Source organism: Thamnophis sirtalis, unplaced genomic scaffold (assembly GCF_051295495.1).
Source record: "Thamnophis sirtalis isolate CommonGarterSnake01/CBP01778 unplaced genomic scaffold, rThaSir2_p1.2 scaffold_3, whole genome shotgun sequence".
NCBI classification, from domain to species: Eukaryota; Metazoa; Chordata; class Lepidosauria; order Squamata; family Natricidae; genus Thamnophis; species Thamnophis sirtalis.
In genome coordinates, this window is record NW_028261383.1 from 156,996,074 (window position 1) to 157,284,431 (window position 288,358).

The window sequence follows — 288,358 nt, forward strand, 5'->3', positions numbered from 1 at the left end:
ATCATCGTAATTAAGGACTTGCAAACATCTGAAGGGAGTTAGGTGGCAGAAGGCTAGTCTATCTAGACTCTTTTCAAACCAATCCCCGCAAATTCAGACAAAGCCTCTTCTTCGGTTGTTCTGAGCAACAACATTGGTGGCAACTCTCATTATAGTGGAAAGTATCATTATAGTGGAAAGTATCCCTCCTGTATTTGTGCAGCTTTACCTCCGCAGCATGTGATTAATCGGACTTATCCCTTTTTCCAAATCACACTTTCACAATGCCGATTGGCTCAGGGTTAAGTTAATGAAGTGGGAGACACTGGTTTGAGAAATCTAGACTCCCCCTTCAAACCAGGGTGACCCTGTGGAATAGGGCCCAGGAGGAGAAGGGATGTGTCCACATCTGTCTAAAGTAGCCAATAGAAAGATGGGCCAATCCCGCCTCCTAGGGGCTTAACACCACCACTAAAAAAATGGCTGATTGAGTGTTCAGACTGTGTATCTGGCTAACCACTGTTGGAATGGGAAGTGGGAGGGGACATAAATGGAATAGCAGAGGAAAATGTAAGGGTATCCGAGGTTTGAGCCAGGCATTAGGTAAAAGCTACACTAGAGCATAGCAGAAAAAAACCTCATTGCCAGAATATGTTTTACAAGAGTCAACTATAAGAAAGCCTTTGTCTTTTTTGTTTTTTGTTTCTTTTTCTTCGATTTTTTCTTTCCCCACTGGTGTGGGCATGTATTGTTTAAGAAACAAAAATTATTATTACCATTATCTTTTTTTTAAAATAATAATTATAGTCAAATGAAAATGGATATATGATGATGGTGATATGTATGAATATTTGAGTTAAAATGCTCGAGCTAACATGAACTATGTTTCTTGACTGTGGAAGAGATGCGCAAAAGTCTATTTGTAACCAACTGATATACTTTCTATAGCATGTAAAGAAGGATGTTGTATTTGTTTTAAATTAAAAATTAAAAAACTTTAATTAAAAAAAAAAGAAAGCCTTAAAACTACCTATCGCAACCCTGAATTCTATATCGGATGGGTGAAAAGCAACGATGGTGGGAATATATAGGTAGTCCTCAACTTACAACCACAATTGAGCCCCAAATTTAGATTGTTACGTGAGAATTTTGTTAAGTGAGTTTGCTCCATTTTACAACTTTTCTCACCACATTTGTTAAGCGAATCACTGCAGTTCTTAAATTAGTAACACAGTTCTTAAGTGAATCTGGATTTCCCCCATTGGCTTTGCTTGTCAATGGGATTGTGTGACACCCCCCTCCCCCCTAGGCCACTGCAACCATCATAAATGTGAGTCAGTGGTCAAGCATTTGAATGTAAACCATGTGACTAATTGGACACTGCTACAGATATTGTTACGGTGAAAAATGGTCATGTCACTTTTTTCAATGCCGTGGTAATTTTGAACTGTCACTAAATGAACTGTTGTAAGTCGAGGACTACCTGTACCATAACAGCTCCTAACTGGGAATAAGAGTTTTTGCTTTCTCTTGAAATATGGGCTCAAGGGGGAGGGAGAAGTTTCATGGTTTGGGAAATGAGGTAAGATGGGGGCTTTAGGAGAGTGTCAAGGCTTGGAGAGCTGAAAGGGGGGGGGGAATCTCCTCAAAGCAGATTAACTGGCTCTATTTCTGAAACTCCAAGTCCACCAAGTAATGGACATTCCCAAACTATAATTTGCATTTCTGTTTAGTTATTTTTGGCAAAGGGTCAGAGTTTGCTTTGGGATTACTTACAGTAATTTTCCAGAACTCAATTTAGTCAAGTTCTGGGGGGAAATTGGAATCAGTGTGCAGCAATGCCTTTCTTTAATAAGATGTCAGTTCAGGTTATATTATTTCTATGTGTGAGGTCTCCTCTACTTATCCAATTTGGACCAAATTTTCCTCTAGGGACTGTGGCTCTCAACAGAAAATGATTTCCCCTTCCTAAAGTGACAACAATTAATGTCTTCTTCCACTGCTTAGCTGAAGTATTTATTCACCCATTCTTGGGTAGGCACAAAACTACAGTCCTTATCTTCCTTCAGTTTCCAATTGTTGTTCCTCCCTCTAAGGTGAAGTCATATTCAACCCTACAGGTTTTACATGTTGAGGCTGTATCCACTTCATACTAAGGTCACTTTTATGAGGCAGCATCCAAGTATCCAAGCATCCAAATAAAATTTACTAAAATAAAAATCCCCCATGTAGATGTAATTCCATTAAGGACTACAGTACCCAACGTGTAGTTCAGAATGGAATTACAATTACATCGAAGGAAGTATGCAGTGGGGAACCACAAGCTTCTGTATTGGGGCCAAGTATACTCTTCAACATCTTCATAAATGTTCTAAACAAGGGGATAGAAGGAAAACAGACCTAAACAGAGTGCTAGCATCAAGATCATGGACGTGATAATACCGCTTTATACTGCTGGTGAGGCCACACTTGGAATACTGCGTGTATTTCCAGCCACCACAATACAAAAAAGGTGCTGAGACCCTAGAAAGTTTGCAGAGAAGAACAGCAAAGATAATAAAGGTTCTGGAGGCTAAACTATATGATGAATGGTTGAAGGAGCCAGGTATGTACATCCTATCAAAGAGAAAGATTAAGGGGACATGATAACTGTCTTCTAGTACTTGAGGGGCTGTCACAAAGAAGACGGGATTGATTTATTCTCCAAAGCATCAGAGAGCAGGACAAGAAATAATGGATGGAAGCTTGTTAAAGTGAGATCCAACCTAGAAGTAAGAGGCATTTTTCTGTCAGTGAGAACAGTTAATCAATAGAATAGCTTGCCTCTTGGAGTACTGGGTGCTTCATCATTGGAGGTTTTCAAATTTAGACTGGACAGCCATTTGATCAAGATGGTATAAGGTTTCCTTCTTTGAGCAGGGGAATGGACTAGAAGACCTCCAAGGTCCTTTCCAGCCCTATGATTCTGTTCTGACCTAGGCTTCCCCCAAAAGCACAAGGCAGAGTCCTGGTCCCGACAAAAACTCCTTTATTAAACAAATGTGAATTTCTCTCATTCACATTCATCAAGGCCTGGCAAACTGTCTTTCAAAGGAATATTTATGACTACAGACCTTATCTATCTTGGAAAGCGGTGATACAAATATTTTCCAAATGAGGTGCTGTACAAGGAAAAGCTGGGCACAGAGTCCCTGAGATTCATGGACAGATCTTCACACTTCTGAAATGAATCTAACACTGAACAAATTAATTGTTTCCTGCAAAAGCCCACTCCCCTTTCACTCCTCTTTTATTTCCTATGGGAGGGACCAATCACCTTCCACCTGTGACTTTATTCCCAACACTACCCTAATTTCTGAGTTGTTATTTTCTTCTGGCAGCTCTGCGCATGCACACACTGGGAACAGGCTCAAGCTGTTCCTCTGCCTCACTTCTGTCTAGCTCCATAGGCACCTGATCACTGCCAGATGGCCTCCTCTCTGCCTCCAATGCAAACCCCTTGTTCGAGCCTTCCTCAGCCTCCAGGACTGGCCCACATTCCTACCAAACCTCTTCACTGTCTGACTCTGCTGCCAGCTCTGCTGGCTGCTGGTGGGCCACAACAGATTCTATGTTCTATACTTTTTATCACAAACACATTTAATTTGTATGCTCATTTCAATGTTGGGTTTTATTTATAAAATTATTACTGGTATTCTCTAAATCCATTCATAAATACCATATTCTGCAGTGTGCAAATATTAGTGCTGAATACCATATAGCAGCTGTGGAGTAATTTATCACAATAGAAGTAGAAATATCCTGCACTTTTCAGAAATGATTTTTAAAAAATCTATCCAGTTTCTCTTGTACTGTTTTGAAAAGTAGAACTTTCATTTATTTAGTCATATTTCTTGAAAAGCAGAACTTCAATTTTCTTTGAAGGAGGGTACCCCCTCATTTTATGAGCTCTGCCAGTAACAGGATGCAAGCAAACTGAAATTTCAAAACAGCTGCACAATAGCAAGTCCCATCTTTGCTACGCAGATGTCTAAGGGAATGATTCACGTGATTTTCAGGATAGGAAGTAGAAATAAAACTGCAACACCCAGAAATTGGCAGAAAGAGGCTACACGAGAGCCATAATTAGTAATGTTGCACCATCGATGTGAAACACGGTCTTCAGAGAAAATACCTCTTGCATAAGGCAAATTTTGAGAAGAACCAGGCTTCTTCAGAAAACCCAAATACTGTTTTGGTTTGGACTTGTGAGCTTTTTAATCTACACAGAAACACAATGAGAGAAGAGGAAGAGGAAATTTCATCTTGCTTCAACTAGCTTGTCAGGCAGAATGAGAGCCCGGTCAGACTACATTCCCTCTCTGCAATGATTTCATTGATTTATTTAATTCAATCATTCAATTTATACTGCTGACCATCTCATTTAAGCGATTCTGGGTGGCTTACCTAATTAAAACAACAACACTTAGTAATGCAAACAAAATAAAAGCCATTGAAACCAATTAAAACAGTTAATTAAAAAAGTAAAACTAATTTGCAGGACAGTACCAGTACATTATTAACAATGCAACCAACCAGCAGATTCAGTACCACCGCCCGATCCCCATGCACAATGTCTGAACCATAACCTAAGTGACTTCTTGAAGTTTGGGGTCTAATCTAATTTGCAGGAAGGCTGATGTTCCAAATGGTGAGTGCCAAGCAGAAAGTGGCTTCCTCCTGGCTCCTGTCAAATGTCATTCTTTAACGCACGAGACTCTTAACATGCCTCTCCTGCCACACCTGATGAGACAGGTAGATGTAACTGTGGAGAAGAAGCAGTCTTTATATAATCTAGCCTTATGCTGTGCTAAGTCCTCGACTTGCGACCAGTCCTAAAGTCCTCAACTTATGACCGGCCGCAAGTCCTCGGCTTACAACTGACAGCCGGCAACAGCCTAGCCGCACCTGATTGGCTAAAGCACGGCTGGCTGAGCGCGGGCTGCCAGAAGCACTCCCATTGGCCGCCCTGCTTGACAGCTCCCGTATAAATAGCTGTCAAGCAGGGTGAGGTGCTGAAACCTGTCTGTACATAGTTACTAGTTGCATTTACAATAAATTGCTGTTCAGCTCACCTCAGCCGCCTCACGTCTCGTCCATCCTTCGATCCTTTACATGCTGGGTTCCTGGAAGTCTTTCCTTCCTTATTTCTTTGTCTTCTGCCTACCTATTTCTAGGTATTTCTAGGTTCTATCATATCTCAAGACCTAAAATGGACACCTAACATAAAAAACATCATTGAAAAAGCACAACAAAGAATGCTCTTTCTGCACCAATTCAGAAAGCTCAAATTTCCCAAAGAGCTGCTGATACAGTTTTACAGAGGAATTATTGAGTCTGTCATCAGCACCTCTATAACTGTCTGGTTTGGCTCTGCAACTTAACAAGACAGACACAGACTTCAAAGGATAATTAGAACTTCAGAAGAAACAATTACTGCCAACCTGCCCTCCATTGAGGACCTGTACACTGCATGAGTGAAAAAGAGGGCTGAGAAAATATTTACAGACCCCTCGCATCCTGGACATAAATTGTTTCAACTCCTACCCTCAAAACAACACTATAGAACACTGCATACCAGAACAAGTATACATAAAAACAGTTTTTCCCCGAATGCCATCATTCTGCTAAACAAAAAAATTCCCTCAACACTGTCAAACTATTTACTAAGTCTGCATTACTATTACTATTAATCTTCTCATCGTTCCTATCACCCATCTGCTCTCACATATGACTGCAAAACTGTAACTTTGTTCCTTGTATCCTTATGATTTATATTGATTGTTTCTTAGTATGATTTAATTGCTTATTTGTACCCTATGACTATCATTAAGTGTTGTACCTTATGATTCTTGACGAATGTATCTTTTCTTTTATGTACACTGAGAGCATATGCACCAGGGGTAGGTTCTGGCATCCACTTACTGCCGGTTCGCTCAGGGGAGCGGTGCACACCCTTGCATGCTTCGCACGCTTGATGCACGCTGCATGTACATGCACAGTACCACTAAAATTGCTCTGCACATGTGCAGAAGCAAAAAGCAAGATGGTGGCGCTGTAGGCAGCGCCGGGAGAACGAGTTTGGGGACATAGCAGGCCTGGGTTGTTGCCAGTTCCAGCAACCCAGACTGCCAAGTTACTACCAGTTTGGCCAAATCGGGCCGAACCGGTAGGAACCCACCTCTGATATGCACCAAAGACCTGTGTGTCTAATCACACTTGGGCAATAAAGAATTCTATTCTATTCTATTCTATTCTATTCTATTCTATTCTATTCTATTCTATTCTATTCCATTCCATTCCATTCCATTCCATTCCATTCCATTCCATTCCATTCTATCTATAGTTGGTTTTCAATTGCCCTAGCTCAGGGGTGTCAAACTCGATTTTCTTGAGGGCCGCATCAGCGTTGTGTTTGACCTCAGGAGGCAGGGTGGGAGTGGCTAGCTATATGTCAACTTGTGTCGGGGTGCCAGTGGTGGCCCAAGAGCTCTGCCAACGAAAGTGGGCTGTTTCCAGGGTGGCCCTGTGGGTCATATCTAAGCACCCCATGAGTCAGATCTGGCCCCTAGGTCTTGAGTTTGACCCCCTTGCCCTAGCTCATTACCCGTGTCCACTGCAGAGAATGATCTAAATGTCAGAAGGTGTGAAAGAGGGCCAATTTTTCCCTTCCCGTGGTGTTGACAATTACTCTGCATGGTAGAGGGAAGTGTTGAAGGAGCGTTATCTGATGGGTTCAAGCAGCAGTTGCAGTCTTAGCAATCAAGGAAACCAATGCCACCAAGGGTACTATCCCAGTGGTGATGGAAGCTGCCATACTGGATGCACTATGGAAGAAACACAGCGGTCCCATTAAGGGTGCTGCTGCTCGGGTGTTGGAATGTCAGAGGCCAAACAAGAGGGAACAAAAGCTAGAGGGGAGGAACAAATAGGGGTGGAAATGTGCCCTCCGGATCAGGCTCCATCGAAGTCGCTTACCGCTTCACTCATTGTTTTCTGCTACAAAAGATTAATGCCTACAGTGAATTGCAGCCCAATAAATTGTAAACAGATGAGCCAAGCAGGGAAAAGGGGAAGGTGGCCAAAAGAAAGGAAGACAAAAAAGGGGTTTTGCTCCTCCTGCTTCTTCCTATTTGTTTGATGGTCCGCTAGGAGCACTAAATGCAGCACATGGACTTCGAAGCCTTGATTTGGCCATGGTTTATCTTCTCTTCTCTGTCTAGACCTGAAGGCACCCACTTTCTTTTCCATGCTCCATGTCCATGTTCCCTCCTTTCCAGTAGGATTTTCGAGTCCTGCACTTTGTAATATTTTTATGACATTGGGGAAGTGCCATGTTGCGTTCTTTGTGGAATACTTCTGGATGGTGCTAGCTGCGGCTGTTTCTTGCCAGTACTGCCATCCCTGGCCATTATACGCTTCTGTGGAAACTAGGATAAAATCAATAGTTCTGCCACTTTATCAAGTATAGAGAAGTCCAGTAAATCTGGGCCTAAAAACACATCATTTGACAAGCTGATGGAGCAGGGGATCAACCAGGAAGGAAGTAATTTCACAGTATCATATAAACTCCTCTTTATCTGCATCTCTTCTCTGACCTGTTTTGGAATGTATGGTTATCGGAGGTGGGATCCAAATCCCAGTGCTACAGATTCGCTTGTGCTGATGCGCACACGCTTCTGCGCATGCACTGAAGTGTCTGAGCGGATGGGCGGAGCCTCCCGCTGCTGCCACCACCGTTTCACCCGATTCGGGACAAACTGAGAGCAATATCCACTTGATCACTTGGACTGGTAAAGCAGCCCAGCTGACAGATCTGTGGGGTGATGGATAGATCTGGGATAAAGCAAGAGGAAGCTATTTTGATGTGCAGTTTTTTGCTTGGGTCTCCTCTCCATTATGGCACCTTTCACCAGTTTGACCACATGATGGCTCTTAGTTGATTTTTATACTGGCTTCCCACTCACTTCCAGAAGCCTTTTGTCTTTACCTTGTATCCCATTCCATCCCATCCCATCCCATCCCATCTCATCCTGTTCCTTCTATTTAGCCCATTCTTTAATTCATCCAGTTGAACCACATTTGGTCTCTGAAGCTCTCCTGTTCCTCAAATGTTTCTGTCCTTATTGGCTTCCCCATTCATTATTGGCCATTTTGCCATTTTTTATGGAGTTGTGGTTCAGCCAGAACTTGGAGGATGGCTTGCAATGCACCCAGTCTAAAAAAGAAACATGCACACAGAGAAGCATACACAGACACATAATAAAACATTTGAATATTGTGTGCTATTTTCAAAGAATTTGCTTGCAAAAAAAATGTCAATGGGCCATCAGCAGAATTTCCAATGCAACGGGATTTTAAAAACCCCATACCATGAAACTAAGTAGTACTCTCTTAGTAACTGTGTTATGAGCCTCCAGCTCACTTCATGGTATATCAGCTAGGAAATCATCTTCAGAGAGTTAATTGCCCAAGATTTACTTCAGAACATCACAATGACCTGTGGCCTTGACGCACATTGACAAAGAGGGATGAATGGCTTGGCTACTCCAGCAGGAAACTGAAAGGGCAGTAGTTAAAGAGTAATCACCTTTGTACAGCCTATTGCTCTGTGAAGAGATGTGGATGAATGATCAGAGAGAGGATCTTAATTTGATACATCTTTCCTTTTTCCTACAACCATCCAGCAACTTAGTTGTTTTTATTATTAGTTACTTTCATCCATTTACCTCTTCAAGGCTATAATTTTATAAATAAACCATCCCAATATTAATTTTGAACTAGATAGTCTTGCTTAATGAGTAAAAAATATCTATATAGAAGGTATCAGAATGCTTGGTTATCTTATTAGATATGGAAACTTAAAGTGAATTGTAATATCTCTATAAAAACAGCAACACAATAAAATGTGAATGATGCATTCTATGGCATCTGTATCAGTGGTGGGTTCCTACCGGTTTGGACTGGTTCGGCTGAACCGGTAGAGGTTTAGTGGCCTGGGTCACTGGAACTGGCAGCAACCCCAGGCCTGCCATGCCCCTGAACCGGTTCTCCAGCCGGCACCATAGGAGCCACCATCTTGTTTATTGCTTCTGTGCATGCGCAGAACAATTTTTATTGCACTGTGCATGTGCGTGCAGCACACATCAAACACGCGGGTGCACACACAAGCAAACCGGCAGAAGTGCCTGTGAGAACCCACCCCTGACCTGTACATATCACATGGACATAATTGAGAAGCATTTGGACTTTTTGTGTGTGTCTGTTTTCCAGAATATTTTGACAGCAAAATATTAAACTGAACCAGTGTTAAAGCTGTTCTCAATTTGAATATCATGTTATAATCTAAGTGTCTTGCCAGTCTGAAAATACAAGATTGATTACTCAACATTCCTGGGCAGGAGAGTCTATCTAGTTTTGTTGTCTTTCAATGTTCAGAATGTATTGTATCAGAATTGTTTTGGCTTGTTCATATCCAAAGTAGGGCTCCTACACATCACCTATAGTAATGTCACTATACTCTGCAACCAAGTCCAGCACATTTGCCATAGCAGTAGAATTAGTCCAATGTGTAGTTCTTTCTTTTTAATAATTTTGTAGAACAAATTATTAGTGTTATTGAAGGTTGTCAGGTAGGCTATTACAGACTATAGATTCTTTATTACATCAATGCCCAGTTTATTAAAAAAAACCACTGAATATATACAATTGATTAATTAAGTAGATAAGTATGTTAAACTGCTATGTATCTTACACATTATTTGACAGAATTTGGCATACACTGAAAAAAATAGAATCATCCAAGTCTGAAAATCGAGTTGTAAATAAACCTGATCAAAAGGACCAAGGAACTTGATTAAAGGTGGGATTAACCACGTTTCTTTATTAAAAAGCTTTGTTGCCCCAAATGAACATTATAAAATGAACACTGTATTAAAACATGTCTGATCGTTTCAATAACTTGTTAATATACAGTACATTTAGCATCTAGCTGGTACCATAATTATTTTCAGTTTTTATTCTCATATAGAGAATTTTTTTAAAGAAAAGAGAATGAGGAGCGGAGTTGGAATTATGTTAGCAAATACAACTTCAAAACAGAAAAACAACTACTACTCCCCCCCCTTCTGACAAATAGTAGAGAAGGACATGGATTTTTAAAATCTGACAACAAAAACAAGTACCTTGAAATACCCTGAAAAACTAAACAAAAAGAATGGAAATATACCAAGGATTCACTGGACTTTTTAATCTTTAACTCTGTGTCAATTTCTGTTAAATGCTCTAACTAGATCAGCCAAACAAGAGCATCTTTTCTGTCTGGATGTCTTGCAAAGATAACTTTTAACTGTGATATGCGTCAAGAGCTGACCCCACGTCTCCATGCTCAGCATTCAGCAAACAGGTGACTTTTCATGAATGTGGGAATGGCTTTCTTTCCCTGTTCTTAAACCTCCAGTCTTGTGAAGCTAACAGAGATGGGTCAGGGAACACAGAATGTCCTTCTGATCCTTTGGGACCTCATAAATCAGCTAGCAACAGCGTTATTATTTTACTAGTCAAACGCATAGAATGACGCTAGAGAGCAGGGTTGCCAATGGTAGGGTACTTCTGCAGGCTCCAAGCCAAAAATTTCATGAAAATAAGCAAGTAGGACATTGAGGACTAAAGGTAAGTGTATGTTTGTGTGAATTATTGCCATGACTTACATTATATGTTGCCTAATACAGCACATGTAATAGTATAATGGATAAACTAGTACATTTGCCAAAAAGAAAATATGCATTAATGAAAGCAAGATTTTGGAGGAGAGAAACTGTCCTTGTTTTGATACAATTTATAGATTTGTTACTGTTTATTAGCTGGATTTCTATTCTGCCTTTCCTTTATAGTGACAGCCATGGTGTTTAGCAAAACATTTGTATTACATTTTGGGCCCAGCCAACTTACTGTAATCATGACTAAAGCTGTGATTTTACACACTTACTTGTTACAGTGAATTAAGTGAGAAATGTTCAGTGAGATTATTTGGACTAGTATTCCTTGGGCAACTACCCAAACCTAGCGTTCTGGCAGGGTTAATCACTGATATTCCTCTGAGTCTCCTCCCTGTTGAATATTTTTGGACAAGTGTTTTTGTAATTAACAGCTGCATCAAGTTTCTTGCATAGTGACTATTTGAATCCCCCTCCCAAATGTTTGCAGAGCATCAGACTATTTTACAGAAAAATAATAATATTGCTGGTCATAATGACTCTTAAGAATTTCTGAGGGTACCAAATATAAAAATAGCCCTGTTTTTCAATAAAACAAAGAAAAGACATCCAGGGATGCAAATACCCTGTATGATCTTATATATAGATGTTTTAGAAGTAAATGTTATTGTTACCCCAGGGTGGTGGGTGGGGAACGTATGCAGTGTTGCATTCTGAATAACGACTTCCTTGGTTTCAATAGCAGAGTAATTTACTTTGATCTTATTTGTTCAGGTAGTTGTCAGAAGGAAAAGTTATGTCAAGATTCTTTAGCCCCTGCTACCAACGTGTGGAAATGCTTTCCTCATCAGAGACAATGCTGTTCTATGTAATAAGTATTTTGATTCCGCATTAACAGAATGGCCAGATGATCTTCACTATCTTCGTTCCCATCTAATATTCGTCTGCGTTTTTGTTTTTTGTTTTTGGCACCGATCTGGTAGCCCTGAGATTAAATCTTCGGGATGTCTAAGGAACACCTGCGATCTGTCGCTCATTTCGAGTGGAACCAAAGTAAACACCCGCCACGAAAACAAATCACGTGGAGAAACTCAGCAAGAGTAAGCTCCTCCCCCTTTCCCATTGAGATCCAGTAACGATTAGAGGCGCTGTCCCTCCCGTCCAATCAGAATAGGGTACGCCAGCTGTTCCCGGACGTTCTGTGCTACCCGCCCCTCCCCCCCCAGGAAAAACTTGGAAAGATGGCGGCGCTGGTGTTTGCAGGCGACGTGGAAGTGGGTTTAGAGTCGGTGTTTCCGCAGGAACTGGAGTTGTTTGCTGATGCTTTTCCTGTGCAGACCCGGTACCGGCTCTGTGGGCACGAGCTGAGCATCACGCAGTACCACGGGGCGCGGCTGGGAGTAGCTGCTCCGGTCTGGGAGGCGGTGAGCGCTAGTCCATCCTGGGACGGTCGAGATTGAAGGGTCTTTGATGCTCTCTGAGCTCGGGTTGCAAGAGAGCACCAAGGAGCCCTCATTTCAACCCTGAGCTACAAAATATTCTCCTCCTTTAATGGTCGAGATGGCGCTGCTAGTTCAAGCAGATCCTTTATGCATGTATAAGTAGTTGGCAGAACAAAGAAAGTTCGGACAGTTTCACGTCTTAACAATTTATGATCATTCCCAGGAGATTTATTTTAACAAAAGCACCAGTAACGCCTCAACAACAACAGAAACATTACGAATATTTAAAGCTTCATTATGAATATTTAAAGCTTTTTGTGTTTCATTACATAAATACATGGGAGTGTTCTGGTTTCAAAAGGGACAATGTGGATTTGGCAACCCTATATGCACATATTTAACTCCCTTTGGCACCTCTTTTCCTCAGTTGAGTTAGCTTTGAAGCTGGATTGGTTGCATATCGTTAATACATGGAAAGTATAAATTATACAAAAGAAACTCACAACAAGGAATGAACATAATTGTATCGGTTTCTTTAGGGGTGCTTAATGTACTTTGGAACATCATTTGCCTAATTTCTCAGTGCATATTCAGATCTGCGTCTTGACTTTACCAACTTTGTCAAGTAAGACAATATAATACGTGTGCTTGGCATGTGATAATCCAGAACAATTTAATATGTTTGTGCAAGTATTTTCATAACACTATTCTATTTGATTGAGACTTAAAACCAAAAGAAAACTTACAAACATAAAGAAAAAATCAAAATGCTAAAATAACATCTGAATCAGCACAGTCCATTATAATAAATAAGTCAAGCCCTGCTATCACGTTTGCTTAACCTTTTTATGTATTTATATCTTAATGGTCACATTAGCATCTCTGAATAAGCATATGACTATTCTGAAAGTCTAAGGATAAAGGGTATCTCAGATGAAAATGCATCATAGGTGTTTGCAGTGGGGAGCACAATGGAGAGGGACTGCAATGTCATGAAGACACAAATCCAGTGAGTTGCATATGTGGATCTAATGTGCATGGACAAAAGAGTGATGCTTACACCGTGGCATTAATTTATGCATGCTGTCACTTTTTCATTATCATGGTTACCCGCCAACAGTCAGGTACCTAGGGATAAGCAGAGATAAAAGTGCCAAAGGAAGGAAAGAGTGTCTTCTTTGGATAGCAAATACAAGGCCAGGATGAAGATATGAAAGAAGAGGCAATTGAATAAGAACAATAAGAGAGAGGGCTAGAGGAAGATGTTAATTGTATTGTACATAAACTTGTGCAAGATATATTTAGTTATAAGGAACACATCAGGTATCAACTCTAATTACTTATTTGGAAAAATGTAAACATCGAGGAATCATAACATTTTTCCTTGCAAGAAAAAAACATCTAGAAAAAGGTCAATCCGATATATAATATTTGGTGGTAAATAGGATTCTTCCTAGATTTGTTACATTCTAGGTATGAACTCTGTTGAGATCACTTGAGATGAAGGAGCACCTAGAAGAGTCACAAGGAATATGGATGAACAAAGACAAGTCCTTCTAGGCTAGTGTTGAATAGAGGTCTGAGTAGAATACATCTGGGATGTCCAACCCTCGGCAACTTTAATATGTGTGGACTTCAAACTCCAGAATTCCCCAGCCAGCACCCTTGAATTAGACTAAGACCCATCTCATCCAGCATTCTGTATTGTACAGTGGCCACCCAGATGTGCCTGAAAAAGACCTTCCTTTTTCCAATTGGCAACACCACTCTCAGTGTTTCAGTTGTTCTGGGAAAACATTGTTTCTCAGAAATATGATGGATAAATAAAATTTGCAAGTAATAAACTTGTTAACTTATGATGTGTATGAAACAAGGGTGATGAAATAGAAAGAACTAACTGATGTTAAAAAATAATTAGTTGCAAAATACCTCAAAACAATTTCTAGAACATTGCCCCTTTGGAAACAAAAACTCTGTAGAATAGAAAATATGGTGCCCGCATCAAAAGAAGTCTATGAAGCATAAATAACTCATATATTTGGACTGATCTGTTAATTTTTTTGTTTGAATTTTTCATTCCAAAATGTTATTCCCTCATCTGTTTTTAAGGCTCTAGCTCTCTGTGAATATTTTGAAGCAAAGAAGGTGAACTTTCAGGACAAGAAAGTGATAGAGCTTGGTGCTGGGACAGGTGTTGTCGGGATCCTCGCATCGCTTCTCGGTATGTTGAATTAACTGCAGACAAAGATAGGGAAGATAATCCTCAACTTACAACCACAATTGACCCCAGAATTTCTGTTGCTAAGCAAAATAGTTAAGTGAGTTTTGCCCTGTTTTACAATTTTTCTTGCTACAGCTGTTAAGTGAATCACTGTTAAGTTAGTAGCAATAACACTTAGGCACATATACCTCTCCATTGTGATTTACAGCACTGTCTGTATAGTTTACAACGTCAGCATATAGCCACCAACAATCTGGGTCTGCATTTTACTGACCTTGAAAGGATGGAAGCCTGAATCAACCTTGAGCCCATCAGGCTCAAATTCTAGGCTGTGGGGAGAATTAGCTTGCAATATTACATTCTAACCACTGTGCCACCAGCACTCACCAAGTTAGTAACATGGTTGTTAAGTGAATCTGGCTTCCCCATTGACTTGTCAGGTCACAAACGGTGATCACATGACTGGGACACTACAACCGCATGTCATAAATACATGCAGTTGCCAAGTTTTATCCGTGACCCGACAAAAGCGCGAACGTCATAAGCGCACTGACAAAACCGCGGCGCTAAAACCGCGATGTCAAAAGCGCGCCGACAACAGCGCGCCGACAGAAGCGCGGTTTAAGTTAAGGTAAGGTTTAGGGTTAGGTTTAGGGTTAGGTTTAGGGTTACGTTACAGCGCGCTTCTGTCGGCACGCTTTTGTCGGCGCGCTTTAGGGCTAATTCATCGCTCATTCGTCGCACGGTTTTGTCGGCGCGCTTTTGTCACCGCGGTTTAGTCAGGCGCGCTTTTGTTGTTCCCGCATTTGTGGTGGAACCAATTTTATCATATGATGAAGATACTGCAATTGTTGTAAGTGTGAAATATGATCATAAAGTGACTTTTGGTAGCGCTGTTGTAACTTTGAAGATTGCTAAATGAACTGTTGTAAGTTGAGGATTACCTGTACATAGTTTTTTTTTATTACATTTATATGCTACTCAATCTCACAGTTCCTTATTGGTATATTGTTTATGCATGGAATTATTGAATTCAACATGCAGCTTTATCATGATATTTCTGAATTGATATTATTGTTTTTGACACAGCTGGAGATAATTTGGTTATTTGTTGATAATACCTGTGGTCTAAACCCTTGAAAGCTTTTTGTTGTTCAGAATTCCCTTTCTCTTTCTTTTTAGGAGGCCATGTAACCATCACAGATCTTCCTATAGCCTTGAAGCAGATAGAGGAGAACGTCCATCGGAATTTGCCTGCACAATGCATTGCACGAACCAAGGTTTGTGCTCTATCATGGGGTCTGGACCACAAGGATTTTCCTCAAAATTATGACCTCATCCTCGGTGCAGATATTGTCTATCTCAAGGACACTTACCCACTCCTGATAAGGACTCTCCAGCATGTATGTGGTGCACAGTCTATTATCTATCTGTCTTCAAAAATGAGAGAGGAACATAGCACAGCACTGTTTTTTGAGAATCTGCTCCCTATGCACTTCACCACAAAACTCACCTTTAGGAATGAGACTGAGAATATTAATATCTACAAAGTGACCAGCAAGAATTACATTAGTTAAAGACTATCTTTGGACCTACACAGTAGAACATTCATTTTCCAACTTTAAAGAAAACAAACATTGTGATTTGAGAATTCAGCGTGGAATGAACTTGGTAAAGATAAAAGTAAAGGTTTCCCTCGCACATATGTGCTAGTCGTTCCCGACTCTAGGGGGCAATGCTCCTCTCCGTTTCAAAGCCAAAGAGCAAGTGCTGTCCGAAGACATCTTCATGGTCATGTGGCCGGCATGACTAAATGCCAAAGTTGCATTGAACGCTGTTACCTTCCCACCAAAGGTGGTCCCTATTTTTCTACTTGCATTTTTACATGCTTTCGAACTGCTAGATTGGCAGAAGCTGGGACAAGTAACGGGAGCTCACTCCGTTACATGGCACTAGCGATTCGAACTGCCGACCTTTCTGATTGACAAGCTCAGCGTCTTAGCCACTGAGCCACAGTGTCCCATTATGAACTTGGTATCTCACTAATTTCTGTCAGAACAGATCTGCAAACCTTGCAAGGAGGAATCCTATCTGAGAAACAGCAGTAGTCCTACCAAGCATATATTGCCAGTGAAAATTTAACAATAGGAGACAGCCATTCTCTCTACTGTTTTCCTCCTCTTTTCCTGAAGAGACCGTGAGTGAAGTCTGAAGTTATGTCTTTAGGAGTGTGTATTTTCTAGGAGTGAAATGGCTTTCAGGGATGGCTCATTTTGTTTTTGTTTTTTTGCAGGTATGTTCAAAAGTGGCTATCAGGCATCAAATGGTTTGTGTGCAAAAGACAGAATAGCAATAGCACTTAGACTTATATACCGCTTTACAGTGCTTTACAGCCCTCTCTAAGCGGTTTGCAGAGTAACCATATTTCCCCCAACAATTTGAGTGCTCATTTTACCCACCTCGGAAGGATGGAAGGCTGAGTCAACCTTGAGCCTGGTGAGATTTGAACAGTCAAATTGCAGGCAGCTGGCAGCCAGCAGAAGTAGCCTGCAGTACTGCATTCTAACCACTGCACCATCGTGGCTCATATGAATGCAATAATTCTAATGGTGAACAGAGGTGGACTCTGCTGCACTTAGGGAACTTTATTCATTTATTTGAATTGCATGTCTCCCCTTTGACATTCGATCCTGGGTGAGAAAAACAGCAAGTTAAAAACAACACTGAAGCACATAACAGTTGGGGCAACATAAGAATCCACATCAGAGTCAGGGCATCTGAATCTCAGATGATTTGCTGTTTCACAGGGATGAACAAAGATATATTTTGTAGATCCCCTAAGATGGTACTGTTGAATGAAAAGGATTTAGAACAGGCCCAGAAATAATTGGAAACAATTATTTTATTTTATTATTAATATGGATTATTTATGATCCCATAAATAATCTAGACTTTGAGTCATGCAGAATAACAACCAGCATCTTGAATTGATGCAGAAATCTACTAGGAGCTTATGCAGCTTGTGCAGTTATATTTACTCGGGTGTAGCAAGGTGGTCCCTACCTATTGCTGCTGCATTCTGGTTCAGTGATAGGCTTTGTGTGGTTTTTCAAAGTTAGCTCCATAGAACACATTACAGAAGTGCAAATACAAGATGATCAAAGCATGAATGATTATCCTAAGGACCTCCTGGTCCAGGTATGGATGCAAATGATGCACAAGATGGATTTCTAAAAAGGATATTTTTTGACCCTTAAACAGGTTAGAAATCCCTGAATTGCATACCAATGATGCCTAGGTCAATGCAATTCCATCCAATACAATGAACCAGTGATGGAAAATCCCCAGATTTGGGGTGGGGTCTAAGCCCCATAGCTACTCAAATTTTATTAAGGTTGAACCTAAGCTTGTTTCTCTCCTTTTGGGTCCCCAGAGTCTGCACACCCCAAGATAGAAGCTCAATAACATCATTTGGCTTATCAAGAGTCAAAATATATAGCAATCATCAGCACACTTATGACACCTGACCTTATGCTGTCATGATTTCACCCTTGCCCAGTAGGTTCATGTAACTTAAAAAGGAGTGGGGAAAGCCAAGAACTCTGGGACCTTGTAAAGTGGGACCAAGAAAGGCTAAGATAGATGCACTACTTCTGACCTCCAAAGCTGCAACTTAACCCACTTCCCCAACAGACAAATTGTCCAATGTTGTTGAATTTAGTGACTGCTTCTAGAATAGGGAGTTTTTTTCCCCCCAGGACTAAAATCCTGATTTTGCTCTTCATCCTCTTCCAGCAACATTTTATCATTTAATCTCTAACTAGAAGATCCTTTGAAAACCAGGGTGCTCTGGAATCAAGCCATATAGGCACAATGTGATGCAAGGCTGTCACACTCTCAATCCAAAGTAGTAATTAAGGCCGCAGTTAAACCACTAATCAGAATCTCAGAAACGAACTCAAATTCCCTCTGAAATCCACAGGGTTCCATAAAACTGTCCTAAGAATGATATGGAATTCAAGGGTTGGTTCTTGCTTAAAAGTACAAGTTCAGGAATGTGCCAGCTAGGCGAAGTGAAGCATATAATATGTGCATTAAAACACATGGTGCCTTTTCTCATTTTGAGATGTTTCTATGTCTTCCTCTTTACAATAACTTATACAAAGTGGAACGTGATGTTTATATGTGCCTGTAAACAAACACTGTGCATTTGTATTTCCAACACTATAGTGTCCTATTTATTTAGGAATCAAGGCTTCAGTCGAATTTTATATACTGTTATCTTAAAATTTTGTAAATAAATTCTGCATTGCATATCGATTGTAGAAGTACAGCTGCAACAATATTTATTCTTGCTGCATTGGATAGAAAATATTATGGTTCCTTGGGATTTTTTTCTCAACTGTCATATGCCAACTATTTCCTGAACTAAAATAATTTCTTATTTACGTCACTTAATCTCCGTCAATTACTATACGGCAAATGGTAAATCGCTAAGTATTTGCATCATTAAACAGCATTAAAGTCCATCTTTTAAAAAACTGCCAATTTTTTTTGGGGGGGGGGGTACCACCTGCACCACGCCGGCCTCGCTCCCTTCCTCTCCCTACGGCTCAGCGGCGTCTTGCTTCAACCAATGAAACGCCTAGGTGGGTTAGAGCGAATCAGCTTCGAGGGAAGGAAGGAGTGTTCTGCGCGCGCGCGGGCTTTACCCTTAGGAAGCCGGCTCTCCCTTGTCGCATAGCGTAGAGGGTTGATGACGTCTAATTCTCGCGTCCTCGACATGCTGCGCGTTTCGGGGCTGGGGGGCATTCTGGTCTCCTTGCAAGCGAGGGGCGCTCTGGTGCCGCAGGTGAGAAGGGCGCCTGCCTGGAGATGATGCCGAACTTGAGCCAGTTTACCGGCAATGGTTCTGCTTGCGGCCCGTTTCCCTCCCTCCCTCCCTCCCTCCCTCCCTCCCTCTCTCTCTCTCTCTCTCTCTCTCTCTCTCTCCCCCCTGCCCCTCCCACAAGTTGGATATTTTATTGTGGAATCGCGTGTTACAGTTTTTAACCTGTTAGTAAATACACTGTGATTTTATAGGTGTTGTATTTTGTATTATAAACTTCCCAGAATAATTTATTACAAACATTATAAGAAAAGAATAGAAAGTTGTTCCCACACTCTCAGGTTCAGCTGGTAGGGAAAAATTGAGAGGTTTCTTCCATGCTTCAGAAGCCAGTTTAACATTATGGACTACATATTTGTGTTTTTTTTGTTTTTTTTTGTTTTTTTATTTATTTATAGGCCGCCCTTTTCCCTGAGGGGACTCAGGGCGGCTTACAATCAAAAAGGAAGGGGAGTGTAGGACAATACGAAAAAAGAAATGTGCACAAAGTAAATTAGACAATAAAACTCAACATTCACTCAGCATTCGGGAGGGGCGAAAGTAGACTTATCCCCAGGCCTGACGGGTTAGCCAGTTCTTGAGGGCTGTGCGGAAGGCCTGGACGGTGGTGAGGGTACGAATCTCCACGGGGAGATTGTTCCATAGTGTCGGAGCCGCAACAGAGAAGGCTCTCCTCCGAGTAGTCGCCAGTCAGCACTGACTGGCGGATGGAATACGGAGGAGGCCAACTCTATGCGATCTGATGGGACGCAGGGAGGTAATTGGCAGAAGGCGGTCTCTCAAATAGCCAGATCCACTACCCTCTCATTTCTTCAGCATCTGAGAAGAACATCTCTTTTCTGTTATGTTCTCACCAGATCAAAAGACAGCCTTGCTACAGGTGAATTGGTACCTGCACATTCTCTTTGGGACTTTGTCAAAGTTGGAATTCTGACTGTATGTTTTTCTGCTAGAGGTCATTTCTAGTAAGATCAGTGGAATTGATTTCCAATTGTCTGTATGGCAAGTCCCCAATCTATGGCCCATTATCAGGCCTTGAGCTGTTCAGAACTGGGCTGTGGAAGTGGCATGAGCAGCGGGCAAGCACATGCGTGCACACTCCATTTGTGTGTCACACGTGCAAATGGAGCTGTGCATGCTTGTCCGCCACTCACACAGAACCATCCCCCCCCACCCCCGAACAGTCGGCAAAGCCAGAAAGGTAGGGGAACTCTACTGTATGCGATCACACTCTTAATTCTTCTGATTAATTTTGTTATCCATAGATGGGTCAGTGGCAGTATCAAACCTTTTCATTTGGTTTTGTTGTTTTTCCCCATACAGCAATGGCATTTGCCTCGTTTCCTTCATCTTGGCATTCCTGCCCTGGCAGCAAAGGAAGCACTGATGAAACTTAGGAAGAAAACTGGCTATTCCTTTGTAAACTGCAAGAAAGCCTTGGAAAAATATGTTGATAACATTGAAGAAGTAAGAATAATTTGTGCATGTATATGATATTGTAATTCGTATTTTTCATTTTCTCATTCTTTCTCTGTCTATCAACATGCTGCTTCCCAAAAAAATCTTGTTTTAAAATCTGAGGTACAATTTTGTCTTAAAGCAGCAATCTTGTGCTTGCTGACAAAACAGTAAATCTGATCGACATTGGAGAATTTAGCCTGGAGTAAAAATAATTAAATCTGTACTGACTCTTGTTTCTTCTTGCCTTGTGAATACATGCATACTTTCATAAGCAAACAAATTATAAAATCACATTTTTGGCATTGCCTTTTCTGTGCCACTGACAAACTTTTATACTGTTAAAGAGTGAACAGGAATGGGAGTGCTCAGATATGTAACCATCCATTGCTATTCCTGCTAGTCTGAAAATCCATACATGGGAAAAACTGGAATGTGACCGAGGAACTTTTCAATGATTTTCTAACTTTTTACATACAAAGTATTTTTATAATAGGGACACGTTCAGAGCTGTTCACTACTTTTGTAGAAGTATAATGGGAGAAAACATTTGTTTTTATCTAATATCCCTTCAATTGAACAATGTCACTTTGGGATATTGGAAGTGGGCATTCTTTGTCATGGTACTACCCTCTTGAGCACTATTCTTTTCAAGATTTATGTGTTCCTCAGGCCCTATTTAAGTTAGCCATTTAACATATGTTTGTCTCTTGATCAGAATGGGTGGTAGTTCCCTTGTGAGATGTTTGATGGTTTAATTTATTTTGGTTTTTTTCTGAATTTGCTTCTGGATTATATATGCTTTATATATGCTACAGACGGTCCTCAATTTATGACCACAATGGAGCCCAAAATTTATGTTGTTAAGTGAGAAATTTGTTAAATGAGTTTTGCCCCATTTTACAACTTTCTTTGCCACATTTGTTAAGCAAATCACTGCAGTTGTTAAACATTTGTTAACATTTGTTAGTTACACATTTGTTAATTGAATCACTGCAATTAAATCAGTAAGACATTTAAATCTGGATGCTTCTTCATTGACTTTGCTTGTCAGAAGGTCACAAAAAGTGATCACATGATCCAGGACAGTGCAACCATCATGAATGTGAGTCAGTTGTCAAGCATCCAAATGTAAATTACATGACCATGGGGGAATGCTACAGTGGTCATAAGTATGAAGAACGGTCATAAGTCACAATGTTTTCAATGCCGTTGTAGCTTTGAACAGTCATTAAATAAACTGTTGTAAGTCAAGGACTAACTATTGGTATGTATGGGTGGATAGATGGGCAAATAATTTTATTTCATGCTGGGGTTTGTCTTCAAAGGCTGAAGTTTGGCTGCATGAACAAGCAAAGAAGGAGGGATGGAGCAAGGCATTGAAACTTCAAGGGCGGAAGACCAAAGAAGGTCTCATAGGGCTGCTTCAAGAGGGAAGCTCAGCCGTAATGGTAGAGGTGAGTCTTACCTTTGGCCTGAAGAATGAAGACCTTGTTTTCTTCCAGGCACTGGGGCCAAAATGTTTATTAAAATGGCATAGGGTGGATGGTGGGTGGGTGGATGTTTTTATAAGGGTCTCAGTGCAGTTTACTGTTTTAAGTGGCTTTATTGAATTGTGTTTCTGTGTTGTTCACTGTTCAAGTTTCCTTTTGGCAGATGGGCAGCTATATAAATTGGTTAAACAATAAACAGCTTGGAGTAAGAATGATTATATGGGAATATGCTTCCCCTTAGCATATAGGTCTGCTCTGCCTTGAACATGGTGCTCTTCGGCGTTTGGGGCTACGAGTCTCTTTAGAAGGGGTCTTCAATTTTTTACAAATTTGAACCATTTAAATTAAAAGAATTCATTCTAAATTCAACCTTAGAATAGAATAGAATAACAGAGTTGGAAGGGACCTTGGAGGTCTTCTAGTCCAACCCCTTGCCTAGGCAGGAAATCCTACACCACTTCAGACAAATGGTTATCCAACTTCTTAAAAACTTCCAGTGTTGGAGCATTCACAACCTCTGGAGGCAAGTTGTTCCACTGATTAATTGTTCTGTCAGGAAAGTTCTCCTCAGTTCTAAGTTGCTTTTCTCCTTGATTAGTTTCCACCCATTGCTTCTTGTTCTACCCTCAGGTGCTTCGGAGAATAGTTTGACTCCCTCTTCTTTGTGGCAGCCCCTGAGATATCGGAACACTGCTATCATGTCTCCCCTAGTCCTTCTTTTCATTAAACTAGACATACCCAGTTCCAGCAACTGTTCTGCATATGTTTTAGTCTCCAGTCCCCTAATCATCTTTGTTCTTCTCTGCACTCTTTCTAGAGTCTCCACATCTTTTTTACATCGTAAATTTCAGACAACGTTTTTGTGTTTAAAATGGACTGCCTTACCTAATAGCGAGTTCAAAGTGAATGGTATCAAACTTAAATGACTGCTTCTAAAATTCCAAAATGTCCTATTTCAAATTGCCAATGGGATAATTTGACTTTGAAATGGGTCTCTGCACCATTGCTCTCTGACCAGAGTCAGTAGGACGAGTGATCAGGGATAGCGAGACTGTCAAAAGACAAAGAGAAACGAATGTTTGCATGATAGTTTGCTGTAATTCCGAAAAGCCTCTCTGGGTATAAGTTTGGAATCAAGTACTCTCTTTGAAAAGCCACTTTCTTTTAGGTCTCCGAGTAACACTATAAACATAAATACTTGCTTTTGAGGCTGCTGAAGTAATGCAGGAAATATTCCTGGTCTTTCCCAGATTCAAATATCAGGAAGTCTAATTTATCTTAAAGCATAGGTCAGTTACTGGTCATAGGTTTTTAAACACATGGCTTCCTGGGTTTTCCCCTTTATTTTATTGTTTTTCTTGAGCAATACTGGCATTGAATAAAGTGATATAGTGCTGGGATCCTGTTTTTGTAATAGGATGCTGCTCAGATCAAGAGATAGCTGCAATGGTTTAGCAGCTGTTTTCATTTTTTTTAATCTGGCGGTGGGATGGGGGTGGGACAGGCAATAGAGCTACTAATGATCCTATTAGCAGCCATTTTACATCCACTTCTCCTTAGACAAGCACAACCCGTACAGTAGTGGGACTATCTTTAAAAGTAAGTCCAGCTAATAATTAACTAGTGGTGTTGAACATCCCTGAGGGATGCAGTGGCTCAGGGGCTAAGACATTGAGCTTGTCGATCAGAAAAGTTGGCAGTTCAGCAGTTCGAATCGCTAGCACCATGTAACGGAGTGAGCTCCCGTTACTTGTCCCAGCTTCTGCCAACCTAGCAGTTTGGAAGAATGTAAAAAATGCAATTAGAAAAATAGGAACCACCTTTGATGGGAAGATATCAGTATCCATGCGCCTTCTGTGTTTAGTCATGCCGGCCACATGACCACGGAGATGTCTTTGGACAGCGCTGGCTCTTCAGCTTTGAAACAGAGATGAACACCGCCCCCTAGAGTCAGGAACAACTAGCATATCTGTGCGAGGGGAACCTTTACCTTATTGAACATGCAGTAAACAGAGAGCTAAAATAGTATTTTATCAATTGTTTTGCATACAATGCTATATTTAGCTTTGATTCATTGTAGTTTTAGAATACAGGATATTCTTACAGGGTAAGGAAAAGAGAAGAATGTCAGATTTCTAAAAATTTAGGATCTCACTTTTTCCCAGCTTTGACTTTGGGAAAGTCTTTGTGTCTAGCTCTATTTTAACCTCTTTAGTAATATATCTGCTGGTGAGATATTTCTAAGTTAGCCATGCTTTTCTGCCAGGTAAACTGCGAGACCGATTTCGTGGCCCAAAATGTTAAATTTCAACAGCTGGTTCAGCAAGTAGCTATTGGAACAATGATTCACCATAAGGAGACCATAGACCAGTCAAACACATATGCTAAGGTAAGAACGATGTAAACATTTGGGGCTCAAAAATATCTGGTAATTTTGAAGAAATGATATTGATGTTTCAAAGCACTGCATTTAAATCTTCTTGCTGGTTGTTACTTCAGGAGCACCTTCAAACAAAACTCTAGTTGGGCAATTAAAAATGTAGGAGATGTGAAAGGTAGCTTTTTAGGTGGGGGCCTGGCCAGCATGGCACATGAGACTTAGTCTAAGAAACTAGTGCATTGCTGATCAGAAACAGGTATGCATTCCCCATACTGATACTAAGGTATCTTTCTCAGAAGCGCCTGCAAAAATGCAATGATTCTTTGGTATTAAGTCCTTCAGAAGAAAAAATGCACTTTGCTGCAAAATTGCCTTGCAGCCCATGTCTTGCATCTATTAAGTAAATGGATGAAATTTATTTATGTGCAATTTCATCTATTGCTGTATTGTGAGAAAACCTCTAGTAATCTAGGCCATTTCCTGGTTTAGGCTCATCTTAGCATGAATCCAACATTCTCTGTTTTTTTCTAGGCTAAATATGTTCTATTCTTATGGTGGATAAAATTCTCCAGAAAATATAGGAACTTTATGCTCCAGGACAGGGATCACTTGTTTGTTTTTCATGGCAATGGTCCATTGTTGACATCTTTTTGTGAGGTGATGGGCATAGTACATGGACCAAAGATGCAAAATAAACAGAATTTCTACATCAGTTGATCTGGTTTTTTTCCCCTATTTTGGGAAGTTGAGCCGAGGTGGCTCAGTGGGTAGAGTGCAGTACTGCAGGCCACTTCAGCTGACTGCTAGATCAGCAGTTCAGCGGTTCAAATCTCACCGGCTCAGGGTTGACTCAGCCTTCCATCCTTCCGAGGTGGGTAAAATGAGGACCCGGATTGTTGTTGGGGGCAATATGCTGACTCTGTAAACCGCTTAGAGAGGGCTGAAAGCCCTATGAAGCGGTATATAAAAATCTGCTATTGCTATTGCTATTGCTAGTAGTAATTTACTTTTTGAGTTGTGTGAAGAGTATCTCAAAACACACAGATTTCAAGTCTTGCTTACTTTAAAATACTATAAAACATAGGGGATGCGGTGACTCAGTGGCTAAGACGCTGAGCTTGTCGATCAAAAAGGTTGGCAGTTTGAATCCCTAACGCAGTGTAACGGAGTGAGCACACGTTATTTGTCCCAGCTTCTGCCAACCTAGCAGTTCGAAAGCACATAAAAATGCAAGCATTTTAGGAAGGTAACAGAGTTCCGTGCACCTTTGGCATTTAATCATGCCGGCCACATGACCACAGAGACGTCTTTGGACAGCGCTGGCTCTTCAGCTTTGAAATGGAGATAAGCACCACCCCCTAGAGTCAGGAAGAACTAGCACATATGTGCGAGGGAGACCTTTACCTATTTAAAAATAATAATAATAATTAGGAATTGAAACTGGGCTAGAATGAAGGAGGCATCCTCTGTAGTTTTATTGCATGTTGCCTTATAGGAAAAGAATAGAACCTACAAGTCAGTCAGGCTTTTTCTCCCTCAAGTGCTTGTCCACCAGTGTTGTTGTACTTATTATGTGTGTTTAAAATTTATTTACTCTTTTTTAAAAATAGTTCTACTGTATAACTTGTTTGTAACCCAGCACTACATTAACTAGATTGCAGATGGTCTTTAAAAAAAAATACATTTTAAGTTAAATAACTTACAAACCAGTAGTTGGCAATTTCTTAAGCTTTCTAGATGTGATTTGTTGTAAGAGCACAACGATCCTATTTGTATTTGTGGGTGCCAAATTGGATGAGTTTGATAAAAGAAAAATACTGCAAGAAAATAGCGTAGAAGCCCTTTATTGCTGTTGCTGGGATATTAGACTACTGCTTCTTGCTGATAATTTTCTGCTGATGTGGTTTGCACCTTTCTCTTTATTCCATTTTTATTATTCCAAATTCCTTACCACATCAGAAGAAAAGCCATGCATACAGCCAAGTCGTTAAAAAGAACTGGTCTCTGGATTTACTTAGCAGGTTTCCATTAAAAAAATTTATTGACACCATGTTTGAATGTTTTCTAGCGTTTCTTAAATTCTGATGAGCTTTCTCAACTCAGGACAGGCCCAGAGGGATCTTTGCTTACTGACCAACTTGCTCTGGCGATAGGTGAGTGTTTGGTGCCCAGTTAATAACCAGCAATGGGCCGAAAGGGCTGGTAACAATTTCCTGTGTTCATGCACTGTCTTTTACTTTTGAATGGATGGAATTTATGACTGATGGAGAGATGTAATATTCTATCTACCCTGTTTTTCCCAAAATAAGATCCAACTGGAAAATAAGCCCTACCATGGTTTTTCACGATGCTCATAATATAAGCCCTATACCAAAAATAAGACCCAGTTAAGATCATCAACCAGATGGATACATTACTGTATTTCCAGAAAACAGGACCTAATCAGGGAATAAGCCCCTATGCATCTTTTGGAGCAAAAATTAAAATAAGACCAAGTCTTATTTTGGGGAAAACATGGTATTTATATACCTGTTTGCCCAAGAGCTCAAGGCAACATACATGTAGGCCCCTGCTCATTTATTCTTCCCTGGGAGAGGAAAGTTGGACTGAGAAAGAGTAATTGGCCTAAAGAGACTCTGTGCAGTCTCCACCATCTGGGGGACATCCAACTCTTAAACTACTATCCTAATTTTAAGGGAACTCTTCAAATATTCCATTTTATTCACATTGTTGCTTTGCCACATGTTGGTGAGCCCTGAAACATTCTCTGTACCTTTAGTGATTCATGCTGTTCTCTCCGTTTTTCCTCCTCCCCTTTTTAATCCCCCCCCTTTTCTTTTAAAGGCAAGCTAGGCGAGAACATGGTTGTTAAGAGGGCAGCATGCATATCAGTGCCTGAGAATTTCTTCATTGGCTCTTACGTACATGGGTCGCCCTCCGAAAGCAGCTCATGGCTTTCTAACATGTTATTTGGCAAATACGGTGCCATGGTGATCTGCAGTTCCTCGGAGGAAGACCCAAAGTCTGACATTACTGAACTGAGCAGGAAACTGGCCCAGCATGTGGTAGGTATGGCCCCTCTCTCTGTGGGCTCTGCGGAAGACGAACCCGGAGATGAATCTGAAACAAAGATGCTTGCCCAGCCGTATGTGATGGAGCCAACTATTTCCTTGGGACAATTCCTTCAGCCGACTGGTATATCTGTCTTGGATTTTGTGCGGTTCGAATGTGGAGAAGATCCAGAGTTGTCCGAATCAAGCTAGGCAAGATTGGTTTTTCAGACTGGGAATGTCAGACTAGTTCCCAGTTCTGCTTGGGCTTGGGAGCGATTCACAGAAGTAGCTGGTAATGCCAGTAATGCTACGTCTATAGGCAAGAATGAAGAACTTTGAATGTCTTTTGGAAACACTGAAATAACTTTTGCGTAATGTGACCAACAAAATATGGCAAACAGATGTTAATGTCACAAATAAAATACGAGTTCCTTCTGTGATTGTAATGGTAAGTTTCTGAGAGGTTGTGGCCTCTGATTCAAGCCTGTCATATTGTTCTCATTAGCATTCTGAAATGTGACAAATCTGTCTTTATTTTCTGTAAATGAAATCAGTAGGATTCTTTGAAACTTACTGTCAGCAAACACCATGTGATTTTAGCCTATATTTAAACCAGAGGGGCAGAATATGTATTTTGCTGAGTAATTAATACCTCTATTAGTCTGATTAATGGTGCGTTTGTGAAGAAGTAGTAAAATAAATAGGGTAAAGGATTCATGAGGGGGAAGGAAAGGATGTTGTTTTCTGAATGCCAGTGACAGGTTAGGACTGACAGTCATCCGGAAGACACTAAATGAGAAAGAATTGTCTGATGTAAATAGCTGAATCATGAAGAACCGACATTCCTCATAGCCCTTGGAAACTTCCTGCAGCCTCTTCCTAGACGAGCACAGATCCAACTATCCTCAATTGTAGCAATAAGTAAATTACGGTCTTAAATTTTTCTTGCCCTGCGCCCTCTGCCCCAGATCCTGAAAGTGTCTGGAATAGTAGCGGTGGGGCATTGTAGTTGCCGTCCACCAGAAGAATGGTTCTTCTTTAATAGAAGATCGTGTTCTGTTTCCTGCTGTAGTTTGTAGTATTTGAACAAACGTAACAGGTTTCTGGGCCACTGTTGTAGATAAACACATATGTTTAGTAACCCATGCTGAAACTGGCTTTTGCACAGTGTAAGACGGACGTCTTCAGTACCCACATGCAACATCAGTCTGGTTACTTTATATCCATATTAACTTTCTAAAGAGTTGGCATCTTTTAACATAGCTTAGACCAGTGAGGGCTATCTATGATACATATCTTAAAGGTGACACGGAGTGACATTTTAGGTGATAAGCCAACATTCACCAACACTCAACATTCTTGAAAGTACACTCCACTATTGCGTAATTTTCAGAGGCTGTGTGAGAATGGGGTAAGCGCTCACACAGCTTCTGGATCCTCTGAAAATTGCGCAAGAATAGGGTATGCTTTCATATGGTTTTTGGAGGCTGCAGATAAGTTTCTCTGAAGTTTCTTCAAGGACAAAGGCGTCATGGACCTGAACTAGCCTGGGCTAGTTCCACAGGGTTCTGTCAATAGAAAGAGAACACTGCTTGAAATAATGTGTGGCAGATCCTGGTAATCTCGGGGGCAATTACAGTGTTCCCCAAGATTTGTGCATCTTGGGGATCAGCGTGAGATGGCCAGGTGGTGGTGGACAAACTTAGGTCTAACCTTGGTGGTGCTGATGCTGAATGTCACTGTTCAAAGTGGCCTAGATGGGGTCAGGAGTTAGGGTTTTTTTTAATCCAGGGGTGTGTGGTCTGATACAGCAGCAGAGTGAAGTTAGACAATTGCTAGAAACCAGCATGGCTTTGTCAAAAACGAATAATGCCAGAAAAACTTTATTGCCTTCTTTGACAAAGTGACTAAATTGGTGGCTCAGGCTGATACTGTGGACATAGACTTCACTAAGGCATTTGACAAAATAGATTGCATCTTCTTGGTAAGATAGAAAAATGTGAGATAGACAATACCACCACCAGATCTTGACAGACTTGAACACTGGGTCCTATCCCACAAAGTGCAATTCAGTGGTGAGATTAGTAAGGTCTTACACTTAGGCAAGAAAAACTAAATGCCCAGGGTATAGTATAGGTGGTACCTGGCTCAACAACAGTAACTGAGAGGGACCTAGATGTCCCAATGGACAACCAGAAAGAGCCAGGAGTGTGCTGTGGCTGCTCAAAAAAGCCAATACAGTCCTGCGCGTCATCGATAGATGGTTAGTATCAAGATCATGTGAAGGGTTAGTACCATTTTATACTGCACGGGTAAGACCACATTTGGAATAATGGAATACTGTGCCCAGTTTTGGTCAACACAATACTAAAATGATGTTGAAACTCTTTAAAAAAGAGTGCAGAGAAGAGCAACAAAAGATGATTCAGAGACTGGAAGCTAAATCATGCAATGAATGGAAGTGGTGTGTCTAGTCTCATGAAGAGAAGGACTAGGGGTGACATGCTAGCAGTCTTCTGATATTTGAGTGGCTGCCACAGAGAATGTGGTCAACCTATTCTCCAAAGAACTTGAGGGCAGGACAAGAAGTAACGGGTGAAAGCTTATCAAACAGATCTGATCTAGAATTAAGGAGAAATTTCCTATCAGTGAGAACAATTAATCCATGGAATGGCTTCTCTCCAGAAGTTGTAGGTGCTCCGTCATTGGAGATTTTAAAGAAAAGATTGGGGAGCCATTTGCCTGGGATGGAATGAGAGTGCTACTTGAGCAGGGGGTTGAACTAGAAGACCTCCAAGGTCCCTTCCCTTCCCACTTTGTTATTCTGTACATTATGACTTTGTGACCAATCCTCACATTCATGAACTTCACGGTCCATGAAAGAAAAGTTGAAGTAAGATCATATACACAATTGCTGCTTCATTTAGTAACAGCTTTACCTAATGACCAAGTTGCCAATCCCTGATGCAGGAGCTCCTGTTTGTTGGTGCTGGATAAAAGATGGCTTACTTGTATACAATGCCAAAATGGCAGCTGCTAAGATGTGCTCCTGCAGTAGTGTGTGCGCTCAGGAATTTGTTGTGCACTATGCCTGATTGTGAGTAATTGGAAGCATATCAGGGAAAGAAAGCATGGCAGACTAGTCAAGTCAAAGTAGAACAGAGGTAGAAGATTGCACTAAGTTAAGGTAAATTGGGCTTTTGGTATATATTCTTGTTCTTAGATAAGCCTTGATAGATGGCAATCAATGCTATAGATCAGTGTTTCCCAACCTTGGCAACTTGAAGATGTCCGGACTTCAACTCCCAGAATTCCCCAGCCAGCATTCGCTGGCTGGGGAATTCTGGGAGTTGAAGTCCGGACATCTTCAAGTTGCCAAGGTTGGGAAACACTGCTATAGATGACAGGTCCTGAAACTTGTGAGCAACATAAAGGAGGGTTAAAAAAATGTTTTTTAAAAAAATGTATACTATAAAAAAAATACAGCATATGTATCTTGTCCAGAGAAATTAGCTTATTCTATTATTTAATTTTCTGGGCTTTATATCTGGCATTCCCTTCAGGTGCTTAATGTGGTACTATGTAATTTGATGTAGGTTGAACTGAGAACGAGTGTCTGTAACACAGAATGAAATCCAGTCATTAAAAATAAGTAATATGCTTGTTTCTTGCCCAGCCCTAACCTCCAATTGTTTGTTTTATTGGGTAATATAAAAATTCACATAAAATTTTAAAAAGTGCAAGGGCAAGAACAATCACCTTGCTAAACTTCTGAAATGAAGCATCTATAATTCAGGATCCTTTGTATGTAACCTTAAAGGGGAAGGCAAGTCTGTGAATCATTGGATAACCTCGGGTACCCATCCATCCCAATAGCAATATACCACTTCACAGTGCTTTACAGCCCTCTCTAAGCGGTTTACAGAGTCAGCATATGGCCCCCAACAATCTGGGTCCTCATTTTATCCACCTCTGAAGGATGGAAAGTTGAGTCAACCTTGAGCCGGTCAGAATCGAACTTCTAACAGTGAGCTGAATTAGCCTACAACACTGCATTCTAACCATTGTGCCACCACCGTTCCTAACCAGCATTATCATTAGGAATAATGGGAGTTGTCATCCAAGAACGCCTGAAAGTTCTTCCTTTCACAGTTCCAATATTCCTTGAAAATAGATAATAAGATTCAGAGCAAATAAGGTACTATTCACATATTTAATAGTGATCATGTAACAGTACATGCTTCAAAGCGGCAGCCCTTCCAAAAAGCTTGGATTTCCAGGAGTCAACCCAGTTCCTATTTATAGGGTAGATATTTGCCCAAAGCACAGCCCCAATTACTAGTGGGTCTGCCAAGTTTCAGCAGTTCAGTTTACTTCATAGGCAGTGACTTTTCTGCTAATGAAGACTTGTTAGAGAGAGGGTACTTGATGATAGCGGGGAGAATAAACTTCCTGGACAGCAACAGCCCTTAATAGATTAAAACAACTTTCTGAATGTACTTAGGCCCAATATGGATACACTCTTAAAAGAAAGACAGCTCCTGAAGCAAGCTGCTTCTGGACTTGGCTCCTTGAATGAAGAGAAACCCAAGAAAGATGGTTCCCAACTTCAAGTTTGAGAAATGCCGTATTGTCTTTTTCCTCAGAAAAGACCCCTTTCTTTTTTCATGTTAAGTTGCTTCCAAGCAGGGAGAGTAGCGAACTTTTCCCGGGGGATTCCAAAGACTCTCATAAAATCATCATCTGACAGGAAATTCTATGGATGGGGAAAAATAACAACAGATGAGTAAGAAGGATGAGGCTGGAGCAGAATGTAGAAACAATGGGATTTCTCCCAATTCGGTTAACATTAGCTCTACAGTTCCCATCAGACTAAATTAATCATTCCATTTGCTCTTAAAAGTCTTATTTTGATTAGAGGAAGAAACCACACCGGATTGAAAGGTAAAGGTCTTACCACACTGAGCAGTATGCACTAAGAAACATAACTTGTTTAAAATATGGTTGTCATGAGAAACTTTTGGCAAAGGACTAAAAAAATGGATTGAGGTAATGATAAAGGAATTAACACATGTTGTCCTAGTTATTTAACTATAGGCTGACTATATAAGAGGGAAAAATAAGGCTTCAATGAGTTAGGGCTAGAATCCTTCCTCGTATGCCAATTTTGTAGATGAATGAGAACTGGGGAGATATACTTGCCATTGAGTTGCAATTCAAACTTCCGAAATCCGTGTGTGTGTAGGTGTAGGCGGGGTGTTTTATCCCTTAATTTTCTGTTTATGATTTCAGAAGCCCGGCACATTGCCAGGTATAACCCAAAATATCTAGAGCTGATTTGTGCAGCCAAGAAAATTAGAAAATATACTACCTGCAAGTCTGAAATGATCAATCCTGCCCCTCAGTTTTAAAACAAGAGGCATGTCTTTATGGAATCTTTGAGGCTAAGTCTGGTTACTTTTCTCAGCCCATGGCAAATGCTCAATAGGACTTACCTCCTTCTTAGCTGGATCCACATCTTCGGGTAAGTCCTCCAGGCTGGAGAGCAGAACTTCTAGAGAATAGATTGCACTCTTGCTGCTGCTCAGGGTTTCAAGTCCGTCATCCTAAACAGAGCACAGCAAATTCTTAAAAGCTTGCTGAAAATTTTATCTACTGGACCAGCCTTCTGGTATCCTCAAAAGCGGAACTACTGAGCTGTGGTGGCACAGTGGTTAGAGTGCAGGACTGCAGGCTGACTTCTGCTGACTGCCTGTAATTCGGCAGTTCAAATCTCACCAGGCTCAAGATTGACTCAGCCTTCCATCCTTCTGAGGTGGGTAAGATGAGGACCCAAATTGTTGGGGAAAATATGCTGACTCTGTAAACCGCTTAGAGCGGGCTGTAGAGCAGTGTAAAGCGGTATATAAGTCTAAGTGCTATTGCTATAATTCCCAGGCTTCCCTGCTAGATTGTTTTCCAAAACATTTAGAGGTTATTGGTGGGACGTTTCATAGCAAGGAAAAGACATCCTTTCCAGATGTGGCTTTAGATAACAATGGTAAATGAAGCTAGAAATTGTTGGTTAACATATGGATGGTCACAGGTTTCCCATTCCTCTTCTAGACTAATGTTTGCTGGTGCCCTTTTTTTTACAAAGATTTAGTCATCTCATCATCAAATACCAAATGGCTTAATCGAAAGAGTAAGAATCACCTTTTCTACCCCGTGTTCTCTCACTGTTTTAGGTATGCAGTGTTTTCTCCTGCTGATTCTCTGCTTTGGGGACAAGTTGTGCCTGATACAGAGATTTGGCAGAGCATCTGGTCCCCAGTAAAGGTGCTTCGGGGGGGGGGGGTAACAATCAACTGTGCAGGATGTTGTGGAAACCCTTTTCTGAAAATAGATCCTTTGGTCCTAATAGAAGCTTTAAATTGTTCTATCACTGCCACTATCTTTCAGCAGCACATAAGCTTAGTAATGGCTTTTGCCCAGGAAACTCGAAAAACACGTCATCAATCCAAAGCCTTCTTCACTGACGTACTGAAGAAGCTAAGAGGAGATGCATAGAGGAAGGTGAACAAAAGTATATCAGCACGAGCCCAGTGTGACTACATTGTTTGATAAGCCTGCAGGATGGAGTATGTAACGTGACCAGAGCTTATAGGCAAATCATGTTTTCAGTTTCCTGTTTAAAGGATCTTAGGAAGCAGTTTCTGAGAAAGCCTCTCTATCCAAGGCCATGGAGAGCTACTATAGAAAAATACAGGAACATATCATCTCAGATCACATATGTTCCTTTGAATTGTAATGTCTAGTATCGTCCCTGAGTTGACAAAATCACAAATGGGGAGGTGATAAGCCACCTGGGAAAGCAAAGGGAAATCATCAAAGCCATTAAAAAGCGAAAGTTAGAATATTTTGGACATGTGATGCGACACCCAGAAAAATGCAGCATCCTTCACTTAATCCTCCAGGGAAAGATTGAAGGCAAAGGAGGGCCGGGCGGAAGAAGGACATCATGGCTTCAAAACCTAAGGGACTGGTTTGGACAAAACTCAGCAGCACTTTTTTATGCGGCTGTTGACAAAAATAGGATTGCCAACATGATCGCCAACATCTCAAAGGATCAGTGACTGGATATGACTGAAATACAGCAGCTTCCAATTTCTCTTCCAGCCAATTGCTTAACCATGGGCGGTGGTTCTCCCAGTATAAGCAGACTGACTTACATCTGCGATTCTGATAACGTCATTGGCATCTCTCAGTTCCTTCTTCAGTTGCTCATATGTCTTCCCTTCCTGCAAAAAACACAAAAGCCCATCACTTAAAGAGTTATTTCACCATTAAATTTGAGCGCTGGGAACTGAACCTGTGATATACACATGGAGGAGAGTCACTTTCAGCTGTAAACCGGGAAATTGAGAAAATCTCTACCAATCTGCACTTCACCCTGGTCACACCACACTAGTTCAAGAGGTGCTTTAAATGCCCTTCCTCCCATTGAAAAGAACAAGGAGGAGGAAAGTCTGTACTGGCAGTCCCTTATTACAAGAGTATTGTACTGGAATTATAAGAAGTATATTAACCCTTGGAATGTTCAAAATAGCTATCAAATGTTGTATTAGGTTTGGAATAAATTCATTTTCAACATGGAGAAATTCTATATTCACCAAACAAAATTTGGACATACAGGTATGGTTTCTAATACGGTATTAATAATACCAGGGGTGGGCTTCAAAATTTTTAGCAAGGGGTTCTCTGCCTGGTTGCTGGGTGGGCGTGGCTATGGTGCTCATGGCCTAGTTGGCCTCCTGCACCATGGAGGGGGGGCTTTTTGCCCTCCCTGGGCTCTGCAGGCTTTCCTCGAACCTCCGGGGTGGCAAAAACAGCTTCCCCAGGCTCTGGAGGTCCTTTTCGGCCTTCTCAAACTTCTGGTAGGCCTGTTTTTCGGCCTCCCCAAGCCTCCCCACGCTCCCTGCACTTACCTGCATCCAAAACAGGCCGCTTGGGGACTCAGGAGGGGAGGGCCAGGAGTGGGATTTGGGGGTTCTCCGAACTGCACAGAATCTTAGCTAGAAGTTCTCCTGAACTCCTATGAATCCCCAGCAGCCCACCCCTGAATTTATAATACTCTGAGGGAGATGGGTAGTTCTTAAATATTATAAATGAATCGATAAATAAATATTTGTAACACTAAATGTCCAAATACACACAATATGTGCTTTATTCATTTTAAAAAGACATACGCTGATGGCTTTTAATTAGATATTCCAGGGCTGAGGTAATAATCCTCAAAAATAAGAAATAGTGTGTTTTAGATATACTATAATTTTTACTTACGCTCCATTTGTTAGGATCCCAAGCCAGGAACCAGCCAGTGAAGTTGGGCGGTTCAAAACCTTGCTTAATCAGTAGAATGGGAGTATCAACCTCCCTCCCACTAGGGTGGGTTTGCAGATATTCCTGAGCAGTTGCCAATGCCTCCTTCTTCTCTATCTCGTTGGCTTCTTTGCCAACCCACATGAACACCTGAAGAGGGGGAAAGGGGAGAAGAGGAGCAGTTTTCAAGTAACTTGAGCGAAAGGCGAAACTTTTAGTTTGGAAATGGTGAGAGTTAGGAACTCTTCTGCTGAAACAAAATTCTAAGTAGACGTGAGTTTTAAAGCCTGTTGAGTTTTAGGACCAGTGCTGTAGGAAGAGTTTATAGTAGTCTATTGTAGTAGGGACGCGGTGACTCAGTGGCTAAGACGCTGAGCTTGTCGATCAGAAAGATCAGCAGTTCAGCGGTTCGAATCCCATGCGCCATGTAACAGAGTGAACTCCCATTACTTGTCCCAGCTTCTGCCAACCTAGCAGTTCGAAAGCATGTAAAAATGAAAGTAGAAAAATAGGAACCACATTTGGTGGGAAAGTAACAGCGTTCCATGCGCCTTCAGTGTTTAGTCATGCCGGCCACAGCGCTGGATCTTCAGCTTTGAAATGGAGATGAGCATTGCCTCCTAGGGTTGGGAACAACTACCACATATGTGCGAGGGGAACCTTTACCTTATTGTAGTAAAAAAAAATATAGAAAAATCTGGTAATATCTCTTCTAACTAACATATTTTATTAAAAGGCACAAAAGGTAGCTCACTTCAGCAAATGCATAGGTGGATACACTAAAACAGCATTTAAATTAGGAAGTTTAGTTTAGTTTTATTGAACTTGTATGCCACCCTATTCCCCGAGGGGACTCAGGGCGGCTAACAAACTAAATAGGGGGAAAGGAGAAGTACAAAAAACGAAAAGACAGACAAATACAAACAGATTAAAAACTCATCAACAGCCACAACAATTCAAGTGGGGCTGGGAACTCATCAGTCCCAGGCCTGCCGGAACAGCCAGGTTTTAACGGCTTTGCAGAAAGCCTGAAGGGTGGCGAGGGTCCGAATCTCCACAGGGAGATCGTTCCAGAGGTGGTGGGGGGAATACAGGTTGGCTATATAGGTTGGTTACAGATTACATATGAGACCAATTCCTAGTATCATATCAATTACCAATTCTGTTAAAATTCCATTGTGTTTGTTGAAACATTGAGATAAATCTCTAAGTGAATGAGAGTTTGCTGAACTCACATACTGTACATCAAAATATCTCAGGCTATTTTTTTCCTCCCTTCCCTACCTCATCCCCACTTAAATCCTACATCTGTCTAGCTACCCCATGCTGAGATTGTGGGGAAATCTAAAGGGGGCACAAGTTCCTCATTCACAGTCAATAAAAATACTTTCCCCAAGTTCCCCTGACTGGAAATATTTTTTCCAGTCAGTTATCCAAAGTTAGCTGAAGGGCCATCAGTTGGAACTCTTGTGAAAGGCTATGTTGGCCTTCTCAGAAAATGAGGGACCAGGGTCATATCATCATTCAAGTTCATTTTCAAAGAAGCAGTTGTGTGGCGATGTGGAGATAACAAGCCTAGCACGATTCTCTGAAACAACTTTTTTCCTCCCTCCCTGAATCACTCATTCATTCCTTGAAGTGAGGTGGGTGGCATATACATTTAATAAATAAATACAGTAAAAATAAAATCATGTGGCAGATGCTGAGGGGAAAGATAGGGAAAGATTCTTTAAAGAATCACAAGCAGGGGCTGTCTGCTCTACCACATAGTTCAAAACATGGTTTCCATTGACTGTATACAGTAGAAATGTCCATGCTTTGTCAGACTACTGGTAGTCCTCGACTTACGACCACAATTCAGTCCAAAATTTCTGTTTCTAAGAGAGACAGTGGTTAAGTGAGCTTTACTTCATTTTTACGACCTTTCTTGCCAAGTTGTTAAGTGACTCACTGTGGTTGTTAAATTAGTTGCATGGTTATTAAGTGAACCTGGCTTCCCCGTTGACTTTGCTTGTCGGAGGTTTGCCATCATCATGTGATCCTGGGACATTGCAGTCGTCACAAATGCGAGTCGGGTTGCCAAGTGTCTGAATTTTGATCACGTGATCGTGGGGATGCTACAATGGTCGTAAGTGTGAAAACGGGTCATAAATCACTTCAATCCGTGCCGTTATAATTTTAATGGTCATTAAATGGACGGTTGTAAGTTAAGGACTACCTGTATAAGAGCTCTGCCTTCCTAGAGTCTACTAGCTGCTCTTGTAAAACTTTAGAAGCACAAAAAAAACCAGTGACAGCTACACCGTGCTCCAGACAGTCATGGAGATATTAACCTAGTTACCTAGAAACGCAACGGGCTATGGCTATTTTCATTGTATATCCCATTTGTCCTTCATGAAGCCTATGTCAGAAAAGCTGTTTTTGTTATCTTAGAAGCTTAACGTTTTGAGCATGAGGCTAATTCTGGGTCAGCCTAACCCACCTCTCTTTCCATCCCCTCCTAAATAGCTGGCATTTGAGAACTGAGGCTGTCTACTACTCAAGGTTGCACTCAGTCCTTAACACTAATATTCATTAAAGGCTTTATCCTCCATGATTTTGTGAGTCCCCTCAAGTCCATCCCAGCTTGTAGCCATTAATGTATCTTGTGACATGATGTTTTAGTTAAACAGAAGTACATTACAAAGCTTCTGTACCTCTATAACTGTCTAGTTTGGCTCTGCAACCAAACAAGACGGATACAGATTTCAACGGATAATTAGAACTGCAGAAAAAAAAACAATTGCCATCAACCTGCCTTCCATTGAGGACCTGTATACTGCACGAGTCAAAAAGAGGGCTGTGAAAATATCTACAGACCCCTCACACCCTGAACATAAATTGTTTCAACTTCTACTCTCAAAACGATGCTATAGAGCACTGCACACCAGAACAACTAGACACAAGGACAGTTTCCCCCCGAATCCCATCACTCTGCTAAACAAATAATTCCCACAACACTGTCAAATTATATACTAAAACTGTATTACTGTTGTTCTCTTCCTTCCTAGTTCCTATCTCTTCCCACTTATGACTATAATCATGTTGCTTGTATCTTTACAATTTATATTGTTTTATTTGTTTCCTAGTATACTTTGATTGCTTATTAGTAAACTATGACTATCACTAAGTGTTGTATCTTATGATTCTTGATGAATGTATTCTATTTTACTTTTCTTTATGTACACTGAGAGCATTTGCGCCAAAGAGAAATTCCTTGTGTGTCCAATCACACTTGGCCAATAAAGAATTCTATTCTATTCTATTTTTGCATTTAGCTTCAGTGAAGTGAAGCACATTGCACATTCTAGAGCCAAGGTGGCACAGTGGTTAAATGCAGCACTGCAGGCTACTGCTAGATCAGCAGTTCAGCGGTTCAAATCTCACCGGCTCAGGGTTGACTCAGCCTTCCATCCTTCCGAGGTGGGTAAAATGAGGACCCAGATTGTTGGGGGCAATATGCTGACTCTTTGTAAACCGCTTAGAGAGGGCTGAAAGCCCTATGAAGCGGTATATAAGTCTACTGCTATTGCTATTGCTATTGCTATAGATGTGAATTTTTGAACATCGGAGTTCATTGTTTTGCTTTTCTGCTTTTAGCTAAATTTTCATCTCAACCTCTAAGCTATTTATGTATCTATCTTCTATCTATCACCTATCTATCTTTCATGTATCTTAGAATATAACACAACTCTCCAATGCTAAAAGGAACTAAAATGTCAAAAACTGCCTTTAACTTTCTAATAAGCAAGATTAACACAGGAAGGAATCAGAGATATGCATATCTTAAAAAATGATAGAGCAGTGTTTGGCTGGGGAATTCTGGGAGTTGAAGTCCACAGGACTTAAAGTCCCCAAGGTTGAGAAACACTGTGATAGAGATTGAAAAGAAGGAGGTTTTCCTGCTGCCAAATATCACCTGGTCCCAAATATCCAGCAGCATAACATCACTTTCATTCAGATCATCTTGAGTAAAGTCAGTTATCTCAATGACCACAAACCGTCCAGTTTTGTTGGAGCACTCAAAAAGCCGTGGAGGATGATCAGGGATCTCTTGCTGCAGTCTGTAAGACAAAGGTGGATTAGGTGACCTAGAGATCCTTCAAGATAGGCAGCCACTGAGATTGTTAAACTGTCTCTGCAGATCCAGTCAACTCCACACAAAAAAAAATGATGAACCCTGGACGCATCCTCAAGAATATCTGGAGAGCCACAAATCTTCCAACCTTGCTCTTAAGTCTCACAGAGGCTACAAAATTGTATGGATGGAGGCTGGATAACAAAGCCTCAGATCAGCTGACACTTTCCCCAACCTCTTTGTTTATATTAGGCTGTATCCAGTGGTGGGATTCAGCCAGTTCACACCACTTCGGGAGAACCGGTTGTTAACACCCTGAGCAGTTTGGTGAACTGGTTATTGGAAGAAATCATTAGAACCAGTTGTTAAATTATTTGAATCCCACGACTGGTTGTATCTAGCATAAATCTCTCATGAATGGAATAGTTTACTGCAGGGATGTCAAACTCAAGGTCCGGGGGCCAGATTTGGCCCACGGGGTGCTGAGATTTGGCCCACGGGACCACTGGAAACAGTGAAGGACCGGCCCTAACGGTGCCTCTGCCAGCAAAAATGGAGCTGGCAGTTTTCACTGGCAAGGTTGCAGGAGGCCGTGGCAACTGAAAACAGAGCTTGGGAGCCTGTTTTTCTCTGACAGGGCACACAGGCCACCACAGGCGTCCCGATACGAGTGATGTCGAGTTGGCCACGCCCACCTCAGCCCCTCAAGATCAATACAACCCTGATGAGACCCTGAATGAAATTGAGTCTGACACCCCTAGTTTACTGCATCTGGGGGAAGCTTTTCACCTAGTGAAGTTTTTCTGCATTCCGTGCAGTCTCAGGGTCCTTCAAAAAACTGCCCTGGGTGATCCTTCTTTTTATTAGTTAGAGTATTTTGAGTTGAACTCTAGTGGGAAGATCCTGCCAATGGAATAATTTTTAAAAGTTCTTAATTCAGCTGTACTTTATACATTGCATCCCTTGGTTTTTGCTTTCCTTTTACCATTTATCCTTCAAAAGTGCTACGAAATCCTTAAAATCAATGTGATGTTTTCAGTAAAATACGCTTCAATATTTGAGTTAGTGTACCAATGCACAAATTCAAACATCAAACATAAACATTTAACTCAAAAAATTATACAGTAATAAGTAGTAGCCATAGAAATAATTTCAGCTTATGAGTTAAAGGCCCAGTTAAAGACCCTGTAAAATAAAATAAAAAATGGCCTCTTTGGAAGATTCTACATTAGGCTTAATTAACATTCTGAAGAAGGCCAAAATATTAATAATTGAGATAAAAGTCATTAGAGTGTTGCAGTGGCCTAGAGGTGGAGCTCTCGCCTCACAATCGGGAGACTGTGAGTTCGATCCTAGGTAGCGGCAGATATTTCTCTCTCTGGGCACAATGTGAAAATATCCGCTGCGAATTCTGCATTGGCAACAGGAAGGGCATCCAGCCAGTAAACACTCAGCTCCTTACTGTTGCCCTGACTCCACCCCGATGCAAGGGATTATGGGGTCATTAAAAGACAAAAGAAGAGAGAAGTTGTTACTTTTTATCACTTGAATAAGGGGCTTTGCCTCCAAGCAGCTCCCAAAATTCAGCTGGTTCTTGTCCCTCAGCCACAGTTTCTTGAAGTCCGTCACAGATAACAGCAGCTAGCTCCTTAGCCATTTCTCGTTCATCTCCACTAGAACCCTGCCATGAAAACCACAGAAGTGGGGGGGGGAAGGAGAAAGAACCACAAAGAAGTACAGCCATTGGGTAGAAATGCCATCCAATTTCATCTCTTCCCAAACTTTCTTAAATAAAAATCAATGAATTCTCCCTCTTCCCTAAAAGCCTAGATTCTGCGTGCCAAATAATCAATTTATTTTAATTGTACATGTGCACACCGTTCCTTCTGATATAAAATCTTCTTTTCTTTTTCTCTTCTATAAAAAGGATGTATGTATGTATGTATGTATGTATGTATGTATGTATGTATGTATGCTTGTTTGTTTGTTTGTTTATTTGTTCCAGCATTCTGGAATGCCTTGAGCAATTTCAACCAAACTTGGTACATAGATGACTTATCCTCTTGAAACAAATACTGGGGGGAGGGGGGGGAGAGACACCTCTGGTGTGTGTATATGTGTCTGTGTGTGTGTTCGTTCCAGCATAACTCTGGACATTGTGACATTCGCACTCCAGTGGACCAATAGGGAAGTGCCTGTTGATTTTGGGGCAATGTGCCAGGATTGTACACAGGGTGGGAAAGAGGAGCGCATGGGAGAGGGAAGGGAGAGGGCAGGAATGATGGGCATGGGAGTAGGGGGAAGAAAGGCCCCTCTCAATGGCTCCCTGTCAGACAAACACTTCAACGTCTATAAATACCCGGGCAATGCCAGGTCACTGGCTAGTAGTAAAATAAAGGCCATTGTCATAATGACTTGGAAGTTAATGGAAGGCTAATGTAGAAATTTTCTCAAACTCCTAAAGCTCTTGGTCTCACCTTGCCATACCATAGGTAATGGTCTCCCTGTGTCTTAAGCAAGAAGACATCATTGGAATTAAGAGATGCAGCAGAAGCCGGCACCTCCACTGCTTTTCTGTTGAAAATCTCTATTCCACGGATCTGGAAGAGCCTCACTGGGGGTTCCAATTCATTTTTGTCTTTCCTGGATGTTCCACCCTGCAGAGAATGTGACAAAAAGGCAGAACAAACCAACTTTGCTGCAAACCAAGTTCATAATGCAAAAGGTGGGTTTTGACCAACTCCTAGCTGATAGCAAAGGTTTCTGAGAGTTGTAGGCTGAAACATCTGAAAGATACCATGTAATTTAGACTTTTTTATTAAGACGATCTGCAGTTTTGTTAAGGTTAAAACTGGCTGAATAATTTTCATTTATCATGCAAATCACTGGAAGAGTTGAAGGACCAGATTAGGTTATTCTAGAGAAAATCTGTATAGTAACTAAGGATCAACATTGGCTTGATGGCACATGGCCAATAAAAATTTAATTAAAAATATTTCAGGATGGAATGATATTATGGCTTTCCAAATTTCTCTGTGATGACTTATTTTCCAATGTCATTGGAATTATGCAATATTGTCACCACATCTATTTATTGCATTCCCAACGTTTCAGGGAAACAGAGCTGCTAATTTTAATAACTGTAACTGGAATACTTGAAGTAAATTTAATACTTTTTCTGTTCCCACAGCTCCATCTCTATTAGCGTATTCAACCTTTGCATCCATTTAATTGCATCATCTTTGACTTGTTCAAATTCCGAGACATATTTTACTATATTTCACTGTGCCTAACAAATGTTGAGTATTATGAATTAGAAGTTTTTTTTCAGATTCTCAAAATACCCTTTTGTTTCCCTAATTCTTTTGTTGCTGAGCTGTTTATCTGAAGGTATTGAAACCAGTGAAATATAAGAATCCACCGGGTAGCAAAAGACTAAAAAATCTTTAATGCTGTCCTGCTCATAATAAAACCTTTTAATCTGAACAAATCATTGCCTTTCTATTTCTTTAGTATCTTCCCCAACATAGACATTCATAGGCAAGAAGGGGAATCTCTGAGCTTATTCCTTTCCTGTATTTGTCCCAGGCATTCAATAAGTTGCTTAATAACAGAATAATAGAAGGATCCTTGGAGGTCTTCTAGTCCAACCCCCTGATATTTCAAACAAATGGCTGTCCCATCTCTTCTTAAAAACCTCAGTTGTTGGAGCACCCACAACCTCTGAAGGCAAGTCGTTCCTCTGAATAATTATCCTCCTTGTCAGGAAATTTCTCCTTAGTTGTAGGCTTGTTCTCTCTTTGATTAATTTCCATCTATTGCTTCTTGTCCTGTCATGGGTAACCTATTAAAAATAACCTATTTTTGTTTGTGTCAACCCAGATGTATCTGTGCGTCCTCTCTGGGAGATCTTCTTCTTCCACAGACATGATTGAGCTAAAAGGACATAACACCCATTCTGGAATCCATTAGCCAACAAGGTGAGGCCTTAGCAGAGGTTTTTATCCAGGCATTTCCCCCCAAGAATTGTTTTTCAAGAAACAATTGTTGCTATCTCTCAATCTCATTTGGAGCTGAATGTCAGGGAAACCTAACATGAGGGAAGTCACCCCTCCTAGAAGAATGAAATATTTTGAGGAATATTTAAAAAGGCAAAATATTATATTTCCCTAAAGGAAAAAAGCAGATATTTGGTGCCGGTTAAGAAAGATTGGGTCATCCTATCTACAAGACAAAAGACATTCAGGTCCAGGGTGATAGGATTAAGACATGACTCTCCAGGACATAATAGGATTATCTAGCAATGCTCACTGCATTGCTAAATCTCCTAAAGATGTTACATCAGCCCAAGCTTCAACCAAACTTCTCAGACAACCTACAGGGTTAGCTTTGACCCCTACCACAGCCAATAGAATACATGTTCTTGCACAGGAACAGGAAGTTCACGTTCAAAGCCCAAGACAAGGTATACCATATTTTTGGAGTATAAGACGCACCTTTTTTCCTCAAAAAAGAGGCTGAAAATCTGGGTGCGTCTTATACATTGAATACAGCATTTTTTGCCTCCCGAAGCCCCGCTCCCTTCACCAAAATGGCTGTGCATACCCTTATGGAGGCCTTCAAAGAGCTCCTGGGGGCTGGGGAACTCTTTGAAAGAGCTCCCCAGAAATGAGCAAAAAATGGGCTGTTTTTGCACCCCCCAGCCCTCTCCCTCTATCTACCTACTTACCTACCTACTCTCTCTCTCTCTCCCTACCTAGTTACTGTATTTTTCTCTCTCCCCCTCCATCTACCTACATACCTACTACTCTCTCTCTTTCTCTCCCTACGTATCTACTGTATTTCTCTCTCTCTCTCTCTTTCCCTATCTATCTACTGTATTTCTCTCTCTCTATTTCTCTCTCTATCCCTCTACCTACCAACCTACCTACTCTCTCTCCCTCCCTCCCTATGTATTTCTTTCTCTATTTCTCTCTCTCTCTCTCCCTCTATCTACCTATCTACCTAACTAGCACTCTCTCTCCCTACCTACTTACTGTATTTCTCTCTCTTTCTCTCCCTCTCTATCTACCTACTTACTTTTTTTTAAAAAAATGCCTCTTCAAAACCTTGATGCGTCTTATACTCTGAAAAATGCGGTAAATATCCCTCATTCTCTGCTGCTCCATGTAGTCAGCTGCCCAGAACCACCCATGTGCTTCTGCTTCACAATTAAACCTTCTTTGCAATCAGCCTCCATGTTTCCAGTGTTGCTGAAATTTTTGAAGCCCACCCCTGGTCTAGACCTTAGGACATGTTAACCCTAATTATGTGGAGATTTTCTATTAGAATGTCTTTTTCTTGTAGCTTTTCCCTTGAAGGAAATGTGAGCAAAAAGGGAAATGTGAGATTCTTGTGCTGAATATAAAAAGGGACCCCAAATCTAACCATCACAGTCCTTTGACAGTCTCTAGACTTCAGGTGATCCTTATCCTAAGCCTAAGTACATGTTTTTCCCCCTCAGAATACATGTTTGTCCCTTAATTTTTTCTATGAGGTAAACCAATCAAAAAAAAAATGTAATATGCTCACTATACATACAATCTCAACCTGAATTTCAGTGTCATGCTTATTCTAAATTAGATTTCAGGAATTGCTAACCCTAACCCTAGATGCAAATCTTATCTCAGGTTCAGTTTTTTTCATAGGATAAAACTAAGCCAAACCCCCCCCCCCACCTCAGATGTAACAACTCACTAAGGATAAAATATCAGCTCCAATCTTATCATCCACTGCTTAAAAGCCATTGCCAAATTCAAATTAAATGAGTGTTGACATGCAATGTAATTAAAAATCACCCATCTGAATAAGTAATTTGCGGGAGTTTCTAGCCAAGCTATGGAAGCCCATCCTTATTATCCTGAATCAGATGAAATCTATTAGATTAAAGTATTATATTAGGAAAAATAAACTACAGATGTTGTACAAGTTTTTGTGCAGAATTTATACTCCATAAATGGTCTCTTAGGTTAAAAAAAATCATTAACATTAGTTATTTAAGTACAAAGTTAATTCTTGACATTGAAGCATGCTGACAAATCTTTGTCTGCCTTTCTTCTATGAAAGGAATTATAATTTTCAGTAGGACCCATAAAGAAACCTAGTATCTTCTATCATCTATAGAGCCAATTCTGTATACTTTTTTCAGAAATTGTGTGGCAAGAAAATTAGTGGTGAGAGGGAGAAGTCAGTATTTAAAATTTATTTCAATCTTCCAGAGTCTTTGAACTTTGTACAAAAGTGTCATTGTGTACAAAAAGTGATCCAGCCTGATTATTGCATTTCCAGCAGTTTTTTAGCACAAGTTATCTATTTTGGCAATCAGTTTGGTGACAAGAAAAAGCCAACAAATAAGCATCTTGCACCAATTTTCTCTTAAGATTTTTGCCGTAAATGTAATATTTATCTTCTATTGGCATCGTCATTGCTGCATATCAAATTTATAGATTATCAGAATTGGAAGGGACCTTGTAGGTCATCTAGTCCAATCCCCTGCCCAAGCAGGGGACCCTACACCATTTCTGACAAATGGCAATCCAATATCCTCTTGAAAGCTTCCAATGATGAAGCTCCCACTACTTTCGAAGGCAACTTCTGTTCCATTGGTTGATGATTCTTACTGTCAGAAAATTCCTCATTTCTAGATTGAATCTCTCCTTGATCATTAGCATTTTTTTTTAGCATTTTATTAAGATTTATAGGCCGCCCTTTTCCCTGAGGGGACTCAGGGCGGCTTACAATCACAGGGGAGGGGGTGCAGTTTCATGTCTCTCCTGGTCCTTCTCTTCACTAGACTAACCATACTAAGTACTTGCAACAGTTCATCGTATGCTTTAGCCTCCATCCCCTAATCATCTTGGTTGCTCTTCTCTGCAACTTTTTCTAGAGTCTCAACATCTTTTTAATAGTGTGGTGACCAAAACTGGATGCAGTATTTTTGTGGGAGAGTTGATGCCGCATAAACCTGTTTCCTACCTCAAAGATAACAAGCTTGCCTTTGAAGATGGCCAGGAAGTGACGTGGCTCCTTGCCCATATTCACTCGGACCTGCACAGGTTCCCCATTCAATTGTTGATCCATTTGCACTGCAAGATAAGCCGAGGCTGCAAGCTCATCCACTGTTGTATGGCGTCCCTGGATAACATAGAGAAAACACGACATGGTTTAATTGAGAAGGAATTGTGGTTGCTATTGTCATCTTACACTTACAGTACACATTGGTTAAGAATCACCACTTGTATGTCTCTAGCGGTCTTGGAATTAGACTGGCGAGATCTGGGTTCAAATCTCCATTTAGCCCTATCATCACTGGCTAATTGTAACACCAGGATCTCTCTAAACTACTTCACAAAACGTTTTATGCAGGTGAAATCTCTACCTGCCTATCTAAGCTTGTTATGGAGAGATTTGAATTCAGATTTTATAACACTTTGGATTAATCGCAAGAGATGATATAAATCTACTTCACAAGCAAGTAATACATCTTTATCTCCAGCTAGCTTTGAAATTTCAGTTGTAAAACACTATGATGAGATATCTGTGGTGATTCTCAGTCTCTATGATTTCATCATAGCTGAGACAACTATGATGAAATCAGCAAACTTGAAAAGAGGTGATCCAATTTTCTGTCCTCGCATTGTCTTACTGAAATACTGACATTTATCCTTATATTTTCTCCTCCCCAGTGAAAACATGGGAAGGGGAGGGGGGAGGATTAGAACAAGGCAATGACACATAAATAAAGTTCTGGACCTGTTCCTAAACAACCTGGCTCCAGCCAGGACATTCTGTTGAAATTGCTAATATATATTGTGGACCTAGGAAGATCGAGGGAGGGTTCAAGAAAACAAATCACTTTATAGCAGATTCTAGCACAACATAAATATTCTCAGGCCTTGGAGAAACAATTCTTTTATTGTCTGGCCAGATCCAGTGCATAAGCCAGTGCTTCCCAATTTTTTCCCTTCATAACTCCAAACTGAGCAGAATGTCCTTTTTACCCAATGTAGGGAAAACGCTTTAAGTCAATCTAAATATCCCTGTTATGATAGGTGTGTCTGTTGTTACCCAAACAAAACCCACTTTTACCCAATTTGGGATAATTGGAATGAGCAATAAGTAAATCTTGAAATGTAATTCAATTGTATGATCGATGGGCAATTCAGTCCTGGTTTGAATGCAAAGAAATTGCTTGTACCTGTTAAGAATGTCTATGAAGTTTCTCAATCATTCAGGTCATGGTTATCCCAGAGGTGCTTTTTATTTGAGATTCTACACCTACCTGCCAGATGTAAAGTATGTAATGTGGCTTATTTTTCAACTCATAGGTATACAGGATTAAATAACAGTCTCCACCATAGAAAAATCCATGCCATTGTTTGTCCACTTCTACCAACTCCAGGTTCTCAATCCTCCAGATCTAAAGATGACAAAACAGAGGACAGACATAGTTGTGGTTGGGGAGGGGATGTGTAGCCTAACTTTTAACTTCTTGAGATGGATAATCATCATCATCCCCTTGGAAGCAATCCTAAAATAACTGGAGCACCACTTGGATACCACAGGCATTAACAGATTTGCCATCAGTCAATTGCAGAAGGTGGCTTTACTTGGAATTGCTTGTATCCTGTAATGATATCTGTAACACCATCAAACATCCAGAATTGCCTATCCCAGGTCCTTGGTAAGGACTTCATAGGTAGACAAAAATGCCAAACCCAGACTGAACATCTGGCTGACTGTGCGATTATTATTCATAATAATAATAAATGAGGCATTTGCTTTGTGGATTGGTAGTTGAAATGGATGCACAACCTTATTTACATCTTTTCACCTACTAACATTTCAAGACCTGCATACCATAGATATTGTAAATATTTCCTATAGATCCTTACTTGCAATGAAAAAAACATATATGAAATCATAGAAAAATGTGGGAAAGTTAGAAATTGATGATGATGGTGAATGTGTCTGGGCTTTTATATAATAGGAACATAAAGGAGTTGCTGCAGGTTTTAGCCCGCTAGTTGTTGCTGACTATAGGGGGCAGCATTGCTCATCTCCGTTTCATGGAGGCAGCCCTGTCCAAAGATGTTTCAAGGGTCATGTGGCCAACATGATGTCACAGTGCGCTGTTACAGAGTGCAGAATATATAATGCCTGGCATGATAATGATGCTATATCGTGCATCTCTGTGCCTGCAGAATTCGCTATTCCCTATCAGAGATAGGATAGAATGAATGAGCTGGAAGGGACCTTGGAGGTCTTCTAGTCCAGCCCCCTGCTCATGCAGGAGAAGCTATACCATTTCCGATAAGTGACTGTCTAGTCTCTTCTTAAAAACATCCAGTGATGGAGCGCCCACGATTTCTGAAGGCAAGCTGTTTCACTGGTTAAGTGTCCTCACTGTTAGGAAATTTGTCCTTAATTCCAGGTTGCTTCTCTCTCTCTTGAATTGAATTGAATTTATTGCACTTATATGCCGCCCTTTTCCCCCGGAGGGGACTCAGGGCGGCTCACAATCCAAGTCAGGGAAGGGGATACAGATAAGGGATAAAAAGACAAACAAAACAATACACAATTTAAAAGCACACAACAACCATACCATTCGAGGGGGCGGGGGGGGGGGCAAAAGCTCTTTAGCCCCAGGCCTGTCGGAACAGCCAGGTTTTAAGGGCTTTGCGGAAGGCCTGGAGGGTGGTGAGGGTTCGAATCTCCATGGGGAGCTCATTCCAGAGGGTCGGAGCAGCCACAGAGAAGGCTCTCCTCCGGGTAGTCGCCAGCCGGCATTGGCCGGCGGATGGAATTCGGAGGAGGCCTAATCTGTGGGATCTAATCGGTCTATTGGAGGTAATTGGCAGCAGGCGGTCTCTCAAGTACCCATCTTTGATCAGTTATCAAGAAGATTCAATTTAAGGAACAGGGGGAAAAAAGTCGAGTTATATTCTCAAGAGAGTCAATAGAGAGAATCCAGAATTCCACAGCAGAAAACAGAAATTGTAAGTCTCACCTCAACGTTTCCTTCCCCATCATCTACCATCCTCTCCTGGGCTGCCAGCTGTGGCAAAGCATGCAAGGTCGTGATGTCAAATTTCTCCTGGCTCACCTTAGCTGGAAAAGAAGGATGGGATCGTTCAGACCAGAGCTCTGCCAGGGGGAAAGCATGCTCTCCCGCGAAGATGGGTGAAATTAAAGTAACTGAAAGCACTCACAAATCATGATTAAGTAGAGGCATATCACAAATCAGATTGGCCTGAATTAGGCAAGAGGGACGTGTGGCACTCCAGAGATTGCTAAACTATTCAGTGCATGTAATCCTCGACTTCCAACAGTTCGTTTAATGACAGTTCAAAGGGGAAAAATTGACATACGATCATTTTTCATACTTACAACCTTTGCAGCAGCCCCCCAGCCACGTGATTTACATTTGGACGCTTGGCAACCGGTTCGTATTTATGACTGTTGCTGTGTCCCAGAGTCATGTGATCCCCTTTTGCGATCTTCTGACACGCAAACTCAATTGGGAAGCCACATTCACCTAACAACCATCACTAACTTAACAGCTGTGGTGGCTCACTTAATAACTGTGGCAAGAAAGGTCGTAAAATGGGGAAAAGCTCACTTAAAAAATTTCTCACTTAGCAATGTAAATGTTGGGCTCAATTGTGATCTTAAGTCAAGGGCTGCCTGTATCTCCCTCTTAAGACCTGCAATGGCAGGGGGGAAATTGGCCATTAACCCATTTGTAGTTCAGCAACAGCTGGCAGCTCATAGTTTTTCTACCTCTGGCATGTGGGTTTCAGTGCAAGTTACCATCTCGTGTTTGATCCTAATTTTTTTTTTTAAGGGAGGGGGAGCCAAGAGCCAAAATTCTGGATAAGAAGTTTAGAAATCCAGGGATTAATGTTGCAGGTGGTGACAGAATATTATTACAGAGGGAGAGATTAGCATTGTCTGTTTTGGGAGCAAGGATTTGTGCAAGGGTGAATAATGACTGAGCAGCTGAGGGTCAGAGTTCAGATTTCCAGCCTACTGCAGTGACATTGTGTGTGTGTGTGTGTGCTTGTGTAAAACTCATGCTTTCATCCTAAAAAACAACAACAACCATCCATCCCGAAATTGTGTTGATGAGGAGGTTTCAGCATGGAAATCATTACATTTGGATTTTACTTTTCGTTTCTACAACAGAAGATAATGTTCCAACCTCCTATTTTCCCCACAATTTCCCCTCTGAGGTAGATTAGGCTGCAAAGCCACCCAGCCTCACCTGTTTTTCATGACCATTTAGCCGAGCACCTAACTAGTATACCAAATTGGCTCTCTATTACTTGAGTTGATCACTAAATAGCAGCCCAAAAACCCAGAGAGCTCTATAATTCTTTGGTGCCATCTAATGGCCATCTGAATTTCTGTAGCCCTGGGATTCCGTAGCCTTGTTACAAGATGGTTTCAACGACAGGAAAAAATCAGATCAGGATGTTCTGAAATTCTCTTTTGAGATGGCATACAGTATCATATTCGGCAACAAGGTCTTTCTTACCGATTTTTCCCACGTTGTAGGCTATTCCTAGCCCTACAGTCTGTTCTTGGACTGTCCAGTTTTGAAACAGCTGCTTGAACATGGCAGACTCTGCTCCATCATGTACAGTCTCCACATTGGTGCTAGAAGAATAGCCTTTCTTCCCAATAAATTCCTATAGGAAGAAGACAAACAACATAACAACTCTGTTTACACTCTAACTGTTATCACCTGTCGAGCCCGAATTTGACATACGTGTAGCCATTTTATTTAGTTCTCTATTATACTCATTTATTCCTTTTCTTCCTCTTTACTATGTGAGGGAGATTTTCAGGCTCCCCACATTTTTAAGGTGGAGGGGAAGGAGCGAATAGATAATGAGGATTGTTTTGGCTAGGTCACATTCTTTCCCGTGGAAACACAGGCTACTCCTGGTGAGAACGGGAGATGGAGTTTGAAGACACCGATTGAGTGTTTATTGGAGAATGTGATTTTTGAGGAATGTTTCTAACAATATTATGTGGTGTAATTCCTGTTTGTGTCAGATCTGGAATTACAACAGACTTTGCCAATTTGATGTCTACATAAATAAAAGAAATTTGTTTTCGAAGATGGACTTTGAACATTTCTTCTTTGAATAGGTTTCATCACTTGGAAACCTGACAATCACCCTAACTCGTTGTTGGTATCTTTAAGATGTGCAGACTTAGGAAACTGGTTGGGGAATTCTGGGGATTGAAGTCCAGAACTCTTAAGGTTGTCAAGGTTGAAACATATTGCTTTCAGTAAATCTGGCCTTTGCTTTTCAACAGAACATTGATGAATGTTTGTTAATAGGAAAGTTGTGAGGAGTAACTGATCTGTTCTGTCAAATTAGATAACAGAAGTGAAAATGGTTATTTATACGAGCAATTTGAGCATGATTCTGCTGACTTGATTCTAAGGAAGTGACAATTGTACGTGTCTTGTGAAACATGTCCAATGCAATGAAATGGAGAATATCAGAAATGTGTATGATAAAAGAGAGTTTTTTGAATGGGTGATAAATTAAGCTTGATTGAATCCAAATTGGTGAATAGCTGGAAGGAAGTCTATTGATATGATTGGGTTATATAGAAAGAATGACTTAGGAGAACAGGTCGAGGGAAAGGAGAAGACAACGAATAGCGTGGTTGGGCAGAGATGACAAAATCCTACAAAACTTAAAAGAATAAAAGGGAAGACACAAAGTAGTGTGTATAGATATTTGGTTTGTCATGAGAAAATGTTCCACAGAAGTAGAGTGAATAGTGATAGTATAAATCATATCTACATCTACATAGATATAGATATAAATATAGGTAGATACACACACATACATACACATACACACACATAACATATTTCCATTTGTTTTACAATTAAAACTTTTTATTAGTTTTATTACTTTTTTATTTTTTATTAAACCTTTTCCATATGCTGTATTTTTTGGCTTACTATTTCTTACTCTTTTTATGTGCTTGTGTAACACTGCAGACCCCAAAAGGGAACATCTATGCATGATAGATGTACCAGTATATAGCTGCCTTTTCTCTCCAACAATTTTTCTTAGATATATTATCTTATCTGGGCTGCAGAAATCCAGACAACCACAAGATGGCAACAAAGCTACATAAGGTTCTCACTTTACTGTCTTCTTAATAGGGCTGATTCAGAGTTTCACTGTGCAGCTCTGAGCAGTAGTTCAGGCATATGGTAGGCCTGTTGAAGATCCTGCTCTGTCTAGTGATTATACTGTATGTGTACAATCTGCAAAGGTTTGGGTTGTTCTGTTAGAATAGAGCCTGATGCAAATTAACACTGATTTCAAAAAACAAACACACAAGTGCATTAAATTTTTTAAAAATATTTCACACCACTAGCCACTGGAGCATGTAAGCTTTACTTTTTAAAGTGCCACGTTAATAAATCTATTTAGAATTTAGCATATCTCAAGGATCACTCAAATGAGAGATATAAATGGGAGTGGAGAAGATGGATTGATTATATTCAAAATAAATATGGGACTAAGAAATTCTAGATAGTGCATGACTGAAGAAACAAGGAATGATATAATCTGTTTAGAGTTAGCCTAGCAAAGAGGAGTTAAAGCTCAAATGAAAGATGATACTAAGTTTCTTTAAGTTTATTTTAGAATATCTTTGTTAAAGATTTATACCCTGTATTGGTTCTGGGAAGTCGGGGGGGGGGGGGAGGTTGGGGGGTGGTGGGGCTCGGGTGGGGAGGGCAGGGGAGGGGAGGTAAACATTTGTAAAAGTTTTTTTTCTAAAATTTTCAATAAAAAAATAAATAAATCTATTTAGAATCTAGTTTTTAAAAGAGAAATATTTGGAAAGCAGGTAGGGGTGGACTGCTCCAGGTTCACCCAGGCTCAGACAATCCTGTAGCAAAGATTTTGCAGAGTACGGCAAACCCCCAAACTCCTGGCTCACCCCGCCCACCCCACCCTGCCACTCTAAGGAGTCTCCACGGGGCCCATTTTGGATGCCAGGTAAGTGCAGGACCCGCACGGAGGCTTAGGGAGGGCGAAAAACGTGCCTCCCAAAGGCTCCGGAAGGCTGGAAATGGGCCCATTTCTGGCCTCCAGAAAGCCTCCGGAGTCTGGGGAGGGTGAAAATGCCCCATCCTCTCACCCCCCCCCCCATGGTGCAGGAGGCTGACTAGGCCATGCCCACCATGCCCACGCCCACCCAGCCACCAGGCAGACAATCTGTTGCTAAAATTTTTGAAGCCCACCCCTGGGTTTCAAAAGCGGCCATTTGACTTGGAATGGATTACTCCACCATACCAGAGCTTTCGACATGGCTGTTTGTTTCTCCATTTTAGTGGCTCCTTTCCCCTTCCAGACATAGATTTTCATCCCACTGTGGTCCAGAATGTAGCAATCCTAAAGCCCAAAGGAGATCATTAAGAGTATGGTATGCATAGTGTGACTCACTTATTGCAAATAAATAGTTTAATTCAGTGCAAAAATGGCTTTCATGGGCCGCTAAATTGGTTTTACAGCAATTGGGAAATTAATAACAATTAAGAATCCCGATTTCCTGCCCACACCCCTGACAAAAAGACTATAGGAAAATGCCTCTGCACATCTTGGGCCATTCATCCAGCTGGCTCAATTCTCTAAGGTTTTAAGGCAGGAGTCTTAGTCTTACCAGAAATCCCTCTTCAGCAAAGGCCAGAGCTCAAATCCCTCATGAGCAAAGTAGGTGTCCGCTACTAAACTAAGGCCCCTGTCTTAACATCAACCCTAAATTGGACAGTGAGCAAAAATATTTGATATATTTTGTGCGGTAGCAGGATAAGGTCAAGTTTACTGACAGCAAGTGGAGAAAAAATTCCACTTGTAGTGTTCACATATCCCCAGCTGTATTCACACAACACACTGAGATACAACTCAGCCCATCACATTTTAGCCTAGCCAGTTGTGCAAACCCAAGCTATGTTACTAATGTTCAAGAGTATCATTTGCCAGAAAATAGGGTTTTCTGACTAAACTGATTAAATTGACCATAGCAAACACACACTTATCTCTCCATCTTGTGCCATCATATGTTTGCCATATGTTTGGATTTTAGTTAAACATTTCTAGGAAAACAATTGTTAGCAAAAGAATGTAGGCCTTCAATCCGCTTTATGTAATAATCCAACTGATTATTCTGTTGATGTATTCGAGCTCAGTTTAGCGCCATTTATGCCATGTTCAATCTTAGACTTACATTGTGGTTTAATAATTCCTGCCTGAGAGGACGTCTGGCTTCTTCTGTAATTTCTATTTTTCCTCCAGAGTCTGTAACACTAGAAAAGACGACAAGATTGCTTGTTTGGTTAGTTTGAGTGCTGGAAGTGGCACAATTCCTGAACTATTTCTTTTAGGATTTCTTGTAGATTTGATGAATTCTTCCCAGAGTATCCAGTGTGAAGTATGAGCGTGAGGCCACACAAGTAAATGTTAATTAATTGATTGATTAAGTGTAAATTAACCATCACAAATGAAACACTTATAGCAATACTTCCCATTCTGACACATCTCAATAGAGACAATTACCATATCATCTCTAATGCAGGGACCGCCCAAGTTACTACAAATGACTGATGCATAAGCATACCTGAATTCATCCAAACAGACCCTCATTCAGTTGTGTGATTCTTTAGCTGTTCCTTCCGTTTTAATACCTTGGTAGTTAGTTTGTGATTGCGTTAACTATAGTCTGGGCAAGGTCAGAGGTGGGCTGCTGCAGGTTTGCACGGGTTCAGGAGAACCTCTAGCTAAGAATCTACCCACTTCAGAGAACCTGCAAATCCCATCCCTGCCTGGCCCTGCCCACCCTGCCTCTCCCCTCCCACCCGATCCCTCCCCTCCCAGGAGTCCATCTGCGGCCTGTTTGGAATGCCAGGTAAGTACAGGGCTCACCTGGAGGCTCGAGGAGAGTAAAAAGGGGGCCTCCTGGAAGTTTCAGAAGGGCGGAAACAGGCCCGTTTCCAGCCTCCGGAGGGCCTCTGAAGCCCAGGGGAGGCTGTTTTCACCCTCCGGGAGGCTCAAAAAAAGCCTCTGGAGCCGAGAGAGGGTGAAAATGTCCTCCCCCCCCCGCCCCATGGTGCAGGAGGCCAACTAAGCCATGCCCACCATGACCATGCCCACCACGCCCACAGCCACCCAGCAACCGGGCAGAGAACCCATTGCTAAAATTTTTGAAGCCCACCCCTGGGCAAGGTGGAATGATTTGTGAATGTTCAGCAAGTATATAACCCTGACCTAGAGCAGAAATGGGTGTTAAGTTACTATCGGAATATAATTTTATAGATCTTATTTAGAACAAAAACAAAACAAAAATCTAGAAAAAGTAAGTAGCATCAGTGAAGAAATTCCAGTAAACTTCAGAGATAGTTTCAAAGATAACTACAGTAGCTTCAGAGATATTTTTGGTTTGGGTTTTGAAACCATTCACTGACCTACGAATAAGATTTATTTTATCAAGATGGACATATTTATTCCAACTTTTCTTGCCTGGCTGACGTTATCCTGACTTTACCATCACCCTGCATGTTAGTTCCACATACTTCTCTTCAGTTGCCATCTATTCCAATCTGACTTTTTCCTTGCCTTGACACACCCAATTCTATAAGCTTCGATGCATGATTCTCCAGTTTCCCCAAAATCTCACATTTCCTTTCCTTTTCAAAGTGTTGCTGAAAGCTGAAGTTGGCAGTTTTTGCTTTCTTCCAATCCAAATCCATCTAGGTCTGTGATGGCAAACCTATGGCACGCGTGCCACAGGTGGCACACAGAGCCCTCTCTGCAGGCACGCCAGCCATCGCCCCAGCCCAGCTCCCGACGGCCAGCTGGTTTTTGAGCCTCTGCCGTGCATGCAGGGGCCTGGGGGGGGGGGGCAGAGCGCATGCACAGGAGCACTCAGATTGCATTTTGAGGGTTCACATGCATACACATGCCCCCCTCCCAGTGCCATGTTTAGGGCCTGGAAGGCCGCCTGCACCAACCTGGAAGCCAAAAAGAGGCATGAGAGTGCCACGTGAGGCCTCCCCGTGCCCCGTTTTGGGCCTGGAAAGCCTCCTGTGCCAACCTGAATCAAAAAGGATGAGAGGGGGGCGGGGCGCAAGCACAGAGGATAAACAGGCATGCGTGTGGGGAGGGGGGGCACTCGCATTGCATTTTGGGGTTTCGAGTGCGCACTCTTTGGGCAAGCAGCACCAAAAAGGTTAACCATCATGGGTCTAGGTCAGTGTTTCTCAACCTTGGCAACTTGAAGATGTCCGGAGGCACCGCATTCGCTGGCTGGGGAATTCTGGGAGTTGAAATCCGGACATCTTCAAGTTGCCAAGGTTGAGAAACACTGGTCTAGGTTGTCTATATGTTCAATGGAAATTTCATCAACATTCACAATCCATCCCAGTCGTGCAATTGCTGCATCAGTAACAACTATGGTCAAGTCTTGTCCATAAAAGTAACATTTTCCAACACACCAATAAAGGAAGAGGCTGGCCTTCTGTTGTTGGTCCACCACCTCATCAGAAATGGCAGGTTTGATTTCTTGAGTCCTTTCTCCCAGCTCATTCTCCAACACTTTCATCAAATCTGAACTGGCTTCTTCGTCGTCACCCTCTATGACTCCAATATTAGCACGGCCTCCACGTTCTCTATCACGGATATCTTGGGCAAGAAGCATAGCCTAAGAAAGAGAGATGGAACACAGGAAGTCACCTCATATGAAATTGAACTATTGACCAGTCTAGCTCAGTTCAGCTCCTGAGTGGTATTGATTCTCTATGTGCTGTATTAGGAAATGTATTTATTACTAGCTGATAACCCAGCGTTGCCCGGGTATTGAAGCTGTTACCATGGCAACTCCACTGCGCAGTACAGTAGAAGCCATTTTAAGGCACAACAGGCTGTATCTTAACAGAACACACACACCCAGAGGGGTGTTAGGGGTGTTTTACCCCCACAGTATTGTTTCCAGAGAGTAAGTAATCTATGTGCCAGGTTTGGTTGAAATTGCTGGAGGCATTCCAGAGTTATGATGGAACATACACGCACATACATACATACATACATACATACATACATACATACATACATACATACATACATATATTAAAGTTATATAGAGCTATCCATCTCACCCAAAATGACTCTACAGTAAAACCAAGAATTAAAACATTTTGCAAACCGATTAAAAGTATAAATATGGCTTAAAAAGACCATGAGAGGGAATATGTTTACATGCAATATAACCAGCATGCAGGTTTCCTGTTACCAGGAGCTCCCCAGTCTTGCTGAAAACAAACACATTTTGGAAGGCCATAAGAGTTGGGGCTAACCTCATCACAGAAAGATGTAAGAAGATGAATGCAATGGCAGGAAACAGTCACCTCCTAGATCCTGTCAGATGGAATGCGGACAGGACCCACAGCATGTCTCTCTGTGGACCTGATGGGACCAGTGGATGTCCCTCAGGGAAGAGATGGTCCTTCGGGTAACCTCAAATTCTCCCTGTCTTTTCTGAAGTTGCTAGGGATTGAACTCAAGACCTTTTGCATGTTAACCATCCACTCTTCCTCTGAGTTTTGCTTGCCATGGTGTTACCATAAGCAAATATTGCTCGTTTCATAACTTCTTTTAGCTGTGTGTGGCTTTATGTACACCACAGATACATGAGATGAAGCCCTAGAGATCCAGGTAGCCGCAAAAGCCTTAATTATGATCCTCCAAAACAGCATTAAATAGAAGAGAATATTTGTAGCTCAAGATTGAAATTTGGGGGGGGGGGGCTTGGTGCTCTCAGAGCTTGGATGTTTTCTTGCAGAGGTTTCATTACCAACTAGGCCCTGATTATGTTACCTAGTTTGGTAATGAAACATCTGCAGGAAAACAACCAAGTTCAGAGAGGACCCCACACAATACTAAATGCTGCCCTTAAAAATCTACATTTGCATGTGATAAGAGGGAGAAATGGGTAAACACGTGAAAATTAATCTTGATAATGACATTATTTAATTTAAATTAAAATGATAGGAAATGATTTCATTAAACATTAAATTTAGTTTTCAGTTTGGGACAGCCCCATTCTCTATCCTAGCAATTTCTGGATTTGGAATAAGATCTTCAGCTCAAACAATGTTCTATATCCACAGAAGCTGATCTATAAAAACAATAGTTCTATAAAACTTATGTTCATAATGATACTCAAGCAAACATAACAGAAGAGAGTTTGCCTTACAATTTTTTCTTTTCCCTAATGAAGAATCTTTGGCAATTCTTTTCTTCCCCGCTCCATAGCTTTAAGAAGGGACATGCCTGACTTAGGGACAACAGAAACAAAAAGAAACCCAAAGGTGATTTTTCAAGAGGTAACTGGGCTTTTTGTTTTTTTTTCTTTGAAGACATTTCCCTTCTCATCCAAGAAACTTCTTCAGTTCAGCTTCTTGGATGAGAAGCGAAACGTCTTCAAAGAAAAACCAGAAAGTCCAGTTGCCTCTTGAAAAAGCACCTTTGGGACAACCATGACCTGGATGGTTCCACCACAAAACCGTGTTCGACTAAAGGGCGCTCGACGAAACCGCGTAGCTGATGTCATCACAGGGCGACAACAGCGCAGAGACAGAAGCACGCTGTAAACGCTAAACCTAAAATTAACCCCTAAACCTAAACCTAACCCCCCTAAACCTAATCCTAAACCTAACCCTAAACCTAACCCTTAACCTAACCCTAAAACTAACCCTAACCCTTAACCTAACCCTAAACCTAATCCTAACCCTTAACCTAACTCTAAACCTAACCCTAACCCTTAACATAACCCTTAACCTAACCCTAACCCTTAACCTAACCCTAAACCTAACCCTTACCTTAACTTGAATCGGCTTGCTTTCAAAGCGCTATTTAAAGCGCCCTTCTTTCTCCGCGCTCGCTGTTGTCGCCCTGTTGATGACGTCAGCGACGCGGTTTAATCGGGCGCGCTTTAGTCAAGTGTGGTTTTGTCGTGCCACGGACCTGGATGACTGAGAATCTCCATAGACAGGAACAAACAGAAAGTTTTGCAACATTCCTGTTTGTCATAGACCAGTGTTTCTCAACCTTGGCAACTTGAAGATGTCCGGACTTCAACTCCCAGAATTCCCCAGCCAGCATTCAGCGAATGCTGGCTGGGGAATTCTGGGAGTTGAAGTCCGGACATCTTCAAGTTGCCAAGGTTGAGAAACACTGTCATAGACTCTCAGGTGGAGCTGAGAAGAAGTACCATATCCTAAGCAACCCTGCTACCCTTTTGGTCAGTGTCTAAAACAATACCTTCAGCCGCTCCTGCTTGTTGCTTTCTGGACCATTCCACTGGACAATGATTTTACCCAGATCTAGGAGGAACACATCACCGAGGTTAAAGCTGTCCCAGCTTATCTCCACCTGCAGATGAGGGGCATACAAGAGCAGACAGGGAACGATCAAGAGATGCAGTCAACCATAGTGTGCGGCTTATGTGAAATGCAGGAGCCGAACCATGGTTGGGGCTCAAGCTCACCTCTTTGGCCATAACGTTCCTTTTCCCTTTGACATGTAGAAGCCGCTTGACATTGTAGACATTGCTCTCTACGTGGTTGAAACCAGATGCCCGGCCTCCTTTCTTGTAGCTGTCCCAAGTTAGAGGAAAAGGAAAAAAAGATATGACAGCCAGATAAACTGGATAACAATTACTGAAGATTAAGAATACTTAATTTTGATTTTGTGCTAAAGATGACCCTTAGAGATTTATACAAGTAATACCGCGTGTGTGTGTGTGTGTGTGTGTGTGTGTGTGTGTGTAGGGACAACCAATTCCCACCAATATAGTTCTCTGTCAATTACTGTCAAGGAGGAGTGGAGGATGTTTTAAGTCCACAGTGGGAAAGCCTGTTGTTTGCACCTACTGTGGCATGACTATCCCCATCTAGTGGTTGGACTAAGTAATAGCAATAGCAATAGCAATAGCAGTTAGACTTATATACCGCTTCATAGGGCCTTCAGCCCTCTCTAAGCGGTTTACAGAGTCAGCATATCGCCCCCAACAACAATCCGGGTCCTCATTTTACCCACCTCGGAAGGATGGAAGGCTGAGTCAACCCTGAGCCGGTGAGATTTGAACAGCCGAACTGCAGAACTGCAGTCAGCTGAAGTAGCCTGCAGTGCTGCATTTAACCACTGCGCCACCTCGGCTCTATGCATATCCTGTAAATTCAGCTCATGGGTGTGTCTAATAAAAGCAAAAGGCATATTGTGGAAATAAAACAATTCTTCTGCAATAGATGATCAGCACGTCAGAGTATCCTTCAGCAATTCTATGCTATGAAGTGCCATAACTGGCACTGAAGCAAATACATGGGGGAAAATGTTTTGCTAAACAGCTAATGCCCACAACACTGTCAAACTACCTACTATTATCCTTCTCACCTTTTCTTTTAATTATCTATTCCTTATCTTCTTATGAATGCAACTTTGTGGCTTTTGTCTTACAATTTATATTAATTATTTTATTTAGTATCCTGGTATGATTTATGTTGATTGCTTGTTTAGTAACCTACGACTATCCCTGAGTGTTGTCTCTTATGATTTATGATGAATGTATTTTTATGACTATGATCATGATTTATCACTTGTTGCTTGTATGTACACTGAGAGCTTATGCACTGGAGACAAATTCCTTGTGTGACCAATCACATGTGGCCAGTAAAGATATTCTATTTCTATTATTTCTATTTCTGTTATTTCTATTTCTATTATATCTATTTTTATTTTTATTCTCCAGCCATCATGTGCACATAGGCTCACATCATATTCACCATTAAGGAAATCCTACCCACCTACCCAGAGGTGGGCACCTATTCGGTAGAACCGGCTCGTCAAATCTACCGAACCGGTTAGAAGAGGTTCCACCAGTGGATCCGGAAAGCAGGCCACGCCTACAGAAGAGGTTCCAAATTTTTTTGAAACCCACCACTGGTCCTTGGATATGATTATTCTACACTATCATGCTCCTATTTATAAAACTCAGTGCCTCTGTGAAAGGTAAGGATGACTACTGCATTTGTGGTGCAATCAGAACATTGCGTGTCTTGAAGTTGTTTTAATGCAAACCAAAGATGCCTTTTAAAAAACAGGTGTACATCATATTCTTATGCATGCCAGTGCTGTGTGTGAGGTAATTTAAGGTGGTTCTGACAAGTGTCGTCGGCATCTTCATATCCGGTCACATGGGCGGCAAGTCGCTCCCATCCGGTCACATGGGCAGCAAGCCATTCCCACAAAGGATGCCACACCCACAGAGTAGGTTCGAACAATTTTTGAAACCCACCACTGCACCCATCCCCCACCCTTCTTCTCAAAGATCTTTTCATCCTTTCAGCAAAGATCAAGCATACTCACATGACTCCTTTCTTAAAGTAGCCCTTGAAGAGCTCAGATTCATAGCCTTGCACCTCCCGGTGCTGCACTGGGACTCCACCGAGATAGTCGTCCAGTTGAATGGTATAAATGGCAGCAGAGCCCTGCTCATCTCGTGAGGAGCAGCTTCCAATCCAGTAGTGAACATCATAGGAAAGGGTGCTGCCCAATTTACGGGTCTGTGGGTAGGATACAAGTTTTGGGGCACATAAATCGAAGCTGAATACTTGGGGATTGTAAACAGCTGGATTTACCCTTACATTTTATGTTCCTTCAGAAAATTAAAGAAGGGATTTAATTGACCTTATGGGATGCTTCCATCTTAGTATTCCGGTGAGCTTGTAACCAAAGCCCCAAAATATGTTCGAATCCTAGTGGTACATCAACATTACCACTAGACAACTTAACAGCACAACTTTATTTGCAGATAATCTGAGGTTCAAACCAGGGGTGAAATGCTTCCGGTTTGGACTGGTTCACCTGAACTGGTAGTAAAAAATGCCACCTGTTCAGGTGAATTGGTATTTCCAACGATCAGCTGTGACTTGCAATTTATATTAGCTAGAATCGTCAGATTTCCTGCTTTCTGGCTAATCCACATGGCACAGAGGATTCCCACCACCCTTGCTGTTCTACTTACATTTGCAGACTTGGAGGTGCTAAAAATGTTCCTTTTTTAGCGCTGTGTGGGTGCACCTTAAGCGCGCATGAGTGCAAATCACATGCCCAGTAGCAGACTCCCCGAATCCGTAGAAGACTTCAGAGGATTTCACCACTGGTTCAAACTCCAGGTTTTAAAGCATGTTTGTCAACCTTGGCAGCTTGAAGATGCATGGCCTTCAACTCCCAGAATTCCCAAGCCAGTTGGACGTTGAAATCTACACATCTTCAGGCTGCCAAAGTTGAGAGACACTTCTCTAAAGGTTGAAGAACTATTAGCTTAGAGAGTAAAGTCCTTCTTTGGCTGTGCTCTTCACTGCCTGTCCTAACAGTCAGTTGTGGGATTGGATCATTTGTCTTTTTCTGGAGTTACATAGTGCTCATCACCATATGACGTCATAATATTTGGCGTTTGGTCTATGACTGCAAGTATAGTCTTTTGAGTATGTGGCAGGTTCAACAACAAAAAAAGTTACATTGTACAGAAATGCATCATAGCCAACTTTCAGGTTACTTACTGAAAGGAGAACATAGCAGTCACCTTCATAGAAGTTGCCATGAGTTTGGGGAGGCACCAATACTAGATCCATTTTCTGGAAAGAAGAACATACCATTAAAAAATGTGCCCAAAGAAAACCATGGCTCCAGTCAAGATCTTGACCCGTACAAGTGGTAAACATCTTTACAATCTAGCCAGGATGTTACCTAGATGTCAGGTTCTAAAGGGGCCCAACATGGAACGAAATGGTTAACATTCAACAGTGAATCTGGGAGAGGAAAGAAACCTTCAAATGGACATTGCAAGAGCTGCATTTATCCCACCTCAACTCTCCAGATGATCAGTCCAGGCATATTGGTTACAGCCTTGAAAGCGGTGGTGAGAGCCATGCTGTCTTCCAGTCTTTAGACTATTCACAACCTGCCAAGCAAGAAGAAGGACATCTTCTTTAGCATCCTCATGAAACCACTGAGAGAGATCATCTGTCGAATGAGCATTATAGCACTTAGCACCTACTGTAGACTTGTATACCGCTTCACAGGGCTTTACAGCCCTCTCTAAGCAGTTTACACAGTCAGCCCATATTGCCCTCAGCAATCTGGGTCCTCATTTTACCCATTTAGGAAGGATGGAAGGCTGAGTCAACCTTGAGCCAGTGAGAATTGAACTGCAGGCAGCTGGCAGACAGCAGAAGAAGCCTGCAGTACTGCATTCTAACCACTGCATCACTGCAGTGGTCCCCAAAATGCCTATCTTCACTCCAGGTTCCCCATGCTGCACTTTTTGGCTTCAACAACATGTTGTAAGCAGTCAACCCCAGAGGGTTTGGTGGGTTAAGACCTGTGTGTCTTCAGTGCTAGTCCCTCATGTTGAAATAACTTGCACCTAGAGGGCCAGTCAGTTCCCACCCTTTTATTATTATTTTTAAAAAACAACAACTGAAGAGTTTACTTTTCCACGGGTCTTTTGCTGAATGAGTTTTATGGAAGCAACATTTTTTTTTAAAAAAAAGATTATTATTTGAAACATTTTAGGTTTTATGGGTGTTTTTAATGTATTGTTGTAAGCCACTTACAACAGTGTGACATGCCTTTTTTAAAGTTGGAATTGCCGAGTGAATTCTGAACGATGGGGATTTCAGCATGTGAATGAGTGCATTCTCGTCATTCTCTGCATGATGGTTCAAGAGGGCAAATTGAAATCCAAATGAAATGAGTATTCAACTATTTTGAATATATTCAAAGGCAGAATATAAATAGTAGCAATAAACAAATAGTTCAGCCTACTGCCGCCTTCCAAAGCAGATAAGGGCAAGCACATCTTGGAGAGTAACATTCAAAAGTTGTCTCTCTGCATTGTTAAACGCATGAGTTCCAGTTTGTGTTCTGACAGTCACAAGATAATAGTTTGTGAAGTGCATAATTGGTTTATAATAACAACTGTCATCATGATTATTAATAATTTTTGACGGTAGTTGCTTTTTATAATAAGTCTGAAAATGGCTATTTTTGGATATGTAATAATTTCATTACAGTGACCATTATTTAGTATGACAGCAAACCACTAGGGGGCATTCTTGCTGTGTGTGTGTTTAGCTAGGTTATAGAGAGATCCAGATTTTTACTAATCAAGAGGCAACATCATAGAATTTCATACAGTAACATAGTTTGAAGAGATCTTGGAGGTCTTCTAGTCCAAGCCCTCTGCTCGAGCAGGAGACCCTCTACCATTTCAGAAAAATGGTTGCTTTTTTGACAGCCTCCAGTGATGAAGCACCCGCAACTTCTTTTCTTGACAGAACTTTTTTTTTTTTTCTTTTTCTTCTTTTTTTTTTCTTTTTCTTAAAAAATAAAAAAAATAAAAAAGCACCCGCAACTTCTGAAGGCAAGCTGTTCCACTGGTTGATTGCTCTCACCATTAGGAAATTGATCCTTAGTTCCAGGTTGACCCATTTGATCATTTCAACCCAGACATGCTCTCTGATACATACACAAGCCAACGTGGGTCCTCATTTTACCGACCTCGGAAGGATGGAAGTCAACCTTGAGCCAGTGAGAATCGAACTGCAGGCATCCGGCAGTCAGCAGAAGAAGCCTGCAGTACTGCATTCTACCCACTGCATTCAACATTCCATTCCCCTACGGCACGGCTGAGAAGCTGAGTTCAAATGGTCAGGTTGAGTCAGACATGGGACATCCTGCATGATGCTAATATGGAGATGTGTAACTTTGGATTTTCACATCTCTGTGTTAAAGATAATATGTGTATGTGGACGACAGTGGTGGGTTCCAGCTCCCATTGCAACCAATATGCTACAACAGGGCCGGGCGTCCACCACGTCCATACGCACGGCGCGCACATGCATACCCACTGCCCGCGACACTCCAGCTGCTTGGTGGAGCATTGCACATGCCCCGTATGCCCGTGCGCATACGCAAATGCCCCGGTCAGCTCAAATAGAGGTAAGGAGAGTGGGTGGGTGAATGGGCCCTCCAGAGCACCGTACCAGAACGGTACCTGGTGCTACCAGCAGGCACTGGTATGCCCATACCGGGGCATACCAGTCGTATCCCACCACTGGTGCACGCAGATGATGATGCAGATAGTCTAGATGGCCACTCAAGTTTTAGAGGATCTCTAGGTTTTCAACTATTGTTGGGCTTTCTCTCCATCATCCTCAACAAGCTGGCTGGAGCTGATGGAACTTGGAGTCCAATAACAATGGGAAGAAAATACAAAGCTTTCTCATCCTGGCTGTATGGCACCAGGCATACAGGGTGCATATGTCCAGCACAGTGTAGGAGAAATGGTTCAAAGAAGGGACTAGACTAGACTAGACTAGACTAGACTAGACTAGACTAGACTAGACTAGAATAGAATAGAATAGAATAGAATAGAATAGAATTCTTTATTGGCCAAGTGTGATTGGACACGCAAGGAATTTGTCTTTGGTGCAAATGCTCTCAGTGAACATAAAAAGACAAGATACATTCATCAAGAAACCTAAGGTACAACACTTAATGATAGCCATAGGGTACAAATAAGCAATCAAATCTGATTCCCCTTCTGCCCACAGTTAAATGCATCTACCCAATTTCAATTCAGTTTGCAACTAGGAAAGCCTGCATCCGAAATGTACATATTTCTCCTTGTGTGCCAATTTTTTGCAAGGAAAATGTCCCTAATATAAATATAGTTTGGGATGCCCTTTCATTCCCTTGTCAAAATAAACCTACAGTGTGACATGCCTTTGTTTAAAAGTTGGAATTGCCAAGTGAATTCTGAACGATGGGGATTTCAGCATGTGAACGAGTGCATTCTCGTCATTCTCTGCATGATGGTTCAAGAGGGCAAATTGAAATCCAAATGAAATGAGTTTCCTCCTCTACCCATGCCTAAGCAGCTCTCAAAAGAGACTCCTAAGTTCTCACGAGGGACAAAGAGAAAAAAAAAATACAGTCTTGTGAGATTTCCACTTACACTTTAAGCACTCTTGAGAGCAGCAGGGTTTCTGGTGGCTCTAAGGACATTTTTGGGAGAGGTGGGGAGAAAATAAAAGTAATTTGCCCTTGCCTCCTTCTTAGGGCTGAGACAGAATGACTGATCCAGAGTCACCTTAATGCCTAAGGTAGGACTAGAACTCAGGGTTTCATGTTTCTAGCCTGATGTCTTACCATTACACCAAACTGCCCCTACCATTGCAATTGAGATGACTATATACTGTACGGCAAATCTATGACACGCATGTCAGAAGTGACACACTATGGTGTTTGGGTGGCATGCCAGCATTCACCGACACCCAACAACAACTATTCTCAAAAGCATGCTCTGTATTCGTGCAATTTTCAGAGACTGCGGAGTTGCGCGAGAATGGGGTATGCTCTATGCAGCATCTGGTTCTTCCAAAAATTCCTTTTATTTCTATTTTATTTTTTTGTAATTATTTGACATTTCTTTATATAATACACTAGCTGATAACCCAGCGTTGCCCGAGTGTTTATTTATCCCAATCCTGTATTAGACAGGACTGGCGATGTCAAGTGGCAAGGTAAGTGCGGAATGGGCTGTCCTCCCTCCTTCCATTGACATCACCGCAATTCCTGAAGAGGTGATGGCAAGAGCAACTTCTCCCTGAGCCCTGATTTTGGCGACAATTAAATTCATTAAAAATGTTTTCCCTGGGCTCCCAGAAGCGTAATTTCTAATGTTGGATTTTCCCACTTACTAGAGGGAGCCCCCTTGTGGTGTACTGTGAAACCGTTACCATGGCAACTCCTCTGAGCTGTACAGAAGAAGTCATTATAAGACAATACAGTAGAAGCCATTTTAAGGCACAATAGGCTGTATCTTAACAGAACACACACCCCGGGGGTTGTTAGGGGTGTCGTACCCCCACAGTATTTCTATTCTATATTTTTAAAGAATAAATTGTTTCTGTATTGTTCACAGACTGGGCAGAGTTCACACACTAGCAGAGTCAAGTTAAGCATTAACTTAATTTTGGATCCACCAAGCTCCAAAGGGTTGCCTCTCTCCACTTACAGTGCATTTGTTTTAGGAGCTCTCTGCTTCACAGGTTGCAGAAAAGAATATGCAGTATAGCAAAGTTCCCCAATGTTTCTGGCTTTGTGGACTGGGGTGGGGGGTGGCAGGGGGAGAGGAGATGGTTCTGTATGAGTGACAGGCAAGCGCACACATGTGCAGCTCCTTTTGCACAAGCAACATTCACACGCACCTGCTGCTCACTTAAATGGAGCGCACACAGGCTCACACACTGCTTGCGCAAGTGAGGACACCCATGCATGCATGCATTTTTGACAGCCATTTCCACGGCCCGGCTGCAAACCCCTCATGGTCCACAGATTAGAGATCCCTGCACCATAGAATCTATTGGAATGGTCTAGCTTCCAGTAAAATTTCAAACAGAGATATGGATATTATATTATGTATTTCCGTAGTATGTGATGTTTCACATGATTTCCACCTCCCATTTTGGGGGGGGGGTAGGGGGCAGAACAATTCTCTATTTTTATATACTGTATAAAAGTAAAGGTTCCCCTCGCACATATGTGCTAGTCATTCCCGACTCTAGGGGGCGGTGCTCATCTTCGTTACAAAGCCAAAGGGCCAGCGCTGTCTGAAGACGTCTCCGTGGTCATGTGGCCGGCATTGTTTGTTTTGTTTTGTTTTGTTTTATTAGAATTTGTAGGCCGCCCTTTTCCCTGAGGGGACTCAGGGCGGCTCACACGAAACCGGGAAGGGGGAATACAGACATTAAGATACAACATATAATAAAATAGTAAGCAACATACATTCATCATTCGGGAGGGGTAGCTATCCTTATCCCCAGGCCTGACGGGCGAGCCAGTTCTTCAAGGCTATGCGGAAGGCTTGGACGGTGGAGAGGGTACGAATCTCCACGGGGAGCTCGTTCCAAAGGGTCGGGGCAACTGCTGAGAAGGCCCTCCTCCTTGTAGTTGCCAGCCGACACTGGCTGGCTGATGGAATGCGGAGGAGGCCTAATCTATGGGATCTTATTGGTCGCAGGGATGTAATTGGCAGAAGGCGGTCTCTCAAGTATCCAGATCCACTGCCATGTAGGGCTTTATGGGTGACTAATAGCACCTTGAAGCGCATCCGGAGATCGACAGGTAGCCAGCGCAGCTCGCGGAGGATAGGTGTTATGTGGGTGAATCGAGGTGCACCCGCAATCACTCGCGCGGCTGCGTTCTGCACTAGCTGAAGTCGCCGGATGCTCTTCAAGGGCAGCCCCATGTAGAGCACATTGCAGTATTCCAGCCTAGAGGTCACAAGGGCCCGAGTGACTGTTGTGAGAGCCTCCCGATTCAGGTAGGGTCGCAACTGGCGCACCAGGCGAACCTGGGCGAATGCCCCCCTGGTCACAGCTGTTAAGTGGTGGTCGAATGTCAGCTGTGGATCCAGGAGGACTCCCAAGTTGCGAACCCTCTCTGAGGGGTATAAAATTTGACCCCCCAGCCTGAGTGGTGGAATACTAGTCAAATCTTTGGGAGGAAAACACAACAGCCACTCGGTCTTTTCCGGGTTGAGCACAAGCTTGTTAACCCTCATCCAGTCCATAACGGCCTCAAGACCCCGGCTCATCACGTCTACCGCTTCATTGAGTTGGCACGGGGCGGACAGATACAATTGAGTATCGTCCGCATATTGATGGTATCTAATCCCGTGCCTGCGGATGATCTCTCCCAGCGGTTTCATGTAGATGTTGAATAGTAGGGGGGATAAGACCGAACCCTGAGGCACCCCAAAATTTAGGGGCCTAGGGGACGACCTCTGCCCCCCCACTAACACCGACTGACTAAATACCGAAGGTGCACGGAACGCTGTTACCTTCCCACCAAACGTGGTCCCTATTTTTCTACTTGCATTTTTACATGCTTTCATACTGCTAGGTTGGCAGAAGTTGGGACAAGTAATGGGAGCTCACTCTGTTATGTGGTGCTAGGGATTCGAACCGCCGAACTGCCGACCTTTTTGATCAACAAGCTCAGCATCTTAGCCACTGAGCCACCGTGTCCCTTACATATCGTATATCTTCCCATAATGAAACATATGGACCTCCAGAAGATAATATTGAGAAGTGAGGGTTGAAATGAGGGGTCCTTGATACTCTCTAATTTTGATAGTTTTCTTGCAGACGTTCCATTACCAAACTAAGTAAAATCATTGGAGCTCTGATGAGTTTACCTAGTTTGGTAATTAAACATCTACAACCCCCTCCCCCATCAAACTCAGAGAGTACCAAGGACACCATATTGACATCTCCAGGGGTGGGTTGCTGCTGGCATTACTGCCAATTCGGTGCACGCGCAATTTTGCGCACATGCAATTGAAGCGAGTGCGCCAGGTGAGCTCTCTGTGTGCGTGCTCATTTGACTATAAATGCATTAAAAATTGCTCTATCCATGCGCAGAAGCAAAAAACAAGATGGCAGCATTTATGGTGCCGCCGGGAGAATCAATTCTGAGACGTGGAAGGTCTGGGTCGCTGCTGGTTCCAGCAACCCAGGCTGCCAAACTACTACCTGTTTTGCCAAACCGGTCCGAACAGGTATGAACCTACCACGGGATGTCTCTCGGTCTCTATGAGCTTAAGGAAAGGTGGGCCGTGTATAGATTCGGATGAAGTATCTTTTCTGATATTATTCTTTTACTGGAGTTGATCTGAATAGAATTCCAAAGCTCTGGTTTCCCCTGGATATGTAGAAGCATTGCTAAGATGGTTTTTTTTTTTTTGAAAAAAGTTTTTTATTTTTCCTTTCAAATTCATTCTTAAATATACATTCTTATAATTGCTATTTAACATTTAGCAATTCATATCATTTTTCCACCTGTATATTTACATTTTCATACTTTCTTATTTCCCCTCCCCCTGATTTAATAATGTGTCACCTGAGTTGAGTTTGTTTTACGCTTGGTTCCTTTCTCTTTCTATTTGTATCTTTTTTCAAGCCAATCATAAAATCGCCTCCATGTCCTGTAGTACACTGATTCCTCTTTGTCCTTTATTCTCAATGTCAACCTATTCATTTCTGCACAATCTAATGTCTTCTTTATTATCTCTCCTTCTGATGGGATTTTGTCTGCTTTCCAATTTTGTGCAAATACAATTCTAGCTGCCATTGCTAAGATGTTTTATGGAGCACTTACAGGGTGCCTTTAAGCACCTCTACCCCTGTCCTTCCCCTGGGATAAAATAGACAGTATTAGTTTCTGGGATGGAGGAATTAACATTGCAGCAAGTGCACCACTGCCAATTCTTTCTAACACACACATACTCTACCCCCCCCCTTTTGATTATTGTTATAACTGGATCTTTCTAGTCATCCATGCAGAGCACTGGAAGTGGTGCAAATATTTACAGTACAAATCTCTATTCTTGGAATTGGTAGAGCACAACTTTTCTCCTGAATGTAGTCTGGAGGGAGACACACCAAAGCCAAGTGAAGCATTTTGGGAGATTGAAGTGGACTCCACTGGCTGCCTTGGAACAGGCAAAGCCATAAAGGCATCTTGCCTACTTCTGGCTTCTCTCCAGTTCATTGAAGCCAGGTGGTGGGGATTAACAGGAGTCCAGCAAGAGGCAGACTCCTGTTCAGGTCTTGAAGACATTCCCTAGGGATGTCCCACAGGTGCTTTTCCAAAAGGCAACTGGACTTTCTTGAGGTTGTTGTTGTTTTTATTTGAAAACAATTAGCTTCTCATCCAAGAAACTTCTTCAGTTCTGAACTTGGATGACAAATGAAACATTGTCAAAGAGGGGGGGGGACTCAAGAAAGTCAAGTTGAGAATCTCTATAGACATACCCTAGGGATGAAATTGATTAGTCTGGACCAGCTGGAGTTTCAGAGAAAAAAGCAGGGCCTTGGCCTTGACTCTGGAAAGAATTGTCCAGCCTTTCCTCTCTTGGCTAAGGCTCAGGCTTGAGAGATCTGGCGAGGCCTTTCACACTCTGGAAGCAGAGAGTCTCCTATGCAAAGATTAGAGGGAAAGCTATTGTCTTTTCTTAAACAACTCCCTTATGGAGCAAAGTGAAGAGCAAACTTCCTCCCGAAGAGAAACTTTTGTAGAAACAACGGCATCAGAATGAGTGAGCACCGCCCATAAGAGGTTTTTCAGGAAAGACATTCAGGAAGGACTCTGCACTCTCCTTCCTGTTTGTGGGTCAGTCCTGCAAAATCAATTGAGTTTTCTATTCATACCTAACATTTCCTTAAATACATCCTTCAGAAGAATCATCATTCAGGACATTCAGTTTAAAAGTCATAGCAGAGAAAGGCCTCCCGCCTCCTTCTCTCAATCTACACACAATATTTAGCACATTAGCTAATTCTGAGCTCTGTCAAACTCTGCAAAATTATCCAGATCCCACCAGTCCCATCCCCTCCATGTCACCATAAACAGTGCTCATAGATCTTTGCGGAAATTCAACTGGGTGTCTCTAGAATTTGGAAGAACAAGTCACTGGCAATCCAGCTAAGTTCCTGTCCTGTTATCAAGTTCTAGACTGCTCAAGAGTTTTCTCCGGAATCATTGATAGTTGGGATAACATTGGAAGCAATGAAGTTTCCCAGCACCAGTTACTGAATTCTGTCTGAAAAGCATTTCACTTACACAGGCCAAATTTTAGATTCTATAAATGACAGAGTCATATAGTAACTCAATCCTGGACTTGCATCAGTTGTTCCTGCTCTCTGTTAACAGCAATAACACAAGTGGGGGCTCTGTAGGATGTGCTGAGAGCGGTGCCCAGTGGCATCCAGCAAAGGAATCTGGTGTTCTGGTAATGTGCATTCCATGTAGAATAACCTATTGTCTCAAAATATTCATAGAATTTCCAGAAGGGTAGGGGGTTTTTTTTGTAATGCCAAAGGTGTTTATGTACTATGTCCTTAATAGCTTTAGATATTTTCTCCAGGCAAAGGTAATCTGCTTTGTACTAATCTGTTACAATACTACAAGCTACTTAAATGCTTAAGGGAGAAAGTGATCCTTCCTTTTGTCAGTGCGCTGCTTGTGGAATTAACTCTCTCTCAAAGGTATGACTTGAACTGATGCTGATTCCCCCCCCCCAAGGTGCCAGATATTCCTTTTGTTTCACTTGCTCTGACATACCATATGTGGCTTGTCTTAGTTATTGGTTTTATCTATTCATCTACTTTGTTATGATGATTTACTGCTCTGATTGTATGCGTCATTCTCCAATTGTATGTGTTATGATGATTTACTGCTCTGATTGTATGCGTCATTCTCCAGAACTATGGCTTGCAACATCCTCAACTAGTATAACCAGTGGTGAGGAATGCCGGGAACCAGGGGTGGAATTCTACTGGTTTGGATCGGTTTGGGCGAACCGGTAGCTCCAATGATCAGCTGGGAGCAAACCGGTTCACCCCGACGATCAGATTGGCCCGTCCGCTTGCCCATGCTATTTTCCTACCTTTATCTTCTCAGCTGATTTGCGTGGCAGAGCAGATTGCCACGTGAATCAGCTGTGTTACTCCTCCAAAGATACTCGGAAGTGAAGATTTCTTCAAACTGCGCGTGCTTGCACAGCACAGGTCAGGTGCAGGCAAATCATCATGCTATCACCAAACCAGTTGTTAAAACTGGGAGGATCCCACCACTGCCGGGAACTGTGGTTCAGCAGGGAGGGACATAGGTTGCCCCCTCCTATTCTGTGTTATTGATAGAGGAGAATATTTGTAGCTCAGCGTTGAAGTGAAGGTCCTTGGTGCGCTCTGAGCTTGGTTGTTTTCTTTCAGATGTTTCACTAACCAAGCTAGGTAACATCATCAGTGCTAAACTACCTGTGTAACTTCCTATCTTGGGTGGGTGGGGGATGGACAGTTCTCTATTTTTATACAATGTGTATCTTCACAAAATGTAACATATGGATCTCTAGAATATATTATGTGTAACTCAGAACTGAACTGTGAGGTCCCTTGATGCTTTCTGAGCTTGGTGGTTTTCTTGCAGACGTTTCATTACCCAAACTAAGTTACATCTTTGGAGCACTGATGATGTTACCAAGTTTGGGGAATGAAATGTCTAGAAGAAAACAAGCTCAGAGGGTACCAAGAACCTCTGTCCTGTGTTGTGCAACCAATTCTAATCAGGCTTTTCCATGCCGTTCTCCTATGACCCACAAGTAATATTTCAAAATAAACAAAAAATAAGTTCAATAAAACATCCCCTACACAGCCAACCCCATCGAAAACAGGCATTTCATAGGGCCTGATGAGAGGCGGGTTGCTCCCGGTTTTACTACTGGTTCTCTTCGCGCGTGTGCAGTTCAACATGCCGGCAATGGCAGCGGTGACCAGGGAACTGGTTTGGGGGCGTGGCCAGCCTGGGTCACTGCCGGTTCTGCGACCCAGGCCAAAATACCACTACCGGTTTGGCCGAACTGGGCCGAACCGTGAGCAACCTCCTCTGGGCCTGATGTAGATAGCTCTCTGAAGCAGTTTACTGCTTGCATTAATGCCTCATTTGCATTTCTCTGGAGGAAGGAATCCTCAGCACAATACTTTCTGAAGGATTGGTGATGTCACTCATGCACTTCCACCTCACAAGTAATCACCCTGGGGACTGACTTAGCATGATACAAATGGGACAGCTAGCCTGCTGGGTGGCTGAAAACGGATAGTGGTATTGAAGCTGCAAGGAAGGAGTGCTCTGAAAAAAAAGAAGTAAGTCCTTTGAGGCAACACTAGAAAGATATAGAGAATGCTGGAGATGGAATGGGCATTGCTCAGTGGCGGAATACCTCCTTTTGACATAGAATATTCTAGGAACAATCCATGCATTCCAAGTGTGGTTTAGAACCCTTGGAAAATTCTGGGGAACCAATGTCAAACTGTATCAACTATTGTTGGACTGTCAATATTTTGATATACAATATAAGCTTCTTCTTCCATAACCTTCAATTAACATGGGTTGATTAAAATTGGGGAAAAAAGAAGAAGGTGGTGTAAAATTGTGCAAATGGAACAGTATTGCCTAATTTAGTTCTTTTATAGTCCTCTGGGGAATTGCTATTCAGATGCTGGTACAGCAAAAGTTAAGGATGCCCAAGGGAGAATGAGCAGCCTTGGGAGATGAAGATACGATCATCAAACTGGTATACAGTCTGAAGCCATCGGTGCATATTTTTGACGTACTACAGCTTTCAATATCCTGGAAGGAGCTTTGTCAGCTCTAAAGTAACAAAAAGCAGAATCATTGTGGTCAGTCAAATTCAAAAAGCTTTCTGCTATCAAAACAAGTGCCTGAGAATGGGCTTGGCATTCATTGTAATCACATTGATTAATTTGGTTTCTTCATATCTTCCATTTGCTTTTTAAAAGCAAAAGTCGGAACTCATTGTTTTGCCTTGAACAGAAGGTTTAGCAGGCTTGGTTGTAGCCTTTCTACCAAGTATTGAAGTTTGTTCTTCAAGTACATTTTTTTCTGCCCCATACTCTTTCCCAGGGACATGCAGTCAGGGGAGGAGAAAAAAAATGTAAATGGAAAAAGGCAAGCGCTGTGGTCAGGCTGAGCTAGTTGCTGCCAGAGACACCATGGATGACTCTAAAAAAGTGCCCTCTACAGGAGGCGGCAGGAGAACGACGTGCCTCATCTAGTCTGGCATTTTATGATCACTCGAGCAGAGTTAAGCAAAGGTTAAAAGCCGAAAAATTCCTGACGTAGATGAGGCACGTCGTTCTCTTGCCTCCTCCTGTAGAGGGTGCTTTTTTAGAGGCTTTTTAAAACAGTTAAGCACTAAGCAGAGTCATCCATGGTGACTCTGGCAGCAACTAGCTCAGCCTGACCTCAGTTCTTGCCTTTTTCCATTTACATTTTTTTTCTTTTCATGATGGCAGGCAAGAGCAGAGTTGAAATCCTCTCTGAAACAGCTGGAAAAGATACGTGTGGGTCGGAGGGAGGGGGAGGAATTCAAACTTCATCCTCCTGGTGCAACTTTGTGTGTGTGTGTGTGTGTATGTGTGTGTGTTTGAGAGAGGGGGGAGGGAGCATATTGAGACAGTTCTTTAGTTTATGCACTATGAAACTCTCTAATACTATGCCTTTGGGCCTTCTGAAATTTTAATTATCCAATCATAAGCAAAAGCAATGTTTTCAGTAGAATGAATTTCCACTTCTACTTACACCTGCCAGCCAAAATGCTGCTAGTGGTATTGCTAACATGGGCTGAGGAGGAAAACCTAAATTTTCTGAATCCTGGTGCAACTTTGTGTGTGTGTGTGTTTGAGAGAGGGGGGAGGGAGGGAGAGAGGGAGGAAGGAGGGGAAGGGAGAAGAAAAAAAAAGAAGGAAACGTATTTAGCAAAGGAGAAAAACAAATGCTGTCGCTTTAAATCAGAACTGAGCATGCCTGGCTGTGGAATTCTGGGAGTTGAAGTCCACAAGTCTAAAAAAATTGCTGCCTCACCAGCCATAAAACTCACTGCACGTCACTGCTCTTTTCCTTGTTTTCTATCACCTAGCTTTTGTTCCAATATTTTGCAATTTTCATAATGTAAAACTTGTAGAAAAAATGCATTTGATTGGACTGAGTATACCTAATCCCTCTTGGTACATTTAGATTTAATTCCAGGGCCTGCCGTCTGAAACACCCAAAGCCCCCAAGATCAGAGCGGCTCTGATCACCCTAGCCTTTTCTAAACCATTGAAGACCTGGATGTGCTCTGTGGCCTGGGCTGGGGAGGTTAGATGGCCTATTAGAATGCTTGTGTCGATTGCTGTTTTGCTTGGTGTCTGTGGTAGATTTTTATCCTTTGCTAATATTTTGGGGTTTTAAGGTGTTGTCAGCTGCTCAAAGTCACATTGATGAGATGGGCAGCCACATAAATAGATTATATAAATAAATATAATAGAGCTGTCCAAGAAAATTTCAAAGAGCCACTAACCGACCTTAGAAGCTGTAGACAAAAACGTCCCTTATCGGGTGCTAAAGCTCAATTCATATCAGACATGTGTTCACACAACCACATGGAACTGAAGTTAGCCGAGCCCAAACTCTGCCTCTGATTCTGACTTCATATCCCAGTTTCAACCTTGTAAGAAATGACATCCCAACAAACAGAGGGCGTTTAAGAGTATACAATGGCCGCAACCAGCCCACACCTATCTCAGAGACTTAATTTGCTTAAAGAAATATATTCTAATTCGGTTCGCACAGTTCAGTGGATTGCCTTGAATAAGCTCCCTTCGGGCATCCTTAAGGCTGCAACCTTCGGTGGGGCTCAAATACGCTGTAAGACCACACTGCTAGTTAAGTGCTCGCGTTTTCAGAAACCTTGCCACTTCTTTCTTCAATCTGACTTTTCTCCTGGGGCTGTTCTGGGAATCCATCAGCATCGCTTGATGCCCATCCCTTATGGAGGGTCTCCATCCCCTCCCACTCTTTCCCATCTTCCTCCCAGGCACGGTTTCGACCACCCCCATAAATCACGCCACACTTACCAAGAATTTTGCTGGAGATAACTTGCACTTCTCTCTAGGGCTGAGTCTGCCAGGCAAAGAAAATGATCCCTTCCCATTCAGAGCAGTTTCTGACCAGAGGATCCAAGCCAGCTCATACAGATTTGATTATATTTGCATCCTGCCTGCCTGTGAGCTGCCGGGTCCAAACAGTGCTGGCCTTGCCCAATGACTTGGATTCATGTAGGGAAAACATCTGTGTTTTTTTTTATTGTCGTTGTTGAAAACCTTGAACTAGGAGGAGCTATTGGGGTTCCTAGGCCAGCCCTCTCTCTATTGCTGCCATCCCAATTTCCCATTGATTTTTCTGAAATGCAGGGTTGCATCAATAATGCAACAAAATGGGAGCGGGGAGGAATATGGCATTAGACCACATTAAAGTGGTTTGATCGGAAATGAAATGCAAAAGACGGCAGACAGAGAGGCAGAGCAGCTCATCTTGCGGGCAAGAACAGCCAATAGCCAGAAATGGGACTATATTATTGAAGCCGCCCATGATCCACAAAACTGCTGGATTGGGAACGGTTGGGATTTGGGGGGATCAAATTGTAGTGGTTGTCTTCCTTTCTTTGCAAATGGTTCCAGTTGGTGAGGGTTGGGAGGGGAGAGGTCACTCCCCAGGGCTCTGCTACTCCTTTTCATATCATCAGTATGGAGATGATATACAACTGTTATCAGTAGTGGGTTCTAAAAAATGTTACCTCCGGTTTTGTGGGCGTGGCTAGGTGGGGGCATGTGACTGAGTGGGCATGGCCAACTTGACATTACTCATGCATACTCAGTCACATGACCCCACTACCACCAAGCCACGCCATTGAAACAGTGGCAAAAAAATTTGGGACTCTGACTGAGGGAAGGGGTAGGGAAAACTCCAAAAAATAGACCTCCGGATGATTTAAGGTGTGGAAAAGCCATAAATTTCCTAGAAGGAATCAAAGCATTCAACTTTGCAGCCCAGATACCACCCCTGTGTTTATAAAACTGACGGACGAGTGAGAGGGGGTGAGAGAACAACGGGAAGGAAAGGTTGGGAGATAGGAAAAAATGCAGGCGAAGGTGCTGGACTGTGCAAGCAGGGTGGGAGGGTGGGAGGAAAGTTTACCCAGTCCTGACTTGGGACAAGGAAGAAGAAGAAGAAGAAGGCTCCAGGCACTAGCACTGAATTTCAACAGCCTCACTTGGCTAGCCTGGATAGAAAGATACAGTTCAGAGATGGGTTGCTCCCAGTTCGGAATGGTTCAGGGGCGTGGCCAGCCAGCTGTCACTACCAGTTCAGCAACCCAGGCCCAATTACCGAACCGGGAGCAACCCACCTCTGAATTGTATCTTTCAATCCCAGGTTAGCCAAGTGAGGCTATTGAAATTCTTCTTCTTCTTCTTCTTCTTCTTCTTCTTCTTCTTCTTCTTCTTCTTCTTCTTCTTCTTCTTCTTCTTCTTCTTCTTCTTCTTCTTCTTCTTCTTCTTCTTCTTCTTCTTCTTCTTCCCCCCCTCCTCCTCCTCCTCCTCCCCCTCCCTTTCCCTTTCTCCTTCTCCTTCTCCCTCTTCTTCTTCCATGTCTAGATCAAACTTTAAATTGCTGGAATGAAACCACCTCCTTGGCTTATTTTTGGCCCAAAATGTCACTATCAGCACGTTTCATGTAGTAGCGATATACCAGCAGGTGGGCCAGGCTCTCTGTCTCTCCACGTTCACATGTGTTGTTATCTACTAAGAGCCTCCATTGTGCATATTACACTTAGGCACTCTTACACTTAGTATAAGGGAGCGCAGATCCTTCAGCCATATCCTCCTATAATGTTATTCCTTGCTCGATAGTCTCCTTTCTCTATCTTTGAATTCGATTTTGTTCTTGTATACCCTCAAGAATGTTTGTTCTTGCACATAAAGCTGTTTCTAGAAGTGAGTCAGCGGGTTAGGAGCATACAGTATGTCCATTCAGAGGATGTCAAGAATCATTCTCTTGCTTAGTTCTCTTGGCATCTGCTGCTACCTCTCTCCTGGTCTTAGGTAGGGCAATGCCAGCAAAAGGATATATTTTATCAATTGGTGTAGGTTTGAGACAACCTGTCCCTAAGCATACTGCTTCATTGATGGTGGTATCAACTTATTTTGCATGTGCAGATCATGTGCCCCACACTGGAGTAGTAGACTCTGCTGCAGAGGCGCTCAAGGCTGATGTGCCCAATGTAGATGGTTGAGCATCCCATGTGCAGTTTATCAATTGGAGGAGAGAAACCAACTACAGACCAGTCCTACCATGAGTGAGGGGCTGTGATTGGACTGTGTCTGGACTGTCCAGGCACAAGGATTTTCCGCCTTCTCGATAGGGTTACAGCTCCCTGGTCAGGAATGGCGCGCAACTTGAGGGCTCTCCCATACTCACAGCTTCTGCTTGAAGAGCAGCTAGCTGCTGTGGCCAAGAGGGTGTTTGCACAACTCCATTTGGGCATCAGTTGCATCCTTCCCTGGATCAGTCAGTCCTCCAGTGACATCTCACAGCTCAATTATTGTAACATGCTCTACATGGAGCTGCCTTTGAAAATCACTCTGAAGCTTCAACTGATCCACAAGACAATGCTACAAGCAGTGATAATATTGCCTCAGGCTGTTGACACCACATCTTTCTGCTCTGTGAACTAGACTTTTTGCCTGTGTTTCCAGGTGCAACTCAAGGTGCTGGTTATTGCCTACAATGCCCTATGTGGCAGAGTCTGGTTATTTGAAAAACCATGGTCTTCTTTGGTTTCTGCCTGTATAATATGACCCAGTAGGATGCTCATTCCAAGTCTGTTGCATTCCAGGAACCAGGAAGGCTGACTTGCCCTTTAGAATAGGGCTCCTGCCACCCAAGATCTGTATGACCCTCTTCCCGATGACTTTCTGGAAGGCCCTGAAAACCTGGTTATTTACCCAGGACTTTGGATAAGGGTGGATGGGATTCTGGTTTGTAATGTTTTATATTGGTTACTCGGACTGCCACATTACACTTATTTTGCAATTATTTTTGTACATGCGCGAGAGAATTTTTCATGTTTTGTGGGTTTTAACGTTGCTCCTGCAATCAGACAGCATTCAAACTGAACGAATAAACCAACCGCTGGCGTTTTCCTCACTCCCGGCACCTAGCTTATTCAAGATATTAAGAGAAGCTGGCTAGGCTATCCTTAGCCTGTGAGCCAAGTGCAGTTCTCCAGGCCTCTTAGCTACCACTTCTAGACTCTTACAAGGTGTATTCCCCCCCCCTTTTCAAAATTGCTTTCCCCATCCAGCTGCCTCACAACTGAAAAACTGCCCTTTGTACAGACAAGTTCTTCAATCATATTAAATCCCGCCCCCCCAATTCCTTTTGATGGGGAAAAGAAATCCAAAAATCCCTTCTCCCAGTATCTGGATCTATTCTTCTCTACAATGAGGGTACCAAGAAAGTTCAACTAAATAATTTGGATTAGGAGGGGAAAAAGGCTCTTTCTGAACTTCTAGAACCATTGCGGGTCTTGAAGGGTGATGCTTATTTGCTTGGCTCCAGTTCAAACCAGGTAAGAGTCCATCAATGCTTACGTGGTTCATAAAGGTTGTCTGAAAGTTCCCCACTTCAAAGGATAAGAAGTTATGGGAGGAAGCTTCCCAAACCCTGACACACAATTGATAAGCCAGGAGGCATATCTCAAAACGTTCCTACTCTCCCTCTCCAATCCAGATGCTGGCCTATAGGTTGGGCAAACTGGGACTGTCTGATGTATCTGAAGAACGCTAGGTTGGAAAATGGAAAACAGACCCTACATCCAGTATCATCTGGCTGCAATGCAGAAGTATGCCTATGTTTTATTTATAAATCAACAACTATTAGACGACTTTGAAACGCAGTTTAACATAATTATACTTGGCTTTCAGATAGGATTGGCAGCTGAATTATGCAAATTGATTCTTTGGAGGCAAAAAAAACCCCAAAAGCAATTTTTATGCTGGGGTTTTTAAACATGCATCCGTTGCCTGATGCTGCAGTCACTCTGAGAACCAGCCTTTTTGTGCAGTTTTGTGCATTTCTCCACTGAATACCATAAAGGATATTTAGTGTTATAGACTTGCCTAAGCAGCTACAAAACAAAAGGGCTTTTTCCCCCCTTGGAGAGCTACCCACTCAAACGCTTAATGAAAAGACAGAGTTTGATCTCTTTTTATTTCTTTAATTGCAGTTAATACAAAGATTCCAAAAATAGAAAGAGTTCATAATGGCAACAAGTGCCAGCTTCAAGTTTTGGGATTTTTTTTCAATTAAAACATTTAAAAAACAAAACAAAAAAAAAACCAGCGAGGACATGTGATAAATTTGTACAGTTTAATGAGAAGGGAGAGGAGAAGCGAAAGCTGGAGGCCTTTTTTTTCCTTCAAAAGCCAACAGCTTCCATTTCTTGTATGAAATGGGAGCACCAAACATGACTGGATGTAAAAAGGTACCATAACAAGCGTGGGTAGATTTGTGTGTGTATGTGTCTTTAGTGTAAGTCAGTACATGGGGCAGCCATGAAAGGCATGGCCCTGGTAAAGTGCTGGGGCCGCCTCTTGGCTGGAGTTCTACCCTCATTAACCATGGTTCAATCAAGGCACAATCCCAACATGGTAGTTTGGACCCAGGAATCCTTATGGCTCTAAAACATGATTTACAATCTTGACTCAAGAGTGGGCTTGGGCGCTTATGGGCAACATGGCAGGCGCTGCTAGATACTGAAGTCCTATGATCATCGTTTTGTTTCCCTCCACGCAGGATTGCCCAAAGGGATTCATCACCATGTCCACATGACTCTCAGCAATCCGTTTCTTTTTCCCAACTTGGTAAAATCAAATACCCCGCTCCCCAAAAATCTGCCTCATTTCAGATCAGACTTGTTTCGTACAGATCCCTCCACGCCTGGACTGCGATGTTGTTCACTGCAATTTAGAGAGGAGAATAAATGGGTTGCCTTCTTCTCTTCGGAATCCCACCCTCTTTTAAGGCTTAAAAAAGTGATTTCTGCAGCAAATGTAGATAAGAGTATATTGGACTACAACCCCCAGCATCCCCCACCTATGACCATAACTGGCTAAGGTTACTGGGAATTGGTTTTTTTCTTTTCTTTTTTCCCCTTCAGGGGGCAGCATCTAACCTTGGTCCAACAAAGGACTAGAAACCTGTTTCATCTCGAAGAAAGGGCTGGGGCAGCTGCTGGCATGAGAGGAAGGAAGGAAGAGGGGGGGGGGGCAATTGGTCTTCGGTTGACACAAAGCAAGAACAAAACTGTGAGAATAGGAAGGGAAAACAAAAAGGTTTTGTTCTTTCCAACATTCATTAACTCTGCAAAGTTTAACGGCTCCTCCCCGGCTTGTGTGCGTAAGCAGCTGCTGGCTGAACTGCAAGGGAGGGGAAGAACTTCCTTGTTGGGTGTCTGAAATTGGAAACCTATCCCCCCTCCTGCCCTCCCCCAAACACAGGAATCCAGGCCCTCAGCAAAGGAGACCAAACAGGACCAGAAAAATGAAGCCAGGGGAAAATTGGAGCAACAGGGCCCATTCCACTTCAAGAATTGACTAGAGTTTGACTAAGCATGCACACTCTCTCTCAGGAATCCACTGAAAACTGATCAGCACACTTAAAGCAAGCATGAAAATATCAAGTAGCATGTTGGTCGGTCTAACAGCTGGCTGGTCAACCAACAGCAGGGATCAATGCTTTGGTCCTGAAGTGATTAGATGACCTGCAACTTGCCCTCCACCCCTTAACCAATAAGGCAGCACCATTTTCATTTTTTAAAAAGAGCCCCATGGACTCTACCCTGCTCCCACCCCCTTTGCTACCAGCCCTACAATGACTAAATACAGATTAGATTCTCTTGCAATATATTGCTGATAGTTGGGGGGGGGGGGGGAAGCAAGCCGGCACTGTTGATCCATTTGGTTTCCCTTGCTCCCAAGTGGCACTTGAGAAACACATGTTCACAGTATGTCAGGCACAGTTCGAAAGGACAAGAGGACCTTAACCCTAGGAAGAAAAAGACCAACGTCCACGGGCAACTCTCTGCGATATAAATATTCTCTCCAACTACTTTTGGTTGCTTGGAGCTGAAGCCAGCTTGAGAATGCATTGGGGGGAGAAGAGCGGGAATTAGAGAGGCCACACCAAAAGAGGCACAGTTGCTTGCTGCCAAGCAGCTGCAGCACAGAGACAGCAAGGCAGTTGTTAAGGCAAATGACATAGGAAGCAGGCTTGTGCGCACATGGAAGGTCTCCTAGCTTCTAAAAGATTCATTCCCCAACTCATTGTCACCATCCAAGGGGGACGAAGGGCTGTCATGTTATAATGATGGAACTTAAGAGTGAATCCTGAGTGGGAAGTTACGCCTTCAGCGTCCTCAAGTGAGGTAAAACCACCAGGGGACGAACATCAGAATCCTCCCATCTTCCAGGCAATCATTCACACTGAAAGACAGTGGAAGAACTGGGCTGAGGAGAGGCACTCTACTGACCTGGCAGCCTCCTAACAGGGTGCCGTTTAAGGCAATGGAAGTCACTTCCTTCACCCACCCGGCCCAAAGAAACAGATCAAAGCTGGAGTGCAGAGACACTTTATCTTTGAGCAAATAAGGGAGTGTGGCATTGGTGGGACTGGCTAGCTTTGTCCTCACTAATGCTATGTGCTACTAGTGTTGGGGGAGGAAGGTTTGTTCTCAGTCCAGGGGTCTCACCTTTCATCAGAGGCAAAACACAACTACAAGACAGAATGTTAAAACACACACACGCACACACAGGAGGAAGGGTTTCTCAAAGCCAGCAGGGCAATGAGGCCCAGAACCAGAGATTGTGAAGCAAAGGTAACTTCACAAAACAGGCAAAGAAAGCAGCAACTTCAAAACAACCCAGAAAGATCCTGTATCAGAAGATCAGGCAAGAACAGAAACATCTGAAGGGTGTAGAGGCGGCCATCCTGACTCCCAGCCAAGAGATGAGAAGTCTCCACATATTTTCGCCTGGGGGCTGCGTAAGAAGCACTGCCAAGAATATGTAAAAGCAAGTGAGGAGGATGTACCTTTTAAAGAATCCATCCAAAACATTTGGCATTGCCTTGGGGGGAAGGGAGGGGGGAGGGAGGATTCCCCTAAAGGTTGGGGCGCAGTGCATAGCACTATTGGGAATGGGGTGGGGTTATTTTGGATGTCCCTGCTCTTGGTGGAAAGGCTAGAAGCTCTAGCATCCAGCCATACCCTGGTTGGAAACTGCTCTGGCATTGCACAGAAGGCAGCCAGGCAGGTTATTGCCTCCAAAGTGCTTGTATCTGCCTTGTGGCAGGGTGAATGGGGAGCAATTGCACTGTTCCCTTTCCCTCCTGGCCAATACTGAAGGCACAGAGTGAAAAAAAAAAGTAGTTTTCCCCAGCGGCCACAGCACTAGGAAAATGTTAGGGTGCCCTTAGTTGGCCGAGGCTGGTGTAGACATCTTCTGCTCCACTCAACTCCTCAAACACAGGAATCAGGTTCAGCAGCTCAGTGTCTGTCATATCATCAAACCAAGACTGGACCGGCACCTACAGGGCAGTCAGAGAGATAAAGAGAAGTCAATTGGAAGCAAGCAGACAGGGAACAAGGCATTATATTTTGAAAAAGTAAAACAAGCCTGGCAAAACTAGGATCTGGGGAGTAGCATTAAAATGTTAACAGCAATTATTTAACTCTTGGCTGCACCCCTTTTGGCCCCTGCTGGATCAGGCCAAGGCTAGTTTCTCACAGTGATCAACAGATGCTCTAGTAAGCTAAAGATGGAAATATAAATCTCCCTGCTATTTTTCCCCTGTAATGGGCATTTGGGAGCATATTGTTCCCAAGTTGTTGGAAGGCCATGTGGAGATTTTTAAGACCCATTGCCCTTGAGAGACCTGTCTTTCAGGAATTTAGCCCAGCCTTTCAAAGGCTATCCAAGTTAGTGCCTATTAGCATATATTGTGTTAATGAGTTCCACTACTTCCTGTATGGATTGTGTGAATAGGTGGGGTGTGTGTGTTCTGTTTTAATTTTCCATGCAATCCAGCTCTGATGGATGGCCTCGGGTCCTAGTATTTTGAGATGGGAAGGCGGGGGGGGGGATCCCTGTCTACTTAGAAGTGTAGCGATGGGAGTTTTCCTACACTGGAGAGTGAAATATGTGAACTGCTTGAAGCTGGTTTTAAGAAAAGGGAAAATATTTCAAATATTAAAGAGGGAAACAGAGTGGCATGTTATTGGGATGAGGCCACTTTAAAAGGCAAGAAGTTAGATAGGGGCTATAGGAACATCAGTCAACCAGAGGGAATTAGCTGAATTCTTTCTGGTTATAACCTTGGTGCGTAGGACAGCATTCAGTAAACTGGGAAAGGCGGAAGAGGGAGTTGAGAGAATTTCTCAGCCATCTCTACAGGAAGATGAGAAAGTCTTGCAATGATAAGGTGAAAAAAAAAAAGATCAGCATCTGCCTCCATACTGTTCCTATAAATCTCTGGCTAGGGATCTGAGAAGACACACGTCTCCCCTTTCTGTCACTAAAGAGGGAATGCCACTCCCAAAGCAGACCATCTGTCATTTGTCTTTGGCTCAAGAATGCAAATGTCACAAGAAACATCAAGGGTTTAGAAGCTAGGGAACAACTCTTGAAGGTGCTTTTTTTTTTTTAAGTTCTTCCCCAAAACCAGATTAAAATGTTTTTTTTAAGCCAAGTGATCTATCAAAATCAGAACTACAAATTAATTCACAATAATCTCACTCCTTAGCCATCATTTATGGAAGGTTAGAGAGTAAAAAGCTCACCGCGTTCTCTGGATGGAAGATGTAGGAAGCTGGAGAATTGTCCAGGATCAGGGTTTTGCGCAGATCACGGCCCAACCGGCTGAGATCCTTCACGTAACATCCCTGGTGGAATACACACGACTCCCGGAAGAGGCGGGTCCGGAAGACTCCACACTTGTCCAGAAGGTCCGTCACTGGGTCAGCATACTAGCCAGAAGAAAGAAAGAAATAAAGGGACTGCTTTGTGCGTAGAATGACAATGAAAGGACTCAGCAATCAAGATAATCTGAATACTATGGCTCTGTGACCAGGTCCCATAAAAGCAGAATTTGTTACTTGGCACTGATTCTTTTAAGTGAAATTTTGTGGTATTGGCTATCCTTTCCTTTCCTTCTTTCTTTTATTTCTCTCTCTCTCTCTCTCTTCATAACTATCTATCTATCTATCCGGCCAGTAAGATCCCACAGATTGGGCCTCCTTCAGATGCCGTCAGCCAGACAGTGTCGGCTGTCGGACACCCGGAGGAGAGCCTTCTCTGTGGCTGCTCCGACCCTTTGGAATCAGCTACCCCCAGACATACAGACCTTACCCACTCTCATGGCCTTCAGGAAAGCTGTAAAAACCTGGCTGTTCCGGCAGGCCTGGGGCTGTTGACCTCATTGTTAAGGTCCAGCCCCGATTAGAACGAATGCGTGGCTTGTGAATTTTTAAACTATCCTTTTTTATTTTCCTTTTCTTTCCTTCTTTTCTTTCTTCTTTTGTAAGCCGCCCGGAGTCCTTCGGGATTGGGTGGCATATAAATTTTAACAATAAATACAATAAATCTATCTATCTATCTATCTATCTATCTATCTATCTATCTATCTATCTATCTATCTATCTATCTATCTATCTATCTATCATCTATCTATCTATCTATCTATCTATCTATCTATCTATCTATCTATCTATCTATCTAATATATCAATTTTTATAACTTACTCAAGAACATAGCTAATACTCCTTTTTCTCCTATTTTCCCCACCTATGTGAGGAGAGTTGCACCTCACTTAGGTGCAGAACTTTCTGTAGTCAGTTATTAATAAGAATTTAAACTCCCTGCAAACCTATAATTACATCGTACCGATTTCACAAAATTTAAGTGACAAATTCCTTCCCATTATAGCTCCAGGCAACTTTGAAAGCAGAGCAGACCAGCCACATGTCTGGCTAAGCTATTGGGAACCCACTCACCTTAGCTAAGCTGGCAGTGAAGAGCACACATTCAAACAGCTCCCCCATTCGCCTCAGGAATTCATCTACAAATGGCCGCTTCAGCACATACACCTAGAGATTAACAGAAAGGTGAGGAGATGGTACATAAAGTACTTGCTTATATCTGCAGTGTGCTTTGGAACTGGAATAGTTGAAGGTCAGGCTTAATTCCAGTGTTGCCAAAATATGCAAAGCATGGCAAATATTTTAAGGGTGAAGTGGAAGGTGGAAACGAGTTGACAGAATGCTTCTCCAACCCATAACCCTTTTTTGTATAATTTTTATTAAACATTTTCTTAAAAGAAGATAAAAACTAATACAAACTAATATAAGTGAGAAAAACAAAAGAAGAAATGAAAGAAAACGCTAAAAATGCAAGGAAGTAAAATAAAATAGAAATAGAAAAAAAATACAAATAAATAATGTCCAGACTTCTTTATAGCAGTTAGAAATCCAGTTATAAATTTACCTCTTACTTTTAAAGTTACCACATAGCTCTTTTCTTTCTACAATCTCTTCTGTCTAATCAACAAATCCATAAATCATAAGCTTATTTTTTTTCTGTTTCAGGCAAAAAGCCTAAAAGGGGGTTTCCAGGCCGCAATAAATGGAGATATTGTCTTTTCTCTGGTCAGAGATCCAACCCATAACTCTCATTTCATAATCTATCCCACCACACACTCTTCCCTTCATTACCCGGCCTTCTTTTATCCCTCAGGGTTTAACACATAGGAGCAAGTCACGTAGGAGAATAACAGCATTTCCAGACTCTATTCATATTATTTGGCAAGCATCGAGTTACAGAGTTACAGAGATCTGCGTTTGCTCAATAAAATGAATGAAGGGTAGGGGAAAACTTTAGCAGAACTGGAAATCTAGCTTTGCAAACATAATAAGTTATCTCAGCCTAGGTTTCTGGAACGGCTGCATCATTTTATTTTATTTTATTTTTCAAATTCTGGGAATTACATTTCCAATGCGTCTTGAAAATACCAATGTTTTGGAAAATTGCCTTAGATATCCAGTGTCTGATCATCTCAGAGGTGAGAAGATCCTGGAGGAAATGCAGAATATAAATCTAACAAATAAAATAGGAATGGAAGGGAAGAAGGGCAAATCGTTACGATGGAACTTCATACTGGTACCTCCTCAGTGTCACCAATGAAAGCCAGATGATGAACTGGTGGAGGTATCAGCCTTCGACAGGGAGACCTCAGTTCTAGTCTCTGCTCAGCTGTTACACTCAACAGAAGACACCATATTTTAATCTAAGGTATCTCACAGGATTTTTCTATAAAGATAAAAAGGCAGGAAGGACCAACTACACTATCCTAAATTCCTGCAGCCCACCATTTTGAAACCTGCCAAGTCCATTGTAAGAACCCTTTCTCTTGTTGATAGGTAAGGAGTAAGTTACGTTATCAGAAGCCAACTGCAGGATTCAACTGCAGGATTATGTAGCTACAACTTCAGACATTTTAGGGGAGCAGAGAGAACCGAAACAAATGTAGATTGAGTCTCAATAGTCCTTGGTAGTCTCTGCCTGGTGACTTTTTCTCTCTGGAAGCTCCTGCTGTTGCATCATCCAATCAGGGAGGTCACTATGGTAGAACATCATTCCTTATGTTGCAAAGAAGCCGCCTCCTGAAACAAGTAATCAAGAATAGGCCGTGTTGCCTGGTAACAGCCTATCCTGGATTACTTGAACCAGGCTGAGGCCTTCACCGCAGGCCTTCCTCCTCTTCTTCTTCTTTTTTGCAGGTGGTCTTGGCTAAGAGAAGAGGCCTAAACGCACACTTGGTGCCAGAAGCAAAATATCGCCAAGCCCATCAAACTCCCAACTGTGAAGAGCAAGAAGCTTACCTCATGAGTTGTTCCCTCTATCTCAACCGGCACAATGAAGTCAGCGTTGTTGATTGGCTGAGAATTTTGTTAAAAGGAACATGTTAATTTGGCAAACAAACCTTCAATTATTCTCCTCCTCCCCCGGCAGGACCCCCTCCCCAAATTTTCTGTCTAAAGGCAGCTCCTGACTTCTTTCCAGGATTTTTTTTAATGACGTTGTTTAGTAGGCTCTGCTTCCATTTCCATTGCAAGATTCTGCATTTTGTGTCTCTCTCTTTTTTTAAAAATAACTACCGGTATCTTAAATGCCTGAAGCAATATAGATCAAAGACCTAAATTCCTGATGGGTCAGGCATCATTTAGTCATGCTAATTCTAACTTCTGACAGATTCTTCCCATTTGTTGATGGCAGCCAACAACACAAATTTGTTATTATACAATTCGGTGTTCCTTAACCACAGTGAATTTAAGATGCATGGACTTCAAACTTGCAGAATTTCACAGTCAGCATGGTGGCTGGGGAAATTCTGGGTGTTGCAAGTCCACGCATCTAAAATTGCTGAGATTAAGAAATACTGACCTAGAATAAGCACAGAGCCTCCAACTAAGAAGCTCTCAATTCATAAGTTGTAAAATTGCTCCTACTACTTGGGGCTTAGAGGAGATGCAGTTGTGGTGATGGAATAAATTTTGATCTTCTTTGGTAAGATCATCACTCTTTCCATGGGCAGACCATATATGAAGAGATGTGCTGAACATCTACTCCTTTTAGTGTGATATAAGTCGGGGTGTCAAACCTGATTTCATTGAAAGCCGCATCAGGGTTGTGTTTGACCTTGGTGGGCGTGGCTTGGGGCACGGCCAGCTTGATGTCACTCATTAAGGCTCCGTTTTCAGCCGCAATGGCCTCCTGCAGCCTTCTGCCAGCAAAAGCGGAGGCCTCCTTGAGCTCTGTTTTTGCTGGAAGAGGGTTGCAGGAGGCTGTCACAGCTGAAAATGAAGCCCAGGAGGGCCGTGCGCAGCCCTCCTGAGCTCCATTTTTACTGGCAGAGGCCACCACGATCCGGTCTTTCATTGTTGCTCACTGACCATTTGAAGTTACAAAGGATCTACCTTGGAGCTACTTATGAACAGGATTCAAAGCTCCAATGGTCAGCCACCCCCTCCCCTGATGCGGTTACATGGCCAAACTTTGGGTGCTCGGTAACATGGCTGAACTCAGTTGTTTGCAGGGTCCTGGGATCACATGACCACATTTTACTGTCATTTTGCAGACAATTGGCACACGTTTGGGCCAAAATTGTGCCCATAGCAAACCATTATTTTGCTTAACAATGCAATGTTCACTTAACAACAGATTTACTTAACGGCTGCTGCAAAAAAGGCCATAGAATTAGACCTTGGGCCAATCATGTGACCAATCCATTTTGCAACCATTACAACTCATGAGCATGATGAGCAGACGCCATTAGAATCATAAGTCAAAGACTATCTGCATATCGGCCAATATATCTGAAAGGCATCAAATAGGAGGAGGAAATTTAAATCAATGTTTCTTCTAAACCTGACCTTCGTTCCCCTGATCTAGTATGCCCTCCGGGTCTCCTTGTACTTGTTTATCCATTATGCAACAAAACAGAACCAGGGAGCTAGCTACTCAAGGGTTTCACCTTGAAGGAACTGTGCACTAAGGTCTCATCCAGGTCAATCACCACACATATTCGGCCCTGGTCTTGTTGAGTCACCTCAGGGAGAAGGCATGTTCCAGGAATCTAGAAAAAGAAATGTGAGCTTAGCTTCCGCGGGCTGCAAGAACCACATTTTGTGATATGCATTGTACCCTGTTTTAAGTCTACAAGTTTAATTTTGGAACTTTATCTTACAGCTGTGCAAAAGTGCAGGAACACAGCAACTGTCAGCAACTCTTTTCAATCTAACATCGAGGTGCAATTGCCTGCACCAAATGCAGCTGCTTTAAGGAACTGCTTGAAAATGTTACCCGAGCCCTGTCTCATGCATCATATCCCATTTTTGCCCTACTCTGCATTATATGCCATGCATTCCCAAATGCTTCTGGGCAGCTTACCCCCCCCCAAAAAAATGACGCTGTTGTGAAGCACATTTAACAAGCTTCACTCAGTTATATTAACAAGTACCATATTTTGCCATTTGGAAAGTTCTTGTTTCAGCAACTAATCCACCCTGGGAGAAAGTTTCGAAATATTTCTAGCAGGACTACCAGATTCTGTAACAGCTTTTTTCCTTTTGCCATTCGTCAGGTAAACTCACAAGATTCGTTTTCCTCACCATGTACATGTATACATCTGAACTAAACTGTGTTGTTTAAACTGTGTCATATAATATAGGTGGGTATATGCATAATTTTTGTATTTATTGATTTAGTCATATTCATGTAATGTATATTGGAGGTGGTGACTCTTTGAGAGTTGTATGCAATGAAATTTCATTTTAATGTATGCCAAATAGTGTACATTCGAAGTGACAATAAAGTTAGTCTGTTTGCAGAGAAAAAAAGCATGGCCAAAAACCAACAACCCCTAGGCCTAATATTTAAAATGTGCATATCACCTCAAGACTTAGTCCTCTAGGGATCCTTAACTTCCACAATAAAGATACAAGTATCTTTGACGTATGACCATTCAATTAGTGTTTGAAATGATGATGGTGTTGACAAAAGTGATTTACAACTGGCCCTTGCACTGCTGTAGTGTCCTCAGTTCCCGTGATCAAAATTTAGGCGCCTGGCAAGGGCCTTGCATTTATGATGGCTGATAGCATCCCAGGGTCATGTGATCACCATTTGAGACCTTCGCAGCTGATTTCTTGGAAACAAAATCAATGGGGAAACCAACAGAAAATGTTGCAAGTCATAGTCATGGGATATCTCGCTTAATGACCAAATTTCTTAACAACAAATGTTCTGGTTTTAAGTCAAGGATTACCTGTATCTCAAAAATGCTTTTCTTCCTGTTAACAGATCTATTTTTAATCCACACTTATTTTTAACGCAGGAGTACAATGAATACAGATGCTTTTTAAAATGTAGAATAATTCCAGTGTTATACACTGTAGGCTCCCTGTGTCTTTCTATTGTCTCTCTCGCCATCCAATAATCACCTCATGTCCACATTAAAGCCGCAATGACTTTATTTTTAGGAGAAGGATGTACCATTGTCCAGTTAAGTTTTAATTCTTTTTTCTAAAACTTTCTAAATGCAAAGTGATTTCCATTATGTATTCTTTCAGACAAGTACATTTCAGAATTTGGTCAAAGCCTGTTATGAATAGCTGAATATGCCTCGAATTTGCATACTGTTATGCAAATTCGAGGCATATTCATATTGACATCTTACAATTTTCTACAGCAAACATTAGATCCCTTTTCAAAGTAGTTACTGCCATTTACAGTTCAGAGAGTACATTTATTTATTTATTTTAAAAAAATAAGCCTACTTTTGTGCCATAAATGCTGCAAGTATTATTTGGGTATTTTTATTTAGATTTTACCTGTCTTGTTTTTATCATTGAAATGTATTTTTCTGTTTATACTGTATTTTATTATACTTAATAAATATATTATACCCTTATTACTGTTTGATGACCCCTGCCCGAGACACCATTTGCTGCCAGACTGGGCCAGAAATCTAGGAAAGAAATATACACAGAGCCAGTGGGAACACTGTCCCACATTTCTGTTCACTATAATATTTCTCCTAACAAAAAGCAAATTTTCAGGCAAACAGGGAACAACTTTTCTCTTTATTGCCACATCATTCTTCATCACAACATTCTTTAAGCTCCAGGGAAAACTGTCTCTATTTATTTGACAGACAGCTACATTTTCCAGGAGCAATTTACATGTTGATCCATGTTGCTGGCATGTGGGAGGACACCTCTACAAAACAGAGAAAGGGAGTGCGTATACACACCAAAGAAGGAGCAGCAGTTTGCATTGAAGAATATGTTCTGCAAAACTCCAAGTTGTTGAGTTGGGAAAACGCTGCCAGGAGATATCCCCCAGATGTCTCGGTGACTTCGTTTAGACAAAACTATTGATAAGCCCATGTCTGAATTCTATCATTTCTGGCTACAGAAATGGCTTGAGAATTTTAACTTTCTACTGAGGATAAACTCTTGTTGTAGTCCAATCTCTACTCTGAATGAAGAAATTCTTGCATCCCAAATGGGAAAATGGCCGTCAGTCCTGTGAATGCTCACCAGCAACTGACAGAGGAGAGTTTCACTAACACATTTGCTGTTGGTGTGAATTACACCATGCCACATTCCTGCTCACAGAAATTTGCTTTCAACAGCAAGACAAGCGGACACACACACCTCCCCCCACCCAAATTTCACTGGAGACGAACAGAAATTTGCTTAGTCAGAGCAGGATCATTTTCCTTTGTTCACATATACAAATGTGTGAGCGTGCGTACACACAGAGAGGCACAGTTGTTACCACGAAGCTAGAGCTGGGTATCGACTGCATTATTTTCCTTCCTTGCTGCCACACACATTATTTGGATTAACACATCAAAACTGAAGTTAATTGCAACTAAGTCTCACTGAAAATACTGATAATATTAAACCAGCAGACCCATTGAACTGCTGCTCAATTCATAGTTTGCTGCCCCTTACTGGAGATTTTCTCTCAATGGGGAACTCCCTACGCCTGCCATTTATTTCCAGAGGGAAAATGAAGACTTGGCTCAAGAGCAGATACAGATCTCTCTTGCCTTTAGAACAAACACATACCTGATAAAACTGGTATTGAAGACACTGCAACAGATCAGACTAAAAGGGGGGGAAAAAGAGGAGAGCAAAGATGTAGGTTTATGAGAAAGATGAGACAGTGATACTATTCTTTGGGGATTTCAGCAAAGCCTCTGTCAAGGAACAGCGTTGCAAAGGCTGGCTTCACACATTACTATACATATTTCTCACCAAGAACAGCCATAGCACATGAAGAAAAGGTAGCCGAGGGACTCTGAAAAATTACAGGCGCTAGGTGCTTGAAAAGCTTAGAGGATGTTTTAGATTAACACATGAAGGGGACTTTTAAGTCTGTTAATGCAGTCCTAATTTCTTTGATCATGCTGCAGACATTTGGGGCAACAGAAGGAAATCAAGCAGCACTCTTACTTACAGGCATGTTTTTAAAATAAAGAAATCACAAGCAAAATAGCTGCACTGCATCTCTGTTAGGTTTATATCTAATTTAGTCAACCACAGGCCAAATTAAAAAAAGAAGGAAAGAGCAGATGACACGTGGTTTTTAAGAGCTCCTGCCCATAAAAAGGTTCCCCATCCTTGCTATGCATAATGAATTTTTTTTAAATTTTAATAGTGGAAATTAATATCCTCTTTTTAAAGAGGATATTCATCCACATCTCAGAGAAACTGTGGACTTTTAAAGGAGGGTAAGATATATACACCATAAGCTATAATATTTAAGGTCTTTTTCTGTCTGCTTACACAACTATGGAAAATAGAATGAAGTCCATTTCTGGATAAAATGGGTTTACTTTTCACTGTTCTACTCTCCTGTCATTAGCTGTGGCTTCCCAACCCACGGAGAAGCAGATAAATATTCCCTCGTTCTATATTATAGCACTCTCCATAGATACCAGTACAGATACCACAGCCTTCCTTAATTGGGCATGTTGTTAAAATATCCATGATTGGGAGAGACATGGGAACAAGGTCAGCCAATGAATAGGCATAGCAACTAAGTCAGCCAATGGGACCTTAAACAGATCAGAGTCTGTGCAGAGAATTGAAACAGAAACTTAACCAGTCTGCTGCTCTGAGAAGTAAACAAGCAGTCTGTCTGGGCTTGTTTGCTGAAATGAAACTCTCCTGCCTTGTGTTTACTTGGAAGAACCATCTGTTGGTATTTATTCATCTATCCTTATGTATATAAAGACGTTAATGAATCCAGCTGAATCAGTTATCTGTGTGTGCTTTCTGGATTTGATTTTTCTGCAACAAACTCTTGACACATTTTCTAGATGTATTGAGACTGCAGCTTCCAACATCTCCAGTTGCAAATTCTGGGAATGTCAGTCCTTACGCAATGACAAACGGTTGGGTTAGGAAAAACTGCCATGATTTCCAAAACAATTCTAAAAGCAATTGATTCCAATCCAACCAGGTATTTTCCTGCTGCAGGCAATTTTATAAAAGAACAAAAGAAAGAGCCACTGGCATTTTTTTTTCCGGAGCATAGGATCAAGAGTTTGTTTGCGCAATTAAAAAAGAGGAGAGATACACAAGCAGGATAAAATTAAAAGCAAGAAAGGACATTCAGAGACAGAATAGCAAGGTGAGTATTTGATGCCTGGGGAAGCAGGTAGAGGTTATATCCTATAAGGACACCCATTTAACATCAGGAATGCCAGAATCCAGAAAGAAAAAGGAGGTAGATAAAGTAGCTCCCAAGCCCACTAATTGCATTTGCAAACCCTCTGGGTGGATTTAGCTGTCACCGCACTCGCGTACTTCCTCACCTTGGCAATGGTGTTTGTCTCTTCCTTATGCAGCCCATGATTGTTGCCAAAGGCCGTCTGCCCCACATTCTGTGCACGAAGGCAACAGAAAAGAGCCTTGAAGATGCTCCGGCCACGAGGCTTCTTCGGAGAGGATTTGGACACCAACACTACAAACAGAAGAATAGTTACAATAAGAACTTGTTACAGGTCTGCAGCTCAGGAGAACATTTCACACATACCCCTCCACGAGATAAGCATTTTTGGCAGGCTACCCTCAGGGACTCTGGATGATGACTAATCAAAAATAATCAACTTTTTTTTAAAAAAAGAATTCTTTTCCACATTCTCAAATGTACTCTACACAGAGCGGGACAACAACATGGATCCATCAATACATCTCATCTCTTCTTTGCTTTATTGCTGTCAATAAGTCAATCTTTAGCTTTGGGGAAAGGACTTCATTTTGTCAGAGGTTATGAAAATAATGAAGAGGCTGAATCTTGCCTCCATTCCTCACAATGTTCAGGAGAAACCAGCAGGTGGCACTATAGATCCACAAATATTGACCAATACATGGATGCTCTTCCATCATTGACACTTATGGAAAGACTGGGAAAACTTGTGAAGTAGGTTATAGGTAAGTCCTTGACTTACAATTGTTCGTTTAGTGACCATTTAAAGTTACAATGGACTTCCCCAGAGCTACTTACAACCCGGTTCCAAAGTTCAGTTCATTTCTGATTTCCAGCAAAAAAAAAAAGACCCATTGGGTTCAGTTAACGACTAGCGTAAAAAGGATTGTAAAATCGGGTATGGTGACATGGAGACTCACTTAACAAACACAATTTATGACCATAATACTGATTTCAATTATGGCTACAACTCAAGGACTACCTTTACACAAATACAGTTGGATGGAAGTATCTAGAGATAAAAAAAGCGGGGAGGACTGCACTAATCTGACCTGTGGCCGTTGTGTCTCTGCAGACAGAACATATCCAGAAAGGATTACTAAACATGGGCTGAAATGAGGCTTTGCATGCTAGGAAATGGGACAATTTCATAGGCAGCCAATGAGGAGCACGGAAACTCAGAGGCCATTGGACCAATTAGATACTTCCGTGCAGGACTGTAGGTTGCACTCTACAAGCTAAGTAAGCTTTCATGAGTTCATCCAGTAGGACTGGATATGAAGAGCTAAGGCATGATTATCCTGAAGTGTCCCCGTCCCCCAATCATATTTAGTTACAATGCATTAGTCATATAAACTCATTCTTTATACTGGATTTATCCAGGAAAGCGACCAACATGCTGGACTTTTGAGCAAGATCCTGGGATGATTTATGCCAATGAATAGGAAAAAGCAGCTCATTTCTGGACAGTGTTACGTTTAGCAAGTGTTTGTTTTTACATGCGTTCTCTCACGTTTTGTTTTTAATCTGTGCTTTACCCAAATAACTAGGAAAAACATCTAAACTTACAGTCTTGAGTGCACCTTCTCATAGCATATGGTTCTCTCTCTCTCTCTCTCTGTGTGTGTGTGTGTATGTGTGTGTGTATAGTGATCTTCCTCCCATATTTGGGCATACCGGGGGTTGTAACTCTAAATAGATACCTTTCACCCTGGCTTGGCTGATAAGGAGTCGAGCTCTGTGGCTTAGTGGTTAACACATCTGCCTAAGATGCAATACAGCACAGGTTCGATTCCCAGTAAGGGTATGGCTAGCTGATGAGAGCTAAATAGCTTGAAATAGATCTATACTAGTCTCCCTTTATTTATTTATCAGCACAAATACAACATACACACACACACACACACACACACACACACACACTCTAGAAGTAAGCACACTACTGTAGCTGCAGAATTAGTATTATACTTGATTTGCAAACTTCAGAGAGGTCTGTAAGAAGACTAACAATGTTCACACATGCACATTAGCCTAGAAAATGCAGCTCGGCTAATCTTCCATTGGAATTCAAAAACAACCCCGTTTATCTGTACAGTACAGATAAATACCGTACAGTAGATAAAAAGTGTTCTGCAAGACCTCTATTGCAACAAAGAGTTGATCCAGGTTTTCTGAATGTAACAGCACTGCGATTTCAAAAAACTGCACTATGAACCCTCAAATCCAAACTGTAAGTGAGACTCATGCAGGAATGTAACCGCGATCTGTATGAAAGCAACAGAGAATGAAGTGGTCCAATGGATAGTCCAAAATTCAGTAGCTCCAAGACCTTTTAAAATGATCGGGCCAGTTTTGACTATTCTGCCACATTTCTAAACCCCCATGAGCTTCTATTTAAAGGCAAATATTTCTTAAAATATTAAACTTCCATTTAAAGGGAGATATTTTTGAGCAAGGGCTCAGTGGCTAAGACACTGAGTTTGCAATCAGAAAGGTCGGCAGTTCAGCAATTCGAATCCCTAGCGCCGTGTAATGGAGTGAGCTCCCGTTACTTGTTCCAGCTTCTGCCAAACTAGCAGTACGAAAGCATGTAAAAATGCAAGTAGAAAAATAGGGGAGACCTTTGGTGGGAAGGTAACAGTGTTCTGTGTGCCTTTAGCAATAGCAGTTAACACTTATATACCGCTTCATAGGGCTTTCAGCCCTCTCTAAGCAGTTTACAGAGTCAGCATATCGGCCCCACAGTCTGGGTCCTCATTTCACCCACTTCGGAAGGATTGAAGGCTGAGTCAACCTTGAGCCGGTGAGATTAGAACTGCTGAACTGCAGATAACAGTCAGCTGAAGTGGCCTGCAGTACTGCACCCTAACCACTGCGCCACCTCGGCTCTCCGACATTTAGTCATGCCGACCACATGACCACGGAGACGTCTTTGGACAGCACTGGCTCTTTGGCTTTGAAACAGAGATGAGCACCACCCTCTAGAGTCGGGAACAATTAGCACATATGTGCGAAGGGAACCTTTACCTATTTTTTCATATTCTTCAACTGTAATACATGTTGTATTAAATACTCCGTATGATACAACACAGAAAGTAGTAACGCACTGCTTTCGGTTTCTTTGCCATCAATAAACAGGATCTCTTTAAAACAATGAAATCTCAAGTCTTAAAACTTCTGCAATAGCAGAGATATTTAGATATGCTTGCTCTGCAAACTACGGAAGGAGTTTTCAGAGGCCGAGTAATCAAAGTCCTATTTGTATGTGAGACAAACATACAAAGAAAGAGAAGCAGAAGAAAGAGAAGCAGAATGTCTAAGACAGATTCCAATGTTAAAAGTCAACAAACCTTGCTCCTATGTAAAGGAGGTAAGAAGTTATCATAAAAAAAGCATCCTCTCTATGTCCCAAATTTACATCTCCAAATCTACAAGGGAACTGCTTTTTTTTTTTTTAACTCAATCAAACCCAAACCTTGCTTTGGATGGACGCCCTTGGTTCTCAAGGTCATTGTATAATATCCAGAAATAAACCACTGGTACACCCTTAGACCTCAAACTGGCCATCCAAAGTCAGATACTGTCCCTCTGACTCTGGCCTTGGTTAATGGAAAACTTTTCATTTGCTCTGTTAGGAGTCGCAAAGAGCCTTTCACTTGAGTAAGAGGGGAGGGGGAAAGCCTGAGATCTGTGAACCAAGGGCTTGGTTGAAAAGTTCAAGGCATGATTAGAATGAGAACTGATGGTCAGCAGATATTTTGTGATCCTTTACGGGTTACTTTTTGACAGACTAAAGTCGTGATAGCAAACCTATCACATGTGATTTGATTTGATTTATTTGGCTTATATGCCACCCTATTCCCGGAAGACTCAGGGCGGCTAACAATAAAAAGGGGAGGGGGTACAAAAATAAAAATAGAAAACAGCAATTTAAAATTCAACAACAGTCGTAACCTCGAGTGGGGCTGGATAATTCAACAGCCCCAGGCCTGCCAGAACAGGCAGATCTTAGTTGCTTTGCGGAAGGCTGGAAGGGTAGTAAGGGTCCGGATCTCAACGGGGAGATCGTTCCAGAAGTGGCACGCAGAACCATCTCTTCAGGCATGCGAGCCATTGCCCGTTGTCCTTCTGGGTTCGAGCACGCCGGCCAGCTGGTCTTCATACATGTGAGAGTACCGGAAACCCAGAAGAGCTCTTCTGGGTTCCGGCATGTGCATACACACCAACCAGCTGGGTTTTGCATGCATGCGTGCCAGAAACTGTAAGACCAAGTGGCCGGTGCGCATGTACATGCCAGAAACCGTAAGAGCAACTGCTCAGTGTGCGCATGTGCACCGGGTGGCTGCTCGCCCCGTTTCCGGCACACACACATGCGCTCCCGTTTCGGCACTCAGTGCCGAAAAGGTTTGCCAACACTAGACTAAAGTGTATGGCAGGAATGGACAATCTAATATCCTCCAAATATTTTTAGAATTAACAAGAAAATAAAATCTGTCAATGCAAGCAAGACCCAATCAAGACCCAACTACTCCTACTTGATTCCAGGTTTAATGAACAAGTCGCCTAGTCCAACGTCATCTAAATAAAAGCTAAGTTCTTGTCTCAAGTGGAAGGGTTGACAACAGATATGAGATATGAATACAGGATCAGAAAAAGCATCACACGCAAATAGAAACTGGTTGTCTTGGGGACTCAGAAGCTGAAAATGACCCAATCAATCATATGATACAGCTGCAAAAAAAATAATACATGAAATCCTGTTGCATCCACAGAAAAACAGCATCACTATCAGGAGAATTCATTACTTTTGAATAATCTACATTGGTCATTCCATACCTAGAATATTGCATTCAGGTTTAGACATTGTATTTTAGAAAGGACATTAACAGACTGAAGTGTACCCAGAGGAAAGCAACCAAAGTGGAGGAATGGTTGGAGGTATCAAGTGTATTTAATCTGGAGAAGATTTCAGGGAGACATGATAGTTGCCTTCAAGCATCTGAAATGTGTCACATATAAGGAAGTATCATTCAAAACAGTTGAAAACAGGACAAGAAATCAAAAGTTTAATAGATTACAAACTAAATTTTAGCTGTAATTTTTTTTAAAAAATCTAAAAGTAGGAACCGTTCAATAATGGAACAGACTATGAATTCTCCTTCCCTTATATGATTTAATCAAAGCAGAGAGGTAGGAGGAAGTAATTGCCAAGAAAATGGTGTCATTGTCTATGGAGATTCTCAGTTATCCAGGTCATGGTTGTCCCAAAGATGCTCTTTTAAAAGGCAACTGGACTTTCTGGTTTTCCTTGAAGACATTTCGCTTCTCATCCAAGAAGCTTCTTCAGTTCTGATTGAAGAACTTTGTTACCTGTTTATAGGCATTGTTTCAATTCTGGATTAAGATTGAAGTCTCTACTGAAGGTTTCCCAGGATAAGACAATTTTGAGGAAGACCTGAAGGCTTATGTTAACATTTAACTAAAGAACGAAATTTGGCAATGGATGATAAAACTTATCTTGGGAAATGTTAAACCATGGCCCTAGAACATAAATATATTTGTTGATTTCATGCCTTCAGCAAACTGCACCTTAACCCTAGTTTAAAAGGGAAAAATCCAGTCAATATTGCAACAACTGGAGCAAAATTAAAAGCTGGCAATAGGCACTATAGAAAATATGTTTTCTTTTCCTTCATCTGCATTGCTACTGCCACCAGTTTTTCTTCTCCTCTTCCTCCTTCTTCTCATGCCTATATCACAGGCCTTCTCTGTCAGCTGTCAGGTTCAGCTAAGGTATATCTGCAGTAGATATTACAACTGGCAGCAAGCAAGACCCTACAAGGTAAATTCAAATAGGTATTTCTGATCCTCAAAGTAGACCTGAAAAATAATTTGTGCACATGTATTTGTCATCTTTGCAAATTAGTTTTGAATATTATCAGTCACAGAAAGCAGCAAAAAGATGTTGGCTGAGTTTGGATCAATGACTACAGATGGCCCAGCGAAAATATTCTACTCAACCACGAACGTAACTTCACAGGATTGTAATGAGGACAAAAAGGTTACTAAGAAGGAAGGCATCACTGCGCAATTCAAAAATCAAAATGTGGGTCAGCCTTATGTTGGAGATTTCACAAGGAGTCGTCCACATACTTTCATATCTTTGTTACCCCCCAAAATCTGGAAAGATAAGAATAAGATAAGAAGAATCAACCTTCTTGAGCAAATTTATCAATCATTCAATGCTCTGCAAAAAATTGCCAAAACTCACAAACTCCACATCTGGCACTTTTCAAATGAAAATCAAAGCTCCACTTTCCAAAATATGTCTCTGTTCCTTCCATCACAGATCTTCAATGTTTGGTTTCTGACTTTTGAAGGAACACAATGAAGAAGCAACACACAGATTTTAAGGGGACCACCACAAACTTCTCTAGGAAAAAACTTACAATTGATAAGGAACACTAGGCTGATATCACACCAAGCTACAGATTTGGGGGGGGGAGAGGCTTTCACTTAGCACAGGGGTGTCAAACTGCCGGCCATGGGGCGGATGGTCACATGCAGGCCACACTCACCCCAGCTCCATGAATGGGAAAAAAAACATCATGAAACGTCATGTTACAGAAAAGTGATGCGGCAAGTTTGACACCCATGGCTTAGCTAGTTATTTAAAGCCAGCCTAATATGATTTAGTCAACAAACTATGGCCAAGCAAATCATGGTTCAGCACAATGTACAGAACTAATCAATGTAAGGTAATTCCAGCATGTAGGCTCATACAGTAAAAAACAGGTTATAAAATGAGAGAGAGATCTGGAGGGAGAGAGCAAAAACAAGCAATAATTATTAAGCATAAATATCTCATATCATTAATAGTAGAATACAGATCTCTTTAAAATGAGGTTTTCCCAGACAGACCAAGATATCTTCTATCTCACTTGGATTAAATTGAAAAAAGTGTTCAGGATCACACAAAAAATGGGGAAGAGACAGGTAAGAATGTGTGCATTATGACACTGTGACCCAACTCTACTCCTTCATACTTGCACACAACATTACAATGCAGATACAAAAGAACAGAGATTCACTGTGATGTCATAGCACATGTTTTGACACTTTGGTGACATCATAGTTAGGTACACATAACAATTTCAGACAGGGAAAAGGATAGGAGGATTCAATCTCTCCTAGATATACTGTTCCAATATCAAAGCCCTTGTACCATTAGCAGATGTTTTAAGGTGTTAAAAAATTATCAGAATCTATTTTAATTCCTGCCCTGCATTTTGAACAAAAGAAAACAAAATACCTGGCAAGGGGACAGCCCACACTTTGTCCCTCTATGCCCATTTGTGTAGATCTGCTCATATTCAAAAGTATATCCAACTTCCTCCCTTGCTAATAGAAATTCTGCCTTTTGGAGATTTTTCTCTTCCAAACCAGTTTCTGTATTCTTAGTTTCACAGCCCAAAGCCTAGAATGATCCTAATTACTATCCAAAAATTGTCCCAAATTCAATCACGAATCTTTATAACATGCTAACTGGGTGAGAAAAAGGTGTCACTATCAAAACAATTTTCTCTGTAGTACTTTCACCTTAAATGCACATACTTTCTGCTGGTTTAGAAATATTAATTGGGAAAAGGTACAATGCATTCACTCTGCCCACTTCAACTGAAAATATAAATTGATTGTATCATAAAATGCTCATCTGTGAAAGACAAACATCCATAATAAGAGGGATTTTAAAAACTCAATGCCGAAATATTTCAACGTACTCTTGGAATCATGGACCAAAATATCTTGCAAAAGCTTTCCCTCTCTATGCTTAAAACTTGCTACTCTTTAGACCTATAGTATTATGGGTATAGGGAATTTACAGATAGCCTTGACTTAAGACCATAAATCTTAAGTCTGTCTATTACAGCTGTAAGTAGTCATGGTTATAAAGCAAGTCATCTATGTGACCAACCTGATTTTATGACTTTTATGGCATACATAAAGCGACCACCAGAGTTGTTAAGTGAATGCTGTGGACGTTAAGCAAACCAATTGTTCACTATGAATTGGTTTTGTTAAAAGCTGGAAGTAAATGCCACATTTTGGCAAAAAAAAAAAAAAGGTCATGTAACAAGACACTGTGAAAGGCATAAATGCAGGCCGGTTGTCAAAAGGTTGGGTGTTGAGAAAACTGGGCAGAACTGGGTCATAAGTATCCCCAGGAAGATCCATTGTAACTATGAACAGTCACTGAGCAACCTTAAATGAAGGACTAGCTATATCCAGGGATGAGCTGCTGGGGGTTCGCAGGGGTTGGGGAGAACCTCTAGCTAAGATTCTGTACAGTTCAGAGAACCCCCAAATCCCACTCCTGGCTGGCCCCGCCCACTCTGCCCACCCCTTCCAGGAGTCTCCATGCAGCCCATTTTGGATGTGGGTGTGCCCGGAGGCTTGGTGAGGGCAAAAAACAGGCTCTAAAGGGCCTCCGGAGCTTGGGAAGGCCATTTTTGCCCTCCAAGAGGCTCGAGGAAAGCCTCCGGAGCCTGCAAAAATGCCCCCAGCCGAGTAGGTCACTCCCTCCCAGCAACTAGGCAGAGAACCCCTTGCTAAAATTTTTGAAGCCCACCGTTACTTATATTCTGCCTCTTTCCACATGTATGTTCTCTACACTATGGGACTTTTTCCGAGCAGAAAATAAAAGCACTTCTGCAATTGTGATTCTTACATGGGCAATACAATATGGAAGAAATAGGAAAATACTGTTTTTTGATTCCTGGCCCTACGGAACTTAAAAGAAAGAAAAAAAAAGGGCTACAGTAAAATTAGCCCTCTTGATTTTGCACTGTCAATGACAACGAAGGCTGACAGTTGTAGCCCGGCTATATTTAGTGTCAAGGAACCAGGTTAGAAAGCAGGAGGCTGTGAGTTCAAGTCCCACCTTAGCCATGAAAGCCAGCTGGGTGACTTTGGGCCAGTCATTCTCTCTCAGCCTAACCCATCTCACAAGGTGGTTGTTGTGGAGAAAAATAAGAGGACAAAGGTATGTTGGATATGTTTGCCGCTTTGAGTTATAAAAATAATAAAACAGGATACAAATAAATAGATGTGCCTAAAATGTTCTACTGCTTACATCTACAACATGAACTAAAGATGGGCCTTGTGATATTAGAGGATTAGGAGGGAAAAAAGTAAAGAAGAGGAACTCTAAAATTGCTTTTCCCATGAGCCCTTCCTATACTATATACTCTTCTTATCTTCACCACACTGCTGAGATTTTTTCCAGTCGGTGCAGCCTTCTTCCACTTATGCTCCACTTGTAGTGTATGTGAGGCCAAATATTATAACAAATCCCAGAGCTGTTTTTAAGGTGCAAACATGTGCTTTCTCCATTTGTTGCATTATTTCAGCTGGCTGTCTTATCTCCATTATTCTGTCCTTTAACCAAGAACAGCCACCATCTTCTCTTTCTAACCAATTCTCTATTGGCTGGTTAACAATTAACCAGTGGAATGGCCCCTTCAGAAGTTCTGGCTAATCCATCACTGGGGACTTTTAAGAAGAGACTGAATGTACGGCATGTCAAATTTTTCAATTTCCAAATATTAGAGGTGTTCAAAAATTGTGACATGCCTTGGAGATTGTAAAGATATTTTTGGTTACTTTACTATAATTTAGATGTGCTTGGTAAGTAACTACATAAATATCATATTTTTTTTAACATTTTGTTTCGTGTACCTGTCTGGAATAATATAAGGTCTCCTGAATGAGCATGGGGTTGAACTAGAAGACCTCCAAGGTTCCTTCCAACTCTGTTATTCTGTTATTATTTTATTTTCTGGTCAGGTGGAAAGGATTAAGAAGGCAGTACTTCCTTCTTTTTGGTTTTTCCCCAAACACCTTTACAGGAAACAATTTGTTTTTGCTAAATGTGCTGATATGTAAATGAACACATCTATCTTAATGCCCATCAACCTAGCTAGAATGTAACCACTTTTTGCTGAGTAAGCCATGATAGCCTGGTTCAAAGAACAGAAATAAAAATAAAATAGTAGGACTGCACTGTATTAAGCTGAACAAACCACATTGCAACGTATCCTTTATTTGTGACTACTTTATGCTACACTGGAAACAAAGAAATGGAAACAAGAAATTCTGGCCAATGGAACCATTCCTTGCCAGTTTCAATGAAGGCTGGCTGAAAGGTTAGCAGAAGACAGAGAGAACTTGAAAAACTGGGGGAAAACGTAAATTATGTTTAAGGATGAGCCATTTGTACAACCTCAGACATGCACTTTGGCAATATATTTTTATAACCTCAGCTATGTACTTTGCCATTAGTGAGCCAGGGTGGTGTAGTAACTAAGGTGCTGGCCTAGAAACCAGGAGACAGTGAGTTCTAGCCCCACCTTAGGTATGGAATCCAGCTGGGTGCTCTTGGGCCAGTCACTCTCTTTCAGCTCAGTCTATCTACCTCATAGGGTTGTTGTGAGGAAAATAGGAGGGAGAAGGGATATTAGGTATATTCAGCACCTTGAGTTGTTTATAAAAAAATAAAGGTGGGATAAAAATGTAATAGATAAATAAATATTGGAGAGCCAAACACCTAAGGTTTTCGTTCTTGAATAAGTTAAAGCAGGGGTGTCAAATTTGCAGCGTCACATTGTTGTCATGTGAAATTTCACAACTTTTTTTCCTTCCCTAAACTGGGGATGGGTATGCCCAGCACGTGACACATCCAGCCCGCGGGCCCCGAGTTTGACATCTCTAAGTTAAAGCAACAGTGGCTACATTTTTGAGAAGGAGTATGTGCTCACCACTTTAATCTTTTCTTAGCCCCAATAAGCCATCATTTATAGCAATTGCTCTTTAATTTTTTTTTTTAAAAGATCACCTAATAACTCTAAAAGCTGAAGTTTATCTGAATACTAAAAATTTGAAGGGAGACATTCATTAAAAGCTTTTTGAAAACAGTGGATTTACACTCCCCAAAAAGCTTTCCATTCCATCTTCCTTCTATGAAATTATTTTGGCAAAGCCACCGGAGAAAATCCCATGACATCCTCATTATATTCTTGGTTCACATTTTATTATCATAAAACTGCACAAAACCAGTTTCCAGGTAGATACACAAAGTCACACAAAATGGCCTGAAGAAGAGTAATGGGGAATCTACAAAATTTGGCGTTGTCCTCCTTTAAATTAGTTAGTTCCCTTGTCTCTTATCTGGCTCATGTTAGCAAAGACAAAGCCCAACATGGCTGAAGGAGCCAAAAGCAATCTGACTTCCTCTGGCAGATGTACCCATTTATTCTACAGACAAGCTCATTCATGCATGTCATCACATGACAAGATGCAGGTGTGAATGGGCTGGCTGGTGCTGCAAGGAGAGTCTTCTCCTTAACTTGCAGCCAGCTTTCTTTCAGGAGCTCAAGGTAGCAAACAAAGTTATCCTAATTTTCTTCACAACCGTGTAAGTTAGGCTGAGTTGAGAAGCAGCATGTGGTTCAAAAACACCCAGCTGCTTCTGTGGCTGATCCTGGATCTCTCTGGTGCCAGTCCAACACTCCATCACCACTGCTTTATCAATGAGAATACCCAAAGTCACTTTGTACAGATAGTCCTCGACGTACAACAGTTCATTTAGGGACCGTTCAACGTTACGACAGCACCGAACAAAAGTGACTTACGGTCATTTTTCATAGTTAGTTCTCATAGTTTGGCGCACCCATAATCATGTGATCAAAATTCAGATGCTTGGCAACTGGTTCATACTTATGACCATTGCTGTGTCCCAGGCCACGTGATCATCTTCTGCAACCTTTTGACAAGCAAAATCAATGGGGAATCCCGATTCACTTAACATCTGAGTTAGTAACTTATCAACTATAGTGATTCACTTAACACCTATGGCAAGAAAAATCATAATATGGGGCAGAATTCATTTAAAAATATGTCACTTAAGAATAGAAATTTTTGGCTCAATTGCAATCCTAAATCAAGGACTATCTGTACTGGGCCAGTTGGCTTATCTAGTTCAGTTTTGCCGAGTTGCCATTATTGCTCTTGCCCAAATGCTCAACTACAATTCCCAGCTAGCTAAGTCAGTGCGTACAATAATAAACAACACCAACGTGTAATTCAACAACATCCAGAGGGTAACAAGTTCCTCATCCTGAGTGGGTTGACACCTCACATTAAACTCTAATGTGGGTTTGTTTTGGCAGGTCCAGGTGTGTGAAGTCAGATTTGCCAACTGCCAAGCACTCTGTGCAATGCATGAAGACAACCACTGCCAGGGTTTCAGGTGGAAATCTTTTGATGTGGTAGATTGAACCGGAAACTTTGTGTGAGTCCTATCCCTGAGCAACCTCCATTCCCCTGTCTATTGTGTGTGAAGCATACCGCATTCAGAGTAAACCATCCAATTGCTTCAGCCCAAGTAGGAAAGTCTGCCTGTATAAAATCCCCCTCTAGGAAGGGAGGTTAGATTTCCTCCATGTACAACTGCCATGATACATCGCGCAGCAGAGCCAGAGGCTGCTCAGGAATTAATTACAAAATGGCGTTTATATTTTAAAGGCCTCTCGGAAGACGACAATCTGGAGCGTTTTTTCAAACGGCTCGACTGTTTTTTGATTCCTGAACAAATAGCAGCAGACCCGGGGAGCCCAGCTGTTGCCAAAATTGTAACAATGGGAGAAACAGGAAAATTGCACAAGTTGTTGTTATTCCAGGCTTTTTTTTAATGACAACTCTGCTCTCAAAAAGAAAAAATGAGAAAGGGAGGGAGGAAGATGTTAGCAGACATTTTAAATGGATCCAGATTTGGTGCTCAAAATAACACATATTTAAAAAATCCTATTTAATTTTTGAGCATGTTTGGATCGTTATGGAATTTGAAAATAAGTATTCAGTGGTGACAGGAAGAAAAAATAGAAACAACAATAAAACCCACCCAGAATCCATCAGCAGAAGACAGGTAAGACATGATAGGTAATGGAATTCCATCGTTCTTTTCATGAAAATATTTTTGCAGATTTCCGCAGCTACCTTTGAAACCGTTCTCTCTCTCTCCGCATGTACGTGTGTATTATCTGTAATTAACTGCCTTAGAAACCGTGTTGCTGTTATTTATATTTTTCTAAATCACAAACACTTTCTTAAAAAATAAAATATGCTCTATATCAGGGATCTCCAACCTTGGCAAAGTTTGCTGGAGAATTCTGGGAGTTGAAGTCCTCCAAGCTTAAAGTTGCCAAGGTTAGAGATCCCTGCTCTGTGCCTCTATGCAGTTAACAACATACAGGAAGAGGGGGGTGGGGGAGGAAAATAAAAGTTATTCTATATAGTTTCTCTGTTTCTGTCATATCCATGATTCTGACATCTGGCCAAACTTCCAAACACTCCCCAACTATCATACGGCCAACAATGTTTACCAGCCATCCTGTTGAACTAAATAGTCACATCCACCCATGACCCCCATTTTGTGTCCAAAGTAGATGTCACTCTAAGCAATACATCCTAGACCCGTGATGGTGAACCTCTGGCACGCGTGCCACAGGAGCCATTTCTGAGGGCATGTGAGGCGTTGCTGTTAGCTCCAGTGCGCATGTGTGCGCTGGCCAGCTGATTTTCAGCCTTGATGTCTGGCTGTTTTTCGCCCTTCGGAGGGCAAAAAAACGTCCAACACGCAAGCTGGAAGATTGGGAACAGAACTTTTTCTGTTCTGGGTAGGCCGAAAAACAGCCGAACGGGGCCCAATGGAAGTTTGGGAAAGCCTCCTGAAGTCTGCAGAGGGCAAAAAACAGCCCAACACGCCTCACAGAAATCCGGAGGCTTCAGTGAGGCCTACACGCATGTGCATGGGGGTTGTGCGCGCATGCGTGGGGGGGAGGGCATGTGTAAATATTTCCCCTTTCTGTAGTTCAAGTAATATCTACATTGATTGTACCATTTTTCACTCGCTAGTTCAATATAATCCGCATTTAATATTCTTGCACTGTGCCATTCTGCCTGTAGGAAACATGGTAAGTCCATCTGCTTCCATACCAGTGCTGGGATTCAAAAAAATTTACTATCCGTTCTGTGGGCATGGGGTGGCGGGCTATTGTAAAATCCCCATTTCCTCCCGATCAGCTGGGACTCGGGAGGCAGAGAATAGATGGGGGCGGAGTCAGCCAGAGTGGTATTTGCCAGTTCTCCAAACTACTCAAAATTTCTGCTACCCATTTGCCAGAACTGGTCAGAACTGGCTGAATACCACCTCTATTCCATACCTTCCATACACTCAGTCCTGGTTTAGCAACTGCCTCGTAAGTAACCATTTTCAGTTATGATTTTGAAAAAAAAAACCTTTACAATCAATCCTCACATTTCACAGGTCTATAAAGCAAAAGGAAAACTGATCCTAAGCAGAGTTATGGTCTCATTTAATGAATACTTTGCTTAATGACCAAGTTGCTGGTCCCAGCTAGTCACTAAATGAGAATTACCTGGGCACAATATTGAAGGCTAAGGCTTCTGGGGAAGAAGTGGCTTTTAGCATAGCTGATCACTGTGACAGAATGAAGTTAGTGAGTAGAACAATTATTTGACCATTCCTGTCTGGACAAGGAGAGGACTTGAGATTGCCAACAAGTGGGCAATGGATCTGCTTAATGTCCATGGTGTTTATTTAACAACGACCATAAACACATATCTTCCTCTCCCCCACTTCCCTCTACCTCTTTCTGCTTGTATAAGATGCATATGTATATTTTTTAAAGCAAACCAAAACCCATTCACCCAAAGAAGCTGTGTAATTTGTTCCGCGACTACCTGCAGCATTAATCATCAGTAGCATCATTCTGATGGCAATTCAGCATATTGGAGGGCACTAACACTGCCCTTGAAATTGTCACCCCTCAACCATGACGTAAAAGAGGCACAAGGAGGCACCATGGTGCTTTATGAGTTTTCCCAGATGTCCTCCAGAAGTGTTCAACCAACAACTAATATCTTTAACCTGCAGCTAGGAATTGAAGTCCAATGCATCAGAAATGCAACAGGATGAGAAGGCTTGGTTTATGCTGAAATTACTGGGGTGACCAAGTCTAGTGTCATCTTAAATTCAGGTACACATAAAATTTAGATCCCAACTGCCAAGCATTGGGGCAGGGGGAAAGCTTAAAGCAAACTATGGCTTTGTTTTCAGATAGGTTTAAGATTTAACAGCAAATCATATGCCATTGTCTGTTGCCAGATATAGTTTTAGATATTCAAACAAAATTCAGTTAAGTGAAATGAACTCCACACATCTAAGTATGATGTGTGAAGTAGTCTAAGACAGTGTTTTTCAACCTTTTTGTGCAAAGGCACACTTTTTTCATGAAAAAAAATCATGAGGCACACCACCATTAGAAAATGTTAAAAAAATTTAACTCTGTGCCTATATTGACTATATATAAAGTGTTTTTCCCACAGCACACCTTACACTATGTCACGGCACACTAGTGTGCCGCGGCACAGTGGTTGAAAAACACTGGTCTAAGAGCTCTTCAGGTATCTGGATAAATACAAATAGACAACCACGTTTTCATTTCAAAAGTTCCAGTCATTTGCACTCACCTTGGAAAACAGGAAAAGGACGAGAAACCTACTCAATCCCAACACTAAGAAATAAACCATCATCACAGATTACAAGCAGTCCTTGATTTACAAGTGTGCATTTAATGACCATACAAAGTTACAACAGCACTGAAAAAAGTGACTTAAGACCATTCCCTTCCATATGTACGACCATTGCAATATCCCCTTGTCATGTGACCAAAATTTGGACACTTAGGAGCCAGCATGTATTTATGGCAGTTGCCATGTACTAGAGTTGTATGATCACCTTTTGCAAATGTCTGACAAGCAAAGTCAATGAGGAAGCCAGATTCATTTAACGACCATGTCACTAGCTTAACAACTGTAGTGATTCACTTAATAATTATGGCCAGAAAGATTGTTAAATGGGACAAATCTGACAACAACCCTTGCTTAGCTATGGAAATTTTAGGCTCAATTGTGGTCATAAGTCGAGGAATACCTGTGTACAATATATTTCAAGATTGCCCTTCTATAGAAGATTGAGAATAATTTACCATAAAATAAGAATACAAGCATTTCCTGTCCTAATCTGGCATTTTTAGCCTCAAACCATTTTGGCCCTCGATCTCCCAGAATCTCCCCAAATCAGAGATTAATGATTGGTAAAAGCGAGTGGCTTTGAAAACTCTTTGAAGAGAGAGAGACACACAGGATTTAATGCCATGTAAATGAATCACATGACAAAATGGGGGACACAGTGGCTAAGATGCTGAGCTTGTCGATCAGAAAGGTCGGCAGTTCAAATCCCTAGCACCGCGTAATGGAGTGCACTCCCATTATTTGTCCCAGCTTCTGCCAACCTAGCAGTTCGAAAGCCCGTAACAATGTAAGTAGAAAAACAGGAGCCACCTTTGGTGGGAAAGTAACAGTGTTCTGTGCACCTTCGGCATTTAGTCATGCTGACCACATGACTACGGAGACGTCTTTGGACAGCACTGGCTCTTCGGCTTTGAAACAAAGATGAGCACCGCCCCCTAGAGTCAGGAACGACTAGCACATACGTGCGAGGGAAACGTTTACTTTACCTAAATGAATTAAAAGATCCAAGATCACTCGCTTAAAACAAACCACCCCTTCTTCAGGCAAATTGCCACTTTGATATTAGAGTTTATTGCTGCAAAATATTAACGAGGGATACACCTGAAATTGGTACAAACACAGCAGCTGTTTTACCAACAGGGTTGGTAGAAGCTATTGCACGGGTTCCAAAGTGAAGCCAGGCCAGCCTGACATCCAGATGCAAGCAATTACAACTCTCATATCCCAAGACAGTAGGCCTGAAAATGTGAGAGTTGTCATCTCCAGTCTCTGAAAGACATCAGCCTGCGGAAGGTGGCTCTATGTTGAACAGCAAACAAGTTCAAACCACCAACATGGCTCCTTTGATCTGTGCTGTTGAAAGGGCCGCTGTCCCATTTTCCAGAACAATCAAATTTTCCCTTCTTATTATCCTGCTTTTTGACAGATAAAATGTCAACGTCCTTAGAGGAATGTTCCACTGAAGTATCCAAGCCATGTCAGGGGGAAACTGCACTTGTCTTTTGTCCAGAGAAAAGAAATTTTCTCTTAGGTTTAATAATATTACTATTAACGCTTGGGAATATCAGGTGTGCCGCATCTCAGTCACTAGAAATCCAAGTTATGATTTCACGCTGCAAGTGTCAATTGCAAACAGCTTCAGTTCAACTTAAGCTAGTGCGTCTCTCTGAAATGAAAAATTGTCTGAAAAAAGTTATCTTTCATATGCTTTTTATTATTGAAACATGCAACTAATTGTAAATAACAAATGTAGATTTTCATGCACAAAGCAGTATTGTAATGTTTTGTTACTGTGTATTGGGGGGGGATCCAAAAACATATAAACCATTAACTTGGAAAGAATGTTAATTGTTTAAAGGGTGGGTAGGCGGGCCATTCTTTCTGAAGTCAGTACATGATGTTTCAAACGCTCTAAATATAAAGGAAATGGGGAAGGAAAGAAAGAGACATAAAAAAAGGCAAGGAGATGAAAACGCCCCATGCATTTCCTTTGGGGCAAGCCAAATTAAATTCAAACTGATTTTTCCTTTGCAGATTATGTTTAAAAGAGCAGCAGATGGCAGCACAGTGTCCACCCACCTTGTCTGGAACCCAAACATATAATGGATCAATTAATAGTTGGACAGCCTAATTCTAGGCTGTAGACTAGACTAAGAAGTTGGGGGGGGGGATACTTAGAAGGCACGATGGCCAATCACTTATGTACAGTTGCCACGAAAAATACCAGTAGACACTGAATTCAACCTTACACAAGTTAATTCCAGAGACAACATATTATTCCTGGAGCCCTAATTGGGACTGGCAACTCAGTCATTAAAGGAAGTGGTCACTATGTGAAAATGTGACTGCCCTTTGGATTTTATTTAAGTTTCCTTTGCAGATCTGTCATAAATGCAAATATTTGTCACGCAGTTACTTTTCAATTAACGTAACTGTGAATGGTTGCTGTCCGTGGCACTTATTAAATGAGTTACCTATATAGTTACACTGACATCCAGCAGCAAGGGTGTTACTATTGCTTTCTTAAGACAAATCTAGAGGTTTCAGGGACAATGAAAACACCCTCAATATTCTGCACCATTTACAGGCCTGGAGACCAAAACCCAATCTTGATGTATCTCAAACTTCCAATGGAAGAAAAACTCCACCTCCTACTTGAAATTAGACCTTATATCTGAAAAGGTCCAGCTATACAGTGTTTCTCAACCTTGTCAACTTGAAGATGTCTGGACTTCAATTCCCAGAATTCCCTAGCCAGCTGGCTGGGGAATTCTGGGAGTTGAAGACCAGACATCTTCAAGTTGACACGGTTGAGAAACACTGAGCTATAACAACGCACTTCATACGGACTTTTTGTATACTTGAAATTCAAGTCACAGGGTTGATGTAAACAGCAGCCATCTTGGATTTAATCTTGAACAAATATGTTATTTGACCCAACTTACAGAGACTTTCTATATCTCCATACAGCAGATCAGGAGATCTGATGGTTTGTTGTGTGGATCTGAAGGTGGAGATCAAGAAGACAACAGGGGTTCTGCTGGTATATGTTGTGCTTGCCGAAAGCTGAACTTTCCCCTATTGCCAGCATACCCTTCCAAGAGAACTTGGTGAAAACACGTATGGCTGTTTCCTTCAGAAAGCAAGTTCTGCTCTCTCTGCTTGTCCTTCTCCAGTTCCCTCTCCTCCCATAGATAATTTCTGCATAAATGTTATCCCCACATTCCTAATGTATTAATTGGAAGTTCTTTTTTAAGTAAGGTATATTTGGTAGCAAAACACTTTATTTTCTCCAGGTGGTTTTAAAACCAGCTTCAGAAGCCTTTCTGAAAGCTGTTTTGCCAAGAAACCATTACTTATTGCAGCTGGGACCAGAACCATTATTTTTAAATGTAGAAAAATAAAACATCGAACATGCTCAGATCTATTCTTTGCCTCCATACACATGGCTACAACCAAACTCAACACCTAATGCATGATTTGTACTAAGGTTTCCTCCCTCCCTTCTCCTTTCTTTCCTTCCCTCCCTCTATGGAAAAATATATGGGATGGATTTGATGAGGGAAATTGATTTAACGTTAGGTGTTTTTTTTACCTTTAATCCGCATTCATGTAGGGCAGGGGTCACCAATCCCCGGGCTGTAGCCCATTAGGATGGGTCATGCAAGTGAGCAAAGTTTCATCTGCACATGTGCAGGATCTAGGTAGCACATGAACCCATGCCCCTCCCAGTCCATAGAACAATTTTTTCCATAGATCCAGTCCCTGGTTCCCAAAAGGTTGGGGGCTGCTGATGTAGGGAATTTACCCTATTAGGATGGCATAATCACCTTGTTTTTAAAAAAAACAAAATAAGAATATAATTAGATTAAGCCTTGAATAGGATTGCTGCTCCCTATGCTTTTGACATGAAGGAGGAAGGAGACATCCTTGGTGGGAGTAATGGAAAAGTCAGCATTAATATATAATTTCAGCCACAGACATTAGTCCAGACTCATCCAACCTAACTCTTCTCCAAATTTATGATTTCTATCAGACTGCTATAGCAACCCAGACACAAATGGGTTATCCAAAGTTTCTCAAAGCTCTTCAAATCAAGGAGGACTCTACTTTCATGTAAGAAACTTATATATAGGCAAATTAAAATGGCATGTTTCTGGTGAAAGCTTGCACATGTTCAATGTAAAAGTGGGGAGGTTTGGCTCTTTTTTATAAGTGGGGCAGTTTTTCTCTTGTGGTTGCTTTGGAAATGGCTTCTAGTCTTCCCATCAATCTGAGAATCACTTCTCACGATCTCATATTTTCCGCATCCTGAATGCTAACTATTAGTTAAATACATCAGATGGGCACCAGGCTGGAAAGGGCTCTCAAGGTATGAAGCTAAAAGGGGAAATATGCAGGTACTATTCCACCTAATTGTCAAGCACTTGCTAAACTTGTTTAGGGCGTTCCTTGAAACAAATGCAAAAACATCCAAATAATTTTATTACACCCCCATCTTCCCTCTAGAGAGCTACAGAAACTTCTCCCACACCACCAGTATTTTATTCTTGTATAGCACAGGTTAGCAACAGGCTAACCTAGGTCAATGCATGACCATGCAGATTTACAACCACTTTGCTTTTATTGTTTATTTAATATTACATATAATAATAAAATGTCTTTTGGGACAGTCATATTCTCCCACCCACCCACTGAACTTCCTTAGTCAGTCTATAGTTAGGGGATTTCTTGGTTGTCTTCCATCCAAATATGAGGAATGTGCAAAATCTATTGTTCTAGGAAACACCAGACTGTTCCATTTCCTTTTATAGATCATACTAGTTGGAACACAATGAATTATTTAGTTCTGTAAAACTGTGGAACCACCCTAGAATGGCTGGATCAGCTAACCTTGCTCAGTTTTTTATGATTAGTAAAAGTATGTTGCCATCTTATTATTGTGCATGCTCTATGTAAAATGACTTTGTGGGTTCATCTCTGTAGTTTTCTTTGGAGTTGGCCAGAAAGGATAGTTATTCCTTGATGGAAGAACAACTTCATACTCCCAATTTCCAGCCTTGAAATTTCTTCCATACAGATGCTGACCAAGGCTGCTTCCCCCCCCCCTCCCCAAGATAGCCATTGAATAGAGCAGCTCAAAATATTCAGAGTTTAGTGTGTTTTGTCTGATGGTTTTTGATTTCCACCTGAAAGCAACCATATGATAGAGCATGCTGGCTGGGAAATTTTGATAGTTGAAGTCCAAGCAAGCTTAAAATTGCTGAGGTTGAGAATCATCGTTGTAGAGACCTAGGAATAGTCCCTACTAAATTGTTATATAATAATAGTCCCTGAAGCCTGTATTGTAGATTCCCAGTGTGACCAGGAAGCAAGCACACCATCCTTTCCTGAGTGCTGGTTTTTGCCCACCTATCCAAACAAGCTTGAATACGTCTTCTGTATTTCCCAGTGTAAAATATTTTAGAACACAGTTCCCTAAAACAGCAGAAAAGTTAGCTTCCAATTTTCATCTAATTTGGTATTTTATCCCTCAGCTGAGTTATTCCCCTTAGAGTTATCCTCAATATTTCCTTGTGTTACATTAAATACTATTTTGATATTATTACAAGCTGTTTTTGCTAGCAATAATAAAATATCACTTCCTATTTCAATTACCATAGTATTACCGGTAGTACAGCTTAAAAAAAAGATCAGGTAGGGGCTTGAGTTTTGACAAAAGAAATATTGTGACTGTGATTAAAGTGAAGGATATAAGGAGGATGAGTTAGCAATGCAATGCTTATCCACCATGTTTAAAATCATTCTGGAAAATTTCTCATTTCATCGTATGGTCTTCCTCAACTCGATGCCCTTCATATGTATTCCCTTGGCCTCACATTCACTGCTTCTTCATTCTAGTCATTTTTTCCCTTTCCAGGTTATGTGGAGAAAAATGTAACCATGTGATTCCAAGCTTCCAAAATCTTTTGATGAAATATGCTGTAGGCATCACAGTAGTTCCATGGGCATGGTGTTATTATGCTTGTAGTGCATTCTGCTGAACAGCTGAACCCAGAATGAGCATATCCAGTAACTTTGTCAAAATATTTGAAAACAAGTTATGCAAATAAGAGCCCCTTCTCTGTGCACACCTAGTTACTTTCTATGCATGCAGTTGCTCCTGGATGAAGTCCATACAACTGCATCAAATTATCTTCACTTTGCAGGTACCCTTAGTGGGAAACAACATTGATAGCCCTAACTGGTGAATTCTGATTCTGCTGAAACCAGCATATACACCTTGCAAAGAACTGAAAAGAAGAGGAAGAGAATGCCAGGATTCCAATTTAATCCTAAATTAAATCAGAGTCTGAGGCAAAGCATTCCTCAAAGTTCCAATTTATTAAGAGAACCATATTGGCACATCTGGGAAAACCAGAATCTGAAAGCTTCCCAGTTTCCCCCACCCAGTTGAAAGTTCAAGATCTTTCCCCCACACCCACAAGTCCATCACATAGTCCAATCTTCACTGTCATGCTGGCAGTTCCACCCATCCAGTTCTAGTCAGTTGCAGAGGTTCAAAGACAAAGGATGACCTTGGCTTTCTAGAAAGAATTTTGTTATGGCTACATATCATCTAACTCCATACAATCCCCCCTCCCATTTTCCCACAATAGAAAATGCATAGTAGAATAATGGAAAGTGTGGCACGCCAAAGATCCAAAAGAAAAGATGGCTGCAGGCCTGACAGGGGTGGGGAAAACCAGAAAGCTTTCAGATTTGGCTTTTCCTGGATGTGCCAATGTGGCTCTCGTAATAAATTGGAACTCTGAGGAATCCTTTTACTTGGACTCCGATTTAATTTTGAATGTTATTTGGAAACCTAACAGAGAAAAATCAATGAGAAAACACTGCAAAGGCTGATCAGAAAACTCACCAGAGACCTGTGTGTGTATGTCTTCCACACTGGAGGGTCCCTGGACCTTCAATTCCATTTTTGATCCACTCTGTCAGAAATAAACTTCCTAATGGCTCTCTCAGAAGATCTTTGAAAGTAATATCCTGTAATTTCCATTTTGGAAAGATTAGGCAATTCCCAGAATGAAGCAATGGTTGGTGAAGACGATAAAATTTGCTGAGGCGACCAAACTGATGTGTTTGATTAGAGAAGACAGTATCTATGTTTATGGCTGACTAAAAACTCCTTACGCATTTTTTTGTATAAAATAGCAATAGCAATAGCAGTTAGACTTATATACCGCTTCATAGGGCTTTCAGCCCTCTCTAAGGGGTTTACAGAGTCAGCATATCGCCCCCACAGTCTGGGTCCTCATTTCGCCCACCTCGGAAGGATGGAAGGCTGAGTCAACCCTGAGCCGGTGAGATTAGAACCGCTGAACTGCAGATAGCAGTCAGCTGAAGTGGCCTGCAGTACTGCACCCTAACCACTGCGCCACCTCGGGGGAGGAAATGAACTTATGATTTTTGTTTTATCCTGATCAGACAGGATAAATTATAGAAAGAAAAAATGAATGATGTAATTTTAGAGAAAAGGTACATTTATAATTATACTTACAGCTGCTGTAAAGAAAATAAGAAGCTACTTTTTTGGTATCTTTTTCTTTTCTTTTTCTTTCTTCTTTATTTCTTGCATTTTTAGCTCTGTCTTCGGTTTCTTTCTTTTTCTTGCTGATTCTATATTACTTTACAACCTTGTTTTTAACTTTTAATAAAATTATTTATAACAACAGCAAGAAGAAGAGATTGTAGGTAGACAAAATATCTACTCTGCTGCTAAACAATGAGCCCAATAAAACAGTAGCAATGTCCAATCACAACCAAGACGACAAAACAAAGCAACCTTAATAAAGGCCCACAGCAGTTTGGCTGAAAGCTTCAGATATTTCCTTCTTGCTGCCAGTTCCCTTACTTCCATGGAATGGGGTGAGGGATGACGGAAAATATAAGGATGCATATTTTAAACTTTTTGTTTCCTGCATTGTCCTAAATCACGGGTTGCCGTCTCTTATGGGAAAAGTGTCCCCCAGATCCAGTGATGAAATTCAAAAAAATTTACTACTGGTTCTGTGCGCGTGGCTTGGTGGGCGTGGAAGGGGAAGGATACTGTAAAATCCCCATTCCCTCCCAATTAGCTGGGACTCGGGAGGCAGAGAATAGATGGGGGTGGGGCCAGTCAGAGGTGGTATTTACCGGTTCTCCAAACTACTCAAAATTTCCACTACTGGTTCTCAAGAACTGGTCAGAACCTGCTGAATACCACGTCTGCCCAGATCATAAACAAAAACAGCAAGAGCCATTTTAAGATCTGCAGGAAAAAATAGGCATATATGCTAGGCACAATCCTATACCAGCTGTCCCAATCTGGCATCATTTAGCTATGTTAAACTACAACTGTCATCATCCCAGCCAGTACTGCCAATGGGCAGACTTGCTGGAGACCACATAAGTTATATGTACTAGTTCCTGAAGGAGCACAATCAAGGAAAACCAGTCGATAAGGTCTACTACAAGGAGAAACTTTCAAAGAAAAGAGTACAATCTAGAGAAACCATTCCTCCATTCCTGTTCTCTCAATATGTTAGACAATCCATCTCAACAATCAGCCCAGAAGACAAAAACTTATCTTCTCTTACTGTTATCAAACCCTTGCACAACGCAAGGACAAATTACTTAAAGGTCAATTGTTAAGGTCCCACCCCCACATTGCCCGATCTGCATTTAAATGTTCCATTGCCTTAAGCAAAATCAAATGAACTAAGGGAACACCTCAGTTACCCAATCATAAAAGAGATTAGTAGCCCCACCTCTAAGGAAAATTTGACATATTAGGGAGGCTACAGCTAATCCACTCTTGGTCAATTATATTTTGGTTTCTTAACTCAAGATATAAAGCAGACAACTGTATTCAATCTTTGTATCCTCATTTTGTACAGTCCAATTAAATTGGGAAAGCTGTAATTAACTAACATTTTGGAGAGAAGCTATGGTTACCAGCACTGAAGCAAGCCAAATTCTAAACCATGTTGGTTCCAAAACTGAATCATCATTTCACAATTTAAGATGACTCAGAAATTATGGTTTTTATTTAATTAACTCTGCCTCATCTTTCTTCCAGGAACTGAAGGAAATATACATAGTAGTCCCTTCTCCGATTACAGTAGCTTTCAAGATATCAACCTAAAATAACAACTCAATTAGGTAACTTGTACCGGTAATTGAGAGAAAATGGATGCATCCATTCATGGTAGTTTGTTTGGTTGTTTAATATCACGTGAACCATTTGTGTGTAAAATTTGGCCAGGTGACAAGACTATTCTGATGTCATTAATCCATTTTTTTCCTCTCAAGGCCAGGAGTGATTATTCTGGAATGGGACATAGGTCTGATCCTGTCCACTGAGCATAATTAAGAAAACCAGATTCACATAAAGTCTCATTAATTAGGTTTATAATGCCAGGGGATTAGGTTACAGAATCTTGGAAACTAAGTTTGTATACCTCAGCCCACATTTATTTGTGAGTGCATTACGGTGGTATTTCTATGAAACAATTGTTCCTCTTTTTGAGAAACCCCTTCCTCCAATCAATAGATTGATGCCTCTCTTAACAGATAAGACTGAAATGTCTATTTGATCCTTGTCCACCATGTTTTGAAACCTCTCACTCTGTGAGACACTAGATGTCCTGTTACTGGACCTCAGAGTTCCTCGCATCCCTAGAGCGTGCAAAGTTACCACATTTTGTAAGTCATGGCTTAGAATGTCCATTTGCATGTCCATTAATCCCTGTTGTTGCTCCTCCAATAAACTATGGCAGAAGACAGTGCATTAATCCTGCCAGAAGCACAAACCAATTTCCTTGTTCCATGCTCCATGCTCCATCTGGTTCATTAATAAGATTTTTGCAGAGCTTGTTCACAACAGGCTGCTTGCACAGGTAAAAGGTTCCTTCATATCTTGGCCAACGTCCAATAACAGCAATCAGAGATAGAGGATTCCAAGACAGGCAGCATTTTAGTGATGCATTTTGGCTTCATCTTTCCCTGACTTCACCTCGTATTTTATATGCAGATGCTTGTTTGACACATCCCAGCACGCTCCAATCTTTGCACGGATTTCAGAGGAAGCAAATCCTTCGTGGTTCTACAATTAGGGAAAGGAGAAATTCCCCATCTTCTTCAGAGCACTCAGCTGTACTTTATTACACGAACAGGCAGCTGTACTTTCAGAAGACTGCTTCCATTTTAGTAATGTTACAGCAGTGATTTTTATGCCGGTTTTAAGGCTGAAGCTCTATACAGCTCATCACTCCATAGAGGTGAGAGAAGATAATGACTTCCCCTACTGCTGGTTAACAACCAGTTATGTCAGGAAGCATAAAGGACGGAACTACTACTCTCTGGATCATGAGCAGGTTGCTTCCAACCCTACTAGCGGTCAATCCTTTCCTTCAGCCATCTTAGCCTAGTATCAATTACTAGCTTCCGAGGAGGAACTTGGAGATCTGCCAAAGCCTAAACCTTTGAAGGAACGTAAGTCATCTTTTTCAATTGCAAGGAGCAGATTCGGGAATTGGAATGGCTACGGACATATTTCTGCAGCCTAGTTTTAATCTGTTTCTATTTCCTAAAAGTGCCTGCTACAATAGGAGGGGCAGGAATCAGAAAATAAAATCTAAAATGAGCCTTATACCATTGGCAATGGCGTGCGTCAGCAGTTCAACTAGAGTAGGATAAGACCACCTCCTGCTTCAGGAAGACAACTTGGAAATAGCTGTGGAAATAATTCTGATAACGTGTTGGCTGTGATTAAAAAAAGGGAGATGTTGTTTTGTTTTCTGTATGAAGCGATTAAGGTTGTTTTCAGAGCAACGGATGAAAAATGAGGCAATGGCTTATTCAGAGGCTTTGTAAGAGCAACGGAATTGTATCCTGGCAGCTTCTCATTCCCCCCACCCTCCCTGCCCCGCAACCTAATACAGCAAAACACATGCAATGCAATGAGTAGAAGAAGCATAACTCAAGCACTTCTCTCTTAAAAAGAAGCAAATGTTTTAGCACCAACCAGAGTTTTGTGCATCCCTACAACCATGCATCTGGGATTGTTCCAGCTCCTGTCACAAGTTTCATTGGTTCAGCAGCAATGCTGCATTTTAGGAATAGAGGTTTACATATATTTTAAAGGAAAAAGAAAAAAACCCACAAATGCAACAGAAGCAGCAGAAGTATTTGTCCTGATAAAAACTTAAACTTGAACTAACTGCAATACTAAAAATGGAAACCACCACATGATGATAGGATTGCAACTTCCAGAAGGTTAGTCAACATACATAGAAAAGAATACTACTGGCATCTTACTAGCTGATTATGTCTGGTTTGAGACTGCCCGGTGCACTAGAGTCTCCTTTAGTGCATTTTCTAATGCTGCACACAAACACAGAAAGTCATATTCTCAGAGGGAAGTCAGCACTAGGGTCCACAAAATGGAGGCAGTGATAATGTTACCCAACCCTCCAGCCTAACGCCAGAAATGTGGATGCACATTAAATATGCCAAGAGGGGCCATTTCCTCCCTTATGAAAGACAGAACTACAATATAAAAATACACTTTGGGGCCAAAGTCATACTCTTTCAGAAACTTTCAAAAAAATAATGTGTGTATAGAAAACAAACCCAATTCTCCCGTAAGAAATAAACACTCCTCTCACTTTCTGATGGTCTTAATAATAGTACATGGATAACAGGATTACTAACAAAAATTTGCAATACTGATCCTTTATTCAATCAAAACTCTTCTTACTAATGGTAATAGCTGGGTATTCTCAATGGTTTGGTTCACCCTGTTAGCTCTAATGTGCCCTGCTTACTTTTGGCTATATGGACCCAGCCAATGAGATATAGATATAAACAATGTTCAACTAATTACCTCCATAAATTCCCAGTTATGTGTAGAGGAAGCCATGTCCCTTGAGCACATCCCCAACACCCCCCATTTGCACAGATGTAACCTCAGAAATTCATTGTCGACTTTAAACAAAGCTGAATAGATTTCCATTCTACAATTAGTGGGTATTCCCAGTATCAACCTCTTTGAGGATTCTGGGTGGGTTAAGCGAGATGTGGAAAGCTTTTCTTTCAAGTCTTCTGTTTACCCTATAAAAGCCCCAAGCTGCAAGTTGCTGTGGATAGACAGTCGGGTAAACAGTCCAAGAGCTTTACTGCCAAAGCAGGTGGCAGCAAATGCCAGTTCCTGGCTGGTTACTGAATAAGAGACACTAGGAATTCCCAGGCTTCTCAGACTGTGGGAAGGGTGGGATGGGATGGGGATCCAAGAAGGAAAGAGTCAATCATTTCATAGTGTTGATAAGAAAACAGATGGGTTCGTGGAGTTCTCAGGAGATGACCATCATTCAAGGTGCTTATTGCCAGACAATTTAGCACAGCCTTACTGAATTAGATGATTTAATTTATTCACCTCCCAATAAAACCTCTTGAATTTCTATAGGCTTCAGAGTTGATGGAAGTTAGTGGGAATTGAGAAATCAGTTTTCCTGCCACTAATTCATGATCAACAAGTCTTCTCTGGGTCATCTCTTCTTCCTTTCAGCAGAAGACAAGAGAGAAGCTTCCTTTTGAGAAGATCCAGGATGGGGAAGAGAAGAGGAAGGACAAAGGGACCTGAACATACCCAAATCCCATATATATTTCTTCTCGGATTTCTAGACTTTACTTTGAGACGCTCAAGCTCTGGTTGTGGGTGTAGGGCAGTGTGAGAAGAGAAAGCTCCTAGCTGCTGGAATAAATTTTTTATTGCTGGATATTTCTAAGCTTTTTTGGTCATGGCATTTTTTAAATTGACAAGTCCAGAGGCATGAAATACAAGGGGGCTTAAAGCACTTTTTGACATTTTAATGCATGGAAAATAAGCCTATGCATTAGCTAAGCGAAGACTTCATCTTCCAAAGCAGCATATACCACAAAACCAGCTTTCAAGGATTACATGTCCTGCTTGAGCATTTCAAGAAAGTATCTACTAGATACTGGAGATTCTCAATCATCCAGGACATGATTGTCCCAAAGGTGCTTTTCCAAAAGGCAGTTGGACTTTCTTGGATTTTATTTTTCTTGGAAAACGTTTCATTTCTCATCCAAGAAACTTCTTCAGATTCTAAAGAACTGAAGAAGCTTTCTGGATGAGAAGTGAAATGTTTTCAAAAGAAAAAAAAATCCCAGAAAGTCCAGTTGCCTTTTTTAAAAGCACCTTTGGGACTACTAGATATAAAGTGAACAAGGCATCTGCCCAGCTTTATCTCTTTCTAAGATGATTCTAAGACACAGCTCATGTCTTTTCTCTGACAGCTATGGTAGTTACATAAATCTGCTGGTCCTAACAAAATTAAGTGCTAACTGGCAATAGCTGGATGTAAACTTCCTGTAATTTTGCATACTTCTAACATATAATTCATTAATGAATAAGGAAGAGAAGGAAACAGGGGGTGAGAAAAATAGCTTATGATGCAACTGATATTCAGAAATTGCCCTTCCTTGAATGTTTCACTATATGGAGTTTTCCCTAGTGTGGGGGGAACTGGAGAACCAGAACAACTTTTAAGCAAATGAAGACAGGAAAATTTTTTATGTCTTTGTGATATTCTTAGGAGGAAAAATCTTGCTCAGTCCCCAAACTACTGACTCTAACACAATGTTCCCCAACCTTATGAACTTGAAGATGTGTGTACTTCAACTCCTAGAATTCTCCAACCAGCCATACTGGCTGAGGAATTTGGGGAGTTGAAAACCAGACATCTTAAAGTTGACAAGTTTAGGAAACATTGCACTAGTAAATGACAGGACACAAGGTTTTCCACAAAATGACAGGCAAAAACACCTCTTTATGTAGGGGCGGTGGGGGGGGAGGGGGAGAACCACAAATTTCAGAGAGCAATTGTGCAACCAGATGCTTTTGTGAAGAGCCTCTTCTTCCCCTCCTTCCTGGTTCTTTCTATATTGGCTTTCTAGTCCCTCTGGAGTTAGATCTGGTTGCTAAAATATCAAGAAATGCACAAAGAATATAAAATAGTACTTGGAATTCCAACTTTCTCCAGATCTTAATTTAAGCCATGCAACCATTTCTCTCACTCTTTGATACTTTATTAACTTTATTAACCAAGTATATGCTTAAATTTTAATACGGGTAATCCTCAAGTTTTGACCACAAATGAGCCCAAAATTTCTGTTGCTAAGCAAGACATTTATGAAGTGAGTGTTTCCCCATTTTATAAATTTTCTTGCCACAGTTGTTAAGTGAATCATTGCAGTTGTCAAGTTAGTAACAGGGTTGTTAAGTGAATCTGGCTTCTTCATTGACATTGCTTGTCAAGTGGTTGCAAAAGGTTATCACATGACTGTGGGATAGGCAACCGTCATAAATGAGTCAATTGCTAAGCATCTGAATTTTGGTTGTGTGAACATGGGATGCTGCAACTGTCGTAAGTATGAAAAACTGTCGTTACTTATTTCAATGCCATTGTAACTTCAAACAGTCACTAAATGGGCTGTTGTAAGTCGAGGACTACCTATTTTTAAGCTTGCTCACTAACTTGATGGCAAAAACATACTACAATGTATGAGTTACTATCCATATTTCATCCCATAGACTTGTTCTACCTGTATATCCAACTGCGCATATCCAACCCATCTCTTTCCCAGGGATCTTCTGGTACAGCCTTTCCCAACTTGGATACCCTCCAGAGATATAGCCTTCAACTCCCAGTATTTGTCTATAAGCGTGGCAATTGCTAAAAGTTCTGGAAGTTGAAGTTCCCAGATCTAGATAACCGCAAAGATGGGGAAGGCTGATCTAATACTGTTGAATACTAGCGCGGGAAGTAAGATCCCCTTTTCTGATTGGCTCTCGGGTGGAGCCGGTTCAATCCCCTCCCCGATTGGCCGGGTTACTCGACGCCCCATTGGCTCATTGTTCAAACCCGGGGGTATAAATGTTTGGCGCGAACCACGCCACGTTGAATCATAGTTACTCTGCTTGAATAAAAGGTTGCTGCTTTACTACCTCCTTGTCGCGTCCTTTTCCTCCGCTCCAAGAATGCAAAACTGGCGACGAGGGTGGGATGAGATTCCCGCGACCACAGAGAAGAACAAACCAGCTTGCCTCCGCGTTTGAACCACGCTCTTCAGGTCAGGAACGCCGGCAGCGAACACAAAAATCTTCTCTGCTTTCTTCCTCCCTTTCTCTGGCTTTGCACCATAATGGCAACAGCGCTTCCTCCTTTCGCGCCGTTTGGGTCTGCCGGAGAATCATGGGACGGCTTCATGGAGCGGTTCGAATGTTATTTAATCGCGTCAAAGAACCGGGCACAGACCGACGAGGAGAAGTGCAGCTTTTTCCTGTCCTGCTGTGAGCCTTCCATGTTTGCTTCTGCGAGAGCCCTGGCCGCTCCGAGGCCAGCCTACAAACTTGGGTGGGACGAGCTGATGTCCAGGTTGAGGGACCATTACGCCCCCTCACCTTCCTTGATCGCACGCCGTTTCACTTTTCGCCGCCGTGTGCAGAAGCCTAACGAATCCATCAGCCAGTTTCTAGAGGCATTGCGCACAGTGGCCGCCCAATGTGATTTTGCAGACCTGGAAGAGAATCTCGTGGAGCAGTTTGTATGCGGGGTCCGCGACGTGCAATTGCGCAGCCGTATGCTCCGAAACCATAAAATTACCCTGGTGCAAGCTGTGGAGACCGCGCGAGCAGCAGAGCTCTCTGAACAATCCACGGCCGATATGGAACGTCTCCAGCTGAAAACCTCTGCGCAAACCGCTGTGGGGCCTTCCAATCAGACGAACCTCGTAGACGACCTCTCCCCCACGGAAGATGAGGAGGAGGAAACCGTCGGACAGATGAGGACGCAGCCGAAGCAGAGGCCACACCAGCAACCACCGACGCCCGTTCAGCCAGCCTCAAACGCACCTTGCCGCGGATGCGGCGGCCGTCATAGCCGCGCATCCTGCCCGTTTCGTTCCGCCGTCTGCCGCCGTTGCCGAGGAGAAGGACACCTCGCCAAGGTCTGCCGGGCTCTCATGCCAGCCCCATCGTTTATGCAGCCCAGCAACCAGCGCCAGACTCCGCAACGCCACCGACAACCACGTTTAGCGAGGCGAGCTGAGGACTGCCATTCAACCTACCAGCTCCCCAGCGCTGAGTGCGTGGTCTACCGGGCCTCCCACGTCCCTGCCGGCGGTCGCAAAATTAGCACCGTCGTTCGTCTTGAAGGTCAGCCTTGCCGAATGGAGGTGGACTCTGGGTCTTCCCGTTCCCTTCTATCTTGGGCTTTGTTTTCCCGTCTTTGCCCCAGGGTTCCTCAGAGTAAATTGCGCCCGGCTGGGGTCTCCCTCCTAGATTACCAGGGAAATGGGATTCCCACGGCAGGAATATTCCACATTCGGGTGGAATATGGAGATTTTAAGGGGAAACTCCCAGTTTTAATTGTTAGGAATAACCTGCCCGCTCTTCTTGGGTTAGATTGGTTCCCCGCTTTGGGCCTCACCATAGAAGGGGTGCACAGGGTAGTCCCCCGTACCGTAGATAGCGTTTTAGATGAGTTCGCAGATGTGTTCGATGGGAAATTGGGCTGTTACAAGGGCACCCCCATTTCCCTTTGCCTCGATCCCCAGGTCGCGCCTATTAGGCTGAAGGCGCGTAGGGTCCCTTTCGCATTGAGAGCAAAGGTAGACGCTGAATTGGATAAGCTTCTAGAGCAGGGGGTAATAGAGCCCGTAGATCACGCCCGTTGGGAAACCCCCATAGTTCTCCCGGTCAAACCCGACAGATCGGTGAGAATATGTGCCGACTATAAGTCGACCATCAACTTGGCCTTGCAGGCAAATCCATATCCTGTTCCTGTAGTGCAACATCTACTCCATTCTTTAGGGCAAGGCCGCATTTTCGCAAAGCTGGATATGGCACAGGCCTATCAGCAGCTTCCCGTAGACGACGATGCGGCTACAGCCCAGACCATTGTCACCCACCGCGGGGCTTTCCGTTGCCGCCGCCTCCAATTTGGCGTCTCGGTCGCCCCGGGGATTTTTCAGAGCCTCATGGAGCGGTTGCTCCATGGGCTCCCAGGCGTCGTTCCTTATTTTGACGACGTCCTGGTTGCAGCCTCTAGTCACTCGGAACTGCAAAAAATACTGCGGGAGGTCCTTACACGTTTTAGGGAGGCCGGATTGAAGCTAAAGCGCAGTAAATGCGAAATTGCTGTTTCCCAAGTAGAGTTTTTGGGATTTCTCATCGATGCACAGGGCATCCACCCCACTCCCTCGAAAGTTGCGGCCATAAAAAACGCTCCTGCACCCACCTCTAGGGCGGAATTGCAGGCGTTCCTGGGGCTTTTAAATTTTTACGCCCCTTTTATTCCCCACAAGGCGTCGTTAGCTGAACCGTTACACCGACTGCTTGACCGGTCAGCGGCCTGGAAATGGGGTAGCCGTGAAGCGCAGGCGTTCGCGGCTATAAAGAATGTTTTAACCTCGTCAGCAGTCCTAATTTAATATAGCGACAGGATGCCCCTAGTTTTAACGTGTGACGCCTCTCCCTATGGCATAGGGGCGGTTCTGAGCCATGTTCTCCCGAACGGCTCAGAGGCCCCCATAGCCTTTTACTCCCGGACGCTTTCTTCAACGGAGAGAAATTATAGCCAAATTGATAAAGAAGCCCTAGCTGCAGTGTCCGGCATTAAGCGATTCCATGACTACCTTTACGGTAGGAATTTTACCCTTGTCACGGATCACAAGCCGCTCCTAGGCCTATTGGCAGGCGATAAGCCAACCCCCCCCATTCTGTCTCCCCGCATGACACGTTGGACCGAGTTTTTAGCGGCGTATTCATATACGCTGTTATATCGTCCGGGTAAGCAGCTAGGGCACGCAGACGCCCTGAGTCGTTGTCCCTTGCCACAGACGGACACAGCCTACGTGCCATCTCTCTCCATTTTGTCTATTGCTGAATCCGACCTCCCCGTTTCAGCTGCGGATGTTGCAGCTTGTACAAAGGCTGACCCCGTTTTATCCCAAGTAGTTCTATGGGTGTTGAGGGGGTGGCCCGTAGAAAAGATAGCGGAAGAATTCCGACCATTTAAGGCACGACAAGCTGAACTTGCCCTTCACGGGGGTTGCCTTGTTTGGGGGGATAGGGTAGTGATCCCCACAGCCCTGCGGGCACGAATCCTGCCTGCACTTCACAAAAACCACCCAGGCATAGCGCGAATGAAAGCGTTAGCCCGCAGCTATGTGTGGTGGCCCTTGCTAGATTCCGAAATCGCAGATTATGTAGGTCGTTGTAGAATATGCCAAAATTCTAGGCCGAATCCCCCCACAGCCGCCCCTCGTGAGTGGGAAATCCCTAGAGGCCCATGGTCCCGTTTACACATTGATTTCGCCGGTCCCTTTCACGGCCGAAACTTTATGATAGTGGTAGATGCTTACTCTAAGTGGGTGGAGTTGGTACTTATGACCTCCACTACAGCAGAGAGTACCGTGAGGGCTCTTCGTAAGATGTTCGCCACACATGGGCTTCCGGATGTGATAGTTTCAGACAACGGGCCCCAGTTTACCTCCACTATGTTCCAAGAATTCCTGGCCGGACAAGGGATTAGACACGCGGCCACAGCCCCGTATCATCCAGCTAGTAACGGTAGGGCGGAGCGCGCAGTTCGCTCAGCTAAAGAAGCCTTGGGTCGCATGGACCAGGGGGACTGGCAGGAGAGAGTGGCGGCCTATCTCTTGAGCCAGCACTCTACACCCTGTCCAACGACTAATAAAAGTCCTGCGGAGCTTTTGATGGGTAGGAGATTGCGAACCTCCCTAGATAGGCTTCATCCACTTTACGCAGGGGATTTACCGAGCAACTTGGGGGCCCTTCCTTCCCATACGTTTAAGTTAGGGGATCCCGTATGGGCTCGTTCCTTTTCTGGGGATCCACGGTGGGTTCCCGCAACCATCACAGCTCTGACTGGCCCCTGTTCCTTCAGGGCCGGCTTGGCCGACGGAACGCAATGGAGGCGCCACCTGGACCAATTAAGGCGACGCCTCCCCGCGGAAACAGACGGCCCGAGCCCCTCAGACATTCGCCCTCAGCATGAGCTACCCTCGATGACTTTATCCCCAACGGACTTCCCCTCCTCGGGAAACGGGGGACAAGCCGATACGAACTTTTCGGATAGACGCGCCTCTTTTGGCTATTCTTTCCCTCGAAGCCCTTGTCGAGACTTTGAACCTATATCCCAACCAGATTGCACGGGTCAATCGTTGGACATTCCTGCTGTCACGGACACACCATCCCTCGGGGTTGCGTCGCAGAACCACCGTTCCGCTACAGACGTGTCTCCGCTGGCGATTCCCCTCCCGACGACAACCGCCGGGGAACTACGAAGGTCGGGACGAGAGCGTCATCGTCCCACCTATCTACAGGATTATGTTTGCCCTTCTTGAGGGTGCTTAACTAGGGGGGGAGGGGTGTTGAATACTAGCGCGGGAAGTAAGATCCCCTTTTCTGATTGGCTCTCGGGTGGAGCCGGTTCAATCCCCTCCCCGATTGGCCGGGTTACTCGACGCCCCATTGGCTCATTGTTCAAACCCGGGGGTATAAATGTTTGGCGCGAACCACGCCACGTTGAATCATAGTTACTCTGCTTGAATAAAAGGTTGCTGCTTTACTACCTCCTTGTCGCGTCTTTTTCCTCCGCTCCAAGAATGCAAAAAATACTTACATAACTCCATCAACCAGTTGAATCCATTATGGATACAGATACACACACACATACACACAAACACACACACACACACACACACACAGGTTAACATTTCAAAAACAAGTAGAACGTCAAATCAGAATTGGGCAGCCATACTCTGCTATCTCCTAAAATTTAAATATGGTCCCAGAAGAGGAATTTTTCATTAGATAAATTAAAATGTTGAGTGTGGGGATTTGAAGAATGAAGATTCTGGGTGGTGAAGAAATCCCTCTGGGGTACGAATCTGTTCTAAGGAATTTCAGAACTGTGTTTATTTTTAAAAGGGGAATTTGTCCCTTCTGTTAGCCCTGCTAGCTCAAACGTGAAAGAAGGAATATTCTGCTAGCAGATGTCCTTGCATGACATGATTGCTGACATCAAATATATTTTCTTCCAAGTAGTTTCTGTATAACTATTTTCTAGTAATTTTCTAACTATTGGAAGGGGGTGTTCTGTAATCAAGGGTAGATTTCTTGGAGCCTTTTAACTAAAATAACTCTGTCTGAGGATGCTTGAAATCCATTTAGCAATTCTCATCAGGCAATTACCTCTTCTTTGCTCGAGCATTAGTCTACCTCTTTAAAACATGGGGCAGAATATAAAGCTGCCCCTTTTCTTTGAAGCATCACAATAATTACTCAGTGGAAAAAGCTTCATTGGTGAAGAAACCTATATCACCACAATGCTATGAAGCGACTGCCTCATTAAAGGCAATATTTAATGTTACCCATTTGTACAAGTGCCTAGGTTTTATTAACAGCCTAGCCGAGTTTTTTAAAACCAGTGTGTGTGACAGTGTGCATGTTTGTGTCTCTCATAGGTATACAACTCAACTGAAAGCTCCAGTGGCCTTTAAATAGTATTGCAAAAGTTTTATACTCTTAAGGAGGTAGTAGACATTTTTAAAAAATGATTTAAAAGTTGAACTGTGTTAATTAATCCTAGTTTATGATTCTACCTCATGAGGTTAATGATTTTCAACCCATCATTTAAACATTCAAATTGGACAACAACTCTGGAGGTCTTACCCAAACTAACAAGATCCTGAAACTTTAGGTACCATAGTTCATCTCTGAGACTGTGTGTGTATTCATCCCTAATGTTTAACCCACATGTTTGTCTCCCACAGAATTCTTTAATTAGTTTTTTTTTTAAGTACTTGGAGTACTCATTTCTTCCTTTTAAAAAAAGTCAGTCAAAACTTTGCACTCATCTATAAAAAAATCTGAAACCCATCAGATTCAGGAAAAATGTATTTACGGAGTATGCTAGGCAGCAACCTTCAGTTATTAAATTTGTATCAACGCATGCTCCAAGAGATGCCTTTGCTTTTTGGGAAGCTGTGTATGGTATGACCTAAACAGAAAGGAATGTCATTCCAAACATTCCTGTACAAATTAAACCAACGTTTCTTTTTAAACATAATTATCACAAAGTTCTAAAATTTCTCAAAGCCTCCCTGCTAAAAGCAGCTAACCAGTAAAAAAGACATTTGCTGCTGTGTTCAAGCATTTCCCATTAATTCTACAGTTAAAATAAAAACAGTTTGGCTATGAAACCATTCCTCTCTCCTTGTGGAGTGGGGTGTAGGAAGAGCAGTTTGCTGGCTTCATCCGCTATAGGAATCCTTTTCTCTCCACCATTTCATACATTTCTACACACACACACACGCACACACACACACACACACACCAGTTGAAAGTGTTCGGGTACCTACCATTTGAGACCTTCCATCCAAACAACTCTTATTTCTTGAACCCATGAGACAAAAAGGCAGACTATTAAAAAAAAAAAAAAGACAGCAGATATCGTAATTAAACCAATCCCTACTAAATTCCAAAGACAGATTTTTCAGTCTTCAATATTAATTTTAAGACTGTGGGTGCTACCACAAAAAGCAAAACCATGCAAAGAGTATGTCCTCTGTTCATAAATAGAAATCATCGCATCCCATTAAACCCGACTAATGTTAGCTTTGTTCCAAGGCTCCTGAGAACAGGAGTGGGTGGACTCCCAAATGGCGGTTCTTGGTTTTACAGAACATGAGACGTGGATACCCAGCTCCAGAATGTGAACACGGCAAAGGGAAGGTAAGCTGAAAACCTGAATGACGTCACCTACTCACCCTAGAATAGATCAATCTCAGAGGCAACTTACTGTCTGCAAGCCTGAGAGCTTCCTGCATCAGTCTGTGCTACTAACTCCTGCACAAAATTTAACATGTTACAGGAGAACAAAAGAGCTCATGGCAACAGCTGATTCCTCCTGCGATTCCCATTTAATGGATCCATACGCTCTCCCCTCCATCAGAGTACAAAATACAAAAACCTAGAAAGGAATGTAGTAACTGGGACAGACTTTGCCCTGGACTGATCCTCACAATCCCAGCAATGTTAGGAACAGTTGGAATCCTTTAAAAAAAAGCTCTTCTTGTTGTTTGGTATATTGCTATGTTGGACAATGAAAAGCTTCCTGCTTGCCTAGCCTCGTGGATATTCTGAAAATATGCTAATGCTGCCAAACTGTTGTCCCCCCTCCAAAAAAAAAAAAAAACCCTTGCCCTCCTCCCCCCCGCAAAAGCATTATGTAGATATATTTTGTATAACCCATTTTTGCTCTCTCTAGCATGCCCATGGTATGTATGGCCTCTCCTGTTTCTAACTCTGATATACAGTAGCAGCCTTCTATTTGACATATCGACTTCACATCCCAAAAATGTACTTCTAAATGGAGAGGAGCGCAAGGATTGATTGGAGGCCTAGCCCCCCCTCCCCATATCAAATTGTAGCCAAGTTCACATTAGACCTAAGATTCAATGGCTTATGGCTGTCACATATTAATACGAGCCGAATTACTATATTCTGACCTAGGTACATGTTATGCATAGAATTGATTTTCTTCCCCCCCTTCAGATTCTACTGATTTCTGAAATTTGCCTTTATTAAATCTGTCCGGTATTGATGAACTTTTATGGCTATGTAATGCCTTTCTTGTCAACAAAAATAAGCTTGCCACCATTTTCCTTCCAGAATCCACATGCTTCTTCATATAAAACATTGAGTTTAATTTCTATCTCTTCTATCTCTAAAGTTAAGAGCTATTTGCAACAATTCGCAATATTTCACATCTCTACAGACCAACATCAACTTGTTTTGAGCTTAAATCCTTCCAATTTAAAGGTAACCTTTAATGAAAAGCAGCTCCATAATTGAGGGACAGTGATTATAAACAATCACCTACCAATTTGTTCTCTTCTTTCTTGCTGGTTAATTTTGGAAATGGTTGAGAAGAAGTCCCAGTGTTACTCTGCTCTTTTTTTTTTTTTACAATTTTTTTTAAATTTAAACTAAGCACACAGCCATCAGATCCCCTTTCTGTGGACACTAGCATACTTTATTTATATCGCTTTATTTTTTAACAAATAACTCTGTACAAACATATCCAATGCACCTTCCTCCTCCCATTTTCCACACAACAACAGCACTGTGAGGTGAATTGGGCTGAGAGAGCATGATTGGCCCATGGTCACCCAGTTCATGTCTAAGGTGAAACTAGAAATCATGCAATCACTTTTTCTAGCCTTAACCACTAGGCCAATGTCTCTCTTTTGGTTAAAAAAAACAAACATTTATCACCTTATAGAGGAAGAGCCGTGGTGGCACAGTGGTTAGAAGGCAGTACTGCAGGCTGCCTGCAATTTGGCAGTTCGAATCTCACTGGGCTCAAGGTTAACTCAGTCTTCCATCCTTCCAAGGTCGGTAAAATGAGGTCTCAGATTATTGGTGACATTTGTAAGCTGCTTGGAGAGGGCGGTAAAGCACTATGAAGCAGTATATAATTCTAAGTGCTATTGCTATAGTACATTTCAGTAACTTTTCTATTCAATTGCGTTTGATTCTTGAAGACTACCCGATTCCTGCAGTTTTTCTTGGTAAGGGTTTTCAAAAGTGGTTGGCCGCTGCCTATTCTTCGGGCTGAGAGAAATGACTTGCCCAAGATCACCCAGCTGACTTTGTGCCTAGGACAGAACTAGAACTCACCATCTCACCCCTCCCATGCCTATGCCTTAAGTACTACACCAAACTGGTTCCCTTTCAATTTAAAAAAAAGCTAGCATCAGAAAATAGAGACCTGGTTCAGAATCCAGGATCCCCTCCCAAAAGTAGAAATCCTCACCTGACTGCCAATTCACCAAGTAAAAAAAGCAACAACCTGCATTCTCTATTTGATGCCTCCTATACAGATTGCTAACAAAATGCACCCAGTCCCCAGGCTTTGCTCCAAGGCCTTTATCAACAAGTCCTCCTACAAACCTTTATTCACATTCCTTGATCAAGAAAGATTGCAGAGAACACAGCCTGTTAAAATTACAGGGGAGAGGAGAGCTGCAGTATTCGGAAACTGGCTAGTGGGCTTAAATGTACTTTGGCAGGCCCTCCTAAGGTCTTAGTTTAATTTGCATCTTGTTTGTTCACCAGAGGCTTCCATATCCAAGCTTCCCTGGATGGCTGCCACCAAAACCTCCATTTCCCTGAAAAGAGACAACTTTAAAAAGAAAAGGAGAAAAAAAAGGGGAGGGGAGGAGGGCAAGTGGAGAGCTGGCAACGAAACTGTTCCAGGCACTGAGGAGAAGCAGGTGGGGGGGGGGGGAGAAGAATATGATCAAGCACTTCATTAAATGCACCAATTCAATTTTATGCATGACTGTTTACTCCAAAGCAAATCTTTTAACACCAGCTATTTCCTCCTCTCTTCAGCCTTTTAATCTTACTCTAAGGACCTATTGTTTTTTTGGGTCCAGAATCATTATGCACAGGATTACTTTGCTTTCTCCAAAGCAGTCCCTTTCACTTTTCTTGACACCTACTGCATCTATCTATTCAGGTAATCAGGTTTGAGTTCTTGGCAAATAAGAACTTTCCAACCCCCCCCCCCCAAACCTTCCTTCTTGTAAAGACGGGTATCAAGAGAATTCGATGAATGACCCCTTCTTTTGGAACATCTGAAATTCAGATTCCATCACAAAACACATCCAGCTCTGCGGCACTGCGGAGCATCCAATTTTTTTGATCTGGCAAACTTTTATCAAGACCAGTGACAAAATAATGGGATGTTATCGATGATTAGATGATTTAGATTGTTATTCACAAATCATAAATGCGAAAAAATCAGAAGCAGTTGGGACTAAAATAATCTGGACTCATAATAGCTGTATTGGGTGGGAGACACAGCCCAGAATTAAGAACATAATGCAAAAATAAAACTCCATTTTTCATTCCCTCTTCAGCTTAACAAGAGGGCAGGTATGCCCAATCCTCCCAAGATGCCTGCCCTAACCTGACATCCTGATAGGGCGTAGGATTGCAACTCCCACAGTTGGCAAACCACCTGGAAGGCAACAGTTTGGGAAGAGGTGCCGGAATGCATCTGGGACAACTTTTGCATATTTAGCTGCATGTAAATCTGCAAGGTTATTGAGGGGTGGGGGTGGAATTGATTCCTGCATTCATTTATCTAGAGAGAGAGAGTGAAGGTACAGCGAATCTAGGAGATTTGCAACTGGAGAGCAATTAAGTGGCACCCAGCAGAGGACAAGTTGTCCAGCCTTCCCACCCCCACCCCTCCCCGTTGCTTCTCCCCGAGACCCTTTCTGTCAAGAACGCGCAAGGGGAGGCGGAGTCGTTTGGCCAATAGCGAAGCGGAAAAATCTGGTTAGCCAACATCAGCTGAATAAACACAGCACAAACGAAAGGGGGGGGGGGTTAGGAGAAAAGCAACATAAATAGGTGGCAACATTAAAACGCAACGATCTCATCCAATCCTGTGCGGACCTCCAAAAAGGAAAGCAATGGGGTTTTTTTTTTTTTTTGGTTTTTTTTAGGATACTGAAAATACAAGTCTCAAACGCTTTAGGAAACGGGCTTTTTTGCCGTCCACCCAATGGTAGCATTATTAAACTATCCGGAGGAAACCTGTTCGGTAGCCCCGTTTCCTCGCTCGATAGTAAATGTGATCCGGATTGTCAACCTCAAAAGCCCCCGTAGTACTACATGACTACATTCCCCGGAATATATTATAAGCACGAAAAGTCGTTCGCGTAGAGAATATGGCTATGCCGTCATTGACACTTTCGGTCTTTTTAAGGGGTGTGTGTTTGTGCTTGTGTATGTCAACGTAATGGCTTCGTCTTCATTTTAGACGCTAGGAAAAGACCTGGGGTGGGCAAAAAAAACAAAAAAAAACCTGATTCCAATGTGACTTAAAATTTGGGATTTGAAGGGCGGGTACAAAAAAACAAAAACCACCCACCCACCCGCTCCAGATCCGGAACGATTCAAGAGCAACGTTTGGAAGGGATTCAAGTGCCTGTTTAGCTACGCAGGCGCGGAAGAGCTACAAGCGGGGGGGGGGGGGAAGAGAGATGGGTGAAAAACAAACGTCCAGAGTTTTCTCCCTTCCTCATTAAGGGAGCGCGATGTCTATGCAAGAAGCGCCCCAATTTCTCCCCTGCCTGCCCTTCCTCCCTCGGACCAGGCGGGGTGGGAGGAAGGCGCGGGAACGGGGGAAAACCGAGGGGAAAAACAAGGCCGTTCCCAGGGGAGGCAAACCAAGTTCACTTCTCCCACCAACCACCCACCCCACTTCGCACAGTGCCCGGTCGAGTTCGACATTTGGGGGAGGGAGGGAGGGGAGGAGAGTCCTCGCACAGACCTGTCGCTACCTCCCCCCCCCACCCATAAAAAAAATCGAAACGGATTGACTGACATTCGCAGCTCTACGCGATACATCAGAACGCGAAGAGGAGGGGGAAGCTTTTTTTCTCTCTTAAAAAACGCGCGTCCCCTCCCCACAATTTGGTAGGAAAGTATTTTTTTTTAAGAAGCATCTCCTCCTTTCCACCCACGCCAGAACTTCAGAGTTCCTCCTTTATTGTTATATTATTATTATTGCATTGGATCAAGTAGTAGTGAACCACCCGCGCGCGCACTTTTTTTTAAACCGAGGCTGTTTTAAGTGGGGAGGGGGAAGAGAGGGGAGTCTCTTCCTCCCTCTCCCTCCCCCCCCCACGCCAGGACGGGTGGCCAGCTAGGAAGAAAACAAGTTTCCAACTTCGACTTCGCCCTTACCTTGTTTTGAAAAGACCAAGGCTTCGTCCCTCTGCACTTGGGTGATGATAGACCGGCTTTCCATCTAACAATCCCACAGACCCTGGGGATCCTTTAGTCCGGAGGAGGGAAATATCCGAGGAGGAGGAGGAGGAGTGGGGACGGGGGGGGGGAGAGGAAGCAAGAGAAGGAATGGGCGCGATGGAGAAGGGAGTCCGCCCCGTTCCTCCTTCAGTTGCAAAGCCGAGGAGTCAGCTCTTTGCAAAGGCAGAGATGTAGATGCTCCTCAGATCGGGTCCAACATGGAGAATCCAGGGCTGAAGCAAAGGTGCGGGGTGGGGGTGGGGGGCAACCCCACACACAATCTCTCTCTCGCACACACACACACGCAACACAACACACGCGCGGGCGCGAGGAAATGGGACACAGGAGGCGGTTTCCAGTCCTCTCCCTCCAGATCAACAACAAGCGAGCTCCGGATCCTTTTTGCGCTTCGCTTCCGCCCGGTGGGCTTCCCACGAATCGGGACCCAAAACGGACTCTCCGCCGTGCATAAGGGCCCAAAACGGGGAGCGAAGCCGAGGAGGGTGGGGTGAGGGGGGGTTGCAAGAAGCCCCGTTACTCTTGCAACCTTCGACGCTTTTGTTATTTTGTTACCACCAGCCCAGCGGCTCTCTTACACAGGGAGTAGCCTTGAAACCGCTCCAGCCTTTCCATTGGCTCAGAGCGAGAGGGAGAGAGAGCGAGCGAGGGGAGAGCGGAGGAGGCGAGGCTAAAAACTCTACTATGCGGTGTTTACCTAACAAACATTCCAGGCGCCGCCGGAGGAAAGAGAAGGGCAGGGGTGGCCACGCCCCTTTGGGGGCTGGCCGCCTTGTAGGACGACTGGCTTCTCCCGACAGGCACCGCTGGCGGGAGGGGAGGGGAGGGAGTTGGGGGCGGGGGAGGAGAGGAACTGAAGATTTTGAAGTTTACGTTCGGGAGGTTGCAACGCCCTCCGAGTGGAAGAAAATTTTTAAAAAAAATTAAATTACTGCAAGGAATGTTACAGCTCTCCAGGGAGAAGGAAAGTCGATCCTTCTGTTCCTCGGGTTACTGTAGACCCTGATACGTTCCTGGACTATATTTGGAGTAAAAGAAAAATTAAAAAGCAGACCAAGCGTACTACGTTGACGGGCCCGCCCAGTGGTTCTTAAAACTGCAGGTCGGCGCCTTCCCCGAGAATTTGGCCCTTTTTATTAGAAAAAAAAAGAGTTGAAAGTCGGTTCTAAATAAAACGAACAGGAAACGATGGCTCTGCTTTGCGAAGGCTCTTGTAAACCCACGATTAAAGTCGTCCCGTCTTGTAGTCTTGTTTGTTTCTTCTCGTGGATGTATCTGCCCTCTTTTTTTTCCGGAAGGGGGGGGGGTGTATTTATAGACGGGGAAGCAGGCGGAACTCCGAAGAAGTTGGTAACTTTTATTAGATGAAAACCCTTACTACAATATATGCCATTTTTATATAATTCAGGCCCCCGCGTGCATTTTTACACCTCAGCCTTAACACGTTTCCCTGCTTGGTTTTAGAATGGTTAAAATAGCACTAGTCAATATTTCTGGTCGCATTTCTGTAACTTCTTATGTTCCACTAAAAACCCACCAGTTAGATTTGGGGAAAAAATAAAAGAGTTTTAAAAATGGCAAAGGATGTGATTGATTGAGAAACCGACAAGTCTTAACTATTTGTCCTAAGAAAAAAAAACAAAGAAAAGCAGTAGGCAAACGGCATAGGCCCATTTGAGTGCTATTGTAGGATCATCACTAGTTCATCACTCTTCTCTTTCTTTTCGTCGCTGTTGACATTCAGCTCCAAAGCAAGCAGAGTTAACATTTGGTCAGAACTGAAATGAAACCTTATGATTCATATGAAGCTTTGTGTCCCCTAGTAAATACCACTCTGTATTTGGTATGTAAATACATACCATGTATCGCATTTGCTGTAACACACAGAACAGAGTCAAATTAACCTCAGAGAAGTGTAGAGGAAATGCTTTGGGAAAAAAAATGGCTGCTGTGCTGACCCTGTTACATAAGAACGCCAAGGAGCATATTGCAGAGATTGTGGGTCCTCCTCTCCCTGCCTGGATTGTAGCAGTTGTTATTCCAGATCAGAGCCTTTCCCTGGCTTCATCTGTTGGAGGAGAGGAACTTACAGGAAAAGGATCTGGAAAGAACTAATATAGGCACCATTGAAAAATAAAACTGCAATTTCCAACTTGTGGCTAAGGATATTGCATTTAGAGGGGCTAAATTGCAGTTTTCTGTTACATCTGAAATAAACTAGAATGCCAGTTTATGAACCGTAGTAATAGTTGTAGTGGAAGGAACGTGGTGGCTCAGTGGATAAGACCAGGGGTGAAATGCGCCTACCTTTGCTACTGGTTCAGTAGCAATGTGAGCACGTGCACGCACGTGCAACCACTGTGCATTCGCAGTATCTCCACATGCGCAGAGCGTCAAAAAAGTAAGATAAGTTAACAGCGAGGGGGTGGAATCCGCTGTACCACACAATTTATATTAGTTAGAAAGCAGAAAATCCTGCTTTCTAGCTAATATAAATCATGTGGCACAGCTAATCATTGGAAAAACCAGTTCACACCAACCGGTTTCATTTATTTTACTACCAGTTCGGGCGAACCAGTAGCATTTTTACTACCGGTTCGGGCAAACCCGTCCAAACTGGTAATATATTACCCCTGACTAAGACACTGAGCTTATTGATCAGAAAGGTTGGCAGTTTGGTGGTTCGAATCCCTAGGGCCGTGTAACGAAGTGAGCTCCCATTACTTGTCCCTGCTTCTGTCAAACTAGCAGTTTGAAAGCATGTAAAAATGCAGGTAGAAAAATAGTAACCACTTTCGTGGGAAGGTAACAGCATTCCGTGCGCCTTCAGCGTTTAGTCATGCCGGCCATGGGACCATGGAGACGTTTTTGGACAACGCTGGCTCTTTGGCTTTGAAACGGAGATGAGCACCGCCCCCTAGAGTCGGGAAGACTAGCACATATGTGCAAGGGGAACCTTTACCTTAATATCTGTAGAAAGTTGATTTAGATCACGACTAAGGCAGGACATATAAAGAGAGGAATAAAGGAATGGCAGAATTGCAGTAGATAGGCCTGAACCTTGATTTTATAAGCCAGAATCTTTACACCCCCCAAAGGACTTTATTTCAGCCTATGTCAGAACAGGCTTCTTTTGCAGCTGGATCTCCAAAATCTGCTTCTACCGTTCCATGGAAAAACATATGGCAGAGCTTGAATCTTGAATGCTGATGGTGTTCTTTGTGATGGAAAAGGAAGCAGCCCTAGCAATGAGGAAGTAGGTCCCCTAAAGATGCCTTTGTGGTTTAGACTAAAAGTCTCTTCGCCACAAAAACTAGCTACCTGCCTTGGAGGATATTCCACAAGCAGGTCATGTTCCTGGGATTAGGCCTTGCAGTGTGGAATCTGCCAAACAGGAATGGTTGTTTACATGCAGGGGTGAAATTCAGCAGATTCTGACCAGTTCTGGAGAAGCGGTAGTGGAAATTTTGAGTAGTTTGGAGAACCAGCAAATACCACCTCTGACTGGCCCCAGAGTGGGGTGGGAATGGAGATTTTGCAATATCTTTCCCCCAGGAGTGGGGAGGGAATGTGGATTTTGCAGTATCCTTCTTCTGCCACACCCACCAAGCCATACCCGCAGAACCGGTAGTAAAAAAAAAATGAATTTCACTACTGTTTACATGCCTTTATACACACCTTTTATTATGCCTTTGTGCCATTCCTCTGTAGTTAGTCCCATGATATGGCAGTCTAAACTAAAGCTACTCGTGCACACACCTTGCACGGATGCGGAACATCCAGTGGTGGGTTCCGGATCCCGTTCCAACCAGTATGATTGGAAAGGGCCTGATGCCGCCCACATGCGTTGTAGCTGCAAACGACGCTTCTGCAAGCCTCCACAACACTCCAGCTGCTCAGTGGAGCATCGCGCAGGCGCTGCACACGCCATGGGCGTGCACGGAAGCGTCGAAATCTTTCAACCACGGTAAGGAGCTTGGGCAGGCGGGTGAGCCCTCGGAGCACTGTACCGGAACGGTATCCGGTGCTCCGGGCAGGCTCGGTACGCCCGTACCGGGGCGTACCACCTGCAACCCACCACTGGGAAGATCCTAACTTCAGTGACCAGAATCTTCAGAAGAAAGCAACTCTGAAATTCTGGAGAAATCTGATTGAGTCTATATAAAATTATTTCTGGTGGATCTATAACTAGATTCCCAGCGTTAGCCAAATCTAGCTTGCTGCAAGACATTATTACAGAATTAAACTACCAGCCTGGGAATGTATTTTAAATATAAAATCTCATACCTTTTCCACACACAAAATATACTCTTGAATAATATGAAGGGTTTTTTAGTGGGAGTGGGAGGAGTTTTTAACCGTTACAATTACAAGGCAATTGGTATATCTTTTTGATCTTCTGCAAATCAGGTCTACCAACAGATTTGATTTACTCTCTATCCTTACCAGAATAAACAATGATCTAATCCAGTGTTTCTCAACCTTGGCAACATGAAGATGTCCGGACTTCAACTCCCAGAATTCCCCAGCCAGCATTCGCTGGCTGGGGAATTCTGGGAGTTGAAGTCCGGACATCTTCAAGTTGCCAAGGTTGAGAAACACTGATCTAATCCACGGGCGACCAGCCTTTTGGCTTGCCTGGGCTGCATTGAGTAAAGAGGGATTTGTCTTGGGCTGCATATAAAATATATAGTATCGCTAAAAAATGCTAAAAATTACATAATAATGTTAAACGTTTATGATTTTGTGGGGCCACATTACTCGCTCTCCAGAGCTGCGTGAGGTCCATGGGTTGGACACTCCTAATCTAACGGAATCATTGATTTATTTCAGTGACTAGATTTCCACATTGCATGGTCTGTTTTTACCATGGTTTGTTGAACAAGTAACCTAGGATACTTCACAGCTAATTTCAAGCACCTACGCAAGCCAAAATTAAACACCGTTTTAGTTTAGTACAAGGTGTGAAGCTAGCTAGGTATAATGTAGTTTCCCATATTGCCAAATATTGTGTGTGCGCGTGCGCGTGTGTGAGAAAGAGGAAGTGAGAGACCAGCACAGAAATGTAAGAATATGTTTGGTCCACTGAAATGTCTCAGCAGGTGGCAGCACCTGGCTGATCATATCTGGGCTCCAAAGCTTAGAAGGCTTGAGCCTGAGTACCCCTGGGATGGGGGACCACCAAGGAATTCCGTGACACTATGCTAGACTGGGAAGTAAGTAATCCTCTAGGAAAAAATGGATTCACAAAATGAACTTCCAGATTATAGTCAAGAAAACTTAATCTCCATGTCAACAGGGGCAAGCATGACTTGAATAAGATTTTACCTTATTCAGGTAGTCCTTAACTTACAATAGTCCATTTATGTATAATTCCTACAAAAGTTCTACTTCGTTCGAAGTTAGAAGGGCATTGAAAATGTTTTGCATAGCTATAGCTTGCCTTCAGGAGTTGTGGGGGTTCCATTACTAAAGCCTTCCAAAAAGAGACTGGACAACCATTTGTCTGAAATGGAATAAGGTCTCCTGCTCAAGCAGGGGTTGGACTGGAAGACTTCCATGGTCCCTTCCAACTCTATTCTATGTTCCACATTCAACAGAAATTTTGAGCTCAACTGTGGTTGTAATTCGAGGACTATCTCTATTCTAATATAGAATTTCCCCAAATGCTATTATATATATTTTTTATAAATTTCTCCTCCATTCAAGCGGAAAAATGTCTTCAATGCCTTTTTAATCATGGCTGCAAAGGAAGGCTTCCCATGCAAAGAGAGTGAACAATGTAAGTCTAGGATGTTATGATGGATGAAATGGTGCTTACTCTCTGGCAAGTAAACAAAGAATTATTGGTCAAACTGCTTTTTATTTAGATGGATATTTGGGAGGAAAGTCCAACTTAGCTTTTATTTTTATTGTTTCCTGCTGTTCACATGTTTTTCTTTCTTTAGTACACATGTAAATCTGTATCTTTTAAAAAACATTTTAAGTCAATATCACATCAAAGATAGTCTTAAGTCAGTTCCAAATGTTGTATTTTTAAAACAAGGTTTCTAAAATTGTACAAGTCTCTTAAGTTGTAAGGGTGATGGATTCATGAAATCAGCTAGCCTTGGAAGAGACTGACCAGAGTAAACATATCTAGGGTTGTGCTATATTGCCACTCAAATAAAATCAGACATAAATGTTTATTACCACTAGTTATAACTATGCTGCTATAAGCAAGAAATCCAGAAAAGAAAAATATTGGACCCCCTAAGTAAAGGTAGGGAAGCAGTGTCTCAGTGGCTAAGACACTAAGCTTGTCAATCAGAAATGCTGGCAGTTAGGTGGTTCGAATCCCTAGCGCCATTAACAGAGTGAGCTCCCATTACTTGTCCCAGCTTCTGCCAAACTAGCAGTTCGAAAGCATTTGAACAATGCAAGTAGAAAAATAAAGGGACGACCTTTGGTGGGAAAGTAACAGCGCTCCCTGCACCTTCAGCGTTTAGTCATGCCAGCCACATGACCATGGAGATATCTTCGGACAGCACTGGCTCTTTGGCTTTGAAACGTAGATGAGGGCCGCCCCCTAGAGTCAGGAATGACTAGCACATATGTGCGAGGGGAACCTTTACCTTTACCTTTAAGTAAACATTTGAATTATCCAAGGGGATGGAGGTGGGGGTAGGGCTCCACTGAAATTGCGATTGTTTTGCTAGGAAGACTAACTAGCCTGATTCTTGTTCCGGCATTGAGGTCACTGCTAGAGATGCTATGGAAGCAATGGAAGGTGATCATTCATAACTGTCCTTTTTACACCTACCTACCTATCTCTCTCTCTCCCTCCCTCCCTTCCTCCCTCTCTCTCTCTCTCTCTCTCTCCTGCACATCTGGTGCTGCTGGCCTTGGGCTAAATGGGACAATGGGGCTTTTCCCCTTTGGCAGGAGCCCCCTCCCCTGCCTTTGCCCTTTGGCCTCATTGTCAAGAACAGTTACCCTTCTAAAGCAGAGGAACTGGCCTGTGTGACCCTGGGGAGACACAGATGGGCTTGTCCAGGCCATCTGGAGAAGAATGAGTCACAGTAAGGAGCCCAACCGATCGCTTCTCCTCCTCCTCCTCCTCCTCCCCTGCCTCCTTGACCCCTGAAGAGTTCACCCTCTTCTTTTTGCCTGGACCCTTCTGTCTCACTTTATCCCGTCACAAAGCAAGGAGAGAGACTCTTTTCTTTTGTCTGGAGGGTAATGACAGCTTCCCTGCGCTCCAGGGGTCCCTATGAGGAGCTTTGAAAGCTCGCTTGTGGTATTTTTCCCAAGTTCATGTGGTAAAAGAGATGATGCAAAATGCTAGCCGTCGGTATGTGTGCAACCATTGTTTTAGGACTGCCAACATAGACATTTTCATTTTTTGGTATGGAGGAGAGGCTCTGCTTTGCGTTAAGGAGTTTAGAAGATGTGGATTCATTTCAGATTGGTTAACAATAAACTTGGGAAGGCAATTATGTGAATGTGATTATTGTGAATACAGATAGTGACAGCTAGCGAGAAATATGACCGAAGATCGTCAGTGAAGGGATGACCAGGCATGAATTACCGAGACCTGAGTGTGACGGTTGTGTGTGTGTGTGTGTGTGTGTGTGTGTGTGTTCCCCTCTCTAAGATGTGCTCAGCTGAGTTCCATGTGTGGCACCGGCCATGTCCCCAGGGTAGAGTTGGTGGCGTGGCAGTGGTTATCCAAGATACCTGGGAGGCATTTAAGGTTGCTGACCCTCAGATTGATGAGTACAAGACTCTATTCGTCAAGTTGGGCACTGTTGCTATTGTACCAGCTCTCTGCTACATAGCAACCTCCCTGCCTGAGATCCTTGACTCCTTGAGTTGGTAGGTGGTGGAGTTCCCCAGGATTATGGTTCTTGGGGGATTTCGACTTGCCTTTTCTGGTTGCAGGGTCTCAGATAGCTCAGAGGCACATGGCTACCATGACAGCCATGAGCTTCTCCCAACACATCCAGGGCCTGATGCATATTAGAAGTTCATTCACCTGAGCTGCTTTTTCCTGTTGGCAGGGTGCTCTGGAATTGGGGGAATCCCCTGTCATCATCAGATCACAACCTGGTGAGCCTTAGAGAGTGATCTGATGATGGCATCAGCCCAATGGTGGGATTCAAATAATTTAACAACCAGTTCTCTGCCTTAATAACCAGCCAGATAGGTGTGCCTCGGGGGTCATGTGACTGGGTGGGTGTGGCCAACTCAATGTCACGCAGATCGATTGGCACTTCGCTTTAGCTTTTACAATGTAAGAAGGGTTAGCTGGAGAGGCAGTTTCTATAAGCAGGGCAATAAAGATTAGGCTAGAAACAACACCAGAATGTTTCCTTCCTGCTTTCCTTATAGGATTAGCCCTGTAAAGTGGAAAAAAAACAAAAGGAGATTTATTGCAACAACTGCTCTGAATTGCTTAGAAATTTAACAGCCGGTTCTCCCGAATAGGTGCGAACTGGCTGAATCCCACCACTGCTTCAGCCAGGGCTGGATTTTCCTATAGGCTAACTAGGCTTCAGCCTAGGGCCTCAAGATCAAGAGGGGCCTACATTCAAATTGTTAGCAAAATTAAAATTACACTATTCTAAAAACGGTGAACACTAAGACACTGAACCGAAAATAAGGAGAAATTCTATGCATATGACTAATAAACAAACATAAAAATGTATTGGTTAAGATCGTTCCAGCGCCTCGGCAGTTGGGGAGCCCGCCCACGTTCCCGGCACCGGCGGTCGGGCAAGAGGTGTGGCTGCTCCCAGTAGCCACCCCGTCGATGCGGAGCCCACCAGCAGCCAGGCAGGTGAGGACGAGGGGGCCGAGCCGGGCAGCTGAACGCAGCAGGGGAGGCGGCTGGCCTCGCTGCCTTTGCCGCAGAGCAGAGCTGCCCTCCATCGGGAGGCCAGCTATATATATTGATATATATTAATATATATCACAGTAATGATGTATTTTATTGTCTCTCATGCAATTTACAAACTTAAAAATGGGAGGTGAAAGGGCCTCATAAGTGGAATAGCCTAGGGCCTCTTTTCATCTAAATCTGGCCCTGGCTTCAGCCCTTCCACAAGAAAGCTGGACCTATTAGATCAAGCAGGAAACTGACGGACCCAATTGGATTTAAGAGGGAGCTTGGGATTGTAGTCTGACTGAACCTTGGAATGGGACAGGAGCTGTGGTTTTGGACCAGATTATGCCTGAGTGGCCTCTCTGCACCCCATGGTTCCCACAATCCTCCGTGGTATATGGACGAATTAAGGAAACTAAAGAGAGCCATATACCTACAGGACTAATGGAAAACAACAAGAAACAAAGATGATAGAACACAGGCTATGGCTGCTGTTGGAGCCTACCGCATGGCCATGTGGGCAGCAGTAATTATTTCTCTGTCATTATTGCACCCACAGATAGTTGCCCAGCAGTCCTGTGTTGGATGACCCAGTCTTTTCTTCGAAGGAGTAATATTGGGATTCACCTACAGGGTTACTGGGAGGAATACGCAGCACATCTAGCAGACAAAGGCACTCATGTTTGTGCTACATCGGACTCCAGCCTTTGGGCAGAACCGGTGAATGTTATGCGGGTTGAGTAGTACACAGTATGTCTAGTTTAATGAAATGAAGGACTAATCAATATAGCAGTAGACTTATATACCGCTTCATAGGCCTTTCAGGCCTCTCTAAGCGGTTTACAGAGAGTCAGCATATTGCCCCCAACAATCTGGGTCCTCATTTTACCCACCTCGGAAGGATGGAAGGCTGAGTCAACCCTGAGCCGGTGAGATTTGAACCGCTGACCTGCTGATCTAGCAGTAGCCTGCAGTGCTGCATTTAACCACTGCGCCACCTTGGCTCACCTTGACTAGGGGAGACATGATCACAGTGTTCCAATATCTCAGGGGTTGCCACAAAGAAGAGGGAGTCAAACTATTCTCCAAAGCACCTGAGGGCAGAACAAGAAGCAATGGGTGGAAACTAATCAAGGAGAGAAGCAACTTAGAACCGAGGAGAAACTTCCTGACAGAACAATTAATCAGTGGAACAGAATTTGCCTCCAGAAGTTGTGAATGCCCGCACACTGGAAGTCTTTAAGAAGATGTTGGATAGCCATTTGTCTGAAATGGTCTAGAGTTTCCTGCCTAAGCAGGGGGTTGGACTAGAAGACCGCCAAGGTCCCATGCAACTTTGTTATTCTGTTCTGTTCTATTCTATTCCATATCGAAGAAATAGTGGAATAGAATCATTAAAGAAAAGATGGCCTGGGCTGGGGGGAGTTCAATCTTGTTGAATCTGAGGAAGTGGATAGGGCTACTGCTAGTTTGGCCACTTAGTGTTGGATCCATACCCCCTCCTCCCCCTCCTGCTGGTCAAGGCTGCCTGGGAGAGAACATGAGGCTGAGTCTTGGTGATGATTAATTCTTCCTTGGAGGAAGGACTAGTCCTCCAGTTCTTAAGGAGATAATGGTATGTCCTTTCCTCAATTGTTGCTGTAAATTGAGGACTACTGTACTTGTACTTAGTTTTTTATGATTGTTCACCATCTACTTATAGAACACTGAATCACAGGGCTGGAAGGAGGTCTTGTAGTCCAACCCCATGCTGATGGCAGGAGACCTTATGCCATCCCAGTCAAATGATTGTCCAGTTTTGTTTTTGAAAACCTCCAGTGATGGAGCACCCACAACCCTAGGAGGCAAGCTATTCCATTGATTGTTCTCACTGTCAGAAAATGTATCCTAGGTTGGATCTCTCCTTAACAAGTTCCCGCTCATTACTTGTCCTAGTGCTTTGGAGAATAAGTCAATCTCCACTTCACTGTGACAACCCCTCAAGTACTAGAAGACAGTTATCATGTCCCTCCTAATCCTTCTCTTTGATAAGCTAGATATTCCTAGGTCTCTCAACCATTCACATTTAAAATGGGTGGTTAATGATTTTGAACAAACAAATACCGTACATTCTGGTTTGACCTGGGTACTTGAGAGACCGCCTGCTGCCAATTACCTCCCAAAGACCCATTAGATCACACAGGGTTGGCCTCCTCTGGGTTCCGTCTACCAGCCAATGCCATCTGGCTACTACCCGGGGGAGGGCCTTCTCTGTGGCAGCTCCGGCCCTTTGGAACGAACTCCCCGCAGAGATTCGGACCCTCACCTCTCTCCAGGCCTTCTGAAAAGCCGTTAAAACCTGGCTGTGTCGGCAGGCCTGGGGTTGATGAGCTCCCCTCCCCTCTCGACCTGTGTGGCTGTTGGCTATTTTAATCGCTTGTATTGTACTTTTGTGTTCCCTTTCCCCCTTGAGTTGTTCGCTGCCCTGAGTCCCGCTGGGAATAGGGCGGCATATAAATAAAATAAATCGCAATCTCAATCTTTAAACGGTTAATGTCTTGGCATCTTGCTCCTTTCCAACATTATCTGTTTTTCCATCAAAATTGAGCTGTGATGTTTACATAAATAATTATTCTGGTCACCCCTTTTTGTTCTGCAGAACGTTTGATGGGGCAAGGAAATGGCAGCTGTGTGGTGAGTGGGATTCAGCTTTATCCTTGGTGTAGCATGGAATTGCTTGCCAATGTATCACCTCAGTAATAGCCTCACAGAGCACTAAATTTCTTTGAGCTATGAAGGTCCTGTTTCTGTTTTATTCTGATTGTTATTATTTCTTTCTTAAATTGATACCAGAGGTGGGATCTTACCAGTTTGACAACCGGTTCGCTGAGCTCGCACACGCACCTGACTCATTACTTCTGGTGAGGAAAACAGCTGAGGCGCGGCAATCCACTCTGCTGCGCCATCAGCTGGGCTTCGGAAAAGGAAATATAGGTGAGTATAGTACAGGAGCGGGCGGGCGGGTGGGCCCACTTCAAAGTTGGAGCAAACAGGTTAGTTCCCAGCTGATAGTCAGAGCTACCAGTTCGCCCGAACCAGTATGATCAAAGGTTTTATTTCTTTTAAAACACAAATATTTCATCATTCGGCAATCATTAAAACATTGAAGTACAATTTTTTTTGTCTTTGTGCCCCTCCCTCCCTCCACCCCCCTACCCCCTCCTCCCCCCCCCCCCCCGGCTTCCCAGAACCCGTACATGGTATGGATTTTTAACAAACACAGTCTAAAATCTATTGAAAAAAAAGAAAAAGAAATAAAGAAATTAATGACATTCTGCATTGAGCTTAGCTTCTTCTTACTGAACTAACTTTAAACAATTTAAATCATTTCTGATCTTAAGCATAGGCTAACTGGAATTTCTTGGTCCCGTATTTATTTTGTATATAGTCAATCCAAGAATGGACATTGAAAGTCACAAACTTAGCCGAGATGGCCAAAATATCGGCATATCTTAAAGATCACTCAAATGAGAGATATAAACGAGACTCGCCCGAACCAGTAGAATCCCACCCCTGATTGATACCCAACTTTTATCCACGAGAAGTGTAGTAACCTTCTAGTTCCTTGACTGGAGCTTCTTTAAAGCTTTGCATGACACCGTTCAATGACACTTATACATCCAGTTCCATTCTCTTCTCCCAAGTTCCAGCACAGGGGTAAACCCACTCAAGAAAGAAAACTTCAAAAGCAGACATGCAGATTAAGGAGCATCTTGATAAACAACAGCCAATTCTTGAAAGCAAGGGAGAAGGTTATCTGAGAAGCAAGTTTAGTCTTCTGTCAATATTGCTCTGTGTAACTTTTGCTTTCCTTCCCATAAAAGATGAATGGCTGTTTATTCTTATGAGGAAGATATACTCCATGTAGGAACATTGCCTTCCATTTCTGAAATTATAAATTTGACCACCAGTCATACAGACATCAAGGAGGGATGGAGGTTCACATACACATGTAAAAAAGCACAAACGTTTTGTGTTTTCTGAACATCTAAACATCTTCAAGGCTTTTGTGAGTGCAAGCCCTGCTGTGCAGATCATAGTGGTTATATTACCAGAAATGAAAAAAAAAAACATTTTGTTTTTTTTTAAAAGAAGGACATAAATTGCAAGACATCTGATTCTAGTTAGTTCTGTTTCTGAGAAGAAAACATTGTGTTTGTATATATATTTAGTACTTTACATTCTGCAGCTCCTGGACAAGAGGGAGGTGGGGTGGGAAAGACCAACGTTACTGTTGTTTTAATAGCAGCAGCACAGTTGAAACGAGCACGTTGTGTTCCAGCCGTACATGTTTGTAACACATCCGTTACGAGGCGTGCACACACACACTCAAGCATACTTGCATAACAAAATGCACTCTAGGGCTGTCTAGGTTAAAGAGGCCCACTGAGAATGTTTGGCCAGGACCTCTGTTACCAAATCCTGCAGCTGGCACTGAGGCCCACAACAGGAATCTACTATTTTCAGTAGACATTAAAAGAGGCAGCTGGACTTCATAAGCTCACAATTGACATGGCTGAACTGAGTTGGTCTGGTCTTGGAGAATCAATGGGAAAGCATTGCAAAAGGCAAGCTTTTTCCTTGCAGGGCAAGAATGGGTTTCCATCTCAAGCAAGAAGGTCTAAGCTAGATTCTCCAATCTAAAGTCTTCCTTAACTTCAATTCCCGTAACTGTCAGCCTCCCTTAAATCAATTTTGAAATCTTGAAATCAATTTTGAAAATGTAAACTGCGCCACAGTTGGAGGGCACCAGGTTGGGTTATGAGGTTGATGAATGGCAACAATTAGATACCATGTGTTCCCGAAAATAAGGCAGAGTCTTATTTTCTTCTGACCCCTGAAATAAGCACTTGGCCTTATTTTCAGGGGGGTCTGATTATTGTTGAGGTGCAGGAGGCAGCAAGCATGGTCACCTCATGGCTGCTGCTGTGTTGCAATATTTTTGGGGGAAGGCTTATTTTAGTGCATGCACTCAAAAGCCCAATTATGCTTATTATCCGGGGAGGTCTTATTTTTGGGGAAACAGGGTAATGTTTTCAAATGTTCAAAACACTCATATGATGGGGTGGGGAGGAATTCTGACTGATGTTTTAATAGAGTCTGTGTCATTTAATATGTTGCCAGTCTGGATGTCTTTGGAAGCTATTTGGGAACTTCAGGAAGTCCCAAATCAGGTGTGATCCCATTCTCCTACACCTTGACATCTTCACATGCATTAACTATCTTAATTTGAGGTTACCGCAATAGCATTTGGACTTATATACCACTTCATAGTGCTTTTATAGTCCTCTCTGAGAGGTTTACAAAGTCAGCCTATTCCCCCAACAATCTGGCTCTTCATTTTATTGACCTTGGAAGGATGGAAGGCTGAATCAATCTTGAGTCCGTCACGACTGAATTCCAGGCTGTGGGCAGAGTTAGGCTGCAATACTATACTACACTTTAACCAACTGCGCCACCGGGTCTTTGGGAGTTGTGAGCCAGCACATCTGCAGCTGGCTAGGTAAGGCTGCACTGTCTGTATGCTTACATAGTTTGGGGCAATATGCTGACCCTGAAAGCCGCTTAGAGAGGGCTGTGAAGCAGTATATAAGTCTAAGTGGTATTGCTATTAGATGATGGAATATACCCTTCCACATTTGACAATTTGCTGCTCAACTCAATTTGGAGGATTGCATCTCTTGGAGGCCTTTAATTTTACATGAACCTGCCTGTGTTAATAGTCATCGTCTCAGTTCCTCTCTGGACATCCTTTTCGGCAGTGATAACCGAGAAAAGAGTTTTTGCTGTGTGATCTCCTTCCGTAGTAGATCTCCCTACAGAGGTCCCATCTTTCTGGACATGGTACCAGCAGTCAGAAGACACTGTATGTGTTGTGTTGTCTAGTCTATCCTTCATTAACAATCACAAGTGGTGGGAAAATATAAGTCAACTGCAAATGGAAAACAATCTTCAGCTCCTCCTTTCCCCTAAAATTCTGTAAATGAGCAATTGTATAATACAAATCTAACTTGGAGACGCCCTAGAGATTTAGCTGTAAATCCCACCTTCAGTTGGATCTACCTTGATTTAGGGAGCTCTTGCTGCACTGAGACGCAAACCAATAATTTTCAGATTTGTGTACCTGAATCCCAACCATGAGAAAAATAAAGAATTAAAGTAAAGGAATTCAGCAATTCCAGACAAGAAACCACCTAAGGAATGTTCAGAGATATCCAGGATTTCCTCTGCCAGCGCTCTAATTGGTTCAACCAACTGCAGAAACCTTGAGAGGAATGGCTGCCTGCCCTTTTCTATGGGAGAAGAATTGTAGTCCAATGTAGAGGAGATGCTTTACACAACCAAACATAAATGAATGTGCAAATTATGATTAGAGTCAAGAAAGACTCAATGGTGCACTAGCTTAAAATCTAGGTTCAATTACAGATGGTCTCAATTTATAACCATTCATTTAGCAATCCTTCAATGTTACAATGGCACTGGAAAAAGTGACTTATGGCCGGTCCTTACACTTATAACCACAACAGCATCTCCACTGTCACGTGATCAAAATTTGGGTGGTTGGCAACCAGTATGTATTTTAAAACAGTTGCAGCCTCCTGGGTCATCTGATTGCCACTCGTGTCCTTCCCAGCTGACTTCTGACATGCAAACTCAATGGGGGAAGCCAATTTGCTTAATGACTATGTGATTCACTTAACAGCTGCAATGATTCACTTATCAACCAGGGGAAAGAATGTTTTAAAATCAGGCAGATCTCATTTAACAGCCTCCTTGCTTAGCAGCAGCAATTCTGGTCCCATTTGTGATTGTAAGTCAAGGACTACCTGTATACATTATGGGGATCATTATATATGTTTTGTCCTGCGAGGAATGCCTCCCCGCTCTTATCTCCCTTATAACCATAATGTAAGCATGGTATTACATCACCATACAATATTAAGGATGGACAGACAGCTGGCTAGATAGACAATGTGATGGCCATAGCCCAGCACAAAAACAATATGTAACAAAAAGTACCGTTCACCAAGAACAATCTCAACTGTTAACACATACTAAACAAACTGAAGAACAATATAAATAACAAGACTATATTTAATATTTTTGTGTCTAATGTTTTTTTATATTTAATGTGAAGACAATGAAGGCTTCATAAATATAATGCATGCCACAACAATGAATATTATAAGGCTTAGGTAAGTTGGATGATTAAAAAAAAATACCAAACCTAAAAGGCAACTGACTAGTTTAAACAAAATTAAATTTATCAAAGGACTCTGAATTTAACATTGGGAGCTGCAGCAGCCCTACGCATTCATCAGCAGAATCAAACTCGATTTCATTGAGGGCCACATCAGGATTGTGTTTGATCTCAGGGGCCGGGGTGGGCGTGGCCAGCTCAACATCACTTGTGTTGGGAGCGCCCGTGGTGGCCAGAGTGCTCTGCCAGCAAAAACAGGCTCCCGAGCTCCGTTTTCAGCTGTGATGGCCTCCTGCAACCTTCTGCCAAGGGTTAAGAGCCAAGGTAGCGCAGTGGTTAAATGCAGCACTGCAGGCTACTGCTAGATCAGCAGGTCAGCGGTTCAAATCTCACCGGCTCAGGGTTGACTCAGCCTTCCATCCTTCCGAGGTGGGTAAAATGAGGACCCAGATTGTTGGGGGCAATATGCTGACTCTCTGTAAACCGCTTAGAGAGGCCTGAAAGGCCTATGAAGCGGTATATAAGTCTACTGCTATTGCTATTGCTATTGCCAGCGAAAAAGGAGCTTGGGAAGCCCGAGCTCCGTGTTCATTGGCTGAGGCACCATGGGCCAGTCCTTCGCTGTTTCCAGGGCAGCCCCTGGGCCAGATCTAATCACCCCATGGGCCAGATCTAGCCACGGGCCTTGAGTTTGACACCCCTGTCATATAGCACCCTTAGAAACTTGAAACAAGCTTCCTGCCCAAAAGTGGAGCGATGAGCACTGTCAAACCCTGTCTAAAATTGGATTCAGACAGCTTCCATACATCCATACCCACATTTATGGGACTGTGCAGCAGTTTAGACTGAAAAGCAGAAATGACTTTGGGGTGTGCTTGGGTGTGCCATTGCCACCTGTCAGCAATTCCTTAAATCAAAAGTGTCTATTCCCAGAATTGCCCTGCAGCTGCAGAGGGCAGCTGTGCAATCTTGGGAAAAGATGCAGCTGCTTTAAGAAGTTGCTAACAGGTGCCACACAAATAACCCCGGGGCCACTTTGAAGCACCTTTTCCTCTTCCAAGCCGAACAGCTGCAAAGTCTTCCGATCGTGTCCCAATCAGGCAGCAAAGCATCCGGACTGAGAAAAAAAAAAAATCTACCTGCTTCAACTTGAGACAACTCTTGGAGCCGATTCTCTCAGACACAGGGCTTTGAGTCAAGAAAACGGAGGGAGTCCTTCATTTATGACCCCAATTGGGCCCAAAATGACTGTTGCTAAGCAAGACGGTTGTTAAGTGGATTTTGGCCCATTTTATGAACTTTCTTGCCATAATTGTTAAGTGAATAACCGCAGTTGTTAAGCTAAGTAACACGGTCATTAAGTGAATCTGGCTTCTTTATTGACTTTGCGTGTCAGAAGGTCGCAAAAGAAGATCACGTGACCCTTGCACACTGCAACTGTCGTAAATATATGCCAATTCCCAAACATCCCAATATTGATCGTGTGACGAGGGGATGCTGCAACAAACCTTTCTTGCCTCTGTTGTTAAGTGAATCACACTGCAGGGGTTAAGCTAACATAGCTGTTAAGTGAATCTTGTTTCCCCACTGACTTTGCTCATCAGAAAGTCGCAAATAGTGTTTTACATTAACTTGGGACCCTGCCAAGGTCATAAATATGAGTCCATTATCCAGCATCTGAGTTTTCATCTCATGACCATGGGTAATGCTGCAATGGCCATAAGTGTGAAAAACAGTCATAAGTCACTTTTTTCAGTGCCGTTGTAACTTTGAACAGTCACTAAATGAACTGTTGTATTGTTTCCCAGTCATGCTGTCAACACTTTGAAACAGCATTAGCTGGAAAAATTCAGCAGCATACAACTCTAAATAACAACGGCAACTATATATGGTAGTAGAAGATTTTAGCCAGACGAATCGTTATTTTTTATCTCCTAGCAGTGGTGGGATTCAAATTTTTTTTACTAGCGATTCTGTGGGCGTGGTTTGGTGGGCATGGTGTGGCTTGGTGGGCGTGGCTTGGTAGACATGGCAGGGGAAGGATACTGTAAAATCCCCATTCCCTCCTCACTCCAGGGGAAGGATACTGCAAAATCCCCATTTCCTCCCGATCAACTGGGACTCGGGAGGCAGAAAATAGGTGGGGACGGGGCCAGTCAGAGGTGGTATTTACCAGTTCTCCAAACTATTCAAAATTTCTGCTACCAGTTCTCCAGAACTGGTCAGAACCTGCTGAATGCCACCTCTGCTCCTAGGCCAGCTCAATCCTATTTAGAGCATTTAGCCAATCCCTGTTCTCAGAAAATCTTCCCTAGGGCAGCAGTGTGATATGTTCTCAACACCTTAGGATCATTATTCTCTTTTCATCTGTCCAGAAGGTCCTATGTTTCTTCTCTCCAGATGCCCAGCTTTGCTTAGAAAGCACAAGCAAGGGGGAAATACTGTCCCCCCCTATCCCGCAAAGAAAGGCCTACACTGAGGTTCTATACGTGCAAGGCTTTACCGCCTTAGGCAGCAGGGCGGGGCTTTAGCATTCTCCTCTGCTGGGACCAGAGGTCAAAGCATCTCCCATCAATCACCCGTGGTTCCTCAGGCCAATAAACAGCATGAATAATGGGCGGTGAACTTTAGAACCGAAAGGTCCAAACTGCATGTTCCAGAGAAATAATATGCAGATACCACAGACCGTATCTCCCTGGTAACATTTTGTTAAAGGGAGAGAAGTTGAAAAAGCATGGCCTCATCACAGTGGCACTTCCTCCCTTTGCCACTGTTCCAGGGTGTGGCTGGGATCAATTAAGATCCATCAGATGTCAAGATTCTGCAGGTTGTTGGTGGCCAGAAGGTTGGACTTGGTGTGAGGTCTGCAAGTGATTTTTTTTTAAAAATAGGAAGTTAAATTGGAAATGAGGACAAGGTCATCCTATGTCATAAATACTATAAATTTAGGTCACACAAACTAAATGTTTTATTGGCTTTTAGTGTTTGTAAGCCATCCAGAGCTGCCTCTATGTGAGATGGGAGGCAAACAATTCCGACAGATAGATGAGAGGGGGGGGGAGGGAGGGAGAGAGAGAGCGAGAGAGCGAGAGAGATTGAAGGTAAATAGATGATAGGTAGAGGGGAGAGAGGGAGGGAGGGAGGGAGGAATAGATAGCTAGATAGGTTCATAGCTACAGTAGATGATAGATAGATAGATAGATAGATAGATAGATAGATAGATAGATAGATAGATAGATAGATAGATAGATAGATAGATAGATAGATAATGTTTTCACGTTATTTATCTGCAGTAATCCTTGTGTAGACCCTCCTCCATTTCCCCCTTATTGCTGGGAGGAGAGATGAGCATCCCAAGACTTCTCAGCTAATTCTATTTTATTGGGCCTGCCCAAGATTTGTATTGGACACAAAATGAGAATTCTGTAGTTCCACATTAGAAGCTGGTCCTTGTAATAGTGAAATGTTACTTCAGTATTGGAAATATAATAGTCTGCTTCCCCAATATTGAAAGACAACAAAATAGTAGGTGTGGTTATTACAAACAACAAAGCTCCAGCAGATTAATTTTCCATTATTGATCTACTACCTGAGAAAAAGTTATCATGCGGCAGAAGGAAGGAAGGAAGGAAAGACGGACGGAAGGAAGGAAGGAAGGAAGGAAGGAAGGAAGGAAGGAAGGAAGGAAGGAATTGCCTTCACAGCTGGGTCAGCCGTGACCAGAATGATAAATGAATCTAATGCCCTAATAAGGCAAGTTATGACACTAAAGTCCACAGCGGATTATGCTTAAATTTCCAAACATTTCATGAGCTAATCATTTCTTCTTATTACCCGTTAGCCGCTTCCACAAGTTCATGACTTCAGTGGCCAAGTGTGACAGTTGATCCTGTATTCAAGTCATGAAGTTCACTGCAGCAATTGATCTCATCCGTCATTCTCAGCAAAAAATGTGGGCACCTCAACCTCCTTACGACCATGAGTTCAGCGTCTGGTGAAATTTCTTAAGGCTGTGAGGCTGTGGAGAAAAGTTGAGCAATTTTCCCAGGAAGCAGAAGTCCAGACTTTGGTGCCACCCACATATTGTTCTTTGTTCCCCCTGGTGCTTAGAGGGGGCAGGATAAAATATCCACATCCGAAGAGATTTTCCTGGTAGTTTTCTAGAGGAGGAGTCCACCCAATGTCGCTTTTCTTTCAGTTCCTTAAGGACTCCTGCTTCCCATTCTTGTTCCCTCTGCTCCCTTGTGGCAAGCAAGCAAACTTAGAGGGCAATTGGACCTACAAAAACCCTTTAAGTACTGTAATGGTGCACTTTCAATCTCAGTAAACTCTCCCAGGATTCACGTGGGGAAAGCACCAGACCCTGTGTCTTTAGGAACTAGGAGAGCTGGTTTGCTGTTCCTGGTGGAATGCAGAGAAACTGCTAGAAGGGGCTGATTGACAGGCTGATGTCTTTTTGCCTCAGGAGTCATGGTCCCTGATGACATCCGGAGATGTAAGAAGCCTTCAGATTTAGTGCTGCTTGATCAGGAGACCTGTCATATTTGACAGCTGAAAAGCCTTTTTAGTACAACTAACATTCACTCTCTGGGAGTATGCGAGAAATTTCAAAACCACACGCCTGATTCCTCTGGATTGAGAGTATGGAGGGGGGGAAAAAAACCCAGGGCAAAATAACAATTTAATAAGGTAATGGCGCAAGTGACTTGAAGTTTGAATGCTAACTAAAATGCTCCATGATACTTTGGGAAAAATCTGAGAAAACCTTCCTATTTATTGAAGCCAACTTGTTGCTGCTGTTGTTATTGTCATCTTTTTTAACATCCGAAGCATTCCTGTTTGCCTTGATAATCTGTACTGTGACTAAAGCAGTAAAGCTTACTTCTGAGTAGACATAATACTGTAAGACTGTGCTCTAAGAGGAATGACTTTTAAAATGAAAAATAGCCAGTGAACACTTCCATGCCTATCAACTGCAAAATCCAGAATTTGGGACACTCATAAAGTATCCGTCTCTCCCATTTATACTTGTAGTTATGCATTTCAGATGCATTTATGCCATGCTGAGATACTCATCGATATACTCCAATTAGACCGGCTGGGGAGAAGTCTAATGCTAACAATGCATAATAAACATGGGACTGTAAATGGCAATAGAGAAATGGAAGATAAATAACAAACTTGTAATTGTAGATGATAAATTTGGCTGAATTAATTACCCTTTAGTGACTTGCATAATCTGGAACAGCTTGGAAAACAGCATTTAAGCTCAAGACAATCGCAGCTCCTCTGAGGTTTCTGATGGGACATGTTCATTCTGACTTGGAAAAACCCACGTTTTCTTTCCTCCCGTGTTTAGTTAAGACACGTGGGAAGGAGAGACTGTGTTGCCCTTTCCATTAATACATTTGCTAATATTAAATGCAGAATATGTAAGGACCTTTCCCTGTTTGCACCTAAGCATACCCTGGCAACATCTTTTTTTCCACCATGACTTGTCCATGACTTGTCCTTCATCTTCTCTCCAGACCAGGGGTGGGTTTCAACCGGCTCGCGGCGGTCCCTGCGAGCCGGTTGGTCGGCGAACCCGGAAGTAAGTAACTTCCGGGAACGGCGACTGGCCCACCCGCCCGCCCGCGCTCCTTACCCGGTTTTGATGAGTTCTGCGCTTCCACGCATGCGCAGGACGCATACAGCACCTGCGCGATCCTCCAGGAGCAGCTGGAGCATCGCACAGATGCTAGTACGCATGCGTGCGCCACGCGCATGCACGAGAACGCCGCCAGCCCCGTTCCAACCGAACCGGTTGGAACGGAGCAAGAAACCCACCCCTGCTCCAGACCATGACTGAAACAGGCTTGAATTAGTTTACTTTAACTGCACTAGCATTAAAGTATATTTTCTTTTAAATTCTACAACCTTTCAGGAAATTAGAAGCTCTTAGACCTTGTCACCTATTATCTCGGAGAAAAATTAGGGGACTGGGATTAATTTGAAACAGAGGCAGGATAGGAATCTGCAATATCATGTGGGAGCTGCGGAGATTTAAAATTAGATACCTAGGTGATATATTAGATGATAGATAGATAGACAGACAGACAGACAGACAGATGATAGGTAGATAGATGATAGAAAGATAAAGAGAGGGAGAGATAGATGATAGTTGAATTGATGGATGGATGGATATAGAGGGGGGCAAACAGGCAGGCAGACAAAATATGGATAACAAATTTCATGGTTGGAAAGTTTTCTGTTGATTCAAGGATAGGTGGAGAAGATTTCACCTCAACATTAAAGATCCTGCAATGTGACTATGATGATGATATCCATTCAGTGTCCAGCTCTTGCCGATTCTATGGGCCAGGTCTCTTCCCATCTTCCGATCTTGCACTAATTCTTTGAATTGTTCTATGTTCTGGCTAGTGTCAGCTTTGATGGTGACAGTGTGACTATATGATGGCCTTAAAAACTTCTATCTGTTATCATAGATACAGAAGTAGTTCATATTTATCGATGACAATTGGGATTAGCAACACACTCATTGAGTGAAACGGCCACCAAATAAACTTTATCTCTGCTTAAGATCTTACTTCAACTTTCCTTTCCTTTACAGACCTGCACAGATGATAAAATACAAACATTGGCTGCAAAGTTATTTTTCCATCACGAACTATGAACTATCACTAAACGAGGATTAACTCTGCTGGGGGTTTGCAGGGGTTCAGGAGAACCTCTAGCTCAGATTCTGTGCAGTTCAGAGAATCCCCAAATCCCACTCCTGGCTGGTCCCGTGACCCGTCAAAAGCGCGGACGACAAAAGCGCGATCGACAAAATCGCGCCTTTGACGTCATCACAGCGCGACGAAAAAGATTGAAAAATTCAAATAAAAATTAATAAAAATTAAATTAAAGCAAGCCGATTCACATAAAGGTAAGGGTTAGGTTTAGGGTTACGGTTAGGGTTAGGTTAAGGGTTAGGGTTAGCTTTAGAGCGTTAGCGTTAGCGTTAGGGTTAGGTTAAGGGTTAGCGTTAGGTTTTTCGTTACTTTAACGGTTAGGTTTAGGGTTAGGTTTAGGGTTAGGTTTAGGGTTAGGTTTGGGGGGCTTAGGGTAAGGTTTTCGCTTTATTTTTACATTTTTCAAACTTTTTCGTCGCGCTGTGATGACGTCACAGCGCGCTTTTGTCGAGCGCGATTTTGTCCTACGCGCTTTTGTGGTGGAACCGGCTGGTCCCACCCACTCTGCCCCACCGCTCACAGGAGCCCCCACACAGCCCGTTTTGGAGATAGCTAAGGCTCGGGGAAGGTGAAAAATGGGCTTGCAGGAAGTTCGGAAAGGCTTGCTTGAAATGGGCCCATTTCCAGCCTCCAGAGAGCCTCCGGAGCCTGGGGAGGCTGTTTTCACCCTCCCGGAGGCTCGAACAAAGCCTCCGGAATCAGGGGAGGGCAAAAACACACACACCCAACCGTGGTGCAGGAGGTTGACTAGGCCACACCCACCATGGCCACGCCCACTCAGCAACTGGGCAGAGAACCCCTTGCTAAAAATTTTGAAGCTCACCCCTGAATAACTGTTCTGCTATTTAAAAAAGCAGGCTCTTTCCTTTTGCTGTATCTTAATTTCTGAAAAGGTAGGAGATGTGTGAAAGCCACAGGCGCACGTTTGGTTCTCTTGGAAACAAACAAAGGAATGTTTAAAAGGAGGGGAAAACCCCCATTCTTTTATAGTTCTTCCAGTATTAGCATCAACTACCAGAATGTGTCTCATACATGAATGTCTGCAGGGTATGTTGATATGTTGCATAAGCCTGACAGTCCTGGCAAACTGTTGCATTGCACCGGATTGTAGTGCCCAAGTTACAGCAAGTTCTCTCCAAGTCACAACAACCCAGGAAAGCGTCAGGATATGAGTGGCTGCGGAAGGACTTCCGCAGCCCGGCTTGGGTGGGCTGGAGAGGCTAATCAGTATCTATTAAAGGAAAGTTTACTTGTGCTCTTGGGGTGCGGCAGCCAGGATGGTTTCAAAAAGTAGCTGCAAAGATTGGGTAGGGGATCAGGATGTTAGTATCCTGTTAAGACTGCCAAGCTGCACTAAAAGACTGGAGATTTCCTCTAAGGAAAATACCTCTTCAGCACAAAGAAAAGTGGAGTCAGCAAGAGGCGCGGAATGCCTTGTTAAGCAGCGGTTGGTTTGATGCAGATCTTTGGCTGGTATTTTTCAGGGGACCCCCTTGGCACCTTAAGAGTTGCTCCACTGATGAACCAATTGACATCTCCTGCTCATGAAATACATTCTCCTTGGGCTCTGTCACGGGTGGGCTGCTATGGGTTCGCCTGGGTTTGGGAGAACCTGTAGCTAACAATACGGTCGGTTTGGAGACCCTCCAAATCCCACCTGTGGCTGGCCCCTCCCACCCCGCCCTGGCCCTCCCAGGAGTCTCCACACGGCCCGTTTTGGATGTGAGGTAAGTGCAGGGCCTGCACAGAGGCTCGGGGAGAAAGAAAAACGGGCTTCCTGGAAGTTCTGGAAGGCTGGAAACAGGCCCATTGAAGGCCTGCAGACCCTGGGGGAGGCAGTTTTCACCCTCCCAGAGGCTCAAGGAAAACCTCCCCCCCCCCCTGCCATGGTGCAGAAGGCTGACTAGGCCACATCCACCATGGCCATGCCCACCCAGCAACTGGACAGAGAACCCGTTGCTGAAATTTTTGAAGCTCTGAAGGGGTTCTGTTACACTTAAGGTCCATTCACATAACCGATGTGCACATGGTTTAAGGAAACTGTTTCCCCCAGGAATTGCAAGGGTGATACGTACTGAGTGTTTTGATGATCATGGAGCTAAGATGTTATATGGAGGCCATCCCCATGGGATGCAGAAGGAATGTTAAGAAAGAATGGGAGAAGGAATGGGAGGAGGAAGAGGAAGAGAATATCTCAACAGTCATTTATACTTGTTTAATTTTTTTTAATTAAAGTTGACTGTCCCAGTGATGTTGCATAATATTGCAATACATTTCTTTAATACAACATGCTTCTTTTCTTTTGCTTCTTTTGGGTCGCATAACTTCTTTGTTCACAACAGGAGCTCATAGAGAGAAGCTTCTTAGAGAAGTTAACATTCTATTAAATGTTGGGGAAAATCAACAGCCTTGAATTCCGTGGTTGTCTGTTTGGTTCCTTTCACGCAGAATTCCCAGAAACAAAACTTAAAATTATTTTTTCGGCTTCTAATTATTTTACAACTTTCTGGAACCTTGGTGCCTGTAATGGCTTAGGATGAAGATAGTTGTAGTCCATGATATTTAAAGGATACCTCATCATCTGAGATGATCATCTGAGTGACCATAACTTTGCTACCATGGAGGGATTTAGGCTAGAAAAACAAAATGCACAGGTACAGTATAGGTGGTACCTTGCTCAATAGTAGTAACTGTGGGAGGGATCTTGGAGCCCTAGTGGACAACCATTTAAATATGAGCCAGCAGTGTGCAGCAGCTGCCAAAAAAGCCAACACAGTTCTAGGCTGCATGAACAGAGGGATCAAATCAAAATAATGTGTAGTGTTAATACCACTTTATAATGCCTTTGTAAGGCCACACTTGAAATCCTTCATTCAGTTTTGGTCGCCATGATGTAAAAAAGATGTGGAGAGTCTAGAAAAAGTGTCAGAGAAGAGCAACAAAGTTGATTAGGGGACTGGAGGCTAAAACATATGAAGAATGGTTGCAGGAACTGGGTATGTCTATTCTAATGAAAAGAAGGGCTAGGAGCGACATGATAGCAGTATTACAATATTTCAAGGGCTGCCACAAAGAAGTGGGAGTCAAACTATTCTCCAAAGCACCTGAGGTCAGAACAAGAAGCATTGGGTGGAAACTAATCAAGGAGAGAAGCAACTTAGAACTGAGGAGAAATTTCCTGACAGTGAGAACAATTAATCAGTGGAACAGTTTGCCTCCAGAAGTTGTGAATGCCCCAACACTGGAAGTCTTTAAGAAGATGTTGGATAACCATTTGTCTGAAATGGTCTAGAGTTTCCTGCCTTGGCAGGGGGTTGGACTAGAAGACCTCCAACGTTCCTTCCAGCTCTACTATTGTATTGTATTGTATTGATGTATGAAAGATTGAAGTATTCAGAATGCATTCATATGTGCCCTTCTCGTTATGCACATAAGAAATCCCCCCTATCTGCTTTACTTAATCTATCCTCACTCCTGGAAAACCAACTTCAGGCAACACCACTGTAAAACCTACAGCTTCTGCAGATCATAAATAATTCAGGCAATTCAAAGTGTTTTGTTCAAATAGGATAGTGTAGCATTTAAGTGCAAGCAGAGAAGGTACATGAGCAGAGCTATGGTTTTCAGCCACGGCATCTCCAGCCGCTGGTTTTTGTAGTTGAGGAGAGCCTTCAAGCCTTCATGGTTGTTCTCCTCTTGTACGCTCCCTCTAAACACAATTGCTGAAGATAAATTTCACACAGATTTAAAAGGAAGAAAAGAGATCCAACTGCCCACCCCCAGGAAACCAAGGAAAAAATCTGAAAAACCATAATTCTTCTCATATGACATGGGCAACCCACTGTGTTCCCTCATCCCGCCCTGTATTGAATCACCAACATTGTGCAACCCTGAGTCTGGAGTTACCCACAAACTCAGAATATATGTTAGTATCTGAAATGTGGCCAGCTTCATTCCATTTTATAGATAGATAGAATTAGCTAAGTAGGGCACTTAAGCTGTTCTCTTGTAAAATATCATATTTGTACTAGCCCTAAAACCTTGGTTTGCTTTCAAAATCCAGAGAGTGCCTCCTTTTTCAATCATTTTTGCTTTCCCAAAGTTCCTTAACCCTTTCTGAAAACTAAAGGACATCACGCCCGCTCTGGCATCTTAAATATTCTTCTATGGCTTCCCTATGTATTCTTGCAAAATGCAAAATCCCCAGTGGTGAAATTCATTTTTTTTTTTACTATTGGTTTATGGGCATGGCTTGGTGGCTGTGGCAGGGGAAGGATACTGCGAAGTCTCCATTCCCACCCCACTCTGAAGCCAATCAGATGTGGCATTTGCAGCTTCTCCAAACTACGCAAAATTTCCGCTACCGGTTCTCCAGAACCTATCAGAACCCCTCCCTTGAATTGTGAGCCGCCCTGAGTCCCCTCAGGGAAAAGGGCGGCATACAAATAAAGTAAAATGAAAAAAAAAAATGAAATGAAATGATTTCACCCTTGAGTATCCCACATGCATTGTGGGAAGGAAAAAAATGAATATTGTAAATGAGATATGAACTAATGCTATAGAGTTTCCTGCTTGAGCAGGGGGTTGGACTAGAAGACCTCCAAGACCCCTTCCAACTCTGTTATTCTGTTAATTCCGTGGCTAAATATAATTGGGGTACCCTCACTTTTCCCATAACGCTTCTGTGAGTGTTCAGCTCCAAAGTTAAAAAGTGCCACATCAGGCATTAACTGTGATCTTCCTCCTCCTCACCACCATATCACTGTCCCCACCGTATTTAATAATTTAAAGACTAATATGATTTAAAAAGGAATAAGGCATATTTAGTCCTTTTGATTGCACAGGCGAAGACACCCTAAGAGAAATCCTATCGCTAAACCTGTCTCTTGATCCCAGTTCTGACAGAGAGGACTGTTTCCTTGCCAGCGAAGGTAGGGAAATAGCTGTGTCTCATTCTTACAGGTTTGATTCCCTTTTTCTCTCTTGCATGTGGGTGTTCTTGGTAATCCCTTTTTAACCCTCTAAAATAAGCACTTACGTTAACTTCTGGCAATTCATGAGAAGAGGAAACATCAAATATGTAAGCAAACTTTTTGTTACAGGGAGTTTAAAAATGGTTTTGGGCAGGTAGGGGAGGGGGAAGGAGGGAAGGGGGGAGATTCTAGCTGTAATCTTCTAATCTCCTGGAGCTCTGCGAGCATCCCACAAGAAGGTGGGGAAGGAGTGAGCAAATCAACCCTTTCCAATCGCAACGCAAATCAAAAGCACAACACTTTTTTGTGTTCTCTCCAGCAGCAGAAGTGTGAAAAATGAAGCTGCGAATGGAAACTCTGCCTTTTGTGGTAACCTGTAGCATTCCAGATGTTGCCTCATTACCAACGCTAGCAATGGGGAAGGTTGCTTGGAAAGGCAGTGCAGACATTTCCAGTGTTCATCTATTTCCTATTTCAAAATACTATGGAAGTTGTCATCTGTTTACTACAATTAAGGGTCTCCCAGGGCCACCAAAAGAAGATTTGGGGATATTTGTCCACTTTCTGTGGCCCTGAGATTTCTAGTTGCCCAGCAGTGGTCCTGCCTGATGGTCTCACTTCAGAAGATCCTCTGAATTGCCTTGCTAGAACTATCCAATCTAGCAAAGGCCAGCCAGATAATCTGATATGCTTCTGATAACCTAAGGAAAACAGCTCTCCCTTTTTATCTGTGAAATCTAGTATTCAAAGGACTAGGAAGCTGCAGGTCCCAGTGGATCTTCTGTCATTCAACATCTCTTTTTGAAGTCTAAGTAAACATATTCACAGACACTCCGCTAGTCCTCTGTAAGCAGTGGCCATTTCAATTTACCATTGTTTTTCTCTTCCGTCACTATTCTTTATTACTTCTCAACACCCACTCGCTACAGGGACTCTGTGTCCTCTTTAAACAGCAAATTCAGAAAAAAGGCATTCAGAGAAGATAAAACACATCCAGTTTTTATCCGGAAGGATAGAAAAAAGATATAACATAATGTGTAATTTCAGAAATATGGAACTATGACACTTCTATGCCACAGCTGCTAGATTTACATTTTTTAAAAAAATCAAGCACCATTCTTTCATAGCATAAGACTGGTTTATTACTACAGGAGAGGTGTGAATAAAGGCATATGTTACTTTAAAATGTTATTGGCTAGTTAGTCTTTAAGCTTTTAACATATGAATTGCATTTTGAAAAAGGCTGTAAACAAATAATGAGAACTAACAAGTTTGTCTATTTAAAATAACCAGACTGTTTGAGAAATATAATGGTTTTGAATAATCTGTTTAATGTTAGTTTCTAAAAATAACATCTTTGGAAAAAAATATGATTATATCACATATAGTCTAGAAGAGGGCTGTATGTGCAGCAGTAAGATATGATGTCCAGTTCTGTTTTGCAGAACAGACAAATAACATTATCAACTCCTCTAAGGTCTCTTCCAACTCTGTTATTCTAGATTCTAGATTCTACTCCACTCCACTCCACTCCACTCCATTCTATTAATTTTTGAAAGTGCTGATTATTTGATGAGAGATAGAAGGAAGATGTCTGCAATCAATTTATTCCCCATCAAATATGTTATTCCCATTCGATACTGCCAATTGGTAGCTTGAAGATCCCCAATACGTAAACAAAAAAACCCTCTCCCTCCCCCCACAAAGAATTATGCCCCTCCCTTGGCCTTTCAGTGGACCCTTCATGACTTACTTTTTAAATGCTAAAAACTTATTTTGCCTTATTTTAATTTTCATTCATTTTAAAAAGGCAAAGTTGCGGCCTCCAGATGGCACTTGGATTTGGTCCCCTCAGCAGCAATTCAGAGATGCTTGGAAATATGCCTATGTGCTCTGAAAAAACATAAAGGTAAACAGATTGGGGCTGGCAGTGAGTGGATCCAGAAAGCTGACCTAAGCTACTAAAAGCTTAGGGGGGGTCTTATCTAACTTTGTAGGCTGTCTGTGTTTCAGGCTTGGTTGAGCCTTGCAGGCTGATGTAATCTTCCCAGGTGCCATGTGGTGAAATGGATAGAGGGCTAATCCTATCATGTCCCGAGGGCCATATCTTTTGTGTTGCAGATGTGGCTCAGACCTTAGACCATATCTTTTGTGTTGTGTTGCTGGCTCAGACCTTAATGGCCATTAACAAAGGTGGGTGGGGGTGTTCTGCCCCTCTTTTAGGGGAAATATTCTGCCCTTTTTAATATGTCCTAAAATATTTCATTTTCTAGAGGAGGGTTGGGTGCTAATTTCCTACCTCACCTACCCATTTTGGTCAATTTCTCAGAGCACCTGCCACATGCTCTTAAATACCAAATGTGCCCGGTGATGTTTGCAAACTATTGGGCACCCCAGTGATAGACCATCTTCTTTTTAAAAAATCTGCAGAAGGAAGAGCTCAAGGAGGGTGTCTAGATGTACCTCTGCTGAGTGGCTGCCATGTCTAATTGCACCCAAAAATGAAGTTCTCACATAAGACAGGGAGAGAGATTGGGGGCAACAAGAGATCCTGTCTGGAATTCTTTAAGAGTCTCACAGTGGGTTTTTTTTAAAAAAATTTTAAATTTCAGGATAAGCACCACCTACTTGTAATTCGTTGCCCAGCAAAGATACAGTGGTGTCACTGGAACAAGGCCCTGAAGTAACAGAATTAAGTAGGAAGGCCTGAAGGCTGAAGGTCATATTGCAAAGATGATGGCAGCCAGTCCTGAGATGGTAAACGTTTAAGAACTGGCTTTGCCAGTCCATGGATGGCACTGCTAGCTGTGGAACCACCAATCAGCACAGTAAGGTCAGCTCTGCTCTCAATTGGCTTGCAAGATTCCAGAAATTTTAGCAATTGATCCTCAGCAATTGATATGAGCCCTCCCCAGCCCACCACTGATGGCAATTCTTTAACTTAGACTATCTAAGCAGGCTGTACAATTGCAGAGATCTAATCAACCCAACGGCCAGTAGACAAGGCGTAATTGAAGGAAACCTCTCTGCATTTAAAAAGACATTGTGGTCTAGAAAGTTATCACCCACCCCTCTCCCAGAAAAATGAAATATCCTAGGAAATATTGAAAAGGCAGAATATTATATTTCCCTGGATGTGAAAAGAAAGAAACATATTTTAAAGACAGAGTAGCTCCCTGCAGCTTCCTGCCCATCCCCCTTTGTCAATGGGCCAAGCCAGTCCCTTTAAATAATAAAGAGGTCTCCGCTTCAGCTCCAGGGTGATGGGATTAAGGCATGATTAGCCTTTACCCACACACCACAAGGCATCTTAGAACTCAACCAAACCTGGATTCAAAACACAGCCTAGAGAGTTGTCCCTGCGGCCCCATGGGAGTCTGACAACCAATCAGAATACATTTCTTACACAGGGACAGGAAACAGATAGGCCGAACAGATTATAAAAGACCCTGCTAGCCCCTCTCTCGACCCTTCTCTTCTTCTCCACCCCACATTGAAGCATGCGATCACCTTTTCTGTTCAGGACTCAAGCCATGTGGCTGTCCACCATTAAACCATCTTTCCAAGCAGCTTCCATGTCTCCAGTGTCTTTTTCCCCACTTGGAGCTGAACCCAGAAGAATGGTGGTTTTGAGTAGCTCAGCACGGGTCAGAACCAGAACCAGACCCAAACAGTTTTTCTGCCACAAAGCTCATCCCAAATGTTTCACTGCCTTTCAGCCTCACTTCCTCAGAGGGCTTTTGCAAAGATGGGCAGCAGTAAATAAAATGGCGGGTGGATTACTTGGTTTTTGTTTTTTATAAAAAGCCAGTCACCACTTCATTTACTGCTTCTCATAAAAGAGTAATATTAAGGAATCGGAACAACGGTGCAATAAAAGAATTCATATGCCGCCCATCCAAATAGCAAGTTATTGACCAGATTAAAAATATTAGCGATAAATAAGCAAGCTGTGCTCGGAGGATGTAAACAATAAGTAAAGGCTTCAGACTGAGACTTCGAACATACAACCCCTTGCTGTGAACCTTTGGGGCAATAATTCACTAATCTTCCCTAAGCAACTGTCTTTGTGCACATCATTAGTGAAACAGCAAAAGTGAGTGAAAGGGGAAGGAACTAGAGTAGTTCTCCTCCTCCCTCCCTCCCTCCCTTATAATAGAAGGTTATGTGGGAAAGTATAGCTTGACTGTTATTTAGAGAGAAGCATAAACAGACATAAATAAGGATGGGTAGGCAGGAATGGGATCAGCCGCCTGCCTTCCTATTGGGTGCATTGCTGGAATGAATAGTAACCTTATGCCATAAGGGTCATATGACATCATACCCCAGGAGTCAAGAGTTAATTTAGCAGCCCCACTCCAGCAGGTTCTCCTAAATAGGGAAACTCTGGCGATAGATTGGGTTTCACCCCGACTGCATTTATGGAGATGCTTTCACAACTCTTTCAACAGCAGAGGCCCCTTAGTGGGGGTTTCTCCCTTAGAGAAACCTTGCCCACCTACCCCCACCTTTGCTAAGCCTGCTGGAGCACCAGAGGTCTTCTCCCATGGTAATCAACAACCAAGGGGGTGCAGTCAAAGAGAGAAAATAGTACTTCCCTTTCATAGCAACATTGCCGCTTCCTCACACCGGCTGCCCACCTCAGTTGAGTCTTGGCCATGTGGGGAATTATGAAGGTTGCTGTGTCCCCCCCCCCCCCGCCCCCCAATCTCTATCCAGGTTACTGCAGGCTGGTCTCACCTGCATAAATATAACATGTCGCTCACGTAGACACAGCCGATGTCAGTTGTCATGAGGGCAGTGGTGGAGAAAGAGCGGGTGTTACTGCACTGTGCTGCTAGCAATTAAAATGTCCTGAGTGTTGCCCAACTATATTGTACAGGTTTGTTGCTGTGGGGATAAATTGACGGGTGAGCTGCACTCTGTGTTGCTCTAAGTTCCTTAAGAACAAAGGCAGGGTACACATTTAATTTCCAAAACCCACTGCCCTGCTAAAAATAAAAAAATCGCAGTGTAGCTTAGTGCAACACAAAACAGCAGGTAAAGGCTGTGGCCAAGAGGCCTTCAGACAATTATATCTTGTGTCCCAATCGAAGCAATTTCTGGAACAGGAAACTTTCCTCTCATTGACTCATATCTTGGTTACCTTGTGGTTGCAGTATTGCAGTCTGGCCTACTTGGGGCAGCCTTCAAAGGCCATTCAGAGGTTCACCATAGTTCATTATTTTGAACGAAAATAGCAATAGCACTTAGATTTGTATACCGCTTCACAGTGCTTTACAGCCCTCTCTAAGTGGTTTATAGAGTAGCCCCCATATTGCCCCCAACAATTTCGTTCCTTATTTTACCCACCTCAGAAGGATGGGAGGCTGAGTCAACCTTGAGCCTGGGGAGATTCGAACTGCCAAACTGCAGGCAGCCGGCAGTCAGCAAAATTAGCCTGCAATACTGCATTCTAACCACTGCGCCACCACAGCTCAAAATACAGGTAGTCTTCATCTCATGACCACAATTGAGCCCAAAATGTATTTTGCTAAGTGAGAAATCGGTTAAGTGAGTTTGCTCCACTTTGCGACTTTTCTCGCCACATTTATTAAGCGGATCACTGCAGTCATAAGAAGTCACTTTTTTTCAGTGCCGTTGTAACTTTGAAAGATCAGTAAATAAACTGTTGTAAGTTGAGGACGACCTGTAGTTATGGCAGTACCTAGACTGAATCATGGGCCAGGATTAGCACAGGATCTGCCCTGGTTTTCAGTGCAATTCAGTGGCAGTTATCACCTCTAAAGCCCCAGTTGATCTCTCTCATCTTCTCTCAGTTCAGGCCTGCCTGCCTGCCCAGCTGCCCATTGAAACCTAGTGGAGAAGACTTCCTGGAAGGCTTGAATCTGAGAGATTTATTACATTTCTACGCAGTTGCATAGACATCCCCGCACAGAGGAAAAAAGAACAAATACTGTGTCATGAGTGGCACCACACTGTTTTCATGTTTTCAGTGGGCATCTGCTTGGCCAGAATGATGAAAGCAGCATCATACTGCTGGCTCCATCACTCACATAGGACATCGCCACACAGATCCAAAAGGAGCAGAACTTGCAATCCCATGACGCTGTTTCCTTTTGACTTTCTTCTGACTGCCCGTGGATGCCATCAGCCCTGGCAGCTACATTAGTTTAGTTAACTCTCTGCTAGTCGCCGTGCAAGTATCACCTCTGACTTCAACGTGAGCTATTCTTTTATGTATGTTTGGTTTGGTTCACTGGACTTGTGCAGAACTTTGAAAAAGACAGCATTTTTCTCTTTGGTTAACAAAATCTGCTGTGTTAGCTTTCATGACATTCTGAAACACTAAGTCCCTAGGCTTCACACAATAGGTAAAAGTAAAGGTTCCACTCGCACATATGTGCTAGTTGTTCCCGACTCTAGGGGGCGGTGCTCATCTCCGTTTCATAGCCGAAGAGCCAGCACTATCTGAAGATGTCTCTGTGTTCATGGGGTCAGCATGACTAAATGCTGAAGGCTCACGGAACGCTGTTACCTTCCCATCAAAGGTGGCCCCTATTTTTTCTACTTGCATTTTTACATGCTTTCAAACTACTAGGTTGGCAGAAGCTGAGCAAGTTATGGGAGCTCACTCCGTTACGTGGCGCTAGGGATTTGAACCTCCGAACTGCCAACCTTTCTGATCAACAAGCTCAGCATCTTAGCCACTGAGCCACTGTGTCACACAATATCCCAGGCTAAAATATAGTTGGCTGCTTTGAACATCATACCAACAGTACGAACCTACTGTAAAAGACTGGATGGTTTGAATGTACCGTAATTAAAGCTAAACTGGATTCATGCATCACGCTAGACTATTAACCATAGCTGAGTTCACGCATCACACTAATCTAAAGTGAAACAAATCGTATTGTGGCTTAGCATGAAGATGGTGACTTAATACAGATTCTAGGTCAGTGTCCTCCTTATTCCTTTGTCTTGCTTGCCATCTGCCTAGTTAAGAGAATGCAAACATTTGGATGCAATTTGAGGATTTCAAATTGTCCTAATAAAAATGCTACCTTAAAATGGAGCTTGAAAGTCTGCAGACAGCCAACCTAGCTATCTTTGCTTTCTATTTTTCCTTTAAATGTAGGGAACTTGAATGGATAGATATTAGACATTTACAGATTTATAGCTTTAGGATTTCAGCTTGACCAATTCTTTTTTCCTACCTTGTCCCAAAATTCTGTTGCTCCATAATTTGAAAGACCATCATTTATAGAAGCATTGAATAGATGTACATCATAAGAAAAAGGATGCAATTTTAGTTATAGTTCTATTTTTAAATATGTATATGGACTGCTCTGGGAAAGCTTTGTTATGACATGTAACATAGAAAAAGCAGAAAAGAATAAGTGCATGTATGTGTGTATGGAGGGTGTCGTTGTTGTTCTGAATGTCCAAAATTGGAACTGGTACTAGATTTTGTCTTGCAGAAGATCTGATTTCTGGCATCAGATAGAAGCCACTGCTTCTAATGCCTTTCTAAGTTACAAACATTAAGACCAGCAAGTAAAGGGGAAAAGATGGGGTATGTATTTGTAAAACAATTCCACGTACATTGTTAATTCAGCTGTTTGACTTAGCTTAACCTCTGAATAGAATCTCAGAGTTAATGTATGGGTGAGGAATAAAAGCTGGCAGGGTGACTTTGGGCCGATCACACTCTCTTAGCTCAATTCACTTCACGGGGTTATTGCTGTGAGGAAAATAGGAGGAGGAAGAATATTACATATATTTGCTGCTTTGAAGCTCTATATAAAAATCTCTCTCTCTCTCTCTCTCCCTCCCTCCCTCCCTCCCTCCCTCTCTCTCTCTCTCTCTCTGTGTGTGTGTGTGTGTTTGTGTGTTCCAGCACAACTTTGGAACGTCTGGAGCAATTTCAACCAAACTTGAATCACAGATTACTTACTCTCTGGAAACAAATACTGTGGGAGTAAGATACTCCTAACACCCTTTGGGTGTATGTTCTGTTAAGATACAGCCTGTTGTACCTTAAAATGACTTCTACCATACTGCCTTAAAATGGCTTCTACTGTACAGTGCTGTGGAGTTGCCATGGTAACGGCTTCACAGCACTCCACAAGGGGGAAAATCCAACATTAGAAATTGCAGCGACATTCATGGAAGGAGGGTTGGGATAAATAAATACCCAGGCAATGCTGGGTTATCAGCTAGATATTTATAAAAATAAAAGTGGGATTTAAAAAAAAGTTTTTAAAATGGGCCAGGTACCTGATCTAAAAAGTCTTAAGGATGTCACAAAATATAAAGGACCATGTTTGCCTCGCCTTGTAAATATATTAAGAGATTCAAAGGAGGAGATAGTAGAGCAAGAGGCAACTTTTATATTGCCCTACAAGAGAATGAGCAACTTACAACAGTTCATTTAGTGACAATTTGCAGTTACAAAGCTCCTGAAAAAAGTGACTTACAACCATTTTTCACATGTATGACCATTGCAGTATCTCCATGGTCACGTGGTTTATATGCAGATGCCTGACAACTGGTTCCAAGTTATGACGATTGCAATATCTTGGAGTCATGTCCTCTTTTGCGAACTTCTGACAAGCAAAGTCACTGGGGAAGCCAGATTCACTTACCAACCATTTTACTAACTTAACAACTGCAAGTGATTCACTTAACAACCATGGCAAGAAATGGGGCAAAACTCATTTAAATATTTTGCTTAGCAACAGAAATGATGGACTCAGTTGTGGTCATAAACCAAGGACTACCTATAGTTGTCCACGCTGCTATTTCAGGAGGTTTAAAAGATCCATGTTTGTTGTGACAGCAATGCTAGAGGCCATTGTTACCATTTGACTGGATCTTTTAGGACAGGGGTGTCAAACTCATGGCGTCATGTAATATATCGAGACTTTCCCACCTTTTGCTATACTGGGGGTGGACGTGGCCAGTGTGTGATGCATACGGCCCACAGGACACGAGTTAGACACCCCTCCTCTAAATGAAAGCAAAGCCTTTTGTTTAATTTCAACCAATCCTCAACATTCCCAGTTTTTCAGGAAACTCCAGTTCTAGGAACTACATAATTCAATGATGAATAACCTTATACATCACCGCGTGCCAACCTGCATGCCAGAAATGGCATGCAAAACCATCCTGCCTGAACCATGCAGCTTTGCTGGCCTTCATGTGCACGGAAGTGCCAAAACCTGGAAGGGCAGCGTTCTGTCATGCATGTGCGTGCTGGCACCCAAACTTCCAGTTTCCGGCATGGGTGCACGCCCAATGAACAGCTGGCCATCGCGCATGCACGCAGCAGAAACCGGGAAGTTTGGGAACACTTCTCTTCTGGGTTTTGGTGCTCCCGTGTGCACGAAGGCCAGCTGACTGGTGCATGTGTGTGCACAGGACCGCAGAAGAGGAGCCAGCGAGGGTGCGCGTCCTGTGCGGGATGGCTCTGCGTGTCACCTCCGGCATGGGTGCCACAGGTTCGCCACCACAGACATATGCCTTTGAGAAAAGCTTCCCCTTACTAGCAAGTTTCATGTTTTGTAGTAGGTTATTGTTATGATGATTTGTTGAACAAACCTCCATGACTGGACTCATGCGTTATGCTACATCCCATCAAGAGAAACTATGTGCAGCTTGGTACACTTTGAACCCAGATTACATGCATGCGCAAACAAAAGGAGGAAAGGAAGCTATGCCAGAGCTAGTTGGCTCTTATTCCCACTACTGTCACACTCTAATTTAGCTGGCTTTTCTCATGATTCTTCTAAGATAGATTCCTTCCTCTCTTTCACCCACATTAGGGGAAGTGCTTCATCTGTCAACTTTGCCTATTTCTGCACAACTGTGCTTCCTTGTGACCATCTCCACCTCCCTCGTGGGATTTCAAGTCTGACATCCAAGAGAAAGGAGAGGAGGAGGTGGTAGTGGAGGAGGAGAATCCCAGAGGGATATGTGCAGTAGTTGCTGTTTTTCCATTGTTTAAAGGAGAAATAGGATGGTACAATATCCCTCTTCCAGTTGGAGCCTGGCAATTGTTCCCTCGGATTCTGCTTTCGAACTGAATAACCTGGGAGTTTAATCAGTAATTTCCAAAGGTTAGGATTGTGAAATTATCCTCGGCAGGCAGGATAGCCTTTAAGACCTTATTTTTAAAATAGATGCAGAAGAAATATTATTCAACAGTTTGGACGTTAACCTTGGCCAGAGGAACTTCTGAAATAAGTCCTTCTTCCGGAGCAAGTCAAAAAATATATGCTTTTATCAGTGTCCAATACCAGAAGCTTGAAAAAACAAGCAGGAAGCAAAATATCATGGGTTCCTTTTTCTATCTATTTTTGGACTAGGCATCTTCTCCCTGAGGAAAAACTTGGCTAATATTGTAGATTATTGTTGTTTAATCCTTTAGAATTGAGGGGAATGTTTCAATCTATGTTCAATTCTTTATTTTGATTTTCCATGTGGGATTAAGGGAAAAGAAAGACTTGAATGAGTTTCATTTGCCTAGAACTTTATTTTTCAAGATGATTCCCACTCAGGGCCACTGAGAAGATTATTAAATGCTGGTACAAGACTAATATGGGCCCCCTCACCTACACATGGACACATACATCAATAATGTCATAACTCAACATTTATTCATTACATCCAAATATACTTGCAAATATATTAAAAAGAGGACAGGTACTTCTGTAAAAGATAATAAAAACAATAATACACATTAGTATTCAAACAAGGTACTCTAGTACCCTACCGGGAAGCTGCTAACCCCCCACAGCAGTGGCTGAGTTTAGTGCTCTGCCGCTGCCGGAACCTGAGCCGAGGTGGCGCAGTGGTTAGAGTGCTGTACTGCAGCCACTGCAGCTGACTGTTATCTGCAGTTCAGCAGTTCAAATCTCACCGGCTCAAGGTTGACTCAGCCTTCCATCCTTCCGAGGTAGGTGAAATGAGGACCAGACTATCCGGGCAATATGCTGACTCTGTAAACCGCTTAGAGAGGGCTGAAAGCCCTATGAAGCGGTATATAAGTCTAACTGCTATTGCTATTGCTAACCTGCCGCTGCTGCTATAACCTCAGGCAATTGATCACCGGCCTTCGCGTTCTGTGCACGCAGACCTTCCAAACCAACCAGCCTGGCCCAGGCGAAGGCAGCTAGAAACCACGTGCCTACCCGCTAACCAGAGATTCAATCCGGCGCGCACTGTTAGCTGCAAAAGTAGGAGGTGCTACCCTGTTCACTGAGTTTCAGATTAATAAAGGTTATGTCAAACAAGTCTGCAAGGTGGTTTTGCTATACACACAAGGTATAGAGTATGAAGTATATATCCAATATTGTTTTTCTTTTTAAAAGTTTGGTTTTGTAAAAAAAAAATTCCCCCTTCATGGCTCTCCTTGGGCCCCGGAACAACGTACCGGCGGAACTTTGAGTTCATTGAGGGATATCAGCTGCTTTTGATTTCCCTACTGGGTTGGCTTTGTGATGTCCCTAGCTTTGTATGTGCCTGAGGGTTACCAATCAACTGGTAATATTTTTCTAGAATAAGATGATTGAAGGTGTAGAAAACCAGTTTTTGATGAAGTAAGCCGCTAATAAAATCTTTGAGAAAGAATGTCAGGTAATATTTTCTTCCTACTCTCCAAAGCTTTTTCTTTGTACTCCAGGTTCCAGAACAGTAGAAGAATTTTGCATTATTTCATTGCCTTTAATAACTGCATGGCAAGAAATAGATAGGTTTCCCTTTATGCCCCAAAGGGAAGTGCCTTCTGTTGTGTATGCAGGTAGTCCTCGACACAAGCGTTCATTTAGTGACCAATGGCACTGGAGAAAAAAATGACTTATGATTGGTCCTCGCACTTACAACCATCAGAATATCGTCATAATCCTTTGTTCAAAGTTTGGGCACTTGGCAACTGGCAGGCATTTACGATGATTGCATCCCAGGGTCATGTGATGGCCATTTGTGACCTTCTTTGCTTCAACAAGCCAAGTCAATGAGGAGAGACAGATTTGCTTAATGCCCGCATGATTCACTTAACAATTGCCTTGTTTAGCAATGGAAATTCTGTTCCCAATTGTGGTCATAAGTCAAGGACTACCTGCACTATGGTTCTTAAAGACACAGATACCAATCATTGTTCTCTTTAGCAGCAATATCAGTGGGGAGGAAACAGAGCTGGGGTACTACTTCAGAGTTGACACATCTTCTAATGTTAGCCACACTGTAGTATGATGGTTTGATTCTGACTTTGTGTACCAAGCCTAGTTAGGGAAATTATATATGGTTCACCAACAAAAGGGCGAACGACAAAAGCGCGCCCGACTAAACCATGGTGACAAAACCGCGGGTTCTAAAGTGCGCCGACAAATGAGCGCTGAAGCGCGGCGACAACAGCGCGGTGACAGAAGTGCGCTGTAAACCTAACCCTAACCCTAACCCTAACCTAACCCTAAACCTAACTCTAAACCTAACCCTAAACCTAACCCTAAACCTAACCCTTACCTTAACTTAAATCGCGTTTCTGTCGGTGCGCTGTTGCCGCCGCGTTGATGATGTCGCGTTGATGACGTTGCGGTTTTAGTGCCGCGGTTTTGTCGTGCACGCATTTGTCGGGTCACGATTATATATTACAACTCTGGCTTGGATTTTGCAGTTTATTGCACAAACTAGAATTAAGCATTTAACAAAGCAAGCATTTATCTCATAAACCATGGTTAAATCAATTAACTAAGTTTTAGCATGAGGCACAAACCCAGTCACTGAGCAACTGTTAGCTGACCGCATTGACTGACTCTTTCTTTAACATTCTGCAAATGTATGTGGTTCCAGCATACAATTTCCCTTGATATATTAGTGTTTTAATCACATTTTATACATACGCAATTTCCCCATCTGCAAGCTGTACGATGCAGCCCTGGGAAAACTGTCTAAGCATTTACCAGAAATAGCAGTATTTTCCTGGAAAGAGGACCGTTGAAACACAGAAATATTATCTTTCCACACCATTCCAAAAAGCTCACTTTACATCACTTTCAAACTTGTTGGCCTAATGTCTCTTACAATTCATCTCACTTTTTAAAAACAGATTAACAGAGTTGGAAGGGACCTTATAGGTCATCTAGTCCAACCCCTCCCCTCCAAGCAGGAGACCCTACACCATTTCTGACAAATGGCAGTCCAATCACTTCTTGAAAGCTTCCAATGTTGAAGTTCCCACAACTTCTGAAGGCAAGTTGTTCCATTCCTTATTTCTAGGTTGAATCTTTCCTTGGTCAGTTTACATCCATTATCCCTTGTCTGGCCTTCAGGTGCCTTGGAAAATAGCTTGACCCCTTCCTCTCTGTGGCAGCCCCTCAAATATCGGAACACTGCTATCATGTCTCCCCTGGTCATTGTCTTCACTAGGCTAGCCATGCCCAGTTCCTGTAACCGTTTTTCCTGTTTTAGTCTCCAGCCCCCTAATCATCATGGTTGCTCTTCTATGCACTTTTTCTAGAGTCTCAGCATTTTATAGTGTGGTGACCAAAACTGGATGCCGTACTCTAGGTGTGGTCTTACTAGGGTTTTCTAGAGTGTTATTAGTACCTCACTTGATCTTGATTGTATCCCTCTGTTAATGCAATTTAGGATTGCATTGGCTTTTTTGGCTGGTGATGCACACTGCTGGCTCTTTAACCTCTTTAACCTCTCCTTTCTACCATAGATTGTCCCATATAATGTTCATTCTTAAACTTTAAGCATAGTTGTCCCCATATTACAGGGAGCTCAGATTCAGCTGAGATGGTTTGCTGGAAGTTATCCAGCAAGTTTGTTTGGCAGTTAACTGTTGAATTACCCCACCTGCTTCCTGTTACTTCTTTGATCAAAGCAAAGAATTAGATTTTAGAGCATGTTCCCTGCTCCCCTGGTGCTATTCTGCAGTACCAGTGGGCTTAATGCCTATTCCACAGAAGGCTGTTCACATGGGAAGCTGCCCCCTCCCCTGAATATGCCCCAGAGAGCAATTCGATTCTCTTTCAGTAAGAGAAGTTCTTTGTTCTGGAGTCACAATCAAATTGACCTGAATTTGTGTGGTTCAGCTAATTATAGTGGCCAAGGCCACATTGAAGCCAGGAGAAAACATTTCTCCGTGTGTGCAGTTTGTCCTGTGTCTGATGCTGGCAAGGGAACAACTATCCATCTGGTTAATCTCTTTATTTCAACCAAGTTCCTTGAACGCTTTGGCTTGGAGCCTTACTAAACCTTTATTGTCTCAATCATTATGAAATCCAAAGGGTCCTTTGAGGGCAGCGTCTTTCCTATTCATCTCGAGAGGGTCACGCATCAGGGCAGGAAGGAATATCGATGTCCCTCTGCACTTCCTCTCCCATTCGGGCCCAAAATCTGCAGCATTAAAGAGTTAAAGACGTGTGTTGACATGTGAAGGTGGTGATCTCAGCACTTTGGATTTTGGTCTGAACCTGGGACAAAGTAAGCCTTTAGCAGCTGAGCATTCCTCTGTATGAGTGCAGGGAAAGCAGGTGAAAAAGCAGCTGCGAGCATCCTGTGGTTTTTTCCCCCACCTCTCGGCAAAGGTTGTTTGTGAAGATTTTCTTTTTGACTTTGTTGTTATGCAACAGTTAGGAGAATGGTTCCACCCCTGCTGCTTAGAAGGTTCTCTCCCAGCACTTCCTCAGGGCACCCACTTTCTTGCCCTTTCACTTTCTCCCTCTCTTCGGAGGTGAACTTTCTGGATATATTTTTTTTAAACAAAACCTTGTGATTTTACAAATCTTCCTGCCCTGTTTTTTTTTTTTTTTTAAACTCCCTGACATTCAGCTTACAAAAGAGCTTTGGAGAGAAGTGAGAACAGTAGCAGAGAGAAGTCAACCAAAAATAATATTCAGGGTTATACAGGGCATGCATAAAAAACAACAACAGCAGCAAATTAAAAGTTATTTGAGCAGACAAAATGAAGATTGCCCTGTTTGATGTGAGCAGGATAGAGGCTCTTAATTTCTTATCAAAGAGGCTCTTCCCTTCTAATGCTTCTTTACATAATTCAATATGTAATAGTATATATAAAATATGCTCCAAAGCATGCCAGTCTTTTTCATCCTGGTGTGCTAAAGCAAATTCCCCCATTTCCTGCCAGGGGCCCTGGCAGAATTGGAGGGGTGCTAGACAATATGCTCTCTACTACCCCTGGTAGGCATTGGCATATTTCCATTTCCCCCACCAGGCTCTTTCTTACACTTCTCTGCCTCCCCTTCTCTCCTTCCAGGGGTATCTGGGACATCTTTGATCCATTCTTTTAAAGATAGGTAGCACAGAACTGGATTTGAGCCCTTAGTTTTCAGACATCTGTTTAGATGCCCCCAAGACTATTGATCACTTACTCATCACTTGTGACTCCAAGTTGCAGCCTTTGCACTTCTGTAGGTAGACACGCTGATGTGATGTACAATGCACAGAGTCTAATGGCATTTCCATTGATGTAATGTTATTATCCCATCTCAGGATGATTCTCATGCTTGATAGAAGAGTGTTGTCTCTTCTCTCCCACCAAGATTGCCAAGCTGAGGTCTGGGTGGCAGAATAGATTCCCCACTAGTTTGCCCAATATGGAAAAGATAATACTCTAATGTTTGATGCAGAATGGATTGGATTGGATTTATTGGATTTATATGCTGCCCTTCTCCCAAGGACTCAGGGCAGCATACAACATTTAAAAAAACCACCACATATTACAAAAGTTTTTAAAAAATTAAATAGAATATCCCAAACAAACCTAATTAGGATTAACAATAACATTTTTTTTAAAAAAAGCGATTAAAATTAACTATGATCAATAATTTGTTTTGTTTTGTTCAGGCCAGGCTGGCTTGCTGGAAAAGCCAACTTTTTAGCGTGCGTTGGAAGGACTGGAGATCGGGGATTATACGAAGCTCCAGGGGCAGCTCATTCCAGAGGGAAGATGCTCCCACAGAGAAGGCTCTCACCCTGGGGGTCGCTAGCTGACACTGTCTGGCCGACGGCACTGTGAGTAGGCCAACTCTGTGGGATCGCAATGGGCGGTGGGAGGCTACCGGTCATCTCACAGATATCCTCGCAGGTATCCTGGGCCTAAGCCATGGAGCAATGGGACAACTCGCCACAGCCAAGGAGCCATGGCCAATTCACCATAGTTGGACAATTCAACCAATACATACATTAAGTTGATTTTGATAGAATTGTGGCCAATAATAATAAAATAAAGAAGGTCAATCCAGTGTTACAATAATTTGGATGAAAATGTAGTCACCAATAATAGAAGTACCTGAATGAAACAATTAATAAAGTGTTCAATTGTCCCTCGGCAAGTTGTCCTGTGATGAGTTGGCCATGGTGAATCATCCTGTAGTGAGTTGGCCATGGTGAGTTGTCCTGAGACCCTACTGGGTGAAACAATTGCCATTTGAACCTCTGGTCTTGTCTATCTGCTTCCTGTTGAAACTGAAAAGACTCCAGTTTAGAGGGCATTTTCACAGACCACAGAATGTTTTACAGGGAATGGCATAAGTTCCAAAGATATATAGTTCTTTCCTTTGGCCATTTGTACCTGGCAGTAGCTGTTCTATCAAGTTGCAATAAAGAAGTCGGAGGTTAGTTCCAATCACTAGGAGGTGGTGAAAAGCTCCATCAACATCCACTTCTATCAACTGCCCTCTGGCATAAAATAGGCAAATGGGGGAGAAAAGGGATGGGCTTTCTTGGAACAGCAACATCTTCTGCCTCTTTTTCAACCAATTAATTATAAAAACTTTAAAATTAAGATCTAGTTGCTGGGTTGTTTCTCCTGTTTTGTAATTTCCCCCCCTTTTGATGCTGACTTTTAGATTATAATCCTGAGGGTAGAAACTGTTTAATTGTTCTGGAAACCTTTTTTGACTTACGCTCAGGAGTGACAGACTACTCAAGTATTCCGATTGGCTGGCTTCGTTCATTCATTTCTCAGACTTATAAGCCACGCCAGTCGAAACCAACTCTAAACAGCATATGCAATCTGACAAAGGAGAATACAGGTAGTCCTCAACTTACAACTTTCTTTTAGTGACCATTCAAATTTACCTTGGCCCTGAAAATAGTGACTGATCCCCATTTTTCACACTTACAGCCGTCACAGCATCCCCAGAAGTCACGTGATCAAAATTCAGAGGCTTGGTATAACTAACTCATATTTATGACGGTTGCGGTCTCCCGGGGTCGTGGGATTAGCTTTTGCGAACTTCTGACAAGAAAAGTCAAGGGGGAAGCCAGATTCACTTAACACCCGTGTTACTAACTTAACAACTGCAGTGATTCACTTAACCTCTGTGGCAAGAAAGGTTGTAAAATAAGGGGGGGGGGTCACTTACCTGTCTCACTTAGCGAAAGAACTTTTAGGCTCAGTTGTGGTCATAAGCGGAGGACTATCTGGGTTTGTAGCTGAAAGTTGGCATGGGGGATTCTTGATGCTCTCTGAGCTTTCTTGCAGATGTTTCAGTACCCAAACATCAACAGTGCACACTCCGGATCACTCCAAAGGTGAAAAGAATCCTATTAAAAGCAGCATCTGACTTTGAGAAATGGCTTCTTTTATAAGCTGCAGGCTTGACCAGCTCATAAAACTGGCCACTGCCAGCTTCTATGCATTGTTTGAGAGTCTTCCTAGAGGCTGTGAGGCCCTAAATCAGCGCTTCTGATCGGATGCTAGCAGCATCAGTGGCTCCACCCTCTCCATCTCTCTTGAATGTTTTTAGGTGGAACTATTTAGCCCTCCACAACATAAGACAACTTCAGGATTGCCTTGTTTTGTCCAATCTTTGAACAGGAGCAGGGCAACAATTGCACAGAGCTAAGCCTGTAGGATGCCGCAAGGGTGGGGAGGGGAGGACGTCTCCATGGCAGTTGGTGGCAGATGCTCCGTTCAAATCAAGCGATGCTTGCAGCTAGGAAGCGGGCTCTGTGGCAGTTGGCAGTTTTTTAGACAAGGCGACAAGGCAAAGCCGAGGTTTCAGCATATTAGAGCAGGAGAGATCTGCCACCAACTCGAAATAGTTCTGTCAGCAGAACCGGCCTCAGCTGTCTCTGAAAAGGGCAGCTGCCAGGCTCACCGATTTGGGGAGCTTTGCATCATTCCACAGCAACAGCTGCTTTGATATATAGAGGAAGCCCCCACCACTTCCTGGCAAGCAGAAGGCTGGGCTTCGTGCAGGATCCAAGTCTCAACTTCCTGGTATATTCTGAAGGCTGAATGAGGTACATTCAAGCTGCGGTAATTTGAGGAAGAGAGCCCGGCTGCTTCCCTCTTGCCTTTGCACCATCTCATTAACATTTTTTTTTAAAAAGGCATTGCTGTTTTTTCCCCCCTGTAGCGCTGAACACCTCCCTCTATTGCACATGGAGAAGCATAGAGGCTTTCTCCAGGATTGAACAGTGAGGGAGCCTTAATTGATGCAGGAATGTCCATTTTAAAGTGTGCATGTAGGAATCAACCACACCAATCATTATAACTTCTTGTATCTTGCTTCATCTTACATAAAGCTTTTAGGTTAAAATATTTGCAGATCCAATTGTCATTATATGTACAGAAATTAAGAACAGGTGATTAGTGTGTGTGTGTGTGTGTGTGTGTGTGAGAGAGAGAGAGAGAGAGAGAGAGAGAGAGAGAGAGAGAGAGAGATGTTAGCATTAAATTACTGGTGATGTCAGATTTTCTTTATCTGCAGCAGAGATGGTATTCTGCCAGTTTGCCCTGGTTCAGGCGAACCAGTAGTGGCAGCGGCGAGGGAGGAAAGGGGGGGGGGTCCACCCACCCACCCAGACATCATCACAGACTCTCTGCGCATGCGCAGAAGCACCACTCATGAGCAAAGCGAGCATGCATGTGCACACGCTCCCAGTTCCGAACTGGTAGCGAAGATTAGAGCATTTCATGCCTGATCTGCAGTCTTATTCCTCCTTCTCTTTTAGAGAGAAAGTGACTGCCTCACAGCATTGGTGAAGCAATCCTGAAGAACAATGCAGACAAATATTAATGAAGCCGTTGAACTGTTCGTAGTAAAGCATTGAGGAAGCTACACAAGGAAAACATAGCCTCTGCCTTTTATTGTATCACTGCCAGATTGGTAACTTTAGAGGTATTCTGTAAATGTCTTTCTATATAGATAAATTGTCTTTGTAGTTAGATCAACCCATGCCTTTGCCTTGTGCATGCAAAGATACGTCTGCAGTGGTGGATTGCTAACTAGTTTACTACCGGTTCGCTCAGGCTTACACGCATGTGCAGAAACGTCTGGGCAGGTGGGTGGAGCCTCCCATCGCCGCCACTACCGGTTCAGTTGAACCGGGCCAAACCAGGAGCAACCCATCTCTGCTCTGCATATAATTATCCAAAACCTGCTTCATGGTATTTTGCTTATAGACAGAATACCTAGGGATTCAACTCCATCTTTGCAATAGTACAATACAATAATACAATAGCAGAGTTGGAAGGGACCTTGGAGGTCTTCTAGTCCAACCCCCTGCCTAGGCAGGAAATCTTATACCGTTTCAGACAAATGGCTATCCAACATCTTCTTAAAGACTTCCAGTGTTGGGGCATTCACAACTTCTGGAGGCAAGCTTGTTCTAACTGTCAGGAAATTTCTCCTCAGTTCTAAGTTGCTTCTCTCCTTGATTAGTTTCCACCCAATGCTTCTTGTTCTACCCTCAGGTGCTTTGGAGAATAGTTTGACTCCCTCTTCTTTGTGGCAACCCCTGAGATATTGGAACACTGCTATCATGTCTCCCCTAATCTTTCTTTTCATTAAACTAGACATATCCAGTTCCTGCAACCGTTCTTCATATGTTTTAGTCTCCAGTCCCCTAATCATCTTTGTTGCTCTTCTCTGCACTTTTTCTAGAGTCTCCACATCTTTTCTACATTGTGGCAACCAAAACTGAATGCAGTACTCCTTGTAACAGAGATGCTCATGCTTTTCTGTATCTCCAATAGACAGCCACTACTTCCTGTAAATAAAAGTGATTTGAACAGAATAGAATGCTAACAACTTGTTTAGTTCTCATTTTCCCATGCCAGCTGTTCAGAACCATCGGTTTGCATATTTAATCAGCTAGACTTTATGGGGGTACATGAGCATGTGGGAGAGAATTGTATGCAGTGCTGGCTTTGTACTTTCATTCAAGTGGCAAATTGCTAAATTTCTGTGGTACATAACTGGAAAGTAGATCCATGGTTGCTCACTCCGGCTTCTCAGTGTGTTTGGTCTAACTAAAACTTCTTGGCTTGTCCTTCGACACATCCTGAAGAATCTCCTCCTGAAAGAACAAAATATTTGTTCTGTACCATATTTCTTCATCAAGAATAATTAGGGACATAGGAATTTGTTTCGCAAGTCTTTCATTCATTTTGTTCCTTGCAGTTCCTCCTTGGTAAAGAAGAAAACAACGGCCGTATGTCTGAGTGAACAAATATTGAGGCAAATAAACATGTTTATCAACATAAAAGGGACAAGCATACCTCAAGCATTCTGAATAGAAGGAAATGGAACATAGGCAGGACTAATGATGTGAAGACCTAACATTTCACTGCAAAGACATTTAAAGTATGAGTATAGAACTGCCTCTGTAAGTGCTCTTATTAGCCCCACCTAAAAAATGCCAGTACAGGTAGTCCTTGACTTACAACTATTTGTTTATTGACCATTCAAAGTTACAACAGCACTGGGAAAAGTGACTTCTGATCGTCTTTCACCACAGCAGCATCCCCATGAACACATGATCAAAATTCAGACGCTTGGAAACTGGCTCATATTTATGATGGCAGCAAAGTCACGTGATCTGCTCTTCAAACCTGACAAGCAAAGTCAATGGGGAAGCCAGATTCACTGAACAACCATGTTTCGAACTTAGCGACCGCAGTGATTCACTTAACAACAGAGGCAAGAAAGGTCACAAAATGGTAGCAAAACTCACTGAACACCTGTCTTACTTAGCAATGGCAATTTGGGGCTCAATTGTGATCATAATTGTGATACTGCCTGTATCAGAGGCCCGATTCAGCCGAACTGGTAGTGGTATGGCGGCCTGGGTCGCTGGAACCAGCAGCGTCCCAGGCCTGCTGTGCCCCCAAACCAGTTCAGCGGCTGCTGCCGTCCCCGCAGCCATCTTGTTTTTTTAATTCTGCGCATGCGCAGAACAATTTTAATTAAACTGCACATGTGTGTGCATCCGTGCATGCATGTGCGCAGTGTGTGTCCAGCACGCACATGAATGCAAAGCACGCGTGCACACAAAGCGCATGCATGAGCGAACCGGCAGGAAAGCTGGCCAGAACCACCCCTGGCCTGTATCTAATACACACTTGAGACATGTGGTTCCAAGCCAGGACCAATCTAGATCCTTTGTTACAAGGGTAACATGCAGAAGATACTTGTTTATTGACAGTGGAGGAAAACAGGAGGTAAAATGGGTTTCTCTGAGATAGTATATCCAGCCTGTCCTACCAAAACTTCTCCTACAGCTGAGCCAATCACAGAATGGCTGTTGCACGTATCTATTCTTCTGTGTGGTTTTGTAGTTTCCTCTCCTTTTTTTCTGGGACAAGAATCCTTATTGTGGGTAGACAACAGTATTCTTCCCATAGTTTAGATATCAGCCCCCCTCCCACACTCCTCAATCATTGTTTATGGTTGCTGGTTGATATTGCTAAGCCACTAAAGGCAGACTCTAAAGAATTTTCTTGGCTGATTGAATCAGTAACCTCAAAAAAAGCTTATTCACAATGCAAAGCATCAATGGTTGGTTACTAGCGAGTGGTAGCTCTGATTCGTTTGTCATATTCTCTTAAAGATGTGAAACTTCATTCTCAATCTTGGTCTTCCTGGTTACACCAGTTGCTAGGTCCTTTTCTCTGCAAGAAAGCCTGTGCATATGGTACTTGAATATCCGCGATTTTATCTCACCAGTTCAAATGTAAGTAGTTAAAACTGCATAATGGAAATTAGCTTTACTTGGAATTTTTTGTCTCTGTGATTCTTGTTTCTTCTTTTTCCATCAACATTTCCATCCAATAAAGGTTTATGTATATGTTTGATTTCTATCCTATTTTTCCTCCAGGAGCGAAAAGTAAGTTACATTTTATAATTTATCCCCGCAGCAAGTAAGCTGGGCTGTAGCATTTCAGTGATTTGCATTGTGTTAAAATATCATTTCTCATTAAATCTTTCTATATATGGAAGTCTTGCTAGTTACCCATTGAATTTTATAGATTTTATTTCTACAACTCCTGGGCTTTGGGTAAGTAAATTCAAAGCGTGGTTTTCCCCCCAATAATGTTATGCTGACAGGAGCAGCTTGGCAGAATAGCTCGGAACTCCCCTGAGGCCTAATGAGACCAATGTTTACTTTGTACTGTGTTATTCATAAGTATGGTTCCTGTGATACTAAAGTTAATCTATAGCCATATAAACCATTTGAAGTTGGACTCCAAGGAATAATGAGACTCCTGCTGCTGTACCAACCTCCTTGCTGAGCTTCCCAGTGGCTTCCCTGCCTTAGCTATTCAAACCCTTCACTAAGTTGGTGGAGAGGTGCAGTACCTCAGTGGCTTAAGGATACTGGAGATGGTCTCTGCTCCAGCAGTTCGAGTCCTAGCATCGTGCGGCGGAGTGAGCTCTCATCACTTGCTGCAGCTTCTGCCCACCTAGCAGTTGGAAAGCATGTTGCATGCAAGTAGATAAATAGGTACCATTTCACTTGGAAACATGGCGGGGTTTCAGACCCCTGCCAGTGTGGACCTGCCTGGATGTGACACCTGATTGTGAGGCAACATTGATGGTGAGCAAACACCCCAGATGCTGCTGCTTACCTTTAGGCCACAAAGCTAGATCACCCCTTGTAGTGCACACTTGGATAAGCACATGAGTGTGAAATAAATAGACCAGTGCTCTTCGGAAGCCAAATAACTAAGTACTAATATTGTAGTCTCCTGGCTAATAGTACTATCACTATATGATGATGATGATGATGATGATGATGATGATGATGATAGAAAGAGAGGGAGGGAGGGAGGGGGAGAGAGAGAGAGAGGGAGAGAGAGAGAGAGAGATCAGTGGTGGGATTCAGAAATTTTTTTCTACCGGTTCTGTGGACATGGCTTGGTGGGTGTTGTGTGACTTGGTGGGCATGGCAGGGGAAGGATACTGTAAAATCCCCATTCCCTCCTGATCAGCTGGGACTCAGGAGGCAGAGAATAGATGGGGGTGGGGTCAGTCAGAGGTGGTATATACCGGTTCTCTGAACTACTCAAAATTACCACTACTGGTTCTCCAGAACTGGTCAGAACCTGCTGAATGCCACCTCTGATAGAGATAGAGAGAGGCAGTGAAGTTTCCTAGGCTGATGATTTCCGTCTCTTGGTGAGATTTTAAAAGGGCTTGAAAGATCAGCATAGCAACCATGAACCTAAACCAGATGACTGAGGGCCTGTCCATTAGATCTGTCTTGGTGTAGTTGTGAAATGATCTGAGGATGAGTGACATTAACATCTCTTATTATTATGATCAGATCATCCCCCAATTGCTCAGGGACTTTGCAAAGGAGCTCCCTCTGCCAGGGAGCATGAGCCAATTTGATCAGTGCGCCCCAGACTTTGATTCCAGAGAGAGTTTGATGGAAGTTGTCAGAACATGTCACATTGTGTTCTCTATCTTTGATTACAGTGGAAGCGATTTTGGATTTGGCCTCTATACTCCCATCAATCAGGTAATGTTACGGCTTTAGAGTTAATCATATTGTTTACAGCTTTTATGAGACAACCCATGACCTGTTGAGTCATTGTTTCAAAGATATTTCTGTACCTAAACAGAGAAACAATGACCACAAGTGGACAAAAAAAGCAATGGAAGTGGGGGCAAGTCCTAATTGACTTTCCTTGTACAAAGTTGGCAGGGAACATTGGAAATGGCAATCATGTGACTGCAGCTGACGGTAGCTGTATGGTGGCACGGTGGCACTGAAGTAGCCACAAAATTTAGTTTGCTAAATTTTAATCCCATGGGAATCATGGGTCATTGATTTCGGATGCATTAAGTTAGCCCATCTAAAAGTTGTTGCCCTATTGTTGCCCAGGATTTTGCCCAAATGAAGGTTACAAGTAATATTCAAAATATACAGTAAGTCACAAAGGTTTATAAATGAACTGGAACTATTGATTGATTTATTTATTTATTTAATTTATTATCAAAATTTATATGCCGCCCAATCCCGAAGGACTCCGGGCAGCTTACTAAAAAAGAGAGAGAGAAAAAGAGGAAAAAAAAGACAGTTTAAAATCACAACACCACATACATTCATTCTAATCGGGGCTGGATCTCAACAATGAGGTCAACAGCCCCAGGCCTGCCGGAACAGCCAGGTTTTTACAGCTTTCCTGAAGGCCATGAGAGTGGGTATGGTCCGGATCTCTGGGGGTAGCTGATTCCAAAGAGTCGGAGCAGCCACAGAGAAGGCTCTCCTCCGGGGGCCCACTAGCCGACACTGTCTGGCTGACAGCATCTGAAGGAGGCCCAATCTGTGGGGTCTTACTGGCCGCTGGGAGGTATGTGGCAGTAGGCGGTCACGAAGGTATGTATATATCGCTTGCATCCAGTTTAAGATATAAAGGAGCATATTATATATATATAATATACCAGGAGTTGTGACTGATAAGGAGTCGAGCTCTGTAGCTCAATGGTTAACACATCTGCCTAAGAGGCAATAGAGCACAGGTTCGATTCCCAGCAAGGGTATGGCTAGCTGATGAGAGCTAAATAGCTTGAAATAGATCTATACTAGTCTCCCTTTATTTATTTATCAGCATAAATATATATATGTATATATATAGAGAGAGAGAGTATAGCAAGGAATTAGCAGTAGCCTCAAGGGAAAGCATCAAATAACAAACATGCAGTTTTGTTTCTCCGTATATTTATTAATCCTAGATAAAGATAAAGGTTTCCTTCGCACATATATGCTAGTCGTTCCCAACTCTAGGGGGTGGTGCTCATCGCCATTTCAAAGCCGAAGAGCCAGCACTGTCCGAAGATGTCTCCGTGGTCATGTGGCCGACATGACTAAACGCCGAAGGTGCACGGAATGCTGTTACCTTCCCACCAAAGGTGGTCCCTATTTTTCCACTTGCATTTTTATATGCTTTTGAACTGCTAGGTTGGCAGAAGCTGGGACAAATAACAGCAGCTCACTCCATTATGCAGCGCTAGAGATTTGTACGACTGCACTGCCGACCTTTCTGATCAACAAGCTCAATGTCTTAGCCACTGAGCTACTTCTTCCCATAACTGCATAGATGGAGTTCCTATTTTTCTAATTGCATTTTTACATGCTTTCAAACTGCTAGGTTGGCAGAAGCTGGGACAAATAACGGGAGCTCACCCCGTTATGCAGCATTAGGGATTTCAACCGCCAAACTGCTGACCTTTCTGATTGACAAGCTCAGCGTCTTAGCCACTGAGCCACCGCCTCCCTCCTACATTACTATTATTACTATTATTACTACTCCTATTATTACTCCTATCCATTAATCCTACCACTATACAAATTCTAGATTCCCTTCTTTCCTTTTTTTTTTTTTAGTTTACCTTTCATTGTTAAGTATAAATATACATCAGGCTTGTTACTGAGGTAATGTTTGTGTGATCTTGGTGTTTACAATTTAATAAAATGCTCTGACAGGTTTAGTACTACTATATATTGCTAGATATATAGTGAAAAGTGTGAAAAGTGATTGTCCTTCCACAATGACCATGCTCTCTGCGGATAGTAGGAATTGTCATTTATTAAATCTGAAGAACACCAAGTTGGACAAGGCTATCCCAGCTTTGACAGTTAAAACCATCACCTTGGTACTTTGTCTTGAAATAGTCTGAGAACAACTGGAGATAATCTGAGGGTTAAGGTATACCCACCTAGATACTTCCTTTGCTTCTACAAGTATGCCTCGACTTACGACTACAATCAAGCCCATAATTTCTGCTGTTAAATCAGACATTTGTTAAGTGAGTTCCCCCCTTTTTACAACCGTTCTTGCCACAGTTGTTAAGTGAATCACTGCACTTGACTAGTTAGTAATCTGATTGTTAGATGAATCTGGCTTCCCCACTGACTTTGTCAGAAGGTCGAAAAAAGTGGTCACATGATTTGGGACACAGCAATGGTCATAAATATGAACCAGTGGCCAAGCATCTAAATTTTGATCACACGCGGAAGCTGAAAAACAGTCATAAGTCACTTTTTAAAATGCCATTGTATCTTTGAATGGTTACTACATGAAGTGTTGTAAGTTGAGGACTACCTATATATATTCTGTAATATTTTCCAGACCCAAAATAGTTCTTCAAAGAATGGTTTGCCTTAGTCTACATCAGCCCCATCTGCATATCTGACATTTTCCAAAATGGTAGCTAGAACACAGAATAATTGTATAAGATGAATACCGTATGTGTTATTTATATAAAACAGATTTGTATCTAGACCTGTAAAACATACATCTTTATTCTTTTTTTTAAAGATGTGACTTTTTTTTTTACTCTGACATAACAGAAACAAAACTAATGAACTGAACCAGTAAAGTCCTTCCATTTAAAATAAATTATTGCATTTGATTTGTTACCAAAAGATGAAAGATACAGGGAACAGAGAAAGGTTCCCCGTACATAGTAGAAACTTAGGCCATTCATCACGATAATAATGTTTAGTAAGAAAACAGTCCAGTCTCACACAGTATATATTGCCACAGAAAATAGAAAGCTGGTTAGTTGAACTTGTTTCAAACGCAAATATTTTTTAATGAAGACAGTCCGTATTCTTATAACAGTTTCACCAACATCATATGCAACCAGCCTATATGCTTATACAATAACCTCTTTATCCTAAACTAATTCTGTCAAGTTACATGCAAAACACTTTATCAACTGTATGTAACTTAAGCTACAATGCTTCTAACCAAGTTGAAGCAAAGGGGAAATATTTGAAGTCCTTTTAGATTTAGAGGCCAAGCTATATTAACTGCTTCCTGAAAACTGACCTCACAGTCATACTGCAAATGATTTGAATCAGACATAAAATCATATATAAACACATTTGTAATAATAATGACCTTAAATAGGAGCCATTGGTTAGAATGCAGTATTGCAGGTTAAGTCTGCCCACAGAAGCAGGAGTTTGATCCTAACCGGCTCAAGGTTGACTCAGCCTTCCATCCTTCCAAGCAGAGGTGGGTTGCTTCCAGTTTGGCCTGGAGTGGCCGAACCAGTTATAGCAATGGCTGGAGGCTCCCCTCACCTGGACACTTCTGTGCATGCGCAGAAGCATCACACGCACACGGGAGTGTGCCCAAACCAGTAGTAAAAAAATGTGCAGCCCACCAGTTCTGAGGTTGGTAAAATGAGGACCCAGATTGTTGGGGGCATTATGCTGACATTTGTACACTGCTTGGAGAGGGCTGTAAAGCACTATGAAGCGGTATATAGGTCTAAATGCTATTGCTATTGCCAAATGGGATGCAGGGGAAAGGTGTGCATTCTGCATTCAACTTGCACAAGGTAGATTTAGACACCTGATGGAGAATCCAGCACTTTATATCTGCTTTATCAAATTCCACATGGGGAGATTAACGTAACAAGGGCCTTTGCATGGCTGGATGTGAAAACACATCAATTACCTGTCAATGCCATGTTTTTTTGCACCTAGGCAACCTCTTAATCAAATTGGGCCTCTCGGGTAATCACTATTGATCAATCCATGAGTTCTGGTGTGTGGCTCTGTCGTAGAAAGATGAAAAACGTCTGCTTAGCAGTGCAGATCTCTTTCTCAGGAAGAAAATTGTTTTGCCAGAAGAGTAAAGTCTCTTTGAGCTTTGCTTTTATGCATCTTCCGATACAGATGCACCTCCTGAGGGCAACACCTGGATTTTTAGAAATGAAAAACAGCCCATAGGGTAGGCTTGAAAATGAAACTTCTTCTATTATTAACTTCTGACAAGAGCTAGCTCCTGAATAATACTCAGGTTGAAGGTTGCCCAGGGAACTCTGTGGATTATGAACAACTCTGCAGGCACCCATCAGATTCATTTTGTGCCCAAGAATAAGACTTATTAGAACAAAAGCTGAAATTAGTCAAAATAATGATTACACTGGAGCCCAAATCCTTTACAGGACTGTAGTAGCATCATACCTCCAGCTCTTGTCTGTTGGTATAAACCTGAGGAAGGCACAGTCATTGCAGCTGTGACTGCATGTTTACTCCTAATATTTTTTATATGAATTAACTTGTGGAAACAGGCTCAGAAATGTTCTCATTTTCTCTCCTTCTCCCTCTCTCGCTCTCTTAAAATTTATTTTGCTTTGTTGCTCTTCTGGTACATGAATAGTACAATAGTCCACTAGAGATTTTACAAATTTATTTCATTGGCTGCTTATGCAGAGAGAGAAAGTGTAGAACCTCTTAATTTAGTGTACTAGTGGGGTTTGTTTTAATTTAAGGAGTTGGAAAAAGAGCCTATGGACATGGTTCAAAGTCTCTATAAGTTTGTCTCCTTCCAGTGATGATGCTTAGAGATTGATATTTCTCAACTTGCCAGTTCAAGATATGCCATGAGTGTGAATCCTGATAATGCTGCCAAATGTAGCAGCTACACGTAATGTAGTTATTTATACATGTATAAGTAGCAGATCTTTTATTCCTTGGAATGTCCACACTTGTGGATATAACTTGTTCAATAACTTTGCAGGCGGATTGTTTTTAACCTCCTGCTCATTTCATTTAATTTCTTTGTTGCTGTTTACTTACGTATTTATTTCCATTCTGTGTTTTTGTTTGTTGATGTTTGTGTTTTCTCTTTTGTATGACAGGCCATTAAGCAGAGGTAGGGAACTATGGCCCTTTTATGACTGATGGACTTCAACTCCCAGAATTCCTGAAGTCCACCAGTCATAAAAGTGTCATTGTTCCCCACCCCCGCAGAGGATTGTTAGAAATAGTCTCCAGTCAAAATATGAAGTGGGGTAAATTTAAGACATGTAGCAAAAATAAAAAAGAAGGAAGATCAGCAAACATTATTAAGCCAGTGCAGTAAAAGAAGCAGGAAGATCAGGGAACACTATTCAGCCTGTGTTGATTAGTGGTCTACCTGTGGCTTACAGTCAGAAGTTGGATTCAGCCGATTTGGACCAGTTCAGGAGAACCGGTTGTTAAGATTCTGCGCAGTTCGGTGAACCGGCAAATTCCACCACTGGCTGGTCCCGCCTGCCCCACCCCACTCGCCTTGCCCGGTGGCTAAAGTCATGCCCGCGCCCGCACCCAGCTACTCTTTGGCTCCTTTTCTCATTTGTTCAGCTGATCTCTGTGCCTTGCCCACTCTGGTCACCATGACTGCCCATGAAAGTAAGGCGCTCACCCGAAGCGCCACCTCAGGATGGACACGGTGAGGCTCAGCCTGGCTCTTTCCATCCTTCTGGCCACTCGCCCTTTGCCTCGGGTCAGGGGATGCAAGAAGCCTCCAGCCACCGCCTCTGCCCGTGCAAGAAATCTCCAGCTGGAGGCTGCTCGCGCTGGCATCTGATGCAGGTCCTTCACACTGGCAAAGAGGCGGTGGCTGGAGGCTTCTTGTGCCAAAAAAGATCAGTGGCTGTAGACTTCTCATGCCAGCAAAGAGGTGGCGGCTGCAAGCCAGTGTCTCAGGGCGGGGTCGTGTGCCCAGCTGCACCAACAAAGGCTAGAAGTAGCCACTCACCATTTCCTGCTGCAAAACCTTTTTTTAAAACCCTGACTGTCAGGCCGCGAGACCCATCAAGAGATGAGGCATCGGAAAATCACCGTTGCTGTTGCTGCGCAAAGAAAAGTCTAAGGCTCCAGCCATCGCCACCACCGCTTCAGCCCCCCTACACCGCCCCACCTTGCCGTGAGTGACATCGAGTTGGCCACACCCATTCAGTCACATGATAACCCCCAGCCACACCCACCTGTTCTTTAGGACAAACCGGTTGTTAAATTATTTGGATCCCACCACTGCTTACAGTTATATTTGGAGATCCTTCTTTCTGCCATATGTGATTTACCTAAAGTCAGGCTGAAGGCCAGTGATATATCGCTAGTGAGCCAGGAACTATCAGTATACAAGTAGGGTCAGATCTCCATGAAGCATCTCCATGAGGAGAAGAAAGGCAAAGATAGAAAGTGTAGCTTTCTGAGGCAATCTGGAAGCCCCGAAGGAGACCAGGCTACAGAGGGTTTTACATTCCCGCCAAGTGTGTGAAGCTGCTGGACAAGCAAGCTGCCTTGTGGGATCTGCTGAGATAATTGCAGTTGGATTATATTCCCCTGCTCTGCAAAGTTCAAACTGACCTTGGGGTTCTCCTGGACAGGAAGTAATACATAAAAGCTTTCTTGTTTGGGCTGGGAGTTTAGCTGCGTCAACAACATTTTTCTGGCCCTGATTCCTATTTTAAACAGACCAGAGTTCATTTCTGACAAGGTCACATTCATAGGACAGCCTGCAAAAACTGAGGCCCCATGCCCTCCCAGGATACCGTAGTTTGCATGGTGTGTGCAGTGATAGCCCCTCTCTGCCTCTCTCTCATACGCATAGATATACACAGGCAATAGCAGCAGCGGTATTTCTGGCTTTTAGTCTTTAAAAAGAATCTTGGCAATTAGCCTAGCACTTGAAATTCTCTTGTCACATCAGAGACTCCAGCACTTGACAAACAATCTCACATCTGGATATCTTTTTAGCCTGCAAAAAAAGCAAAACAAAACTGAGAGGTATATAAAACCTTGCATGATGTGGGGGGGGGGGATAGGGAGGGATTTTCATTCCATCTTAATGTAACAAACTTCAAGCATCCCATGAAAGGAAAGGAAGAGAGATCCAAAACAAACAGAATGAAGAATGCTCTTCAGCCCGTGCATAGCTAAACTGGGTGAAATGGATATGGCCGCTCCACTTAGGCAGGTTTGAAAGACAAATCTGAGGGGTGAGAGAGGTTTATTGTTGCTGTTAGATGCAAAGTTGTGTCCGACCCATCACGACTCCATGGACATTCCTCCAGGCCTTCCTGTCCTCTATCATCCTCTGGAGTCTATTTAAGCTCATGCCTACTGCTTCAGTGACTCCATCCAGACACCTCATTCTCCACCATCCCCTTCTTCTTTTGCCCTCAGTGTTTCCCAGCATTAGGCTCTTCTCCAGTGAGTCCTTCCTTCTTATCAGGTGGCCAAAATATTTCAGTTTCATCTTCAGGATCGGGCCTTCTAAAGAGCAGTCAGGGCTGATCTCCTCTAGGACTGACCGATTGGATCGCCTTGCAGTCCAAGGGACTCGCAGGAGTCTTCTCCAGCACCAGAGCTCAAAGGCCTCAATTCTTTGGCCCTCAGCCTTTCTTATGGTCCCAACTTTCACAGCCATACATTGTAACTGGGAAAACCATAGCCTTTACTGTACACAAGACTAGAGGTTTATTAAATGAATTTATTTATTTGTTTATCTAATTCATAAGCCACCTCAATCACCATTGCAGGTGGAAGTAACATACAACAGTACCAGTAGTCTTCAACTAAATGGTTCATTTAGTGACTGTTCAAAGTTACAACTGCACTGAAAAAAAGAGAATCATTACCGTTTTTCACACTTATAACCATTGCAGCATCCCCATGGTCATAGGATCAAAAGTTAGATGCTGGGCAACTGACTCATATTTATGACGGCTGCAATGTCCCGGGTCATGTGATCACCTATTGTGACCTTCTGACAAGTAAACTCAATGGGGAAGCCAGATTCACTTAACGATCATATTACTAACTTAGCAAATCACTTAACAGCTGTGGCAAGAGAGGTCGTAAATGGGGACAAGACTCACTTAACAAATGTCTCACTTAGCAACAGAAATTTGGGCTCAATTGTGGTTGAGAACATGTATTCATTTACAGGCTGAGATCTACCTATATAAATGAATACCATTTATTATTTATTTTTCATATTTCTAAATCACTTATCTCTCTCAGAAAAAAAACAGAGAAGGAAAAATAGTCACAATCAAGATATCTAGCTTGGCAATTGTATTTTTTTAAGAAAAGATATTGGAATACTAGTTCAGGGGGTCCTCAACCCTCAGTCTGTGGACCAGCACTGGGTCGCAGCATGCCAGAAACCAGGCCACACAAACAAGCGAAGCCCCATCCGTGGGTGTTGTGGTCCACTGGCAGCCTGCAGAACTGGCAGCAGAGTTGGACAGTGAGGAGGTTGGGGAGCAACATGGGTCAGTCCTGGAGTCTGTGGAAGGCTCAGATGAGGGCTCTGCGTCAGAGGCAGAGAGAGGGGCCAGGGCCATCTGGGAGTTATGTGCTGCCCCCAGAGCCCCCAGAGTCGGACATCAGTGAGGAAGAGGGGGATCCTGTTCCCAGTGCTCGCAAGAACAGTTAAAACAAAAGGGATGACTCAGGAATAGGGCTTGAACATTATTGGCTCCTCCCATAAGACATAAAGGAGGCGCAAAGGCACATGAGCCTTTGCAGGAAGCAACTTTGTTCGTTCTGGTTGGTTTAAATTCTGAAGCTCTGTTTTGACTCTGTGCTCTGTGTGGCCTTGCAAAGCTAATTGGCAATTAGGTCTTTGGCAGCATTTCATAAAAAGGTGGGTTCTTATCAGCCTTATTCCGGAGGACTGTGGCAGACTTCTGTCGGACTCTTTACAAACTATTTGTGACTCATTATGGGCTGTGAATGAACATAATTCACAGCCGTTGAAATAAAAAGAGGGTTTTGGGGACTAAGCGTGTGCTTTGTACTGTCTCAGGAAGCCTAGGTCAGAGCAGTGGGCTGCAGGAAACACATGAAACCACACACCCTCCGATCCAAGGAAAAACCTCTCTCCACAGAACCAGCCCCTGCTGCCCAAAAGGGTGGGGGCCACTGTACTAGTTGACTGCAAACTGAATTTGAATCAGCAATATGCTGGAGCTGTAAAAAGGGAACATTCAGTTTTAGACTTCATCAATAGTAGTTTCAGAATTGTGGAAAGTACAAATAGTCCTCAATACACAACTACAACTGAGCCCAACATTTCTATTGCTAAGCGAGACAGTTAACTGAATTTTTCCCCATTGTACAACCTTTCTTGTTGCGGTTGTTAAGTGAATCATTGCAGTGGTTAAGATAGTAACACGTTAACATGTTAAGTGAAATCTGGCTTCCCCATTGACTTTGCTTGTCAGAAGGTCACAAAAGGTGATGACCTTGGGCACCGCAACCGTCATAAATGTGAGCCAGTTGCCAAGGATCTGAATTTTGATCACGTAACCATCAAGTTGCTGCAATTGTCATAAGTGTGAAAAATGGTCATAAGTCACTTTTTAGTGCCATTGTAACTTCAAACAGTCACTAAATGCACTGTTGTAAGTCAAGGACCACCTGTAATAGTTTAACATTTTATTTTAGATGGATCGGATCCAACCTTGCATACTGTCTGGTTCTGAGAGCCACATTTAAAAAAACAAAAAACTTAAAATTCTTCAGAGAAAATCCGCAAGGCTAATCAAGGGTCTAGAAAGGAAACCGATGAAGGTAAATCAATCTGAAGAAATTGAGAAGTTGAGTCTTGCGGGGTGGGGGAAAGAAGACCAAGAGGGGACTCTGGCAACATGTGGAAAGGATGTCAAACAGAAGAAGTTCTGTTCTTCATCACTGCATGGTGCAGAACATCCCTTCCTGACAGTAAAAGCTGTTCAACAGTGGAAAGAATTATTCAGAGGAGCGATAGACTCCCTTTCACTTGGTCTGGAGAAATGCTTTAATTTGGATTCCGGCACTGAGTAGTGGTTGGGGTTCAGGGATCTAAATGGCCTCTTTCAACATGATGATTGTGCGATGTGTTGACCAGCCAGAGAAACCAAGACACAAAATAAACTGGAAAGGAAGAGTCAACATTGGCCGAGACAAACTTAATGTCGCTTCCATTTACATATACCTGTTCACCTGGCAACAGCTTGATTGCGTTTTAGCAATTCCCGTTCAGAAAGTACAATGGAACAGTGCTAGCACTCCGATGCCTGGGCCTTGCCCCAAATGTAGCAGCTTGTTTTTCAAATTGGGAACTCAGATAGCAATGGGGCAATCCTTCTTTGAAAAGTTACTCATGGTGTCTTTGCTGTTCAGATAACTCACAGCAACACAACTGGCAGTGGGACGCGGTGGCTCAGTGGCTAAGACGCTGAGCTTGTTGATCAGAAAGGTCGGCAGTTCAGCGGTTCGAATCCCTAGCGCCGCATAATGTAGTCAGCTCCCGTTACTTGTCCCAGCTTCTGTCAACCTAGCAGTTCGAAAGCATGTAAAAAAAATGCAAGTAGAAAAAACAGGAATCACCTTTGGTGCAAAGGTAACAGCGTTCTGTGCACCTTCGGCGTTTACTCATTCCACATGACCATGGAGATGTGTTCGGACAGTGCTGGCTCGTCGGCTTTGAAACAGAGATGAGCACCACCCCCTAGAGTCAGGAACGACCAGCACATATGTGCGAGGGGAACCTTTACCTTTACCTAACCCAAATGATGAACTCTCCTCAGGTGCCCTACATGTTTCAGGGAATGCCAGCAAGCCAAGTGGCAGTGCCCAGGAGCAGAAGTTGGCAACTGGATACTTTCACCATCCAGTACATTTATTCAGCATGCTTGTCTGGTCCCTTAGACTAGTTTAGTTCATTAACACAGACCCGGATTCAGTTTGTAAACTTCTGTGGAAAGCCTTTTTTGGTCCTTTCCCTGCAATGGATCTGGTGAAGGAGGCATTTGTGCGACCAATATTTGTGGTCCAGTTTATGGGACTAGTGAGCATGTGGGTGGGAGAAGCTAAGATTGCAAATGAGATTCTGTTTATATGTTGTGTATTCATGAATCCGTGGAATGTCTGCTCTTCATGGAGTGCACTGACTTTTGAATTCAGGTTCAATATAAGGAATGGAGGGGGGAGAAGCTGAAGGCCAGAAAGGAGGTTGGACTAGAAGATCTTCAAGGTGCCTTCCAAATCTGTTACTCTGAAACTATTTATTTATTACGTCTGCCCTACAGAAAAAGCAAACTGATGATCATTAAATGGATACTTGATTAATCATCACATTTAATCCCACATCCATTTTGCCTGGGAATAAAACCACCACGAAGAAGATTCTCTCTTCGTTTCTATAAGACTCATGCCTGTCTTTTGGCAGACCTGAAAGAAAAGGCATTTCCTTCTTGCAAGAGAAGAAGGAACTCCTTTTCTAAGATGGCACTTACAGTTTTTAACATACCCAGCAATTTCGGTTGTTATTTTTACAAATGCCCTGCCTGGTTAATCACAATATATTTCTGTCTAACTTGAATGTTCTAAACTCAATCAATCAACAGGCTGCTGCATTGGGCTTGTATTTATTTAGTCACCATGGCTCTCTTGCTGGTCTGAAAACCTCCCAGGGTAGGAGCTCTGCAGTGGAGAAGATGTTGTTTACATTCAGTCTGTGTTTTGAATTTGCTGCCCCTTCACGGCCCCCACTATAATCTCTGAGGTTATTTCCTATTGCTGTCACATTGGCTATGCATTCCTAAGCGCTGAACAGTAACTTTCCCCCATAGGCAGATGTTATGGAGCTGCAGCAGACTGTTAAGTGGGCAAGCCTGGAGCCCATTTCTCTGCTCCTGGTGGAAAAATACCACTGCGTTTAAGACTATTCATGAAGAGCGTCACTGATTATTCCTAATCACCTGTCCTACGCTTACCGTTTTTCTCTTGTTAACCCTGATAATGCGTACTTAAAAAGCAAACAAAATGAACCTTTGAGTATTGAAAGAGAGAGAGAGAGAGAAAGGGAGAGAGAAGAAGGTATACAAATAACAATTAAGCTATCCTTCCTATAATTGTTTCCCTCTCTTTTTGCCGCAGTCAGTTTGTAGAAGATTTATGGAAATGAAGGGAGCATTTCAAGCAACCTGATACGGTGTACAGTATCTGGGCCTCCAACAAAACTCATACAGTCTGTTTCTTTGTTTATTTTATTTGATTTTTGTGACCACCCATCTCACAACAGCACTCTGGGCAGCTAAAACAACACAAAACACTGGCCACAAATGATTACAGTAAAACAAAAGCATACAAAAGAAAAGCATTAAATGGCTACGAAGGATAAACCAATCATGGCAAGTTAAAGCTTCCTCACGGGCTCAACCCACTTCCTATCTCCCAAATTCAAGAAGATAGACAAGTCTTAAGAGCTTTCTGAAAGGCCAGCAGGACTAGGCCCAACCTAATTTTAGGGGCTGTGATGTTCCAAAAAGCAGGAGCCATGGTAAAAAACCAAACAAACTGGAGGGTGGGGCAGCTAACTGTCTTGTAGAGCAGAGGTGTAACATGGGTGTCCCAAGTTCATGCCAATAACTACTTACACTCCTATGTTCTGGACCAATTGTAACTTATGGATTTCCTTCAAGGACAGTCCCAAGAAGAAGACGCTGCAGTAATCCACACAGTTAACCAAAACACGAGTGACCAGGACAGACGGTTCACCCTTGAGAATTCATAACCTCAGATTCACTTGTAAGTCTTCTACACGTACATTAAGCATGTGAAGAGAAGGAGAAAACTCCTTGCAAGTCGCTTCTTAGGTTGCTAGTATATCCACCAGTTGTGTTATCAAGCAGAACCAAGGCAAGTATTTGTGGATCTAACTATCAGACCCAGTCTCCTATTCTCATCCTTTCATTGCATGCATCTGTAGTTTTAATGTGGGTTGATAAACAAAATATTAAAGGATTCTGTGATTTTTAAGGAAGCAACTTTTCCACTGAAAACCCTGTTGCAACCACATGTGGTACTTTGTTATTTTCATCAGCCACACATGAAAACAGGTTGTCCTTCTTTGCATTTGGGCATGATGGGTTCATTCTGTTATTTCCAATCTACTAAAGACTCTCAAGTCTTGAAAGTACTTCCCTTCTCTAGGTCTTCATGGTATCTTCTTGCCTTTCCTTCATTCATGACTGTCCAGATCAGGAATTTGTCCACACATTTGGACTGGGAAAATTCTTTTCTAATGTTAGCAGAGACATCACTCTGCCAACAAAAGTGTGTATAACCAAGGCTATGTTTTCTCAGTTGCAATGTATGGCTGTGAAAGTTGGACCATAAGAAAGGCTGAGTGCCAAAGAATTGAGGCCTTTGAACTATGATGCTGGAGAAGACTCCTGCAAATCCCTTGGACTGCAAGGCGATCTAACTGGTCAGTCCTAGAGGAGATCAACCCTCTTTAGAAGACCAGATCCTGACGATGAAACTGAAATACTTTGGCCACCTAATGAGAAGGAAGGACTCACTGGAGAAGAGCCTAATGCTGGGAAAGACTGAGGGCAAAAGAAGAAGGGGAGGACAGAGAATGAGGTGGCTGAATGGAGTCACTGAAGCAAGAGGCATGAGCTTAAATGGACTCCAGAGGATGGTAGAGGACAGGAAGGCCTGGAGGAACATTGTCCATGGAGTTGCAATGGGACACGATTTTGCAGCTAACAACAACAACGTTAGAATCTTTACATTAAATACTCATCTAATATGTACAGTTTGGATTGTAGGGCTGAACTCAAATAGCTTTCAGTTTTTTATATGCTATGTGCTGGGGCTGACAATAACTTTTGGGGAAAATGAGTAAAATCATTATTCTGCATTTCTGTAAGCCATGTGACCACTATGATCTAGAGAATTGGGCTGCCTAAATACTAGATCTCTATCACTGGAGGTTTTTAAGAAGAGACTGGACAGTCATTTGTCTGAGATGGTATAGGTTATCCTGCTTGAACTTGGGCTGGACTGGAAGACCTCCAAGGTCCCTTCCAGCTTCTATTCTATTCTATTCTATTCTATTCTATTCTCTGTTATATTCTATTTTCTATTCTATTCTATTCTCTGTTATATTCTATTTTCTGTTCTATTCTATTCCCCAGAAAAGACTTCAAACTTGGTGTATATCTCTCTGAGATTATCAGGATTTTTGCACCAAAATCTGGAAGAACTGTGCTTAGAGCAGAGGTGTCACATCATCACCGCAGCATCACATGACATATCGGGACTTTTTCTCTCTTAGTTAAACCGAGTGTGGGCATGGCCAGCACATGACGCATCCAGCCCATGGGCTGGGAATTTGACAGCCCTGTCCTAGAGCATTTCTTATGTTGACCATTATTTTGCCAATAGTTTCCCAAGTGTATATTCTAGTGGTCTTTATCTACGCCAGAATGACTGATGATATGGTTTCCTCACCACCCAAAGATATTGGTATAAAATGTTAATACCTCCACTACTAAGCAAGTATCTTAGTATCTATAGCAAAATAAGTCCATAATGGAAAAGTTGTCTCTTAAGGTAACATAGCACAGTGGCATTCTTGTTACATTTTAAATTGGACAGCCACAAAATTATAGCTTGGGAAATATTTCCTACCTGACAACCTAACATTGGAAGTAGGGTGTTATTTGTATCACAAAAAACGCAAGCATAGTCCCCCGCAACCCCCCCCCCCCGGCTCGAGTCAAACAGGTTTTTGGTGCAGTTCAGATTAAGCCTGGGAAAACCTGTTTGTTTCTTTGAGAAAAACGATTCCACGGATCAGAAATTGGTATTAAGCCTGCACTAACCAGTTTAATAAATTACCATATATTTTCTCTGGAACTTTGATTGCCAGTAGATTTCCAGGCTGAATTCAAGTTACTGATGATTACCCCTTATCCTTATATGGACTGGGCCCTTCCTACCTCTGAGAGGAGCTTCTCCAAGTATTTTTTACCCACATGATATATTATAACAGAGAAAGGATATTTTGGAGGCCCACCTTGTAAGAGATCAAGGGTCTCTAGAAAACAGCAGTAATTCCATCTTCCTGGAAGAGCACAAGCACATAGCTTTTGATGTCTCAGAAACTGGTAATGAAAGTTCTTTTCAGAGACCATTTACAGAATACAAAAGAACAGAGTTGGAAAGGACTTTGGAGGTTTTCTAGTCCAACCCCCTGCTTAGGTAGAAAACCCTATACCATTTCAGACAAATGGTTGTCCAATCTCTTCTTAAAAACTTCCTGTGTTGGAGCATTCATAACTTCTGGAGGCAAGTTGTTCCACGGATTGATTGTTCTAACTGTCAGATATTTCTCCTTAGTTCTCTCCTTGCTTAGTTGGTTCTCTCTTTGCTTAGTTTCCATCCATTGCTTCTTCGGGTGCTTTGAAGAATGGTAGCTCGATTCCTTCTTCTTTGTGGCAACATCTTAGATATTGGAACATTGCTATCATGTCACTCCTAGTGCTTTTCATTAAACTAAACGTACTCAATTCCTGCAACCATTCTTCATGTGTTTTTAACCTCCAGTCCCCTAATCATCTTTGTTGCTCTTCTCTGCACTGGAAAATCCTTTCTAGAGTCTCAATATCTTTTTTACAATTTTACAATTGATTAAGAAGGCCTTAATCAAATGGCAAAATGTTTTTATATATAATACATTTTATGTACGTTCTTTAGCTCTTACAGCGTTGCAGAAAATCAAGAGATCAAGATAAGCTTTATTTTGGCCAAAAGGTCCAGACAGAGATAACAATTTCTAACATCTGGACAAAAACCTATAGAAAAGACAGTTTCTTATATATCTTTCTAAGAGCAACGTACACGGAAATGCTTAACTTCATTTCTTATTGGTTACCTTGAGGAAAAAGCCTTATAAATAGATAGGGTCCTACTTCTCCTTTTGTCTTGGATCATAGATACTGACTATGTGTTTCTAAGTGACCTTTAGCCGAACCTTCTGGTTTTGTGAGAACTATTGAACTCTGCAGTTAGGCACTCACTTCCTGTTCTTTTGCAAGCTGCAACTCTGCCTATGTGGCCTTTTAATATAGAAGTAAAGGGATCCTGAGAGGCTGTCCAGCCTGACCCAGTAAGTTCACTCTTAATGTCCAGATCTCACTTTACATCCTACTTTATCCCCCCCCCCTTCTAGACTCTATTAATAACCACAATTGAGTCTTGCCTATTACAGGGTCTTTTTTCTGATTAAAAATGTAAGCATACAGAATACACAACAGCAAAAAAAGCAAGGGAACAAGCAATACACATAGAATAATTCCTAGGGCTTATCTTCTGGAGGCACTTTCTCCAGTCCCCAGGGTGCGAACTGAACATATGTGCCTGTGTCTGAAGTCCCACTCTCATCATAGGGATGTGGGGCAATCCCATGGTCAATAAGGCTTTCCATCAAAACCAATTCCTTTTCAACCTGTATTTCCTTTACTGTCTTCAAAATTAGTTGTCTGAGTAGGGATATTATGCAGGGAAGAAAGGCTAAGCTTGCGATCCCACATAACAAAAGAAGCAGCATTTGTTTAATCCAACCTGTTCCTGGTAGCTAAGAGAACCATTAATCTGTCCCTTGCATTCTTTGACCAATTGAGGAAGCTCAGTCTCATAGTTCTTTAACCACCACCCCAGACTGCCCCTGATCTATTCATATAGAAACAGCAATCTTCTCCCAAGAATACACATAACCCACTCTTTTCAGCGGTCAAAAGATCTATGGCACACCGTTTTCGTAAAACCACTGCTGCCAAGGCTTATCCCTGAGAACTGGTCCTTCAAAAAGATAGTGGGAACTGGTGTTTCCAGGGGGGAAATGAATACAAAATCTCATAGTGGATTGTATTGAAAGCCAAACGGGAAGTCGGGATGGCTGGAATGGCCTTGGGCACCTTCCAGTAGTCAGATTCCCCTCCCAACGGTTAAAAATGAGTGGAGGTGGGAGCGAGAAAGTGACTTTCTGTTGGAAGAGTTTGTGAGCTGAGGGAGACATGCTGCGAGTTAATTTCACATCCACAAGTGTTTTCCTAGGGGCAAGGTACATTTCAGATGGGCATTGTTCCTTGGATAGTCCCACAGGAATGCCAGGTTCCTGATATCGTTTGATGCACAAGGAGGGTGACCCTATAATTTCTACACCAACTGCTATGGGGCCAATGATGGGGAGACAGCTCATCCCCAGTCTTTTAAGCACATCATACAGATCACCATGCAGCTGGACTTCCGCCCTTTTGGTTCCCCATCTACCTCCCTTGCCAAAGACTATCGTAGCTTTGGTCGTTCCCCAAAGATCTGGCTCAACTGAAACAGCATTGTAAGATGAAGGTCTAGCAGACAAACACAACCAGCATTTTTGGCCCAGGGCAGGGTCAGACTGTTTGAACTCCAGCACTCTTAACATATAGTTCCCTTTTCTCAATTGTTGCAGGGGTCTGTTTTCCCTATGCTTTGCCCTTTTTCTTACAGGGTCTGTCAGATAATTGTCTTTAGGTGTTGGGATTGGCTTACGGTTCCATCCCCAAGCATAAATGATGCACTTTTGACGGGAGTGGACCTGCTCCACATCTTGTAACTTGATTCCACCCTGTTCTCCGGGAGTTTTTAGCATCCTCGGATCTTTCTTTAAGAGCAAGGGGGGGTGTGCTCAGGTATTTTCACAACATTGGGAACTACTATTCAAGAAGTTATCACTTAGCAAGCCCTTTGCCAATAACAACCAGAGCCACAAAAGGCTCATAATTGTTCCTCACGCAAAACTTCTCCTAACACAATTCTTTTAACCTACTGAATCACCATGTTAGGGAGAAGGCAGGGGTTATATATAGTTTGAGGAAGGGCAATGTCAGCTTTGGGAAATCCTCAAAACCAAATCTTATTTGCTAAACATATCACCCACAATCCAAAAATTCCTATTACGGTATACTGCAAAGAACCCATTCCCATGGTTCTTCAAACATAAGTGTCCTCAGAAAATTCGGACTCCTCTTTGTCACAGTCAACGATTTTAGCCTCAGCACCTGTCTTCCTCTGGAGGGGGCAATTCCTGAGGGATGAATAGGCAATACAACAAATAGGTACATTCACTAAAGCGAGAGATAGTGCAGTAATGACTATGAATACTTGGCTTGCCATTTCCTGACAGGTGCTCAAACTTTCTAATACATCTTATATCTAATAAATGAAATGTTGTCTTCCTCCTCCAAATCTTCAGCCATATGTTGAGAAGTCAACTTCTAGGGAATGACTTCAGTAGGGCCTCTTCTGCCCCGTTAGTAGTCTGCCCGTTGCCGATAGGACAGTTTTTTTAGGGGGCGTTTCTTTAAGCATATCACTAGAGGATGGGCTTCATCCTGGTCTGCCTCCCAATACTCATCAGCAGTTGGCTTAACTCGAATCCAGTGAATCCAAAACTTGGATTCCAACACTTTTACTGCAAGTGGAGAACACATGACCACGCTATACGGGCCCTTCCATCTAGGTTTCAAACTCTTCTCCTTTCCAGTGTTTTACCTATACTTTTCTCCCACCTGAATATTATGATTAGGGGTGGTCAGAAATGGTGGACTGAGGGGCATACAGTATTGCTGGATTTCTTGTATTTGCTTATTCAGTTCCCCCACCATCTGACTCACTCATGAGGCCCCTATTTGGCCTAGGTCCCCTACATGGTTTCTCAAATTAGTACTTATATCTGGGGGTCTCCCAAACATCATTTCAAAAGAAGACAATTTAATTCCCTTTCATGGAGTGCATCCACAGACCAAAGTGCCAGTAGCAATGCATTCACCCATTCAAGGTGAGTTTCAAGACACACTTTGCCCTTGAGTAGGATTCTAGTCACTTCAAATCTAGTTGCCTGGAGTTCCTCTGCTTTAGAACATCTGGGGCTCAGTCCCCTTCTCATTTCCAATGCTGCATAAGCTGTCATGTCAGGGTGGCTCTGCTCTTCCCTTTTCTTGAGTCAAGAAAGATTTCTGAATGTCGGGCAGTCCCTTAAGCTTGAGGCAATGCTTACTTTAAAATCTGAAATGCCTGTTTTGTGCATAACAGAGACAGGCTGGAGCAACCTGATTAACAATGGCGTATGTGCTTTTTGCCAGCATGTATCGAGTGACAAAATCAGTGAGTATTTTCTTTCCAAACGATCCCATGAGCATGTAAAAACTCTAAATGCATATTTTCTGTCTGTGTAGACATTAACCATCTTCCTTTTTGCTAACTGGAGGGCTCTTCCTCTGACTGGGCGTGGGATTCTAACTACTGGCCCCTCCTCGACAATTCTTCCAGGAGTTCCCTTGGCCTCCCGCATTTCCTGTCTAAGGGCCTCGGTGGGAAAAATTAAATTTCTTCTTGCCCTTTGAAGTTCCTTCTTCTCTGAGATTTTGAGCCCACTTAATATACGTTTTGTATGCTCATTCCACAAGTTCAGAGATACCTTTGCTGCCCCCCCCTTTTGTCTTCTGTAATTTTTTTTACCCTAATGTCACCTGCAGAGTGACCAATGAAGATCATACTGACCATTCTCTTATTTTCTTCAACCTCAGGATCTAATGTGGTATATTGCCTAAAGGTTTGATAAATGCATTCTAGGAATTCCCCTGGATTTTCATCCTGTTTCTGTTGAATGTAATAGATCTTCCCTAAATTCTTAACTTTTGTTTGAATCCTAAGAAAACTAAGGTCCAATAGTTTTGCAGCTGAATGGACTAGGTTTCCAATCTGATTTCTTCAGTAACCATGTCCAGTCTGGATCTTTTTCATGATCCTTCTGCAAAGGCTTATTCATAGTTACCTTCACCAGCCTTCTTTTCTCTGGGGTTAATAACATTTCCATCAGACTTTGTATGTCAGCCCAAGTAGACTGGTGAGTTCAGAAAAATGGATACAAAAAGGACATGCATGTCATCTGGATTTTCTTTATAAGTGGGATTTGATTTTTCCAATTATATAAATCAGCCATTGAGAATGGAGCATATATCCACACCTTACGTAGCTCCCCCTCAACTCCTGGCAATAAAATTTCCCTTAGGGGTAATTTGAGTTTTTGTTTCAACTGCTCCCTTGGACCAGATTTGTGGTCCACTTGATCTGTCCCTTTGGTAACCTTTTTGGTTCTCTTCCTCCTGGCCCTACCTAATGGGACCGTTTGTTCTTTCTTTCTTTTTTTACACAACAAAAACACTTAAACACATCAACAGGGACAAACACGCAAGTTAAAACAATACAGGAACTAAATGTTTAGTTGAGACTCTCCTTTTCTTTTTTTCTTCTCTTTCCTCCTTGAGGATTTTCTGGTAACTTGACTATTATCTCAGGGTTTTTCTAAGAGTGTTGTATCCTGTCCACCCAGGACTACACACCTTACAACTACTACTACTACTACTACTACTACTACTACTACTACTACTACTACTACTTCTTCTTCTTCTTCTTCTTCTTCTTCTTCTTCTTCTTCTTCTTCTTCTTCTTCTTCTTCTTCTTCTTCTTCTTCCCCTCCTCCTCCTCCTCCTCCTCCTCTTCCTTCTTCGTTTTGGGGCGTTCAGTGTCTTGAATTGCTTGTACAATCGGGGTGAGGATAATTTCTCTGCCAGAGACTTTACTTGAATAACTGTATGGTGTATGGTGACCTGCATATTCTGGAGGACTATCTTCTGCCATCATTGCTGCACTTCAAACTCCTGCCAGGTATCAAGGACTCAAACCTCTTGAGTCACCATTACTCGCCATATCTCATCTGGGGGGGGGGTGTTGCCTCATTTACATAGGGCATTTTCAGGATCCAAGGGGTCAATTGGAGTATATGTCTTATAAGCCTCAATCAATCTTTGAAAGAAGGCTTCGGGACTTTCTTCTGCTTCTTGTGTTACTAGGGAAGGCTTGGACATATTCACTGGAGGCTTAGCAGCCTGTTCTAAGCCCTGAAGACTCAGTGCCTGATAATCTTGGAGGGAGACCATGTCTTGATAAGGATCCAACCGTGGGTCCTGTCTTGGAAACCATTGGTCTAACGTAGCCTGAAGGCTTCCTCTGGCTGTGGGTTTTAGGATATTACTAATGGCAACATTCAATCTCTCTCTCTCTTCACCATTAAGGAGAGTGGTCATTAACTGTTCCAAATCCTGTCAGGTAGGGTTGTGGGTCCTGATAATGACCTTAAATATGTCCACAACCTCTTGAGGTTTGGCTGATAGCGGTCCATAATGCTGTTTCCAGTTCAATAGGTCAGTTGTTGTAAATGGGACATATTGTCACAGAGGCTGAATTTCTGTCTGTCCCTGACCATCTATAACTCTTTGGTCCACTTGGTGGAGTGGGGCCAAGAAGTGACTTCTGGTTCGGGCAGCAATGGGAGAAGTCCACTGGGGTGCAAGAGAAGGGGATCCACTAGAAGTATTTTCCACTTTTGGCATCTCTCTTTGATCACTATGTTCTACTGCCCCTTCACTATTGTTATTGCCAGCATTTGGTTGTTGCCTTAAATGACAAAGGGGGGCATATGGAGGGGGACTTTCTTCCTCATATGGGGCAGTCTTTAACATAGGTTTCTTTTCAGGATGAGTCTTTTTGACCTGACATTTGTCGTTTCCTCTCATTCGAGCCACACAGGCTCTCATGACTTCCACTCTGCATTAAATGTCGGCCACTCATTCTCACAGGACTTTTTAAATCCCCAGGGTTGGGCTTGGGGTCTCCATAATCTCCACTAAAAGCTTTCTTCAAATTTCTTAAAATGCATTGAAGAGGCATTTGGGGAACGCTTCTCTTGCCCCTCCCATGTTCTAGTTCTAACACACTGTCACCAATCTGGGGTGCCGGAGTATCACGGTCACCTTCAGGAACTGCGGTGACTTAACCACCCACACAAATCTAGAGCCTCAAAATCATAAAGCAGCAGCTGTGTTGGGCCAGGAGCAGGAAACCCCAGGTTCATCCACTTTCATCCACCATCTGAGTGAGCCAACTTACTGAGAGACTTTTTCTTAACTCAAGGAATCTCACAATAGCACTTAGCAATAGCAATAGCACTTATATACCATTTCACAGTCCTTTGCAGCCCCTCTTAAGTGGTTTACAGAGTCAACCTATTACCCCCAACAATCTGGGTCCTCATTTTACCAACCACAGAAGGATGGAAGGCTGAGTCAGCCTTGAGCCGGTCAGGATCAAACTCCTGGCAGTGAGCAAAGTCAACCTGCAGTACTGTATTCTAACCATTGTACCATCACAGCTGAATGGCTGTAGGGAAAAAGAGAAGGAAAAAACACTAAGTATACTGCATTTTATCTTGTACAAAAAAGATGGATGTGTCAGGTAATGAGGATTTAATAGCTGCCAGATGATGTAAGGTTGTAAACTATAAGCTGATGCAATGAGAATGATTCATTGCATCTATGGTATCGCCTCTTTAAGACTCTGATGGGGTCCACACAAATCATTTACCTTTTTAAGAGGTGTCTATACATAGGTGATCATTAGAGGGTGTTTTCTCTCATCATGTATTTCATTTCTCTCCTTGGGTTCGTAGCTTGTGCCAACAAATAGGACAGGACACTGGCAGTGGCATCAGGGGGAAGGAAGGAAAACAAAGTCTAGGTGACAAGTGTGGCGCTTGCTCTCTCTTTTTTAAAGTGTGTGTAAGTACTGCAATGGATGTTAAAGAGAGGTGATGCTTCAATCACATTATTGCACCTATCCTCCTGAGGTGTTTTTTTCTTTTACAGATCTCCCGGCAAACATTCCTGTGTCAAGCCTCAACCAGCTTGCCATACCTGGGGAGACAAGGGGGGGAAGCAAAACGGCTGCGGAAAGACAAAACGTCTGCGGGAACTGGATGGTTCCGGTGGATGGTGTCCAGGTTGCTCCCATGCTGTGGCTAACGGGGGCCTGCTTGTCCCCGCCTGCATGGTCTTCAGCTGACTGGCACTAATTGTGCAGTAGCCAGAACAGCTGATCAGCGGCGCTCTTAGAGAAGCAGTGAGCAACTGGGAGGACACCGGAAAGGGGGACTGGAGAACACTGGATGCTGGTTACAGGGTGAGGCTAGGCCATGGACTATGGCAATGACCATTTTACAGTGCTGGTAGGTGATAGCTCCCAGCACTGACTTTGAAACTACTAGAACTCATCCATGCCGGACCTTGGCCACATTAAACCTGCAGCAAGTAACCTTGTTTCTGAGTTTTCTTGTCCGGGATATAGACACATGAGATCCTGATTGCCAGATATATTTGGAAGGAATAAGAAGGGTGGGAGAAGGAAAATCACAATTTTTACAATTCCTTTTACAGCATTGTACCTGGGGAGAGGAATATATTGTGTTTTTTATTTTAAAAAAACCACAGTTAACTGAATGTCTTCTCCACCCCTGGGTTTTAAAATACCGATAAAAGAAAGAAAGCAAAAACATTCTTATGCCACCTTTCATCCGTGCTTCCCTGTCCTTTCATTTCAGAAGCTAAAATACTACTGTGCCTGTCAGTAGTACCATATTATTAAACTTCATATTGTTAGGCATTCTAATTACATAGCAAAGGCGTTCAAATGCCTTCTCTCAATATAAATCAAATAGATTAATCTCTCCCTGTACATAGACCCACACAGCATATGGAAAACAGATGGATTTTGTTGTTTGAAAATGTGTGTTTCCAGATACCCTGAGGAACCTTTTCTTAAATCGGTGTGGTGTTGGATTTTTTCTTCAAATTTGGGAACTTTAACATATGTGGACTTCAACTCCCAGAATTCCCCAGCCAGTATGCTGGCTGGGGAATTCTGGGAGTTGGAACCCATACATCTTAAAGTTGCCAACTTTGAAAAAACACTGGCCTAGACAGCACTCAGATGGGAAATCCACAGAGAGTGCCAAAGCCGTTGGCTAGCCTAAGAATTTAAAAAAAAAACACATTCTGGATGAATACTTTAAGATTGCTGCCAAGGAAACTACCTGGAAGTGCTCCTACGATCACTTATCCTCAAGATAGATTCTACCATCTTTAGATTAATTAATGGGCTTTAATGGCAACTTGGAATGCATAATATCTTCCTGTCCTGTTGACATTGCAGACTGGAAGGGATGTACTTATGCTACTCACACACAGCAATAAATGCAAATACACATTCTACTCAAAACATAAGTAGAAACCCGTTTTTCTGGACGCTTGCCTATCAGAAAAAAAATAAAACTCTTTGGGTTTTGAATTTAGTTTGCCAAAACACCTCTGGCTGGAAACTCAAAATTTATAGTTTCTATAATTTAGAACAATAATTTACTTACTTGACATATTTTATTTTTTAAAAAATATCTTCCTGTGCATTGTTTAAGGCAATATATTTGCCTTGCTTCCTTTTGATTACCTCATCTCTTAAGTGGAAGGCTTTTAAGCTACTCAGCCAGGAACACTGAGGTTTCTAGATTAGAAGATCAACAACAACGAACATATATGATTTAAACACAGCTTGTCTGGTGCTACCAAAATTGCATTCCTTTAGAATGACTGCAGAAAAGTCTTAGACATTGTTGAGAGAAATGTCCTTCTGGGTTCAGCTCCAAGTGGGGAAAAAGACACTGGAGACATGGAGGCTGCTTGGAAAGATGGTTTATTGTTGGACAGGGCCACATGGCTTGAGCCCTGAACAGAAAAGGTGATCAAAAGATGCTTCAATGTTGATGGAGAAGAAGAGAAGGGCTGAGGAAGGGGCTTGCTAGGCTTTTCATACCCTGTTTAGTCCCACCTCTCTGTTTCCTGTTCCTGTGTAAGAAATGTATTCTGATTGGTTGTCAGACTCCCATGGTGCCATGCAGGGGGCTACTCTCTAGGCTGTTTTGAATCCATAGATGAGTTCTCAGATGCCATGTGGTCAGTTGAGTATATTATCATGCCTTTCTGTAGCTGCTGGTGAAGTCTTTATTATGTAAAGTGGGCTAGCATGGCCATCTCAATGGCCAACTAACTGGGGATAGGCAGAAAGCTACAGGCAACTATTCTGTCTTTTAAAACATGTTTCTTTCTTTTCACATCCAGAGAAATATTCTGCCTTTTCAATATTTCCTAGGATATTTCATTTTTCTGGGAGAGGGCTGGATGATAACTTCCCACAACGTGTTCTAGAGAGGCACAGCTACACCATGGAGTAATACCAAATGTTACTCTTCCTTCCTTCTTCTTGAAATAACTCAAAAGGTATATAGATTAGTGGTAAGAGCCAGAGAAGTCTCAGCAAAAGTTCCCCCAATGCAGGGGTCAGCAATCTGTGGCTCTGGAGCCGCATGTGGCTCTTTCATCCCACTGTTGAGGCTCCCTGTCGCCAGTTGGCTCCACAATTCATAGGGCTTTTGGTTAGGACAAGTAGAAGAAAAACGATGCCCAACTAGGAGGAGGAGACTCTATAGTGGGGGAACAGGACTTCCGGTCAGCTCCAGAATTGAATGGGGGGGGGGCTTCCAGTTAGGACCTTTGTGGCTCTTTGAGTGTTTAAAGTTTCTGACCCCAGCCCCAGTGCATTGGAAGTTGTCCTCTCAACAGCCCTGCAGTCCTGCTGGGGGTTCACAAGGGTTCGGGAAAACCTCTAGCTAAGATTCTGTGCAGTTCAGAGAACCCCCCAAATCCCACTCCTGGCTGGCCCTACCCTGCCCCTCCCAGGAGTCCCCACGTGGCCCGTTTGGGATGCAGGTAAGTGCAGGGCGTGCACAGAGGCTCGGGGAGGGCGAAAAACAGACCTACCGGAAGTTCAGGAAGGCTGGAAACAGACTCCAGAGGCTTGAGGAAAGCCTCCGGAGCCCAGAGAGGGCACAAAAATGCTTCCCCCCCCCATCATGGTGCAGGAGGCAGACTATGCCACACCCACCATGGCCATGCCCATCCAGCAACCGGGAAGAGAATCCCTTGCTAAAATTTTTGAAGCCCACTTCTGCCTACAGCACCCACTGCCCCAGGATAAATATGATCAAATGCCATCTCATCCTCTCTTTCTGTAAATGTGCAGGCCAGCACATTTACAAAATGCAGGTAGCCCTTGATTTACGATCATTTGTTTAGTAAGTGTTTGAAGTTGGAACGGCACTGACAAAAGTGACTTATAACCATTTTTTTTAACACTTAATGACCATTGCAGCATCCCCATCATCTTGTGAACGAATTTCAGAGGTGGACAACTGGCATGTATTTATAACGGTTTCAGTGTCCCAGGGTGATGTGATTATCTTTTGCAATCTTCTGACAAGCAAAGTCAATGGGGGAAGCCTGATTCACTTAACCATGGTGTTACGAACAACTGCAGTGATTCACTTAACAACTGTGGCAAGGAAGGTCGTAAAATGGGGCAAAGCTAAATTAACAACCGTCTTGCTTAGCACATACATTTTGGGCTCAGATGCATCTTAAATCACGGATTATATGTAAATGCATTAGTGCTATCTCAACCTTTATTTTTCAAGAAAGCTTATGGCCTCTACTTCAAACCCAAAGGCACAATTTTAAATTTCAAAAATAAAACACATTTGGTATTTTGGCGCTTTCTGGCATAACTTTCCCTGAATTTCTTTTCAAAATTGAAATAACCTTCAAATTTCAAAGTGCAGAGGTCTATCAGCTAACAAGAGAAACGTTTGCAAACACCCTTTCTTGAACGAAATCCCGCTCTCTGTGATGTGAGTCCTCTGATGCTTGTTCAACACATTAATCTAATGTGATTATAAACATTAGCTTATTATATGTAGTAAACACATTTATTTGCTTTACATAGTAAACTATAAATACAAAAAAGCAGCCTATCAATATTTTAAGCTGATAAATTAAAACGAGGCCCCAAAGAATCAAGATCATGAAATGAATAAATCCAAATAAGGAACAGCCGAAAAAACAGAACAATGTTCTTTGCCGCTTAGGGTTTCTTCCGCAGTAAATCTACCAGAATAAAAGTTCAACGGTGATTAATTTACACCATCGGGGCATTATCCTGCAGAAACTAGCCCCCTCCCCTTCCAGCTTTCCTTCTTGAACTTGCAGACTTCTCTTCCTGATTTACAAGCATGTCGGACACACAGGCTTATCACAAAAAGCTCACAGCTGCACAGGACAGCCGCACAGCATGCAAATGTCTCAGGCTATTCAACCAGAAGGAAAACCATATGAAATATAATGTCATCTCGGTTATTTCCTGGCGAATTGGGGGGGGAGGGGAGATGGTTGGTGAATCTGTGACAAACTGCATGTGTGGAAGACTAAAACTCAGTGCAGAAAGAGAGCTAAGGGCACTCTGAGCCCGTGACTCTGACCTTTCCATTTTAATAAGCACCAAATGAATTGTTCTTCAAATTTCCTCGCTTGCAGTTGAAGAAGTTTTGATTCATGCGCTTGACTGCTTGTTTGGGTTTGGATCCCTTTCTGTTTTGCATCTGTGGAGTGGAAGGAAGAAGCGTTTTACCAAAAACCTGTGTGAATTGTGGACACAACTGCTTTAGTTCTCCAACTCACCTGTCCTTCCGTAACTATTTTTACTAGGTTGATGGAATTTACAATGTGCAAAATCCAGGCAACTATTAGTAGAAGCAAGGGGCATCTTGCCTCCCATCTAGCAATTGTCTGGAGTTTTTCAGTTCAAATAGCACAGTAGTTTTAATTTCAACATCTACCTTACTTCTGCATTTTTGAATTGAAGAGCAGGATAAGAGGTTAAGGCAGAGGTAGTATTCAGACGATTCTCTCCGGTTCGGGTGAACAGGTAGCGATGGCGGCACCCACCCCGACTTAATGCACACACACTCACATTTGCGAGCCGGTAGGGAAGGTAAGTGAATCCCACTGCTGGATTAAGGCACCAGGCTAGAAACTAGGAGAGTGTGAGTTTGAGTCCCACCTTAGGCATGAAAGTTGGTTAGGTGACTTTGGGCCAGTTACTCTTTCTCAGTCCAATCCACCTCACAGGATTGTTGTTGTGGGAAAATAGGAGGAGGGAGGAGTATTACATACATGCTTGCCGCCTTGAGTTATTTACAAAAATAATAAAGGTGGGATATAAATAAAAATAATTTCAAAGCATTACAATTCCTGCCTGCATTGCTGAAATATAAACCATACAAACTAATCAGACATCTGTTCTTAAAATTTAATAGTGGTTCTCGTCTATAAGAGTTCTTCATTATGAAAAAATGTGCAGTAATAAACAGATTATCATTACGCAGTCAATATATTAAATGTATAAATTGCAGGGATCTGTATTTGTGTATAGAGGTGTGCAGATCCACATTTAAAAAGTACACAAAAACATGCTGCGCTTCCTAAGGTGCTGTAGCAGCTGATTAATGCCAAATGAGCTATACATGTGTTGATTATTTTCCTCATCACAAGCTTATTGAAGTGCCCATATGAGATAGTGAAACCATGTACACTATCAGGAAAAGTGGTAGGTTGCCCTCCGAGCCCACGCTTGTGGTTTCCTGTTTGTGTAATAGATTTGTGAAGCCATTGCTTTGATCACAATTTTCCATTTTCAAGGCCCAGCAGCACATTTAGGAGATGAGTAGGGATGCATACAATGACAGTAAAATGTATCTTCTGAAAGCAGAGAGCCAATTGCAGAATGACCATACCTACCGTCTATAACCGTGAGAAGAACTGCACAAGTATTTATTTATAGGCCAGTAAGTAGATTTCGCACCCCTTATTGGGTAAAGTACCGGTTTCCAGCAAATACAAGCAATCTCTGAATAAGTAACATGCTGGGTCTATATATCACTCCAGAATGTCTTCAAAAGTTGTGTGTTACCATGCCATCATTTGTTTCAGCAGCAGAGCAGATTAAACTTTAGCTCTGCTGCAGTGTATCCATTAAAAAAATAAAAATAAAGTACCTGTTTGCAGTGTGCTGAAGCTCTACAAAACATGTGGGCCATCTTTGACCCCATTGCTGGGAACGCTTGCCTCCGTGCTTCCAATTTGCATTACCTTCTGTTCATTGATTTTTTTAAAGCGGAAAGGAGGTTTAATGGCTACAGAGATTCTCCTTCGCAGCAGCTTCCCAGATTGGTTTCTGTTTTTTTTCATATTGTCATACAAATGCATACCCCCTGCTGATTTTTTAAAAACACAGCTGGGATTGATCTGGGATGTTTGATTCTTGGCAGATTATTACCACTAGCCCCAGGTGTCCAGTAGCCCAGGTGAAGTGAACGTAGATGACTTCCCCGTCTTTCTCTTTCTTTTGGATGAGCACTTTTTTCTTCTTTGCCTTCCTTCCATTTGTGTGTGATTAGCGATAACCGAATAACAGAGTTGGAAGGGACCTTAGAGGTCTTCCAGTCCAACTCCCTGCTCAAGCAGAAGACCCAATAGCATTTCAGACAAATGCCTGTCCAATCTCTTCTTAAAAACCTCCAGAATTGGAGCACCCAAAACCTCTGGAGGCAAGTTGTTCCCCTGATTAATTGTTCTAACTGTGTCAGGAAATGTCTCCTTAGTCCTAGGTTGCTTCTCTCCTTAATTAATTTCCATCCATTGCTTCTTCTCTTGCCTTCAGGTGCTTTGGAGAATAATTCGACCTGCTCTTCTTTGTGGCAGCCCCTTAGATATTGGAACAGTTGATATGCTTTTCCTATTGGTCAGTTGGAGGAGGAGGAGCCCTGATTGGTCCATGGTGTTCTCTGCCTGTTTGATGGCTTCTGGGATCAATAGGAATTTAATTTAATTTAATTTATTAGATTTATAGGCCGCCCAATCCCGGAGGACTCCGAGTGGCTTACACAGAACAAGAAAAGAAAAACAAACAAAATAAAGTAAAAATAAAGATTAAAATTCTCCAACACGCATACATTCAAATTGGGGCTCAACCCTACATAATAAGGTCAACAGCCCCAGGCCTGCCGGAACAGCCAGGTTTTAACAGCTTTTCTGAAGGCCATGAGGGTGGGCGAGGTCTGGACCTCTGGAGGTAGCTGATTCCACAGGGTCGGAGCGGCCACTGAGAAGGCTCTCCTCCGAGGCCCCGCCAGCCGACACTGTCCAGCTGACGGCGTCCTAAGGAGGCCCACCCTGTGGGATCTTATCGGCCGTGGGATCTTATCGGAATGAAGCCTGCCACACAACTTTCTTCAAAAAGAATTGGTTAACTGGTGCTATATTGAGAGCACTGCAGTATTATATTCTGCCCTAGAAAGCATAAAGGAGCAATGTATAATTTGATTCCAAGGGAGAATTTAATTCTCATCTCAGGGGACGCACTATACACCAAAACCATTCCCAATAACATTTCCTCCATAAGTATGCAGGATTCAGGTTAATTGAAGATTTGGTTGGCATATGCTTTCTTGGTAGATAATCTTCATCTGGACCACTACATCTCAATCTTGGCAACTTGTGTGGACTTCAACTCCCAGAATTCTGGGAGTTAAAATCCATACATCCTCAAGTTGCCAAGATTAAGAAACTCTGGCCTAGACAAATGTCTTTTTGAAAACAAATACAGACATTTCCCCCAAACTTCCTTGAGTTTTTCCCCCTTGTTCTTTTTCTTTCATTGGCATGTCTGGTTTTTGTTCCTCTTATGCTCCTTTTCATACTTGACTGGCGTTTTGTTTAAAAAGAAGGGGAGGAAAATCACAATCACACTGTCTCATCCTTTGAGCTAAGAGAGCAGCCTTCAACGATGATCTTGGTGATTCACTTGTTTTCCATTACTCAAGGCAGAAGAACACCAGAAATACTTTTCATTTCAAAAGAGAAAGGGAGGAAGAATGGAGCCTGTAGCAGCAGAAGGCAGCTGGCACAAGTACAAGAACAGAGTCAAGGAGTTTAATGAATAGGGAACAACTATTTTAGAAAGTTGCTATATTTTTGCCGGATTTGTCTCAGTAACTGGATAAGCCGGTTTTCAGAACATGGGTGATACTCACTAAGATTCATCCCGCGAGGCTAAAATAGGTTGGGAGTGGTGAAGTTGTAATTGTCCCTGCATTACAATTCCCATCATTCCTCACCATTAACCAGGCTGGCTGGGAGCTGTAGGTCAACCACTTCAGAAGATTCTGTGTTGCAATTAGATGGGTAGGAACAAGCATTGCAAATGGCTTGGGGTTAATAGGTTACATGGATTTGCTTTTTTTCCATAACCTTCCACTTATTAACCCTTGAATCTGGGAGGACTTTACGGACTAGCAAATATATAAATAACTGCTTTTTATTTTAATACAGCTACCAGCCTAGAAACATCTGACTATTGTTCTCCTAATTACCTATGCTAGATAGAATCTGATAGCACAAAAGTGTTAAGATGCCACTACACTAAACACATTTTGAAGTGGTGCTTTAAAAAAAACAAACTACAATCATACCCAAATACACTACACACACACACACACTCTCTCTCTCTCTTAAAAAAACTGAAACCCAGACCTAAAGGTGACTATAGATTTTCAAATTAATTACAAGACATCCTCTACTCAAAATATTAAGCAGTGGTTACTGAACCTTGTAAATCAATAATGAATACTCTTACTTATATAAACCATATTGGGTTTTTTTATTCTCTAATTGGCTGCCACAGTAACAGAATGCAATAAGACGGGCAATGTGCCATATTTTAATTAAGCTATTAACCCTTCCAAATTTATCAGTTTCTTCTCTTCTTCTCCAGTATCATCCTTTCATGTCTTTTTCAATATTTTTTATTTCTTTCTGTTCTCTTTATACATATCAATACAATCAAGCAAAAAAATATATATTATAGGAACATATGGTTAAAAATGCAATCCGTCATATAATAGAATCCTTACTATCAGAGTATACAACGAGAGATTTAATCACTTAAACATAATACATCCCATTCTTTTTAATTCTGTAAATTCTATTTAAAAGCATCCAGTTCAAATGATCCTTTGTAACGGTGTATTGCATAAAAGTCTAAAAGATTTTATGTCTTCAGTACTAAGCAATTAATTTCCAGTGGTGAGATGCCAATATACCATTTCTATCACCAGCAAAAGGGTAAGAGTAATAGATGCAACTTGACTTGGTCAAAAGGTATGTGACAAATATAGATAATTAAAAATTGGATTGGATTGGATTGGATTTATTGGTTTTGTACGCCGCCCACTCCCGAAGGACTCCGGGCGGCTTACAATAAAAAAGGGAGGGGGGATATATAAGACAATACAACAATTTAAAATTACAACAGCATTCATAATTAAAGTGGGGCTGGACACTTCAGCAGCCCAAGCCTGCCGGAACAGCCAGGACTTAATAGCTTTATGGAAGGCCAGGAGGGTAGTAAGGGTCCGGATGTCAACGGGGAGGTCGTTCCAGAGGGCTGGAGCTGCAACAGAGAAGGCCCTCCCCCGGGAAGTCGCCAGCCAACATTGACCGGCAGATGGAATTCGGAGGAGGCCTAGTCTGTGCGATCGAATCGGTCTTTGGGAGGTAATTGGCAGGAGGCGGTCTCTCAGGTAACCAGGTCCGATGCCATGCAGGGCTTTAAAAGTAACGACTAGCACCTTGAAGCGTGTCCAGAGACCAATGGGCAGCCAACTGCCAATTACTTCCACTAGGCCAATAAGATCCCATAGACTAGGCCTCCTCCGAATTCCATCAGCCGGTCAATGTCGACTGGCAACTACCCGGAGGAGAGCCTTCTCGGTGGCTGCTCCGACCCTATGGAACGATCTCCCCGTGGAGATTTGTACCCTCACCACCCTCCAGACCTTCCGCGTAGCCCTTAAAACCTGGCTGTCCCGACAGGCCTGGGGCTAAAGACTTCAACCCCACCCGAATAGTATGACTGTTGTGCTTTTTAACGATGTATTGTCTTCATGTGTATAACTTGTTTTGTACTTCCCTCCCCCTGAATTGTGAGCCGCCCTGAGTCCCCTCAGGGAAAAGGGCGGCATACAAATAAAGTTAAAATCAAAAAAATCAAATCAAATCAGTGCAGCTCACGGAGGATAGGTGTAACGTGGCTTGTAACAGGGTTACAGACAGATAGCTTCTCCACAAGGATGTTGATGCCATTTTCCCTGATACATCAGAAGGAAGAGTTATAGACACCAGACATTTATCAAAGTGGAAGCCCCTCCAGTCTACAAAAGCTAATATAAACAGAAAACTGATTAGGAATGTAAAGAATTTGTGCTATGTTGTGTGTTAAGACTAAATTCTCAAGCCAACTATACTTGATAAGATTCACTGTGAATTAATGCCAATTAGTTGAGAGCTTCTCTTTTACTGGTTTGATATCTGTTAATGAGTAGTTAGGCCCTTTGCAAAAATACTATTAAATGCTCCTTAATGGTTGCATGCGCACATTCATAATTTTATGAATTACTTTTTTTTTTTTACAAAACACTGAATGTTAACTAAATACAGGGGCTGAGCAGAGGTGGGTTGCTATTGGCATGACTGCCGGTTCGGCGCACAAAAAATGCATGTGCAGAACCAAAAATCAAGATGGCACTGCCGACAATAGAACCGGTTCGGTGTGTGGGCAGCTGAGTTACTATCTACTCGGCCAAACCGGTAGAAACCGATCTCTGGGACTGAAAGTTCTGAGTGTGACTGGTCAACTTTAGCCTAGTATGTGCAAAATATGGCATGTAGATGCTTCCTGAACATGCAACAAACCTGCCTGAGTCAAGAACTCTGCATAATAATACGTCTAATAGAGACTAGGGGGCAGGATATTTCTCTGGGAAATTTTCTGTAGGCCTGTTGTAGAAATACTTCTTTGTATGCTTTTCGTTTCTACATGAAACAAAGGGAGCATACATCTCCAGCATAGGACTTATCTTGTCCTAAGAAAATTTTATATCTTGTGGAACATCCCAATATTCATGGATGGTAAGCTGTGGGTTAAGCAGGCTGACCTCAAGCCTATAGACTAGTCAAGAGAGCAACACAGGGAGGACTGCAATTCTGCTTTTGTTCTGATAGCCATGAAACCCTGAGGTTTTTGGCCCATTTCAGAGGTGGGTTTCATATAAGTTTACCACCAGTTTGCCGCTCCCGCTCGTGTCGTAAGTGCGTGCACCTTCTGTGCATGTGCGTAAACTTTCACTCAGGCACTTTGCTCATGCGTGCAGCTTGCACGCATGCGCAGGGCTTAGAAAATGGGGCTAAATAGGATGGCATAGAGCTGGGGCCCACCCATAGGTCACCACTACTGGTTCAAACCAGCTGAGCACCACCTCTGGTCTACTTACCTAGGAATGCACACTTGGTTCTTCTGGATAAACCTTGCATATAATAACCAGCCTTTCCAGGTGTGTGGGCCATGCTGGAGAGAGCAATCCTATAAAATCCAGTTTACCTTGAGGATCTCAGTATTAATCAGAGGGGGTCTAAGAAAGCACAGTGTCTCAAAATGCTCAAACTGTTCTGTGCATACAGGTAGTCCTCGACTTACGACCACAATTGGGCCCAAAATTTCTGTTGCTAAGTGAGACGTTTGTTAAGTGGATTTTGCCCCATTTTATGACATTGCCATAGCTGTTAAGTGAATCATTGCAGCTGTTAAGATAGTGACACGGTTGTTAAGTGAATCTGGAGAATTCCCCATTGATTTTGCTTGCCAGGTGGTCACAAAAAGCGATCACAAGACTCTGGAACAATGCAACTGTTATAAATATGAGTGAGTTGCCAGAGGGTCTAAATTTTGATCACGTAACCATGGGGATGCTGCAACGGTCATTAAGTGTGAAAAACAGTTTGCGAGTCAGTTTTTTCCCAGGCTATTGCAACCTTGAACGGCCACTAAATGACCTGTTGTAAGTCATGGGCTACCTGTATCTCGCTTTTAGGTTTCTTCTGCTTGTTACTCATTGGATTTCCTTGTGTTGACTAAAAAGGGGAAATGTTGTTTCTATGGGAAGATTTAATTACCTTTTCCTACATCACCACCAAGACTGAAGACTCTTGAATCTCAGCTAAGGTTGATAGTTGCAACTCAAACCTAGATCTTCATACTACACTGAGTTTTAGCACCTTTCCTGCAGTGCAGAATCTGGAAGCTCTGCACTGATCTGGATCAGGGGTGACATCCAGCAGGTTTTGACAGGTTCTGGAGAACTGGTAGTGCAGATTTTGAGTAGTTTGGAGAACCGGCAAATGCCACCTCTGGCTGGCCCCAGAGTGGGGTGGAAATGGAGATTTTGCAGTAACCTTCCCCTGCCACGCCCACCAAGCCACACCCACAGAACTGGTAGTAAAAAAAAATTGAATTTCATCTCTGATCTGGATATATTCTTCTTGGGGGGTTGGGAGAGAGAGGGAGGGGGAAAGCCATAGAACCAGAAGGAAGGGGACAGAATGAAGATCTGTCTGACCCCCTGAACCATAATTACTTGCATAACCCCTCTGGACAACTCAGCTGAAAGTCAGTGGAAGAAGCTGTCAGGAAGGAAAGATAAATGTAAAGTCTTCCTGTTCTGCATTTCTCCTGATAAGCTTAGAGACAGTCATTTCATTTAGTTCTCCTGTATTTAAGAGCAGTTCACTTTCGTGCAGAAAAAGTATGTGAGGCCATTTTGGCTGATCTTTAATAGGCTCCAAGCTTTGTTGCTGGATACAGCCAGCCTCAGGCAAAATGCTGCTCTTCCGAGATCCACAGTGTGCATGCTTACAACCACACAAACAGCAGTCAGTTTTGCACCTGGGATAGAAGAATCTCTTGTGCTACATTGGTAAGAACTGATTATTGCAGGGCATAGCTGGCACAGACTGGGGGGGAAAGCCTCCAGATCCAGAGAGAGCTGCAAGAAACATAGTAAATGATATGTTTAAACTTTAATGGATGGTTTTCTTGAGAGAGGGGGGGGAGGGAGGGAGAGGGAGAGGCTACTTAGCTCCTGGGGTGTATGTGTCATACACAACAGCAATACTCTCTCAGCCCCTTCTCCCCAGCAACCATCCCCAGGGTGGATGACTCCCCCGCCCAATACTAATGGGGTCCCAATGCAAAAAGTATTTTCACTCAACAGGCAACATCCTAACCACACCCCTTCCTCTATAGAAGACATGCAACTATATAGAACATACCTCCAAAACCACTTTTCCCCTCAGTTTAAAGCCCAATATGAAACAGAAAATGCAAAGTTTGTTCACCACTCCCAATGATAAGCTTCAGGTTGGACAATTTGTTGTGCCGTAGATTTCCTCAACTAATTTAAAATACAAATTTTAAAATTTGTAGAAATCCTACACAACTAGGAGGAAATAATCTAGGATAGGGATAAGAATGAATGAATCTAAGAAGAAACCAGATAACTAACATCTGCTCTGTGGGCTGGCACCAGGCTGCGGCATGTCAGAAACCGGGCCGTGTAAACAAGCAAGGCCTTCTCTGCGGGATGCAGACAGCCCATCAAATCATGCCCCCTCCGGCCCACAGAAAAACCTCTCTCCATAGAACCTGTCCCTGGTGGCCAAAAGGTTGGGAACCGCTGGCTTACATCATCTAGTAAAATGCCCTAACAACCTTAAGAAGGCACTAAACAAAGTTTCATACTCTTTCCCATCTTACACTACTATACTGCACCCATCACACTCATCTGTATACTTCACGAGTCAAAAAGAGGGCTGTGGAAATATCTACAGACTGCTTGCATCCTGGATATAAATTGTTTCAACTTCTACCCTCAAAATGACACTATAAGGCACTGCATACCAGAATAACTAGACACAAGGACAGTTGTTCCCCCAAAATGCCATCACTCTGCTAAACAACTAATTCTCATGACATTGTCAAATTATTTACTAAGACTGCATTACTATTATTCTTGTCATCCTTCCTAGTACTTATCTCTTCCCACTTATGACTATAACTGTGTTGCTTGTATCTTTACAATTTATATTATTTTATTTGATTCATAGTATGATTTGATAGCTTATTAGTAACCTATGACTATCAATAAGTATTGTGTCTTATGATTCTTGATGAATGTATTTTATTTTTCTTTATGTACACTGAGAGCATATTCACCATAGACAAATTCTTTGTGTGCCCAACCACACTTGGCCAATAAAAAATTCTCTTCTCTTTTCTCTTCTATTCCTCTTCTAGATAAGCAATGATATGCAGAGCATCAAAAATGTATAAGAAATAGTTAAGGCAAAGAGAGGAGATTAAGAATAAGAAAAGGAAACAGCTAAAACTAAAACTTGCGCTACGTATTTTTATATCCTTGCAAACCGTCCTTGCTTCTACTGTATTCACACACTTTGTTTTTTAAACTTCTCACCTGTCTTTTCCTGAAACCCATCAGCTTGGTTTCCCCTTCCTCTCAATGTTTCAGATGTGTCCTGTGATCTGATCCCCATTCCATAAGATCAAATCATATCAATATATTTCTTTTATAATTTTGTTTTCAATCCACATTTCATACTCAATCCATACTCATCTTTTAAATGTTTATTTATTTATTCATTCATTTGTTTGTTTGTTTATTTATTTATTTGTATTCCGTCTTTATTATTTTTACAAAGAACTCAAGGTAGCAAACATATCCAACATAAGTTCCCCCTCGCCTACGCTTCTTAAACAGCCTATGTTCAAAAGTAATTTGATTCAAATTACTTTTATGTTTCTCCAGACTGGACTCATCTGCATAAAACAAAGTGGGCAGGAGGAACACATTTCTGTCAACTCATTTTTCACCTCCTTCACATTCGTTCCTTTAGTAGATCACATACAACTCATTATCTCCCTACCAGCATTGGCATGTCTTAAGATTTCCCTGTGCATATATTCCCCGTCATTCAGAAACATTCTACCAATATACCCAAATTCCATCTATTTCTTCTAGTTTTTCCCCCATTCATGTATAATTTGCAATTGTTCACTTCTCTAACAAGACTACCCTGGATTTTGATACATTAATTTTCGGTTCCATATTCCTTCTTATATTATGCAATCTAACATTCAATACAAATCATTCAATCAGCATTGCCTATATAAAGTAGAGGTACATTCATGTTTTCAACCAACACACTTCAAACATCACCGTAAACATATAAGGAATGTATTCAAAAGTACACTAAACAAGGAAGAAGGCAGCAAACATTGTTGCTTTATTCCCCACTCAATGCTGAGCCATTTGCTGTTGGTACCTCAAAAGTCATCTTCTCCAACCTCCTATTTGATGTACGTGTCACTAGAGCTTCTCTAGCAGATGACCCCCAGACTTTCTTTGAAGTCTCCAGAAAAGAACTCACCATTTTACGTGGCAGTCTGTTCCACTGATGACAGTTATTCGGTCATAATATTCTGCTTGATATCTAAGAGCTGCTTTCCAAGAGCCGTGCTGATGAAGTGATTAGAATGCAGTAAGATAAAGGAAAAGTTTCCCCTCCCAGGTATGTACTAGTCGTTCTCAACTCTAGGAGGCGGTGCTCATCTCCATTTCAAAGCTGAAAAGCCAGTGCTGTCCAAAGACGTTTCCGTGGTCCTGTGGCCGGCATGACTAAATGCCAAAGACACATGGAACGCTGTTACTTTCCCACCAAAGGTGGTCCCTATTTTTCTACTTGCATTTTAATGTGCTTTTGAACTGCTAGGTTGGCAGAAGCTGGCAACCTATCCAGAACTTCGGTTGGCACCCAATTTGGTTGTGACCGGAAGGAAGACTGACTGCACATGCACACACAAAAAAGGGGCAGAAGGGAAAATCACTGCTGCAGGGAAAATCACTGCAGCTATGTTTAATTGCCACCCAAGGATGTGTTCGTGAACAGAGTGAAACATTTAGTGGATTTTTTGGTCAGCACCTGATTTGATCATGGTCATAAGCATTCATGACCCAAGGTCCCACTGTAATAGGCTTAGACTCAATCCCAGATTGGTGGAATGGCCTTGGGTTCAGAAGTCATCCAATTCTAGAGAAATAATATCTTTAGTTATGGATGGATATGCAATTGGCTTGTAACCTGAAGATCAGTGGTGGGTTCCAGATCCCGTTCCAACTGCTATGGTTGGAACGGGCCCGGCGTCGTCCACATTGATGTGTGCAGTGCGCACATGTATCTCAGCGTCTCCGTGACACTCCAGCTGCTCAGTAGATTATTGTGCAGGGGCTGTACGCGTGATGTGCTTAAGCGTCAAAGATTTAAAAGACCGGTAAGGAGCTTGGGCAGGCGGGCGGGCCCTCTGGAGCACCATAGCGGATCGGTATCCGGTGCTCCGGGCAGGCTCCGGTATGCCCGTACCAGGGCATATCACCTGCAACCCACCATTGCTGAAGATCCTTCCTGATTTAGAACTCCTTCTTGATAAGCAGGTGGCAATTACAGCTAGGAGGGCAACGAGTATTTATGAGGAGGCCGAAAAAGAAACAGGAGGAGATTTAGACATAAATAATCAACATTTGGCAGCGTTGTAGTTTATTTCAGCTAGGGCAGTTGAGTTCAGGTTCCAGAAATCTTGGAAAAGATTCAAAATTTCATACAGACTCTGCCATAATGAACTCATCAATAAAAGGCTAGGTGGAAGTGTCCATTGCAGTTTTTCTGTATAAGAATCCACTGATTCTTACATTTCAACCTCTTCTTGAAGTCTATATGATTCTTGTTTTTCTTCATTGGGACCTGTAAGTGGCTTGACATTCAACAAGTTCCTTCACACAGGTCTATCTTTTGTGTCAGTTACAACCAAGGATGGGAGAATCTTCTCACAATCCCTCCTGCCTTAATCATCTCTTGGTTGGACTATTGCTATGCAAACTGTAGGGCTGATCTTGTAAAGTGTTTGGAAGCCACAACTGGTGCAGAATGCAGTGGCTCAAGTAATTATGGGTGTATCTCAATTTGCCCACCTCTTCAAGAACTACATGCATTGCTACTTAGCTTCTAGGTACAATTCAATGTGCTGATTGTCATCCTCAAGGACTTTCATGGAACATGAGTGGGCCATGGGACTTCTGACTCCCAATTGTATCTGGCCATCTCTTAGGTCAGTGATGGCTAACCTTTTTGTCATCACATGCCGAAATAACCATAATGGAATGTGCATGCAACTCCCCCTTCGCATGCACACACGACCCCCACCCTCGCGCATGCACGCCCCCCCCCATGCCCCGTTTTGGGCCTAGTAGGCCTCTCTGCAGCCTCCTGGGAGCAAAAATGAACTGTGGGGGGAGGCATGCACACCTCCCGCATGCGACGGCTTGCGTGCCGGCAGAGAGGGCTCTGCATGCCACCTGTGGTTCGCCATCACAGCCCTAGGCTGTGATACAGCACCCCCTCCATAGCCCTTTGCTGAGGAAATGCCATCTTCTCCTTGTCTTCTCCCCCTCAGATAACTGGACAACTCTTAAATTGATTGCATTTCAGAAAAGCCATTAAACAGTTAGTTATTCCACCAGGCCTTTGGAGGCTGGAATTTGTGATTCCCAACAGAAAAACGTATTGATCAGACAGTGTTATATGTGTGAGTTGTATGATGTTGTTGATATATTTTGATTTTAGTGTACTTCTATGTTTTAGCTTGACCTATGAACTTTGGGATATCATTCAAAGTCGTTTATGCTTGGAGTGGCTTTTAAGCGCAGGGAAGAGAGGCAGTCAATAAATAAAACTCATTCTTGGCAACATCATCCATGAAGGCACTTGAAGACTTTCTGTTTCTTCTCCTTATGTCACCACCTTGAGTGGAACAAAAGACAAAAATACTACTTAGGCTCCCAGGACCTTCACCTTTTTGCCCTCTGGAGAGCCCTTCAAATCTCTTCTGGTTATGACAGTCACTTCTATCCCCCGTTTATTCTTACCCATGCTTTCTTTCCATCATCTACCATTTTTACTTCACTTAGCAGTTACCAACAAAGAGCACAAAACCTTCTTTATTTCAAGCTTGTTTACTTTACTTTTACAATGCTCCTAACAAAAAAGATTCCTCACATTTCTACATTTCTCCACAATGTCTGGGGCTATCTTTTCATCAATTTTCATTTATAGAATCGGTTTCAATTTTATTTTTCAACGTATCTTTCCCAAACTGATTTTCTATATACTCCTTCCTTCATTTCAGTTTTATCCTAAATGATTTCATTACTTTATATTTCAATTCACTTCATTCTATTGGAATCTTCTTGTTGAACCTCTTTCATCTATTTCCAAAACGTATTTTTTGATTTTATTAAAACTGTTCCGCATTTTCTTTATTGTAGTTTCAAATGTCTTTTTTTCTACTCGATTGCCTTCTTTGAAACTATCTTTTTTCTGTTTTTATACATTAGATATCTTTCTCATCCTCATTTTGGCAACATTCTTTTTTATGGTGGTTTTCTTTTCTTTTTTGCATCCACACTATTTCACGTTTCATCAAGCATCTCTTTTCCTGCTTTCCATCAGTCCATGCATTTCTCTGATATTCCATGACATCATTGTTTTCACACTCTCTATGGCAGCTTCCACTTCTACAGTATTCTTCCTACCTCCACAAGTCAGTCATTCTTTCAGGAACTTAGTCTTTCTTCTAATATCTTCTCATCCAGGTCTCATACTTTCTCTTCCAATTTCTCTTTCTCCCTTTCCTTCCATTCTCTATTTTTCCAAGTCCACTTGATACTATTAAAGAAACATCCACTGTTCACATTCAGAATTTCTCCTTTTTATCTGGCACTAATTTCCTTAGTCCTGGATTAAAAACAGCCAACTCATTCATGCCTTTAGATATATTTTATCATTCTTCTAGCTTCAGTACTGTGGATAGATTTAAACTACATATTTGAAACATGCACATTTTTCCTAAGCAGATTTTTATTGAACAATCACCATTCTCACTCATGCTTGGGTCTCCAAAAGGCCCAATAATGTTGACTGTACATTCTCCTTTTGTACCCATACGTTCATGTCATGTAACAGAATATTTTCCTCCTGAATCACATTTTGAATTCTTCCCAGAATTAATTTCTGTTTCTTCCATTATCATTATTCATTGGACATTATATGCCTTGGTGGTACCTATTCCACCGGCAACTTTACCAGCTTGAGCAAATTTTGGACAGTTTGTCACAAGCACAACCAAAGCTCAATTTGACACCAGTCATTGGTGAAGAAGAAACATTAATAATCTACACTACCTTGATATCATTGCATTGGTAGCCAAAAATGCAAAGGACCTGCAAACTAGAAATTAAAGACCACAGTGAAGAAAAATGGGAATAAAATTAAATATAATGAAGACCAAACTACTTGACTGCAGATAGAATTACTACCCTCAGAACGCATTTATGCATTTCTCAAAAATATATGCTTTTTGAAATGCTGGTACCTCTGAGCAGTTTGTTTCAGAATGTAAATAAATGGACCATTGGAGGGAATCGAATATTTATTTAGCTTCCTTTTTTTGTCTACAATAGATCAAGTAAACTCACGCATTCCTTTGTGGCCCACACCTATTTTCGTTCTGATCTTTTGTTCATATGCCATGAAAAACACAGTGATTCCAGCCAGGTCCAAATTAGATGGACATGTTGCAACCAACAGATCAACACTTTGTTGATCAGGAGGGGGGGGGAGGACCCTATTCAGATCTGGCTTGATTACATACAATGTAAGTTCCCATCTGTCACTGCCCTTTCAAATTGTGCACTAAAGAGTTTGCACAGTCCACAATCTCATTTTCCCCTTCTCTTTCTCTCTCTTTCTCTTTCTCTCCCCCCCCCCCCCACAGGGACATGCTCTGTAATTGAGATCACAGCGCCTACTGAATAATTCAGGGAGCATCAGGTTTATTATAAATAACAGATGCCAGAATTGGCATCTTTTCTGATCAGCAACAAGGCAGAGATCAATAACCAAACTTCTTATCCCAATTTCTCTTCAGTTTCTTCCCAAGTCCAGCTCTTATTCCATTTCCATCTCTTCCACCACCACCCTCCCCACCACCGGTGGTCATTTGCTATTCAGCAATCTGATCCCACACACCCATCCTATGTTGGACTCGTGTTCTTTTCAACATCTAGCACCTCGAGTTCAGGGACCTTCCTCCATTGTCTTCCCATCCAGCATCTGCTCTGAGCGGCTGCTCTGAGTGACCTCTTCCTGCCCTTGAAAAATCACCTCCGTTTAGTTACTGCATTACTGACCTCCGTCCTTAATCCTCTCCTTCTCTGGCACAATACCACAAGGCAGACCCCTCATTCACAGTCGAGATGGCAGTGGACTAGTTCACATGCTTGCTAAGCCCTTCCCTGCTGTCTCCCTTTCAAGAACCCATATCATGTTTTCTGGTATTTAGAAAGTAATGAGCACACAGCCCCAGTCCCTATCAGAGCCAGAGTGGTAATGCACATTCAAGATTAATGAAATTCAGTGATATTTCAGAACTGACAGGCCTATTTCTAGCAGTCTCAGAATTTATGTGCCTGCCAATGTACGGCAGCTGCTTTGAGGAGACTTCTGAATCTTCCTGCCCTCCCACCCCCTCCCACCCCAAAATGTGAATAGGGCTTCTTCAGAGCGAAACACTGCAGCCATTTTTCCTGCTAATGTGTTCATCACACCAGGTTTTTGATTTGGAATGGCAGAGGCTACCTTAAAAAGCACAACACAACATCCAGTATGAAAAATACCAAGTATTTTTTTGGGGGGAGGGGGACAGTAAAAAAAATTTTGTAGCAGAATGTGTGGGTGGAATCCCAAGATATGATGGGGCATGAACTTCCTAAACTAATTCAAATAGAAAAACATGGATAGAAAAATGATTGGTCTAACTATTTTAAACTAGCCAAAACCAAATCAACCCACACCTCTAAATAATTGACATTTATAATTAAAATGTAAAATGCTCCATCCATTATATCAGGGCTTATTTGAAAACCACCAGATTTCCTTTAGTTCAGTATGTTAATTATAATTGTGCAGGTTCCTTACTGTCATTCTTAAATTATCTTTTTTTTTTTCCCGGGAAAGATGCACTTAAAGCTTATAAAACAAATTCACGTTAAAGTGTGCAAAATGCAAGAGCCATCTGCTTGTTTGTAATTCAACGGTTTTGTATTGTTTCCTGTTTTTTTCCATTTTGATCTTCCAATGCATTATTTTTTATTTTAAAAAGTTAAAAGCAAGAGCTACTAATTTTAGTTCTTCATTGGCAGAACATTAAAAATGGGAATAGCTTTACTTGTTTCTGAATACACATTAATAACACCTCTTTTTGTAAAAGGAGTCAAGATTTAATGTTTAATTCCCCCCCCCTGAGCAATCCAGCCCTAAAAACAGACAGACAGACAGACAGACAGACACACACACACACACAGATACACACAGACACACACACAAAGACACAGACACACACACAACTTGCAGACATGAGGCCTTTTTTGAGTATTACAGAAATACCAAAAGAAAATGGAAGCTACAGTTTAGGAGTTTCTCCACCAACGCGTATTTTTCTTGCCTTCAAATTCCCCTTCAGTCAGTTTGAACTTTCTATCTGCAAACATTTGACATTTATTTCCCTACAGATTAACACAAGGGCTGCTTATATCAAGCAGTCCATAAATTCCTGTTGTCCTGTATTTCGAATCTCAATCAAAGGCAAGCAAGCAAACAGCAGTTCTTCTGAAGAAGTTCACAGTCAAGACCCCATGAAAAGTCTAATGTTATGCATGGTAGGACAAAGCAATAACTTAGGAGGGTAGCTGGGAAGAACCATAATCAAGACAATTTTGACCCTAGCTTGTTTGTTTCAAATTCCTTCCATGCATGAAATAGCAATTGTACCTAAAACCAGGATTAACCAAGAGCCGAGGTGGCGCAGTGGTTAAATGCAGCACTGCAGGCTACTTCAGCTGACTGTAGTTCTGCAGTTCGGCTGTTCAAATCTCACTGGCTCAAGGTTGACTCAGCCTTCCATCCTTCCGAGGTGGGTGAAATGAGGACCCAGACTATGGGGGCAATTTGCTGACTCTGTAAAACGCTTAGAGAGGGCTGAAAGCCCTATGAAGCGGTATATAAGTCTAATTGCTATTGCTATTGCTATTATATAAGAAACTATGGAGTAAAGAAGAATATGTTATTTCTATGCAGTTGGGTACACCTTGGCCAGGAAATTAGTGCACAAAGACTGTAAAAAAAATTGCATCATCCCTCTCTGTGATTCTTATGTATCCATCCCTTTTCCTTGAAGTTGCCTAGAACAATGTGCATGGCTGTTTCCCGCTATCTAATTTATCTCCACAGCAAGCTTATGGGAAAGGTTAAGCTGAAGGCACTTTCATACTGCCAATTTTCATTCCCTACTGTCTACATATACTTAGGGGCAAACCTAGTAATCTTTTCTTTATCTGAAGCTGAAATGCTTTGGAAGATAATAAGGAAACATCATTAATCAGGATTTGCTCTCAGCTACTTATTCTACAGCTGGTTCTGACAAAAAACCCTGTGCAAACAAAAGAGGAAGAAAAATAAATTGCTAGTGGTCTCTCTCCCTACTCTTATGTTCTTGCTGACTACACTACATTCATTTCTCTATGTGAAATGATTCAACAGTTGCTATGAGCGAGAGAGCTGCAAAGCCACCAAGCCACCTCTCTGAAGTATGGAATATTAATAAGTGGCTGGTCCTGAGGAGCTGGGAGGCAGATAAGGCAAGAATTCCTAATAATGAAACATGGATCGCTCACAGGTCTTGCGGAACAAAATATCAGTTTTCTTCTGCCATTTCAGCCAAAAACGAAACAAAACCCCACGAGATCCAAAGTGAAACCACATGGTCAGATTCCAGAGATTTGGATTCCAAATTTGGATTCCAGATTCCAGAGTTTCTGAACTGCTGCAAAAACATTTTCTATGGGGATGATGCCTTGAGAGACGTAGATTTGCCCAAGATAATTTAATTCTTCTACTCAGGCTCTTAACCAATAAAGTGTAGAGCATACTTGATTTCATAGACCATTCATCTTGAACATCCATTATTTCCTTAACTAATGTTGTCCTTTGCTACTTCATTGGTTGCATTTTGAGGCCCTTCCAAATAGGAGCAACATTGAAGCACAACCTCCCAAAGACCCATTAGATCACACAGTTTAGGCCTCCTCCGGGTTCCGTCTACTAGCCAATGTCATCTGGCCACTACCCGGGGGAGGGCCTTCTCTGTGGCGGCTCCGGCCCTTTGGAACGAGCTCCCCGCAGAGATTCGGACCCTCACCTCTCTCCAGGCCTTCCGAAAAGCCGTTAAAACCTGGCTGTGTCGGCAGGCCTGGGGTCGATGAGTTCCCTTCCCCTCTCGAATCGTGTGGCTGTTGGTTGTTTTAAATTCCTGTTTTTGTTGTAGTTCTATTGTGTTTTCCTTCCCCTCCTTTGGGTTTGTGTGCCGCCCTGAGTCCCACTGGGAATAGGGCGGCATATAAATAAAATGAACCTTGAACCTTGAACCTTCTAGCCAAGTGGGATTATTCCTCTGAAGGAACAATGTCTCTCTGGTTGCTGTGTTATGGATTAGAATTATTTCTCCCATCAGTTAGCTGGCAATTTGTTCACTTGCAAGTTTGATATAAGATAGAAGGCTATTAACTGGGTTTGCGCTTCATCCTAGTTTAAGCTACAATGGAGTTGAAAGATTGACATTCAGCACTGATGGGAAACCAGCCACTGTCCTGTCAAATAGTGTGAATTAGCTATCACGATAAGCCATTACATGATATCTTAGCTGAAGAACATTATGTGACTACAATAATTGTGTTTTGCCACTTGGCTTAGAGTTCAGAAGACTTCACTTCATGAATGAAGTGTGATGGGATAGATAAGGAAGAGAAACATCTTTCTTCAACTCCGTGTAATCTGATTCTCCTTATTTTAGTTCCCTTTACAGCATCACAATAAGAAAAGTAAGTATTGTTCTTCTTCCACTCTCAGTTTTACATGTATTACATAAACAAGTGTCCTCTCTTGCATCTAATCTGGCAAGAAGCAACACTTGTTAAGGTTTAAATAAGCCAAGGGACTATACATTCAGACCAAAGGCAGAAAAACATTTTGTATTACTGTTGACTCATCCCAATAAAATGCCATTAGACGCCATTAGAAGAACAGCAATAAAATTAGAACATAAAAATTAACATCAATTGGAGTGTGTGTGAGAGAGGGTGGGGTGGCAACTGAAGCCATAGATTTGGTCCTGAGGTCACCATTGGCCAACTCCTGAGATTCTCATCTCTCTATGAATTATTACCAAATGCAGGAAGACTCAGTACATAAATGTACAAAAAAATATTCAGTGCTTTTGGATGCAAAATATGGCAGGAGCTTAACACATCCATAGTGAGATGAAGGAGAGCTGTTCAGGCCTAATTAAAATACAACCGTAATAACGCAGGAGAAGGAAGTGATTCTAATGGACTAGGGCTAAAAATTGCTTGAATATCTCAAGCACAGAGCACTTCAGCACAAGCTTTCTGAACAGAAACAGTCTTTCTTCTGACTCCAAGCTGCTATTTTACTAATGACTCATTATTATATTTATAGCTGATTAGGGAGGGGGAGATGTTTAAAAAGTCGTGATTTGTCACCTGTCTCTTGTTTCCCTCTCAGCAGACACTAAGGAGAGCTGTATTTATCCTCAAGAGCGAATGACACTAATAAGAATGCTGTTCCAAGAAACTACTTTGCATTTGGGTCTTGTCAACAGCCATATTTGCTGATTTAAACGCAGACTCTGTCTGTTTCTATGCATCCCTATCATAAATATGTGCCCAGATAACAATAATATTCCAGGCAGACCTTATGGGGGGCAGGATTGACAACAATGGTCCCTGGTGATGGTGATGATGAGAGTCAAAACACTGGGCATGTGTGCTAGCAGATTAGCTGCAAGAGACATTGCCTTCTTGTTGTGTAAGAAAGGAATTGTTACATCCATATTGCCAAGCTTCTTCTCTTCCCACTTAGGCACTCACATTCTTTACTTCCCTACACTGTACATTCCATAGTTTGCTTATATATTTCTACAGGACTCCAGCTGTCCTCATCATAAAACTTGCACAACATTACAAATTAATGACAAGTGAAACAAATCAGGAGTCAGAAGAACTTCCTGATAATACAACTCAGATAAATTCATAATGCCAATAAGGCTGTTTTACCCTATTTAGAATATAGAACATAGAAAAATAGAGTTGGAAGGAACCTTGGAGGTCTCCTAGTCCAACCCCCCTGCTTGAACAGGACACCCTATACCCATGATGGTCAACCTATGGCACATGTGCCAGAGGTGGCACACAGTGCCCTCTTTGATGGCATGCCCCAGTTCAGCTCCGCTGTGCATGCGTGTGCGCCTCCCACTAGCCAGCTGATCTTCAGGTCCCTGCCGCACATACGCAGGGAGGCAGGACATATGTGGGGGGCACGTGGGAATGGGGGTCAGGACGCATGCATGGGGGCTGTGCGTGCATTGCATTTTGGGGGTTGGGCGCATGTGCGTGCATTCACACACATGCATGCTTTGGGCACTTGATCCAGAAAAGGTTAGCTGTCATTGCCCTATACCATTTGGGACAAATGGTTGTCCAGTTTCTTTTTGAAAAACTTCTGAAGACAAGCTATTCCACTGGTTGATTGCCATCACAGTTAAGAAATGTCTCCTTCTTTCTTGTACTCTTTTTAAAGCAAAATATTTGGGATAGTCTTCTTTTATGCTTATTTGACAGGTGAGACAGGTGGTCGGAAGATATTATTGTGCAATAATTAGCCAGAATTCTGAAGAATCGTAGTTCAATGAAACCAAACATTCATACCAATGGAAGCTGGCCTGACCTCGGTTCGCCACCTCGGCTCTTCTATAAGAGTCGAGGTGGCGCAGTGGTTAGAGTGCAGTACTGCAGCTGATTGCTAGCTGCAGTTCAGCAGTTCAAATCTCACCAGCTCAAGATTGAGTCAGCCTTCCATCCTTCCTAGGTGGGTAAAATGAGGACCCAGATTGTTGGGGGCAATAGGCTGACACTGTAAACCATTTAGAGAGGGCTGTAACAGCACTATGAAGCGGTATATAAATCTAAGTGCTAGTACTAGTGCTAGTCTGAGTTTTCCTGCTAGTTGAAATATATTCGGGAGGAAGATATTACATAAGCCTTTATTGTTAAGCAAATTTAAATTCATAGCATTCTGTGTAAGATGCTAACAAGAATTGCTGGGAAAGAATAGACTTCAGCAACATCTGGTGGAATACAGACTTCCCAACCTTGAGCTTAAATATACACATTTACCAAATAAGCCAGAATCTGAAGCAAGGATTGTTCCACAGTTCAAGCATAATAAGCTGCAATGATTCAAGATGATGCATCAGTCTGCATGTTTGATCTGGATCAGGAAATTGGCATCACAGGGCAGGGGTATAGAAGCAAGCCAGATGGAATGAGACACTCCAGATGGAGAACCACAGATACTTAGAAGCTCCTCTGTTAGTCTGTATATTCTGTTCAATATGCAGAATAGATACAGCCTCCCTTATCAGGAAGTGACAAAAGTTGAGCTTTTCCTACTTCTTTTCCCCAATAGTTCAGGAATGAATGACCTGTACTGCCACCCACTACAAGAAAAGATCTCCATGGAAGAGAAGCTGTCGGTCCAACAACCTCACATATAAAGAAAAGATCAAGGCTGCAGCCCAGAAACTCAACAATTGTATCTATCTTATTATCATAGAATCATAGAATCATTGCTATCAGTACTGCTATTTTCTTGAGCCCATATTATTTGAACTACATATATATGAGAGTCAGAGGGAAATTGACAAGAGTTCTTTTAGCCTGGAGGGCAGGTTATAAGGAAGGACATTGGTAAAATCTGAGGAAAATTGTTTAGTGCTCCCTGCAACCATTCCAATGTGCTGATGGTTTGTCATTTGGGCTATTTCTGGCCATATTGCTACAGAAACAATCTTTTAGAAGACTATAGTAGTAAGTTCATGTCCAAAGATAACCTAGCTGACAGATTGGTGGAATAAAGAACAGGATAAAGCAGGAGATCACCCAATCTAGTTTCTTTCCCAGTTCATCCATCCATCATTTATTTATTTATTTAATTTTATTTAGTTTGTCAAACATGTACAAGATAACAGGTATAAGTATAAACATAGACATGAACAAAGGAAACGAATACAAATAAATGGGGACAGTAGGACAGGGATGGAAAGCACGCTGGTCCGCTTATGCAAGCTCCCTCTTAGGAATGGGGTGAGGTCCATGGTAGACAGTTTAAGGTTTAAGCTGTGGGGGTTTGAGGATATAATAATGGAGTCAGGCAAAGCATTCCAGGCGTTGACCACTCTGTTGCTGAAGTCGTTTTCTGCAGTCAAGTTTGGAGTGGTTTACCTTGAATTTGTATCTATTGTTTGCCGAAGTTGAAATAGTCATTGACAGGTAGAACGTTGTAGCAGACGATTTTGTGTACTATCATTAGGTCATAACGTAGGCGGTGTACTTCCAGGTTATCCAAGCTCAAAATTTCGAGCCTGGTGGCATAAGGGATTCTATTGCGGGCAGAGGAGTATAGTAGTCTTCTTGTGAAATACCTCTGGACCCGCTCAGTTGTATTAAGGTCCGATATGCAATGTGGATTCAAGGCAGACAAGCTGTATTCAAGAATTGGTCTGGCAAAGGTTTTGTTAACAGTGCAATGTTACCAGAATACAATTTTACACTCCACCAACCTTTCAGCAGACTATTTCAGATGTGGTTTTAGCAACTGTTGTCCAGAACAGGGGTCCCCAACCCCCCAGTCCACAGCCTGCTGCCGGGCCACAACCCATTAGGAACTGGTCTGCACAAGCAGTGGGCAAGTATGCACACCTGTGGCGCTACATTTATGCATGTGAAACCATGCCCTCCCCCTTGCTGCCTCCGCCACCACCAATCCACAGAGCCAAAAAGATTAGGGACCATGGTCCAGAAGACTACTAGAGCTGCTTCATCAACAGTCCGACTAACAAATAACTGGTACAGATAATTCCTGCACCGGAAACTTGCCACTTAGGCAGCTAGAGATACGGTCCAAGCCTCTGCCCTGGGCACCCACCTACAGCCAATTTAACCAGCTCTTCCACCACACATCAAGGACAGTGAGACAAATCACTGTCCCAAAACAGATGATGCTGGTTAGGAAGAGAAATACACTCAAGGGAATCCACCAGCCTGAATAGAGCTGAACATCAGTGGCAGCAAGGATGGGAAATATATGGTGAAGCAAGTAAAAGAATTGGTTCCCTTTTTGTTTTGGGCTGTCAGCGATTCAGTCTGATCTAGATTTCTGAGATGTGGAGAGCTTTAAAAACCAGTCATGGAAGGAGCCTTTTCTACCTCTTTTGTTTAGTTTTAAGGTTTGCAAAGATGGCAGTTGAAAAAAGGGGTGAATCAGGGGTGAAATCCAGCAGGTTCTGACAGGTTCTGGAGAACTGATAGCGGAAATTTTGAATAGTTTGGAGAACCAGCAAATACCACCTCTGGCTGGCCCCAGAGTGGGGTGGGAATGGAGATCCTGCAGTATCCTTCCCCTGCCATGCCCACCAAGCCATGCCCACAGAACCGCTAGTAAAAAGAATTTGGAGTTCACCACTGGGTTGAATGGCTGATAGGTGGCTTTCCTGCCATCTGGAGACTTTTTAGAAGCTGCAGAAAGTACAACTTTCTCTGCATGAGATATTGGGACATTGCCCTCAAGCTATAAGCCAGAATAGAAGGGACTTGACTTAATAATGGAGACAGCAAAATCTATGCTAGTTTAATTTTCCACTGGTCACAGATAGAAAAACATTTTTTTAAAAGCTAAGCCATAGGGAACAGCTCTAGACTTTTTCCATTTTTCCTTCCACTTATTGCTTTAAAAAAAAAGGTATGACAAGCTCCTTCTTTCTCAGAAAACAATTAGATATCCTTCTTTCTCAGAAAACAATTAGATAAGGAACTGTGGAACCCGATGAGGACAACAGGCAAGAGAGAATTTCCACGTATGGAAAAAAGAAAACAACCATTTCTCTGGTTAGTCAGCTTTGGCAAGCAACAACCAGCTGTTGCGTAAACATAGAATTTGCTTAATGCAACAACACCACAAAAAGGATCGGTTCGATGTAGACCCCGTAAACCAATACGACGCAAATCTGAAATGATGTGAGATAATGTATATATGAGTCAGAAAGTCCTTGGGAAACAGCAGAAGTGCTATTTGATGCCTATGAAAAAGTAATTCAGGGAACTAATCATAACTAATGGGGGATATAAAATGGAATGGGCATGGATGAAGGCCGGGTGCAGATACTAGGCCTGAGCAAGCAAGCCAATAGAAGGCAAAAGTGTGCCATGAAATAAAAACAAAGCTGCATAATCAAATATTGTGAAAGTAAAATATAGCAAGGATTACACTGAGTTTGATTGCCTACACTTTGAGTACAAAGCAAGACAAAAGAAGAGGTAGTGCAGTCTTGTATATCAGGAACGAGCCTGTCTTTACTGAGGTCCACTGGGCTGATAGTAGCACAAGTGCTGAAAGCCAACAGGAGGGATATTTTGCTAGGAGAGATACTTTCAGCAGGCAGAATTTTTAAAAAAAACCTATGTGAAAAAAACAATTACTACCAACCTGCCTTCCATTGAGGACCTGTATATTGCACGAGTCAAAAAGAGGGCCGTGAAAATATTTACAGACCCCTCACATCCTGGTCATAAATTGTTTCAACTCCTACCCTCAAAACAACGCTATAGAGCACTGCACACCAGAACAACTAGACACAAGAACAGTTTTTCCCCGAACGCCATCACTCTGCTAAACAAATAATTTCTTCAACACCATCAAACTATTCACTAAGGCAGCATTACTATTAGTCTTCTCATCGTTCCTATCACCCATCTCCTATAGTCTATTCTACTCTATTTCAGCTACAAAAACATTCAGTGGGAGCCAAATCCTGCTAAACAACACATCAGATAAATTCTTGATGATCATTTTCTCACACAAATGAAGGCAAATATATGTGTCCAGGATAATGTTGCAGGATCCAATCTGGGTTGGTCACTGGGACCAGAGGTTTGGTATTCCGAGTTTTCGGACTTGTGCTGGAGTTAAACACCAAGGAATGTCTCTCCACACATTCCATTAGAGAGATGTTCCCTGAGGATGGGCTTCAAAACGAGTCTGAAAGCTCAGAAGACGAAACTTCTGGTCCCATGACTGTTTCAGATAGGATCTTGCATAATTTTCTCTTCAAAAGATTTAGGCATTAGCGGATCTGTTTCTTACAATTTGATCCTTAGGAACGAGAAAGAGTTAGTTGAAGATATTTGAAGTGGAAGACACTTTGGGTGCAAAGCTCCACACATTGTAAAGTTTTTGATTGTAAAAACAAAAAAGGAAATTGAGAATATAATAGTACGCTCTTAGACAATTTCAGTGAAAAAGAAAACTAAGAGACTTCTAAAGAAACCAGAGAGTTGAATAGGCAGTGTGTGAAGGAAATGAAACTTAAAAAAAAATGCTTGTTGGACATGGAAGAAAGTGTTAATTACCAAGGAAGCCAACAAAGCTTCACCTCAAAAAATGCAGAAATGAGGTCACAAAAGACAGAAAATGAGCTAAGGCTAATAGAGAAGAAAAATTCATTAGGAAGGCCTTATTCAAATGTCAGCATCTGAAAGAAGACAAACTAGACAAGGTATTGGTTGCTTATTCTAAAGAGAAGTCTTAATCAAGGGTTCTGGTGACCAAGAGAAGAAATAACCATGAAAAAACAGAGAAACTCAATTCTTGTTTTCCTTTGTCTTCACAGCCAAGAAAATGAAGATTTGAGTAGCACAAATGGCGAACAAGTACAACAGGGGAGTATGTAGGTCAACAAGGATGTGGTAAAAGAACTTCTTGGTGATTTGAATGCCATCACGTCCCCAGGTTTTGATGAAATGCACCCTAAATACTGAAGGAACTTGTTGAAGAGTTGTCAGAACCTCTGTCAGTTATCTTCAAGGACAACTGTGTTGAAAAATTGAAGAACTAATGTGGTCCCTCACTTCAAGAAACAAAAAAGGAAATCCAGATAGAGAAAATAATAAAGCAAACTAGTAGTTACCATGGGGAAAACAATGCCATGATTTTTAAGAGTCAACGTGGATTTGTTAAAAACAAATTATGTGAGAAAGTGCCATCTCCTTCTTTGACAAAGCAATTCTCTTAGTAGAGAAGGAGAATGCTACGGATGTACCAGTGGTGGGATTCATTTTTTTTTACTACTGGTTCTGTGGCCGTGGTTTGGTGGGCATGGCATTGCTTGGTGTTGTGGCTTGGTGAGCATGGCAGAGGAAGGATACTGTAAAATCTCCATTCCCTCCCCACTCCAGGGGAAGGTTACTGTAAAATCTCCACTTCCTCCTGATCAGCTGGGACTCGGGAGGCAGAGAATAGATAGAGGTGGGCGCAGTCAGAGGTGGTATTTACCAGTTCTCTGAACTACTCAAAATTTCCGCAACCAGTTAACAGAACTGGTCAGAACGTGCTGAATACCACTTCTGGGATGTACTCTACCTTGATTACAGCAAAGATTTTGATAAAGAGTTTTTATTGACAACCTGTTCAACTGTTTTAAATAACAAATAAATAAAACTATTTATGAACTATTATTAAATTAAATAGATAATATTTAAATAAGTCTCTTTTCAGACACCAGGAGTTGTAGTTCCACATTAGCCATGAAAGCCAAGTGGGTGACTTTGGGCCAATCATTCTCTCTGAGCCCAACCCACCTCACAGGGCTCTTGTTGTGTGCAAAGAGGAGGAGGAAGGTGTGTTGGATATATTTGCCGCTTTGAGTTAGTTGTAAAAACAATAAAAGCAGGATACAAATAAATAAATAATAACATAAATATGATTAAGCCCACAACTGGCTGGTCAATTGCACTGAGAGAGTTTGCCCTGATGGTTCTACATTGTTGGACTGCAATAACTGCATGTATCTATCTTAGGCCAGGTATTATTAAACATTTTTATTAATGAACTGAATAATGGGGTTGATGAGGGTTCTGCTCAACACCCAGGATGACATAATGAGATTGCAATCTACTCTGGACAAGTTAGGAAGATTAGAGTAAGAGGAATAAAATGCCCTTCACCAGGAAAGAATTACTATTTTTGTCTTCCAGACAATCATAGGAAATCATACCTTGGGATTAAACAAATATTTTTGATCAGTTGATTTGATATGAGTTTCTTGCAGACAAATTATATCATTCTTGAACTGTTTGAGATAGTGAAATATTTTCTTTCTCTTCTGTGGAGAGTTTAGTCCATTGACATTCCATGTCAAAATCTTAGTTGTCATCTTTGGTTGCCTGAAGCTTTTTTAGAGCCTCCTGCATGGCCTATTTAACTTTTGGCCTAGCTCCTCCCACGGCTTCTGAGCTTGTTGCTGTAACTCCTTGATCAATGGCCGGTGATTGTTGAGGTTGTCGCATTGTAGCTTGTTTTTCCATTCGTCTGGTAGTCATACGGCTATTGGTATGATTTCTAAAAGCTATAGGGCCAATCCAAAATGGGCTTAGGACCACATGCAGCATTGCAGGCTACTGCTTCAGGGGAAACTATAAGCAGTATATCACATAGCTCAGTCAGGTATTCCATTAGGCAAGCAGTACTCCTGATCCCAGGGATTGCATGCAGCACCAGGTTATGGGTTGGAGGCTGCAAACACATACATATGTGTGTCAGCACATGTTTGTGTACAGACCAAAAGATCTTTGTTGATTATAGTGCAATGATTGAGAACAGGCCTTAGAAGCAAGTGCCATCGTGCTTCTCACTTTAAATAAGACCTTTGATGTGGATAAAGCTCAAACCTTTATCCCACAAAGAAAAGTCAATCTCCTTCCTCCTGGGAAAGGAGGTCCCTGAGATCCAAGAGGAATAAAGTCAACTTGGGGATAGGAGATGAATTAAAATTTCAAATCCCCAGAATGTTCCCCATCAAAAATGCAGATTATTCATTTCTGGCTCTGCAAAGAATAAAATAACCACCAAACCCAGATGTGGTGGCTACATTTGCATAAGATAGCTGGCTATAATCTAGTTTGTGGCTCAGTGAATGGGCGATCATATCTCTCCTGCATAAATCCAGATGACCATTAAATGGTGACCCAGAGATACAGAAAACTAAACTGCCTGTCTAATGCTTGCTACTGTTCAATGATCATTCAGATTGTTATAGTTCAGACACAGCAGTAGTATGGTCACCCAAATTAGATAGGGTGACTAGTTTCATATGTTATACAAATTCAACTGCAGATGGATTGTGAAGGCTGCATTCAAATGTTCCATGCATAAATATGTATAAATTAATATGCAACCATTGTTTATTATTCTATTCCCAAATCAATAGGCATAATTGAATGACTAGATATGGAAGAGTGAGAAAATCAAATTAAGTCTAGTTATCTACTCATAATTTACTGATCAGGTTTGCACAACATAGCCTTGATTAATATAACCATACATCATGGCTTCCAGGCCAGTGATTGGGTTGACACAACATGGTAAGCCAAAACCAACAAATCACATGTGGCTGTAAACTATTGCTGTTTTCAACTGACAAGATCAAATAAACCATGGCTTGGCAGAATCTTTAAACCTAGTAATTATGTCTCTGCAGTTTTACAGAAGAAAATGTCAGTCTAGGCACAATGAAGAAAGCAATAGCCAACTTCTGACACCAAAACAATCTTTACATGGAGGAATACTTCCATATGAAAATTCTTCTTTTGATAATCACCAGTTATCAAGTCCTGATGGCAGCCACCCAAGGATTAAGCCTCTGTAATTGAGAAATGTAAGGCGGCCAACATAGCTTCAATTTTTAAGGAAATGTCAAGGAGAGATCCAGAAAATTAAAGGCTTGTCAGCTGAGCATCTGTTCTAGGGAAGATAATGGAAACTGCCATTAAAGATAAATTTACCAAACATCTGGAGACATAGGCCTTGTTCAAGTATGTCCAACGTGGCTTCACTTAGGGAAGGTCCCGCCTAGTCTATTTACTGCAGTTTTTAAGATATTAATCAATATTTGATGTCGTTAAACACATTCCTCTCAATAAATGAAGTTTGTATGTTACCATCATTTAACATGTGCCATTCTTTTCCAGTCTGCTCTCTTAAGCTGTAACATAATTTCTTACATTAAATGATGGGATGGGACCTTCCCCATCTGTGCCTTTTCTGTAGCCATACTGAAAACAGGTTGGTAAATGAGGACTCGGATTGTTGGGGACCAATATGCCGACACTGCAAACTGCTTCAAAGAGAGCTGTTAAGCACTATGAAGTGGTATATAAATCTAAGTGCTATTATTATTGCTATTGCTTTCTAGAATGAAGAGACAACTTAAGGAATGCTCTTATATCTATCAGAGTAATGCTAAATGCTTCCAAGGTTTTATCGTTCAGGAAGGTCTATTCCACCTCATGCTCAACCACAATAAAGGGACACAGACAGATTTTAACAATTAACCAAGGTGGCCTTAATGAGGGTACTTTTACATAGCTACAAGCTCTTCTTGCCAAGTAAAGCAAGGATGCTTTTAATTAAGCAGTAAAGGTAGCAATAGCTGCATTACTTGCATGCCAGCAGTGGCATTCTGATTATCTTTTAAAATACCTATGTACTGTATGTTTCTATGGTCTATTGCCTCAGCTTGTTCACCAATGTTTCCCAAAGTAGCAAATAAATGCTCTCACTGGTCTTCTCAGTGAAAAATAAGGGCAAAGTCTTCAAAGCAATGGTGGGATTCATTTTTTTTTACTACTGGTTCTGTGGGCGTGGCTTGGTGGGCGTGGCAGGGGGAGGTTACTGTAAAATCCCCATTCCCTCCCCACTCCAGGGGAAGGTTACTGTAAAATCTCCACTTCCTCCTGATCAGCTGGGACTCGGGAAGCAGAGAATAGATGGGGGCGGGGCCAGTCAGAGGTGGTATTTACCGGTTCTCCAAAACTACTCAAAATTTCCGCTATCAGTTCTCCAGAACAGGTCAGAACCTGCTGAATACCATCTCTGCTACAAAGGAAGTGCTTCAGCAGAACACTCAAGAAAAGACAGGACACTATAACCTGTTTGTAGCAATGTCCATTAAATGCATTAACGCGCCCAATGTGTGTTTCACGGAATCATGATTTGGAACGATTAAATAACTAGCAGTTTCCATTTGAGCAGATATTTCCTGCAGGTCTCGCTCAGGGGCCTCAGGAAGAGACATAGTGGAATAAATTCAGCAATTTTAAAAGCTGGGGAGAAATGTTCCTAATGTTCTCTTTAGATGGTCCAATTGTAGTACTTCAGCATGGAGTATATAACTACGGTAATTTATGTTTTCTCCTCCCCACTCCCTCCAATACGATGCTGGCCCATCTTTTCCTATTGTTTCAAATGGCCGTTTCCAATCAACTGAGAAAATGAACCATGGCACCATCATGGATACTAAAATCAAATGGAGATTGCTGCTTGCAAAACAACGTGACTAAAATGGATATCATTTGGTACATAAAAAAAGAGAAATATACATTTTCAGTAAAAATACCATAATAACTTGAGTCTCCCAAAACATGTACAAGCCAAGCCAAACACCTTGATTATATAAAAGAAAAAGAAATTATGTGATAAGCAGCCAACTTTGGAGATGGAAGTCATTGAGAGCTCTGATGGGATGATAAAAACTTGGACTTCCATCCTGGTGAGATTGCTGGAGAGAACAGAGCTTGGATCACACTTGTTTTGCTTGGAAAAATGACAGCATCTGTCCCTGATATTTCCAGATAGATAGATAGATAGATAGATAGATAGAGAGAGAGAGAGAGAGAGAGAGAGAGAGAGAGAGAGAGAGAGAGAGAGAGAGAGAGAGAGAGAGAGAGAGAGAGAGAGAGAGAGAGAGATACAGACAGACAGACAGACAGACAGACAGACAGACAGACAGACGTGGGTGTGTATGTATGTATGTATGTATGTATGTATGTATGTATGTATGCATGTGTATATTATATAGGTCTATAGTCTTTATTATAGGGATGCAGTGGCTCAGTGGCTAAGATGCCGAGCTTGTCAATCAGAAAGATTGGCAATTTGGTGGTTCATATCCCTAGCACCGCGTAATGGGGTGAGCTCCCGTTACTTGTCCCAGCTTCTGCCAACCTAGCAGTTTGAAAGCATATAAAAAATGCAAGGAGAAAAATAGGGACCACCTTTGGTTGGAAGGTAACAGCATTTTCACCATTTAGTCATGCCGGCCACATGATCATTGAGACATCTTCAGACAGCCCTGGCTCTTCGGCTTTGAAACAGAGATGAGCACCATCCCCTAGAGTTGGGAGCAACTAGCACATATGTGCAAGGGGAATCTTTACCTTTACCTATAGTCTTTATGACCGAGTGTCACAGGTATTTCCAGACAGACTCTGTGATAGGGAGGAGTCCCATTCCTTTGTTTACCCACCCACATTCTTCTGCTTCCCTCAGCACTTGTTCAAACATGCCACATGGTTTGGTGCGGCTGTTTTCCTCAGACTGCCTGAAGGACCCCCCACACAACTCAGAATCTTCTGAATGCTTAAAAGATTTATCAATTGTTGTACATTCAAGAGAACCTTGCATTCCAGTCTTGTTTGGCACATTTATAGGCCTCTTGTTATTCCCTGGGACTATTTATTTGTTTGACTTGTACCCTGCTTTTATTCAGAAACCCAAGATAGCAGCACTCTCCTCTATTTTTCTTCAGCCAAACTTACCTCACCGGGTGGCATTTTGAGGAGAAACGGAAGGAAGGTATTCCACCTTATGTTGCCTTGAACTTAAAATTAAACCGTTTGCTCTAAAACAAATAAATAAGATGAGCAACGTTTCTCGGAGGGGGGTTGGATGACAGTGCAGGACTGGTCCACCCAGTGAGCTTCTTTGGCTGAAGGTGGGCTAGACCCTGGCTTTTCCCATTCAGTCTAAGTCCAACCATTAAAAAACCATGACTTATTGAAGGAAGTATTTTTAGTCCATAATTATTGTTGCAATGAAGCTCGCTATACAGACTTTTTAACCAGGAATACCCAGTCTTGAGAACTGAAGGCGATGACAAATTTCTGTGAGAGGCACATTCGTTTTCCATTCCATCCTCCTCATCCCCAAGTCCTCCCAGGATGCTACAACTTGGTTGAACAAGAGGATGCCTGAGGTTGCCTAACCTTGTATACCTGCTGTGGCAGCCGTATGGTATCTTCACCAATCTGCCTGAAGGGCCAGCTACAAGTTGACAAATGTGAGTTGAGAAGAGGATGGTGGCATCACAGGGGTGGGTTTCAAGCGGTCCGCGCGGACCGGTTGGTCGGTGAACCCGGAAGTAAGTAACTTCCAGGAACGCCGAAGGGCCCACCCTCCCGCCCGCGCTCCTTACCGGTCTTTGAAGGCTTCTGCGCTTCCACGCAGGGGCATGGCACATGCAGCGCCTGCACAATTCTCCGCGAGCAGCTGGAGCATCGCGCAGGCGCTAAGACACATGCGTGAACTGCACGCGTGCACGAGGACGCCGCCGGCCCCATTCCAACTGTACCGGTTGGAACGGGATGAGCAACCCACCACTGTGGCATCAGCATGTGGGGAACCATAGCAGTCTAATTTTCCCAGGAGAATACTGAGGAACAAGCAGTAGCCATTCCTTAAATACTATGCATTTAAGCTTAGACAGAGCTGTTTCAGACTCTGGCTAAGTCATTCATCATGTAGACCCAGGGTTTCTTTTACTTTGTGTTCCTAACTCATCTGCAACTGACTTCACTCACACTTAGAGTCATGATTTATACACCACATTGTATAAGCTCGCATGAAAGCCAAGCCCCAAAACAGCACCTTGTGGCTTAACACAAAGGATAACAACCCCCTCTCCTTTTTATGTTCTGTGGCCATTAAGCCGCTTCATTTATAATTTCCCTTCGTCCCTGTCAGTGGTGGGATCTTACCAGTTTAACAACCGGTTCGGGTGATTGCGTGTTTTGAGAAATGTTACCTTCCGCATTACTGCAGGGAAGGAAAACAGCTGAGGCGCGGCAATCCGCTCTGCCACGCGACTCTGCTGATAAGATAAAGGTCAGTAAAGCGCAGGGGCGGGCTTTACACTTGATTGTCAGAGTGAACCAGTTCGCACCCAGCTGATCGTCGGAGCTACTGGGTTCACCTGAACCGGTCCGAACCAGTAGAATCCCACCCCTGCTCCCTATTAAGATAAGGGTTTTAAATACATGCATCTGATGAACTGAACTTTAGTCACCTCTGAAGATTATGCTGTAAGATGCCTGATCATTCTCTCAAGGAGTTTATCCTTTTGTTTCATCCTGTCTTGTAGAATTTACTTGGCTACCCGCTTTGGAAAGGGCTGGCATTTCAGAAGTGAATGTATTTTGTTCCATGTCCTTACCTACACACTGTACAATTTATGCAGCACAGTGGAGCCCTCATGCTTCTTGGGGGGGGGGGGGGCGGATTGTGCAAAAATAAAAGCTACCACATGTTCATTGGCCTGTCATGTATCATCAAAGAAGAAGTAGTTAACTCCACTTCAGCTTTGCTTACACAAAGAAACGGTGCTGCAACCATACAATCAAGAGTCCATTAACAAGCTTCTTACAAAGAAAAGGAAGCAGTTGGAAATGGAGAGCCATGTTTGTTTGTGTGGGAGGGAGAGGGGGAGAGAGAATTCCACGAAGTAACACTTTAAAAGAAGTTCTGCATAGGTTAAACAGGTCACTTTGACAGCTATACAACACAGGCACATGAGAACTGTAGATGAAGAAAAGGGATAGTACTTAACATTTAAACAAGTGCAAAAGGGATCCATACAGATTATGAGGTGACACAGTAATGCTTAACTGTTTAAGTAGACCAGCTTTAATACTCCTATATTGGCAAAACTGAAGAGACTTGCATGTCAAAGGTCATGGCAAAAGTAAACAAGAGAGTGGCCCAGTTTGTGTCACACAGTGTTCCTTCTTTCAAATCAGATCAGGAATTGTTTGGAAGACTTTGTAGAAAACTCCCAAGAGCCAGTTGCTTTCCCAAAATAGCCAAGCCTAGATCATGATTCAAGTTCTACAGAAGATACCTATCAGATGCCAGGAGAGGTCATAAAATGTTCTCTTTGCCCTGGAAGTAAAACTGCACTGCTTGCAGTTTCTACTTCCCAATGCAACCAGAGGTGGGCTTCAAACATTTCAGCAATGGGTCCTCTGCCCGGTTGTTGGGTGGGCGTGGCCATGGTGGGCATGGCCTAGTCGGCCTCTTGCAGCTTTCCTTAAACCTCTGGGAGGATGAAAACTGTCTCCCCTGGGCTCTGGAGGCCTTCCAGGAGGCCCATTTTCCCCCCTCCCTGAGCCTCCGCTCAGGCCCTGCACTTAAGACTCCTGGGAGGGGAGAGGTGGGCGCAGCCAGCCAGGGATGGGATTTGGATGTTCTCCAAACTGGCCATAATGTTAGCTATGGGTTCTCCGAAATCTGTATGAACCCATAGCAGCCCACCCCTGAATGTAACCATCCCCAACCTGAACCTCTTGCAATCTCAGCTTTCTCCAAACTGGTGGCCCTTTGCCTTAACGACAAAGCTCACAACTATGTCAGTTAGTGGTAATAAATGCATCCAGAGTGAGCCAAGTGGGAGGAGGCCGTGTTGATAGTTCTCCTGCTGTTAGTTTGGAGCAGATATCAACCTCCTGTGAATAATAAGGGAAAGCAGCTGGAATCCTTATGTGCTTGGACTGAGTTGCTCAAAGGTGGCCTGAGCTCATAATCTTTCTAAGTGTGTGACTACGGGGAAGATCATCTCTGCTGGAAGCTAATCCTCAGAAAAGACGACGAAATTATTTCCATTAAAAAAATGAAAAATGTAAATACTACATAATACTATCCATCTAATACTTTGCGGGAAAAGGTGGGAGGGAGAGAATCTCTTTAGCCCAGAATTGTTAAAATGTGCAAATTAGTCAACTGTTTCTCTCGGCCTATTTCCCCAATGAAAAAAAATGGGAGGGTGGGTGGGAAGCTGGACAAAGGAAATTGGTAAAGAAAGTCCTCTTTGAAAGTACAGTAAGCAAAGAGCTGGAGTAACCCAGTGAAGAAAACAAAAGAGCCATCTTACACATGGGAATAGATCCCACTGGGTGTAATGAGACTCCTTCCCAAATAGACATTCATCAAGGGAATTCATCAAACAAGCCTCTTTCTTCAAAGGGGTTTATTTGCTTGGGGAGGCGTCTGTGGAGATTCTCAATCATCCAGGTCATAATTGTCTCCAAGGTGCTTTTTCAAAAGGCAACTGGACTGTTTTTTCCCTTGAGGAGGAAGAACAAAGACACTACGTTTCTCATCCAAGAAACTTCACAAAACAGTTCTTGCAGCAATTCCAAGAAGATTCCACAGCCCTCAGCTCTCTGATTCAGGTGACCCTGAGGGCAAGAGAGCGCTAACGACCAGGCGACTGCAAAGAAACTCAATCCTTCCAGCCCGTCCCTCTCTATCCGGTCAGAACCTACCCTTACCATCCAATCTCTACTGTCAGTACCTATCCTTCCATCACTCCACCCGCCATCACAACTGATGAAGCTCCTTAGATGAGAAACACAACGTTTTGTTCTTCTTTCTCAAAGAAAAACAAATAGTCCAATTGTGCCTTCTGAAAAAGCACTTTTGAGTTTGCTTGGGGAGAGTTTATCAAGAGACATAAGCATTGGTGTGATCCTGCCGGTTTAACAACCGGTTTGGTGATCGTGCAGTTTTAAGAAAACTTACTTTCCACGTTGCTGCTGGAGAGTAACACAGCTGAGGCGCAGCAATCCGCTCTACCGCGCAAATCAGCTGAGAGGATATAGGTCAGTACAGCACAGGGGTGGGACGGCGGGCCAACCTATGCGTCGGAGCGAACCGGTTTCCTCCCAGCTGATTGTTGGAGCTACCGGATCACCCAAACCAGTAGAATCCCACCTCTGGACATAGGTTGACAGTGCACAGTCCTAGAACACAAAGAGATCAAATTATCCACACTCTTTTTTCCTCTGAACTAAGACCCTGAAAGGTTTTCCTCTAATGTTTGCACGGCTGTATCTCTTTTGATTAGAGCAGATTTTTTTTAACTTTGGCAGCTTGAAGATGTGTGGACGTCCATTTCCTACTGGCTGGGAATTCTGGGAGTGGAAGTTCACATCAAGCTGCCAGGACTGAGAAACACTGAATTACAGCAAGTATCTCAGACCAAAGGATGAGCATAACCCATTGCAACCTAAAATAGATGTCAAGAAACCATGGGTCAAGCTTATGTCCTCTCCAAGGCTTTCTAAACGGCCCCAGCTTTCTTCTCCATCTGCTACTTAATTTCAGTAAATAAATGAGATTAATTCAGTTGTCTAAAAAATGAAAGCGGATTGGCCAGGAGGAATCAATTGACTTTCTAAAGAGTCTATATAGGTTTTAAGGGAGAAGGATACAGAAGCCCCTTTTTTTCCTAGCTTGTTTTTCCTGTGTTAGTTCCCAATGGTGGCCTTTGATTCAAAAAAGATAGTACACCCATCCTTTATATCAGAGATGAGCACTTTTCTTCACTGGGATGGCATACTTTTTAGCCAACTATAATTTCAGCTGCTAAGAGTTATGAGTCACCCAAGGGGGTGGTTTTTATTGGGGGTGCTTTTTTCCTACTGTTTGGTTGGTTGATTTTGTTGTGGCCAGCACAGCTGGCAGCAAAGCTGGACAGTGAGGAGGTTGGGGAGGAACATGGGCCAGTCCTAGGGGCTGAGGAAAACTCAGACAAGGCCTCTGCGTCGGAGGCAGAGAGGGAGTTAGACAGCAGTGAGGCAGAAGAACAGCTGGAGCCTATTCCCAGTGTGCATATGCGCAGAGCTGCCAGAAGACAAGAACAACTAAGAAAGCAGGGTCAACTTAGGAGTAAAGCCACACCTAGGAGGTGATTGACCCCTCCCATAGGAAACAAAAAAGGAACAAACAGGGAGTGGGCTTTTGCAGGAAACAATTCATTCATTTGGTCGGTTCAAGAGTGGAAAGTTCTGTTTGTGACTTTAAGAGACTCTGTACCACGTTTGTCTTGCCCTGCATTGGAAACTAGTTATCTGGCAACACTCCAAATGAGATAAGGTGCATCAGGGATGGGTTGCTGCCGGTTTTACTATCAGTTCGCAATGTTCCTGCTTGCTTTGCTTGCAAATGCGCTGTTCAATGTAAGTTGTTCTGCGCGGATGAGCAGAACAATTTACAGTGAATTGCGCACGCACAGTCACTAAAATCAACATAGTGGTGACATCAACAGCAGTGAGGGAACCTGTTCAGGGGCATGTCAGGCCTGGGTCACTGCCAGTTCTGTGACTCAGGCCTGAATTCCGCTACTGGTTTGGCCAAAGCGGGCCGAACTGGCAGGAACCCACCTCTGAGGTGCGTGTAGATAAATATTCCTCTGAAAGACTGTTTGCTAAGCCTTGCTGACTGTGAATGAAAGGAATTCACAGTCGTGTAAATAAAAGAAGTTTTGCAGGGACCAAGACTTTACTTCTTGCTTTCTAAGGAAGCCTGGGTCAGAACTAGTTTTGCAGTATAAGCCTATTTTCTGGCTAATTAGAACTCTGTGCCATCTAATCTTGTTAAGAGAACTCTGGATATCAAAAGTCGCACACAAATGGCTCAACCCAAGAGACCTGGAGTGGCAATATGGCAAACCCCTATTACATCCTTCAATCTATGCCATCAGTCTGAGTTCACCTCTCTCCATCCTTATAGGGTGCTTGAAAAAAGGTATGCGACCATTTGAAATGCTCACATATAAAGACACAGCCATGCACCAATCATAGTATTTCCTTGTGAAGAGAGCCACACCATGCAAAGCACCAAAAAGGAGAAAGAAACAGTAAGCCAAACAAATTAGGGATAAGAAAAAGGAGACCGAATAACAAAGAATAGCAGGGTTGGAAGGGACTTTGGAGATCTTCTAGTTCAACCCCCTGTACCATTCCAGACAAAATGATTGTCCAATCTCTTCTTGAAAACCTCCCTTGATGGAGCACTTACAACTTCTGGAGGCAAGCTGTTCCATTGATTAATTGTCCATTGGATCTGTTTGAGTCAACTGGCTGAATTTGCTTTGTTTTGTGCGTCTTTTTTTAAAAAAAACAATCAACAATACAGCCCTTCTCACATTCATACATTTTGGGATTACCTGTTGAGGAACAAAAATCTGGTTTGCATGTCTTCTGTTAAGAGCCAGGGTGAAGTGATGGTAAAGAAGCTGCACTAAGAGTACAGAAACATGGGTTCTAGTCTCCCTTCTGTAAGGATATCTGAATAATATATAATATGATATGATATGATATAATATAATATGATATAATATGATATAATATAATAATAATTACGATACAATACATGATAATATAATACAATATAATATATGATTAATGTATCCAATAATATCTAATTAATAATGTCTAATAATCTGAACAGGCAAAAGAAGACAGAAACAATTAGAAAAGAATGGAAGAGAGGGAATGAAAACACATTAACTGTTTGTCTTTCTTGGCACCTTGAGAAAAATTACAGCAAAAAACTGCAAAAACTGTACTTAGGCCTATGTATACATGAAATTATTTTTTCTAGCATCTGGTTGTTCAATTGTAATGTTTTTTATAACAGATCCTGATTTTAAAGAACATACGCTAGTGATAATATAGAATTAATGACATGCTTTCCAAATTTCACCATAGAAACGTTTGACGGATCATGTGAGTTACAGTCTACTGTAATTTTATTTATGAAGGTGCTGGATTGAAGTTGGTTCCTGGAATCAAGAAAGAAATAATGTAAATCTAAATGGTTGAGTCAGCTGGTGATGGATGGGGTGGGGGAGAGAAGCAGAATTATCAAGATCACAAAATGAAAATTTGAATAACCATTGTTGCAGAAACAGTCCAATTTTTTTAAAAAAAATCAAGACATTAAAAATGCTGGACAATATTTGATTTGAGGCTACTATATCTGTTGGATGAAGGGCATAAAGACAAAAGGAAGCCACGTCCTCCTTTTGCAGAATGTCCTGGTAACACAAGCACTATCCATAGTGTTTTATTTTTACTGTTGTTTTTTTAATGATTAGCCCTATTATTTAGGATGTTTATATAACACTGAATATTTAAGCTATATTTAACATTTAGCATATTTAAGGCATTGTACTATATTTTCAGAGAAATCATATAACAAATTAATCATATGAAGGTAGATTACTATTATTCCCCACTTCTTGAAATTGGGAGCTGAAAGAACAAACTTTTAGGCTAGGTGCAACTAACCAGTTGATGGTATAGAACCGTGATAGAGAACCTATGACACGCATGACACAGGTGGCATGCAGTGCCATATCTGCCGGCACGTGGAGCCATCAGCTCCAGCGCACCTGTATGCACTGGCCAGCTGATTTCCGGCCTTGTGGGGGTGCGCTTTGTATTATGGGTGCCGGCACACACACGCTGTTGCACATGTGCCCTCGCATTTTTGGCACCCAACAACAAAAAAGTTAGCCATCACTGGCATAGACGATAAGTTTAATCAAGGCGTTTCTAGATTTCAGCTTAATTTCTTTAGCAGTCATACTGATTTTGTTCCCATTGGCAAAGACTCTAGCCCAAAGACTCAGAAGAGACCTCATTATCTTTGAAAGTGCTTCAAAGAGGTTGGATGGTCTTTAGCATTTTTTCCCAATTATTCACAAATAGCTTACATTAGGTTCAACTCCATGAACTTAGACGAAAAACTTTCCAAAATAAAAATATCCAGCAAAGAGCAAAAAGTAGTACTGTGGGGGGGCAGGGGGTTTAGCCCGCTATGTCAGCTGTATACAGTACTTGGGATGGGAGAACTTCTATCTGCATTTGTCTCCAATGGAGAAACAGAATTTTCATAAAGGCAAAATCCAGTACAGGTAGTCCTCGGCTTACGAGCACAGCCGAACCCAAAATTTTTGTTGTTAAGTGACACATTTGTTAAGTGAGTTTTGCCCCCTTTTATGATCTTTCTTGCCACAGTTGTTAAGTGAATTACTGCAGGTGATAAGTTAGTAACCCGGTCGTGAAGTGAATCTGTCTTCCCCATTGACTTTGCTTACCAGAAAGTCGCCAAAATCACATGACCTTGGGAACACAGCAGAGGTGGGTTCCTACCAGTTCGCACCTATTCGGTAGAACCGGTTCGTCAAATCTACCGAACCGGTTAGAAGAGGTTCCACCAGTGGACCCGGAAAGCAGGCCACACCTACAGAAGAGGTTCCAAAAATTTTTGAAACCCACCACTGGTCCTTGGATATGATTATTCTACACTATCATGCTCCTATTTATAAAACTCAGTGCCTCTGTGAAAGGTAAGGATGACTACTGCGTTTGTGGTGCAATCAGAACATTGCGTGTGTTGAAGTTGTTTTAATGCAAACCAAAGATGCCTTTTAAAAAACAAGTTTACATCCTATTCTTATGCATGCCAGTGCTGTGTGTGAGGTAATTTAAGGTGGTTCTGACAAGTGTCGTCGGCATCTTCATATCTGGTCACATGGGCGGCAAGCCACTCCCATCCGGTCACATGGGTGGCAAGCCACTCCCACAAAGGAGGCCACACCCACAGAGTAGGTTCAAACAATTTTTGAAACCCACCACTGGAACACAGCAACGGTTATCAATATAAGCAAGTTGCCAATTTTGATCACATGATTTTTGATCACATGATCATGGAGGTGCTGCGAAGGTCGTAACGGTGAAAAAAGGGTCATAACTAAGCCACATTTTCCAGTGCTGTTGTAACTTTGAACGGTCACTAAACAAACTGTTGTTAGGTGGAGGTCTATCTGTACTCTAAAAAGCCATGTCTATGATTTAGCCCACCCTAAGAGAAGTGTGAAGTGTGTTTTCCTCCTGGCATTCATTATTCTTTGCAGAGCCCTGTACTTTCTTTTCTGAGCACAAAGAGTCATCACTACGCTACAGTACATGGTAATTGGGAGGAAAAAAGCAGCTTGACAGTCACACACAAAAAATCAAAAGCTAGATCCTCATTTAAAGCATATTATACGTGTTCAGACTTCATTATCTATTTGCGGTTCCTGGGAAAGAATTTGCAAGGCAGGAAAACATGGCAGGGCTCGACAGAAGGATCGGCCTACTAGATAAGCATGTTGATATGAACTTTCATAGGCCATGTGTCTACATTCCAGGCTCCAGGGATGTGACCAAGGTTCTCCCTACTAAACAACAAGGCCTCCATGAACTTACATATATTTAAACATCCCAACAGTCTTCACCGATCTGCTAGAATTAAAATTAGGAATGTCGCCCATTAGGATTGCATGTCCTAAATCTGGCCTCAGGGGTGCTGGGAATTATGGTCAAGACTCAACATCTGGAAGACCTCAGGCTGGGAGAGCCCCCTTAAGACTCAGATCTGTGAACCATGAGCAAAATTAAGCTCCTGGAATTGCAGTTCTCCTTCTGCATTAGCCCTACTTAAAAGTGGTTCCTACAGATTAAAAGACCTTCAAGAAAAGTATTCAAAATGAACAGGATGCGAACGTAGGGGAAAGAGGGATTAATAAAAGTTGAATATCTTGCTTATAGGAAAAAATTGGACCAGTAGGACCAAAATTAAAAACACATGTCCATAAAATCTTCTAACCTTCAAGGAATTATGGAGAATAACTTCTTTATTTAATTTGTCAATTTTTTAAAGTTCCTTCTTTATTTAGTTTGTCAATTTTTTAAACTCTATTGCAATTCTTGGCAGTGTACAACATTAAAAACAAGGTAAAAAACTTAGAATCTTAGAACAGAGCTGGAAGAGACCTTGGAGGTCTTCTAATCCAGCCCTCTGCTAAAGCAGGAGAACCTATACCATTTCTTGTAAGTGACTGTCTAGACTTTTCTTAAAAACCTCCAGTGATGGAGCATCCACGATTTCTGGTGGTAAGCTGTTCCACTGGTTAATTGTCCTCACTGTTAGAAGTTTCTCCTCAATTCTAGGTTGCTTCCCTCTTTGATCAATTTCCAACCATTGTTTCTTGTCCTGCTTTTGGGTTCTTTGGAGAATAATTTGACCCCTTCTTCTTTGTGGTAGCCCCTCAAATGCATACCGCATGTCGCCCCTAATTCTTCTTTTCTTTAGACTAGCCAAACCCAAATCCTGCAGCCATTCTTCATATAGTTGTCTTGTGACTGCTTTTCACACTTATGACCATTGCAGCATTCCCACAGTCACATGATCAAAATTTGGCCACTTGACAGGGTGAAATCAACTTACCATCGTTACCAGTTCGCAAATGTGAGCATGCGCGCCTCCGCTTCCTCCTTTGTAAAAAAAGCGCTCCACCCATGATGACGTCTGGGCAGGAGTCTGCTACCGAGTGCACCTGCAAAGGTAAGTGGAAGAGTGAGGGGGGGGGAAATCCACTGTGTCACATGATTTAGATTAGCTAGAAAGCAGGAAATCCGATGATTCTAGCTAATATAAATCATGTATCATAGCTGATCGTCGGAAATACCAGTTCACCGGAACCGGTAGCATTTTACTACCAGTTCGGGCAAACCGGTAGCATTTTTTACTATCGGGGAACCGGTCCAAACTGGTAGCATTTCACCCTTGGCACTTGGGATTTATTTATGATGCAACTGAGAAATAAAAACAAAACTCTCAGCCTCCCATATTCCCAAAACAGATCTGCCATCTTCTTAACCCAGAACTGACTGGGAACATTCAGGTCTCCAAGATTTACATAAACAATGTCACAGAAAATCTGTGTTTTCATAGATGTAAGCAAATTCCTCTTCATCACTACATTTTTCATTCCAATAATGGACAAAAACCAATTTTCAATACAGTATTTAACAGACATCCCTAATTGTAATATAGTCAAATCAATTTCATTTCAGTGGATTAATATAATGTCATAAGGGAGCAATACATACTTACAGTTCTACTGCTTTTTCAATTAACTACCACATTAATCTTTTGTGGCACAAAGCAAACAGATAAGAAATTTCATAACACTCCATTTCTCTGTTGTTGATCACCGAAAAGATGGAAAAAATGTGTAATTAAATTGTAATTATTTTTTAACACATAGGTATATCAGAAAATATTATGGAAATATTATCTAGATCCTTGCAGTATATTTCCTGCCCACAATGAACGACTTGTGTCAAAAAGCTAAGGAGGATGGAGTACTGAATGGGAAACCTTTAGGAAACGGGCAGGGTTATTGGCTAGACTGTGAAGTTCAAAACAAAACAAAACAAAAACCTGGAAGAAGCCATTGCTATACTATTACCAAGAAAACAACCTGGATGTATTCACAGAGTCACCAGGAATTGACCTGAAGACTTTATGATGTGGAAGACTACTGGGCCATAAACTATATCCCGGCTATCAAATGCAAGGTAATAAATAACTTAAGTCACCATAGTAATAACCTTCAGAGTAAACACACAGAGATGCATAGACACACAGAGACACACACACATACAGAGAGAAAGAAAGAGAGGGAGAGAGAGGGAGAGGGAAGGAGGAGAGTACTGTTGTTAGTACACATCATTGTAAGCAGGGACGTGCAGTCACTAGAGGCAAGGGAGGCGGGGCCTCACCAGTCTCCTCAGGGAAAGGAAAGGATTTTAAATAATTTTCTTAAAATAATTAAAGCCAGGGTAGTTGCTACCAGATTTCAAGTCACAGTGGCTTGGTGTCTGCTCTCAGTATTAACTAGGAGGAGGCCAGAGAACTAGGGGCCTCTTTTGCATAAGGATTTTTTCGCCTTTTAAGAGTTAAGCAAGGGTTAACAAGCGAAGAATTTCTTATGCAAATGAGGCACGTATTCTCTCGCCTCATGTAGAGGGCATTTTTAGAGGCTTTTTAGAGTTTTCTGGGAGCGACTAGCTCAGTCTGACTTCAGAGCTCTGGCTTTTCAAGAGGAAAGGGCGAGGCAGGGAAAAGCATAGTTGAAATCCTCTCTGAAACAGCTGGAAAAGGTGTGTGTGTGGGGAGGGGGGAGGAATTCAAAAAGTTTGATCGGAAGGCAACAGGGAAAGGGGGGGGTATGGCAGAGGAGCTGCTTTCAAGCCTTTGGAAAATATATCCAATCCAACTTCTGTGTTTGTGTTTGAGAGTGAGTGAATGAGAGAAGAATCGAAGTTCTCTGTGTGCATGTGTCTGTTTGAGAGAGGGGGAGGGAGGGAGAGAGGGAGGAAGGAGGGGGAGGGAGAAGAAAAAGAATGGGAAAACTTATTTTGCAAGGGGGAAAAATGCTGTCGCTTTAAATCGGAACTGAGCATGCCTGGCTGTGGAATTCTGGGAGTTGAAGTCCACAAGTCTAAAAACAGCCTCACCGGGGCTAAAGCTGACCGCACGTCACTGATTGTAAGATAGTTTAAACCAGCCCTTCTGTTTTGTGTGGACCCTCGTCTATACTTTGCTTAATAAGATCTGGACTTTAGCACCAAAGGTTTCTCACACAGGCATCACTCCATGGCACATAAATTGGAAGAACTAAGTACGCTCTGCAACTTCACATACTGTATTCTGTTCGCTTAGATTTCAGCCAGTGGTGGGATTCAAAAATCTTTACTACCGGTTCTGTGGGCATGGCAGGGAAAGGATACTGTAAAATCCTGATCAGCTGGGACTCGGGAGGCAGAGAATAGATGGGGGTGGAGCCAGTCAGAGGTGGTATTTACTGGTTCTCCAAACTACTCAAAATTTTCGGTACCGGTTCTCCAGAACTGTTCAGAACCTGCTGAATACCAACCTCTAATTTCAGCCATTCTGAACCCTTGGTCTTCAAGCTTTTCTTTCAGCAATCCACAGGAAACTTTAATGCTGATTCTGCATTATGTCACACCATACATTTTTAAATTCTTAATTTTTTAGATAAAAGGTAATCTTTGCTTGGATTAAACTCACTGAAATCAATAGGAGTAAATGATTTGCTTTAAATAGCGCTAAGCTATATTTCAGCCTTAATTTTGACGATAAATTGCTTGAGGAGCTTTTTTTAAAAAAAAAATACAAGGTTGCAGTTTCTACAAACATTGAATGCCTATAAGCAGAAAAGCAGGATAGAATTTGAAAAAACAAAAATCATGATATAAAATAGAATAACAGAATTGGAAGGGACCTTGAATGTTTCTTCCCTGTTTAGGCAGGAAACCCTATACCACTTCAGACAAATGGTCTTCTTTAAAATGCCCAGTGTTGCAACATTCACAATTTCTGGAGGCAAATTGTTCCATTGATTAATTGTTCTGTCAGGAAATTTCTCCTCAGTTCTAAATTGCTTATCTCCATGATTAGTTTCCACCCCTTGCTTTTTGTCCTGTCCTCAGGTGCTTTGGAGTATAGCTTGACTCCCTCTTCTTTGTGGCAACCCCTGAGATATTGGAACACTGCTATCATACCTCCCCTAGTCCTTCTTTTCATTAAACTAGACATACCAAGTTCATGCAACCATTCTTCAAATATTCAGTAATATTTTGTCTCTGGATACCTGAGTCTCAAGGACTTTAATTATGACCATGGATTTGACCCAACATTCTTAAACTGATTTATTGGTGTCCCGCTAATAGGAGAAAACTTGGTTTAATGAAATGGGCTCTCCCAAAATTTTCTTTCTCACAGTAAAGTTGCTGATTCTTTTTGCACATTCACTTAAGAATATTATTCAAGCATCAGAGGCTTATTTCACTAGCATGCCTCTGATTGCACTGTTGGCATACCCTAAAGCAAAATGGATACCTTTGAAATAAAGCATTTTTGTTCTAATGCCATTCAGCAATGTCTCTAGAGGGTCTGCTAAATTAACTTCCTGCTGGGAAATCTGACGGGGCCAGATGTTATATTTTGATCTTTCATAATAATTTACATGATGACTTTGTTTTATAGCCTGCCTGATTACAATTGGAAGGGTTTGTATAAATTGTATGTTAGCAGTTGTTGAGAAAGATAATTAAGAGGTCAGGTAAGTTTTTGATTCGTTGGTTAGTTTATTGACATCAAAAATGCAGGATATTATATAACTGAACAAAACAGTCTCCGCTAGCATACTGTTTTCACAAAACTCAGATTCTTATATAAAAATGACTTTGCTTTCTGCCTGAATCTTTCTAATAGCATCTTATCAGAGGCTAAAGATTATTTCAACAAAAAATATGTAGGAAATGTTCAAAAATTCAAAATGTGTACGTAATTAATCTATGTCTAATAAATTAGAGTGAATGTATGTTTTTTCTTTGAAATTCTCTTTGTATAATGTTATTGTCCTCTGTTCTTCTCTTTCCAAAATAAACTTTTTATTCCAGGAAATTTGCCTGGGAATTTCTACGAACAGGGCTGCTTGCTGCAATCTTACAAAATTCTGGTTAATTCTTTTTTCTGAGGTTTTGGAATGAAAACAAAAGTATCTTTCTTTCCACTTCTTCCTATATCTGGACTAAAGGAACTGATCTTTGGAGCCCAGAAATTTTTCCAAACTCGGTATACTGCAGTCTTAATCAGGAAAGGATTCATTTAGAACAGTGTTTCTCGACCTTGGCAACTTGAAGATGTCTGGACTTCAACTCCCAGAATTCCCCAGCCAGCAAACGCTGGCTGGGGAATTCTGGGAGTTGAGGTCCAGACATCTTCAAGTTGCCAAGGTTGAGAAACACTGATTTAGAATCTGCAAGTAAAGAACATTGCACACTCCATTTATTACAAAAGTGAAAACAAAGCAGCTGGGTTTAAGGTGAGTGACATAGCTGATAAATACAGCAGGCCAGCTTAATACATCCATCCTGGTAATAGCCAAAATTATTTGTATAGGGAGGACAAAGAACTTGCAGACCATTAAAATGCAATGCTTATCCTCAGCATCTAGTTGATAATAACCGAGTTTAGCACAGGTACAGAGGTGAGGGGGTGAAAGAAAAGTTGTGCTGATTAATGAAGTGTAGGCCGAAAGGGGACTAATTTCCCCATATTTTGTGCAAGTATCCTTCCAAAAAGGCAGGGGGGGGGGAAGGGAGATTTCCCCTAAGCAATTGAGTTTGGATGCAGGGTATCCGTGAGATGCAGGCAATATTGTACATAGTTTTTTTTTAAATAAACAGTAATCTGGTTCATATGTTTAGCAAGGTTCACAGCAGTGAGCCACAAAACAGGCAGTGTTGTGGCATAAACTGAATCATGGTCCGGTTGCTCTAAGGAGAGGCTGGTGATGTGCTCTCCCTCATGTTTCTAAAGGCTTATTTACTAGATATAGTGTGGTTGGAAGAAATGTCCATCTTGGTTCAATTCCAAGTGGGGAAAAAGACACTGGAAACAAGGCAGCTGTTTGGAAAGGTAGTTTTTGATGGTAGACAGGACCACATAGTTTGAGGTCCTGGTGGGGAAAGGGGCATGGGAGAGAGAGAGAGGGTGGGGGAGAGATTTTTATACCCTCTCCTGGGCCCCACCGTAGAGCTTCCTGTTTCTGTGTAAGAAATGTATTCTGATTGGTGGTCAAATTTTCAGTGGGCGGGGTTTTTAGCTACCGTTGTAGGCTGTCTATTTCCCAGGCTTGGTTGTGCCTTTGCTGGGTGATGATGTAATGAAAGGGCTTTGGGATTCCTATTATGGCTCTGCCTGAAGGAGCTAGGTCCTTGTTGTATAGATTAGACTGGCTCAGGCCTTAATGGCCCATTGACAAAGGATGTGTGCGTGAGTTTCTGCCTCCCTTTTAGGGGAAATATTCTGTCCTTTTAATAATTCCTAAAATATTTCATTTTTCTAGGAGGGGGTGTGTGCTAACTTCCTACATTATATTGAGACGTCCCTTCCAATGTGTTGTCAATACACAAAAACAACTAATGGTTAGTTGTCTTTATGTATTGACAATATATGAATAATGAGGTTGTTCATCTGCCGACCATCTCCAAACTCTTTCACTCACCATGAAGAGGTTAATACATCTACCTAATACATGCAAGCACCGGGGTTCGAATTCCAGAAGGGTAGGGCTAGCTGATGAGAGCTAAATAGTTTGAAATAGATCTGTACTGGTCTCCCTTTATTTCTCTGTCACTCAACATAAATTCAACACACAAAAATAGTTTGCCGCAAAAGTCATTGCCTGCAAAGGCTCCTGGATTGGGGCTGAAAGGCGAAAGCGGAAGCAGTATGCTCCATCCCATAATTGGGTAGACCAGGTTGCCCTGATAGACTGGTCTCACTGGAAAAACACTCACTCATCAGGAAAGAGACTGGGAGACCACTGATCCAGCTTCCTCCTTTCTCCTGCATCTAAACTAATAAATTAAAGCTCGGTATCTCTCAGGTGGGATCACCACAATCACGACCATGGATTTTTAACAAACAGCCCCAGGACTGGGCTAAAACTAACCTCCTTAGAGATGGGTCAATTGCCCGGGTTTGGGGGTTCATGCAACATGTTAGTCACTATTCCCCATGATCCACTTAAGTGTGTCACCCTAAGAAAGGCGATGTAGACTCTCCCAGAACAGGAGACCTGGACTTGAATGAGACCTGACTCTAATGCCCAGCTTAATAGATCACATGAAGATGTGATCCTGGGACCCATCATGTCAATCTTGGTGGTGGTTCAGTGGCTAAAACACTGAGCTTGTCAATCAGAAAGGTCAGCAGTTCGAATCTCTAGCACCGCGTAATGGGGTGAGCTCCCATTGCTTGTCCCAGCTTCTGCCAACCTAGCAGTTCGAAAGCATGTAAAAATGCAAGTAGAAAAATAGAACCACCTTTGGTGGGAAGGTAACAGTGTTCAGTGTGCCTTTGGTGTTTAGTCATGCCGTCCACATGATCCCGGAGAAGTCTTCGGACAGCGCTGGCTCTTTGGCTTCCTGACTCTAGGGGCCGGAGATGAGCACCGGCCCCTAGAGTCAGGAACGACCAACAGGGAAACCTTTACCTTTTACTATGAAACCTCTTAAATAGCTAGTTGGTCTAAAAACCAGGCAACTGTTTTGCAGATTAGGTGAAGAGAATCTGATTATGTACAATGTATACATTAACTTCTCAGTAACATTTCCTGATTTTGGGGAGACCTGGTTGTCGAATGTTCATACCATGACTGGGATCCCTTGGTAAGTTGCCTTTGATCTTGGACCAGGGCTGGAAAAATGAACATTGGAGTTGGCCACATACAAAAGAGGTTATTAAAAACTCAAGTTTCACTGCTTTTTTCTGAACGGGTTATTTTAAAATCAGTTTAACCTCATCTAATGCTATGCAAAGTAAATCTAGATTCCTTTTTCAGATGGAACCGAAAGTTGTTGATTTCCTGTTTTGAAGGAGTTGAAGGAGATTTTCTACAGCGATCAGATAGCAACAATATGAATTATTTTTCTTAGGAGGGGGGGGGGGCTTTTACTTTGGAACTGAGGAACAGAGAGGAAGGGAGGAGCAGAGTCTGGAGAAATACGAATCTTTTCCACAGAAACTATTTGGGGAGTATCTCGCATTTAGGTCTTCTATGGCCATAAGGAATTCATATTGCACAATTTCTATGAAATGCTAAAAAAAAATTTTTTCATGCTTCACAGTTACCTTAAGGAAAGAAAAATTAGTTGTTCTTTTTTTTTTCAATTAAGCACCCTATTTAAACAAAATAACATTATTTTTGAGAGATGACTTGTAAAAGTTGCTAAGAAGAATGCCAGTGGAGAAAAATAATGTTTTAATAGAGCAAAAATATACAGATCTCTGAGCTTGTCTTCGCTTAGAAAAAATGTCACAAAATACATTTATGTGGTATGGTAAGAAATTGTAAGCCATTTAACACTCTCAGGAATGAAGGCAAATATACATGTCCCAGGATAATGTTGCAAGATCCAACCAGGGTCGGTCACCAGGACCAGAGGTTAAGTCTTCCAAGCTTTCGAACTCGTGCTGGAGCCTGTCCTCAGGGAACCTTCTCTCTTGCAGAATCTACACATTCTGGAGAGATAGAAGTTCTCTGAGGGTGGATTCCAGCACAAGTCCAGAAACTTGGAAGACTTAACCTCTGGTCCTAGTGACCGACCCAGATTGGATCCTGCATACAGGGGTGGGTTTCAACCGGTTCGCGGCGGTCCCTGCGAACCGGTTGGTCGGCGAACCCGGAAGTAAGTAACTTCCAGGAACGGCGAAGGGCGCGCCCGCCCGCGGTTTTGATGAGTTCTGCGCTTCTACGCATGCGCAGGACGCATACAGTGCCTGCGCGATCCTCCAGGAGCAGCTGGAGCATCGCGCAGACGCTAGTACGCATGTGTGCACCGCACGCGTGCACGAGGATGCCGCCGGCCCCGTTCCAACCGAACCAGTTGGAACGGGGTGAGAAACCCACCCCTGGATCCTGCATATAACACTCTCTCTGCTTGTTCTGTATCCTTCTGCTTCTGATGGTTATTTCATCTCTCAGAGGAAATGCTTTCCTCACTTTAACATTTACTTGCTAAATGGCAGGATTGGGGCTGTATTCATTTAGGGTCATTTACAAAAGCTCCCATAAATCTTTGGGTCAGAGGTCTCTTGCTATCTTCTTTAGCCATATTTGAGTCAGAGACCTGTAACCAGAGGTGGTATTCAGCCAGTTCTGACCGGTTCTGGTGAACCAGTAGCGGAAAATGTGAGTAGTTCAGAGAACTGGCAAATACCACCTCTGACTGGCTCCGCCCCCATCTATTTGCTGCCTCCCAAGTCCCAGCTGATCAGTATTCCAGCTGATCGGCTGGTCTTCTTCTGTTGCCCTGCACAGGAGAACAGAGCTGGAAAGCAGGTTATTGGGGTTGGGAGGGAATTGGGATTTTAGAGTATCCTTCTGCCAGGAGTGGGGAGGGAATGGGGATTTTGCAGAATCCTTCCCCTGCCACGCCCACCAAGCCACACTCCCCAAGCCACACCAAGCCCACAGAACCAATAGTAAAAAAAATTGAATCCCACCACTGCCTGTAACAAATTCTTCCAGCCTCCTTCAGTACTCCCTCTACATCTTCAGGATATTAGCAGGCATGGTAACAGGTAGCTGATTGATAGGATAGGGGCACATGTGAAATAAAACAGAGAATAAGTTTTAATCAGACCTGTATAGCTTATGTCTATACAGATTCTCAATCTTCCAGGTTATGATTATCCCAAAACATGCTTTTAAAAAGGCAACTGGACTTTTCTTGTTTTTTTTCCCCTTGAAAATGTTTCATTTCTCATCCAAGAAGCTTCTTCAGTTCTTCAGAACCAAAAAAAACCCCCAAAAAGCTTATGTTTTTGTTCCTAGAAAGCAGACGGCATCCATAGAAGTCCCTCACACAGGTAGATTCATATAGAGCCCATTGTTTGAAAAAAGGGCTGTTTTAGAAGTGTTGTTTGAATTAACTCTTACATAGCATGATTGGTAAATCCTTTCCTTTTACTGAGACACTACAATCAGAAAATTTCTACAAAAACCATGTAGTGCTGAACAGAAGATGATCTGTTAGCTAAGGATTATGAATGGATGTAATTTTATATGATAAGTTAATGACAAGAATAATGAAACTGCATGTCTCAAGACATCCTTTGTAGAGTGGGAAATAACTCATCACTATATCCCTATTCACCACTGGAGGAGATTGAACAATGCATTAAAACATCTTCCATATAAATGTCAGAAAGATTAAATTGCTATGGGAAGGTGAGAGTCTGAGTTGGTTAATGATCTGGTTTGTATATTTCTAACTTTCATTAATTTTCCTAAAGAGAAAAGAAATTGGGTTTTGATTTGTGTGTCTGTTTTTTCATAGAAGGTCACACACTCATATGGCAGAACCAGAAAAGGAGAGTTGTATTAATTACCAATATCAGACAATGTATGTTAAATGAATATGAGTAGTGACAGATGGATCCCAACTTCTAACTGGTTGTTAAATTAAGCTGATGAAGTTTTTGATCCCTAGTTTCTGATCCTGATGCTTACTTAGACTGAAGAGTTATTTTAAAAATCATGTGAAGTGTTATACACTTTATAAGGCCTTGGTAAGATCACACTTGGAATAATGCATCCAGATTTGCCACGATGTAAAAAAGATGTTGAGACTCTACGGTAGAAAGAGTGCAGAGAGGAGCAACGAAGATGGTTAGGGGACTGGAGGCTAAAACTTATGAATAGTTGCAGGAATTGGGTACGTCTAGTTTAATCAAAAGAAGGACTAGGAGTGATATGTTAGCAGTAAAAAGAGCAGATCAACCTATTCTCAAACACTGAATAGGAGACATAGGAAGCCTATCCAGAGTCAGACATAAAGATCTCAAATGCCTATATACAACTGCACAAAGTTTGGGGAACAAACAGAATGAATTTGAATTATTAATACATGAAAGTAGATAAGATATAGTTGGATTACAGAAACTTAGTGGGATAAAACCCATGACTGGTACATACTGATAGAAGGATATAAACTGTTACAAAAAAAACCAGACCCCATAAAAGAGGAGGTGGAGTTGTATTATGGTATATGTAAAAAAATCACTATATTGCTGCAGAAATGTACAAAATCAAAGGCAAGAACCTCCTAGAATGCATATGGGTCAATATAAAACAGGGGTGTCAAACTCGCATCATCACATGATGTATCACAACTTTATTCCCCTCTGCTAAACCGGGCATGGCTAATGTGTGATGCATCCGGCCTGCGGGCTGTAAATTTTGACAACTCTGATATAAAAGGGGGAAAAAAGAATGACAGACGTATATTATGGGCCACCCAATGAAGCAGAAAAAGTAATTTTTGCTAACCAATTAACAGATATGTGTAAGAAACACACTACAATAGTAATGGGGGACTTCAATTACCCTGACATCATCTGGAAGACTAATTCTGCACCAAATGAGAAATCAAATAGGTTCCTGACCAACCTAGCTGACAACTGAGTTGTCCAAAAGGTAGAGGACAGAACTAGAGGGATTGCCATACTGGACTTAATTTTCACAAACAAAGAAGTGATAGAGGGAGTTGAAACTGCAGGGATCTTGGGTGAGAGTGACTACGTCATACCGGAATTCAATGTAATGCAAAAACAAGCAATAGAACACAATGATACCAGTGTCTTAGATTTTAAAAGAGCTGATTTTAACAAACTCAGAGAGAACTTGGGAAAGAATCCTTGGATGAAAATCCTAAAAGTGAAAACAACTCAAACAACTTGGGAAACTCTAAAAAAAATGATTAGGGGACTGGAGGCTAAAACATTTGAATGGTTGCAGGAATTGGGTATGTCTAGTTTAATAAAATGGACTAGGGGCGACATGATAGCAGTGTTCCAATATCTAAGGGGCTACCACAAAAAAGAGCAGGTCAACCTATTCTCTAAGGCATGGGTGTCAAACGCGTGGCATCACATTGCAGTCACGTAACATTTTGTGACATTTTCCCCATTTACAGAGCTGGGGTGGCCGTGGCCTATGTGTGAGGCATCTGGCCCATGGGCCGCCAGTTTGCCATCCTTGCCCCAAAGCATTTGAAGGCAGAACAAGAAGCAATAGATAGAAACTAATCAAAGAGAGAACCAACTTAGAAATAAGTAGAAATTTCCTCATACAACAATTAATCAGTGGAACAGCTTGTCTTCAGAAATTGTGTTCCATCACTGGAGGTTTCTAAGGAGATATTGGACAATGAAATGGTATTCTGAAATGGTATAGGTTAGACTAGAAGGCTTCTACAGTCCCTTCCAACTCTGTTATTGTGTTTTGGTCTAAAGATGTGCCACCAGTGTATCCAACAGAAGTACCCAGTAGCAATAGAAAAAACTGTTGCCATGATGAATTGCCTTGAGTCTTGCCATTGCCTTGTGTGCATTGTGGCTGGCAAACATCATTTCAAGATTGCTGATTAGTTGTTCCCTGCACTTCAAAAGGTTCATATACAAACTCAAAAGTGACTTTTACTTCCTTCTGATGACAACTCTGGAAGAAACAGATTATTTAGCCCCTTTTCAGTCTGGTTTCAAGCTAGAATTTAGCAGTGAGGCAGTTTTGGGTCCTGGATGACCTGTGGCAGGATGGTCGTGGTGCATACATTCTTGCACTCCTTGCTCTCTTGGCAACTTTTAGTATTACTGACCATGATATATATATATATTTAGAGTCACAACCCCAATATATATATTTTCTACAAATAAAAAACAAATCTTGCTTGAAAAAACTTCAGCTGGTTCAGAATGAAGCAATGGAGAATCTGAACATACCTCAGTATGTCATGTAACACCTCTGCCTTGCCAGCTGCAGTGGCTGCCAGTTTGCTTCAATTCAAGGTTTTTGTCAGGATCTCTAAACCGTGGCACTGGTTTAACCTGGTTACCTGGGAGACAGCCTCTCTCCCTCAGCATCTGCTTGGCAGTTTCAGTCTAGCAGAGTTGGCACACTCTGGATCCCATCAATTAAACCATGCCACCTATCGGGGCTCCAGAAATGCATCTTCTAGATCAGTGTTTCTCAACCTTGGCAACTTGAAGATGTCTGGACTTCAAGTCCCAGAATTCCCCAGCCAGCATTTGCTGGCTGGGGAATTCTGGGACTTGAAGTCCAGACATCTTCAAGTTGCCAAGGTTGAGAAACACTGTTCTAGATAGTAGCACCTGGAATGAAACTCCTCCCGAGATTCAAACAGCGTGGTTTTTCATCCAGGCTTTTGGTAAGGATGCTTAATACTTGTCTCTTACTTTCTGTTCTCTTTTGGGTTTCTGTGCTATTGTTATTTTTCTGTTTTATGCTATTTGTGTACGTTCGTGTACTTTTACTATTCTTTTGTGGGTTTTTTTTAAAAAAAATTCTTATGCAGACCAGAGTTGTTGGAAGTTGGATAGCATATAAAGTTAACCAATTATTATTATGGTTGGTTGCATAGTCAGTCAAGTGTTTAGTCTGGATTTGACATTTTAGTCCTCCTATCAAGTCCTTCCTAAGGACCCGGGCTAGACAGATGTTGTTTTTTAATAATATTAAAGGTATTGTCACAGGATGTAAGCCATTCAAAATAAAGTTGCCCTTTGCAATTGATTGATGGGCAATGCTGATGGTGGTCAAAGAGATACCCCAGATGTCTTGGAATTGCCCCCAAGGGACCTATTATTATTGGTACCATCCTTGCTTTCTTTTGTAACAGTTGCTCTACTTCTATTTGTTGTCTTTGTGATTTGTGATTTTTCTCCAGTACAATTTTCTCTAGTACTTTCCCTATTCTGTTCTTTCCAGATACTACAACATTCACAACCCAGACTGTGTCTTTCTTATCAATCATTGTTAAGTCTGAGATGCTGTGTGGCAGATACTTGTCTATTTGAATTCTAAAATCCCCGAGTACTTTAGTTTCTTCATTTTGTTACTTTGTCTACTGATTGGTCCTCAGTTCTTGCTTGCAGGAAAACAGTAATCCCTACAGATATTCCAATGCACCACTGTTGCTACTTATCATTGTTTATAGTCAACCTGTACAATCTTCCATGCCCAAGGTGGCGCAGTGGTTAAATGCAGCACTGCAGGCTACTGCTAGATCAGCAGGTCAGCGGTTCAAATCTCACCGGCTCAGGGTTGACTCAGCCTTCCATCCTTCCGAGGTGGGTAAAATGAGGACCCAGATTGTTGGGGGCAATATGCTGACTCTCTGTAAACCGCTTAGAGAGGCCTGAAAGGCCTATGAAGCGGTATATAAGTCTACTGCTATTGCTATTATTGCTATTGCTATCTATGCTCCTTGATAAGTAAAGTCCATCAGTGCTGCTATTGGATGAATACATTTTCACTATTTTTCTGGTCTTCCTATCCAGGACTTTTCTGCTCGAGTCCAGTCCATTATTCCTGTTGTCTTTTATTATGAAATTGTCCATATTTCTGCCATATTTCCCCTTTTATTTACCTAGAGAGCAACATTACCTGCATTTTTATGACTTTCAGGAAATAAGTCTTAATAGCATGTTCCTAGTTTCCTTACAGTCAGAAAGCCCAATAGCTGAAAAGTTTTTGGTTTTTTTTTTAAGTGAAGCCACCCAACCAACATTTTTCTTCTCAACCAGAGTCTCCTTCATATGCTATAACTTCCTGCTGCTTTCTTACCAGCATGGGATGAACTGTAACAACTTCTTTCCAAGGGAGTAGTAATTTATCAGCACAACAAACAATTTGCCTGAGTTAATTAGTTGAAAAGGAAAGTTAGATTGGTTAACTTCTCTCAATGTCTCCGTTGGTTTCTGTTTATTTTAATTGTGTAAATGGATTTCCTCAGTTCAAGAGCAAGTAGTTAATTAGCTTTGCAAAGGCGGCCTCAGACCTTATTGCAAAAAAAAAAAACCTCCAAGTTTCAGGATAGCTTGCTATAGGGGATAATGTCAATCGCTGAGTCTAAAAATCAAGAGGGTGAAAGAGTTGCTGTGGAAGAAAATATAGTGTGAGAAGAGAAACTTTCTTTACAGCTTGTTTTTTTTCCTATGCATATTAACAGAGAGAAAGGAAAGTGCTTAAGATACTAGATGCAAACAGAATTTAACTGTACTCTGCTGAGTCTGAGTATTCTAGCCAGAAATTTGGGGGGGTTATATACACAACAAATTTGGTTGGTTAGAACTTGGAAAAGACAGCTGCAAAAAAATAGGCTACAATTGGCAATCTGCTTATTGGGGCAATGAGTTTGTCACACTTGTTTACTTTCCTTTGGTTAAAAAAAAAAACCATGATGAATGAGTACTTATAAAATATGGTTGTTATCTTTACAAAATGTTTGAAGATTTTGAGTTTCATTGCTGAAGTTTCTGGGTTTTAATGGGTTCCTGGTTTTGATTTATCATACCCAGACATCTGTAAGGCAACTCAAGTCACAAAATAGAAGTTTGAGGAATATAAATTTTAAAATAAAAACAATTTATGTAAAATCATTAAAGATCAGCAATCTTTCTTGTAGCATTCAGAACCTTCCTTGAATGGTCACTTGAATTATGAGGGGTTTTCTTTACATTCCGCTGGCTTAAATTACACATTATAGAAGACGCACATAAAACTAGGTCACCCCACATTTTGTTTTTTTTAATCAAGTGTACGTGTATATCAAGAGCAATGTTCGGGGGATGCCTAAGAGGAAACATTTAACTTATCTGATGCACTGGAGATCCTTCTTCACAGAATAAACAAGACTGGAGAACCCTGATTGGAAAGACACATCAGTTTGCCCAGTTGTTGGGGAGTTGTTAAACAAAGAAAAAAAAGCTATTGAGCAATTTGCTGTCTTGCTCAGATTTCTCAAATAAAAGGCTATTATTCACACACCTGAATTTCTCTGTCACTCTGTCTGTCTGTCTGTCTGTCTCTCTCACACACAGACACACGAAATTGGTAAAAACTGGGGAGAGGCTCTGGAGAAAGCAAAAGCAGATAATGGATAACCTGTCTTAGAGAACGAACGTTCATGCACAAGATTCCTGGGCTAACTGAATGTTTAGCTTTTCTTTCCCTGCATCAAAATATCTAATAGCAGGACTGGACTTAAGGTCAGAAATGAAAACAAGCACATCTTTCTGCACCGGTGAGCTCTTCTTTGACTGTCTTTATTGGATCTTGTTGAACTGAGACAGCTGGCTTTGGAGATGTTCAGTTCAGAAGCCGATGTCTAGGAACAAATCCATTCATGTTTGTATTAGTTTGGCACATGTCCTTTCTAAGAACAGTCTGTTAGGGAAGGTAATAATTTTGGTTTACCTAAATGCATGAACTCACATTAAGTCCTTCAACATATATGCATAAGAAGCAGACAGTGAAACTTAAGTTTAAGTTTCCAAAGCACCAGAAGGCAGGACAAGAAACAACAGATGGAAACTAATCAAGGAGAGAAGCAACCTTGGAAATAAGTCCCTAACAGTGAGAACAATTAACCAGTGGGACAATTTGCCTTCAGAAGTTGTGGGTGCTTCATCCCTGGAGGTTTTTAAGAAGAGTGGATATTCCCTTGTCTGAAATAGTATAGGGCAGAGGTGTCAAACTCAAGGCCCGGCGGGACGGATCTGGCCCACGGGGTGCTTAGATCTGTCCCGGTGCCTCTGCCAACAAAAACAGAGGTAGGGAGGGCCGCACATGGCCTTCCAGAGCTCTGTTTTCACTGGCAAAGGGTGGCAGGAGGCCGTTGCAGCACAAAATGGAGCTTGAGAGCCCATTTTCTCTGGCAGAGCGCTCAGGCCACCACAGGGACCCCGACATGAGTGAAATCGAGCTAGCTGCCCCCCCCCGGGCCATGCCCACTCCACCCTCCCAAGGTCAAACACAACCCTGATGCAACCCTCAATGAAATCAAATTTGACACCCCTGGTATAGGGTCTCCTGCTTGAGCAGGGGATTGGACTACAAGACCTGCAAGGTCCCTTCCAGCTCTATTCTGATTGATTGATCTTTTCATGAAGCCAACATTTCAACTTTTCGCTATAAGATTCCCCCTCCCCTCGTTTCCATTATTCTATCCAGCATGCTAGACTCTCAGCTGCGTACACACAGCCTAGCTACTAAATGAATCAAGTTTAAGAAAACTTTGAACCAACATGCCTCACATAAGTGTCTGAAGCGTGAGTTTGACAGTGTAAAGGAATGTGGTAAGACAGCTTCTAGCAAAATACATAAACACCTAAGAACATAAAACAAGGCCTCTCGGATTGCACCAACAACATTCTGCTCTCAGAGGGCCAAACAGATGCCACTGTGAGGACTGCATATGAAAGAGGACAATAAGCTAATTCCACTTTCCCGCTTACATCTCGAGACATATACTAAGCTTGGACATAGCATATAATCTTTAGGATTAGCATCCATTGATAGTCTCATTCATATATTTGCTCAATTCCCTGTAAGTTTTCCCTGTTGTCAACCTCTGTTTTCATAACGCCAGTATCATGAGACAGTGGAAAAAACTAAAAGCAGCTCAATGGCTGTTTCATTGGGAGCAATTTTCACTGAATTCCATAGAACCTATAACTTTCACATATCGCACTAATGTATAAATATGTTATTTTGGCTTTTGCTTAGTGGAATGTGTGAACCAGACCACTATGGGATGCTGAGCAAACAACCCATGGATGTGCAAGTCAATTATTCCTGGGACTGGACCAGTGATAGCATTGTATTTGAAGCTGAATCAAACTCCAAAGGAAAGGAAAACCATCTTTTTTTTAAAAAGCCAAGGTAATAACAATAGTAAAATGTACTGCCTTGTAACAGTTAACAATGAAGTGCAATCTCAGCATTAAGAATAATTAACAAAGCAACTGAAAATAAAGTATTGCCATTGTATACCCATAATGCAACTCTCTATGAAAAAAGGTTTTACAATCCAATTTTCCTTCCTTCTCAGAAAGAACAGCATTGATTTTGTAAAAGCTCTAGAAAGGTGTGCACTTAATTAACAAAGAGTTGAATTTCATTATTTAAAAGGAAAGACTAAGATATTCAAGAGGTGTTGTGCTTAATAAGAACATATTGTAAAAGATAAGAGATACAGGAGAGGAATTTGCAAAAGGGCAAATGGGAATTCCCCTCCTCTTCTCTCTGATAACGGTGTAGCCCAAGAGTAAATCATCAAACTGGTTGTATGATCAGGGAAAACTTTTGAAAAAGCAGTCTAATTAATGATTGAATTTGTTTTGCAAAAAGTATGGTAATACCTCGTTAGGGATGTAAACTTAATCTTGCGTTATACATACATACATACATACATACATACATACATACATACATACATACATACATACAATTATAAAAGCCATGATTGAAATAATGTATCTGTCACTTTAAATGCTCAAGTGGGTTGTGATTGGATGCTGTTGCTTTAATCAGCCATAAGAGGGAGTAGGAACTACTACTGTTTGTTCCTGGTTGTTCCTGCATGTTCTCCGTGCTTGTTATTGGAGTTGAATACTGTATATTGGATGGTGGCTACTCTGTATGTTAGTTACCTGTCTACATGGTGAATCGTGAGTTGAGCATCTGTAAACCAACGTGTTGTATCATAGACTGTGTATATAATTCAAGATTACTTATCGCTTGTTTTGGAGAATGTTTATCCTTGTTTTAACTTCGGTGGCTGTGATTGATAGTGTGACTATTCAGCGGCACATTCCTTGCTACCTTCTGCTACTCAACTCTAGTCTCCAAAAGGAGATATACTGAACATTCCCCAGCTTTAAGCTTTTAAAACGTGTTAAAAATATGATAAACAAATCTTCTACAAACCAAGCTAGCATATCTCTGATTTTCAACTAGAGCCTCAGAAAAAGCAAAAGGTCCTATCAAATTTTCTTCTTTAGAAAGAGTAGTTGAATTTTCTACCTATGGCCCGCGAAGACATGTCGCCTGGTATCACCTATTCCTCTTTTGGGTTTCTGGTGCGCATGTGCACACTACGATCAGCTGGTGTGCGTGCAGCAGTGCTGGAAACTGGAAGAGCTGGTCTTCCGTTTTCTGGTGTGAGCATCTGCACCAGCCAGCTGATCAACGCATGTGTATGCACAGCAGTAACTGGAAGACTTGCTGGCTGGAGCATCGGAAGTTCATTCTCTGGCATGCACATGCTCCCTGGGCAGCTCCTTTTCCTGGTTGCGGCCCAGATGAGCACACACAGGTAAGTGAAGTGTGTACGCATGCAAGTAGTACTCCCTTTTCGGCACCCTATACCATTTCAGACAAATGATTGTCCAATCTCTTCTTAAAAACTTCCAGTGTTGGAGCGTTCACAACTTCTAGAGGCAGGTTTTGGGGAACTTGCAGTGGTTATGTCACTTTTTTCAGTGACATTGTAACTTTGAACGGTCACTAAATGAACAGTTGCAAGTCAAGGACTACCTGCATTTCAAAAGGAAATCTTCCATTGAACAGCTAAGAGATGACTCATTAGAGGTAGTCCTTGACATATGACTACAGTTGGGGCTGGAATTTCCATCATACGTCATATTTTCCAAGGCACCTGAGGACAAGAAGCATTGGGTAGAAACTAATCAAGGAGAGAAGCAACTTAGAACTGAGAAGAAATTTCCTGGCAGTTAGAACAATTAATCAGTGGAACGGCTTGCCTCCAGAAGTTGTGAATGCCCCAACACTGGAAGTCTTTAAGAAGATGTTGGATAACCATTTGTCTAAAACGGTATAGGGTTTCCTGCCTAGGCAGGGGGTTGGACTAGAAGACCTCCAAGGTCCCTTCCAACTCTGCTATTGTATAGTTGTATACTTAAGCATCCCCATGGTCACGTAATCAAAACCTGGCAACTGATTCATATATACTGTATGATCTTCTGATAAGCAATCAATGGCAAAGTCAAATTCACTTAACAATCATGTTATTTACTTAACAACTGTAGTGATTCACATAACAACTGTGGCAAGGACGGTCATAAAATGGGGCAAAACTCACTTAACAGGTCTTACTTAGCAAAATAAACTTTGGGCTCAATTATGGCCGTAAGTCAAGGACTACCTGTAATAGGGGAAGAAACTCCTACAATTTTGTAGACTTCTGATTTAATGGGCAGAGACAAGCAGCTGCCAAACAGCTACTGGTAGGCGGGAAAGACCAGACAGGCAGGAAGGCAATCTATAAACATATGAAGGCTTTTTATTTGCTGTAACTTGCTTTGTTACAGCGTCCTTAACTGGGTTTTAGAACACAGCAAGAACTGAACAATGTTTTCACAATAGCAGAGGTTAGGAGGTGACGCTGTTGCAGGTATCTGCATATCCGCAACATGTGACATTTGTTGCCTGGTTGTTAGGCTTCACTTCCTTTAATGACAAACAATAATATGATGAAAGCTCAGATGCAGTTAGGAAATAAAGGAACCCTTCTCGAACAAGATAAAATATTACAATGAATGCTCAGAGAAAACTTGAGAATTAGCATAAAGGAAGCTGACTGCATTAAAGCATGCAGTCACAGAACACACACCACACAAACTGATTGGCAACTATGCCTGATCTGCAATCATGCTTTAATTCCCAGCTTGTGAGCTGCTCTGTAAGCTCATATTTAATTCCTCCCCAAGGTAAAGCAGTGGTTATTGCCTCACCATTCTACCTTTCTAAAAAAAGGTAAAATTCTGATCAATTGCTTGTTTTTCAATCTTCCTTGCAAGAATGCAGTGCTCTAGCTATGCATCAAAGCCAGCTCTTCCCTAAATGGAGAACACTTAATGATGCACACCCACACAGCTCCAGCCTCACTGATTTCCCTAAATTGAAAATACCAAACGTTCCTGAATCCAAGCAACTGGAAAAAGAATGATTGTTCATGAGCTTGCCTTTTGTTTTTAACCTTAAGGAAGAGGAATGATGCCCTCATAAAATAGCTTTTTTTCAGTCTGTTCCTTCCAATTGGATTGGACTTCCTAAATATTCACCACAGGTAGTTTTCAACTTTCAACCCTAATCCAGTCTGGAATTATGATCATAACTTGTGCTGGTTTTTCAACTAGGTCATCATCATTGGCCAGATTTTATGACTTATTTTTGTAGCAGTCAAGTGAATCTGCAAATTTTTTTGGCTATAAACCAAAAGTAAATGCCAGTTTCTAACATAAAAAAAAGTAAATAAATCATGATCATGTGACTGGGGGGCATTGTAAACAGCTATAATTGTGGGCTGATTGCCAAATGTCCAAAAAGTAATCACGTGACCACAGGAAGGCCAAGTCGTCATAACTTCGAATCAGGAATGGGACTTGTCACAGCCAACTCACCATGGTCAACAGGCCATGGGACAATTTGCTGTGGGACAATGTAACAATTCTATTTAATTATTTAAAATCAATTAAAAATACTTTTAATTTCTGCCACTCCCGTTTTATTTTGTCACTCCTTTTGCATTCTTTAATTGTTTTATTCCACCATTTCTTTGATATTAGTGCAACTCTTGTCCCGCAGTTAAGAGCCGAGGTGGCGCAGTGGTTAGGGGGCAGTACTCCAGGCCACTTCAGCTGACTGTTATCTACAGTTCAGCGGTTCAAATCTCACCGGCTCAAGGTTGACTCAGCCTTCCATCCTTCCGAGGTGGGTGAAATGAGGACCCAGACTGTGGGGGCAATTTGCTGACTCAATTTGCTAAAAATCTGTAAACCGCTTAGAGAGGGCTGAAAGCCCTATGAAGCAGTATATAAGTCAAACAAACAAACAAACAAACAAACAAAGTTATCCTGTGGCAAGTTGTCTGGCAGCAAGTTGGCCATGACAAATTGGCTGTGGCAAGTTAGGCATGGCGAGTTGTCTGTGGCAAATTGTCCTAGACCCCTTTCGAATCTGGGGCAGAAGTACCTTTCTTGGGGTTACTCATAACTTCAAACAGTTCCTAAGCAACCGAAAATTGAAGCCTACCTAAAGTCTGAAATTATGCTGTAGTGTAGCCCAACAACTCTGGAAGAAAAACTCACTGGAGAAAGTTATTTGGACTTTCCTGCCGGATTTCTGTGACCAGGGCAAGTCCAGTCAGCATACAGGCGGGATCTGGATAGTTTCTTACAGCTGACAGAAGTCTGCCAAGGATCACTTGTGACCCATTTCAGAGAGATGCCTTCATGGACTTCTAGGAAGTCTCACTAGAGGTCAAATGGGTGGATTGGCTTTCTCCCTCCCAAGGGAGACATCTGTGCTTTAAAAAAAAAAACCACAGGCAGGGTTTGGAATGAGAATTGATGAGGGAGGGCAAAGTCCCAAGTTTTGGCTTCTACAAGCTGCTTGTCCTCCTGGAGACCTAACACTGGAGCACTGAACCCCCCCCCCCTGCCTCCAAGTTGGTCCTTGAGAAAAAGGTAGCTGTAAATCTGCAAAGGAGAGCACAGAAACTGCCTAATGTGGACCTCATCCTATTCCTGAGAGGTCCATAAAGGGGACGTGCATAAGTGCACCAGCGTGCCTACCGCCCCTGTCCTAATGTCCCCATTTATTCGCTCCCATTTCATGTATACTCATGTTTATTATCTTGCAAACGATTGACAAATCAAATAAATAAAAAATAAAGATGCAGTCAAGCAGAGACTTTCTAGCCAGGGCTATCTACCAAGGCTTCTCAGCCCGTGAAGCAAAGGGCGCGAAAGCGCGCAAGATGCCTCTCCACCCGCACGGGTTAGCGAGGGCAGCAAATTGAACTTCGAGGGCTCCGCGAAAAAGAGCCAGCGGTGGAAATGAAAACAAGGCGGGAGGCCCTTTCGGTCTCCTCCGCCCGCCCCCCCCCTCCCCACTTCTCCTTTTTCCCGCCTTGCTCCTTGTTTATTTTGCTTTCCCTCTTTCTGAATGAATCTTTCCCTCCTCCCCACCCCGCCATTTCCCTTCCTTTCCGCCCCCTGATCTGGCCCCACCGCCGCCGCTGCCGCCTCCTTGAAACTCCGCGCCGTGCCAGTGGGAGGCCAGCGTGGGGATGAGGAGCCGGGAGAGGCGGAGGGGGGGGAGAGAGAGCGCTTTCCTGCAAATCACATGATTGCCCAGCTTATATAAATCACAGCTTGTTTTTCTCTGTTTGCAGGAGATTTAAAGGCGTAGTTTCTTTCCAAAGCGGGGGGGGGGGGTGGATAGATAGATGGCTGCTTCTTGGGTTTAAAAAAAAAATTCTGTAAGTGCTAGTCTTTTTTAAAGAAACAAAAAAACGATGGATACCTATATCTGTAACATTTGCATTTCACTGTCTTGTCGAGATTCTAGAAAGAGTGCAGGGAAGAGCAACAAAGATGGTTAGGGGCCCGGAGACTAAAACATGATAGCAGTGTTCCAATATTTGAGGGGCTGCCACAGAGAGGAGGGGGTCAAGCTGTTTTTCAAAGCATCCGAAGGCCAGACAAGGAATAATGGATGGAAATTGATCAAGGAGAGATTCAACCTAGAAATAAGGAGGAATTTTTTGACAGTGAGAACCATCAATCAATGGAACAGCTTGCCTTCAGAAATTGTGGGGGCTTCATCACTGGAGGCTTTCAAGAAGAGACTAGATGGCCATCTGTCAGAAATGGTGTAGGGCAGTTGGTCTTAACCATCTAATGCGCCGACCCTTTAACACAGTTCCTCATGTTGTGACCCCTAACCATAAAATTATTTTATGTTTTCCATATTTTTTTTTGAAAATATGTGTTTTCCATGGTCTTAGGCGACCCCTGTGAAAGGGTCGTTTGACCCCCAAAGGGGTCCCGACCCACAGGTTGAGAACCACTGGTGTAGGGTCTCCTGCTTGGGCGAGGGGTTGGACTAGATGACCTATAAGGTCCTTTCCAACGCTGTTATTCTGTTATTCCTTGTGCAATGCATGAGAACGCTGCCACAGTCTAATGGAAGCATGTTACCAGCCCTCATGAGAAAATGAGCAGAGTGGCTTTGCACTGGCTTCCCAGAAGATGAATTCATAAAGCTCTCCATCACCTCGACTAACCTCAATCTTTTGGGGCGAGAAGCTGAGGAATCCTCTTCTAAGCAAAGCACGGGAATACAGCCATTCACCAAATGTATTTTTCAAAAATGGCCCAAGGGTCGCTGATCGATTCAGAGAAACTCTTGGAAATTCAGATCATGTGCTGCAGCAAGTCAAAAAAACAACAACAACACATGGTGCTTGTGATTACGTGGTACAATACAATTCAATAAAAATGGGGCAGAGCTGCAGGGGGGCAGTGATGCCCCCATCTTGATCCTCTTCTACTGCTGCCCTGTAGGATGGTATCATCCAGTTTATTTTTTTTTAATGAAACTTCCCATATACTAGGCAGTGTATGATCTAACATAAAAGCAACTTGTACAATAAAACATTAAACCCACCCCTCAAGGAAGAGTAAGATCACTCCCCTCCCCTCATTGTTAAATATCAAAAGCCTATCTGAATAAAATTGTTTTTACAGTCTAGTGAAATATTGGATGCATCAAAGGTGTCCGTGCACTTTTTCCAAGGTGTAGGGGCAATGATATCGGAAGAACACGAAATAAGATGCAAATCCTGACTAACATAAAAGGAGGATTCACTGGACATGTTAGCAACCACAGACATCTCGTGGCAAACATTTAATGGCAATGACAAATATAGATGTTAAAATTACATGTTTATTTTATTTTGTGCCTTCAAGCTGGTGTTGATTCCAAGTGACTGCTTGAACAAGTTCCTGCAGTTTTCTTGATATGGGTTTATTTTTTGGAAATGATATGTCCTTGCTTGCTTCCTAGGACAGAGTGATTCGCCCAAGGTCATCCAATTGGCTTTGTGCCTAAGGTGGAACACCTTAGAGTTTCCTAGTTTCTATCCTAATGCTTTAACCATCAGATTGGCTACCCCAAAATTATATGATGCAACAATGAACAAAATTTGCTGCCCTTTATGAAATAGGAAAACTGTACAGAAATTTGGACAGTTTGGGTTCACATGTTGGATTAAATTAGGGTTTTCTTAAGGTTATTTTACTAAAAATATCAACCCAACATCAAACACATCAAATTGTGGCTTGGAATCAGTGATGGAATTCAGTCAGCTCGCACCACTTCGGGAGAACCGGTTGTTAACTTTCTGAGCAGTTTGGTGAACCGGTTGTTGGAAGAAATCATTAGGGCAGAGAACTGGTTGATAAATTATTTGAATCCCACAACTGCTTGGAATGTATGTGGACCTAACCAACATGCCTCATTGCTATCAAGGAACATTACAGGTAGTTTTTGAGTTATGACCAAAATTGATCCCCAAAATTTCTGTTACTGTGTTACATTTGTTCAGTGAATTTGTCCCATTTTACGATTTTTCTTGCCACACTTGTTAAGTGACTCATTGCATTTGTTAAGTTAGTAACCTGGTTGTTAAATGAATCTGGCATCCCCATTGATTTTGCTTGTCAGAAGATCACAGAACAGGATCACATGACCTCAGGACACTAAATGGTCATAAATATGAACTAGTTGCCAAGCATCTGAATTTTGATCATGTGACCAGGGGATGCTGCACCAGTCATAAGTGGGAAAAACAGTCATAAGTCACTTTTTTTCAGTGCAATTGTAACTTTGAATGATCACTAAATGAACTGTTGTAAGTCGAGGACTATCTGTATATACCTGGCAAATACTATCCTATTCTTCAGCAATTCAATATGCCAAATCACAAACAAGCAGATTTCAGCTTTGGCAATCTACAGTGTGAAACGCAAAAAGTTTCCTGCAGCAACATAGAAGAAATTATTTGCTATCTTCAGTTTCTATTGATTTCTTCAGAAGTTTGTTCTTTTTTTTCTTTCTTATTTTCATCCATCCGACAAAGACCACACTGGTCTCCCAATGCAACTCCAAACCTCCTTTTACTTTGGAATATTCCTTTCTCTCCCTTCACTTTTATTTCCATCTCTAAACCACCATTGGCATTCATTACTTTTGGGGAAAGTTTATGTCCTGAAAATCTTAAAAATCATCACTGAAGCCGTTTGGCTTTTACTGGCCATCATTCCTTGAGTAGGAGCTTGAGATGTACGGTACTAGTTAGCAGATATCATAGTGTGTGCTGAAGTTATGGTATAGACTACAGCATTTGAAGGACTGGATCACCAGTTCTGCACGACAAAAAGCTGTAAAATTATTTGAAAACATTTTTGCAGAATGCAATAGAAACTTCTACGTATATATATATATTGATTTGTTTTATACCTTTGATGTCGTCGGATGACTAAATCAATAACTTTTCTATTCTATTCTTCTAAAACTTTGTTTTTCCAATTCTCTTCAAAAACAGAACAGGGAACAAAAAGAACCAATCACAGCATTTTTTCTGGCTGGACAATAGGAGGCAGTAAAAATGTCACTCAACCCAGGGCCTGCTGGAAGCTAGTGCAGGTCCTGGATCAACAGAAACCCCGTTACACCCTCTCCCATCACGTACAACATACACTAAAATAAATGAATAAATTGCTAGCTTCCTCTGCCTCCACATGTTTGCAGAATATGTTGTATATAGTGTCTGTCCGTATGAAGAAATGTAACACACAAAAACTGAGCCACATAATACAGGGGGCACTCCAGGAGTGACTGGAGAAGGGGTGGGGTCCTACCGGTTTAACAACCGGTTTGCTGAGCACGAGCTCTGATGTACCTGACATGTGCTGTGCACACCAGAGGTGGCATTCAGCAGGTTCTGACCAGTTCTGGTGAACTGGTAGCAGAAATTTCGGAGCAGTTCAAAGAACCATTAAATACCACCTCTGACTGGCCCCACACCCATCTATTCTCTGCCTCCTGAGTCCCAACTGATTGGGAGGGAATGGGATTTTGCAGTATCCTTCCCCTGCCATGCCCACCAAGCCATGCCATGCCTACCAAGCCATGCCATGCCCACCAAGCCACACCCAGAGAACCGGTAGTAAAAAAAATTGAATCCTACCACTGGCATCCACATGCGTAGAAAACAGCTGAGGTGTGGCAATCTACTCTGCCATGCCCATCAGCTGGGCTGGAAAACAAGGAAATATACATGAATATAACCCAGGGGCAGGCGGGCAGGTCCACCTGAAGGTCGGAGTGAACCGGATCGTTTACAGCTGAACTTCGGAGCTACTGGTTCTCCCAAACCAGTCCGAACTGGTAGAATCCCACCCCTGGACTGGAGGAAGGGTAAAAGTTGACTGTTCTAACCAGATATCTAAGCTCTGTCTCTTTTTGCCACACTAATGCAGGCAGGCCTATATCACGATTATTTTGAAGCTTCCTGTTCAGCATTCCTCTGTGGCATTTAAAAGGCTATGCTGTGCTAATAAAATGGTAGAATTCTGGCAATTTTGCATCCAGAGATTCGTCCAGTTACTGACTGTATATTAGCACAATGGCATGGGTGGCTGGAGGGCAGGATGGAGGGAAATATGCAATACTCCAAAGAATAGGACTAAGCAGTATTTCTGTTTCCAAAAGGGAAATGTATTGTCATACTTGTCGGAATCTTCTTAAATACAGTGGTTTTTTTCCCCTTGAGTTTGCATGCAGGGGCAGCAGGAAAGTCGCTCTATGCTCCAAGTCACTTTTTCAGTTTGGAATCCAAGTTGCAACATTATGAACAAGATCCTGAAGGCTGTGAGCTAATAGGACTGTTGGGGTGGGGGGTGGGGATTTGCCTGTTTCGTTGATGGAGAACAAGCCAATTGCAAAGTCCCAGGATATTGGTCAGGAGTTCGGTATTTTGAATGACTGTGTCTGGAATAGAGAGTGGGAAGAGAGTATTTATTTTAAAATGGTATCAGTAAGGTTAGGTGCATTTATCTGATGATACATGAACACTGAAAGGTTAGCAGAATTGGGCTATAAAACTCAGGAGGACAATGAAGGAGGTATAGCAAAGAGCAGATACAGCAAAATCTTGACTTTTTCCTCAGTCTTTTCCCACCAGATTAGGGTTTGAGGCAACGGTGGGATTCAAATTTTTTTACTACCAATTCTGTGGGCGTGGCTTGGTGGGCGTGGCAGGGGAAAGATACTGTAAAATCCCCATTCTCTCCCCACCTCACTAACCTCCATTCCAGCTCTGTTCTCCTGTGCAGGGCAACAGAAGAAGACCCAGCCAATCAGCTGAGATGCCGATCATCTGGGACTCAGGAGGCAGAGAATAGATGGGGGCGGGGCCAGTCAGAGGTGGTATTTACCGGTTCTCCAAACCACTCAAAATTTCCACTACTAGTTCTCTAGAACTGGTCAGAACCTGCTGAATACCACCTCTGGTTTGAGGCATCTAGTGATGGTTTGGATTTTTGCACCTGAGATCTAATGGAGCAAGGTTCCCCAGGCCCTGGGCCACAGACCAT

General features: G+C 42.3%; 4 protein-coding genes across 8 annotated transcripts; 2 read left to right on the top strand and 2 right to left on the bottom strand.

Annotated features, from left to right (window-relative positions):
* The first annotated feature begins 11,716 nt into the window (after positions 1-11,716).
* On the top strand, positions 11,717-18,925 carry EEF1AKMT3 (EEF1A lysine methyltransferase 3). Of its 2 annotated transcripts, none has more exons than XM_087710538.1 (3): positions 11,717-11,833; positions 14,285-14,396; positions 15,579-18,925. In XM_087710538.1, exons 1-3 carry the CDS (start codon positions 11,738-11,740, stop codon positions 15,971-15,973), a joined length of 603 nt encoding a protein of 200 aa, XP_087566664.1. In that variant the 5' UTR covers positions 11,717-11,737; the 3' UTR covers positions 15,974-18,925. The 2 variants fall into 2 exon arrangements, with proteins under 2 accessions (XP_087566664.1, XP_087566663.1); XM_087710537.1 differs by lacking the exon at positions 11,717-11,833 and adding an exon at positions 11,900-12,157.
* TSFM (Ts translation elongation factor, mitochondrial) lies at positions 16,471-28,103 on the top strand. Of its 3 annotated transcripts, none has more exons than XM_087710536.1 (6): positions 16,471-16,593; positions 20,608-20,751; positions 22,071-22,199; positions 24,502-24,624; positions 26,684-26,768; positions 27,460-28,103. In XM_087710536.1, the coding sequence occupies exons 2-6, from the start codon at positions 20,671-20,673 to the stop codon at positions 27,876-27,878; spliced, it is 837 nt and encodes a 278-aa protein (XP_087566662.1). In that variant the 5' UTR covers positions 16,471-16,593; positions 20,608-20,670; the 3' UTR covers positions 27,879-28,103. The 3 variants fall into 3 exon arrangements, with proteins under 3 accessions (XP_087566662.1, XP_013916482.2, XP_013916481.2); XM_014061007.2 differs by lacking the exon at positions 16,471-16,593 and adding an exon at positions 16,602-16,689; XM_014061006.2 differs by lacking the exon at positions 16,471-16,593 and adding an exon at positions 19,009-19,248.
* A 3,765-nt stretch (positions 28,104-31,868) lies between these two features.
* AVIL (advillin) lies at positions 31,869-77,955 on the bottom strand. Its single transcript, XM_087710539.1, has 20 exons — positions 77,834-77,955; positions 64,152-64,248; positions 63,848-63,922; positions 62,652-62,848; positions 60,775-60,883; positions 60,549-60,659; positions 57,725-57,930; positions 55,462-55,540; positions 54,531-54,629; positions 51,725-51,878; positions 50,195-50,295; positions 48,467-48,604; positions 47,161-47,319; positions 42,624-42,803; positions 41,682-41,827; positions 39,988-40,132; positions 35,991-36,179; positions 34,880-34,948; positions 33,164-33,274; positions 31,869-32,424 (listed from the first exon to the last, which is right to left on the bottom strand). Exons 2-20 carry the CDS (start codon positions 64,215-64,217, stop codon positions 32,311-32,313), a joined length of 2,448 nt encoding a protein of 815 aa, XP_087566665.1. The 5' UTR covers positions 64,218-64,248; positions 77,834-77,955; the 3' UTR covers positions 31,869-32,310.
* Positions 77,956-82,009: 4,054 nt separating this feature from the next.
* CTDSP2 (CTD small phosphatase 2) lies at positions 82,010-139,384 on the bottom strand. Of its 2 annotated transcripts, XM_087710540.1 has the most exons (8): positions 138,753-139,383; positions 96,264-96,412; positions 94,510-94,548; positions 91,404-91,505; positions 89,752-89,808; positions 87,868-87,960; positions 86,656-86,841; positions 82,010-85,403 (listed from the first exon to the last, which is right to left on the bottom strand). In XM_087710540.1, the coding sequence occupies exons 1-8, from the start codon at positions 138,814-138,816 to the stop codon at positions 85,278-85,280; spliced, it is 816 nt and encodes a 271-aa protein (XP_087566666.1). In that variant the 5' UTR covers positions 138,817-139,383; the 3' UTR covers positions 82,010-85,277. The 2 variants fall into 2 exon arrangements, with proteins under 2 accessions (XP_087566666.1, XP_087566668.1); XM_087710542.1 differs by lacking the exon at positions 94,510-94,548 and having other exon boundaries at positions 138,753-139,384.
* Positions 139,385-288,358: the final 148,974 nt, after the last annotated feature.

Excerpts from the sequence above, each read along its gene's own strand:
- TSFM (XM_014061006.2), top strand. The coding sequence starts at position 19,153 with ATGACGTCTAATTCTCGCGTCCTCGACATGCTGCGCGTTTCGGGGCTG. Across the intron at positions 19,249-20,607 it reads GGGGCGCTCTGGTGCCGCAG|CAATGGCATTTGCCTCGTTT; the intron begins GTGAGAAGGGCG and ends TTCCCCATACAG. Across the intron at positions 22,200-24,501 it reads GCTCAGCCGTAATGGTAGAG|GTAAACTGCGAGACCGATTT; the intron begins GTGAGTCTTACC and ends CTTTTCTGCCAG.
- CTDSP2 (XM_087710540.1), bottom strand. The coding sequence starts at position 138,816 with ATGGAAAGCCGGTCTATCATCACCCAAGTGCAGAGGGACGAAGCCTTG. Across the intron at positions 91,506-94,509 it reads TTCAATACCAGTTTTATCAG|ATTCCTGGAACATGCCTTCT; the intron begins GTATGTGTTTGT and ends TTCTTTTTCTAG. Across the intron at positions 89,809-91,403 it reads TAGTGCACAGTTCCTTCAAG|CCAATCAACAACGCTGACTT; the intron begins GTGAAACCCTTG and ends CAAAATTCTCAG.
- AVIL (XM_087710539.1), bottom strand. The coding sequence starts at position 64,217 with ATGGCTCTCACCACCGCTTTCAAGGCTGTAACCAATATGCCTGGACTG. Across the intron at positions 60,660-60,774 it reads GGAACGTTATGGCCAAAGAG|GTGGAGATAAGCTGGGACAG; the intron begins GTGAGCTTGAGC and ends CCTCATCTGCAG. Across the intron at positions 48,605-50,194 it reads ATGGGGAAGGAAACGTTGAG|ATCTGGAGGATTGAGAACCT; the intron begins GTGAGACTTACA and ends TGTCATCTTTAG.
- EEF1AKMT3 (XM_087710537.1), top strand. The coding sequence starts at position 11,975 with ATGGCGGCGCTGGTGTTTGCAGGCGACGTGGAAGTGGGTTTAGAGTCG. Across the intron at positions 12,158-14,284 it reads CTGCTCCGGTCTGGGAGGCG|GCTCTAGCTCTCTGTGAATA; the intron begins GTGAGCGCTAGT and ends TCTGTTTTTAAG. Across the intron at positions 14,397-15,578 it reads GATCCTCGCATCGCTTCTCG|GAGGCCATGTAACCATCACA; the intron begins GTATGTTGAATT and ends CTTTCTTTTTAG.